The 288,358-nt window shown below is 38.5% G+C and overlaps 2 protein-coding genes across 14 annotated transcripts; one reads left to right on the top strand and one right to left on the bottom strand.

The window, feature by feature from the left end:
* Window positions 1-79,150: 79,150 nt before the first annotated feature.
* OSMR (oncostatin M receptor) lies at window positions 79,151-152,027 on the top strand. Of its 9 annotated transcripts, XM_057710247.1 has the most exons (20): window positions 79,153-79,329; window positions 80,016-80,220; window positions 90,137-90,260; window positions 90,666-90,751; window positions 97,727-97,899; window positions 103,268-103,439; window positions 109,320-109,592; window positions 110,973-111,102; window positions 111,617-111,768; window positions 114,034-114,176; window positions 114,458-114,611; window positions 117,737-117,813; window positions 119,035-119,257; window positions 121,966-122,148; window positions 123,173-123,277; window positions 124,769-124,945; window positions 125,568-125,735; window positions 128,934-129,015; window positions 129,525-129,597; window positions 129,939-130,975. In XM_057710247.1, exons 4-20 carry the CDS (start codon window positions 90,679-90,681, stop codon window positions 130,512-130,514), a joined length of 2,934 nt encoding a protein of 977 aa, XP_057566230.1. In that variant the 5' UTR covers window positions 79,153-79,329; window positions 80,016-80,220; window positions 90,137-90,260; window positions 90,666-90,678; the 3' UTR covers window positions 130,515-130,975. The 9 variants fall into 9 exon arrangements, with proteins under 9 accessions (XP_057566234.1, XP_057566231.1, XP_057566233.1 ...); XM_057710251.1 differs by lacking the exons at window positions 80,016-80,220; window positions 90,137-90,260; window positions 129,939-130,975 and adding exons at window positions 144,229-144,316; window positions 151,699-152,027 and having other exon boundaries at window positions 79,151-79,329; XM_057710246.1 differs by lacking the exon at window positions 90,137-90,260.
* On the bottom strand, window positions 136,332-262,363 carry RICTOR (RPTOR independent companion of MTOR complex 2). Of its 5 annotated transcripts, none has more exons than XM_057710240.1 (39): window positions 262,257-262,363; window positions 262,038-262,085; window positions 228,826-228,923; window positions 213,659-213,723; window positions 212,853-212,984; window positions 204,670-204,733; window positions 200,067-200,193; window positions 196,913-197,082; window positions 192,095-192,162; window positions 188,334-188,401; window positions 180,763-180,845; window positions 179,608-179,695; window positions 178,684-178,774; window positions 178,505-178,571; window positions 178,278-178,358; window positions 176,157-176,257; window positions 174,213-174,378; window positions 173,824-173,925; window positions 173,655-173,701; window positions 171,698-171,833; window positions 171,102-171,301; window positions 170,693-170,819; window positions 170,146-170,310; window positions 169,897-169,973; window positions 169,378-169,456; window positions 164,473-164,582; window positions 163,932-164,019; window positions 162,649-162,741; window positions 162,182-162,288; window positions 161,486-161,715; window positions 158,898-159,906; window positions 158,540-158,611; window positions 155,094-155,271; window positions 154,321-154,405; window positions 153,305-153,538; window positions 143,287-143,442; window positions 142,466-142,589; window positions 140,951-141,089; window positions 136,332-140,827 (listed from the first exon to the last, which is right to left on the bottom strand). In XM_057710240.1, exons 1-39 carry the CDS (start codon window positions 262,303-262,305, stop codon window positions 140,753-140,755), a joined length of 5,199 nt encoding a protein of 1,732 aa, XP_057566223.1. In that variant the 5' UTR covers window positions 262,306-262,363; the 3' UTR covers window positions 136,332-140,752. The 5 variants fall into 5 exon arrangements, with proteins under 5 accessions (XP_057566223.1, XP_057566225.1, XP_057566224.1 ...); XM_057710242.1 differs by having other exon boundaries at window positions 153,305-153,424; XM_057710241.1 differs by lacking the exon at window positions 158,540-158,611.
* Window positions 262,364-288,358: the final 25,995 nt, after the last annotated feature.

Genomic DNA, 288,358 nt, shown 5'->3' with positions numbered 1-288,358 from the left:
GTCTTCCAGGTCACTTATTCGCCCTTCTGCCTCAGTTAATCTCCTATTGGTTCCTTCTAGTGTATTGTTCATTTCAGTTATTGTGTTGCATATCTCTGTTTGTTTGCTCTTTAATTCTTCTAGGTCTTTGGTAAACTTTTCAATCTCTGCATCCAGTCTTTTTTCAAAGTCCTGGATTATCTTCACCATCATTATTCTGAATTCTTTTTCTGTAAGGGTGCCTATCTCCTCTTCATTTAGTTGTTTTTCTGGGGTTTTATCCTGTCCCTTCATCTGGAACAAAGTTCTCTGCTTTTTCATTTTCCCTGTCTTTCTGTGGCTGTGGTTTTCAGTTCCACAAGACAAAATACTGCTGATACTGCTTGATACTGCTGTCTGCCTTCTTGTGGAGGAGGCTATATAGGAGGCTCCTGCGTGCTTCCTGATGGGAGGGACTGATGGTGGGTAGGGCTGGGTGGGCGGAGCCCAGTAAGGCTTTAATCTGCTTGTCTGCTAATGGGTGGGGCTGTGTTCACACCTTGCTGGTTGTTTGGCCTGAGGCTGCCTAGCACTGGAGCTTACAGTCTCTTTGGTGGGGCTAATGGCAGACTCTGGGAGGGCTCACACCAATGAGCACTTCCCAGAACCCCTGCTGCCAGTGCCCCTGTCTCCTCGGTGAGCCAAAGCCACCCCCCACCCCTGCAGGCAACCCTCCAGCACCAGCAGGTAGGTCTGGTTCCGTCTCCTATGGGGTCACTGCTCCTTCCCCCTGGGTCCTGGTGAGCACATTTTTTTGTGTGCCCTCCAAGAGTGGGGTCTCTGTTTCCCCCAGTCCTGTGGAGGTCCTGCAATCAAATCCTGCTGGCTTTCAGAGTCTGATTCTCTGGGTATTTCTCCTCCCGTTGCTGGACTCCCAGGTTGGGAAGCCTGATGTGGGGCTCAGAACCCTCACTTTAGTGGGTGGACTTCTGCAGTATAACTGTTCTCCAGTTTGTGAGTCACCCACCCAGCATGGGGATTTGATTTTAACACGATTTCACCCCTCCTACCGTCTCATTGCGGCTTCTCCTTTGTCTCTGGATGTGGGGTGTCTTTTTTGGTGAGTTCCAGTGTCTTTCGGTCGATGATTGTTCAGCAGTTAGTTGTAATTCCGGTGCTCTTGCAAGAGGGAGTGAGCGCACGTCCTCCCACTCTGCCGTCTTAATCCTATCTGACTGAAATTAGGTCTTTATTTTGTGCCATTTTACCAAAAAAGTTTACCTAAGGAAAAGATTATGGCCTCCCTTTCCTGAAAACATTCTTCCTGTCCTAAATGCCTTGTCTAAATATCTTTTTATGTCCTCAGGAGAATGAAGGCATGTACTTTTAACACATTTCACATTAAACAATGGTCCTAATCTTCTGCTTAGTCTGTGTTAGCTAACTCCTGAGATTGAGTTCCTCACTCATGTTTAGGGAGATGCATTAAAAAAAAAAAAATTACTATCTAGGAGTCCAGGAAACATTTATTTTACTTTATTTAAATAATCAACTGATTTTTTAGTCACTATAAAACTATTTCAAAAATCCAGATTCTTCTTCTTTATTATAGACAATAGATGGATTCCTACTAAAGAGCATAAAATTGTTTCTGTAAATTCAAATATCTCCCCTCCCATTGGCTGACACTGTAATTTTGCATTCTCAAAACTTTGATATCAAAATCTTGATATCAAGATACACTGAAAATACTTTTAGTAAATCAGAAAAAGTAATTGAAAGCACACATTTAGAGGTGAAAAACTGAACATTTATAATAAAATATTAATGATAACACATGAAATATTTATGTTATTAAAAAGCAAGGTGTAAGAGCCTTAAAAGTTCTAGGGCACTTAACATTTTAAAAAACCTCTGATCTTTTCAGGACCTACCTCACTTCTGCACATAAAAAGACAAAATGCTATTTCACAAACGCTTTTTTTTCCTCCTATAGTTCACCAAAGGAAAGGCTTCCTCATACCTTATTTAATGATGCCCAGCTAGCCAAACACTGTTCTCAATTTATAATACCAGGAAACGTGAAATTTCAAACACAGATCTCTGACTTCAGGCCTAAGACAGAGTGAGTTCTTAGCCTTTTAAGGATATGACCTATAGATAGACAGATGATAGAGAAAGATAGATAGATTAGATAGACAGAGGATAGACAGATAGATATCCCTTTAAATTTTCTCCATATATCTTTTCTTCCATTCCTCTCATCATTCCTGCTCTCTTCTTGAATTCCCTCCAGTTAGCCCATGGACGTAGGATAATCCACAGGGTTCAGTGGCATCAGGAACAAAGGCTGCTTGTTACTGTACATGACCAGTTAGCCTAAACGGTGCTCTCTGTGTCTCCAGGCTGAGGTGGGGCATTTCATTCTTTCCAGGCTACAGGCTCCTCTCAGGCCCAGTGTGGAAATAAAGCGGTTAGATGGCAACTGGAAGAATGTGAAGGATTCTATGCAGATTCGTAGCTGTTGAATTTGAACAGCTTAATGTTTCAGAAAGATTGCCCTTGCTGGAATGCAGAGAACAGATTAAAGCGGAGCAAGACTGGGGCCAAAGAGAAGAGTCAGGATTCTGAAACAGGGATCCAGGCAAAATGGATGGTAACCTGAATAAGACAGTGGCAACAAATGGAAAGAATTGAAGGGTCTGAGAATATTAAGGAGACGGAATCCACAGGACTTGAATATGAAGCAGTGAAGTAGAAAGAAGAGTCGGAAATGACATCCACACTCCCCGTTTGTGCAATGAAGTAAGTGGCGACGTTCTCATTCACTGAGAGAGGAAGCGCAAGGCAAAACGTGGCAGGAGGAGATGTTGAGTTTATTTGAGGGGACACTTTAATGTAAAGATTCAGAGGGATCTCCAAGTAGAGGTGTACAATGGGCAACTGGGTATATGGTCCTAGAGCTCAGGTTTTGAAGGATCTGGGATGCAGGTAGAGTTGGAGAGTTATTTTTTGATATTTGTGATTGTATTTTGGGGTTTTTTTTGATTGTTTGGGTTTGTTTTTTTTTTTTTGGCCACGCCACATAGCTTTCGGGATCTTAGTTCCCAGATCAGCAATTGAACCTCGGCCCCAGCAGTGAAAGTGCCAAGTCCTAATCACTGGGCCACCAGGGAACTCTCAGATTGTATTTGTTTCTAATTCAACAAATATATGAGTTGTAACAAATTAAACAGCACATATGAATTAAAGTATCTATTGAATATTCTCTCCACATCCCAGACACCTCCCTAAAGGTATCTGTTATTGTTGTTTCTCGCCTATATTCTTCCAGAAGGTTGTCTCTGCCTTTATATACATATATGAACTTATAGACTGTGTTTGTTTGTTTACCTGAAAGATGTTAGGCCGCTTTAGGTCAGTTTCCCCAAGAAACAGACTCTGAGATGGAGACTTGCATGCAAGAGATTTAATGGGGGGAATAAATTGCTGGAACAAGGCCTGTAAAAGAGTGGGGGAGCAGGGCTAGGCAGAGGAACACGTGAACTATGACGCAACCCAGCTGATGTCTCAGCCAGTCTCATGGGGCGCTCCAAACACGCCTTCAGAGTCGGCCTTTAAGGTAAAGGGACTAGGCCATTGTACCTTCACATTAACCAGTCATTGAGTCAGCTGCCCCTGAGAAGGGGATGTACTTTAGAAAATATGGCACTCTTTAGCCAAGGGCAGTTTCTAGAGCGGAAACTCCACAGCGATCCTTCAGCAGCCAATGCTCCTGGTGGCTGGAAAAATAAGTGCACTGATCCTGAAGGGAGGACCCCGGAGGCACACCCCACAGCCCCCACTATACAGGCTCCATGCACAGTTCTGAAATTTGCTTTTAAACCTAAGAGTATTTCCTGCTGATCTCTCCTTTTTAGTAGTCAGCTTAATCTTATTCTTTTTCATGGCTACATAGTATTTCAGAAGATGATGGACCAGTCTCTTTAATCTTTCTCTGTTGATGGACATTCAACTTGTTTTCAGCTCCTTACTGTTAGAAACAATCTTGCAGGTCAAATCGATTTCCAGCTTCCAATAGGATGGAGTAAGTCCCTCCCAGAGGAGGCCCTTTCTCCTCTAGAAACAGCAATAAAACCTGGATATAACACAAAAGCAACTACCTGCAGCCACTGGAGAGGGAACAGAAGCAGAAAGTCTATTGTGGGATGTGAATGCTTGGAGGAGAGGAGTGCTATGCTGTAAGTTCCCCATTTCCGTGGCTTTTAGTCCAAGATTGATGTGGACTAGACTGATTGATCCATTTGGCATTTGGCAGCCTAGTGGCGAGGGCACTGATGGAAAAACCCACAGTCTTTCTGGTTAGCAGAATCAGAAAAGTGAAGCAGTTACTGAAGTGAGTGGAGGAATCCTGGAAAGGAAGAGAAAGGAGACAGAGAAAAGGTCTCTGAATTCTGTCTGGTCACATCTCAGGCTGACCTCAGAAACTTGCATGCATGGAACAGAATAAAGCAGCTCAACTACAGCAAATGATTTGAATCAAGACTAGAGATGTTGCCCAAAGAAACAGAATTTGCAGTTCAAGCCTAGCCAAGAAAACTGCCTGCTAATGCAAAGGCAACAATACACACTACAGAAAAAGAACAGAAATCAGAAACTTCGTAACTTCATATTCATAATATATGTGATACATTCACAAATAACTTTACTTATAAAGAATCAAGAAAATGAAGCACATTCTCAAGAGAGAAGAGAGTGAACTATATCTGACCCTGAGATGAAGCCAATGTTGAAACTAACAGATTAGAATGTTAAAGCAGCTATTTTAACTATTCTTGATAAAATAAAGCAAAATATGCTCTTGATGAATGAAAACATAAGAAACTCAGTAGAGATATTTAAACAATGAAGAAATAAAAATTCTAGAACTAAAAAATATAGTATCTGAAATTTTAAAATTATTGATTGAACTTAATAACCAAATGGAGATGCTTAAAAAAAAAAGAATAAATGAACTTGGAAATAACTCAATGAAACTATCTAAGTAGATGAACAGAGAGAAAAAAATTGAAAAAAAATGAAGAAAGGATCTCTCAGATAATATCAAATGATTCAGCATACAGGCAGTTTCAGAAGAAGAAGAGAGAAAGAATAGAGGAGAAAAAAATATTTGAATAAATAATGGCCAAAAGTTTCCCAAATTTGTTGAAAAATAAACACTTACAGATTCAAGTTGCTTTGTCACGAAGATACTAACACTGAAATACCTCACAGTTAATCTATTGAGCCAAAGATAAAGGACAAACCTGGAAAGCAGCAAAAGAAAATGATGCATTATATACAGGGGATCAGAATCCAATTAAGTAATGAATTCTCATCAAAAATCATAGACCAGAAGAGAATGGAACATCATTAAAGTGCTGAGAGAAAAAAAAATTATCAACCCAGAATACCATATCCAACAAAAATATCCTTCAAAGATAACGGCAAAATAAAAACTATTTCAGATAAAAGAGAATGAAGAATTAGTTGCTAGCAGAACTGCACTATGAGAATGCTAAGGGAAGTTCCTTAGCTGAAGGAAGAAGAGTCTAGATGGACATCTGTATCTTCAGAAAAGGATAAGATCATCAGCAATGGTTTTTTTAAAGATGGAGAAATGCAAAAGATTATTTTTTCTTTTTTTCTCTTAATTTGAAAAATAAATCTGTTTAAGGCAAAAAGTATGACACTGCCTTGTGGGATTTATAATATAGGTATATGTAATACACATAACAACTATAACAAAAAAGGACAGAGCAGGGGTGGCTATGGCTCTATACATCTGCAAGCTTTCAATATTTTACACAAAATGTTACCATGTTACCATATGAACTGTGAAAAATTAAGAATATATATTGTAATCACTAGTCAATCACTAAGGAAAAAAATGCAAAGAAGCACAGCTAAAATGCCAATAAGAAAATTAAATAAATAAAATTCAAATAATTTTTAAAGGCAATAAATGAAAAGCATAGGCTAAAAAAACAGAGGAGACCGGTAAAAAACAAAAGATAAAATAGTTGGCCTACTCAAATATATCAATAATCACACTAAATATTAATGCATTAAGCAATTTAATCAATGGAAAGAGATTATCAGAAGGAACTTAAAAACTACTGCCTATAAAAGACACACTTTAAATTTGAAGACATAAAGAGGCTCAAAGTAAATGGATGAACGTGACAGGAGAATGGAGATGACAGAGAAAAAAATGGTGAACTGGAAGACAGAACAATAAAAATAAACCAATCTTAACAATAGAGAGAAAATAGAATAAAAAAAAATGAGCTTCAGGAACCAGTGGAACTCTAACAAAAAAATTCTAACATTTTTATTATGAGAGTATCAGAAGGAGAGAAAAACGAGGATGGGGTTGAAAATAATGGCTAGAATTTCCCAAACTTGGCAAAAGATATAAAACAACAAATTAAATAGGATGATTGAAGCTCAAACAGAATAAATGCTTCCCCCATAAGATAAGGAACAAGGCAAGGATGCCTACTGCAACTGTTATTATCCAATGGAGAGGTAGTTCAAGCCAGGGTAATAGGGCAAGGAAAGGAAGTAAAAGGAATACAAGTTGGAAAGGAAGAAATTGTCCCTATTTACAGATGACACAATGGTCTACATAGACAATCCAAAGGAAGCTAGACACACACACACACACACACACACACACACACACATATAGATGGAAAGAACAAAGAAGTAGATTCAGCAAGGTCACAGGACATAGGATCATATACAATATACTGAAAGCAGTAGTATTTTTATATACCATCAGAGAACTTATGGAAACTGAAACTGAAAGAATAATACTATCTATAATAGCTCAAGAAAAATGAAATCTAATAAAACATGTACAGGAATTTTATACTGAAAACAAATGAAAGATAATATCTAAATAAATGGAGAGACATACCAGGTTGATTAACTGAAAGACTCAACAAAGTAAAGATGTCAATTTTCCCCAAACTGATATCCTGATTTAACATAATTTCTGTCATAATACCAGCAAGATTTTTGTGGTGATGCAGACAAACTTATATGGAAAGGCAAATGAACTAGAATTGCTCAAACAATTCTGAAAATTGGAAAACAAAATGGGAGGAATCACTCTCCTTGATTTCAAGACTTGTATAGCCATGGAAATTAAACAGTGTAGTTTTGGCTGAGAGGGAGACACAAAGATCAATGGAATAGAATAGAAAACCCAGATAGAAAGCCACACAAATACAATCAACTATTTTTTGACAAAGATGTAAAAGCAATTCAATGAAAGAAGATAGTCTTTTCAACAAACAGAGCTAGAGCATTTAGATATCCACAGACCAAAAAAAAAAAAGCTTTAAGCTACACTTCACACTGTATACAAAACTTAACTCAAATTGATCATAAATTTCAATGTAAAACTATAAAAATTTTAGAAGATAATATAGGAGAAAAGCTTCAGGACACTGTTAACAATTTTTTAGATATAATGCCAAAAGCAAGATCCCTAAAACAAAAGATTGGTAAATTGCACTTAAAATGAAAAACATTTGTTCTATAAAATATCTAGTTATGACATGAAAAGATAAACTAGATACCGGGAAAAAATATTTGAAAACCGCGTAGCTGACAAAGGACTCATATCTAGAACGCTCAAACCTCAACAGTAAAGCCACAATCCAATTAGAAAATGGGCAAAAGATGTCTCACCAAAGATGGTATACAAATAGCAAATAGGCACATAAAAACATGTTCAACATCACTAGCCCTTAGGGAAATGAAAATCAAGACCACAATAAACTATCACTACACACTTATTAGAAAAATTAAATAAAAGGTGGTGATAATACCAAATACTGGAGGATGCAAAGATACTGGATTTCTCATAGACTGCTTATGACAATGTAAAGTGGTACAGCCACTCTGGAAAACAACTTCGCATTCTTAAAAAACTAAAACTATTCTTACCAGACAACGTAGCAATTGTACTCCTGGTTATTTATCCCAGAGAAATGGAAACTTATGTCCACACAAAAACCTATACGCAATTGTTTATAGTGGCTTTATTTGTACTGACCAAAAACTGAAAATAACCAAAATGTCCCTCAGTAAGTGGTGGTTAAACAGACCATGGAATATCCATGCCATGGAATGAAAATAAACCAACTATTGATACATTCAGTTTGGATGTATTTCAAGAACATTATGCTGTTAAAGAAAAAAAGGCCAGTCCAAAAGGTCATAAAAGGTATAATTCCATTTGTGCAGCATTCTCAAAATAAAAATTTTCTACAGATAGAAAGCAGATCAGTCATTGTCAGGGATTAGGTGTGGTGGGGGGGAGGGGTGTAATTATAAAGGAATGGTATGAGGGAGATCTTTATGGATGAAATAATTCTGTATCTTGAGTGTCATGATGGTTACACAAATCTATCCATGTGATAAAATAACATAAAACTATATCAATACTTTTTACCCATGTCATATTCCTGGTTTTGATGTTATACTATGATTATGTTAGATGAAACTATTGGAGGAAACTGGATGATGGGTATATGCAACCTTCTTATACTATATTTGTAAATTCCTGTGAATCTATAATTATTTCAAAATAAAAATTTTTTTAATTAAAAAGGAAAAGAGGATTCCTAAAAACTTAAAACAAAATGAAATAAATGAACCTAGTTGTATAGCAAGTAAGTGCCATAATCACATATCAAGACTTTATTTCAAGGGACTTTACAATCATTATCCTAAGGATACATCCTAAAGATAAAAAGATTAGCCAAACAAAATTTTCAACTGTTTCCAATAATCATACTTTTGGTGATAAAGTCATTCTTTTTCTGAGACATTTCTGTGTGTACTGTGAGAAAAAGCAAACATGTTATTCCATTACTGTCATTGGGAATTCATATTTTTGGCATAGGAGAAGAGAAAAACAGACATGGAAGATCAATGAAGTTGAATAAATATAAGTAGTTCTAAATTTGAGTTGGAAATATCAGTATAAACCCAAGAAACATTTTATCTTTAAGGTTATGTCCAATAAAGGCATAGAAACAATGACCAAGTCGGTAGCAATGATCACTCTAGAATGTGCTTTCTAAATACCATTTCCCACACTAAGGAACCAAGGCTCCTTATATAAGTGGAGCACGGTAATATGTGTGGTATATATATTTACATCCATGGGAAATCTAAACATACACTTTAAAGCTGGAATAGCTTCCCACCAGAAGACAAGCTATGAAGGATAATTGGGGTCAAGTCAAAAGGACTCAGAAGTGGCTCTAATTGGCCAAAGATGAGGTGATTTGGGCCTCAATGATGATGATGATGGCTGAGTTGGATGGAAACACATCAAAACCTTTAAATATAGGAATTGATGATGATACTATTAAAATTCATTATTTACCCAACAAAAGCAAAAAAAAAAAAAAGGAAAATGGATGGGAAAAAGTGTATGTACTCTGCAAATCGAAAGCATAAGAAGGCTGCAGTGGCTATATGATTATCGGACAAAACAGACTTGAAGATGTTGTGGGTTGAATTGTGCTCCCCCCAAAAAGATATGTTGAAGTCCTAACTTCTGGTATCTGTGAATGTGATCTTATTTAGAAATAGGGTCTTTGCAGATATAATCAAGTTGAGATGAGGTCATAGCTGATTAGGGAGGACCCTCATCCAAAGACCAGTGTTCTTATAAAAAGAGGGAAATTTGGACACAAAGACATGGACACAGGGTGAAGAAGGTTATGTGATGACAGAGGCAGAGATTGGACTGACAGATCTACAAGCCCAGAAACACCAAAGTTTGCAGGCAACCACAAGAAGCTGGAAGGGGCAAGGAAGTATCCTTGTCTAGAGCCTTCAGGGGGAGAATGGCCCTGCTGATACCTTGATTTTGGACTTCCGGCATCCAGAACTGAGAGATTATAATTTCTGTTGTTTAAAACCACCCAATTTGTGGTACTTTTTATGGTAACCCCAGGAAACTAACACACGAGAGAAAAAGTATTATCAAAGATAAAGAGGGATATTTCCTTATAATAACAGGGTCAATTCATGAGGAAGGCATAAACAATCATAAACATGTATGCAACTAAAAACAGAATCTCAAAATACATGGGATTAAAAACAGACAGAATTTAAAGGAGAAATTGAAAGTTCCACAATATTAGAGATTTCATCAATCTTCTCTCAGCAATTACTGGAATAACTAGACAAAGAAATCAACAAAGACATGGAAGATCTGAGAAAAACACTACCAACCACATAAATATATAAAGGAAAGAAGAGTTGTTAGCCTTGGAACATTCTTTTCTACTTTCTGCAATTTTCCTGGTGTCCTCAATTACAGACTTGGTCTTTATTATGATATGCAACATATTTACCCTACTTCCCCCTCAAATTTGTGGTTGCAAATGTTTTTCATTTACTTTTTTAAAAAATATCTTTCATCTTACATCATTTATGCAGCGTTTCTTTTTTTCTTCTTTCTTCTTCGTCAATCATTTTAAAATTTCTCTTTTCTTATCAACGGTTATCTTCCACACATTTCTCCTTTTTGTTCTATTTTAAATTTATACTTCCTCTTGTAGATTTCTGGTTTTCTTAAAATAATAGTAGCAAACACTTCCAAATGCTCTAAATATACTGTCTTTTAACCATTTATCACAACCCTATGAAGTAAGTTCTATGGTTATTACCATTTTATAGATGAGGACATTGAGGCACAGGGAAGTTAAGTAACTATCCCAGGTTACACAGCCAGTAAATGATGGAGCCGGATTCTAACCAGGCAGTTGAGGTCCAGCATCTATGCTCTTAACTATTGGGCTACGAAGTTTGCTTCCCTAGATTGCCAAATGAAATATTTTAGTTCCTATTTTATAATAACTTTTATTTTATTTCCTCTTTATCAACTTCCTCATTTTCAAAGGTTTTGCTCATTCTATGACATATTATTCTTCATCAAATTACTTCCTCTTGTTAACTCTTTTATCATCATCCAAAAAAAAAATTTCTTTCTAAGCTCCCTGTGGTAGACTGAAAAATGGCCCCCCAAGATAACCATGTCCTAATCCCTAGAACAAGTGAATATTATTTTATAGGGTAAAGTCTTTGCAGATGTGATTAAGGACCTTCAGGTGGGAAGGTTATCCAGGCTTATCTGGGTGGGCCCTAAATGTAATCACATGTACCATTAATAGAGAAGCAGAGGCAGATTTGACACACACAGGGAGGAGGAAGCAATGTGAAGACAAAGCAGACAGAGATTTGGAGATGCTGGCCTTGAAGATGGAACCGCTGCAGCCACAAGTCAAAGAACGTTGGCAATCACCAGAAGCTGGGAAAAGTAAGGAACAGATTCTTCCCTAGAACTTCTGAAGGAAGCACAGCCTTGCTGATACCTTGATTTCTACCTAGTGATACTGATTTCAGACTTCTAGGCTCCAGAAGTGTGAGAGAATAAATTTCTGTTGTTTTAAACCACCCAGTTTGTTACAGCAGCCACAGGAAACTAATACATCCTTTCTTTCAGTTACATTGTTCAAATCTTTTCCTTGCTGCCTCTTTCAGGAAGACAGAGAAGTTTATAATATCATTTTTTAAAATATTGAATATAGGCCTACTGTGTGCTAAGCTCTAGGGATAAACATATAAAATAGACAGTGTATTCTGAAAGAGCTTGGGTCAATATCGGACAGTGCTAGGCAGGGTAATTTCAAACAAAATACAATAAAGAATGTATTTTGAGACTAAGAAAGGCTATGAGATTACAGAGGAGGGGTATGAACTTGAGAGGACCAAGGCTGGCTTCTTCGAGGAGGTGATGTCTAAGCTGAGTCTTGCACAGGAAGTAAGGGTGAACCAGGCAAACAGTGGTGTTCCAGACCAAGGTAACAGAATATGCAGAGGCAGCAATTAGTGCATCTCTAAGTCCTTTGCATCTTGAGACACCCTTTTCTCCCCTTCCATTAACTCATTAGGCACATGCTTGGTAATGCTCTATACATATTTGCTAAAAATTCAAAGGATAAAGCATAATTTTAACATAACCAGTGTCCTTGCTCTCTCTTCTTATAACGTTTCTCAGTTAAGGGTTGAAGATGGGAATCCTAGTTCCCATTTCCATTCCTCATGTGCCCATTTCCATAAAGTAGTTTCCCCCCAGTTCAGGAGTTTCTTGATAGAACACACAGGACATAGTAAAGGTGAACATGTTTCCAGAAGTATAAAGTGTGGTTCAGTCCCTAAAGATGACCGTCAGAAACTGGCTTTTCATTTTCAGTGTTTCCAAAAACCTAGGAAAGCCACAGGGTGATTTTTCTGCTCTATTTAAAAGATGCTAACCGTCTCTAATACTGGCATGACCTCGCCATCCTGCTAGATCATTAACTCCCTGTGGGCAGGAACTGATTCCCCCATCCCACTGGTATCTGCTCCTAGGTCTCTGGCCAGAAACTGCACATAGAAGGTAAAGAAAAACATGTGTATCAACAGCTGTGTTTTCTTTTTTTCTTGCCTTTGTTGAGAGAGAGGGAGAGATTCATGTTTGGGTCCCTGCCCTGCAGAGCCCTTAGCTCGCAAAGGTCTCTTATCAATGTCCACGGAGATATTTAAGGTGTTTGTTCCCTCACATCACTAACATCATTATAATTATGTGACTTGTATTATATTTAAAAGAGCAAGAACAAAAAAAAATTAGACGCTGTGACTTGTATGTACTTTGAACTCGCCAAATGCCTTTGAAGGTCAGAGGAAGCAGTTTGATAATAATGAGATCAAGAATTAGAACATATTTGCAAACACTCTTTCAGAATTGAAAGCAGTAGGGGCGGGATACGGAAGTTCAGGAAATGGATGACGGTGTGGAGAAAATGGGGTCGTTTCAGAGTACAGCTGAATATATAGAGCTCCGCCCCACCCCCTTCCTCCTCATTTGAACAAACATTTGCTTGGCTGAGTTCTACAGCTTCCAGTTCTGCTTCAGAAGGTCTCTGTTGATCTTTGCAAGGACAATTAAGTGGCAGGAATGTGTAATATAGTGAAATGCTGCCAAAACAAACAGCTCTTTTAAAACACTATGTCGAAGTGGTCATTGTTGCTGGTGTTTCTGCAAGAGTCAGAAACCACTTGCTAATAGCTTAATTCCATTTCTCTGCAGACAAGCCGATCCAATTGCAGAAGGGGGACCCTGTGGTCTGCTGGTTAGAGAAAAGTCCTGGAAGTCTGAACGGGCCCACAGTTTACAGCATAGCTGAGCAACTGACTCAGTCTGGAACCCAGGGCTACATCACTTAACCTCACGGGGCTTGTTGTCCATCCAGCTGGAAAATGTGGCAAGATGCGAGGCTGGCCTGAAAATCATTTGTGGCCCAGCTGATTTGCTGGACCACAGGGTACAGTTTGAGACGGCCAGGCCTGACTGAGTAACAGCCCTGTGGGCTGTGATTGGTAAAGGTATACCTCGCAAGAAGCAACAAGAGTTCAGGTTGGCGAGAATATCCTCTAAAGGAGAGGGAAGCCTCTCTGCAGAATCAGTAGGTGAGTATTTCTAGTCTTTGTCCCCATCTGGTCTCAGTCAATAATCAGATTTCCCTAAAGTGGACCTTAAATGGCTCTTAGCAGTATCTAGGTCACCAGCTCACAGGCATATAGTGACTGTGCTTAGCAGGGCAGGTATTCTGCAGGGCCCCTCATGTTCCTTGCTCCAAGGATCTGCAGAGTCTGCGGGGACTTAGGGTCAGATCAGCTATGATGAAACAGCGATGGACTTGAGGCAGCAATGGACTTGAGGCAGCTGAGGAGCAGGTCCTGGTCTCCAAAGGCGAGAGAGTTTACATAAAACACATGCACTGGAATGGAAAGAAAATTGATTGAAAATTGGTGAGTTAAGCTAAAAGGCAAAACAATTCGAGGAAGGGACTGTTTATCTCATAGGAAATTGACATTTGGTATTGGCTTTCGGTTTCTGAAAGGCATGAAAGGTATTCCAGGGATGATGGCTCCAGATCCGGGAATTGACAAAATTTTGGTAGTGCAGGACTGGGTTTTGAAGGTGAGACTTCTGATAAAACCTACAAAAGTCTAGAATGGTCATAGGTAGTTTACTATAAGCCACAAGGGAGTTTCCGAACTGCCTGGGAACCTGATAAATTTTGCTTGCATTGACTCTTTTATTCCCAAGGCTAATAATAGTTGGTTTGTATTTAAAATACCTTTTAGCTTGGCTAGTCCTAAGCAGGTCAGAGGGGAATTGTTTTGGATAAATAAACCATCAGGAGAGAAGCAGAAGTAACAAGACAAACATGGCTGTTTTCTGTACTCACTGTTCACAAATCCACATAGAGCAGCTGACAGAGCTGTCCACGTTTACTCCTTCCTCCTATCATGGAGGAAAACCATCGTCTCTATAAGAGTGGCTGAAAGGACACTCAGAACTCATGTGTAGTCTGTCCTCTGCCTCATGATTCTGGACCTGACTTTCAGGGCCTGGCTCAATGCTTGAAGCCTTTGATGTCCTCTGTAAGAGGAGTACTCGGTTCTATCACTAACTCCCAAAGAATCAAGAGGAAAACACCAGTATCACCTTGGGGTGATCGAGATGAATGAGAGTAAGGATTAAGAATGAGAACAGGAAGATGAGTTCAGAGGAAGGCAAAAACATAAATGCTTACCCATAGTATTTTGAACCTAACTTCCCTGAGTAGAGAGATTGGGATGACAAAGGGCTTCCCAAGAAATAAGACATGAGGAAGACCTCAGAACACTCCACACAGAAACAAAAGTACACTTGAACAAACAGAAGACCTCTCCTGTTTTAGAGAGAATAATTCAGCCCGTAAAAATGTTATTTTCCCCCAAGTTAATTTAAAATTTTAATGCCCTCCCAACACCAATATCAAAAAGTTCTTTTCCCAGTGGAGCTACACAAGTTGATAGTAAGATGGGAAAAATACAAAATAAGAAAAGTTACAAGGGAAAATTAAGGATATAAAAACATTTTGATTAAAATAGTATGGTACTGGTGTATGAATAGACAGACCAGAATAAGAAAGGTAAAAACTAGACCCAAGTACCTATGGAAAATCAGTGTATGAAAAGGTAGTATTTCAAATCACTGAAACAAAGATGAGTGTTTTAATTAAGGTGCTGAGACAAACTGGATAATCATTTGCAAAACGATACAATTAGATTTATATCTCACACCGTAGATAAGAAGAAACTCCAAATGGATCAGCGAGCAAAATGTTAAAAATGAAACCATATGAATGCAATAAGCACACACAGGTGAATTGCTCTATAACTTCGGTGTAAGGAAAGACTTTTGACTATGACAAAATCCAGAGGCAGTAAAAGAAAATATTTAAAAATTTAACTATAAAAAAAAATGTTGCATGGCAAAAAACACCATGAATGAAGTTGCCAAAAACAAACTGGAAGGTATTTGCAACATATATTATACATAATTCTAATGTATTAAGAACTCTTAATACATAAATAATTCATTTAAAAGTCACAGGAAGAGAGCTGATAGGCTTGAATTTTTAAAGAACTAGCAAAAGACGTGAACAGACTATACAAACACACACACACACACACACACACACACACACAACACACACATATGAACACTCCTCAACATAAGAAAAGAAATAAAAGTTAAACTGCTCTGAGGTACCATTTCTCACCCAAGTGATTGGCAAAAATGTGAAAGTTTGACCATACATTTTGTTGGTGAGGCTTTGGGGAAATAGGAACCCTTAGACCTTGCTGGTGGAAATGAAAATTGAATTGGTACAACCTCTGAGGAGGAGTATCTGACAATATTTAACAAATTACATATGTGTTTATCTTTTGACTTAGCAATCCCATGTCTAAGAACTTACTTTGAAGATACACCCCTAAAAATATAAAACTATATATACAAAAAGTTACTCGATACAGCATCGTTTGTGATTGTAAACACTGGAAATATAGGAAAGTCATAAATGAACTATGTTGTATCTACATGACGGAGCACTATGCAGCCATAAAAGTAACTGAGGATGATACTTATGAACTACATTTGTTATGTGAAAAAATCAAAGCACAAAAGGACTTGCACTTGTAGTCCAATTTAACGTTGGCAATAAGGGGACAAATTGACATCACACACCTATTGATGTGATGCACTAAGAAGGACGCAATGTGACATCTATATTATGCCACCTTTCCTGTAAAAAAGTGGAGAAAATAAGAAAATATCATGTATCTCCTTAATTTCACAAAAACAAAAGATACAGCGGAAATACAAGAGTAGATGACAATGAAGTAGAATAAACAAGAGGTAAAGGAGTGACACTTCTCTGAATATTTTTGAATAGTTTTGACTTTGGGAATTATGTTTATATACTCAAAACAATTATACAGTGATAAAATTTAAAAGAATGGGGACAACAAAACCTAAAATGGAATACAAACAAAAACAAATAAACTTAACTGTATTTCAAATCAATAATAATCTTACAAAGGAGGGGAAAAACCAACCCAAGTAAAGTTTTTGAACACAGTATCTTTACTACATACCCTCAGACTGAAGATAATAAGAACTGTAAACAAATATGAATTCTAGTTAGTTGAATTGTTTGTCACAGTTGTATAGGTCACTAAGTATGAAACTGCTTTTAATATATTACAGGATTAAAATGTAAATATATTGAGGATAATGGGGCCAGGTTTCTCATAGTCAGAGAAGGTTGTATTAGATTAGAACTGGAAGTGTCAATATGACCTCATGGTTTATTTTATATCTATATCATTGTAGATATATATTTTACTTCCATATGTTTATAGGTGGATGTGTGTATACATATATCTATTACTTATATCCACTGAGAAGGCCTAGAAGCAATGACACCTCAGTAGCAATGAACACACCTATTGCCCAGATCTTAGTTTCTAAATACCACACCATTCTCCACTAAAGCAGGGTCACTTGAAGAAATGGCTGATTTCATGGCTAGGATAAGAACAGTTCAAGATGAGTCTGGAATATCTTCTTGTATAATAAGTTAAGGAGGGGCTTCCCCAGTGGTGCAGTGGTTAAGAATCTGCCTGCCAATGTAGGCGACACGGGTCCGGGAAGATCCCACATGCCATGGAGCAACTAAGCCTGCACTCCACTACTGAGCCTGCACTTTAGAGCTTGTGAGCCCCAACTGCTGAAGCCCACACGCCTAGAGCCTGTGCTCCACAACAAGAGAAGCCACTGCAATGAGAAGCCCACGCACCACAATGAAGAGTAGCCCCCGCTCGCCGCAACTAGAGAAAGCCTGCATGCAGCAACAAAGACCCAATGCAGCCAATAAATAAATAAATAAATTTATGTATTAAAAAAATAAATTAATTAAGGAAATTCTCAAAGAATAAGAGCACAGAAGGAAGTTTGAAGAGGCTCCCTCTGCCAAATCTGGGATAATTTGATCATGAAAATACATGATATTTACAGATTACCTATGGAATAAAATAGAAGTCCATGAATTCATCCTGATATGTATGAATGAATAAATGGAGTAAATGACGTAGGAGGAAAAACTATTCCCCATTATAGATTGCCTCAAAATAAATGTAAAAGGAATAAAAGTTTTAAAAATCATTTCACAAACATCCTTATAAAAAGCATTTCAGCACGAATCATCAATAGATGCTAAAACGGGTAGGTGACGGTTTGAGAAGTTTGATAATGGTGTATCTACAGAGTCTCAAAATATCTTCTCACAAAATACTTACTAATGACAAAGGGAAGTGGTAAGTTTAATGAGAAGGACCTGCCAAACACCTTCTGCACCTTGTAATGCAACTTAACATCACCAGCAGTGGAACAAATTGACATTATGCACCTACTGACGTGAGGTGCTAAGAAGGACACGAGGTGACCTCCGCAGTGCTTCTGCTGAAAATACATAACCTCACTCTCATCAAGAGCAAACATTATGGACACCTGAGTCAGCTTTTCCTCTTTGGTATGCTTATATTTTTCCACGAATATTTCTAGCATTGCATTTATCACATGGACTATAAATATGCATTGATGATGCTTCTCTTGGACTATGATTCTTAGGGTCAGGGACAGATATTACTTCTCTCTGTATACCTCTAAGTATACTGCCTTTCTATGCATAACTCAATCATCACATATATTGTATTCGAAATACTTCTTTGTATGGCTTTCTCCCTTGTCCTAGTTAGAAAACCCAACTAATAATGGCTTAAACAAGAAAGGCACTTGATTACCCTACAGAAAATTGTCTGCACATGCACAGTTCCAAAGCTGGATCAGCAGTTCCGGTTCTGTGATGTCCCTGATGTTACAGCACAGTGTGACTGCACCACGTGCATCTCTGACTCAACGGGCCTTTCCTTCAGTTTCAAGATGGCTGCCACTGCGCCACACATCACAGTCTTATATGACAGGACCCCCAGAAGTAAGGAAGTAGGTGACTGGCTCACGCCTTTCATCAGGAAGATAATTCTTCCCTAAATCCTCGCTAGATTTCCCTTCAGTCTAATTCACATGTTCATTCCTAGACAAATTACAAATCATCCCCTCTGGCCAGAGATATTACTGTCTGAACAAAATTGAGGGTCTGTTCAAAAGAAAGAACAGGGGTTATCTACTGAGTGGGTAGCATCAGTGGCTACCACACTCCCCTACTAGACTATGTGTTCCCTGACGGCAGAAACTGATTCTTACTCATTTTTTTTTTTTTTTGTACCTCCAGAGTAAAGCGTAGCATCTGACAATAGATGCTCAATAAATATCTGTGGAATGAATAAAAATGACCAAACATGGTATAATAAAAAATAAAAATAAAAATCGTGGGAAATAACAAAGTTACATGATGATACAGATTCTTAGCATCTTGGACCCTGGTCTTTAATTCTCAATTCCCCTCACAAAAGATAAAGAAAGGAATGAAGTCATAAAGGTTTTTGTGTTTTAGGGTGGTTACTCTGGCATGAGTAAGATGAAACATGGGAAGTTTACAGGCAGAGGGGCTGGTGTATCTGTTGAGATGCTTTGTATTTTAAAATTTGGGCAGCTGAAATTGCACATCACGAGAAATGCCTAGGAATGATGGCTGGAGATTCTGTTATCACATCTAGATGCTGCACATCCAGCAAAGACAAAGAAACTGACTCTTCTAATTTTTAGGACCAAGGAAACCTTCCAGAAGTTCCATAATAGACATCCCCTTACACTTTTAACAGAATCAGGCCATGTGCCCATTCCTGAGCCAGTCACTAGAAAGGGAAATGGGATTAGTGTGACCAGTTTAGGTTAACCGTTCAGGGTGGGGTGGACGCTGACGAGAAAACCTGAGTGGCCACCGGGCTAGTTTAGGAGTTATTACCACATAGTATGTTAAAATGTTTCCAAAGCCTGAACTTATTTTATTTGTTGTGGTAAAAATAATTATGAAAGTAGGATGTAAGAGACATTCTGAAGAGAGAACAGTCATTAATTGAATATAGGAGAGGGGAGAAGCAAGTGAAAGGGAAGAATCAGAGAGGGTTTGTGGTTAAATTTCTCCTCAAAATCAATCTATGGCAACAACAGAGAGGCGAGGAGCCACTTACTATTTCCAGAAACTTGGAAACTATTCCCAGACTTAAAGTTCAGTTGTGGTTAACAGTGAACAAACAAATAAAACCCAAAGTAACTAAGTAATGCAGGGCTCAGAGCCTTTTACTATGTGGCAAGACAGGGGTAAGGTCAGCTAAAAACAACATACATAGAAAATTCTTCACGTGGTTCATGACCACTTCATCTCCCAGAAGGCTGAAACAGTGATAAGGCAAACCATTATTCTGCCCCAAATTTTGATCAGTTGGGAAATAACAAGCTAAGAAGAAAAGAGCAACTAGGCAGAGAGGAGCAGCTTAAACTTTGGGGGAAGCAGGGAGGGACAGCATATGCTCAGTTAGACGTGGACTTCAACGTTAGAGGGGTGGAGTCTTAGAATTCAGAGAAAACACAGAAGGTGAGAGACTCCCACGAAGACAGTCTGACTACAATTCCACCCAAAACAGATGGCCCAGGACTGGGAGGCATGGCCATAAGAAGTTATGTGGCGGACTTCCTAGGTGGCGCAGTGGTCAAGAATCTGCCTGCCAATGCACGGAACACAGGTTCGATCCCTGCTCCGGGAAGATCCCACATGCCGCGGAGCAACTAAGCCCGTGCGCCAAAACTATTGAGCCCATGTGCTGCAACTACTGAAGCCCATGCGCCTAGTGCCCTGCTCCACAACAAGAGAAGCCACTACAATGAGGAGCCTGCGCACCACAATGAAGAGTAGCCCCCACTCGCATCAACTAGAGAAAGCCCGTGTGTAGCAATGAAGACCCAACGCAGCCAATAAATAAAATAAATAAATTTATTAAAAAAAAAAAAAGAACCACTATGGAAAACAATTTGGAGGTTCCTTAAAAAACTACAAATAGAACTACCATATGATCCAGTAATCCCACTCCTGGGCATATACCCAAAGAAAACCATAATCCCAAAAGAAACTTGTACCATAATGTTTATTACAGCACTATTTACAATAGCCAGGACATGGAAGCAACCGAAATGCCCATCAACAAATGAATGGATACAGAAGATGTGGCATATATATACAATGGAATATTACTCAGCTATAAAAAGGGATGAGATGGAGCTATATGTAATGAGGTGGATAGAACTACAGTCTGTCACACAGAGTGAAGTAAGTCAGAAAGAGAAAGACAAATATTGTATGCTAACTCACATATACGGAATCTAAAAATGGTACTGATGATCTCAGTGACAAGAACAAGGACGCAGATACAGAGAATGGACTGGAGAACTTGAGGTTTGGGAGGGGGTGGGGGGTGAAGGGGAAGCTGAGACGAAGCGAGAGAGTAGCACAGACATATATATACTACCAACTGTAAAATAGATAGTCAGTGGGAAGTTGTTGTATAACAAAGGGAGTCCAACTCGAGGAGGGAAGATGCCTTAGAGGACTGGGGCGGGGAGGGTGGGGGGGACTTGAGGTGGGGGGGAGTCAAGGAAGGGAGGGAATACGGGGATATGTGTATAAAAACAGATGATTGAACTTGGTGTACCCCCCAAAAAATAATAAATAAATAAATAAAATTAAAAAAAAAAAAAAAAAGAAGTTATGTGGCTACCCAAGGTGCTCTCTGATGATCCAGAGTTTACAAGAATATCCATTAAAAGATGCAAAGAGTCATCACCACACAGTTGATAAAACCTTGGCTACGGAATCTGATAGACTTGGGGGGTGGAGGGGGCGGGAAATCCTGGCACTGACTCTTGGTGCTGTGTGGCCTTGGGCAAGTTGTATAACTGCTCTGTGCCTTCATTTTCTCATCTTTAAAACTATGTATAAGAAGTCCTCCCCTGAAAAGTGCTTCCCTCCTCCTACACAGTTGGTGGGAATGTAAATTGATACAGCCACTATGGAGAACAGTGTGGAGGTTCTTTAAAAAATTAAAAACAGAACTACCATATGATTCAGCAATCCCACCCTTGGGCATATACCCAGAGAAAACTCTAATTTGAAAAGATACATGCACCCCCATGTTCATAGCAGCACTATTTACAATAGCCAGGACATGGAAGCAACCTAAATGTCCATTGACAGATGAATGGATAAAGAAGATGTGGTACATATTATACAGTGGAATATTACTCAGCCACAAAAAAGAATGAAATAATGCCATTTGCAGCAACATGGATCGACCTAGAGGTTATCATACTCAGTGAAATAAGACAGAGGAAGACAAATATCATATGGTACCACTTATATGTGGAATCTAAAAAATGATACAAATGAACTTATTTACAAAACAGAAACAGACTCACAGACATAGAAAACAAACTTATGGTTACCAAAGGAGAAAGGTGGGGGGTTGGGGGTTGAGGAGGGATAAATTAGGAGTTTGGGATTAACATATACACACTTCTATGTATAAAATAGATAACAAACAAGGACCTACTGTATAACACAGGGAACCCAATACCCTGTAATAATCTAAATGGGAAAAGAATCTGAAAAAGAATAGATATATGTTTATGTATAAATAAATAACATTGCTGTACACCTGAAACTAACATAACACTGTAAAACAACTATATTCCAATATAAAATTTTAAAAATTAAAAAAGTCCTCTCCCAGTGGGTTGCTGTAGGACAAAGAAGATATAGCACATAGCACATACATCACCAAGGTGCTGGGCACAAAGAAAGTGCTGCATGTATATATATATATATTTGTTACTGTTGTAAAAGCAAAAAAGTGGTTGTTTCCACTTTTTAAATATTTTTCGACTAAAAAGAGAGAAATTAACAAGAGAACCAGAAACACATTCCATAATTCCATTTTCTAGAGTCTCTCTGGCATGCCCAGAGAATTCAGTCAATAGAGAAAACCACCAAACGAAAACTGCCCCCAACAAGCTTGCCCCAGCTCTTCTCCCCAAGTGGAACCACTGCTAACAGTTTCTTATGATTACTTCCAGAAAAACATTTCAAAAAAAGTTTTATATTTACTTAAATGCTAAATAAGACGCACAGAAAGAATTTAGAAGTTGATCAAATAGGGCATGTGGTGCAGTAAAAGTTGATGACAGAACCAGAAGAGCGCACACTTAATTCTCCTCTCCTTCCTCCTTTCCCCTCCTTCCTTCCCTCCTTCTTTTCTTTCCTCCCTTGTCTCCATCTCTTCCTGTCTTTCTTGATATTTTTCCCATGTCAACTAGGAAAACTAAAGCTCACTGGCCTGAGAGAACTGAAGATCCAGCCAAGAGAGGAGCTCGTCTAAGTACCTGGTGGATCTAAATGAGATTACCAGGTGGGCTGTGGTGAAATTTCTCTTGGGGAACTGGGAGGACCCAGGGATGAAATGATGGAAGCGCTGCTCATTGTGTTTAAGGAACTTTGGCAACAGAAGGGGACCTGGACCCCAAATTTCAAAAAGTACATCAATATGGATACCCAGATAATAGTCTAGTCACCTTCTAGAATGGGTTATTAAAGGAGATGTGAGTGACTGGAAACGGAGATTTAGAGAACCAAGTTGGACTGGACCTACCTCATTCTCTTTTCTGACAGGTTTACTAGACCAAGAATCAGTAAATAATGTGGTAGACATAGTGGATCTTGATGTCATGAGGCAGTTGACAATGTTTCTTATGAAATCCTTATGAAGAAGTAGAGACTGTCATCTAGGGGCAAAGAGATTCATGTGGTTTCCTAATTAGCTGGACAACCAGAGGCAAAGGATGCTGGGGAATAGTCCACATCAACCTGGAGGGGGACCTGGAGGGTGATGTCCCGAGAAACATTATCCTTCTCATCCTACGCCACAAGGACATGGTTGGCAGGAGACTTTAGCCTTACCTGATGTCCCATTTTCCAGGGAGAATGTGCTTTAATGTTACATGTATAAATGAAAATTAACTTTTAAAAATGTTAATATAATAAATCAATAATACAATATACAATACAATAAAAATTTAATAACATTTAATATAATTTTATAACATTTAATTATCAAACTAATGTATATTAATAATAAAAGTTTAATAATATATCCTTTTGATGTTTCCCCATCTTTTCCAAGAGAAATTCTAATCATCTATATCACTTGTGCTGGATTGACTACAAAAATGGCTGCAATTACTCACCCCTTCCTATGTACACATCCTTTGCAACAAGACCTCGCAGCATCTCCCATCAAGAGATGTCCCTGTCCCTTGAATGAAGAGGTCTTGTGACTTGCTATGGCTAATAACATGGGGCAGAAGTGATGGTATGCCAGTTCCAAACCTAGGTTTTAAGTGGTGGCCACATGTGTATCTACTTTCTTTCTGCCACCACTGTGTGAACAAGCCCTGGCTAGCCTGCTGTATGATGAGAAGCACATTACCTTGACACCCAGCTGACAGCCAGCAAACTGCCAGCATGCAAATGAGGTCATCCAAGACCAGTCAGCCCCCGATCTGCCACCTGCCTGCTGACTCGTGAGCAAGCCCAGTCGAGATCAAACGGGCCTGGGCCATGTCAACAGAACTTCCCAGCTGATCTGTTGACTCGTGAGCAATACAAAAAGCTTATTGTCTCAAGTCATTGGGTTTCGAGGTGTTTTGTTATGGAGCAATAGCCCATACGTACCGGTTCCACTTTTTCTGTCTTGCTACTCTGGTGCTCATAATTCTTTGCTTCTGAATAAACCATTATGTTAACTTCTCCACAGCTTTGCAAATTTAAAACCTCCGCCCGGTCTACCACCTCCTCCCTCAGGCATCCTTCTTCCTCCTGCTGACTCCTCCTTCCTAGAGACTCACTTCAGGCCCCGCCTCGGTCAGGTGGCATTCCCAGAGCGCCCTCTCTCCCCACCTCCTCCCACCTCCTATTGAGTGCCTCGCCTCCTGCAGCTGCAGGTGGTCCTTATCTATACCTTTGTCACAGCACTCATCCAAGGTTAAAATCATCTGTTTACTCAGCCTGCTACTCTTGCAGCACTGTGAATTCTGTGAGGATAGAAATCTTATCCTTTATTCCAACAAACAGTACAATTCTTCCCAGTGGTTGGTGTTCTCTAAATGTTTGTTACATGATATGCATTAAATGTAAAAAGGGAGAGAAAGGGAGGGGTAGAGGGAGAGAGAGAGTGTGTGTGTGTATTTAGCCTTGAAAAGAGAAGATGTAAAGGGGCTGACAAATTTGATAAAGACACCATCAGCTTGGGAACAGCTACAGGTTACCAATTAGACCTGCATTGGTCCAGACTAACCAGTTGATAAATTTCAGCTCCTTTAGCCATCTACCCTTAGGAGGCAACACTTGTTCCTCAAAGCAGGAGATGTCACCACTGATGGAAATTATTTTATCTGTAAAGGGTGGCTGGAAAGATACACGAAGTCTATCTTTTAGGTGGGGACAAAGATCATGAAGTCCTATGTCTGGCAGGCCTATCTTCCATCCACAGTTGAGTCATTGATTCTATCATTTTTAGGAATCAGAGAAGAACAATCCTAGACACAATGTAATGACCACACAGACAGCATGTATTTGTCACTCCAAGGGAGAGTCTTCAAAGTGACATGATCAACTTCTTTAAGGGTTGTTATATGGAACAGAAATTTGCTCTCTCTGGTTCCAAAGGGCAAAGCTGGGACCAATGGAGGTTGAAGCCAGACAGATGCATGGGTGGATCTCTTAATCATTAGATCTGTTAAAAAATGGAGTGAACAACTCTTGAAAAATAGAGCCATCTTTGGCCTTGGAGATGTCCAAAGAGATTGGCTGACAACATATCAGCAAAGATGCAAGAAAGTTTCACATTATGGGAGCAGATGGAGTCCCCTCTTGTTGGCTATTCATCAAAAGACAGTGCTATTTGGGAATCACCATGTACCCACTTCCCACAGACTACCTGCACCAATGACAACCACCTGCCCAATCGTTGTAAACACAAGTGACGGTATCTGCCATACTCTTCATGCAAAAGCATCTCTGCCCCAATCATACCTGCTAGGAAACCCCATCACCTGGCTGGAGTTGACCAATCAGGAATAGACATTTGACACCAGCCTAATTTTCAAAGATGAAAATTTGGGTATTGAGGGGTGACTGGCTTCTGACACACCCACAGGGGAACACAGGAAGCTCCTCTACAGAGAAATACAGTAATAAGAGCTGACTGAGCAACTACTATATGTCAGGCACTGTCCTAGGCACAGGTGAGCCTGCAGGAAACAGACCAAGAAAATCCCTGTTTTCATGAAACTCACATCAGGTAGGAACCAGGAAACCAAGGTGAGAGGCAGAGAGAGAGCAAAAGAGCATGTTCTGAATTTCCTGACAGGCCCCTGAGACCTGCCCGTAGGTTCTGTGAGAAACCCCAATGGTTCTGCAATAAACGTCGTGCTTTGCTTACGCCGACTGGATTTGCAGCCCCAGACTCCACGTGAGATGCATTTGACTCCGCATCCACTCTCTTCACAACCACTCTGGGGTAGGGGGAGCAGGGGAACTTTTAAAGGTCAATAGGTCAGAAGCTAGTGGAAGAGAAGACAACATTTTTCTTGCCATCCCATTCTTTCATACATCAGTTCTCAAATTTAGGGTCTCCGGGTTTCTAGTTTCCATAATAAGGAAGACAGAGAGAAGCTGCTTCCCCAGATATTCAGGATGGCAGAGCAAAGGTTATACGATAGGCAGAGGTCTATAATCTCTACCGCATCCAGGTATTATTGTTATTTAATATTTCTACATAATTGGGCGATAAGCAAGGAAGTACATTCTCCACCCAGGCTTATAATAATAAATAAAATCATTCCAAAACAAGAAAAAAAAAAAGCCCTCCCCCCCCCCCCCCCAAGAGCTTACAGGGGGGAGGTAAGTCAAACAATACAGGACAGAAATATGGCCTGAGATGGGTCCAGGAAGTTTTAAATAGACCATGTCACCACGTGGTCGGGTTTCCAGGGGCTTTTCGCGAGCACGAGAGGAGAGCTATTTGGATGGCCCTCTGGCTGGCGTGCTCAGCAGAGGGGTGCAGGTCCTAGGACAGAATGTACCCCATTCTCCAAGGAGCCTGTGTTTCTCAGGCTTTTAGTTTTGGAATGTTCAATTTATTAAGTAAGAAAGTAGAAGAGAGAGTAAAACAAAACAAAACAAAACAACCTTGCCATTTTGCCAAATCTGCTTTTATTTTAATGACTCCTACAGAGAGAGGCAGATCTTCTTTCAATTTTCTCCTTGCTGATTAATTTCCTGTTGACTCTGAAGGTAACTGAAAACCTTTTGGATGAAGCAGAAATAGCCTTAATGCCAGTGATTCTTGGTAACGGGATGGAGTCGCTCGGGGCCAGCCTTTAGGGGCTTCCTCTGAGCTTTGGGTAGGTGGCTGGTTTTGGCACATGTGAGTTTAAAATGTGTTCACTCATAAACATGTCCAACATAAAGTCATTCTTCTCCCTCTTCCAGTGTCCTGGGGTGGGGCGGGGTGGGTGGAGGTGGGGGGTATGATGTGGAGAGGGAGGTCCAAGCCAGTTCAACTCTGGAGGTCTGTGCTAGTCTAAGCTGTGAAATGAGCTTTGTCTGTCCTCATCCTCCTACCCAGACCCCTCTCTTTGACTTTCCCCATCAGTCTTGACACTTTCCTCTTTCTTCCAATGTTCAGGTCTCTAAGTTCTTTGCATCCCACCCAGTGATAACCTGCTTTAAAGAAAATACTTTTATATTAGTCATGTACACTTGAGTATGAATTCAAGCCAAATTACTTCTCCAGAAGGCACACATATATTAACCCTTGCACTGGAAGGGCAGGGAGGCTTAAGAGAAAAAGCAATGGGCTGGATGTTCAAAGATCCCACTCCAGTCTTGGCACTGTGCTGAAGAGCTGTGTTCGCTGAGCCAGACCCTTCACTTATCAATTTTGATTTTTTAGAAAAAATTCTATAATGTCAGAGGTTCAAGCTGATAATTTCTAAATCTCCTTCCTGTGAATTTTAAAGCTGTCGATTTTTATTCCCAATATTAGAAGGGGATGTTTGGGGAGAGCTGGAGCCCTCCCAGGTCTCTGAGCCAATCACACTGTGTTCAGCCACCTTCCTCTGGATGCCAGGGGATCTGAGGCATCTTCCAGCAACTGAGTTGCACTGTCTGCAGATTTTCTCTCTAGGCAAGTTCCTGCCAGGATTTTATGCAAGGAGAGTCACAATTGTTCTTCTGAATATTTATTCACACCTGAAATTCCTAATATTAACTTCCTAACCCTCACCTAATCCAGCGTGACCACCATCACACACGCTTTAAGCTTCAACCAAATCCCTGCCTGTAGAACCGCCAGGCCCCTCCTGTCCCCAGGGATGCACTATCCACACGGCTCCCCAGACAGGGCCTTGGTTCCCACCCTGGGCCGCACATGAAATCCCCTGAGGAGCTTTTAAAAGTCCGGTGCCCGGGTCACCTCCCAGACCCCTTACATCAGCCTTTCTCCCTGCGGTGGACCAGACAGCAGTATTCCGAAAACCCTTGTAATTCCACTTTTCCCCAGGACTGAGGACCCCTTAGGCAGGACCCGAGGAACATCTGAGTGGAGCTGCATCTTCTAACCCTTGTCTGGGTGAAGGCGTTACCCTACCTCACATTTCTTTTTTCTCTCAAAATCTTTGTAGATTCAGGAGTCTCCATTTTCTTACTCTGTATTTCACTGGGGAAATCATACTCTGTACCTTCTTTTATCTCAACCTCTTGTTTTACCTTGAATAACCTACCTGTCAGTCTCCTGGGTGTCCCGGTCCCTCAGACTGTAGGATCTTTCTGTCCTTGAATATGTTCAATTTCTTTAAGCCCACTCTTCACCCAACATATCTGAGCATTCCTAGGGGGACCTAAGTTTCTTCTCACCTCCCCTAAATGTTCCCTCTCTCTCCCTCTGTCTTATCTCCTGCCACAATCATCATCTTCCTCCTTGTTTTTTTCCATGATCGACACCAACCCCACTCCTTCATTTCCTCAAAGCACTACTAGCAAAAACCTGTGTGTGTCGTTTTACGGACAGCTGAGCGCTATGAAGGGTGTTGCCACATGGAACAGCAGGTATCAGCTCAAAACGGGACATCAGGCTTCACCATCCTCAAAACCAGCAGCCTTGGGAAATTCCAGTCACGTTGAATTATAATTTACTTTTTGGGCCACATCCACTCAAGAGACTTTTTCATCTTTTTTTCTTACTCTATTCCCTCACATTCCTGATAATTTTTTATGCAGGGAAATTTACCTTTCAACATCTTCAGCTAAACTAGCCTCTGCTGACTTGAACACATCCTGTCCTCATTCAGTTGGTGAAAAACAGGCCCCAAACACAAAGAGGTGCACAGTGGTTAACGTAACATTATCCTTTTAGCCAGGTCACTTTGTTGAGCAGAGCCAGCCTCCTAGGTCATGGCTACCACGTGTCTGCCCTTCTGGTGCGGCCCCCATTCTGGTCTGAGCTCAAGTCCTTGCTTTAATAACCATTCCATGGCCAGGTAGTGCCAGACCCCCTGCTCTCTGACATTCTACCAGGTGCTGGTGGGGGCAGCAGAATGTCAGAGTCGGGAGTCTGGACCCAGGACCGTCCAGCTTCTCCACTTAGGGATGAACAAAATCAAAAGCAGCCTGGTATCAGCCGGGAAGGGTGGGATGGTTCACGGTGGGCCTCAGGCCTCCTGGGTTCACATCCAGATACACGGTGGTGTGGCCCTGGGTAAGTGACTAACTTCTCTGTGTTATTAACTCTGAGGCTAGTAACAGAGCCCATCTCCTCAGGCTGACACGATAAATGAACAAATACATGCAAAGTCCTTGGAATAGTGTCTGGACATGGTACACACTCAATCTTATTATGACCCAGGGTCCCCCAGCCAGACAGTAAAAACCAAATCAAGAATCCAAGCCTAGGGACTTCCCTGTAGTCCAGTGGTTGGGACTTCACCTTCCAGTGCATCAAGGGAGGCGTGTTTGATCCCTGGCTGAGGAGATGAGATCCCACATGCCTCGTGGCCAGAAAACCAAAACATAAAACAGATGCAATATTGTAACAAATTCAATACAGACTTTAAAAATGGTACACATTAAAAAAAAAAAAAACTAAAAAAAAAAAAAAAGAGAGAGAGAGAGACTCCAAGCCTTTCAACCTCTAGTCCCCTGTGTTTCTTATTCTGCCAGGCAATAAAGGAAGACCCATAGGTGAGTCCACAAGACCTTATCATCTAGCTGGGTAAACAAAACCAACACACCTGAAGCAATCAGGGGCAGCCATCAGGGGAGGACCAAAGGGATAACACAGAGGTTCTCAAGCTTGGCTACCCATGAGCATCACCTGGGGGATTCTTCAAAATCCTGATGCCCAGGCCATACCCCAGACCGTTAAATCAGAATCTCTAGGGGTGGCACCCAACCATCAAAATGTTTCATATCTCTTAGTTAATTTCAAAATGCAGCCAAGGAAGAAAATCATGATGCAATTTGCTTCTGATGACTAACTATAAGGATTTTCAGGAAAGGGTGAACTTGACTAAATCTTATGACTCTTCTTCCAGACATTTTTTTAAGCTATAAATGATTAGGCCTTTATTATGTGCCAGGCTGGACAATCATCACGCATTCCCTCATTGACCTAATACAGTGATTCTAGGAGACCAGTCCTATAATTAGCCCCACTTTACAGATGTAGAAACTAAGGGTTGGAGAGATGACGTCATTGAGCCAAGGTCCCATAGATGGATCTGGGACTCAGACACAGGCCTTCCAACCCAGGACCCACAGAACCAGACCATGACTCCATCTCACTGCTTTGTCCCCTGAAGCATCCTTTTCCAGATATGCTTCTCTCACCTGCCACCCACGATCTGAGGGCAGAACTCTCCCCAACCTCTCACCACCATCACCTCCACCTTCTCCAGCACCATGACCTCAGCCTCCATGCTCATAATTTTTGTATAATACAGCTTTTTAGGCCATTGCTTCCATCCCTCCACCCTCAAAGAGACCAACTGTCCCCTTTCTCTGTCACAAATATCAATATTTATATAGACTTTTTCTTGCTAATTCTCACTGTTAGTTTCTTTCCTGGTTCCAGCTTCTTTTGTACCTAAACTGTTGAATTTCCAGCCTTCTTTGTAGCCATCTGGCCTCCTCCCACTCAAAAACATTTAGCAGAGTATAAGGCAAAGCTTTGTTCTCATCTGCTGTGTTCCCACCCTTGGTCTTCTGGAGTATAATCAATTATCTCATCATCTGGCGCCGAAAAGTCTTCATCAAAGGAATTTGCATTTTCTTTTCCTTTCTGAGACCAAACTCCTTATTTCATACATATATATCATATAATATACATGAGATATATATATATATATAATCTATTGCTGTGTAACAATTCCACAAATTTACAAAAATACAAATTTAAGCTTTGCGCCAACCCTGCCTCAATCAAGGCTATCAATGCCATTTTGCCAACAGCATTTGCTTACTTCATGTTTCTGTGTCACATTTTGGTAATTCTTGCAATATTTCAAACTTTTCCATTATTATTATATTTATTACAGTGATCTGTGATCATTCATCTTTTTTTAAGGACTTTTATTGAGATATAATTGACGTACCATAAACTGCATGTATTTACAGTGTACAATTTGATATTTTTTTCTTATTAGTAATGTGTATATGGCAATCCCAATCTCTCATTTCATCCCACCCCAACCCCTCCCCCCAACCTCCCCCCCTCCTTGGTGTCCATGTTGGTTCTCTACATCTGCGTGTGATCTCCTAGTCTCCCACTTCATCCCACCCCAACCCCTCCCCCCCAACCTCCCCCACCCTTGGAGTCCATGTTCGTTCTCTACATCTGCGTGTGATCTCCCAATCTCCCACTTCATCCCACCCCAACCCCTCCCCCCCAACCTCCCCCACCCTTGGAGTCCATGTTCGTTCTCTACATCTGCGTGTGATCTCCCAATCTCCCATTTCATCCCACCCCAACCCCTCCCCCCCAGCCTCCCCCCCTCCTTGATGTCTATATGTTCGTTCTCTACATCTGCGTGTGATCTCCCAGTCTCCCATTTCATCCCACCCCAACTCCTCCCCCCAAACTCCCCCCACCCTTGGTGTCCATGTGTTTGTTCTCTACATCTGCGTGTGATCTCCCAATCTCCCATTTCCTCCCACCCCAACCCCTCCCCCCCAGCCTCTTCCCTCCTTGATGTCTATATGTTCGTTCTCTACATCTGCGTGTGATCTCCCAATCTCCCATTTCCTCCCACCCCAACTCCTCCCCCCCAACTCCCCCCACCCTTGGTGTCCATATGTTCATTCTCTACATCTGCGTGTGATCTCCCAATCTCCCATTTCCTCCCACCCCAACCCCTCCCCCCCAACCTCCCCCACCCTTGGAGTCCATATGTTTGTTCTCTACATCTGCGTGTGATCTCCCAATCTCCCATTTCCTCCCACCCCAACCCCTCCCCCCCAACCTCCCCCCCTCCTTGGTGTCCATATGTTCTTTCTCTACATCTGCGTGTGATCTCCCAATCTCCCATTTCATCCCACCCCAACCCCTTCCCCCCAGCCTCTTCCCTCCTTGATGTCTATATGTTTGTTCTCTACATCTGCGTGTGATCACTCATCTTCGACGTTACTACTATAATTATTTGTGCGGACCACAAACCACGCCCATATAAGACAGCAAATGTAATTGATAAATGTGTATGTTCTGACAGATCCCCCAACAGGCCGTTCCCCCATCTCTCTCACTCCCTCCTCCCTGAGACACAACAATATTGAAAGTAGGCCAATTAATAACCCTACAATGGTCTCAAAGTGTTTGAGTGAAAGAAAGAGTCACACATCTCTCATTTTAAATCAAAAGCAAAAAAATGATCAAGCTTAGCGAGGAAGGTATGTCAAAAGCCAAGCTAAGCCGAAAGCTAGGTCTCTGTGTCACATAGTAGCCAAGTTCTGAATGCAAAGGAAAAGTTCTTGAAGAAAAATAAAAGTGCTTCTCCTCCAGTGAACACACAAATGATAAGAAAGTGAAACAGTCTTATTGCTGATGTGGAGACTGTTTTAGTGGTCTGGATAGAAGATTAAACAAGCCACAACTTTCCCTTAAGTCAATGCCTAATTCAGAACTCAGCCCTAACTCTCTTCAATTCTATGAAGGCTAAGAGAGGTGAAGAAGCTGCAGAGGAAAAGTGTGAAGCTAGCAGAGGTTGGTTCATGAGGTTGGAGGACAGAAGCTGTCTCTATAACATCAAAGTGCAAAGTGAAGCAGCAAGTGCTGATGTAGAAGCTGCAGCAAGTTATCCAGAATATCCAGCTCAGGTCATTAATGCAGGTGCCTACACGAAACAACAGATATCAGTGTAGATGAAACAGCCTTATATTGGAAGAAGATGCCACCTAGGATTTTCATAGCTAGAGAGGAGAAGTCAATGCCTGGTTTCAAAGCTTCAAAGGACAGGCTGACTCTCTTGTTATGGGCTCATGCAGCTGGTGACTTGAAGTTGAAGCCAGTGCTCATTGACCATTCTGAAAATCCTAGGGCCCTTAAGAATTATGCTTGTATCAACTCTGCCTGTGCTCTATAAATGGAACAACAAAGCCTGGATGACAGCACGGCTGTTGACAACATGGTTTATTGAATGTCTTATGCCCATTGTTCAGACCTACTGCTCAGAAAAAAAAAAAAAGAGATTTCTTTCAAAATATTACTGCTCATTGACAATGCACCTGGGCACTCAAGAGCTCTGATGGAGATGTACAATGAGGTTAATGTTGTTTCATGCCGCTAACACAGCATCCATTCTGCAGCCCATGGATCGAGTCATTTTGACTTTCAAATCTTATTATTTAAGAAATACATTTCATTAAGCTATGGATGTCATAGATAGGGATTCCTCTGATGGATCTGGGCAAAGTAAGTTGAAAACCTTCTGGAAAATATTCACTATTCTAGCGGCCATTAAGAACATTTGTGATTCTTGGGACGAGGTCAAAATATCAACATTCATAGGAATTTGGAAGAAATTGATTCCAACCTTCATGGATGACTTTGAGGGGTTCAAGACTTCAGTGGAGGAAGTAACTGCAGATGTAGTAAAAATAGCAAGAGAACTAGAACTAGAAGTGGAGCCGGAAGCTGTGACTGAGTTGCTGCAATCTCATGATAAAACTTAAATGGGTGAGGAGTTCCTTCCTATGGATGAGCAAGAAAGTGGTTTCTTCAGACAGAATCTACTCCTGGTGAAGATGCTGCGAAGATTGTTGAAATAACAATAGGGTCTGGGATATTATATTAGCTTAGTTGATAAAGCAGTGGCAGAGTCTGAGATGGTTGTAATTTGGAAAGAAGTTCTACTGTGGGTAAAATGCTATCAAACAGCATGGCATGCTACAAAGAAATCATTTGTGAATGGCAGATACAATCAATATGGCAAACTTCACTGTTGTCTTGTTTTAAGAAATTGCCACAGTCACCCCAAGCTTCAGGAACCACCATCCTCATCAGTCAGTAGCCTTCGACATTGAGGCAAGACCCTCCACCAGCAAAAAGATTACAACTTGCTGAAGGCTCAGATGATGGTTAGCCGTTTTTAGCAATAAAGCATTTTTTAATTGTATGTACGTCGTGTTTTTAAACATAACACTATTGCACACTTCATAGAATACAGTACAGTGTAAACATAACTTTTATATGCACTGGAAAATAAAAAAAATTCTTTCGACTCGCTTTATTGCGATATTCACTTTCTTGCTGTGGTCGGGAACTGAACCCACAGGATCTCCGAGGTGTGACCGGAATACAATTTGGCAATGTAACCCAGGGCAAAAAGGGGCCAAATCCGCCCCCTAAAATAAAAAACCCTCAGCACTAATATGCATGAAGTAGAGTCAAATGTATGTGGATAGTCCCTTCTCTACATCTGCATATTTGGGGGAGGGGAGGGGAAGCTGGGACAAAGTGAGAGAATAGCACTGACATACATACACTACCAAATGTAAAATAGATGGCTAGTGGGAAGCTGCTGCATAGCACAGGGAGATCAACTCGATGATGGGTGATGACCTAGAGGGGTGGGATAAGGAGGGTGGGAGGGAGAGAGGCTCAAGAGAGAGGGGATATGGGGACATATGTGTAAATAGAGCTGATTCACTTTGTTGTACAGCAAAAACTGGCACAACAGTGTAAAGCAATTATACTCCAATAAAGAGCTGAAAAAAATGTATGTGGATAGGAAGAATATGACTTTTTTGTGCTAATCGAAGATTTATATTTGAAAGGAAATGTATCCCAGTTATGATGAGGTGGGTTTCATTTTGAACATTCAAAGAGAGAGTAAGTCATAAACAGACTGGAAGCCCTGTCCGTCTCTCCTCTTGGCCAAAGCTCACCTCTATCATCTCAGAGACCAAAACTCACCCTTTTTGCTGCTCAACCAGCAGAAGTTAACCCAAACAAAAAGGCCATTATAGAGAACGCAAAACACAAAAAAGTACCAAATGATGTAGGACTTGGTTATTTCTCTAGGGAGTGGTGGGTTTAACCTTGGCAAAAGGTATAGAAGCAGGAATATGGAAGTCTAAATCAGAATTAGTTTCAGCTGTATGAAACATAAAATTCCCAAATAAGGATGACTTTAAAAAGAAGATTATCTGTGTGTGTGTCATGATTAAGAAGCCTGAAGGTAGCCAGAGCAAGGTTGGCAAGTAATTCATGGGAGCAGGGAGGCTCCTTCTCTGTGCTGCTCTGCCGTGTGCAATCTCCATTACCAAAGTAACATCACCATCAAAGTGGTTGCCGGTGCCCCGGTCATTGCATCTGCCTTCCAGTCAGTAGGAAGGAAAAAAGAGAGAAGAAAAGCACCTGCCTCTCCATTTAAGGGCACACTGCAGAAGCTGTATATATACATATCTGCTAACATCCAGATATGCTAAAAGAGAATCAGACAGCTACACCTAGCTGCAAGAGAGGCTGGGAAATGTAGTCTTTATTCTGGGAGCTCAGTGTCCACATAAAATCAGGCACTTAAAACAGGGGAAATATCTACTGGTGGACAACAAGCAGTCTCTTGCACAGGTGCAGTGACCTGCCTGTCCCTTCAAGAGAAGGCTCACTGCCCCAGCTCTTGGGAGTGCCATCAGCAGACAGCCTTCAGCTCAGCCCTATGGGTCTGCTCAGCCACAGGGCACACCTTCAGACCCAAGGGCCTGCCCACATTCAGCGACTGATTGACGTGGGCACGTGGAGGCTGGCCTTTCAGCTCAGTGTGGGACAACTCTTACAGGCCATTTTTGCTCCAGAGCCCCCCATGGGGTTGGCTGAGGTTGCTACTGGGGAACTTTGAAGTTCAAGTTCTTCCTCTCAATCCTGCTCCAGCTCCTTGACAGCTGTTGACCCCAAAGGCACTGCCTAATAAACCTCCTGTGCCCTAAACCCTGTTTCCCAGAGAACCTACCTTGCCATTGACAGGGGAAGAGGACTTTAAGGAACCTACAGGGGTGTGTGTGTGTGTGTGTGTGTGTGTGTGTGTGTGTGTGTGTGTGTAAGTCAATGGAAAGAGGTTTATTATAAGGAATTGGCTCTCACAATTTTAGAGGCTGGTGAGAACGGAGTCAACAACATGGGCAGGCAAGCTTGAGACCCAGGGGAGCTTGATGGCACAGATAAAGTCTGGAGGCAATCTGCTGGAAAATTCCCTCTTGCTCAGGAAGGCTGGTCCTTCAACTTATTAGCTAAGGCCCACCCCCATTATAGAGAGCAACCTGCTTACTCAAGTCTACAGATTTAAACGCTAATCTCATCCAAAAATACCCTTCAAGTCGACACATAAAATTAACCATCAGAGATACCCTCTCAAGGCCCAAGAAGCTTCCTCTGGAACCGCCACAGATTTCTCTTCACCCCCAATACACACATGCACACATGCACACGTGCACTCACACCCATGCATGCACACAGGCCTAGGTGGTGGACTTTTGCACCTACAGTGGTACAAGAGAGCAAGCTGCCTGATTTCAGCATCCCCTCCCATGCCCTGTAAAGTTATAAGACTTAACAGAATCCTTGGGTAGAGAATTATTCCAGGCATTGAATATTAACTGCGGGAAAGGTGAGAGAGGTTGGGATCCAAAAATACAAAAAGAAGAGTGTCTCCCTCCATCCAGGACAGATATGGCAACAGCTGTTTAGTTGATCACTAAGCCCTAGAGCATGTATGTGCAAACAACAGCCAAGCCAGAGAAGGTCATTCTTCCTTACTTTCCATGCCCGGGTGAAACAGAAAAGAAGCAGCTTTCCTGGTTCCAGCAGGAAAGGGCTGAGCCACTTCCCAGCACCACCTCCCAGCTCAAGACCGGTCTAACTCCATCCATTCTTCAACTATCTTTACCCTTATTTGTCCTTGTCAACTGCTTTTTTTTCTGTATCGATCTAAGTGTGTCTTACAGCCGTTTGTACCTTTCCTGTTAAGATTACTAGCAGCCCAACTAGGAAAGCTTAATATGTACCTAAGAAGGTCAAGGATGGTTTTACTTCTCACATGCACTCAAAAAAGTCAACACGAAGATCCTATCATTAGAAATACAGATCATACCTGAAAGGATATTAGTAATATGTTACCATAACTTTCTTATCCAAAAAATATATATACATACATATTCTATCAATGACAGTGAGAGATTTAGAACATGTAAGTTGCTGGTCCTCCACATCCTTGTTAGAAGATATCCAAGGCACAACAAAAGAAGCTTGGAAGACTCGGAAGATAGTTTAGAGCTGGGTGGCTTGTACTGATTAAAAAGCCCAGTCCTCCTGGAAAACGGAGAGCCAGAGAAATAACACGATTTGTCCACAAACAGCTAGTTAGTCATGAGCTGGGTTCTGAACACAAGTCTTGACCTCCATGATACATCATGAACATGTTTGCTTGGCTTCTTATTTCCATTCAGTAAAGCTGTCATTTTCACAAAAACAGTCTCACATGCACGTGGGATTTTCCAATGTTGCTAATGGATTGGAAGATGGTACTTAAATTCTCACTGAAACCCAACTTTTCTTCTCATTGCACCCACGATGGTGTCTTGCCAGGCACAGAGCAAGAAAGGATTCTGCTCTCGCTTCCTGATTCCTTGGGGTCAGCTAAAATTGCCCCAACCTTTAGAGATCTGCTATACCGGACATTTTATCAGATTATATAGTAGTTACCCCCTACCCACCCTAAGCCCCCATCAAAAGTGCAATCAGGCTTTTTTCAAATGCCTGACTCAAAATGACTTTTTTTAAAAAAAAAGCTGAGCATACATCCTTGAGACAAATAGAGCTATGTCTCTGCTGCTGCAAACCAAGGCCCTCTCAGCCCCTCCCACCAGGAAACTTAATAATCCATGAAGGTTTTCAGGAATTGCTAGAAGTATGACACCCACCCTTTCTAGATTTCCCGGAAGAACCCTGATTTCTTTCTGACAAATAAGTTCATTAAGCATGTAATGAAATTTGCTTTGATTTTTAGACCTTTGTAAATGTTTCATGTCCATCAAACCATTCATCAGAAAAACTAACCCTTTGTTGGACCTGGCATCCTGAAGGTCTGTTTGGAAACGTGGGGGTTATAACCCAGTGGGAAGAACGAACTAGAACAGCACGGCCTCCAGGCAGAGCACCTCCACCTTGGCCTGGTCCCTGGCTCTTGCCAGCCGGCTACGCCAGCCCCCAGGTCCCTGACTGCAGGCAGCAAACAGCTCCACTCCACTCCCGTACACAATCGCGGGCAGCACCCTGTTTCTTTCCCACAAAGCAAATTTCATGTTGCCTTTTGCAGAAGATGCATCTGACTCAGTTTCCCCTCTGAGGGTTACTTGATGACCGGCTACAGGTCTCAAATTCAACTGAGTCATGAGCGGAGAACTGCCAGTTGTGCCCATTCAATCATATTTAACGCTCAGAAGTTCTATGAAACCCCAAACCCACAAAAGCAACTTGACAGCAGGGCCCAGACCAGATCAGCAGTGGAGGGCGTCTCACCCACCGTGTTCCCTCGACCATGTTCCCTGAACCCCATGCAGCTCCTGGAGCTGCATCTTTTTTTTTCAACTAAAAATAAATAATATAGATATTTTTTATTTGGTTTCTAAATACCATTCGTTTTTATCATTGAAGTATAGTTGATTTATGATATCGTATTAGCATCAGGTGTATAGCATAGTGATTCAGCTTTTTTTGCAGATTATATTCCATTAGAGGTTATTACAAGATATTGGGTATAATTCCCTGTGCTATACAGTAAATCCTTGTTGCTTATCTGTTTTATGCTGAGTAATTTCATTCTTTCTACCTTTCTGTCCTCCCCTCTCTCTCTGAGCCCCTGCATCTCCAGTCTGGTCAGATCTGCATGCAACCGTGCGAGCACAATCTCTCTCCTCCTCGAGGCTGCTGTCAGTTTCTGGCTGCAGGAATTCGAATCTCGCCAACAGCCCTGAGCCAGAGTGTCTTGTGCTCCCCACCCTTTCTTCCTGTCACCTTCCCATTTGTTTCCTGTGAGCTCTGACCCTTTCTTGGGAACATTAATTAACCATGAGGCTTTTTTATCAGAATTCTAGGAAAGTGGGTATCCGTATGACTCACACTTCTGCAGTTTAAAGCAGTATTTACTATATTTAATTGAGGCAGATGAGTTTTTCACTAGCTGCTCACTGTGCAGATTTACAACCATCTGTAACCATTCTGGGAAAGAAAAAAAAAATCAGCACCACTAGTTCTTAATGAGGCTTTACCATCTCACTAAAACTCTGAGTGAAAACATATGGGATGGTTATCTTTAAATGATCTCATAAATGTCTTTACTTAGGCATACAACAGATTTCTTTATAATGCTCGGTTTAAAAATAAAGCTAACACCACCCTTAGAAATTATATTCCATCACTCTTTGCTTGATAAGAGAATGCTTTTACAGCCTATATTGCTATAAATTTTAGGGTGTTTACAATTTATACAATCATGAGCTTGTTAAATATACTATGTAAATTTATGTGGACCAGGGTCTAAATTAATTCAGGCCTAAATAAATCAAACTCTAGCTAGACCATGATTTAATTAAAAATTGACAATATGACTCATGGCACTTAAATTTACTGATGTTTACTGCCAAAAGAAGCATCATTGCTGTGACAGAGATAAATGTAGGAAGGCTGATGGATTCTTCAAGGTTAAAATAGATTAGAGGTATCAAGATGAACATGGCATTGTAAGAGTTCCTATAATTGCTCAAATAAATGTCTTCAGGACAGTTTAAAAACAAGTAAACTCACAATGCAGTCATGAAAATCCATAGATGTACATCTTTATTTTCAGCTTTTCTCCCTCTAATCTGGGGCTTGGAGGTTTTTAGTTTTCTCCTTACGTTCTTGTGAATGTATATCTATATAGATACAGATATCTACCTATCTATATAGAGGGAGATCTTGTGACTATATACTATATATATATATATATTTCTTCAAACTTAATTTTTGTTCCTGTTTTCACTTTTTACATATTACTTTTACAGAGTATTTTCTCCTTTTTAACCATTTTCCGAAATAGACCCTCTGTGACTGGCATCCCTATTCGTGTCTGAGATGCTTGTGCAAGTTCGACTGTTGATGAGCTTCCTTGCTGGAACATACGCAGATGACCTTTCACCTGGCTGAGGCCCCTCAGGGGAAAGGGGCCTGTCATCCCATCAAGGTCCGGTGACCACTGTCAGGTATCCCTAGGCATGACGCAGATTTCAGGGGAGGGCGGGTGGGGCGCGACTGTGTCCGAGCCACAACCAGGACGCATGAGCAGACAGGTGTGTGCGTGCTCATGGAGATTCTGGGACAGTGTTCGAAACCCAGGCTCTCCTAGAAGCCTGAGGGCACAGGGCCTTGGCAATCACAGATCTGTATCTGACTCCCAGCTTCCAAACAGTGCAGGTGGAAAGGAGGCTGTGGTCCCACAAAGATGCCGCGTAAGCGGCCTTTGTTTCCACCCCAGCTCTCTCCTCTTGCCTCAGCGCAGCCCACCCACCCCGCCCCACCCGTGACTGGCTCCTCCCCGGGGTTCTCCCTGCGCAGTGCCATTTTCCAGGGGATTCTTCCACCAGCTTTTCCAATGAAAACCTTTCCATCACATTTGTGTTTTAAGGAGAGTCTTCAATGCCTCCAGGCAAAGGAGTCAGTAATTTAGGAGTTTCAGGCCTCCGGCAGGGTGGGAAAGGAGATTCTCCTTTAAGACTAAAGGTCCCTTGGTGTCCTCCACACCATCCGGGGCTTCATGGGCCTGTGCTCCCACCTCCCTACAACAGGGCCCTCCCTCCACTCCTCTGCAACCAGCTGGCCCTGAGAGCTGCAGGGATGCAGGAGGCTGGGAAACACCAGGGCTCTCGGGGGAGGACAAGGGTCAGGACTTGCCCGCACGCTGACCTTGCTCAGGAGATGGGGAGGCAGCGGCTGCAAACCTTTGAAGTACTGTCCCTTCCTTCCATGCTTTCGGATGAGCTCGGTCCTTCCTCCCCAGATGCCTGAACAACTTTTGGGAGATTCAGACGGAGAGAAACACAATATTTAGGACCAAGTGTAAGATCCTCCAGAATTTTTCTCAAGGATAATCAAAGCCCAGGGCCTAGAAGCCCCCTCCACGCCAGCTGCAGTCAACCGGCAAGGCGAAAGGGGACATAAGGGAAACAGTTCATAATACGACAGAAGCCAGAGCCTTGGCACGTGGATCCCACCTGCTGTTGGTGGATCTGATGATCTTGCCTCACTGGAGGAGAACACAGCCTTCTTTTCCTTCCTATCCTCCCACAGAAGGTGGCCACCGAGACCGGAGCCAGGCTTGTGCGTTGGCCGACGGCGCCACCTAGCAAAACCAGGGGGTACTCAAGAAGTACTGAGCTCGGAGGTTTTAGGGTTTTTTTGTTATTTCCACACCCAGAAAAGGGGGTTTCCATTTCATTCACGGAGTTCTGGGAAATGGAATTTGTATAAAACCTTTCTTGCACACGATGAAAAACATTTATTAGCATCTAATGAGAGAATGTGGCCTAAAAGCAATTATAATAAAACCTTACGAGGATAAGAGTTTAGTGCTCTATCTAAACTTGCATTTTTCCCTAATAACAGCTGTGACTATGCAGTTTTTGCTTCCAGAAGAACTTGACTCTGTCTTAAGTTATTGATTCTGCCTTACATTACAGATTTTATTCAATGACAAAGAGCTACTGTTTCTCCTATTTTTTTTTTCTTTTCTTTTCTTTCTTTTTTCTTTTTCTTTTTTCCTCCAGGTCATGTTTAGCTCTGGGTGAGGCCTAAAAGTCCTGAAGGGAAGAGAGGCTCATCAAACACAGATTCTATGGGGAAACTTAGGCACAGTTTAGTTCAGTCAATTCTGACAAATTTATGATGTCGCTGTGCCCCCATCCAAGGGTTCTGTCAGCTGAGACTCCCCCTGCTCCCACTGCCCCAGCCCCAGGGGGGAACACCGGCCTGATGTGCTGAAACGGCAGCTTATCAAGAGAGCCAGGGACACCCTAACCAGAAATGACATGGGCCTGCTGAGAAGATGTAGCCGCCCTTCCCATCTGGGATGGATAAAGCTCTGAGGCCAACAGACTCAAGGCTGCCTCTAGAGCGTCCAGAAGAAAAAGCTGTTTCACTGACCACATTGGGAAGAGGCAGTCTTTGCCTTTTAAAGGCTCAGGAGATCTTGAAGGCTGTAAACATGGACTCTGGAGCCAAATGCCTGGGTTCCACATTTGCTTCTCTGTTATGTAAACCCCACCTCAGTTTACTATACAATGAGTATAATTCCAGTATTTATTTCATAAGGTTTTGGTGAAGATTAAATGAGATACATCATATAAATGCTTCAGATAAGGTCTGACACATGGCAGGTACTTAATAAATATCGACTGGTATTTAATTATCCTAGAATTTAAAGGAACAACCTGAGTTTTCTTTGTAAATTAGCACAGCAAGTTGTGCCTGGGTAGTGAGTCTCAGTGGCAGTTTTTTTGGCTATCCCCACATTGGCAGGAGAAATAGGAGGTAGACATACAGCTTTTACAAAAATTTCTTAGGAGAAAGGATTCAAAAAAATTTGAAGACCACTGATCTACCTCAAAAGATGTTCAATGAATGCTGCTCACTGATTGATAATCAGAGTTGGGTTTTTTTGTTTGTTTGTTTTTTCCACTTTTGCCATTACTCTTACTGCATAAATCACAGCGCCATCTCAGGTCGATTCAATGAACTTTCCTGAACAGTCCTATGGCCATATAAGGCTTTCTTTCCTGTTTCATGTATTAGTTTGTAAGTTTCTTGAGTGCAAAGATCCTTCCTAGTCACCCTAGGCCCTCAAACAATTAGAAACTGTTATGTAATTTTGGATTAAGCGCCTAGACAGCTTGGAAGGTGGTGCTTTTTCTGAATCACGGTAATATGATTAAGAGTCAGATATATTACGAGCCAACTGAACTGACACTACCGTCAATTGGAAACAAGACAACGTATGGAGCATCTCTTAAGGGTCAGCCTCTATGTATTGTCATTGATTCTAGGCCATTATTGTCTTCCATCAATGCCTCACAAGGATCAAATTATGGCACAACATTATAAATAGCCCATTTCTTAGGAAGTGGCAAACTGATGCCTTTTCCCGCAAGGTGAGTGCCTGAAGAATTTACCAGAAAGCCTTGATGTGGTGAGTAATGCCAGTGAAACAGCACTTAATCTTTAGGAGACACAGGATACATGTCAACATACAAGGCTTTTAAAGCTGAAGCCAAAGTGCAACGCTTCCCTGACCAAGATAAATAAGGCCGTGCCCAGGCCCCGGTGGTGGGAAAAATGGCTTGACAAGTTTCATATGTGTCATGTCTCTAGGCCTCACATGGCTTTTTAAATTTAGCCCTAATTAAACTGCAAAAAAGATGTTGAATATTAATTTGACCTGAGAGCAGAATATCCCACTCTTCCTAATTTTAAATGCTCACCTTGCAGCCATACTGCAGAATCACACAGTCTCTTCTGAACTGGACCAATAGTCCTAATGAAAAATTCTTACAATTTTTTAACAGATGGGAAGACATGGGTAGATATAAAAGGCTTTTTCGGACTGCTATATCATATAGCAGGTGCTTCCTGGTCTAGTTGCAATGTTTTGTATCAGGCATACCCAGAAATACAATCTCCATTGGTTTACAGTGTTGTACTCAGGTAATAGCAATTGCAATCCATGAGATCGTCTGACTTAGGGAACAGCTCTTTTTAATCAAAAACTCTGTGGCAATTTGAGCACAGCCTCTTCTTCCATATTGTTATCGGATAGTGATATATCGAAGGTGGGAGAAAAACCACTGGCTTCTCGTACCTCCATACTGAGCCAACTTCCAGCCTCTGATATGCCCCAGTGATCTAGTGAAGTATAATGCTGTACAAATGATCTATTTGGCTGAAAAAATGTGGTCAAGTACATATACACATACACTTGAAGATATATGACTTTGCGAATTCAATATAATTCCAATCAAAATTCTCCCGGGCTTTGGAGAAACTTGGAAAGCTGATTCAAAAATGTACATCAAGGAGCAAAGGACAAGAATAGACAAGACACTCAAAAAAGAAGAACCATATGAGAGAACTTGTCTTCAAGATATTAAAATTATTCCAGGGCCAAGGTAATAAGATAGCGTAGTATTGGTAGGTGGTAGGAAAACATATAGATGGATCAGGGCAGCAGAATATGGAACTCAGAATCAGGTCGACACATGCATAGAGATCTGGCTTTTTCTAGAGCTGACATTACAGATACCTAGGGGAAATATAAGTTTTTTTCAGTGTATGGGTATGGAGAAAACAAATTACCCATATATTTCAAAAATAAAATTGAATCCTTCACATCACACATAAAAGCCAATTTCTGGTGCAGTAAAAACTTAAATGTAAAAGTAGAATTGGAAAATTTATTAAGGATTAATATAAGGGAATAATTTTATGGTTTTCTGGTTTATAAAAACTTCTTTGAAAAAATACATGCTCTAAAAATATATGCTAAATGAAATGATTCTTAAAATGAGATTATATTAAAAGAGTTTAAGTTCCTTAAAAGACACTATAAGGAAAGTAAAAAGTTAAGTCAGAAACTAGAAGAAGGTTTTTGATATGCGTATTAAACACAAAGGATTAATCTCCAGAATATATAAAGAGCTACCATAAATCAATAAGAAAAAGACAAACAACCCAACTGACAAATAGGCAAAAGTGTTAAACATGCACTTCACAGAAGAGAAAGAGGCAGACAAAAATAAATGGAAAAGGGGCAATCATACTAGAAATTAGAAAAAACACACAAAACTACAATGATCAGATAACATTTTATAGTTACCATACATACAAGAAGTAAGAATCCTGACAATACCCAATATTACTGAAAATACACAGCAAAAATTACACCACTTGGGAAAATAATTTGGCATCATCTAGTAAATTAGAAAAGTAGGTGAACTCTCTGCCTCAGTAATTCCACCCCAAGGTAGAGTCCCTAGAGGAAACTTTTGCACTGTGTACTAGGAGACATGCAGAAGAATGTTTATAGCAGCACTGTGTATTTGTAAGCGGAAAAAAAAAAACCCCTGAAACCAGACCAAGTGTTAATAAACAATAGAATGGATAAATAAATCATGGTGTTTTCACAATGAATACATCAATGAACAAATCAAAAAGCTACACTCACCACTGATGGAATTCAGAAAGAAAACACGGAGTCAAAAAGCAATTAGTAGTAGAATACGTGCACAATGATTTCATTTATATAACATTCAAGAACAGGCAAAACTGGGCAACATATTCTTTGGGGATTTAAATGTATGAGGTGCAACTATGAAGAAAAGCCAAGGGATAATGAATATGAAGATCCAGGTACTAGTCATCTTGATGGGGGAGGAGGAGGAGGAAGAGAAGCAGTCCAGAAAGAGTGCTTTGAAGGCTTCCAAAAATAATGGTAATTGGGACTTCCCTGGTGGCGCAGTGGTTAAGAATCCGCCTGCCAATGCAGGGGACACAGGTTCCATCCCTGGTCCGGGAAGATCCCACGTACCTCAGAGCAACTAAGCCCATGTGCCACAACTGCTGAGCCCACATGCCACAACTACTGAGCCCATGTGCTGCAACTACTGAAGCCCACATGCCTAGAGCCTGTGCTCTGCAACAAGAAAAGCCACCACACTGAGAAGCCCAAGCACCACAGCAAAGAATAGCCCCCTCTTGCCACAACTAGAGAAAGCCCACACACAGCAACAAAGAGACCCAATGCAGCCAAAAATAAGAATAAACTGAAAAAAACAAACAAACATACAGAAAACAAAGAAAAAAACAAAAATAATGGTAATGCTTTCTCTCTTAAAGTGGGTAGTTGAGAATGGATCTCTGTTGAGTTATTATTTAAACTCCCGAAACTTTAAAAGCTTTTTCTTTTTATACTCACATAGAAACTTCAAAAAGAGCACAGAGAGTTCCTATATATCCTTCATCCAGCTTCCCCCAATGACATCATCTTACACAAGCATAGTTCAATTATCCAAACCAGAAAATTGATCTTGGTGCAATAGTACGAAGTAAACTGCAGACCTTATTCAGATCTCACTAGTTTTTACACGTACTGTGTGTGTGTGTGAGTGTGTGTGTGTGTGTATACTTTTATGAAGTTTTATCCCATGGATAGATTCTTGTAATCACAACCACAACCAAGAAACAGAACTGTTCCATCACCACAAAGAAACTTGATAGTCACAACCTCCCCCCAACCCTAACCTCTGGCAACCACTGGTCTGTTTTTGTGGCTATAATTTTGCTACCCTATACATTTTTTTAAATGTGCTTTTGTATCTATTTAAAAGCTTTTAAAAACTTAACTCACATGGGGAAAATGCTTAGTACCTGTAAAGGTGATCCCCGCCATCTATCACTGGCCCATATGATGAAACTTCCCTGGGCTTGCTGACTGTTCACTCCAACGCGTCTCCCTCACGCCTGCCTAAGGGATCAAGGGCAAAGATAAGCACACTTTTTTCTCCTTGTTAGAGAACCTTAGAATCAAGAGACTACCTTGTCTTCCCCAACCTGCCCCTCCCACTTGACCTCAGGCTGCCGCCACAGGTGGCAGCTGTTTCAGAGGATGACGTTAGCCCAGCATAGGGGAAGTTACCAAACAAATTAAACACAGATGCAGAAGTTACAAATACACGGAGAGTCCTTTGATCTTGACGGACAGCCTTAGTTGTTACTAAATCATGTTTTGCAGTTTTCATCCCTTTCCCCCTGGCTGGCTGGCTTCCTTGGAAGCAGAGTCCTTTGCTGATCTCAGACTCCTGTTGTCTGGCAGCTATAGGCACAGCCAGTTTAGTTTGAAATCATCTAGGTGAAATGTTCTAATCCACCTGAACCCCAGTTTCGTCACCTGCCTCTCCCAGAGGCTACCCAACCTGTTCTTTAATGTACCTCCTTTCCCTCTATGCATCCTTCTGAGGATAAAGCCATCCCATACGCTTCCTTTCCATGTAAAAACAAACAATACTGTTTTCCATCTGGGCTCTTGTAATACCACTGATGCTTACTGCATCTTTCAAACCTGGTTCAAAACAGCCTCCATCCCCTCCCTTTTTCTACCCCTGGTTCTCCTTTTTCTAGTAAGGTATGTTTCGTTTTGTTTTGCTTCCATTTTACAGCACTCAACCAAGCATGTATAGGCAGACCTTATTTTTGGCCACAATCAATCAGTACTTGGAATCATCTTCCTAAAGGGAATCATATCTCCTTCTAAGAACAATGCCATACCTGGAGGTTGCATTCCTGAAGGAGGCCCAGCCACAGTTAAATAAGTTTATTAAAGTGTATTCTTTAGGATATTATCATATGATTTGATTGTTGTGGACAAATAACTCTGGGAGAGACAGGATTTAACAAAATTAATCCCAGCCCCTTCCACTGTAAGAATACTTAGCTCTTTTTGTGTGTGTGAGGTCTTTTTTATAGGTCTTTTTGGGGGGAGAAGGGGGAGTTTTCTAAGGACAGGCTCCTTAAGTGTAGAACGACTACCAATTTAAAGGACAATAATGTATCATTTTTTTAAAGCAAAGTTAAAAGAGCTGAAGGCGCTATTCTCCGACTCCTATAAAACGAGCATAGACATGCTGTATGAGATCATTAGCTCCTGCTTGTCCTCCAGATCCACCCTCCACCTTGCCGTCTCCCCGTGGGAGCTGACCTATAAGAACAGGCTCCTTTCCTCTCCACTCAGGCCTCTTCCACAACTGTTGATCCCAAGAGCATATCCCAATAAATGAGTTTCAGAGAACTGAACCTGTAATGAGTCAGTGAGCTCTACAGATCTTCTTACCAGAAGGAACAGCCTCCTCCCTTCTCTCTCATTTCCATTTTTCCAGAGGCAATTAGTTTCAACTCCTTTGATATGTTCTTTACACGTCTCTAGGAAAAATGCTTATGTTGCTACTTATTGATAATTCTGTTTTAGACATCATCCATAAACTTTCCTCTGTAGAGACTGAAGATGTTCTTTTTATACACACACACATGTACACACACAAACACACAGAGTACACCTTTCACCCATGGTCCCAGCAAAGTTAAAGTGAATACTCAGTACATCTATTACTATGATTCTACATAAATAATAAAGTTCAGCAATGTAATTATACTATGATTGCTTTTCTCCACTCATGTTTTTCTGTCCCTAAAGTTAATATCTTTCTTTTCCATTTGCTTTTCTATGTATTTATTACTAATTTATTTCCAAACACTCCCCCTGTAAATCTGCTCTTGATATAGTCAAACAAATTAAGTACTTCATCAGTTTCATCTTCTCAAAGATGACTCTTCTAGAGCCTTCTGCCCTGCAATTATCTGGGTGGATTGATTTCTAAGACTACCTCCTGTTTCCTCGGAATCTCCCTTTCCTATCACCTTGGGAATTTCCTTTATATCTTTCTTGGATTGGGTCTCTTGTTTCCCTCTTTATTGGTTTACTTCCTTGTTTTGGTGCAGCACCCTCTTCAGTAGTTTTCTTAGAAACAGTTCATGGGAGGTAAATTGTTTGAGATCTTGCTCCTCTGAAGAATAGCTTATTTACCTTTGCCTCTAGTTGGTTTGGGAAGGCAGTTGATCTAATGCCTCCTCCTGCTTTAAGCAAATAACTCTGGTAAAGTTTTATCTCCCTTTTATTGTTTCTCTATCTGCTTAGATACCCATGTAAAAAGAATCCTGAATGGAGATTCAACTCACAGGTTAAACATACCTTCAGGATTAGAAATTTATTCACACTCCACAGCCAGTATCAATCAAGTTTACATGTGAGAAACTAATTATTTTTTAAAGTCAAGTCTGCCATTACTTAATGGATTAAGTTTAGATGTTTAGTTTCAAACATTTCTATTCCTCAAAAAATTTTTTTATATTTCATTATTATAGATATTAATGAAGAATTTTTAATTTCTCCTGAAATACAGAGGTGTTGGTAATCCTATAAAAAGCATGAAAGGCTAAAGAAATGCCAAAATAAAAGTTTTCCTATTAGAATAAACACACAAAAAAGTAGTATATTTTATATGTCTTTCTATATACATATCATGTGTGTGCACGTGTGTGTGTGTGTGTGTGTGTTATACAGATGAGGAAGCTGAGGGCTGCAAGTGTTGGGACATGCTTAGTGACAAAGCTGGTTTTAAATCCAGCAGTTTCCACTGCAGAGACATGAAAACTGAAGATACCTTTGGGGTAAATTACACTAAGTCTCCTGCGTATGAACAAGTTCCCTTCTGAGAGCACATTCGTAAGTCTAATTTGTTCGTTAAGTCCAACAAAGTTAGCCTAGGTACCCAGTTAACACAATCTGCTACATAGTACTGTACTGTAATAGGTTTATAATACTTTTCACACAAATAATACATAAAAATCAAACAAATGCAAAAACATAAAGAAAACATTTTAAATCTTACAGTACAGTACCTTGAAAAGTACAGTAGCACAGTACAACAGCTGGCACACAGGGACCGGCATCGAGCGAACAGGCAGGAAGAGTTACGGACTGGAGGAGGGAGAGGAGTTGGGAGGTGGTAGAGCTGAAGGATCGTCCGCAATAGGAGACAGAGGGCGAGCTGCAGTGTCACTCATGCCTGACGGTGACGGCGCAGGTTCTGGTTCCTTGCTGGGTTCAATTCTATCTACCCTCTTGAAAAAAATGATCCAGTGATGTCTGGGAGGTACTGTACCATCTACATCACTGCTGCTTTTATGCTTGCTTCCGGACATACTGGGCTTGAAATAAAGACACTGTACTACTGTACTCTATACAGTACTGTACAGTAAAGTACACAAAAGGACAGCCACTTGTAGAGGATGCATGCACGTGACCATGTATGCCAGACATGTGAACTAACTTACATGACTGGACATATGCACGCACAGTCACATCTTTGAAAGTGTGCAGCTTGAAGGCTCGTATGTAGGGGACTTACTGTAATTTATCTGGAGGCAGGATGGTGTGAAGTACTTGAGGAGCGCACAGAGTGGACAGATGCCACGCGTGAGTCTCCTAATGGCGTTCTCTGGCCAGCCTGCTGTCTGAGAGCCACTTCTGAGGAGGCTGCTGCCTGGCTTTGTGAGCAGCTGAGACTGCATGTGTGGACTCTCATCATCTTCTAGGAACACGTGAGAGTCCCTCTCCTTGGGAAAGCACTTGAATGATGGCAAACGTACCAGTCAAACTGGACCTAGATAGGTTCAGACGTGAGCCCTGCACGCAACTGCATCTGCTGTAGTCACCAGCTTCCCCTATGGCCACAATATGCATTTCTCTCTCCCTGTCTCTGCCTCTGCTCTATGCGTCAGGCATGAGACAGTGAGCCCGGTCCTGCCCCAGAAGGTCACCTTGCCTTCTCGGGTGACGCCTTCGAGCTTGCCCTCTCCTGCTCTCTCTTGCCGCAATAGGACTGTGAAGTGTGCAGTGGTCTCCAGCAGTGTCTGAGAAAACCCTAGGAGGGTGATTCTAAACCTTGCTGTTGCTTCAAGATACCCAAGATACACTCCTGGAGTGGGGTGTCCTGGGGAGCAGAATCCTACAGAGAAAATGCAGGTGTAGTCAAAAGCCTCCCAGGATCCTGGCACTGTGATTCTCCTCCCTCCTCCCCACCTCTCACTCCCCTCACTCTGCTCCAGAGATTAGGGAGAGTGGACGCAAGCAGAGAAGTGGGGAAATGCTAGGACTCTGGCTGGGAAGGACCTCAGAGCCCACCCAGGCCGGTGTTCACCAAAGGACTCTCTCCAGACCACCCACTGTGCACAATACAGTCTCAGGGCAGACAAGGATTGATGTCCTTAATTTTTAATATTTTTGAAACATTGACAAGCTTACAGAAAAACTGCAGGTACGAAAGGAAGAACATTTGTTTCCTGAACGATGTAAGAGTCAGTGGCCAACCTGAAGCCCCATTACCACCAAATTCTTTGGTATGTTTTCTTCAAAGGGCATTTTTCTATGTAAACAAATACAACCACCAAAATCAGAACATTGACAGTGATATGTTGTTACCATTGAATCCTCAGACCCTATGCGAGTTTCACCAATAGTCCCAATAATGCTCTTTATAGCAAAAGAATCCAGTCCAGAATCAGGTGTTGCATTTGTCATGTCTTTTTAGTCTCCAATAATATTTGCAATAGTTCCTCAATCTTTGTTTGATTTGTATGACCTTGACACTTTTGAAGATTACTGGCCAGTTATTTTCTAGAATAGTCTTTAGTTTTGGTTTTCCTGATGTTTTGTCATTTTTAAGTTCATACTTTGCATCTTTGTCAGGACCATCACAGAAGTAATGCTGCTCCTGGAGTCCTGTTCCTGATATCTGCCAGATTCCTCCACCATATACTTACACTTTTCTCATTTGTAATTCATAAGTATTTTCTAGAAAAGTATTTTGAAAATATGTAAAGACCTCATTCCTTATCAAACGTTTAATCTATTCATTTATTTATTTACACTCATTTAAAAAAATATTCTGTGGTTTATAATTGACACTATCATTATTTCTTTTGTTTTTCAAATTATCCGATTTGGCTAGTGGAAGCCTACTCAAGCCTATCATTCTTTCAGTGTTTTCTAACTTCTTGGTACAAAAGGTGCCCCAGGTTTACCTTTTACTCTCCCTCCAAACACCATGGGATTAGTTATTTCTTTAAAGAGTCCTGGTTCTATTTAGTGAAGGTGGTATTTAGAAGCCAAGATCTAAGCACTAGGTGTGCTCATTGCTATTGGGCCCTCTGAGTGGTTATCAATGCTCCTGGGCCCTCTGAATGGTTAGAGCTGGGGAATATATATCTATCAACGTACTGAACACCTTTTTATCTAGAGAGAAAACTGTGAGTTCACACTGATACATTCATTTCCAACCCAACACCATAGCAAACATTCTAGTTTGTTCCCTTTCCAGATTTTTAATTGCTTCTCCAACAGTGAGAAACATGGTTTATCATCCTTGATTCCCTTATTTGATCAAAGTATTTAACTAATCTCCCCATTCCACCACCACCCCTTCTCTGGCATGGATGTTCTACTTACCTTCTCAGGCTCTGACACCCATGCTCTCCTCCTCTCCACCTTTCATCCCCCCATGTAGATGCCCACCTTACAATGGTTAGTTTCTGACTCCCCACATAGGCAAAAGTCCCGCTCCACAGCCCCTCCACACGTGGGCATCTCCCTCACTGGGAACAGACTCTGACTCTCCATGCAAGACCAAGGCCATCCCTTAGAACAGACTCTCAACTCACTCTGCTTGGGCTCTGACTCTCCATGACAGGCCAACCTTAGCAAGAACACTTTCCTCACCCTGCTGGAGCTCTCACACCCCACATCAAACCACCCTCCCTGGGGATGCCCTCCTTACCCATCTCTGGCTATGACTCTCCCACTGCAGCCTTCATTTAACACCTTCTTCACCCTCCTTGGACTCTGACATCCTACTCTGGACCACCAGGTCTCCCCTGGACCCCCTAACCATGGATTCTATCTTGCTCTGTCACATCTAATCACTTTAGGACTGAATTGTTCAGGAAGGAAAGAGGAAGAGAAAGAAAAGATGGATTAAAAAAATTAATGGTTATGTGTTTATGTCAATGTATACTAAAATATAATTAGTACATCAAACCAGTGTTTTCATAGATACTATTGCTTAGGACAAGGCCAAAGTAATTTTTTTAAAAATCATTTTAGGGACTTCCCTAGTGGCACAGTGGTTAAGAATCTGCCTGCCAATGCAGGGGACATGGGTTCAATCCCTGGTCTGGGAAGATCCCACACGCCACAGAGCAACTAAGCCCGTGCACCACAACTACTGAGCCTGCACTCTAGAGCCCACAAGCCACAACTACTGAAGCCCGCGTGCCTAGAGCCCATGCCCCACAACGAGAGAAGCCACCACAATGAGAAGCCCACACACTGCAACGAAGAGTAGCCCCTGCTCACCACAAACTAGAGAAAGCCTGTGCGCAGCAACAAAGATCCAATGTAGCCATAAATAAATAAATAAATAAATAAATAAATAAATAAATAAATAAAATGTTTAAAAAATCATTTAAAAAATATTAATATTAACTCAGCAACTCTTGTCTGTTCCAGAGGATAAAAACATGGCATTCTTACCATTCTTAGCATTTTGCATTAGGGTATTTTGTCCCCAGAAGTAATCTGTTGGGATCAAGGTATTTCCAAGACAGGCAACCTATTAAGCCAGTATCACCCATTAACATCACAGCACAACTGGCATATCAAGTATTTCACTTTAACTTTAGGAAAGCAAGTTGGAGTGCTTTGAGGGAACAGGAATGCTATAGACTGAATGTTTGTGTCCCTTCCGAAATTTATAATGTTGAGACCCAGCATGATGGTGTTTGGAGATGAGGCCTTTAGGAGATGATTAGGTCATCTCCTAATCAGATGAGCATGGAGCCCTCATGAATGACATTAGTGCCCTTGTAAAAGAGGCCCCAGAGAGCTCCTCTGTCCCTCTTGCCATGTGTGATTATAGGGAGGAAACAGCTGTCTATTAGCCAGGAATTCATCCTCACCAGACACTGAATCTGCCAAGCACCTTGATCTTGGACTTCCCATCCTCTATAACTGTGAGAAATCAATGTCTGTTGTTTATAAGCCACCTAGTCTATGGTACTCTGTTACAGCAGCCCAAACAAACTAAGACAAGGAATTAAGTACAGCAAAAGGCATGGTGTTAGAGTAGACCAGCAAGACAGAGAGAGATTCAGAAAGAAGTGCTAAGACATATTTCTTCATTATAAAAGCACGTCAACCTCTTCAAATTTTCTGAAAGGCTTTTGCAATACAAGTCAAATAATTTTAAAGGAAAACATGAAAGAGGTATCGTGGTAATGGAAATTTGCAATGATGACTTTTTAAACGAGTTGGCAAGCTTCTGATGCTTAGGGCTCAAATGGGAGTGCTACTGATCACCCGGAACCTCTCCAACTATACATTCACACACACCGCCACCACCACCTTGTCTTCAATAAGCCACTTGGGAAATGCTGATGATAATACTATTAAATGATGAATTCCCCGGTGGTCCAGTGCTTAGGACTCAGCACTTTCACTGCCACGGCCTGGGGTCAGTCCCTGGTGGGGGAACTAAGATCCTGCAAGCCACGTGGTGCAGCCACCAAAAAAACAAAAACAAAAACAAAAACAAAAAACAGCATTAAATGGCTTGGAATTTAAAAATTTGAAACTTGTTGGAGAGGCAACGATAGAATGCTACAGTGACAGCCCTCAAAGTTTGAGGGCCGGCTAGTGAAACCAGTGTGAAAATGTATCTTGATGAATAAATAAAAAAGTAAGTTGATTTGCAGGAAAATGTAGAGCTCAAAGGATATTTCAACTAAGATATTGGGGAAAACATAATTTTCTCAAGATGGATTATTCCCTAGAAAATTGTTCAACAACAGTAACAGGAAGAATTTAACAAACAGGCAGCTGAGCAGGAAACCTCATTTTGAATTTATTTAAAATAAACAGAATCAAGCTGTTTCAATTACAGTAGCTGAAGTGATATGTTCAGTGCTGAGTTTTATAGCTTAATGCCTCTGTGGTTTATGTTCTGATACCCATGGAAAATGATTTGTGGTAGTTATCTGAAACAGTTGTAAATGCTGTTTTACCAAAACACAAATTTTCTCCTTAGTAGCAATTTATACACTATGATTAGTTATTTTTTCTTTTTTGTTTGTTTTTATTTCTCCTTTTTCTTCTCTCTCTCTCTTTTGTTTGTTTGTTTGTTTAGTTATTTCTTTTTTTACAAACCTTTGAGTCGAGGGCTGACTTTCAATAGATCACAGCAAGGGAGCTGCTCTTCTACACATTATGCTTATTTAATATGTAAGACTGATACTGACAATGATATTGGATTTTTTTAAGGAACCCTTACCTTTTAGAGATGATACTAAAATATTTGCAGTTGAAATGAGAAAATGTTTCAGATATGCTTCAAAGTCGTCCAGTGGAATGGACATAGAAATGGTGTAAGATGGGCCAGGAGTAGATCATTGTTTAAGCTGGGTGATGACTACATGGGTTTTGTACGCCATTTTTCTTTAATTTTGTATACATTTTAAATTTCCCATAATACAAAGTTTTTAAAAAATAAGATTAGATCCCTAAGTAAGAAGCTGGGGAGTTCTGATGGTTTTGATGGGAGTAGTCTCTAGAGGACTGAATTAAATTCATCCCTCTGATGGGTGGCCCAAGAAGTTCCTTGAAGAGATAAAGAAAACAAACTTGGCCACAGACTAAGGGACCTTCATCCTAGGTGTCTTAACCTTTGGTTCACAGAAAGCCCTGGGACTGGGCTTCTCCATGACTTCCAGTTTTCGTGGGCATGGGCTGCCCTCACCTCTGAGTCAGGAGGTTTCCTGATTCAGCATAAGTTGGTAAGACCGATTTGGGAAAAGTCAATTGGGTAAGAAGGAATACATTCTATTTTTTTAACAGATTGTCTGAAAAGAGCTTGTTCCAGAGTTTTCATGTTTTCATCTGAAGCATGTATACATGTGAGCAGAAGCCCTGATAAAAGGTTAGTGAGAGCCTTCTGAACTTCCTTATTTATTTCCACTTCAGGAAAAAAAAACAAAAACAAAAACCCTCAAAATCAGATGCATTTCCAGATGAAAAATTCATCAAAATATTAATACTTCAACATTTAATTGGGGTGATTAAATTGAAACTTAGTAATATAATAAAAGTTATTTCAGGCTGTTTGTTGACTTTATATCTTTTTAAATGGCAAAAGAGATTTAATTCCTTTCCAACAATATATCAGTATTCACACAAGACCTTTTTTTTTTCTAGTGGGGTTTGTTTTTGTTTGTTATAGTTCTCTTAGAGTAGAAGGTTCAAGAGGGGAAACTGTGAGAAAAAAGAAAAAATTAGATCACCGAAAGCTTTTATTTATTTATTTATTTATTTTTTCTTCTGGCCCTGACTCATGGCATGCAGGATCTTAGTTCACTGACCAGGGATCGAACCTATGCCCCCATCAGGGGAAGTGTGGAGTTTTAACCACTGGACCACCAGGGAATTCCCAATCACTGAAGGCTTTGAATGTTAAATTTCCATCCATCTTTAAAGGAATCTTTAGTCATCCACACACATGGGTGCCTAGCCCCTGTCAAGAACATCCTTTCTCTGCAGAAGTCAACTCAATCTTTTTAACTTTTCCTCCTTTATTTTATGAGCTGGCAGTTATTAAACAATAGGTAGGGCAGGGTCATCTTTGCAGGCAGCCTTGGAAGCAGCATGAGCACTGAAAAGATGTCCCACAGGCAGCATCTGGAGCTGGAGAGAAATATTCTAAGCTCAATATTTACATTGGAAGTTGGGATAGATTTGATTAACTTTTAGAAAATATGAGTCCCCTTTCTTCTGCCCCTGGAGGACAACTATACACCCTACCACACAAACTTTGGGCTTGACCAGGTGAATCTCTTTGACCAAAAAATGTGAGCAGACATGATGAGAGCAGAAGCTTTAAATGTGCTTATATGATTTGGCTTCTCTTAGGCTTCTGTGATCTGCCATGGGAAGAACATGCCCTGAGTAACTGCCCATCAAGGAGAATGTGAAAACACAGAGAGCACATCTGAACCCAGCTGAAGCCTGAAGCCAAGGCCAGGTGATCAGCAGCCTGAAGCAGAACTGTGGGCAAAAACATATAGAAGTTTGTATTGCAAGTCACTGAACTTCGTGATGGTTTGTTATGCAGTATCATCGCCTCAGTGGCTGACTAACACAGAAATCATTTACATACACAAGGATATTGAAATCTGAGAGCAAATGCATTTTCTAGGAAGACTGTGTAAAGCAGTGACTCTTAACCTACTTTAGAGTTAAGGACTTTCTTAAGATTTCGATAAACACCTTGATCTGATTCTTCTCCAAGCTTCCTTGATTCCCTATGTCTCTCCCTAGGTTTCCATGGGAGTCCACCTGATTGGCAAAATCTAGAACATGTCTGAACCACTAGCTGCAAGGGACTTGGGGATATGTCCTATTAGCCCTATTTAGCTTTCCAGTCATCAAAACCTAGGAGGAGGTTGCGGTGAGACTTGAGTGAGCCAGTCTACTGCTTCTAACACACCACCCCAAGGAGGAGGGGTGTAGGGAGGAGGAGAATGAGAAGATGAAGCCAGGTGTCCCAGAAATTATGACAAGAGGCAGTATGAAGAAGTGAAGGGTTAATCATTGAGATTAAATGATGCAGAGGAACACCGTGTAAAAATGTAAAGTATCTATTGAATTGGGCAATAACAATATCCCTAGAGGCCAGAACAGGGGCTGCTTCACAGGAATGGTGAAAAGATGAGAAGGTAGAGATAGTGAGTCCCACAATATAACTCTTTCCAGAATCTTGATTGAGAAAGACACAGGAAGGATGTGGTTACCATCCGTGTGTTCTTGTGTGATGGTGAATCATTCCCCACGGTGGGATCGGTAATGTCAGAGACTAGAAGTAGTCTCCGTCTCTCTCCTGTCATTGTCTTCACTGTCTTCTCCACATTCTCTGAACGAAGGGGCCTTCTCCTGGGTCCCCCAAGTCTTCTTGTGAGTCAACAGAAATGACTCTCAGATTCCCTGTGGTTTCCTTGTCAGATTACCAGAGCCCACAACTGTGGGAAAGTTCCTTGAAACGGCTGCCGTTGCTATGTCTGCGCATCACTGGCTCCTGGCCCCACAGCCTGAATCTCATTACTACCCCCTGGCAAGGTCTGTGCCTTGCTCTTGCTCACCTTCTGTGCCCTACAGTTCATATTAATTCTCACATCTGGCCACAGATCTCAGCCTCACAGTTTTTTAAGTCAAACCATTCTTGGCCTCATGGTGTTGGTAAACATGGCCAGTAATCTCCCAATATCCATCTTCTCTTCTTCCTTTTAGTGAAAGAACCTCCACGTTTTCCCTGAACCTGAACAGAGACTAATTAGTCAGCTTCTCAAGCAGCTAGATTTGACCATGTGATAATGTGTGAACCAAAGGGAGCTTCACTCCTCCTTCCTTTTAGGTGGAGAAAGGCGATGGCTAGAGCACTCTTGGAAGCCATGCACTTGGCATGCAGAGCTGCCCTATCCACCCAGACCACTCACCCCTACACTGTCAAACAAGGAGAAGATAAAGTTAGTTTTAGGTAGACCACAGTGTTTAGTTTTAGACTGTACCTTAAATGATACAACGATCACAAGACCTATCACTGTCCTTGTTCTCAGTGATTGCATGGCCGGGCTGCCAACACCTAGCTCTGGCTTCACAGTGACCACTGTATCTTTCCGGTATGACCTCTGGTCTGATGGTTTGTTCTCTGCCTCTTATCAGTCTCCTCTGACTCAAATAGCATCTAAAGATGTTTCTCATTTATTATGATATTTGATGAATTGGAGGCAAGAATGAACAGCACCTGGTAGGATTCTCCTGGAAGCTTTGTTACCTCAGGAACAATATACATATTCTCCAGGATCCTCTGGCATTGGCATCGGTTAGCTTGCAACGGATCCAAGCTCTACCACTTAATAGTAATGCTAATTAACCTCTCTGTGTCTCAGCTATAAAATAGAGATAATAATTGTGCCTGTCTCCAGAAGTTGTTATGATGATAGTTTTAAACGAGTACAGTTCAATGATCTTACTTTTATAAATTTTGGGGCAAAATGTGACCATGTGAACCCGTGCTTGAACCCCTCTCTGGATCTTGGAAAAGTCTACATCATTAGCTTTACAGGAAACCCATCTCTGCCTGCCTTACAGGGTCATTAGAGGATGACACAACGTAGACCCAGAGCCACTAGCACATAAGGCACATTTGGGCTCATTACACAAAAGTGACTGCTCCAGACTGACATGTGAGGGCTTGGCCAGCAGAGCAGGGCTAGATTCCAGCCCTCACTCTTCCCCCGGCTGGATGCCTTCAGCATCACACAAACGCGAGGTTGCTGATACACCTGTGAGGTGGGTGTACTTGCCAGGGTGCCCGGACGACCGGGCAGGGGTGACTGGGAACTGAACTCAAGTCCTTTTCTCTTGCTAAGTTGTTATGTCTCAGCACGCAGGTACATATGCCTGAGAAGAAAGCATTTTTGCCTTCACACAAAGGCTCTGTCTCTCTGTCAAGCCCTGCACCCATCTTTTGTGAATGTGGAGAGAGAGGTACCATCAAGTGGTGGGTGGCCCAGCATGTTACGCCAGCGCCTGTGGCAGCCCTGATACCTGGCACCAAATAAGCACTCCGTAAACATCAGTGTTGTTCTCTGGGGCCCCCTATTGTTTCCAGCCTGTGTGATCTTGGCCTTACTTGCTCACTCTTGTGTAACTCAAGGTCAAGTTCATTTGCATATTTTCAAGGAAGCAACTGGAAACCTAAGTTGCTCCAGGGAAGCGCTTTACCTGTGCGTCCCTGGGCTTGATGGGGTGGGGGTGGGGCCCACACAAGACAGCACCTTTGGGATTTCGCCAGCTTCCTTGGCTGCCTTGCATCAACACACCGGTGGGAAGGAATTCGGAGCTGCAGCACCTGGGGAACACGTAGAACTCATTTTAGGCAAAGCCAAGCCAAAGGGCTGTTTCTGGCCAGAACGGGAACCTGGAGGTGGAGGGGTTGGCGGGGTGAGAGGCCAAGTATCAATGCCCCGCGTTGTCTGATTTGTCTTTCGGTGCCTGGGTGGGAACGCTTGAAGAATGCCTTAAAGAGCCTGTTCTCTACAAAGTGGCCACTAGAGGGCACTTTAGGGTCTCTTTCTCTTTCTCTGTCCTGCCGCGAACTGGCAGGTTTGCGGAGCTGCTTTGGGCCTGGCAGGCCTAGGCCTGCCGAGAGATTGAGGACAGTTATACCTCACAGGTTAGGTTATGAAGGTGGAGAACAGGACTGCGGAGGCTTTGCGCATCCACGTACATTATACCTGCCAAGTGAGTTACCTTAGACATGCAACGTCTCCACCAAAGGAAACCTACATTTAAAATGTTGGTAATGCAAAGGTTAATTTATACTTCCACCAACAGCATTTGAGAATTAACTGTTGACCTCCCACCCTCATTAACATTGGACATGATCAGTCTTGTAAACTTTTCTAACACGATGGATTTAAAATGCATATAGAGCACATTTTCTTGTTGCAGTGTGTGTGTTTTTGGCCACACCACGAGGCTCCTGGGATCTTCATTCCCCCACCAGGGATCTAACCTGGGATACAGCAGTGAAAGCACCGAGTCCTAACCACTGGACCGCCAGGGAATTCCCTCATTTCTTGTTTTTAATGAGTATCTGTATTTTGTCTGTTCCTACCCTGTCAATATTCTTTGCCCTACATGGATATTAAAGATGACATGTATTTTTTAATCCAAAAAATCTCCCTGTACAAAGGAAATATGGTTTTCATCTAGCCCCGTCCTACCAGAATACGCAACCACGGTGGCCCAGCCCTTGTTCTCTTCCAAACACTGTGACTGTCTTCTTACAAGGACAGTGTTCTCTGTGTGCAACTGCTCTCCTCTCCTAGTTTTGTGACTGAGCCTGTGGATATGTGAGCACCGTGTGCTCTTGATGAAAACCTCCTGGAAGGTCAGACCTGGTTTGCTTACTTGCTCTGTTCAGCAAAATGTATGCTGCTCCATAAGTGTTGCAATGGATAAAGATGTTTCAGACTTGGCTTCTCCTTCCCGAAGGAATAAATCAAATACATGATTCTGACCACAATTAATGTGTAAAACAGGGGATGTGGCCAGCATCTGTGCCAAAGGAAAAGTAAGCACTAAAGCAGAGAGCTGCTTCTACTGATAAAAAAAGAAATTAACTTGAATAACTTCAAATTCATAGTCTGTAGCAACTTATGAAGGAATTTTAAGTGTCAACTGTAGTTTCAGATGATCTAAGGTTTCTTCTTCGCTTAACAAAAAGTTTTGCAGATTATACGTATTTCTTTTCAAAAAATGTGTGCTCACTGAAGAAATAGCGAATTCTTCAAAAGTATAAAAAAATGACTTCTAACCCTCCCATTTAAAGATAACCACAGAGAACGTATTTTCTATTTGCTTTTAGTCTCTATTTATAGGCACACATATATGTGTGTGAATATTATGTTTTTTCAAAATTAGAATCATAAGATTCTGTATCTTGCTTTTTCACTTATTGGCATTTGTCATTTAATACACTTTGAAAGCTGATTTTCAATGGCTGAATGATATTGCATTACAGAGGTATCTTCTAATTTATTAACAAACTTCCTTCCGTGCCCAGACAATGTCTTCACACCTTCATGCTCCTGTTTCCCCTTCCTGGGTGCACAGGCTGCTTCCGTTTCCCAGCCCCCCCTTGCAGGTTGGTTGGGACCACGTGACTGAGTTCCAGGCAATGCAATTTGGGTGAAAGTGACTGGCCCTGCCCTTACAACCAACCCTTGTCACCCTCTTACCCTCTTTTCTTGCTGCAAGTAACTCTGGAAGCCACGTGTCCCTGATACAAGGCTATGACATGGAAGCTGCCTCCGTCCCACCTAGACTCACCACCTGGAGCAGAAAAGATAGTCCACTTGGCATCAGACTATGACCTGAGTGTAAAACAAAGAGCAGTGTGTTGCTGTGTGGAGTCCAGAGGTGTGTTAAGTAAATAAGTGAATGTAAGACCTGCAAGTTGCTTCCAATGTTGCATTATTGTAAGTAAGCAGCAACCCTTGGCTATTGTCCATTATGTTGCTAAAATAAGTAAGAAGTATAGTATTGGGGGGTTTTCCTGTTTTCAATAAGCAGATAATGATGATTTCCTTCTTTATAGTTTCCCATAATTTTATAGGTTTCTACAGAGAACTATTTTTTAATAGATAGCCAATGGAAGTTGCTGTATAACAAAGGGAGTTCAACTCGAGGATGGATGATGCCTTAGAGGGTTGGGACGGGGAGGGTGGGGGGGAGTCGAGGGAGGGAGGGAATACGGGGGATATGTGTATAAAAACAGATGACTGAACTTGGTGTACCCCCCAAAAAATAATAAATAAATAAATAAAATGAAAAAAAAAAAAAGGAATGAGAAAAAAAACAAAAATAAGAATATGTGGAGGGACCTCTGGCCCAGGCAGCCCAGTGCCCGGTTCGGTTGCCGAGGGACACCTCGGAAGAGGACAGCGCAGCCACAGCTGGTCCGTGCGTGCCCCGGAGTGCCCACCTGGGGAAGTAGCGGAGAGAGAGAGACCTAGAGGAAGAGAGAGAGAGGGCAAAGACCCCAGCTCTGTGTGGAACTGATCAGAAACCTGGAGTTGACAGTCCTGAAATCCTATAGAGAACTGAGAGCTACCTGAAACTGCAGCATGGCCATTCCTGATGGACGTTACTTCAGGCCCTGGCTCATATTTTGTGGTTCTAAGATATAGATTGAGTAGCATCTTGAAGCTGTCCTGTTCCACTATACCACAGTGTGGCACATGCTGAGAGTTGCCTTAAAAAACAAATTTCTTGGCGAAAAGATGGCGGCGAAGTAGAGAGACGTGGAGTGCATCCCTCTCCACAGATGCATTGGGAATGCACGGAAGGACGCAGTCATTCCCACAGGGAACCAGCTGAACACCAGCAGACGGCCTCGGACACCAGAAAAGGCTGCGGGGAGCCCAACATAGCCGGTAGGGAGGCATCTACGAGGGCTCAAAGAGGGTGAAGCGGCGGAGCTGTGGCAGACGGGAGGGAGTGAGAAACATACGGAGGGTCCGCAGCGCAGCTCAGCGTTCCTGGACCGAGACGTCGATCCTCCTCCGCGGCTGAACGGAGGGTCCAGGAGCGGGAGCGTGGGAACCGGAGAGCTGGTTCAGGGTGAGAAACATTGTTGCCGGTAGGGTGACGGACCGAGAGGACAGGAGGGAGGAGGTCTGCGGCGAGGAGTGCCCGTCCCTGAGAGCTGCCCGGCCATGATGGCGGCTGGAGGCTGCAGGCTCCCGGGCGGGGGGGAGGAGCCGCGCGCATAGCCTCTCTCTCTCTTTCGGCGCCTCTGCAACAGGCAGTAGAGAGACGCCCGTGGGCCACCTAAGGCGCTCAGGGATAACAACCACCCTCAGGCGCTCGGGCGGGGCTAGATTAAAACTCCTTGCAATGCCAGCAGCAGGGAGGCTGCCGAGAGAAAAAAAAAACCAGCATCAAAAAGAAAAAACCCCGAGAGAGGCCCAACTCTAAGACTTTCTGTGTACGCCTGAGCCACCAGCGCCCTCTGCAACAGGCACCTCCAAGCCTGACTGAAACAACAGTGCGCCACTGCTCACTCACTCCCAGGAGAAGGAGCCACTATTGTACCCTCTCCCTCCCCACACACCGAGGCTTACAGACCAACAATAAAGGAACCTCTGCTGGTCACAGAATAACGCAAAAAAAAAAAACCCAAGGCAAGGAGAAGGACACTTACAGCTGAGACGCTAAGGAAACAGAAATAGTAGTATCAATGCCTATTGAACTGGTCCATTCTGGGATCAGTTCTGGATTTTTTTTCTTTTTTTCTTTCTCTCTCTCTCTCTTTTTTTTTTTTTTTTTTTTTGATTTATTAAATACGATCTTAGCCCTAAGGGATCTACAAGTTTTACAATATAATTTTTTAAGGATATTTTTTATTCTGTTTTTTTTTTTTTTTGCCTTTTTATATACTTCTATATCTAGCTAAGTTTTTGGTAGTACGGACAAAATATCTTTCATACTTTCCTTTCATCCCTTTCTTTTATACACTTCTATTCCTTTCTTTTTCTTTGCATATTTCCAACCACATTACGCTCTTCTGTTCCCCTTTCTTCCAGCCATTTTAAGTGTATTTTATCTTAACATACTTATAAGCAACACTATCGGTCTGCTCAGACTCCTTGCTCTATTCTCCAGATGATGCACTGCCTTGGTATTAATATTAGGCTTTTGTCTTTATCTTAGTTCTTAGTACAGTTGTCTAATTACATTCTGAGAATCTCCATTCTCTCTGGTGGTACTCCAGCTCATTTCTATATTTGATCCTAGCTTACAAAATCTCCCTGGATTGATGTTTGTATGTGTAGGGTGTTATTTGTTGTTTGTTTGCTTTTGTTTTTGTCTCTGATTTGTTCTGTTTCAGTTGTCAATTTCTGCTGGGTTTCTCTTTGAATATCTGATAGCACACTGGGGTTCTGTCAGGTCTTTCTAGAGCCTTATGTCCTAACGGATTCAATAATTGTGTGTCTTATACATGTATGTGTTTCCTAGACTGAATATTCGTTTAATCCAATACTTGGACATTAGTCTGAGGCTTGGACAGTCTTCTATAAACACCTCTATCACCAGGACAAGTAACCCCAAAAGCTTGGACAACCATGAGGAAACAAAGAAACCCCATGCAGGCAAAGGAGCAGGAAAAAAACCCACAAGACCAAATAAATGAGGAGGAAATAGGAAAAATGCCTGAAAAAGAATTTAGAGTAATGATAGTAAAAATGATACAAAATCTCGATAACAAAATAGAGAAAGTACAAGAAACAGTTCATAAGAACTCAGAAAAACAAACAGCAATGGATAACAAAATAACTGAAATTAAAAATACTCTAGATGCTATAACCAGCAGAATGACTGAGGCAGAAGAATGAATAAGTGAGTTGGAAGATAGAATGGGAGAAATAAACGCCACAGAGCAGGAAAAAGAAAAAAAAATAAAAAGACTAGAAGACAGCCTCAGAGACCTCAGTGATAACCTTAAACGTACCAACATTCGAATTATAGGCATCCCAGAAGAAGAAGAAAACAAGAAAGGGTCTGAGAAAATATTTGAAGAGGTTCTAGTGGAAAACTTCCCCAACATGGGAAAGGAAATAATGAACCAAGTCCAAGAAGCACAGAGAGTCCCATACAGAATAAACCCAAGGAGAAATACACCAAGACACCTATTAATCAAACTAACGACAATTAAACACAAAGAAAAAATATTAAAAGCAGCAAGAGAAAAGCAACAAACAACATATAAGGGAAAACCCATCAGGATAACAGCTGACCTTTCTACAGAAACTCTGCAGGCCAGAAGGGAATGGCAGGATATACTGAAAGTCCTGAAAGAGAGAAACCTACAGCCAAGAATACTCTACCCAGCAAGAATCTCATTCAGATTTGAGGGAGAAATCAAAAGCTTTCCAGACAAGCAAAAGTTAAGAGAATTCAGCACCACCAAACCAGCCTTACAACAAGTGCTAAAGGAACTTCTCTAAGTAGGAAACACAAGAAAAGGAAAACACCTACAAATACAAACCCAAAACAATTCAGAAAATGGTAATTGGAACACACATGTCAATAATCACTTTAAATGGAAATGGATTAAATGCTCCAACCAAAAGACACAGACTGGCTGAATGGATACAAAAACAAGACCCTTCTATATGCTGCCTACAAGAAACCCACTTCAGACCAAGGGATACATATAGACTGAAAGTGAAGGGATGGAAAAAGATATTCCATGCAAATGGAAGTCAAAAGAAAGCTGGAGTAGCAATACTCATATCAGACAAATTAGACTTTCAAGTAAAGACAATTAAAAGAGACAAGGAAGGGCACTACATAATGATCAAGGGATCCATCCAAGAAGAACATATCACAATGGTAAATATCTATGCCCCCAATATAGGAGCACCTCAATACATAAGGCAAATGCTAACAGCTATAAAAGGGGACATCGACAGTAACACAATAATAGTGGGAGACTTGAACACCCCACTTACATCAATGGACAGATCATCCAAACAGAAAATAAAGAAAGACACACAAGCTTTAAATGACACATTAGACCATCTCGACTTCATTGATATTTATAGGACATTCCATCCAAAAACGACAGACTACACGTTCTTCTCAAGTGCACACGGAACATTTTCCAGGATAGATCACATCTTGGGTCACAAATCAAACCTCAGCAAATTCAAGAAAATTGAAATCATATCAAGCATCTTCTCAGACCACAACGCCATGAGACTAGATATCAATTACAGGAAAAAAACTGCAAAAAATACAAACACATGGAGGCTAAACAATTCACTCTTAAACAACCAAGGAATCACTACAGAAATCAAAGAGGAAATCAAAAAATATCTAGAAACAAATGACAACGAAAACACAACAACCCAAAACCTATGGGACGCAGCAAAAGCAGTTCTAAGAGGGAAGTTTATAGCAATACAGTGCTACCTTAAGAAACAAGAAAATGATCGAATAAACAACCTAACCTTACACCTCAAACAACTAGAGAAAGAAGAACAAAGAAACCCCAAAGTGAGCAGAAGGAAAGAAATCATAAAGATCAGAGCAGAAATAAATGAAAAAGAAAGGAAAGAAACCATAAGAAAAATAAATAAAACTAAAAGCTGGTTCTTTGAGAAGATTAACAAAATTGATAAACCATTAGCCAGACTCATCAAGAAAAAAAGGGAGAAGATGCAAATCAACAGAATTAGAAATGAAAAAGGAGAAGTAACAACGGACACTGCAGAAATACAAAAGATCATGAGAGACTACTACAAGCAACTATATGCCAATCAATTGGATAACCTGGAAGAAATGGATACATTCTTAGAAAAATACAATCTTCCAAGACTGAACCAGGAAGAAATAGAAACCATGAACAGACCAATCACAAGTACGGAAATTGAGGCAGTGATTAAAAATCTCCCAACACACAAAAGCCCAGGACCAGATGGATTCACAGGCGAATTCTATCAAACATTTCGAGAAGAGTTAACACCTATCCTTCTCAAACTCTTCCAAAATATTGCAGAAGGCGGAGCACTCCCAAACTCATTCTACGAGGCTACCATCACCCTGATACCAAAACCAGGCAAAGATGTCACAAAAAAAGAAAACTACAGACCAATATCACTGATGAATATAGATGCAAAAATCCTCAACAAAATACTAGCTAACAGACTGCAACAGCACATTAAAAAACTCATACACCACGATCAAGTGGGGTTTATCCCTGGGATGCAAGGATTCTTCAATATACGCAAATCAATCAACGTGATACATCATATCAACAAATTGAAGGATAAAAACCATATGATCATTTCAATAGGTGCAGAAAAAGCTTTTGACAAAGTTCAACATCCATTTATGATAAAAGCTCTCCAGAAAATGGGCATAGAAGGAAATTACCTCAACATAATAAAAGCCATATATGACAAACCAAAAGCCAACATTGTTCTCAATGGAGAAAAACTGGAAGAATTCCCTCTAAGAACAGGAACAAGACAAGGGTGTCCACTCTCACCACTGTTATTCAACATAGTTTTGGAAGTGTTAGCCACAGCAATCAGAGAAGAAAAAGAAATTAAAGGAATCCAAATTGGAAAAGAAGAAGTAAAATTGTCACTCTTTGCAGATGACATGATATTATATATAGAAAACCCTAAAGACTCTACCAGAAAACTGCTAGCACTAATTGATGAGTTTAGTAAAGTAGCAGGATACAAAATTAATGCACAGAAATCTCTTGCATTCCTATACACTAACAACAGAAGAGCAGAAAGAGAAATTAAGGAAACTCTCCCATTCACCATTGCAACAAAAAAAATAAAATACCTAGGAATAAACCTGCCTAAGGAGGCAAAAGATCTGTATGCAGAAAACTTTAAGACATTGATGAAAGAAATCAAAGATGACACAAACAGATGGAGGGACATACCATGTTCCTGGATTGGAAGAATCAACATCGTGAAAATGACTGTACTACCCAAAGCAATTTACAGATTCAACGCAATCCTGATCAAATTACCAATGGCATTTTTCACAGAACTAGAGCAAGAAATCTTACGATTTGTATGGAAACGCAAAAGACCCCGAATAGCCAAAGCAATCTTGAGAAGGAAAAATGGAGTTGGTGGAATCAGGCTTCCTGACTTCAAACTATACTACAAGGCCATAGTGATCAAGACAGTATGGTACTGGCACAAAAATAGAAAGGAAGATCAATGGAATAGAATAGAGAACTCAGAAGTAAGCCCAAACACATATGGGTACCTTATCTTTGACAAAGGAGGCACGAGTATACAATGGAAAAAAGACAGCCTCTTCAATAAGTGGTGCTGGGAAAATTGGACAGCAACATGTAAAAGAATGAAATTAGAACACTTCCTAACACCATACACAAAAATAAACTCCAAATGGATTAAAGACCTACATGTAAGGCCAGACACTATAAAACTCCTAGAGGAAAACATAGGCAGAACACTCTTTGACATACATCAAAGCAACATCCTTTTTGACCCACCTCCTAGAATCATGGAAATAAAATCAAGAATAAACACATGGGACCTCATGAAACTTAAAAGCTTTTGCACAGCAAAAGAAACCATAAACAAGACTAAAAGGCAACCCTCAGAATGGGAAAAAATAATTGCCTATGAAACAACGGACAAAGGATTAACCTCCAAAATATACAAGCAGCTCCTGCAGCTTCATACCAAAAAAGCAAATAACCCAATCCACAAATGGGCAGAAGACCTACATAGACATTTCTCCAAAGAAGACATACAGATGGCCAACAAACACATGAAAAGATGCTCAACATCACTCATCATCAGAGAAATGCAAGTCAAAGCCACAATGAGGTATCATCTCACACCAATCAGAATGGCCATCATCACAAAGTCTGGAAACAACAAATGTTGGAGAGGGTGTGGAGAAAAGGGAACTCTCCTGCACTGTTGGTGGGACTGTAAGTTGGTACAGCCACTATGGAAAACAATTTGGAGGTTCCTTCAAAAACTACAAATAGAACTACCATATGATCCAGTCATCCCACTCCTGGGCATATACCCAAAGAAAACCATAATCCCAAAAGAAACTTGTACCATAATGTTTATTGCAGCACTATTTACAATAGCCAGGACATGGAAGCAACCGAAATGACCATCAACAAATGAATGGATAAAGAAGATGTGGCATATATATACAATGGAATATTACTCAGCTATAAAAAGGGATGAGATGGAGCTATATGTCATGAGGTGGATAGAACTACAATCTGTCATACAGAGTGAAGTAAGTCAGAAAGAGAAGGACAAATATTGTATGCTAACTCACATATACGGAATCTAAAAATGGTACTGATGAACTCAGTGACAAGAACAAGGACGCAGATACAGAGAATGGACTGGAGAACTCGAGGTATGGGAGGGGGCGGGGGGTGAAGGGGAAACTGAGAAGAAGCGAGAGAGTAGCACAGACATATATATACTACCAACTGTAAAATAGTCAGTGGGAAGTTGTTGTATAACAAAGGGAGTCCAACTCGAGGATGGAAGATGCCTTAGAGGACTGGGGCAGGGAGGGTGGGGGGGACTCGAGGGGGGGGCATCAAGGAAGGGAGAGAATATGGGGATATGTGTATAAAAACAGTTGATTGAACCTGGTGTACCCCCCAAAAAAAAAATAAAAAAAAAAAAAAAATAAGAATATGTGGAAAGAGATAAGCAGTGTTGTCTGGAGGATGACCCCTGAAGTTGAGGTTGTCTGGCTATGGACTTCCTAGAACAGGCCCCCCTCTTTCCCATGGGAGGGTCTGTGCCCCAACCCAGCCCCCTGTGGGTTAGGGGCTCTAGTTCCCCCAGTGCAATGAAGCCGGTGTCTAAAACAGCTGCCAGGAGCGCACATTCTCAGACAAGCGCTGCACAGCCTGCATTTAAACTCAGACTATGTGGAACGCAGGTCTGTCTGTCCACACTGGATGAAGCCCACTGGTGGACATGCTGGACTCGTGCATCCAACGCTTCAGATCAATGCCCCATTTTTTTGTTGTTATTCATTACGTTTATTAAATTTTTAATCTTTTACTAAATAATATATTTATATGGATAAAAATTCAAAAGATACCAAAGGGCAGAGTTAAAACTCTCCCCTCTGTCCCTCAGTTGTCTTCCCCAGAGGCAATTAATTTTGTTTCTTTTATATCCGTGAGATTATAATTGATTAAAACTTGACCATAACAACCAAAATAAGTAACAAATGAGGTTCCTTGTATTTTTTGATTTTTAAAGGTATTAATTTTTTTTAAAAATAAAAACACATGGTAAAAAAACTAAGTTGCACAGACAAATCTAAAATGAAAAGTACAAGATTCCCTTACACATTACCCCCCATTCTTAGCCCTTCTCCCCAAGAACATCCACAGTCACCAGTTTCTTGTAATCCTCCTCAAAACAGGCTCATGCATATATGCCGTAAACACTAACAAATTAAACAGATACACGGACATACCAAATACACATTTCTGACTCTTACTTTTTTTCACTTAATTATATATCCCGGACATAGCAGCACATAAAGCACATAATCTTCCTTCTTTCTTCTGAAAGGATCAATCATAGAGTTTTCAGTGCCCTATTGGATGAGTTCAGTTTGTTACTAGCTTTTTTTTTTTTTTAAGCTCTTTATGGGTCTATAATCGCTTTACACTCTTGTACAAGTTTTTGAGGTACACCAAAGTGAATCAGCTGTATTTATACATATATCCCCATATCCCCTCCCTCCTGTGACTCCCTCCCACCCTCCCTGTCCTGGCCCTCTAAGGCATCACCCATCATCGAGTTGATCTCCCTTTGTTATACAGCAGCTTCCCACTAGCCATCTATTTTACAGTTGGTAGTGTATATATGTCTATGCTACTCTCTCACTTCATCCCAGCTTCCCCTTGTTACTAGCTTTTGCTATTACAAACAATATTTTTCCCACCATCTCCCTGTTTCCCTCCACAATGTTTTTCTAATGAGCATCTGTATGTGTGTGTGTGTCATAATTTTGCAACTGTGAATGTTTGCGAGCTTAATGTCCAGGTAAGTGAATATTCTCTATTACTTTTTTTCTTTCTAAAAAGAAGGGCAATTTTCAAAAGAAATTTTTGATTGTCATTCTTTTCTGAAACATTTATGTCTTCATCTTTAGGTATCATTTCCCGATAATTTCTAGGAAAACAAGTTTTTATGATTATTTTTGCTACAAAATCTATTAACATTAACTTAATAACACTTCTCTCCTTCTTGAGTTTTTCATCTTATTTTAGTTTAGCTTGATTATTTTGTGTTGAATCTGAATGAACATTTCTCCCTGGCCTGTTTCCCACAAAATGCCCTGGGAATGTGGAAATTACCTGAGCATTATTCCACAGTGACTAAGCATCATCTGATAATATTTGATAATGGACAAAATAGTTGTTGTGTTAGAATTAAATGGAAGAGGCTACATTTAAGAATCTGACAAGATCGAATATAGAAGTGAGTGCCTTTAGGAAGTTTTCATTTCAGTCTAGATGAAATTAATTTAAACACAAATCACTAGATAAAGATATAGCTTACCGTAACGGCCTCAAATAAATTTTGTTTTTGGGATTTGAACAAAGTTCACAGGAAATTCCAGGACAAGTTTACCAATCCTCTTTTTGTTCCTGAAACTCTTTCCTTAGTAATATAGTGTTATTAATGCTAATAAATTTTTATTCTAAAGTGATATTTAAGATAATCGATTAACCTTACATGATTCCAGCAGGCTTTTATCAATTTCCAGATTGAAGTCTAAGGAAAATATATTTCAATCTTTTGAAAAACTGGAGTCTCTCAGAAGAATATTTTATTGGAGAGAAATCTAACCTGGCAAAGGGGGACAACAAAGAGTTCCTACTATTTTCTTCAATAACCTCATCACTTAGCACTTCAAAATATAACTGTAGGGAGTGTCCTTCCAGTCATAGCTGAGTGGCTTCTATTAAACTGCCCCTCCTACATATGACAATATAAAATGCTAGGAAAAAATAAAAATAAAAAGCACCTAAAAGCAGTGGAGAATTGATAAAAACAGGAAGATTCTGGAAGAAGGAAAAGATTACAGAGGGAGTTTCCCACATTTTGTGGCTCTTAGCCTGATACTACACACGGTGTGGGGGTAACCAAAACTCTGTTAGAAAATCTGCAATATTTCTGGCTTGAAGAACCAGAGGTTAGAGTTTGAGGCAACCACATCCTTTGGAAAATGAGGTGGGAAACAGCAGAAAAGAGATAGCTAGAGAGGAAGAAGCTCATATTCTGTGTTTAAATTTACATCATGGGTAATCTCTGAATCATGATTGTGCAAGGCAGACTCAAAGCAGCCCAGCTAAAGCCAAAAAAAGCAATTGAACTTGCATTTGAGCTGCTACTACTGCAATCAATATCATGTTTGGAGTTTGAGTCTAACCACATTAACTGCCCATTTAAAAAGAAAATCAGTGTCATTGGAGGAATGTAACAGAATCCAGTTTTCATAACATACTATTTGCAATGTCTAGGTTGCAATCTAAAGTTACTTGACAACCCAAAAATAAATAAATAAACAGACCAGGAAAATGTGATCCATTCTCATAAGAGAAACAATCAATAAAGACTGGCTCTAAGGTGTCCAAATGTTAGAATAAACAAGCAATGCTCTAAAAGCAGCAATGAGAGCTATGTTCAATGAGGTAAAGGAAAATATGCCCGTTATGATCTAAAGGATAGTAAATATCAGTAAAGAAATAGAAAATATATATATAAAAGAAAAATTTGAGATATACACTATCATACAAAGTTTAGTAGATGAATTTGATAGCAAAATTAAGATGACAGGAGAGGAGTCAGTAAACTTAAATACAGATGGATCAAAGTTATCTAATTTGAAAAATACAAACAAAAAATTGAAAACAATTAATAAAGTCAGGTGGGTATTTGGGACTATAGGAAGGGACCTAACATATAAGTAATTGGATTCTCAGGGAGAGATGAGAAAGATAACGGAGCAGAAAAAAAATTTGAAGAGGTACTACCTGAAAATTTCTCAAATTTGGTAAAAGATATAAATTTGAAAATTCAAGAAGCTCAACAAACCTGATGAATAATGATAATAATTTTTAAATCTATAGGCACATCATTGTCAAATTATTAACAACCAAAGCAAAAGAAAAAATACTGAAAGCCACCAGAGAAAAATGACACATAATATATATAGGGGAACAATGATTGGAATAATTGATCATTTCACATCAGAAACAATGGAGGCCAGAAAACCATGAAACAATATTTTAAAAGTGTTGAAAGGAAAAAGCTGTCAACCAAGAATCCTAAAACCAGCCAAAAAATCCCTCAAGGATGAAATGAAGTAAAGACATTAAAAACTAAAACAAAACGAGACAAAAACAACAACAATTACAACTAAGAGAATGTATCTCCAATGTACCTGTACTAAAAAAAATGTTAAAAGGAGTTCTTCAGGCTTAGGAAAATGAGATCAGATGAAAACATGGATCTTTGGGAGGACTGAAGAACATTGGGGTAAAGGTAAATATGTGGGTAAATATAAAAGACTATTTTTCCTCTTAATTTCTTTAAAATGCATATCACATGCCAGTTTCATCTTGTCATAAATGCAATACCTTTTACTACTGTAATTAAAGGGCAGGAGGCGTGGTTAAATGGACCGGGTAGGTGAAATGGTACCATATTATCCCAAGCAAACAGTAAAAATTAAAGATGTGTATTGTAATCCATTAGGCCACACACCAAATAATCCTGTAAACAGGAATAACAAAACCCAAAGGGCAAATTTAAAGTAAAATTCTTTAAAAAATCATATAATGTAAAAAAAAGGCAGAAAAGGAAAAACAGAAGAACAAAAAGCCAAGGGAACAAAACAGAAAACGTATAGTAAAGTGGTGGGTTAAACCCAACCATATCAATAACTACTTTAAATGTAAGTGTGCTAAACACTCCCTATCAAATTAAATTGCAGAGAATGTACTTTTTAAAAAAGTCCCAACTACATGCTGTCTACGGGAGATGATGTTTAAATATAAACATGGCTATAGACTTATTTTAGGTCAAGCTTAGCAAATTGTTTTCAAAAGCTCCCAAAGTTCCCACCTAACTTGTCCTCCAAAGCACTTCCTCCCTAACTGTCCTCCAAATTACTTCCTTCTTAACTGCATTAATGTTCTATCCTGTAGTGTTAATTACCACACTTATTTTTATTAATCCCCACAACCATAGGCCAAGAAAATAAAAGCAGCTATCCAAGCAAACACACATTCAACATTATCCCTAAAGCCCATGGAGCAAAAAAAGATAAAGATCCAAAAAAGTTCTCCCCGTTGTCTGGTTTCTGGAATGATTTCTGGAATAAGGTGTGAACACAACTGCAGGATCCAGGAGAGGGTGGAATATCTAGAATCAATCAATAGCTGTCTTTTGACTAACTGAGTTTTATGATATACTTTAGATGAGAAACTTTTCAAAAGGCCTGGTTGGTGTTTCACAATACAAGAATACATTTACAAAATAATATTTTAATTTCCATTAAGTTTTCTTAGAAATAACGCCAGAAGTACCAACAATCATAACCACAGTTGCATGCTTTAGAAACTAAAAGTGAATCTTTACAATGTCAAATGTGATAACATGCCAAAAAAAAAAAAAAGAGAGAATTCTTATCCATGAGGGTAACTGTAAATTATCATCCAGTACTTACTCGATGAAGCCACTTTCTTCAGAAATCTACCAATTCCTTCAAATTCTATCAGTTTGGTTACCAATACTGCCAAACATGTAATTATAGATATTTGTAGCAGTTGCACAGATAGAATAATAATTATATTTCACCATTTACATAGCTGATTTTATATACCTATATCTATATCCATAGCCATATCTATAAAATGTTCCTGACATTTATAGAACTATATTTCCCCTGAGAAACTGCAAAGGGTAGGGCTGCCTTCCACTCATGCCTCCCCTGTCATAGTTACATATATGAGACTTTCTGGTGGAAGACGGCAGATGAGGGAGGGTGGACTGAGGGTCATTTCCAGGTTTTTTGATTTGGTACCTGAATTAAAGGTTGGGCCATTCACTTAATATAAGAGAATCAAAAGGAGAAACGTGAAGCGTTTGAACTTGGACATATTGATTTTGATGTACACATAAGTAGGTCTGGAGATCAGATGAAATAATTGCCATGGAGAGGAAGATTCAAGGGTCATCAGAGCACAAGTGATCATGGAAATCAGAAGCATGGATGTGATCCTTCGGGAGACTGTGTGGATTCAGAGGAGAGTGTCAAAGATGGAGCCCTGGGACATGCCAACATCTAGGGGACACGTGGAGAACAAAAAGGGGACAGGGAAGTGATAAAGGAAATTTTCACATGTTGAGGTATGGGGAAGTCACTCTGGTTTATGCATGAGTTAACTTGAATTTTATGCTAACTAAAACAGCCTGTTTGTGGCGTATCAAACATACATTGCACATCTGCTTTAATTATGAAAGAAAAGGGAGAACTGACCAGAAGTAAAGAACGCCTATGTTAAAAATAAAGATTAAATGTCTCCCTTCCTGGGATGCCAATGCTGGCAGCTTCAGTGACAAGACTCCCTTCCCAGGTGTTAAGGCTGTACTGACTCCCTGTGTACCTGCTGATCTGTTTTTTTTTTCAAACCTTGAAGGAATGTATTCCTGACTTGTTTAAAGTTCTTTGTTCTGACAACATAAACTGTGCTTAAAACCATGCTTCTCTGTACCTTTCTTCTGGCCTCTGCTGGTGGCCAGCAGTCCTTGGTATTCCTTGGCTTGAGGTAGAATAACTCCAATCTCTGCCTCAGCAGTCCCATGGCATTCCTCCTGGGCATCTGTATCCAAATGTCCCTCTTCCTGTAAGGATAGCAGTCATTGGATTAATCTAGTCTGACCTCATCTTAACTTGATTAAATCTGCAAAAACCAGTATTTCCAAATAGGGTCATATTCTGAAGTTCTGGGTGGACATGAATTTTTAGAGCACACTGTTCAACCTAGTACAACATCTTAAGGGTATGATCGTAGATTTACAGGTGCTATAGTAACTAGTCTCTAGAAAGAGGAATATATTCAAGAAATTAGAATGGTGCACAAAATAAATGAACGTTATGTCCGCACCTGTTGGTGGATGTCACTGAGGGGACATGACCTCCAGTTGACCTTCCAAACCCAGGCAATCAGAGGATCTTTATCCCCTCCACTGTCCTTGTATGTTCTGGCCACTGTTCCTATACCAGGAGCCATTTTCAAGGAGGTAGCCCGAGAGAGCAATGTGGTCTGTACGCAGGACTGAACCCCATTAAGCCTTCTATATAAACTTTTAAGATTCTGGCAGGCAGGTTCGGAGGCGTATTTATCTTGCTACCACCTGAGACAAGCCTACTGTGTAAGGTCCCTGCTCATTAAAACTGCCACATACCAATCTGAATGTTCTGCAGTCTCCTTGACCTTTGTGTAAGGGGGCAAGTTTGGAATTTCACTACGGAAACTCCCTGAGGTCATGAACCAACAGCACTGGCGTTGTTTGTAACTTTCTTTCCATTGTTACAGGAGCCCAAAGTAAGTCAAGATTCACTTTGCAGAAATTCATCACACTCAATATTTTTTTTTCATTCAACAAATGTTTATTTATTGTATTTTTTTTACAAATATTAAACATCAAAAAAATTCCAAGAATTTTACTGAAAAAGGTCAGTGCCTTCTAAAGTACCAGAATTTAAGAACATTTAATATTTTATTTTATTTTTGTAAGCTCTTTATTGGAATATAATTGCTTTACACTCTTGTACCAGCTCTTGAGGTACACCAAACTGAATCGGCTGTATTTATACATATGTCCCCACATCCCCTCCATCCAGTGACTCCCTCCCACCCTCCCTGTCCTGGACCTCTAAAGCATCACCCATCATCGAGTTGATCTCCCTTTATTATACGGCAACTTCCCACTAGCTATCTATTTTACATTTGGTGGCATATCTATGTCTATGCTACTCTCTGGCTTGGTCTCAGCTTCCCCTTCATCCCCACCCCTCAACCCCATGTCCTCAAGTCTCAAGTCCATTCTCTACATCTGCATCTTTATTCTTGCCCTGTCACTGGGTTCATCAGTACCATTTTTCTAGATTCCATATGTATGAGTTAGCATACGGTATTTGCTTTTCTCTTTCTGGCTTACCTCGCTCTGTATCACAGTCTCTAGGTCTATCCACCTCATTACATATAATTCAATTTTATTCTTTTTTATGGCTGAGTAATATTCCATTGTATAATCACAAGTATAGAAATTGAAACTGTGATTAAAAATCTTCCAACAAACAAAAGCCCAGGGCCAGATGGATTCACAGGTGAATTCTATCAAACATTTAGAGAAGAGCTAACACCCATCCTTCTCAAACTCTTCCAAAATATAGCAGAAGGAGGAACACTCCCAAACTCATTCTACAAGGCCACCATCACCCTGATACCAAAACCAGGCAAAGATGTCACAAAAAAAGAAAATTACAGGCCAATATCACTGGTGAATATGGATGCAAAAATCCTCAACAAAATACTAGCTAACAGAATCCAACAGCACATTAAAAAGATCATACACCATGATCAAGTGGGGCTTATCCCTGGAATGCAAGGATTCTTCAACATATGCAAATCAATCAAGGTGATACATCATATCAACAAATTGAAGGATAAAAACCATATAATCATCTCAATAGACACAGAAAAAGCTTTTGACAAAATTCAACATCCATTTATGATAAAAACTCTCCAGAAAATGGGCATAGAAGGAAATTACCTCAACATAAGAAAAGCCAAATATTTTTTATTTGGCTTCTCATCTGCTCTAACACCCCTCTGAACTGTTTCTGTAAAGAAGAAATTAACATTTTTTCCCTCAGTGAAACAGAGAATCAGAAAGCTTTCCTAAGCCTTTGGGACCTGGTTTGACAGAGCTCCAAAGCTGCGCAGATGGCTAAACTAATGTACTTTTTAAAACTACCGGAGTCATGAGGGGTGTGACAAAGGACTGTACATTTATTTAGACCAAAGTGCCTTTAACTTCGTTATCATCAAATATTTACGATATGCAGCATGGTCTTCGTGGCACCATTAGATATTATGTGTATTTAGGCCTAAAAAGAATTCTTTCCCTGGGATGGCATTGGGAGGCACAAAAAAAGTGGACAAACATAAAAGCAACATCTGGGCTGATTCTGACATTATTTTGAGCCATCTGGCCAATTCAAGAAGTGATTCTCACGTATGATTCATGGGTGATCCTTCTTGATTACTCTTGGTTCCCCCCCAGTCCCTGCCATCTGTGGTACTTTGCAGTACCCGAATCCCACCAGGCTTAGCTGACCGGAACTAGGCCCCATGGACAAGCCTCAGAGCGGCAGGGCATCCTTGCCCAACACCAAAGCCCCACCACTCTCCTCTCCGGGTCCAAGGCCACCATCATACCAGCCATACTTAGATGGTTTCCATACCAGCTCCAAAGTCCATATGCCTGTAGATAGTGCATCATGTAACGACGAGGAGAGGGCACATGTGCATTTCAAAGGCCCTGTATTTGAAATACGTATTGCAAAGACCGAACGGCATTATTAAGAGAAAAAGTAACCCATGTTGCAGCACACACAGCTCTTCGCGAAACTAAGGTTACAGGACTGTTGCTGCAGACGAAACTGTGACAGGGCTTTTCTCGAGAGGAACGCGAACCAGGATCCTGGGACCCTACTTTTTATTTGTATTGCTCTGCACGCCACATGGAAACGCAACCCGGACTGAGTCTGCCTGGAGACTTCGTGCCGGGGAGTCCGGGGCTTCTGCCTCTAGGCTGGAACAACAAGTGGCGGCGCGGGGTCCCCCGGGCTGCGCGGCGCGGCGCGCGGGCGCGATGCCCAGCCCGCCGGGTGTTGGGTTTCCACTTTTCCTTCCCAGGCCTGGCCCACTTCCTTTCCCACCGGTCCCCGCCCGGCCGCCGCGGCCGGGGGCCCGCACCTCGGCAGGGTCCCGTCCGCTCCCCCCCCCTCCCCGGGGACCCAAAGGAGGCGAATTCCTGTGGGTCCCGGCAGTGCCAAGAGTGCGCAGCGAGACGGGAAATTGCAAAAGTCCTGGGCCCTCTGCCCTCCCCCGCGGCTTTCCCGTAACTCCCGCCCCTGGGCGCGCGCCCCGCAGCTGATTCATAGCCCGGGCGCGGGGCCGATCCTGCACGTCCGCACACGCGCCCGCCCCGGCCTCGCAGCGCGGCGGCGGCCCCGCCGACGACCCGGCCCGGCTCGCGGAGCCCTCCGCCCGCGGGGTGAGTACCGCCCGCCCGCCCCGCGCCCCTCCGCGCGCCCCGCCTCCCTGCCGGGCTCTAACGACGGGCGGCCCCGGGCCGCGCAGGGGAGCTTCGCCGGCCCTTCCCGGCGGGACGCGGCCCGCAGCCCAGCCGTCGGCTTCCCCGGCTTGGCGCCCCGAGGCCCAGTTTGCTCCGGCTCGGGGTTCGCTCTGCCCCGGGGAGGATGCTTTGAGGGGTCCTCGCCCCTGGCCCGCCGGTCTGGTGCGTAACACTGGAACACGGGTTCTCCCCAGAGAGAACGCCGCTGGGGACACCACTAGGGCTCCTACCCCGCTTTTACGTTCGCCATCCCATCGCCTCTTTGGCACGGAGTCGGAGAGGAAAAATCTCCCTTTGACCCACTTTTGCCTCTCTCCCAGCACCCCAAAGTTAATGGGGCGTCCATTGCTGTCTCCAGCCTCCGCTCACGCTCGCTTAACTCGCACCTGACAGGCAGGCATTCCTCTCGCGGTCCGCGCCCTCCCTCCGCCGCATCTCTGCTTCCACCTGGAAGCGGGAGGCGCGCACACGCAGGTGGCGCGGGAGATCCCGGGGGTGCGGCGGTGCCTGGGGCACCCGCCCAGCGAGCGGAGGCAGCGCAGAGCTGTCTGGTTGGCGGTGGGAGCCTTGCATTTGTAACTGCCCCACCTCTCACCCTTTTATAGACAAACAGCACGGAGGGGTTCGATAACTTGTCCAAGACTGTAGAGCTGGCGGTGGTGGCACTGACGTCGTGAAGCGGGGGGCTGTGCCCCTGACACCGAGAGCCCTTTCTCGACAGCCCTTGGCCCACTCACGCCTCCATCCGTCCTGCCTGCCTGTGCTGTGGTGGGAGGCACAGGGCTCGGTGCCACTGAGCGAGGACGCCTGGTAACTGACACGCTTGAAGACTCTGAGCAAGCTTAGTCTCCGACTCAAGAGGGGTCGATGTGGGCAGAGGATCTGAGGGAACCGAATCTGGTGTATTTCATTTGAGCTAGAAGGAGAGAAGCTTTGGGTCTCATTCTCAAGTCTCACTGATTTGGGACTTGGGTCAAGTTAACTTATGGCCTCAGCCTCTGTTTCCTCCTTTGCAAAATAATAATGGTTCACACGTACCAGGCACTATTCTAAGTACTGCACATATGCCAGACGGCTTAAGCTTCACCAGTGAGGTAGATAGCAGTTTTCTCATTTTGATTTTATCAGTGAGAAAACTGAGACCCAGAGAAGTTAACCAACTTGTCTGTGGTCACACAGCTAGCAGCTGACAGAGTCAGGATTTGGCTTTGGAGTCTGCTTATAACCACTGTGTTGTGCCTCAAACTCCAGGACCCTTTTTGGAGTGCCTCCCTCCCCCGAATCGTGGTGCTGCATTATTGGCCTGCTTTGTCTGTCTCCTGGGCTGTTTTAAAATGCACTCAGAGACCCTTGAAGCTGAAGGGCCCCAAATCGTCATAGTGGCCAGGGATTCCCAAACTTAGCTATGCCTCAGAATCATTCTTGGAGCTTTTCAAAGCACCGGACTCCAGCTCCAGCTCCAGCTCCCTACTCAGAACCATCAGGGCATGCTAAGTTTGGTGTTTCCCCTGATAGCATCCAGTATTGTTAGAATGCCTCCAGTGACAGGGAGCTCACCACCTAACATCATTGTTGGACAGAGCTAATTCTCAGCTGTAATGTGCCTCCTTGTGGTACCTGTTCTGCCTGCTGTTGTCTCAGCAGATGTGTCTAAACCTTCTGTATCAAAGGCCACCTTGAGGGGAAAGGGCTGGTCTTAGGTGTCCAACGGGGACTGGAGCCACACTCGGGAGAACACTTATTTACACACTGCATGTTTGCCTTCTACCCCTTTCTTTAGCCTGAAAGAGCAGGAACACCTACAGGGGTGCACAGAGGGGTTCCAGAGTCTCTGTTGTTTCTTGTAACCTGAAAAAGGAACCAAATCGGGAAAACTGTCATGGTTCTGAAAGAGGAGTTGGTGGCTCTGTGATTTGACAAGAGGAAAGAGTGTGTTTTCCTTGTGGGAACTGGGCTGGAGCATTGCTGGCTGGGGTAGAAGGAAAGCTGAGTGAGTGTCATCTCGCTCACTTACAGGAACAGTGAGCCCTGGCTCTCCTTTCCCTGGGGGAGGAAGTCCTCCTTGATTGAAAAAAAAATATGAAATGGGGAAATATAAGGCAAATAAGATTTTGTGAGAAACACCCCTCCCTCCAAGAAGGCTTCCTTGTAGCTCTGTAAAGCGCAAGTTTCTTTTCCAGCAGCTGTGTCCTTGCCTTCACAACCTTCTGTTGGTTTTCAGTATTTTTTTACTCCAGATTGTCTGTTTTATTTTTGTGTTTTAAAAATAATACAAATAATAAGTAAATATATATATATACACGAACTACATGAAATAAAACGTAAAAGTACCTTGTTCACTCCTACTCACACTCAGAAGAGGGAAGGTGCAGGTTGGTACCTACTGTTCCAAAACTTTTTTCTTTTCTACGCACGTGCATAATATGTATGTATACTGTGTTTTAATGTGTGTAAATGAGATCTTACTATCATTGTGCAGCTTACTTTTTCACCTCCAAGTCTTAGAGATCTAACACGTCTGTACATACCTCTTTTGCTAATGGCTACATGTTATTCTAAAGTACTAATGCTTATTCTTATTTTAACTAGGGACATTTATTCATCCTTTCCCTTATTGATGGACATTTGAATTGTTTAAAATTATTCCGCATCAGCAACAGTGCTTCAGGGAAGATTATGCATTCATCTTTGTGCTTAAGCCTCAGTATATTATCCTAGGAGAGAGATTTGTGTGTCAAAGGGTTTATCCATTTTCAACTGGATAGATAAAACCCTTCACACTGCACCACCGACCCGCCCCAGGTACTAATTTAAACTCAGCACATGCGACTCTATTTCCCCCATCCTTCCTAACAACAGGTGTTATCTTTTTTTTAGTTTAAATTTTCAAATCTGGTAAGTGAGTGAAACCCCATAAGGCATTTACATTTGCATTTTGCTGATTGCTACTGCAATTTGATATCTCTGTATACAGTGTTTATGCATCATGTGTGTCTCCTGTGAATTACCTGGACATATCCTTTGCTCTAGGCCTGCGGGCTTCAGTAGTTGCGGCACGTGGGCTCAGTAGTTGTGGCTCGCAGGCTCTAGAGCACAGGCTTAGTAGTTGTGGCGCGTGGGCTTAGTTGCTCTGTAGCATGTGGGATCCTCTTGGACCAGGGCTTAAACCCTTGTCCCCTGCATTGGCAGGATTCTTAACCACTGCACCACCAGAGAAGCCTTAGGTGGACTATTGAAAACTGCTGATTTATGATGAAGACAGCCACATAAAATGTATCCAGTCTGAGTATGAAACATGTCAACTGATAGGAAAGCCAGAATTACAAGCGTCTTGGCAAAGAGAAAAACATAAAACATAAGGAACACTTGGAAAAACGTAAGATTAAATGTAAGATTTAAAAAACTCTTGGAAAGCATGGACTGAGGTTCCACTGTGTGAGAACACAGTGCGTGGCAGATCTTGAGAAGATGTAAATCAACAGGAGCTACACTCTTATGTAAGTCAATTTCGTGCACATAACGTTATCTCTTAGTTCTCTCTACTCCCAGTCTTCCTAACAGGGGACTTTGAGCAAGTTAATCTCAATCTAGCGAGCCCGTCTGTCTAAAGGGGATGGCATTATGTTTTTCTACTCAGGAAACTGGTTATTTTCTGTGTTTGAAAAGGCATTAGTAAAGTGCCTGCATTTTCTCAAGGACCTGAGAGATCACTTTTTTTTTTTCTGTGGAGAAACACATGACATGCTCATAGACTGAGCCAGTACCTAAAAAATAGCAACCTTTTATCAGGTCTGTTTGACAGCTATGGGCTGGATTTGAATCACAAAACACTTTTGACTAGTTTAACCCTCTTGGGAAATGTGTGGAAATAATGGACTTGCCACTGCTCGCACAAGACTGAACCCAAAATATGTAAAACACACACACACGCACACACGTTTTAAAGAATACTCTATGTTGCAGAATTACATAACTTAAGAGTTATCCATAATTTCTCGCATCCTACTTGCTTCTCTTCCCCTACCCAAGCTCTAAATTTATAACTTTTCATAGCTGGGTGCTTCTTTTGGGGCCAGTTTGGATCCTTCTAGTAGAAGACAGCAAGACAGAAATAGATGTGCAGGAGATCTTTGGGGAAAGCACTGTGAAGGATAGCTGGGGAAAGGGAACAGGAATAGACAGAGAGCACCTCCAAACCCACTGCAGGTCTGAGCCCTGTGAAAAAGGGCAGGGAAGAAGGAAGATTGGAAAAGAAGAGTTTCCAGCAGCAGCAGTGCAGCTCTGAGAACGTTCTGGCCAGGGTCGGGGAGACTTTGATCAAAGGTTGTCCATTAGAGGAACCCCATGTCAGGTGGAGAAGAGTTGGCTTGATCGTTGGCTGGGAGCAGCTCAGGGTGGGGGGCGGGAGAGAGAAGGCGGGGGCGGGGGCACTGATCGCTTTTTCTAATAGTTTGTTTTGAAGTGTAATCAACCTACAACACTGTGTTAGTTTCTGATACACAACATGGTGACTCAGTATTTCTATACATTCCAAATGATTACCATGATAAGTCATCATCTGTCAGCATACAAAGACATTACATAATTACACTATATTCCCCACACTGTATATTTCATACCTGTGACTCATTTATTTTGCAACTGAAAGTTTATATGCCTTAATCTCACTCCCCTATTTCTCTCCTCCCCCAGCCCCTCCCCTCTGGCAACAACCTATTTGTTCTCTGTATCTACAGCTTTGTTTCTGTTTAGTTATACATTTGCTCTTTTATTTTATTTTTTTAGATTCCACATTATGAGTGAAATCATATAGTATTTGTCTTTCTCTCTCTGACTCATTTCACTTATCATAATAACCTCTAGGGCCATTCATGTTGTTGCAAATGCCAAGATTTAATTCTCTTATATGGCTAAGTAGTATTCCATTGTGTACAGATGCCACATCTTCTTTATCCATTTATCTTTTGATGGTTGCTTCCGTATCTTGACTATTGTAAATAATGCTGCAGTGAACATAGGGGAGCATATATCTTTTCAAATTAGTGTTTTCATTTTACTCAGGTAAATACCCAGAAGTGGAATTTCTGGATCATATGGTAGTCCTATTTTTAATTTTTTGAGGAACCTCCAAACTATTTTCCATAGTGGCTGCACCAGTTTACATTCCACCAACAATGCAGGAGGGTTCCCTTTTCTCCACATCCTTGTCAGCATTTGCTATTTGTTGTATTTTTGATGGTAGCCATTCTGACAGGTGTGAGGTGATATCTCATTGTGTGTTTGATTTGCATTTTCCTGATGATTAGTGATGTTGAGCATCTTTTCATGTGTTTGTTGGCCATCTGTATGTCTTCTTTGGAAAAATGTCTATTCAGGCCCTCTGCCCATTTTTTAATTAGGTTGCTTGTTTTTTTGATGTTGAGTTGTATGAATTCTCTGTTTGTTCTAGTAAATTTAATAGTCTTGCATGTGTATCTTTGTTCATCTGGGTTTTATTTTGTTGAAGGAAATGAAGCCGTAGCAATAATGATCACGTTAACATTGATTGGATTTACTGTGTGTATCTTCCCATAATCTCATTTGATCCTCATGGCAATCCTATGAGGTAGGTTATTTCTTCTCATTTTACAGAAAAGGAAATCGAAGCCTAGATGGTTTAAGTAACTTGCCCATGGTCGTGTAGTTATTAAGTGCCAGAAGGGGGATTTGACCCTAAGTAGTCTTATGTCAGAGCACCTGTATTTAAAAATTACAATTTCCTTTTCCTACAGCGTTTGGGTTAGTAGATTGTTCCAGTACCATTTGGGGAAATAATGTATCTTTTCTCAAATGAAGTATCACCATTAGCATTTACTAAATGCCTACATATTCTTTGGGTGCAGAGTATTCCTTGGATCCAGGTTTTCCAGCTTTTTCTTTGACTTCATATGCAACTCGGAGACTCGGCTGTACTCCTAGCTGGAATCACAAAAATGCCAGGAATCATTTGAAATCAGGATTGACCTTACAAAACTGGTAGAAATACTTAACTGGGTAGGTTTAGAGAGTGGGGAAGATGTGCTTGAACCCTGGTCATACTTGCGGGTAACGGATACTTGAGAAGGAAGGAATGGTAGAATGGGGGTGAAACTTTATGGATGATCAATCCTATGCTGTGATATGGTGGAGCCCTTTAAAAAAAATAAGAACAGAACCTGGGAAATGTGGGATTCCTCCAAGATGTGGCATGTAACTCTTTGTACTGCCACATAGAAAGAACTCTTTCACAAGGTGCACACACCGAGCACGTGTCCTGTTTGAACAGCTTCTTTCTTTAAAATGGTATTTGCATATGACATCATTGGGGCACCCAGCCAATTCGGAAGAGTTTGGCAACACACCCATGTTCTTGGGAAGCAAGTGACTGATTAAACTGCCTCTCACGGGGATTATTTGCGGTGGGGAAACTTCCCAGGAATAAATACTTAAGTAATGACAGAATAAGAATTGCTGGTTGAAGAGGGGCAGGTTTTTCAAAAGTTGTGTGTTTATTACACGCCTAGTATTTATACTGAGGGATATTCAAAGGTATCTTCTTTCTTCAAAGAGAGGAGATTTGAATGAGAAGTTCTGCAAAAGAGTAGTTTTGCTTTGCTTGCCTCCCTCCTCCCTCCGCCCCCCCCCCCCCCGCCCCCACCCCTCGCAGAGAAGGAATGTCAGTGAAAGACTGTGAATTAGGCAACATTTGGCAACAGAAAATGTAGAAGGGCCTGAAAAGGAGTCTACTTGAATTAAAATAAAATTGAAAGCAAAGAAGAGAGGATGCAAGAAAATTGGTACAAGTTTGTATTCATTTACTGGATATCGATTGTGTAGCAACCATGTTCTGGGACTGTGACAGACCATGGGGAATAAGATCCAGGCCTGTACTCAAGCAGCTCACAGTCTGCGTGGGAATACTGGAGATCTGGAAAACAGAAGTAAAGAACAGATGTGGTCTGGATCCGTTAATCCCGTAGTCCTAACAAGGGATACAAACTACTATACATAAAATAGATAAACAAGATGGAATTACTGTGTAGCATAGGGAACTATATTCAGTATCTTGTAATAACCTGTAATGGAAAATAATCTGAAAATACACACACACACACACATATATATACTTGCTGTATGCCTGAAACTAACACCATATTGTAAATCAGCTATACTTCTTCTTTTTTTGGCAACACTGTGCGACTTCTGGGATCTTAGTTCCCTGACCAGGGATTGAACCCGGGCCCCGGCAGTGAGAGCAAGTCCTAACCACTGGACTGCCAGGGAATTCCCTCAACTATACTTCAATTTTAAGAAACTGGGGAAAGTTTTTTTAAAAAGAGAGAGAACAGATTTGGGAAAAGGACAAAATCACGTGGATGAGGCAGGAAAGTACTTTTCCTTTCTGAATTCTGCCACTTTCTTACTGGAAATTAGGCGTGGTGACGCTCCTAGCTCAGGGTTGTGGAGAGAGAAAGCCTGTTGAATGAATGGGAGGGCTGGGAAGCCTCTTCCGGGTCAGAAGCAGAGCTTCAGAGGAAAAACCAAGCCCTGCTTGGTGCCCCCTGAGCGCCCGTGGGGGGACCGTGCCAAGCAGCCAGCTGAAGGACTCCCCAGCCCTCATCCTTGAGGGGAGGTAGGAAAGCCTGGCTTTATCCTGGATTTTCGTTTTGATCTGCATAAGGGGGCGTAGGGTAGGGTGTGAAGCATCCCAGAGCTACGTGCTCGGACCTCTTTCTCTTTTCTGTCTATATACCTCTTGGAGCTCATGCTGTGCTGTGGCTTTAAATGCTATATGTGCGCACCGAGGATGCCTGGATGTGTACCCGCAGACAAGACCCCTCCTAGGAACTCCAGGTGGTATATCCAGCTAGCCTCTTGACATCTCCACTTGGATATCAAGTAGGCATCTCCAATTAAGATGTCTCAAGTTGGGTCCTTGATACAGCCCAGTAAATCATTCTTCTACTTCTCCATTAATGGTGATTCCCTTTTTTTCCAGGGACGCAGGCCACAATTCTTGGAGCCACCCACCCCACACAGCCTGCCGGCTCTGTCTGTAAAATCTCCCCCGATTTCACCACCGTTCCCACCACCTCTGCGGTGCCCCGGGTCTAAGCCCGCGTCAGTCTCCAGCCAACGGTGGCCATGACCTCCACCTGAGCCCCTCCTGCCACTCTTGCCCCCTGCAGTCTCTTATTCCAGGTTCTTTCCTGTGCAGCGTAAGGCAGACCATGTTACTCCTTTGCTTAAAACTCCCCAGTGGCTCCCATCTCACTCGATGTAGAAGCCAAAGTCTCGAAAGTGTTTTCCCTGTCTGCTCTCCCTCCCAGCACGGCCTCTGATTTCTCGGGTCACTCACCTCCTCGTCCACCAATCAGCCAGGTCCGTGTTGTTCCTTGACTGTACCCAGTGCTCTGCCACCTCAGGATCTCTGCACAGTTCACTCCCTCACCTCCAGCCTTCTGACTCTGTTACCGGTCGGGGGGTGCGGGACGTGGGGGGTGGTCTCACAGGGAAACAGCTGTTGCCCTTGGAATCGGATGACTGGAGGAGGATTGACCTAGGTGGCGTGGAGGGGAACCACGTGGGCTGTGCAGCAGTCACCTGGGGCTTGGAAGCAGCTGGCTCAGAGCCCTCGGTGTCTGTGTTTTTCTGACAGTGTCAGGCTCTGTGCCTACAGGAAATCTGTTCATAGGGCGTTTCCCACAGGGGGCTCCACGGGGGTTTCTGGGAGGTTCTCCCATCCGCTGACTCTTGTTTTACAGCTTTTGATGAACTTTATTATTTTAGGTTTTCACGCACGGCTAGGACGCGTAATCCTCCTGCAAAAGGTCCTGAGGTGGTCTGGAGCCTGAAGTATCGGGGTAGTGGCTGCCCGGTCACAGCACTAGAAATAACCACTTTGCTCTGTGTAGGCAGGGACCACCGGGTCACAGCCGCCACCGGTACAATGTGTGTAAAAGCAGTGCCCGTCAGAACTGATGAAAGGAAAACCGGGAAACCGAAACGGCTGCTGGAGCCGAGGTCCTCAGCTTTACATCCTGCCAAGTGTGAGATGGTGGGAAAGGGCAGGGCTTCAGGCAGGACTGTCCTGGTGATTCTCAAGGACTGTCCTGAGATACCCAGACCATAGAAATATGTGCCTTGTAAATACTCTTATCTTTCAATTTTGTTCTGTGACAATTGTATTCTTTCTGTTTTGTGTTGTGTTGCTTATTTTACTGTGGTGAAATGTACATGAGACACAATTGAGCATTTTACCCACGTTTCAGGGCACAGTTCAGGGGCACTGAGCACATTCACACTGTCGTGCAGCCATCCGCACCACCCTCCCCAGGACTTTCTCCTCTTCCCAAACTGGAGCTCTGTCTCCAGGAGACACGGACTCGCCTTCCCCCTCCTCCAGCCGCTGGTACCCACCATGTACTTCTTTCTCTAGGAGTGTGACTAGTCTAGGTACCTCATATGATAAATAAGTTTTTAGGATATCATTTTATGAAGATAGACGATTGTATTCTTTAGTTTTCTGGTTACCCTTAATTGGTAGGTGGCCACCTTCTAGTTTTAAGTTTGCCCCCTGACTTATTTAATTTTTGTGACATGTAAAATATTTGATTTACTAAAAATCCACCTTTTTAGAAACGTCTTAAGGAGCCTTTTCGTGCAGAGGACAGGAGGCAGCGTGCATCTCACCCCCGCAATCACCTGCTTTTGAATTGAGGGGATGAGCTGTCCTCACAGTGGTGGCTCCTTCTGTTTCTCGGGTGACATAAATGCTCAGAGGATGGGACCCTGTACCATAGACCAGGGTGGATGGATATTTCAGTGAACAGTGAGTGTCAGACCCTCCCCTTTGGCATTTTCCTTTGCCTTCTCTTTGGTTCTCAACAGAAGCTGTTTTCTCTTGAGTCCGTTTTCCCCCTGGCTTTGATACTCAGTCGTAATAGGAACCTATCTGAAGTTGTCAGTAGAGATTTTAGTATGGTGTGAATGACCTGCTGCCAGAAATTGAAGTAGCAGAAAGCAGTGCTTAGAGGATCAGGAAGAACAGCCGTCGTTTGCAGACTTCTGCTCCTGTGTAAGCAGGTTTGACCACCCCAGAGGAACTGAATGGTTTGCTTTACCCTCTTCCTGTCTTCACTGCTGTCCCTGTTTCTTGTAAATGCTGTTTAAAGAAAATAAGTGGAGGGTGTGGGCAGTGAAAATGGAATTTTCACAGAATGTCTAGCTGTGGATGACACCCAGGTGACTAGACAGAGGCAAAAGTTGACTTTGAATTTTTCTTTGCTTCCCTCTGAGATGAGTCAGCGTTTGAAGTAGAAAAGTGAAATGCAGTGCTTCCCCTAACATGTTTATTGTTCCATGAAGACCATACTAGACTTCTTGAGGCCATCCAGGCTTGTTCTCTGTGACCTTGGATGGTCCCGTGGTCAGAGGACCTGATGAATCAGTGAAGCTCTTTGGCCTGTAGTTCACAGCCCTGTTCTAAGCAAAACCGGAAATTATCACAAACCATGAAACTCAGCCTGTCTCCTCTGGTGGCATGTGCCCATTTCTCAGGTGATTTTTCAGGAGGGAGGCAGGGAAGAGCAGAGATGACTCCCCGGTAAGGAACTCATTCGAACGTAGCTCTTCTGAGACTCTGGCTGGTTTTTAACTTTTGTTTCTCTGCTTTATCTTTCTTCACCAACCTTTGCTTGGTTTGAAGAGCTCAGTGGACCCATTATGTGTTGCCACACAGCCTCAGTGGCACATCTGGGAACAGCTGCTCCGGGCTGGGGTGTGGCCGGCTGCTGGCTGACCTAGGCTGGCCCCTGGCTGCAGCGGCTCAGGTGACTCAGCTTTGCCTCCTGGGTTGCTCCTCCTCCTCCTGGGTCCAACAGAATAACCCAGAAATGCTCTTTTCATGCCAAAGGTGGAAACAAAAGAGCAAACAGAAACACACAAAGTCTCTGGAGGCCTAGGCCCCAAGCTGATGCACCATCACTTCGGCCTCATTTATGGGCCAAAGCACCTCAGATGGAGCAGAGAAATTGACTCATTCCCCGGTGGGGGGGGCGGGGGGGCGGGGCCGGTGGGGGACGGACTCCGAATTCACAATGCGAAGGAGTGTGGATATAAGGAGGAAAGAAGAATGGGAGCCTTGAAGGCCATTATCTTCTGCAATTCGTTCAGAGAAACCTGCTCACAGCTAAAATTAAATGAAACTTCCCCCTTTTGTACTTTATCTTTTTCAGAAAACCAGAACCTATGGCTCTCTTTGCAGTCTTTCAGACAACATTCCTCTTGGCATCACTGTCCCTGAGAACTTACCAAAGTGAAGGTAAGAAGTGGAAAGAACAGTAAAAAAAAAAAAAAATCACAAAGGGAAGAGAAACCAGTAACAGGTGCTTAAATTACTTAGAATTGGTGAGTAACAATGATTACCTTAGTCTTGACCTTCCTGATCTTGACGGCTCATTTTAGTAAGCTGCACCTTAACCCTGATCTCCTGGTGAATGGAAACTTGTCAGTGAACCTAATCCCACACACAGAATTTCATGGTCAGTATATGGTCCGTGGGTATTGCCAGAGGAGCTTCCTTCTGTACTTGCTGGGTAGAGATGGGTGTGACCACTGTTGGCCGCAAGGTTAGTACAACGTGAGATGTCCTACAGCTATGTTCACTCAGAGGCTGTTACCTGCAAAATAATATGCTAAGTGCTGAAATGCTGTCTATGGGTAAAGAAATAGTATTTGTCTCTTAGCAACTCCCCCAGTGAAGGTATTTGGCCACAAATCAACTTTGTAAATAAAGCCAATAAGAATTCAACACCGTTAAAATGTTTATGGATACTTTATCACTTTGAGCCAGTTTGAAGACAGCCTCAACCTTGAGAGAGTTTCTGTAGGTTTATAAGGTTTGGTTGCTTTTACCCGTATTTTATAAAGCTTTACCATTTCCTCTTTCTGCACTTATTGTTTGCTGTATACTCTCTTTGTAACAGAGAATACAGGCATATGCTTTTAGTAATTACACAATTCCTGTCCATGGAGTCGTGAAAATGATGTTTGCAAGAAATAGCCATAGAAATTTTCTTTTTTCTTTGAAACTCTGTGATAAGCTATTTAGAAATAAAAGGGAGATTTTGGTTCTGATAATAGCTCAATTCTCTGATATTCTTTAGGTCTGGGTTTATTTATTTATTTTAGGTTCAGGGCACATGAGAAGGTGCTACTTTTATGGCTTCTTAAAAATAAAAGTTTGATTGTTGGTTTCTTTCATAATCTGGAGCTGAAAGGCGGGAATTAGGAGGAGGACTCTTTTGTGGTATTTACACCCCTCAGTCTGTCCATCTCACTCGCTGAGATCTAAGCATGACACACCAGGGCCGAGTGGGTGGTCCGGACCATGAGAAGAATGTTTAAGCTCAGTTAGAGCTCCTGATTCCCAGACAGATCCAGGGCCCCAACTCCAGGCTCCCCAGGGAATCCCAGGCGTTTAACCCCACGCTTTTGGCCCGGCTCACTTGCCTAGTGGAGTCTCAATAACTGATCTGACAACCGTTTACTGTGAGCCTTCTCCTTACAAGGGACTCTGCAGCTTCCTTTATGTAGATCAGATTTGCATTTACCTGTTTTTCTCTCCACCAATCTTTGTTTCTGCTTCCAGCTTTCTCAGCTAAGCACTCCTGCTTTGTCCTCAGCTGAACTGCTTGGATTTCTTGTCTCGATTCCTGCTGTATCTGACCCAGTACCTACTAAACGTCCACCCAAACCAGTGTGCCTCTCACTCAATCACCCAGTCAGACCTGAGACTCCTTTTCAGATAACCTAGCTTCTTCTTGGGCCAAGGCCAAGAACCCTGAGTGCTGGTTGGCTTGTGTGGCCTTGGGAAAGTCACTCCCCTTTTTTTAGGCTCTATTTCCTCATCTGAAAAACACTGGGAGTAGACTGAATAATCTCCGAAGTCCCTCTATCTCTCTGACTTTCCCTTGGCATTTATTCCCCAAGGATGTCCTACATTGGTTTCCACCCTGTTATTTCTGACTGCTGTCTCTCAAGTACCTGAGTCACTCAACACTCACCAAGAGCATACGTCAATATGAAGAGTTCCCCTTTTGTCTAAAGCATCATACGGTCGCTTTCTAGAGCTTCCAGAAGTAAAGTTGTGATGGGTAGGTGACTCACTCATTCGGCAACCAGTCACGGAGTGTCTGTACCGTGAGAGGTGTGCTACGGTCTTGGTTTCGGTGAGCCAGGAAAGACTTAGTCCCGCCCTTGTTCAGCTCACAGTCTGTGGGGAGACAGACACAGCGCAGGCTACGGCAGCACACTGGGGTCAGGGCTCAGATGCGGGATGGGAAAAGCAGTCGTGGGGAGAAGAGACCGCCAGGAAAGCCTAGTTGTTACTGAGGGGCTGCTGGTCAGGCGGGCACTTGAGATCATGGCTGGACTTCTGTCATTTGAGGCCAACATCTGCCGTGGGTAAGACGTTGTGCCGAGTTCCGGGGATAAGAGTTCGCGCAAAGATGCGGAAGCCTCCACCTCTGTCCTCCGGGAGATTTGAATCTGGAGTGAGACTGACAGCAGCAAACGACCACACAGGCAAGGTGAAATGCGGGCTAGGAAAGGTGGGATGATTTTGCGTGCACCCTGCTTCTCTGGTGCTGTTGGCTCCGTGGTTGTTAGAAAGAATTCCCCCTGTTCCATAAGGAATCTGCCCTTTCGTCTTTCCACCTCTCCCTGCAGGTCACTTCCTCAGGCTTGGAAGACACAGGTTTAGGGAGAGAATGAATAGCAGCCATTGCCTTTAACTAAAGAATTGAAACATTTCATTCACAAAGGAGCTAATGATCTCGCGTGGCTTCGCCCCGCAGCTCGCTGAAGTGGGATTTCAGCTCCCAGTCCGTGATTGAGGTCGGGTAGTGGTGGTGAGAGCACTGAATCCTAGTCACTAGACCAGTGGCCAGTGACAGAGCCCTGGCCCTACGGCTTTGCAGAAAAGAATTCCCACAAAGATGTAAAGTAGTGAAACAAGTAAAATATTTGTTAGGGAAAAAAAAGGAGCAGAATACGTGTGGTTGGACACATGGGCGGGCTCAGAGAGAAAGTCGCGCCCTCGTGTCAGTTTGAATCACTTATGTGGGGCATTTCTTCCGTGTTTCCTTTGACCAATCATTCTGATTTGCCTGGTTCAAAGTCCACATTTGGTGTATGTCAGGATTTTCCCACGTGTGTGTGCGCATCTCTTTGCCAAGATGGATTCCACCGAAGAGGCCTATGGGTAGGTTTGGCCACTTGGCATCACTCCCCTTTTGACCTCCAAGGAGGCTTTCTGCACATGTGTGGTGGGGGGAGGTCTGCTGACTTGGAGAATGAGGAATATGTGGTCTCTTATCTTTTATCTGGGGAGGGCCCAGCCTTCTCTCCCAATTGTCCTGTTATTCCTGTCCCAGAGTATCGGGCCACAGGGAACAAACTCAGACTGTTTGCCCTGGCGGCCCATCTGTCTCCTGCCTCAATAGCACCTCTAACCAAATAACAATAGAAGGTAATCGCCATGCTCGGGCTTTGAGTGTTCAGGAATCCCAGCTTATTTCATTTACCTTTGAGTGAATGGGGCCTGATGATTCACTCTGCCCAAACTCGTTTAAGAATCAGAATGCCAATTTATTAACTTCCGGTGGGGAGTAAAACTGGAACGATAACTGGGGCTCAGCCTTTTGGTGCAAATCGACTCAGAAGACTAAATTATGCATTCTGAAGTGTCATGGTAGTGATGTGAACTGGATATCTTAAAAGAATATTTCTTTTAAAATCTAGCATATGATATGATTCTGAAAGTAATACATGTTTTCTGGAGAACATTCACAAAGTACAGAAAAGCATAAAAAAGAAAATTAAAATCACTCAACCTCACCATCCAGAAATGACAGTTACCATTTTAGTTTCACTTTTCCTTATAGCTTTTTAAAAAATAACATAAGTACTTTAAAAAATATAAAATAGAGGGACTTCCCTGGTGGTCCAGTGGTTAAGAATCCACTTTCCAATGCAGGGGCCGTGGGTTCGATCCCTGGTCGGGGAACTAAGATCCCACGAGCTGCGGGGCAACTAAGCCCACACGCCACATCTAATAAGCCTGTGCACCACAACTAGAGAGAAGCACCTGAGCGCCTCAATAAAGATCCCACATGCCGCAACTAAGATCCGATGCAGCCAGAAATAAAATAAGTAAATAAATATTTTTAAAATACATACATGTAAAATGGAGTATATAGTTCAATATGACTTTTTTAAGTGCATGGAAAAAGTCAAGAAAAACGTGTGATTTAATTTGACAATGGAGTGAGAGTGGAGTTGGTAGGAGGGTGGGCATTCAATTTCTGTATTATCTGAACATTTGAATCATGAGCATGTATATTTTAAAAATAATTTTTATTGAGGTGAAATTCATAGAACATACAATTAACCCTTTTATGGTTAAAGTGGACAAATCGGTGACAGTGCATTCAGAATGTTTTGCAATTACCACCTCTATGTAGTTCCAAAATGTTTTTATTCTCCCCAAAGGAAACCCTGTAATCGTTAAGCAATTATCCCCGATTCATTCCTCCTTCAGCCCCTGGCATCCATCAGTCAGCTTTCTCTCTCTATGGATTTATCTATTCTGGATATTTCATATGAATTGAATCATACTGTATATATATGAGGCCTTTCATATCTGGCTTCTTTCGCTTAGTGCAGTGTTTTCAAGGTTTGCCTAATTTGTAGCATGTATCAGTACTTCATTCCTTGTTGTGGCTGCATAATATTCCATCGTATGGATATACCACACTTTGTTCATCCACTCCTCTGCTGATGGACATTTGGGTTGTTGCCGCCTTTTGGCTATTGTAAATAGTGCTGCTAGAAACATTTGTGGACAAGCATTTGAGTCTCTATTTTCATTTCTTTGGAATCTCTACCTAGGAATGGAATTGTTGGGTCATAAGGTGATTTTAAGTTTTGGAGGATCTTCCAAAATGTTTTCTACAGTGCTGAAGCCATTTTACATCCCCGCCAGCAATGTACAAAGGTTCTAATTTCTCCACATCCTCATCAATGCTCATTTCCGTTTTTTATATTATAGCCATCCTTGTGAATGTAAGATAGTATCTCATCATGGTTTTGATTTGCATTTCCTTAATGACTAATGATGTTGAGCCTCTTTTCATGTGTTTGTTAGCCATTTGTATATCCTCTTTGGAGAAATACCCATTCAAATCATTTGCCCATTTTTTAAACTGAGTTGTCTTCTAGTTGTTGAGTTGTAAGAGTTCTTTATATATTCTGGATACTAGATAAGTGATTTGCAAATATTTTCTCCCATTCTTAGATTTTTTTTTCACCTTCTTGACAATGTCCTTTGATGTACAACAGTTTTTAATTTTGATGGAGTTCAGTTTTTTTTTTTTTCTTTTTTTGCTCATGCTTTGGGTGTCATATCTAAGGACCCATTGCCAAATCCAAGGTCATGGGAGTCCATACTGAGATTTTAATTGGTCCCCTAGCCATCCCCACCATCACATTTATAAGACATTACAAAGGGTGGGTATCTTTCTGGGAAGGTAGTCATTGATAGCTAATAACTTGAATCTCATGGACACACTTGTGAATCTCACTTCCATAAAATGAATTTTCTGAGATTTTCTTTTAAACTCTGAGGCTAATGCCTTACTTGGATTGTGAAGCTGTCTACCGTGTGGACCATTCACATGAAGAACTTCATGCTTATATCCACCAGGACTGCTTCTCCGCTTATCTGGCTGGGTCCAGAGTAACCCTATCCTTATCATCTGTATCCTGAACTTGGCAGGACGTGGTGGGAGCCATGTGGCGTACTTCTCAGACATTCCATTCCATGTGGCCTTTGACTGGGCAAGATGCCCCTGCCTTAGCAGTTGGGGGGCAGTGCAGTAAAGGGGAGCATGGGCTTTGGTGTTAAGATCTGTGCTTAAATCCCATATAGCTTTGTATGAATTGTTTAAGCTTACTGAACTTCAGTTTCCCCATCGATAAAAAATTACTCTGAGTTTTACAGTGGGCATTACATGAGGCAACGTACGTAAAGCACCTAGCACCGTGTCTGATAAATAGTGCCCAGTCTGGCTGTTGCTGTTATTTTTACCTCCCTATAAGAAAAATAGTACATGTAGAATGGCAGTTTGGGAACATTTTTTTTCAGCATTAGAGATTCTTTCCATTTTTATTCTCAAAAGGAGGTACTCTCTTGCCTTTTAATAGGTGCCAGAGGGTCTCAGATCACTAGGGGAAATCCCCAAGGAACTCCAAAAATGAATGCTAAAAAGATGATATCTGCTCCACCATGGACCATCAGTTACCAGTTGATTTTATCAGTACAGTCTTAATCTTTTCAATACCTTTGCACCATTCCCAGTTTACTTTAGACTCCCTCAAACCAACAAGTGAAACCAGTTGATTCAGCACTACACAATTCCTTTTGAATCTGTTTGGCGTCGCTCTGGCGTCGCTCTGCTTATGTAAAAAGTGGTGCTTTGTTCTTCTCCAAGGATTAGCCGTGATCTCACTCATTCCATCAGGGCCCATCCTCCCTCTGGGCTGTTTCCTAGCTCACTGACCTCAGCAAATCTGTTTCATGCTTGAATCTCTCCTCTTTGACAGACTCGACCACACCACAAAACACTCTAAATTTGCAATCACTCATTACTTCTCACAAGTCTATTGTGTCTCTCCAGCTAGGTTCCTTCCTTGAGATAGAAACCTCGTCACAATTATTTCACACTAAGTGCCTATCCAAAGAGTCCAGGGAATTCTTGCCAGAGTTGTTTTAAGTTCAGTGCATTGAGATTTAAGCAATAATGTCTAGAGATGGGACTTGCTGTTTAATAAACTATGAAATATTGACTTTCAAAAAGAAAACTTTCATTTTAGATGTCTAGAACTAGGAAATTTACAGCAAAAAGCCCTCTTTCTTTATTCAGCCTTATTACAAATTTCTCAACCATTTAGATTGTTCGATAAAGTATCCTTTTGTCTTGTGTAACTGTTTATCAATTTATTAATTTGCTGTGTATCATTGAGCAAGTCATTTTATTCATCTGGGGCTTAATTTCTTCATCTGCTGAGTGATTTCTAAATCCCTCCAGCTTTTCAAAGTGTTTAATTCTAGAATGCTTGTGTGAGCAATATTTTCCAAAGCTAAACAGTGATGATATTGAACAGTTTAATTATCTGTGACTATGCAATCATACTCCTATTAAATGTTATTTCATGTCTTGTTTTGGTCTTTCAGTCTTATCTGAACCTTTACCATTTACTCCTGAATCACTGAATGTTTCCATCAATTCTGCGTGCCAGTGTTTGCATTTACAATGGACTGTCCACAACCTTGCTTATCATCAGGAATTAGAAATGGTTTTTCAGATACAGATCAGTAGATTCAACACATCCAATGTCATCTGGGTGGTAAGTATTTTTCTTTTTGGCTTAATATTTTAAAAATCCTTTTTTTGACACCCTGATTTGTCTTTTATAACATCCCCCAAAATCCCAATATGGAAACATTTTAGCAGCTCAGAACAGTTGAACTAAATAATCGCATTTCTGTGTTTTTAGTTGAGAGGATCTGGGACAAAGTAACATGACAGCTTTGGTTTGATAGGTTGTATTGGCCATGCTGTGAAAATAGATCATTTTCTCAGTTCTGCTCTGTTCCCTATGACAGCTATTGGGGTTTGTTCTTGTGAATACTGGATTCCAAAAATCCATGAAGATTGACCATGTTATTCCTCTTCCTTCTTCCTTCTCTGTCCACCAGAGATTTTCCTAAATTAGAGGTAACAGTTTGGTGATATTTGTCATGCTGTTGTGGCTCGCAGACAGTTTCTTTGTTAGTGCTGTGCTAAAATGCAAGGAAGAAAAATTTCTAGCATTTTCTGTTCTAGCCAGTAAAGAGGCTCTTCATGGGCCACATTGGAAAGTAATTTACAGTGTCCTTTGTTACCTCATATGTGCCTTTTTCTACCACAGACTAAATTGAGAAAGTCCCGAATTTCATGCTCTTTTTGCCCGTGGGTTATTTGGGATCGATTTTTCACTTCTCTGGTGTAAGTCGTGGTTGTGTCTGCGTTGCCTGATGCTCTCCCAACTAGTGCATCGGGGCACTTCGGTGGTTTCTTTCAGTTACCATTTATGGTCTGGGGAACCTTAATAATCTATGCCCACATCATGATCATTTATTATCATGTGATGTTGAAGGATAGTGGGAAGGGAAACAGAGAGTTTGCCTGGAGGGAAAGAAAACATAGGGATGTGTCATTACTGGGGACCTCCATTTGCTGGGAGACGGCCACTCTTCCCTCAGGCGGAGGAGGCGTGGGTGCGGGGACCCAGATGGTTAGTTCCTTTAGTAAAGCATAAAGGCCACTAACTTTAAAGACTCCAGTGACTTTCCTTATCCATCACTGCATTTGAGAGCTGAGTGAGTGGCCTAAGTTAAATATCATCCTGTCTGTCGACTTAGAATTGGTACCAGGTCTAGAATTCCACCCCTCAAAAGGCACCTTCCCACCATGAGAGCTGTTTGTTGTTGTTGTTTTTGAGGTCAAAAAAAAAAAAACAACAGTTTATTTGGGGTTTGTTAGGACTGCAGGCCAGGAGACACAGACCCAAGAAGCACTTGCATTGTGTTCCCTGGAGTCTGATTTTAAGCAACAGCAGTGCTTACATACAGCTGTTCCTTTGCCACCACCAGCCCATCTTCCCACTGTCCCCTTCATGCTAACATTTTTTGTATTTTCACGTTTTTTTATTGTTCATGAATACACTGGTTGTTGATTTGGACCCAGTACAACACTGAGCAGAGGTCATATTGAGGCTAAGAATTGTCTAAGAAAAGAAATTTGAGAGAAGGGCTGGAGGAATTTGTGGGAAATCTAGCACTTAACACCATTATGGAAAGTAACATTAACTATTGACCAAGTTGATCCCATTCTTTATTTGTCTAAAGGACAGTGCTTTCTGTCATCATAGTAGAGAAAATAACGATAGCAACATCTGAACAGACAGTTGTTCGTATCTGTTTACACCTTTGATTCAGGTAGTAGTTCTCTGTTTTAAGGTAAAGCCACTGGTAAAACCTACTTGTGTAACCTACCAAGGCTGGAGCTGTTTGAGGGTAGAGTTTTGCCGTGTCTGTTGCATGGTCCCCGTAACACCCAGCCTATTCTGATTCCAACAGAAGGGAAAGCTAAGGCACAGAGAGGTTTGTGGTGCTGCTTTTTTTTTTTTTTCTTTTTTCTGTCGTTTATTCGTTTGACAAAAGATAATCGCACCTGTCTATGCTAAATGCCAGGAACTGGAAAAGAAAAACCAGCTTTGACCTTGAATGGTTTACAGCCCAGTAAAGACGCTAGTCCACACAGTAAGACTAAGAGGACAATTTAAGAAAAACTGAGATGGCCTCCCCCCGACCATGTACACACAGAATTCTCCCTTTGCCTGCCAGGGTTGGGTGGTGTAGAACCTGCCACAGCCAGAGGAGGAAACAGCCCCTCTCAAGGCGGCCCTGTTTCTGCTGGAGCCCTGGGCTCCACCCAGGGGTGACAACTGCAGGCAGTCTTCCCGGGTCACCAGTCACCACGTGCCCCAGAAGAGACGATGCCATGCGAAGCCCTTGTCTGAACCTCTCAGGCCTGAAGTCGAGGACAGACATAAGGTCCCCTCCAGTTAAGGGTCAGGAAAGTCAGCTGAGAGAGGCTACTTCTGTCTGAACCATGATCTCCCTTTCACAGGGCAGGTCCCTGTAATGCACCCTCACTCATGCCTCCGATTCCTGAGTTCCCAAACAAGCCAAAGGAAAAGCATCTTGACCCAGGTACTCACAGCTGGACCAGGGAGTCTGAGCTGCCTTCCGGCTGGCACCCACCACCCAAGATACACCACGTGGCCTCACCCTGGCTCGGGTTCAGCCCTCGGCCTTTCCAGCCACGTGCATTATGGTTCCATCAGTGGCCGAAGGCAGAGGAGAGTAACAGCTCAAGCTGGGAAGGTGGACTGGAGTGTGAGTCAGTGCGGCATAAGCTCACTTCTTGGGAATAGATCAGTGACCTCAGTTGGACTTCTGTGTAAACGCCGGTTTTTTGTGACTTACTAATGTCTGACATGGCCAAATTAAACTTGCCACTTCAATGAATGAAAACAGCCCAAACACGATTCATCACATGTTTAAAAGTCGCTGAATTGATGCATTCAAGGAAAGTTTTATCTCCTCCGCAACACAGCTATAAAGACCACAAAGCACAACTTGTGGTTAGACAGAGTCCACACAAAGAGTGTCCGGGAAAAATAGAGCTCACAGCACGTTAATGAACTGATGAAACCGGTTAGCACATAGTTTTAGACTGTGGGCTCAGGCCCAGGCATTGTTCAAGGCATGGGGTGATGAGTGCTGAGCGAAAATAAGGAGATGGTCACACAATGCAGAGTATCCTAGACGTGAGGAGTGCAGGTCGCTGAACAGGGGCTGTGGGGTGGGATTAGGCCTGAGCCTCCCCAGCAACGTGGAGGAAGGGCAGTTGGAGCCAAAGTAGGAAAGAAGCCTGGAAGCTAATTTAGCATGGAGGGTGGAGGGGAGTGTCGCGGGAAGATCCAGCTGGGGTGAGCAGAGGCCCAGAGTGAAAGGGGCCCGGGGATTATAGGCCTGAAATCATGGTGCGCATGGGGCGGGCGGGACAGGGCCGGACCACATGGGGCCCTGGGGGATGTGCTCAGGTGTTGTCTTTTATCCTGGGAGCAATGAGAAGGGGAGTGACAAGATCTGATTGGAAGTTTAAAAAAAAAAAAAAAACACTGATATATGCAGTTTATTGTATGTCAATTGTATCTCAATAAAAGTTCTTAAAAAAAAAAACAAAACTCACTCTGGCCACACAGTGAAGAGAAGCTGGGAGAACTGGAGGAGGTGAAGTGTGACCAGTATGAAGTGGGCAGTGAGGCTGGTCCAGAGAGAGCGGCCTGGAGTAGGTGGTGACAGTGGGGACGAGAGAAGTGGCTGAATTCCAGAGAGAGGTAGGAGGCGAAATCTAGCTTGTGGCTTGTTGACATTACAGCAAGGTCACCGTGACTGACAGAGTTTTTATTTTTATTTTTTGTATTGACTCAAATTAAATAATATTGGAGAAAATGTACCTGAGATTTTGCATATTAAATAGTAAAAGTTGCCTGGGTCAGGACCATAAAACTTGTAGTTAAAAAAATGTTTTGTAATCTAGGAATAAATGAATACAATAAACTGAAATCATGTAAGCATTTTACAGACAGGAGTTCTGCTTAGTGTGCAAAAGGATGTGCGTGATCAGATGCCCTTCAGGTGGACTACGCTGTTCTCCTTCCAGGACTGTGTTTGGTTCTGCCAGGGGCACCATTTAAGGCTGGCAGCCTGGCGAGGGGAAGGCATGTGTGGAGGGCAGGGCTCCGAGTCTGGCAGCTCCAGGCTGCATGTCACGTGTGTGTTGCCCCTCCCCTTCCCTGTAGGACTTGCCATCGGCCCTTAGAAAAATGAATGCAGACTCAGTTTCCCCAGCAAGGGCACGGCATTTGTTGTCCCCGTCTCCCAGCTGTGGGGCAGAAGGCAGGCATCCTGGAGGGGCCTGCTGAGAGCATGGGTGCCTGGAGCTGTGGTCCACGAAGAAGAATGAAGCCCAGTCCCTGCTCTCTCGGTGCCATGCTTGTCAGGGGCAAAACCACAGATGAAATGCCACCAACAACCCCCAGTATGCCGGGGGGCTTGGGAGAGGTGGGGATGGGAGGAAACCAGAAGAAAGAGCGAGAAAAGCTTCATGAAGGAGATGGGGTATAACAGAGGCTTGAAGTTTGGGACTGATTTCCAGTTCAGAGAGAGAGTGGGGGATGCTAAACCAGGGATGCTGCGTGAGCAAACATTGAGGTGTGAGAGCGGAAAGCTGTTGCAGAGCTGTGAGCAGACCACAGTGTCTGGAGAGAAGAGTCCTGCACGGGAGAGGCAGGTAGAGTCAGATCGTAAGTGGACTTGGATGACAGGGTCAGGTGTAAAAGGAACCGGTGAAGTTTATTGAATTAGAGAGTGAGAATACCCATGTCTTAGAAAGATTAAGACTAAAAGCTGTGCGGGGAAAAAACCAAATTACAATTCAGCCTGGACAAGCTTCCCTAGAGCATAGTATAAGACATTCCTATGTGGCTGACATCTCTGGGGATGAAAGATTCTGATGGTTGGAACTCAAGGGAGGGCGTATGGTCCATGTGACCACTTTATCTGAAAAGACAAGAGACAAAAACCAAGGCAGTCTTGGGGAGCCACTTTTGACTTCTGGGAGACAGTGGAACTCCTGGGTACCGTGAAGGACTGCCAGCTCTGCTGAGATTTGGCCAACTTGATCTGATGAATATTAGAAAACTCTCATCAACCTTGCTTCTTTTTAAAAGGGTGCCTCAATTAATTCTCTAGTTGGCAAGAATTTTCTTAGCATGCTCTTGTGACCAGCACTGTGTACACACCTTCTTTTTCTGATCGTTTCCCCCAAGACTCCAGTAGCTTCTGTTTTCTCTCTCGCGTGGTCCATGTGAGCCCCCTGGAATTGGAGGCCCGGAGGGATTGGGAGTTTTCAAAAGGCAGGAGGCTGTGGCTGGTTCCTTGCTGGGCCATCAGAGCACGGGAGCTGGCTGGCTGGGAACGGACTGTGCTTGTCCATGTCCTGGAGTTACAGTGGATTCTTAGGTGTGTGCTTTAGGATAAGTCAGCCATCTTCCAGGGCCACATGGCTATATGTTTCCAAGTTTTTCTCTTTATTCCTAGGGGAACTACAGCACCACTGTGAAGCGGAAACAAGTCCTGCATTGGAGCTGGGAATCCGAGCTCCCTTTGGAATGTGCCACACACTTTGTAAGAGTGAGGAGTGTGGTGGATGACGCCAGGATTCCCGAGCCGGGCTTCTGGAGCAACTGGAGTTCATGGGAGGAAGCAAATGGTAAGAAGTGAGGCCATGCAAGAGTGAAGGGGTTTACTATCTAATGTTTCTTGGGAATCAGTAGTCAAATTGTAGAAGTCCCTGTTGAGGAACTCCAGGTAGACATCAACGTTATTTTTCTTTGGCTCCTACTCAGTCTAAAAACCATGAGTGTGAATATGGGCACCTTATCTTCGACAAAGGAGGCAAGAATATACAATGGAAAAAAGACAGCCTCTTCAATAAGTGGTGCTGGGACAATTAGACAGCAACACGTAAAAGAATGAAATTAGAACACTTGCTAACACCATACACAAAAATAAACTCCAAATGGATTAAAGACCTAAATATAAGGCCAGACACTATAAACCTCCTAGAGGAAAACATAGGCAGAACACTCTATGACATCCATCAAAGCAAGATCCTTTTTGACCCACCTCCTAGAATCATGGAAATAAAATCAAGAATAAACAAATGGGACCTCATGAAACTTAAAAGCTTTTGCACAGTGAAAGAAACCATAAACAAGACTAAAAGGCAACCCTCAGAATGGGAAAAAATAGTTGCCAGCGAAACAACGGACAAAGGATTAACCTCCAAAATATACAAGCAGCTCATGAAGCTTAATACCAAAAAAGCAAATTACCCAATCCACAAATGGGCGGAAGACCTAAATAGACATTTCTCCAAAGAAGACATACGGATGGCCAACAAACACATGAAAAGATGCTCAACATCACTAATCATCAGAGAAATGCAAGTCAAAGCCACAATGAGGTATCACCTCACACCGATCAGAATGGCCATCATCACAAAATCTGGAAAGAACAAATGTTGGAGAGGGTGTGGAGAAAAAGGAACTCTCCTGCACTGTTGGTGGGAATGTAAGTTGGTACACCACTATGGAAAACAGTTTGGAGGTTCCTTAAAAAACTACAAATAGAACTTGCATATGATCCAGTAATCCCACTCCTGGGCATATACCCAAAGAAAACCATAATCCAAAAAGACACATGTACCATAATGTTCATTGCAGCACTATTTACAATAGCCAGGACATGGAAGCAACCTAAATGCCCATCAATGGGTAAAGAAGATGTGGCATAGGGATTCCTAGGTGGTGCAGTAGTTGAGAATCCACCTGCCAGTGCAGGGGACACGGGTTCGGTCCCTGCTCCAGGAAGATCCAACATGCCGTGGAGCAACCAAGCCCATGAGCCACAACTATTGAGCCTGCACTTTAGAGGCTGTGAGCCACAACTATTGAGCACATGTGCTGCAACTACTGAAGCCCACGCGCCTAGAGCCCGTGCTCCACAACAAGAGAAGCCACAGCAATGAGGAGCCTGCGCACCACAACGAAGAGTAGCCCCCACTCACTGCAACTAAAGAAAGCCCGTGCACAGCAAAAAAGACCCAACACAGCCAATAAAATAAACAAACAAATAAATAAATAAATTTATTAAAAAAAAAGATGTGGTATATATATACAATGGAATATTACTCAGCTATAAAAAAAAATGAGATGGAGCTATATGTATTGAGATGGATAGACCTAGAGTCTGTCATACAGAGTGAAGTAAGCTGGAAAGAGAAAAACAAATACCAGACGCTAATTCACATATACGGAATCTAAAAAAAAAAAAATGGTACTGATGAATCCAGTGACAAGACAAGAATAAGGATGCAGATGCAGAGAATGGACTGGAGGACATGAGGTTGGAGGGGGCGGGGGGTGAAGGGAAAGCTGGGACGAAGTGAGAGAGTAGCATAGACATATATAAACTACCAACTGTAAAGTAGATAGCCAGTGGGAAGTTGCTGTGTAACAAAGGGAGACCAACTGGAAGATGGATGATGCCTTAGAGGGCTGGGACGGGGGAGGGAGTCACAGGATGGAGGGGATATGGGGATATATGTATAAATACAGCTGATTCACTTTGGTGTACCTCAAAAACTGGTCCAAGAGTGTAAAGCAATTATATTCCAATAAAAAAAAAAAAAGGACATGAAGCAAAAGGTAAGCAAAATAAATAAATAAATAAATAAATAATACAAAGCATGAGTTTGAAAATTGCCACCAGGAGATAGACATCTAAGGATTTTCCCTCTGAATTTTTTCATTGAGGTAATTATGCAAATTCAGATAATTTAGTATTCATTTCCCACACATGTAAAGTGAGTATTACAGAATGCTAAGTGAACAAAGCAGGACATAAATTGTACACATGTTTTTATTAGAACAACACAAAATGTGTATTCATCTAGAGCAGAATTTGGAAAGCCTTTTCTGTTAAGGGCAAGACAGGAGATAGCTCAGGGTTTACAACCCTACTTTCTCTATCATGACTATTCAACTCTGCCATTGTAGTGTGGGAGCTGTCATAGGCAGAGTGTAAATGAATGAGTGGTTGTGTTCCAATGAAACTTTATTTACAAAAACAGATGGTGGCTGGAGTTGGCCCATGGCCATAGCTTGCCAACCCCTCATGTAGAGATAAGGGAGGGAAATCTGGAAAACTGAAAGCAATTCTTCATTTGAGTAATGAGATCATGGATAATTATGTTTTAAATATCTCAATTTTGATAATTTAATTTTGTTGTCATTAAAATTTAGCATGGGTTTTGCACAATTTCTTATCTCAGTTAAGCTGTAGGTTAGTTGTAAAGCAATGGCGTTTGGTGCTCTCAACTATATATGCTGACAGATTACCTGAAATTCCTTCCAAGAGAACCATTCCTTAGCCAAGTGTTTGTGCAAATTTATTAACTCAAACTGATAACACATTAGCTCATGAGAGACCCAGTGATTAGTTTAGTACTAATACATAATAGAATCAAATCTGCATTCTAGTCTCTGCTTTCAGCACTTTGTGTACTAATTTAGTCCTCACATCAGTGCTACGAAATACATATCATTCCTACTTCACAGATGAGGAAACTGAGGCACAGATAGCTTTACAAAAAAACCATGCAAGGTCATCAAGCCACTGAGTGGTGAAGCCAGAATTCTAACCTGGGCAGTCTGGCTCCAGAGGCCATACTCTTTACCATCACATCCTGTTGCTCAGAGACACACTTACAGGAAAATTAGAGATTAAAAAGATAGTAACAGAGAAAGAAAGAACGACCTCATCAACAACTTTGGTACAATAGCCTAGGCTTCTCAAAACTATAACTTCCAGGCTAACTCAAGAATTGATAGAAAAGCTGATTATTCCTTCAAAACAATTTTTATTGAAGTATAGTTGATTTACAGTATCGTGTAAGTTTCAGGTATACAGCACCACGATTCAGTTATACATACATATTTTTTCTCAGACTCCTTTCCCTTATAGGTTATTACATAATTTTGAATGTATTTCCCTGTGCTATACAGTACATCCTCATTGCTTATCTATTTTATACATAGTAGTGTTTATATGTTAACTCCAAACTCCTAATTTATCCCTTCCCCCCACCCCCCTTTCCCCTTTGGTAATGGTAAGTTTTTTTTTTTATATCTATGAATCTCTTCCTGTTTTGGAAATAAGTTCATTTGTGTCTTTTTTTTTTTCTTTTAGATTCCACATATAAGTGATATCATATGTTATTTGTCTTTCTCTGTCTGGCTTACTTCACTTGGTATGATAATCTCTAGGTCCATCCATGTTGCTGCAAAAGGCATTATTTTATTCTTTTTTATGGCTGAGTAACATTCCATTGTATATATGTACCACATCTTCTTTATTCATTTATCTGTCAATGGACTTTTAGGTTGTGTCCATGTCATGACTATTGTAAATAGTGCTGCAAAAAACACTCGGTTGCATGTATCTTTTAGAATTATGGTTTTCTCTGGATATATGCCCAGGAATAGGATTGCAGGATCATGTGGTAAATCTATTTTTAGTTTTTTAAGGAACCTCCATAATGTTCTCCACAGTGGCTACACCAATTTACATTCCCACCAACAATGCAGAAGGGTTCCCTTTTCTCCACACCCTCTCCAGCATTTATTGTTTGTAGACTTTTTGATGAAGTCCATTCTAACCAGTGTGAGGTGATACCTCATTGTCATTTTGATTTGCATTTCTCTAATAATTATCAATGTTGAGCATCTTTTCATGTGACTTTTGGCCATCTATATGTCTTCTTTGGAGAAATGTCTATTTAGGTCTTCTGCCCATTTTTTTATTTTTATTTTTTTTTATATTGAGCTGCATGAGCTGTTTATATGTTTTGGAAATTAATCCCTGTTGGTCTTTTTGTTTGCAAATACTTTCTCCCATTCTGAGGGTTGTTTTTTCATTTTGTTTATGGTTTCCTTTGCTGTTCAAAAGCTTTTAACTTTTAACTTTAATTATTTTTATTTTTATTTTCATTACTCTAGGAGGTGAATCCAAAAAAGATACTGCTGTGATTTATGTCAAAGAGTGTCTTGTCTATGTTTTCCTCTAGGAGTTTTATAATATCTGGTCTTACATTTAGGTCTTTAATCCATTTTCAGTTTTTTTGTGTGTATGGTGTTAGAGAATGTTCTAATTTCATTCTCTTATACGTAGCTGTCCAGTTCTCACAGCACCATTTATTGGGGAAACTGTCTTTTCTCCATTGTATATTCTTGCCTCCTTTGTCATAGATTAATTGACCATATGTTCGTGGGTTTATCTCTGGGCTTTCTATTTTGTTCCACTGATCTATATTTCTGTTTTTGTGCCAGTACCATACCGTTTTGATAACTGTAGTTTTGTAGTATAAGCTGAAGCCAGGGAGCCTGATTCCTCCAGCTCCTTCTTTCTTTCTCAAGATTTCTTTGGTTATTCAGGGTCTTTTTTGTTCCATACATATTTTTTGTTCTAGTCCTATGAAAAATATCAATGGTAATTTGATAGGGATTGTATTGACTCTGTAGATTGCCTTGGGTAGTATGGTCATTTTGACAATACTGATTCTTCCAATCCAAAAACAGGGTATATCTTTTCATCTTTTCATGTCTTCTTTGATTTCTTTCAAGGCTGATTATTCCTAATCCCCAAAGCACTGGTTCTCAACCATGGTTGCACATAGAGTCACCTGAGGACCTTAAAACAAAATCGTACACCTGGGCCATTCCGCTTGGGTGACCTCAGTGACAGCAATTTTAGAGCCCTGGTGGGCCAGCAACCAGACTACAGGGGCTAGGTGAGCAGGGGGTGAGGATAGCTGAGCAATGGGCACAGACAGCTCCTTGGGAAGGCCAGCTGTGGAGGAGTGGGTGGAGAGGAGTCAGGAGGGAGGCATGGAGGATGGTGAGTTTGCCTAAAATGGCAGAGACCTAAGGATTCCTATGTGCAGATGGAACATACAGAAGGAAGATGGAAGCGAAAGGAGATATTTGAGGAGTGGCATGGAGAAGGTGAAAGGGGAGTGACCTACAAGACAATTTAGAGATTGTGAGGGACATGTGGCTTGGGAGCTGGGCAGACTTGGTGGATGTGAATGTGGCTTTGCCACTTGCTGGGTGAGGGAACTTGGGCTCAGACCTGCCCATCCCATTGCTGTAAGGTGGTAAGGATGACAAGAGAGAATATACATAAGCACTTAACACAGGGCCTCACACATGGCTGGGATCAGTAGAGAGCAGCTACTGCTGGCCTAGTAACTGATCACCAGCAAGAATAGGGTCACCCACAGGCGACAGTCACAGTGCTGTCTCGGTAGTAAGAACAAGAGCAGCGATATTGCCGTAACAATAGGAGCAGTGGTACAGAGGACTGTTTTGCACACACCAAAGTTTATAGATTTGCTGTAGAAATGTTAGGTTCCTATCTTCTCCAGGAGGTAGAAAAAGCTAAAATTATCTGTTGCGGGCGAGGCAGGAGGGGACTGGTTTGAATTTTGAGACTGAGTGTAACTGAGCTTTCTTCTTTTATCTTGCAGCACAGAAGTTGCTTGGACATGATCCATTGTTCATTTTCCCTAAAGATAAGCTGGTGGAAGAAGGCTCCAGCGTCACCATTTGTTACGTTTCTAGGATTCATGAAGATAACATATCCTGTTATTTGGAAGGTGTACAGATATATGGAGAACAGCTTGATCGAAATGTGTCTGCATTTGAGTTGAAGAACGTTCCTTTCATTAGGAAACAAGGGACAAATTTCTTTTGTGAGGTGGACCAAGGAGATCTAAGAGGCGTCGTTCTTTTTGTCTCAAGTGAGTGTACACATTCTCTGTCCCTTCCTTTTCCCACTTCCTGTGGAATAGATCGGATCTTCTTTCCCAGAAGATAAGGAAACGTTTCCACTCAGGGACTCAATTTTTTTTGCTCCTAAGTCTTCCAGGAGAGACTCTGGCAAAGACATGCTGAAGCTATACTTGTCGGATTTCCTGTTGTTTTCTTGAGCTTACTGACAATTTTATTCCTAGAAACCGAGAGTGTTAAAAAGGAGAAAGTTCAAGTCATGACCTGGACCACTGGGAAAATATCCTGCTTTGCATTAGTCATGCTGAAATGGCCACAGGATGGTGGAGGGAGGAGAGGGGCCACAGGATGGTGGAGGGAGGAGGGGGACTACAGGCTGCATGGCCCCGGAGAGGCAGCCAAGGTGGTGGCTGGAAGACCCAGGTTTGAATCTTCTTCCCATGGCTGGCCGTGCCATCTTGGCCAAGTCTCCTAGCCTCTCCGAGTCAGTTTCCTCCTCTGTGAATGGGCACAGTCGCGGTGGTTGTGAGGATTAGGACATGGGCAGGAGGGCCTGGCCCTAGTACGAAGGCTGCACACAGTAGGACTTCAGCAGATGAGGCCATACTGTTCTTAACTGGGTGCGGAGAAAGGGTCAGGTGCCTCCATGGGTGGTGGCGAGGAGAGAGGAGGCGGCGTTGCACTTTGCCTGTAGGTCTGAGGGTGCTTGCCCAGTGGCCTCCTGTTCTGTCTCGAGACGTGTCTTCCCCCCAACCCCCACCGCCGCACAGCGGGGTGGTATCTGCAGCTCCTTCCACCCTGCTTCCCCTGCCAAAGGCCATCTCTAGTCTGCTGGACCGTACCCCTTGGCATGGCCTCTAAGAGCTGCAGTGCCTTGGGGACTTGGAGGTGCTGCACCTACATTCCTTGGAACGCTCAGCCTCCAGTTTGCTGAGTTAAGCAGGTTCCCAAGACCTGGGTTCCTGGCAGCCCACGCACAGCCCAGGTGCCCTGTGAGCCACGACATCCGCAGCGAAACACCAGGCAATGCTGACTCCCTTCGTTCATTGCTTTGCTCACTCTGTCTGCATGCAGCAGCACTGTTGAGTGCCTGCTCGCAGGCCCTGGCGCCTTTCTTCAGGTAGGCAGGGTGCAGACCACAAGCAGGACACGCCTGCTGTCCCGGGTGATACCCCAGCAAAGCGTCAGAGAAGGAAGGCGAAGGGGCCACGATGCTGCGCCCGAATTGTGCCTTCCTGGAGCTGCTGATGTGTTGGCCCCATTTAAGTAATCTTTTCATTGTTCAGAGCAACTCTGTGGCCTCAGGCCCCAAAGAGAGCTTCCCATTTCACGGGTCTTTCAATAAAGGGCCTCAGCCAGGTCTTTTGTCTGTTTTTCCTTTGTATGGACAGAAGTGCTTGAAGAGCCCAAGGACTTTTCTTGTGAAACCCAGGACCTCAAGACTTTGACCTGTACTTGGGATCCCAGGAGCGACACTGGCTTGTCTGAGCAGCCTTCCCAAAGCTATACTTTATTTGAATCGTAAGTGAGCTCTGTTTACATTAGTGACAGCTTCTTCCTTGTTTAAGGCACTTGTGACAGAGAATTTGAACACATATTTTCAAACCACCCTGCCAGGGTCAGGAGGAAATCTTTAAGTGGTCATAAGTGTATAGTACTTTGAGTTTTGTTAAAGGAAAATGTAGCATAAAAATAATAAGAAAAGCCGTTAAAGGTGAATCTTCGTGTGAAAATAATATGGTGATCTAGGTCTACCTAATTTCTAACTTTTTATGAGCATCCAAAGTAAACTAAGGAAAGTGTTCACCACCCACGAGGAGGAGTCAGCAATGCTTCATTATGTGTTTATCCACATAAATCAAATTTGTTGAAGCAATGCTTTCATCAGTGGTATTTGTTGGAGATGGATGGATGCCGTTGTGTGAATCATAGGTTAAAAGCCACCGAGTGTGTCCCTGAGGGATTCAGGGATACACATCTGCGTTGACAAACGTGTAAACCCTGAAATTGTTGTGTGTTTTTTTCTTTTTTTAAGATTTTCCGGGAAAAAGACACTTTGTAAACACAGCAACCGGTGTGATTGGCAAGTAGCTCAAGACTCACAAGAAATGTATAATTTCACACTCGTGGCTGAAAACTACTTAAGAAAAAGAAGTGTCAATATTCTTTTTAACCTGACCCATCGAGGTGAGACTTGAGTGGAGCCCACTGTGGTCACAAGCATATCTTGGTTTGACACACTGTGTGATCAAGTAAATGTGCTGTAGATTTTCGCCTAATTCACATCCTCAGTGAAAGTTTTAGTTTATAACTTGTTCGCGCCACGCTTCTCTTCATGGGCGCATGCATGACCTGTGGTCCCCATTATTTGTTTGTTTTGTTAATGGAATAACCACCCATGAGCTTACCTCAAGTTCAAACTAGAAATCTGACAATAACTTGTTTCATCTCCCATCCCACAGCCCCCCCACCCAGCTCCTTCCTCTAAGATAATAACAGCTTTAAATCATGTGTGTGCATGTGTATATATTCTCTTTTCTTATGAAATCCCCAAAATACTGTTTTTATTTTGCTTTAATATATATGAGACATCAAGCTATATGTAATAATGCTAGTAATTGCTTTTCTATAGTATTAAATTGCTAACATTTACCCATATTGTTGAGTGCTGTTGTAGTCCGTTCATCCTCACCGCTGTGGAGTATTTCATTGTGTAAATATACAGTGTTTTATTCGTGCATCTCCTTTGATGGATTTTTGGATCGTCTCAAGGTTTATGCTCTTGGGTACAGTGTTAATAAGAGCATTTTGATATACATATCCAGTACACATCTATAGTAGTCTTTCTTGGGTATATGCCTATATACTTGAGTGGAATTGGTGAGGACTCAGAAAACGTGAATGTTCAACTTGCAAGATAATGCCAAATTCGTTTCCAAAGTGGTTGTACCAGTATATTCTCTCCCGAGTTGGTATTTCACCCTTTTCATTTTTGTCAGTTGAATGGATATAAAGTGGTGTGTCACAGTGGTTTTGATCTGCACGTCCCTGAAGTTGAATACCTCTATGTTTTGACCACACCCCCTCCTCTTTTATGAAATTCAGCATCTTTCAACACGTTCATTTTTTCTGGAATTCTCATCCTTCTCATCCTTTTACCCTCTTAATTCTACACATCATTTAGATTTCAACTTAATCATCACTTCAGTCCGTCACCTAATTACAGGGTGCTGCCGATGTAGCAGGCACTGGGAATCCAGCAGTGAACAGAATGGAATAACTGCCCCTAACGAGCGTACATGCTAGTGTGTGTTCGGGGAGAGGGTTGACACAGTGGGGTGTGGAGACACAGTAAACAAATAAACAAGTTAATAACGTAATTTCAAGCATTGCTAAGTCCTGTAAAGAAGCTGAAATTCAGGTGAGGGGGTAGAGAATGGCTGGCGTGCTGCTGCAGTGGGGAGGAGGGTGCTGAAAATGAGGAGGCAGAAAACATCTAGAGCATTTGGAGCAAAAGGAGAGGATCTGAACAGACCTTGAGATGGGAACATGCTCTGGGTGTTTCAGGGAGGGCAAGAACGTCTTTATGTTTTTCCCGTGAGAGTGATGAGATTGGAGGGGTAGGCAGTGGCCAGGTCACACAGCAACTGTGGGAGTGGGTAAGATGGAAGGTTTTTTTTTATTTCAGATATTCTATGTTTCAGTTCTAAATTTTCCATTTAATTCTTTAAAAAAAAAATAGTTTCTATTTCTCTGCTGAGAAGTGTTTTCCTTCTACTCATTTCAGATGCATTTACTTTCACCTCATGGGTCTCTTTTCAAGTCTTTACCTAATTGTAGCTTTTCAAGGGAGTCTTCTTGAGGCACGGGTCATCTCGAGGTTGACACCTGCTGATTGTCTTTTTCCTTGGAAATTGGTGACATTTTCTGTTTTGGGGTTCTGTTTTGTTTTATATGTCAAAAAATTGGGGGTTGTATCCTTGACATGGTTAATGTTATTTTGGTTAGACTCTGGGTTCTGGTATATTCTCTTTGATGGGCCACTTCTCCAAGTTTCAACTTCCCTCTACATTCTTTCCTGCTTTTGTTTAATTTTAAGAGTTTCTGTTTATATTTGTTAAGAGTTTCTAATATAATCAGTGAGAGAGAAAGGCTGTTCTCTCTCTTATTCCATCTTGGCTGCAAGTCTGGTTTTGTGTGCCATTTTCTCAAAAATAAACAAAAATGCTTACTGAATAAATCAATGAAAAAAGGAACTGCCTATTTACCCCTCTTTTTGGATCTGTACTTAAATTTTTTTCCTTTTTCTTTTTCTTTCTTTCTTTTTCTTTCTCTTTCTTTCTTTCTTTCTTTCTTTCTTTCTTTCTTTCTTTCTTTCTTTCTTTCTTTCCTTCTTTCTCTCTCTCTCTCTCTCTTTCTTTCTTCCTTTCTCTTTCTTTTTTTTTTTTGCAGTTCATCCAATGACTCCCTATAACTTATTCCCTAAAAATGTTGGTGCCACAAATGCCACCATAACCTGGAAGGTACGCACCATTGGAAACAATTCCACCCTTTGGTGTCAGCTTGAACTCCTTGGTGAAGGAAAAGTGATACAAGTAAGAGTTTAACTTTCTATTTAAAAAACAAAAACAAAAAACGGAGACTGGTGAACAAAATCTCTTTAAATTCTTATTTCTGTGTGGGTTCAAATGATATGGGTCATCTGCTTAAAAGGTCCAGGAAATTAATTATAAACTTTTAGAGTTTAGAGATTTTTTTTTTTCTCAAAGAACTAGTCTTACTCCAAATCAAGATGCTCCGTACTTTGTGATGAAGTATGCTCACCAATACTTCTGTCTTCTTTCCCCCACACCTTTTTTTTTTTTCCTTAATCAAGCAACACAATGTTTCCATCAAGGTGAATGGGGAGTACCTCTTAAGTGAACTGAAGCCTGACACAGAGTATGTGGCCCGAGTACACTGTGCTTACGCCAAGCGCTTCTGGAAATGGAGTGAATTGATTAGTCAGACATTCACAACAACTGAAGCTGGTACGTTCAGCTCCCTGACATCCCAAGGATCTAAATTGACTGAAAAGGAGATGGGTGGGCTTCCCTGAGAATGTTTGTTTATACCAAAAACCCAGGGGAAAGGGTTACAAAAGAGGCTGGGTACCGTCTTTAAAAACAAAACAAACAAACAAAAACCACCTGAATTAAATGCCTAATGGAATGTGAGTGGAAAGGCACCTACTTCAGACATTTGCCATCCAAGTTATTTCTACTGAACGTTTCCTCTCTGGTCTTCAATTTGCCAAAATGGGTTCTAGCCTACTGGTATTGCTAGATTCCTGTTGGATCTGGGACTATGTAAATTAGCATGAACTTTTAATTCAGAACCAGGGGCAAACAGTAGCGTTCGTGCTGAGGAAAGCACCCATCTCATACCAGACAGCCCCGCGCTGTGTTTGGAAATGTAATGATATTTGGAATCTTGATCATCTCTGTGAAGTTGTTTGTTGCAGTGACAGCAGACGGGGAGCCTTCTCTTCAGTAATGACTGAACAGAGAGTTTTTCTCCCAAATAACTATGCCTTGGACCTCAAATAAACCTCAGCAGATGAGAAGGCCCAGCCCTGCTTCCACTGCCTCCCAGTCCCAGATAATAAAGTCTTACTGGTGTCCAGTTTACACGGGAAACAACTTGGGCCCCTAAACGGGGAAGACGGGCCTGGTTTGCAGAGTGAGTGAACAGCAGAGACATAACAGCAGTAACCAGAGCAGGTACTGTTTACTGAGAGTTTAGTCTGTGCCAGACGCAGCTCCAAGTGCTTGCAATGTTTTCCCCTCAAGTCTCCCCACCGTGCAGCAGGTCCTGTGAGCATCCTCCCCTGACAGGTGAGGCCATGGAGTCCCAGGGAGGATGAGGCGTGTAACTGGCCCCACCAGCGAGGGACTGAGCCGTGACCGCAGCTCAGGCCCAGGCCAGCTGCCTCCAGGGCTCCACCCTGACCCAGATTGGAGTCTGCGTGGTTTGTCTCTCGGAGGTGTTATTACAGCCTGGAGATCTTGTTGATTCAAGTCCTTGCTATTTTGCTGCCTAAGGAAGGATGATATATATTTATTTTATTCCATCCTGTTATTTGTGTTTGTAGGCTGGCGGGGTTCTTTCTGTTTCAGCCTGGGGGGAGCACGGTAAAGCAGTGACTCTGACTGGAGGGGGGTGTGGCCAGGGCAGTGTGTCAAAATCCACACCGGGGGCGGGTCGCCAGAGGCATGCAGCAGGCCTCCCCCGACCTTGTCAGCCCCCCAAGACTCCAGTCATTTTTCCTAGCACTGTAGACCCCTCGAGAGCCCTGTTCCTGATGTACTGTGGTTTATTCCTCAGTTGTGTTTCATTAAAGAATTTTTACTTTATTCGCCTTGCTTTGCTTTGGGATTTGTTTTTTGCAAATATATTTCAACATTATACCTAAAATTCAGTGCAAAGAAAAAAATAACAGAAAGATGGCATTTTTAGTAAATAGTTTATTTTTTTATTTTTTTAAATTTATTTATTGGTTGTGTTGGGCCTTCGTTGCTGCATACGGGCTTTCTCTAGTTGCGGTGAGTGGGGGCTACTATTCATTGTGATGTGTGGGCTCCTCATTGCCGTGGCTTCTTTTGTTGCGGAGCACGGGCTCTAGGCGTGTGGGCTTCAGTAGTTGCGGTACATAGGCTCAATAGTTATGGCTCACGGGCTCTAAAGCGCAGGCTCAATAGTTGTGGCACACGGTCTTAGTTGCTCCGCAGCATGTGGGATCTTCCTGGAGCAGGGATCGAACCCATGTCCCCTTCATTGGCAGGCGGATTCTCAACCACTGCACCACCAGGGAAGCCCGTAAATAGTTTATTTTAGAGTATAGTATCATACACCTGAAAATACGTAACTTTGCTTTTGATGGTGACAAGAAAATGAGATGAATCTGCTGATGGTGAATCCATAGAGTGTTTTTTTCACCTCTGAACACTTGGCTTCACGCTGGCCAAGTCCATGTTTACGCGTATTATAATCCCACGTAAGCAGAATCATGGTGAGCAGAGTTAAATGACACCACGGGAGAAATTGTATTGACATAAGCATGGAGCACCGTCAGCTGTGCTGCAATTCTCTTTTCTTGCAAGTGGTCATGCACAAACCAGCTGAAGATGCTGCATTCAGCTTGGGGCCTCACATTGAGTATTTCAATACGTTCTCGATTTAATATTGGCTTCTCCGATGGCTTGTTGATCAAGTTGAAATCTGCCTCTAATAGATTTTTTAAAATATATGGTCATCTTTATGTTGAGTAGAAAGTGTCAGCAACTAAATGAAAAAAAAAAAAGGACTTTCTTAAATTTCAGTTACTGGGGACCATAAACTATATTTTTATAAAACGGAGAACTAAATTTTTATGTGTTATGTTGCAAAACAATTCTTCTTTCACAGAGATGTGTTGAATCAAATCGTAAATCACTGGTCCTACAGTTTACTGGCAAGAAAGACAAGGAAGCAGGCTCTTCTAGAACAGAGCAGGGGGAGGTGTGCCAGGGAGGCCTGCAGCCAGTGCCTTGAGGGTCCACACGCAGGCAGCTGGCCCAGGCCAGGAGCTGGGGGGCGTGCGTGCCCAGGGAGGAGAGGGACAGGGAGAGTTCCTGGGTTCTGACTCCAGCGACAGGCCAGCCAGTGTGCGGTCAGGGACGCAGGGAAGAGTGCAGCCTTTCCCTGGGGCTCTCCACTTGGGTGCCTCCAGTGCAGACTTTGCAAGTGGGGCAAGGAAGTACCAACAGTTATGCTGCTCCTAGAAATTCCCAAAATGGGAAATTTACCTAACCAACCTCCTAGAATTGAACAGACAAAAGATTCCAAAATTCCTTGGTGGCTTCCAGAAGCTCTGAGACTTGAGTTCACAAAGGCCCCGTGTGACAGCCCATTCAGATATAGCAGCCCTTTTGTAAATCACCTCTGTGTGCCTATAGTGAGACGTGAACATTGTGGCTGAGGAGAAGTGGATAGAAGTTGCAGAGAGTGAAAAAGCAAGAAGCAGGCCTCAGGTAGGACAGGCCGAGGTCGCTTTGTTGACCGAACTAGAGAAAGGTTGAATGTATTGTTCTGTGTGCATATTGTGACCCAAGAGCGTTTCTTTGGTTAATTTCAGCTCCCTCAGTGGGTCCCGATATCTGGAGAACTGTGAGGATGGTGTCAGGACATCCTACTGTGACTTTGTTCTGGAAGGTGAGATGCAGATGTTCAAAGAGACAGATTTTTTTGCTTGGCACTTACTTTTCACCAAAACTAGACATCGGTGCAGTCTTCCGGCTGGGAGGGCTATTGACAGGACTCCAGTAGAATTTCTTACCGGTGGAGGAACCCCCACCTCACATCCCTGTGCCTAACCCTGGACCAGTAACGCCTTCTTGACAGCCTCTTGCTCGGGTAGCCGGTTCTGATTGTTAGAATTGCGTCTCCTAACTCCGCAGGCCTGCCCCTAACATCTGCAGGGCCCTGGGCATGTGTATAAGTGGGGAGTGGAGAAATATATACCGTATTTAAAAGTTATGAATATTTAAATATCCAGAGTATTTATATTTAAAAGTTACAAGTCAAGCGAAAAACCTGTAACGTAAAATCAATCTCGTCCTTCTGTCTTAACTCATATGCCTTCATGACAACGTGGAAGGCCTGGTGTGTGTTCAGAGCTCTCAGATTCCTCAGTGTTTGATGCTAACGTATGCCCTTGTTGGGGGAGCTGGCCTCCCGGCCGCAGGCCACCCCACTCTTCTTCCCACCTCCACTCTGGTCCTCCCCGCCAGGGGCCCCGGGCACACACATGTGGACGTGGCAGTCTGTGCATCCAGGTTCTGTCCACACCCCAAGCCGACCCGTCCGATCTCAGGTTTGGGGTGCACGCACCAGGGGCACCGTCTGTCCTTGTTCAGGCCGGCGGTTCGGGCCTTGGGAGTGGGCTTGGGACTGTGTGGACAGTGCATTCTCTGCAACCTGGAGGATCATCTAGAAGAGGGACCATTGGGCCCTGGGTCTGAGGAGGCAGCGCTGTTGGGGGAGGAGGGGGAGGCATAGCCGGCAGAGGGAGGCAGGCCAGGAGCCCAGCCCCTCCCGTCCGAGTCTCCCCTTGTCTTCCCCACTCTGTACTCACTAATTGTGTCCTAATGCAGGCTGGAGAGTCCCTCTTTCTCTCAATTCCTGACCTCGTCCCTTTTCTCTGGACACGATACGCTCTGGAGCTCATCCCCAAATGGTCCTATTCTCTACTCAGTTTTAGTTAGAGTAGAATGTCAGATTTCAAGCTTGCTTTAGAAGGTTGCTTTCTCTCTTAGACTGCTTTAATTTGCCGTGTGTGTGTGAGCAGTCGGGACAGAATAGATGAAAAAGTAATTAAGCAAACTCTTTCCAGAGGAAAGCCCATTTTGAGATGACTGTCAATATTTTTTTCAGCCACTGTCAAAAGAGCATGCCAATGGGAAGATCCTATTCTATAATGTAATTGCAGAAAATCTAGACAAGCCGTCCGAGTCAGTGGTCCTCTCCATCCCCGCTTCTGCTAACAGCACAGAACTAACCCTGCATCAGTGTTCTTACCAAATCTACGTCACAGCTAACAACAGTGTGGGCTCTTCTCCTGCTTCCAGAATTGTCATTTCTGGAGACCCTGGAAATGGTGAGTTTTTTGGTTTTGTTCTTCTCTGGGAGAATGTTGATGGTGTTATTAGGTAGAGATGGATAAACTGCAAAGACAGTCATTTAGGGAGAAAAAAGATCTAGCTGCCAAACACTAGCTATCATTTTCTTTGCGTGCAGGCCTGTCAGTGGGTTTCTGGGACAGTCCTCCTCCGTGTGGGAAGCAGATTGCAGCCATAGCTCAGGACATTTCTGCTGTAGGGATTCTTCTGCTAACTTGGGAAATGGTCTCAAATTTATTGACATAAATCCAACATCAACAAACAGTTCTGAGAGTTAGAGTTGATATGAGCATGTCTTTGTGGCTTGTGAAATATGCGTTGCATTTATTATATTGCAAAATATTTTGTCAGTCGTGGCCACCTATTAAGAACCCACGAGCACTTCCAGAGAATCACAAGAAGACCTAGCGTCATCTTTCAAAAAGGGCTTTGCCAAAGCTGTGGTATAAGTGGTGATAACTGGCTAAACCCTTAGCCTGTGAGAGACCAAACAAGGTGGAATTGACCTTCCATGTGCAGTCAATAATGGTGTTAATTTCCTTCTTGGGGGAGCTGTGAAAAGAGGTTGGCTGCACTAACCCTGGCCCGGTGGTACACCCTGAGACACTGCACACTTGGACATGACCCGATGGCCATCCTAAGGTCATTCATGAACGTTACAATAATGTCATCCTTCAGTTTCTGCTATAAAAATTTTCAGACCCTGCTTGTGGGGTTATATTAGGTCGCTTTATAGCGATCATTCAAATTAGGCTTAAATTTAGGTTAAGTGGGCTAGATTAGAGGGTGTTATTTTGTTTAAGAACTATCCAGTATGTCAAGTTAGAAAAAGGAGTTGGGATTGTGCCAAAGGAGAAAAACTAAGAACTTACTTAACATAATCTTTGCGTGTCAAGAACTGTATAAGAGAAGGAAGTGAATAGTTGTATTCTGTCTTTATTAGACCTGAATGGGAAAAGTAGGCATTTCATTCACCCTAGAGGAGTTGATGGATTAAAAACAAACAAAAAAAAACATTGCCTTCAATGAGGCTCAGCTCAAACAACTCTGCTAAACACTCTCATCTGTTTGGGGTCATCCCTATCTGTGAGTTCCTACCATACCTTCCTTCCCCATGCCCTGCCTGCAGAATCCACTCCTTCCTCCTGTGAGGTTCTATCCAGCCTTCCTGATGTGGTCCACATTCTTAAATCTCTAGAGTAGATAACGGTACTGATGTGCTGTGAGACAGACCAAGGAGGGTAGCCAGTTCACACTAGAGTATGAATGACTGGAGAAAAAAAAGATTGCCTTTCTCTTTCCCTCTACCTCCACTCCTCAAAACATACTTGCAATTTTAAAGAAGCAGCTTGGTGAGTGTTATGCTTCTAAGTTTGGGGTAAAATTTTAGTCAATGTGAGTAAGTGAAGTGAAAAATGTCAGTTTCAACATGAAAGAGATTTGTTTCTCTGATGAAGATAGACACAGGCCTTCTTGGGGAACCCCTCGCCTTTTACCTGGGGCTGCACATTCCTTTGGGTGCTCCCAGCTGGGTGATAATTTGGTGCCCTAGAAAATTTAATAGCACCCTGCTTTCACATCCACATTCAGCTGTGATTAGACTTGCCAGATGAAACACAAGATGTCTAGTTAAGTTTGAATTGCAGATAAACAGCAAGTACATTTTGAGGACTGAGTCTGTCCCGTGTAATATTTGCATCCTGCTGGGTGCCTCTCTGAACAGCTGCTTGCAGGTCCACCCCTTGATCAGAGCCTGGTTTCGCTTGAGTGACCGACCACCAGGGACCACTGCCCTCTGAACAGTGGCAGCCTGTGGAGTCAGCCTCAGAAATAGGAGAAATTCTCATCCCTCAAGACCTAGGCTGACCTGCTTGAAATCAGTAGAACTGTAGTCCATGGAGACCATATTACCTTTTTTCCAATTGTCAGACTTTAGGAAAACTACCCTGGTGCATAAAATATGTTGAGGTGGTATCCTAGGTCATACGTAGTGTGTACATCCTTTCATAATCCGGCTTAGTACATATCTGAATTGTTTTTTCCTTTTTTCTATGTGATTGCTTCATTTCCACCCCTAACATCTTGGAGACAGGAGTTAGTTCAAGGGCAGCCAGCATTATGTGGGGGGATTAAGCTGAATTATTCAACAGATAATATTTGAAAGCAGATCAAGTACCAGACACAGTTCTAGGTCAAGGGTCAAAAACTTTTTCGGTAAAGGGGCAGAGAGTAAACATTTTAGGCATTGTAGGCCAGACTGTCCAATCTATATTTTGTATTCTTTATTTGCTTTTTACAACTCTTTAAAATCTTAAAACCAGTCTTAGCTTAAGCGTCATGTATAAAAACAAGCTTCTGAGGCTGGATTTGTCCTGCTGGCGGTGGTTTGCTGATCTCCGTTTCAGGGGCTGATGTCCCTTGGGGTCTTAGAAGATCATGACAAAAAAAAAAAAAAAAAAAGAAAAAAAAAGATCAGGACAAGGGGCATCTGAAGGGCAGGTGTGAATATATGTTGGGGGAGGCAGGAGAACATCCCTCCCGCCCACACCCCAGGCCCTGTAGTGATTGCAGAGGTAGGGCTCTTACCTGCTAGATACACTGCATGTCCGAGTTTATTTTCTTTAGATGCTTTTGCAAAATGTACGGTTAGTTAAATCTGAAGCATGGCCTTCTTTGTAATGTACAGAAGAGGTTGAAGAAGGAAGAGTTAACAGCACAGAGGATGGATTTTCTGTGTCTTGGACACCCCAATCCGGAGATGCCACAGGCTACGTTGTAGAGTGGTGGTGTGACGGTCCCCAGGACCTGCCCTGTGTTCTCCAGTGGAAAAATCTAGGCCCCAATACGACAAGCACGGTCATTAGCTCGGGTAAGAAGAACCTTCTATATTACCATCTCTCTCCATCCACCCGGCAGCAAGTTCAGCTAGGATTTCTGGACCCTCTCAAAGACACTTTGTACTCAGCTGATAATATCGAAACTACAAATCCAGCATGGGTCCTAGGAGTTCGGTGATATGGCCTAAGTTGTGACCTTTATATCTACTGTTACAGAGACTATCTGGACCTAAGGCTGGGAATCTGTTCCTGTAACTGTGCAGTCTCAGATGAATGGCAGAGGGACATTGTAGCAGTCCGCCTGAGAGCTTTTACAAGAGCAAAGAAGTGTGTGGATTTGGGAGACACAGGAATAGAATTGATGGGCGTTGCTTATCAACTCCTTCAGTTTCAATGGAACATATACAGCTTGGTCTTTTTCCTCCCACACTGGATTTTTCATTTGGAAGTTGCTAGGGTAGCAGTTAAAGGAGCCTTGATCTGGGGGGGGTTGGTGGCGCCATCTGCTGGGCCCAAGATGAACATGCAGGAATTGTCCGGGTCCAGAGTGAGTGATGTAGCCCTGGGAGGGCATTCAGTGGTTGGTGGGGATGGAGGAGGCAGGTCTTCCCTTGGCTTGAGCAGTGTCAGTGGCACGGTTCAGAGGTGTGGGGGGAGGGGAAAGTGAGTTCTTGGAAGCAAATCTTCCAGACGCTTGCCCTTCATGGGCAGACAGAAGGCAAGTCGCTGGCCGGGGATTTGGAGCCGAAGGAGAGTTTTAGGTGGTTTTCTGTGTTTGGTCGGATTCTGCACCCAGGTTTGTGCACGTGGAGAAGGGCATATTTGAGAGCTCTTGAGCCAGAGGACGATGTAGAGGGCAGCCCCTCTGACCCTGTCGGAGATGCTGGAGGATCCCGAGGCTCAGGGGAAGGAGGGAAGGTGGTGGAGATGAAGGGCAGAAAACCTGAAGAGGAAATTATTAAAGGGACACACATTCATTTTTCATTCTTTTTCTTTTCAGAAGTAAAGAGAATGTCATCCTGTGTTATTGAAAATCTGTTGACTTTTCTTCTCTAGGTGCTTTTAGACCAGGGGTTCGATACAACTTCAGAATTTACGGAATTTCTACAAAAGGGACGGCTCATTTATTAGAGGAAAAAGCAGGATACTTGGAGGAATGGGGTAAGTTTAAAGCACTTACCGTGTCCATGGGCAGACTTGTCCAGAATCATCCAGAGACTTCGCTTTGGGTTTAGGGAGGCTACAGCACCTTCCTGGTTTTCAGTGTCCCATGTATTCTGGCAATTGGGTTTTTTAAAAAATTATTTTTTAATTATACAAACATAAAACATTTTCATTAAGAATTATTTATAAAATGTTATGTAAAAGACAAAATCATTGCTAATTCTACCACCCAAAGACAAATATCCAGAGTTAATATTTTGTATGTATCCTTTCTCAGTACAGAGATGCACATTTAAATAAAAACAGGATCTTTGTTACTACTCTATGCAGTTCTGTAAAGTGCTTTTTGACTCATGTCACTAAGTAATATTTAACTATCATTTTTTATTTTTATTTTTTTATTTTATTGCAAAGTGCCTCGTGGTTTGCATATGTCAAATCACCTGTCACTGGACTTTTAGGATGATTAACAAAATTTTTTTTCAGTTAAAAACTATAAAATTCACCTTCAGTTATTTTGCAGTCTCAAATATTCAATCTCTCTCTTCTTTCTTGGCCACATCTCTCATGTCCTGACTCACCGTCATTTTAGCTGAATCTTTGTCCATCACTGCGATAATGGTTTTTAAATGAAGTCCTAGAAGTAGAATGCTCAAACCAAATGGTTTGAACTTCTTAAATATAATTTTACAATCTTTAAGACTTTTGGTAGATGTTGTGAAATCGTTGCCCTCCTCGGAAATTGTACCGTGATTCCACCGGCCATGTGGGGGAGTTTCCATCCTCCCATGTGGTTGCTAGTTCACCTTCTTGGCATCCAGGGTCTCACACCCACTGGAAGCTGGGCAGCTGGGTCCTTAGTTGCCTCGCACCAGTCAGACCAGCTCTCGGGGTTCTCCATTGGGTGGGAGCTGCCCCAGGCAGGCAGGAGGGGTGTGTTTGTGTGTGTCTCGAGGGGCATAGGCTAGGCGTGCACCAGCGTATGTGCTAAAACAAGCTCAGGGAAGCCTCGGAATAAACGCTTCCCGATTCTTCCCGTGACACTTGGACAACTGTGCCTTGGCACCCCCTGGGAAGTGGGGTTCTTCAAAGCCATCCTTACCTGTTCACACACAACCCTTCCTCCTCCTCCCTTCCTCCCCACTTCAGTTCATCCTCCTCAACACTGTTGAGAATTCAGGCTCAGAATGAAGTCTAGGAAAGCCCTCATTTTCTCTTCTGCTGTGTGACCTGATACAAGTTGTTGAGTCTCTCTGGGCATCTGTTTCTACATCTGGGAGAGGCAAGGCTTGAACGGAACGATTGCTCAACTCCTTCCCAGCTCTCACGAACGAAGTCAGGGCATCCATCCTCTAGAGAAAAGATAAGACGCCTTCACTTGGCATAAGCACCTACGGAGTGGGCCTTGGTTCTACTTTCAGTGTCCATGAATGCGCTGAGACTGTTTCCCGATCGCGACTCTTACATTACCCCAACTTCCTTTCCTAGCTCCTTCAGACAACCCTCAAGTGGTCATGAGTAACTTGACCTCCCACTCCTTCGTTCTGAGTTGGAAGGATTATTCCACTGAATCCCAACCTGGTTTTATACAAGGGTACCACGTCTATCTGAAACCCAAGGCGGGGGAGCAATGCCACCCGGGATTTGAAAAGACAGTTCTTCCAGGTGACATTTGTTTTTTTTTGTCTATGTACGGTTTCAAGATCTCACTATTTGGAATCATTGGAAAGGCTGCAGCCGTCTCTGACTGTGACCAGGCTGAACTCTGTGCTCACATGCTTTTATGATTGGGTGGTGTTCTTAAACAATGTAGTAGGGTGGACAAGACGATGGGGGCCAGAAGTTTAACTTACTTAAAAATAACGTGGCCCAGTATTTCTAGAAGCACTTGAAGTACCCTCAGCTACTTAAGAAAACCTACCACTTAGGAAACTTTCTTGCTAACCTCATTTTCTTTTTTTCTTTGACTTCGTTAAAGCTTATTACAGTGTGTTCTAAGCAGCTCTCCAGGCGCTCGCGCTCTTGCTGGTAGGTTTAAGTGCTCCCCCTGGATCAGGAACATCCCTTGTTTACTGGGGTGCTTGCTTTGCCTGCCATCTCCCGGACGTTTTACCTGTGTCCCCAGTGTGATGAAATTATGATTTCATTTTTGGTTGGTTTAGAAATGTTGGCAGTGCCGGGTGGCCAAGTGTCTGAGTGCCCCACTGTCTCACGAGATCTTTATCGCACTCAATCATTTTTTTCTTGTTGAAAAAAAAAAAAAACATTTTTTATTTTTAAACCACAGATAATTCGGTATGTTGCAAATACACAATTGACAACCCGGAACAAAAGACATTTGTTGTGGAAAACCTACAGCCGGAGTCCGCCTATGAGTTTTTCGTCACTCCTTACACAAGTGCTGGCCACGGTCCCCTGGATGCCTTCACCAAGGTCACGACTCCGGATGAATACTGTGAGTTTTTCCACATCAGAACTCTTAGGAGTTCCTGGGAACTGACAAATGACACACATTTGTCTAGATCAGGAATTTTTAAACCTTTCTTCTCTGTCTTTCTTTGTCTGTTTCTTTTTTTCTCTAGATGAAATTCACACACACAGACAAAATGTTACACAGAATCACACTATGTAAAATAGGTAAGAGTGAAGCTAATCCGACTGATCTATGACCTGGAACCTTCCTCTTGCCTCCCTCTGGCCCCTGAGGCACTTCTCTGGAACTCAGTCCCAGAATAGTTTGAAAATCACAGCCTATTTTAGTGTTGACTTGGGAAGAGCCTTATGAGTTCTGTCTAGAGAGGGGCGGGGGTGTTTCTCTCAGCAGAACTGCTCTCTGCAGCCAGCCTTCTGGCTGGTTTCCCCCACTGGGAAATTACCCGCTTCCCGACTTTGCCTCTCTGGGGGCACTAGAAGGTGAGGTGGGGCAAGCAGTGTTGGTGTCTGAACCCAGTGTTTGCAGATTTGGTTTCTGAACCCAGTGTTTGCAGGGTGAGATAAAGAGAGCGATCCTTTCAAAACACATTAGGCTTGAAAGATGGAGAAAGAAGTAGGGAGAAGAATGGCAGGTTACTGGTAAACAAGATTCTCCCAGTAAATCCTGACCTCCAACAAACAGGAAGGTGGTGGGAGAAAGTAGATACTGATGGAGGAAGCAGGAGAAAGTAGGTAGCATTTAAGGCATCATAGAAGGTCCATGCTGGAATGGACCTTTCAAGATGTTCCTCTGTGAAAAACAAGTAGGCTAAAATATCTGCCTGAGTTACCCCCTGGTGAGAAGTGGGGCTGCAGGGGTGCCATGGGCTCCTCAGGTAGAACTGCTGGCCCTGGCTGCCTGACTGGTGATGAGGACGCCCGTGACGGCAGTGGCGGCTTGGGGCTGAAACATGGCCCCAGGTCTCTAAGCCAAAGGCCAGAACTCTCATAGGTTAAGATGTCAGTCAACAGCTCACATTACTTGAGCATGCTTGTTGCTATTTTGGAGTTAATTTGAAGTTTATTTTCAAACTATTTTCCTTCTAGCTTCAGTGTTTACTTGGCTGGTAGAGGTGTGCATATGCGTGTGTATGTGTAAGACACATATACACATACACATATATAAAACATGACTATCTCAAGGACATTTTCTAGATTTCATGTATCTCTTGCTCATGATAAGCCTCCTTAGCCTTGGCTGTAATTCTGTTGATTATATTATTATGGAAATAAGTTGCTGCATAACTGTAGCCACGAGAATGACAGTCCACAGTTACAAAAATAGGCTGGAGGACTCATGAATGCAGTGGCCAGTGACAGAATCCAGGCCCCGCTCCTTTTTTAAAATTAATTAATTAATTAATTAATTGGCTGCATTGGGTCTTCAATACTGTACATGGGCTTTCTCTAGTTGTGGTGTGGGGGGCTACTCTTCTGGGTGTGCGGGCTCCTCATTGTGGTGGCTTGTCTTGTTGCGAAGCACGGGCTTTAGGCATGTGGGCTTCAGGAGTTGTGGCACACAGGCTCAATAGTTGTGGCTCACGGGCTTCGTTGTTCTGCAGCATGTGGGATCTTCCTAGAGCAGGGATCGAATCCTTGTGCCCTGCATTGGCAGGCGGATTCTTAACCACGGTGCCACCTAGGAAGCCCCCAGGCCCCGCTCTTGCTGCACGATTCCATGCACAGAATACAGACAGAGGCAAGTGTGGTTCAAAGGCAGAAGAGTGGTTACCTTGGGAGGGGAAGATGCCTGGATGGGGACACCAGGGGACTCTCTGGGGAGCTGGTAACGTTCTTCTTCTTGATCTGGGTACTGGTTACGTGGGTGTGTTCTGTTTGAGAAAACTCATCAAGCTGTACACTTAGGAGCTCTTTTCTTTATGCATACATTATACTTCACTGAAAAGTTTAGCAAAACCTGTCTGAAGTTTGGGAATTACTACGGTTAGCTCCCCAGGCTTGTTCTTAGATACATTACGAACTCATAACCTAACCAAATTTTAAAACCTATTGTAGTCACCGAAAGTACTGCTCTTGAGAGCAAGGTGCGCTTTAGTGGTGTCAGGGGGAGTTTCTTTCACCTTCCCTGGAGTCAGGGTTAATTTTAGGCCAGTTGTCGAGGTGCTTTCTCTGCCACCCTCTTAACTTCCTGTATCCTTTCCTCCAGAAGACCCGGTGGGTCCTGCCTTCCCTGAGAAAACTCCAGCGTTATCTGCCACCACCACCATCACCACCACCACCCCCTGGCTGGGGCTGGGAAGCGGGATGAGGAGGGCAGGGAGACAGAGGGATTGAATAGAAATATATGTACATGTGAATGACCGTCAGCCTCCAAACCCGTCCAAGTGATTTGCTTTTAGAAAAGAGGATGTTTATCAACCCAGCTGAACTGTTCTTTGGTGGATTTGCAAGCAGTGAGAAGCCAGAAAGACGAGCATTTAAGAAAATGAAGTACAGGCTGACAAATCTGAGAAGTAAAAGTAGAATAATTATCCCAGATGATGACTTAGGTACTTTTATCAGAGCCTGACTAGAAGGGGTGTATTAGTCAATTTTTGATGTGTAATAAAATACCTCAAAATCTCAGTGGCATGAAAAAAAACACATCTCATTGGATGCTTCTGGCTTGGCTGATGTAGGCTGGGCCAGGTGGGACTCCAAGCTTCAGGTAGGTTTAGGTTTGTTCCATGTGGCTTCACCCTGAGGCTCAGGCTGAAGGGACAGTGGCTCTGGGGGCCCGACTCTTCTCAGAGCGGGTCACAGGGACACAAGAGAGCAAGCCGGCTGTAAGCACACAACACAGCTATCAGCATGACCACTGCTCACCTTCCTCTGGCCCAACCAAGTCACGTGGCTGAGCCCCCAGGTCAAGGGTGCGGAGTGAAATTCTCATACGGGGGCGGGGCATGGAGAATGGGGGTGATGATCCCGTCTGTCGGGAGAGGTAATGAGTCTGAGTCCCACGTGTGGAGGGCAAGGGGGTCCCTGTGTTGGCTCGTTGGTGTCTCACTGCCCTGCCCCCCTCCAGTCGGGCAGAACGCGTATTGAATCTTGCACAGATAGAGTTTCTTTTTTTCTTTACAAATAGAGTTTTGAGGAATAACAGACACGTGGAACTTATTTTGATTCCTTTGAGGGAAAAGCAATCATTACAGATACCCCTTTCTCTTTCCTCCTCCAGCCCATATGCTGATACGCGTCCTCCTCCCCATGACTTTCTGTGTTCTGATCGTCCTGATAATTTGCTACTTAAAAAGTCCGTGGTAAGTGTGCGGGGCACGTTGTATCCAAGCAGATAGTCAAAGAAAAATCTAGAAAGGAGTTTAATAACATAGAAATCACGCTGGCTAATAGGCGGAAAAGTGCTGAAAAGGAAAGGACAAAGGAGGAGTCGGTGAAAATATGAAACATTTTAAACAATCTTGTTCCTCAACAGATAAGCGATAAATCAATACCTAAGAAAACCAACTATTTAAAAATATTGCAAAATTTGTTCCATAGCAACAGCTAGTATTTATATTTCACTTACCATGTGCTTGGCAGTGTTCTGAGTACTTTACATATAACAATTCACTTACTCCTCCGAACACCACCATCACCACTGGAATGGTCTCTATTGAACCAGTGAGGAAATTAATGCATAGAAAGCTTAAAAAGCTCGCTGAAGGTTACAGAGTAAATGACTGAAAGAGCACGGCTTAGAACCCAGGGAATCTGACTCTTAACTATTCCACTGTGCAAAACTCAGTCTAATTTTCACTGTTTTTCCTAGGCTGAAGGAGAAGTGTTATCCTGACATTCCAGACCCTTACAAGAGTAGCGTCCTGTCATTAATAAAATCCAAGGTAAATGCTGGGAAGTTGTATGGACACCATATACTCATTAAAGACTAATCCAGGGCTGAGGCTGTAATAATATACACTCCTGGAAGTCCTCAGGAAGATACAACAAAGCAAAAGCCACCTCTGCTCCCGGAGCCACGAAATGGGTGAACGCAGCTTTGATTTCTTCTGTTTGGGGATGGTCTTTGGTTTTCAACATCACTTCCAGTTAACTTGTGACCAGGATAAAACACGAAAAAAATGGAAGCTCTAAGTTCATGTCACATACTATATATACTGTGATACACACACACACACACACACACACACACATCATCTTTGCGCATTTTCTGTTTCTGTTCCAGGAGAATCCTCACCTAACAATAATGAAGGTCAATGACTGTGTTCCAGATGCTATTGAAGTCATAAACAAGCAGGAGGGGAGCAAGATACAGTTCTTGGGCACTAGGAAGTCCCTCATAGAACCTGAATTTCCTAAGCCTGCCTACCTTTACGTCCTCCCGACAGAGAAAAACTACTCTGGCCCTGGACCTTGCATCTGTTTTGAGAACTTTACCTATAATCAGGCGGCTTCTGACTTTGGTTCTTCTGGCCATTTCCCAGGAACCCCTCAAGCCCCACCATATCAGCTGGGACCACTGACTTCACCTGAAAATGTACTGAAGGCACTGGAACAAAACTACATGGACTCCCTGGATGAAATCCCAGCTAGAGAAGCTAATTTGAATTACGTGTCCCAGCTGGCTTTACCCATGTCTGGGGACAAGAACAGCCTGCCAGCAAATCCACCAGAGCCAGCACTCTGTTCAGAGTATAAGATGCAAATGGCCATACCCCTGGGTCCTACCTCCCCTCCCCCAAGTGAGAACAGCAGCCTCTCCTCCACTACCCTTTTAGATCAAGGTGAACACTACCACTAAGCAGTGTACCCATTTCATATCTTTATGCTACACAGACACTAGGAGAAGCATAGCCGGCACCATTCCATCACCAGATACCTCGGGGCTTAATCCCAGTGAGCTGTCACCATTGGCAGGTCTGATTTATATAAATCTTGCTAGGTTTTGAAGGTCAGAAGCCATGACATGTAACATTCGTCCTTGGAGCAGGCTCACTGTGGAAATGGCAGCATCGTGGGAACGGGCTTACCTTGCTGCTCTGTGTTCCACGTTCACCTTGGCACTTGACAGAGGGATAGACCCCATCCACTCAATACTGGACAGGGTGGCTATGGTCCTTGAAGTTCAGTTTCTAGCGAGAAAGTATTTCCATTAACTTTTACCCCACGTTTAGTGTCCTAAGGGTAAAAGAACTAGATTTCAGGCTTTAAGGAAGGCCACAGAGGATTTGTTACTAGAGCATAAATTGTAATGTTAATTTATTCTGGGTGTGTTTAATGAAGAAGTCACAGATATTTGAGACCGCAACAGATTTTAGACTTGCCTTGAAGTGATGGTAATTTGTAGTTCACTGATGTAGTAAGATGAACTCTTCCTACGAGACCTTATCTGATAGGTAAGACATACGAATGAATTGGTGAGATCCCCACAATTTTCCTTCTGTGTAGTCCAACACGGTTAAAGAGTGGGATTGGCATGGAACCCCTGCCTCACTGTCAAGATTACAGCACTCCTACTTAGTAGGCACGTCTTCTACACAGTTTTTGATGACTACCTCACAATAGAAAAAAGGAAAATGTAATTAATTCCATTCACATTCTATCGTTCCTCTTTTTTTCAAGAACTATGATATATTAAAGGACCTATTTTCAGTAAGCATCTTTTGGACTCTGCAGTGGGTTATCTGGGTCAAAATAAGACCCTGTCTCCTTATATTCCTATTATGCTAACAGAATAAAACTCATCGTTGGACATCACTCAGATATAACTGCAAAAGGCTAAATGGAGTGGGAACTCCTTTAGTGGCTCAGCCGCAGCTTTGTCTCGGAACCAGCATCTGCAAAGCACCTATCTGGTACAGAGCAGGTACTCAGTCATGCTAGAGGTCCTTTCTCTTCTTTCTGCCCGACAGCCTGTGATGTTTCCTTATCACACTTGTAAACAAGCACAATTAGGGGCTCCTTTGTCTTTGCTGTGGTGGAGATGCCTCTGCCTCTGGTACCCAGTGCTTCGAGCTGCCATTCCACACTATGAAGGATAAGCGAAAGAGCCACAGCTGAAAGGAAGATGGTTGTTAACCGACCTAAATATACACAAACCAGGACTTCTGTTCAGGCTTTTCAGCTCTTCCCTTGCATATAACTAAGCCTTTGGCTGAATAATGGGCTATATACACTTAATATAGTACAAACGAGTATCTTGATTAGTCTGATAGTTTTGAGAAGACTTTGGGGCCAGTGTTGTTATCCTTTAGCCTCTTTGTGTTTGTCATGACACAATTATAAAAATATATAGAAACATCAATGACAGTGATAATTGATGTGTAAATAGTATCCTTTTGTAAAGATTTTCTTTAAAAAAAATAATCCACAAAAGCTTGAAGTCATTTTTGTTGCAATAAGCCTTAATTAAAATATTTCACCATTGCATTTTTTTGTTTTCTCTACCTCAAAGAAATGAAAATCTAAGTTATTATAGCTGATAAATCACCTCATTAGCATACTAGAAATGTAAATTCCTGGGTACCCCTCCAGATCTCCTAACCAGAATCTCCGTGGCACAAGGCCTGGAATCCATATATTTCATAAGCTCCCAGGCATTCAGATGCACACTCAACTTTGAGAATCACTGGCCTAAGTCAAAGGAAGATGTCTTTCTGAAATATAAACAACATACCAATGGGAAATGCTGGGCTATATAACTTTGTCCTTACAGTATCACTATGACTATCGCTTTGGCTGTAAACATTCCTCTCCCATGTTTGTAAATAATGAAATAACTTAGTATTTAAAACCTATATGCTGGACTTCCTAGGTGGCACAGTGGTAAAGAATCTGCCTGCCATTGCAGGGGACACAGGTTCGAGCCCTGCCCTGGGAAGATTCCACATGTCACGGAGCAACTAAGCCCGTGCACCACAACTATTGAGCCTGCGCTCTAGAGCCTGTGAGCCACAACTACTGAGCTCATGTGCTGCAACTATTGAAGCCCACGTGCCTAGGGCCCGTGCGCCACAAGAAGAGAAGCCACTACAATGAGAAGCCTGTGCACCACAATGAAGAGCAGCCCCCACTCTCAGCAACTAGAGAAAGCCCGTGTGCAGCAACGAAGACCCAACGCAGCCAATAAATAAAAATAAATATATTTATATAAAAAAAAACCTATATGCCATTTAACAGCATTGTTTTAAGAAGTGTTATTCAGAAACTTTGAAATTTGTATCTGTGTCAGAATTATAAGGATTAAAAAAAAACTCATTGAAAATTTCAAATATACACGAATGTAGAAGAGTTTAACAAACCCTTATGTACTATCATCAACCCCAACAGCCACTAAACCATGGTTGTTTTAGTCCATCTATTCTCTTATTCAGTCTCCCTCCTGAGACAATTTTGAAGCAAATCATGATTTCATCTGTAAATATTTGTTTCTCTAAATAGGCTTTACTTTTTCTAACACAGACATAATACATTTTAAAAAAATCCCACCTATCAAAAAAATCAAGCAACCCAATGAAAAAATGGGTAGAAGACCTAAACAGACATTTCTGCAAAGAAGACACACGTGGCTAAAAAGCACATGAAAAGATGCTCAGCATCGCTAATTATCAGAGAAATACAAATCAAAACTACAATGAGGTATCACCACAGACTGGTCAGAATGGCCATTATCAAAAAGTCTACAAACAATAAATGCTGTAAAGGGTATGGAGAAAAGGGAACCCTTCTACAGTATTGGTGGGAATGTAAATTGGTATGACCACTATGGAGAACAGAATGGAGGTTCCTTAAAAATCTATAAATAGAACTACCATATGATCCAGCAATCCCACTCCTGGGCATATATCCAGAGAAAGCCATAATTCAAAAAGATACATGCACTGCAGTGTTCACTGCAGCACTATTCACAATAGCCAAGACATGGAAGCAACCTAAATGTCCATTGACAGAGGAATGGATAAAGATGTGGTACATGTATACAATGCACTATTAGCCATAAAAAAACAAAATAATGCCATTTGCAGCAACATGGATGGACCTAAAGATTATACTAAGTGAAGTAAGTCAAACAAACATGATATCACATATGGAATATTAAAAAAAAAAAAAGTAAAAATGAATTAATTTACAAAACAGAAACAGACTCACAGACTTCAAAAACAAACTTATGGTTACCAAAGGGGAAAGGTGGGGGATGGGGGGGATAAGTTAGGAGGTTGGGATTAGCATATACACACTATTATAGGACCTATTGTAGAGCACGGGGAACTCTACTCAATATTCTGTAGTAACCTATATGGGGAAAGAACCTGAAAAAGAATGGATATATGTATACGTGTAACTGAATCACTTTGCTGTATACCTGAAACTAACACAACATTGTAAATCAACTATAGTTTAATATAAAATAAAAAAATTAAATTAAAAAATTTAAAATAAAAAAATCACATCTGAAACCTAGTTAGTAATATTCCTTAGCAATATCAGGATATTCGACAGTGGGTGGAACTGGCAAATGACCTATAAATAACGCCTCAGCCTGGTGACTGGTCCTCAGCTGCAGGCAGACAGGCTGGGAGCGGGGACCTAGTCACACAGCAGAACCATGAACCTGCTGGAAGTGCCTGCTGACGTTCCAACACCTGACATACTAATTCTAGTGAAACTGATTCTCCACTAGAATGTGATTAAGAAAATCAGGTTGAATTAGACAACATCTAATATTTCTTCTAAGAGCTCTGTGGAAAGATTAGCTGACTTTCATCTTAAAAAATTTACAAAATATACTAAACATTTTGCATAACGTAGGACTTTTAAAACCTTAGAAGAGGGACATCCCTGGTGGACCAGTGGTTAAGATCCTGCTCAGGTTCAATCCCTGGTTGGGGAACTAGGATCCAGCGTGCTGCATGGTGAGGCAAAATAAAATAAACAAAACCTTCAAAGAGATACAACAGAAGATAAAAAGGCTCCAAAATTAGCCGTTAAAATATTTACAATACAATAACAATATATATTCAATTTAAAGGACTCAGCAAATGTAGTTGCCTTTGTCCTCTAGGATAAACACTAAAGAAACAAAGTTTTAGTACATTCTGGTTTTTTTGAAATCAATTCAAGATTAGTTGCTATGGTTTGAATGATCGTGCCCCCCCACCCACTTCCAAATTCCCATGTTGAAATCCTGACACTTGAGATGATGATATTAGCAGATGGAACCCTTGGGAGGTGATCAGGTCATGAGGCTAGAGCTCTCATGAATGGGATTAATGCTCTTAAAAGAGACACTAGTTTCCTAGTCCCTTCTGCCATGTGACGACACAGGAAGTCTGGGACGGGGAAGAGGGCCCTCACCCAAACACGTTCACGCTGATTTCAAACTTTCAGCCAACAAAGCTGTGACAAATAAATTTGTTGTTTATAAACTGCCCAGTCTGTGGTATTTTGTTATAGCAGCCCCAAAGGACTAGGATAGTACTTTATTTTTTTTAATTTTTTTGAACTTTTTATTTTCTGTTGGAGGATAGCCAATTAACAATGTTGTGATAGTTTCTGGTACACAGCAAAGGGACTCAGCCATACATACACATGTATCCATTCTCCCCCAAACTCCCCTCCCATCCAGGCTACCATGTAACATTGAGCAGAGTTCCCTGTGCTATACAGTAGGTTCTTGCTGGTTGTCCATTTTAAATACAGCAGCGAGTACATGTCAACCCCAACCTCTCTAACTGTCCCTTCCCCCTCACCCTTCCCCACCTGGCAACCATAAGTTCCTTCTCTAAGTCCGTGAGTCTGTTTTGGAAATAAGTTCACTTGTTATCATTTCTTTTTAGATTCCGCATATAAGGGATATCATCATACAATATTCCTCTTTCTCTAGTACTTTATATACCAAAGAGTTTTATACAATGAAACACACTTACTGAAGTTCAGCTATATTGTCACAGTTTTCACAGATGAGTTGTATGATGACGATGAAGTGTGCTTTTTTAGTTTATTTGGGGGCCAACTACATTTTTTGTTGAAAAACATAGGGTAGAAGGCAATATAAAAATGATACCCATAAATATGCTTAAAACCCAAACTATCCAAAACAAATCTTTCTGAATACATTTTACCACGTTTAATCAACTGTAACAGACCCTAGCTTTGACAGTGAGTTTTATTCTCCAGGCTTGATAATTTCCCTTGTAGTATTCTCTTTTGCCACTAGGTGACTATAGGTTAGTTTACCTGATCCAGGCCAGTTTCTGTGTGAGAAATCAAATGGCTTATACAGAAAAATTACATCATACCATCATTGCTCATTTTGTGTATTAATCACTAAAAAGCCAGAATTGTTCCAAACAGTGATCCACTTTTTCAAACCCTTTACAATAAACTGAGATTAAAAAATAAAAACTGTAAAAATGTTTAATTAGATTATGAAGTGTTTAGAAAGTATAAATAGCTCTTTTAAAACATTTGGAACAAGCCACCATGTGTCACTGAACCAGATTCTTACCTGTGGTATCTTAGTCATTTTTACCGGGAGTTAAGTGTAATAGCGTCAGGGGTACATAAATCAACACTGATGGTTTTTAAATTTCAAACAGAACAATGACACAAGTTTTGAGAATTTTTAAGTACATTTTATTAAGAATGTATCCCTTTGATAAGATTATGCTTCAGGAGGCTTTTAATGCCCTTGACATAAACTGTACACATTATACAAAAACAAGAAAACCACAAAAAAAAAAAAAAAAAAAATCAAGGTGAGCAAAACCATTAGGGGACAAACCTTATTTAAATTATACACAACTCAATGAAATATTCTTACGGAAAATATATAAATACTTTTTCTTTCTATGTTACAGTTATACAATATAAATCAGATTTCAATGTCTGTTCAGTGACCTACAAACACCAGAACCTCCAAATATGTAGCAGCGTATTACTAAATAAAAGAGAAGAAAATTTTGTGGATAGGGAACATTAAGTCTGAGATTTTTTTCACAATCCCTTACCACTTTTCAAAACTAATTTACACCATCTGTTTTACAATGCAGCTTTAGGGTTTCTGACAGGCCAATAATGGAACATTTTTCAACTATTATCTATGAAAGTTTTTATCTCCCCCCTCCTCTGCCCCAAGACTTTGCATTTTGTGCTAAATCAACCTATTTAGTGGCAAAATTACAAGATATACTTTTTTGGCATAAGTTATATTTTTCAAATTAAATATTTTATAAAGAAAGTCAAACAAAATGTGCAATTTATGCATGCTGTGGCATAGCTATCCACCTATATTACAAAAATACTCTAAAGGGGAGAAAATCCACATTCGGTGTGAGTCATAAAAAACCTGCTATGAATGAAAACTACCCTGGGAACCTAGAACTAAAAGAAAAAACAAATGCTCCTAGAAAGATTCTCACAGATTTCAATACTGTCTGATAAGCACTGCTATTAATTTTACTGGTATGTTTTTTATAATCAAACTCTCACTGTAGTGATGCTCTTGAGATGAAGCTGGTAATAATGTATTTCCTGAATGGGGAGACAAGGGAGACCTTTCCCAACTTACATTTTGGAAAATCTGAAATGTTCTTTTATTCCAATAGCTCTTCTCATAAAACACTCAATTAATTCTACTATTTCTTTTTTCCCACATTTAATGGATTGTGAATTTGAGACCAAACTGGAAGCATAGGACAAAAGGGGAAAAACCTCACTTCCAAAGGACCTTTCCCAAGGTAGTTTACAAAGCTCCTCTCACACAAAATTAGCACCTCACTCTTACCATGCAAAAGTAACTGCAGTTATAATTTGGATGACAATTTGATTGCTTTTTATTGCTTAATGATCTGTGCTTTAATGTGGGGATAAAAGGCATCCTCTCAATGGAATGAAAAAAAATTTTTATATAAATAGAAGTAGACAAATCTAAATAAGCATTCACGCCTCACTGTTGAACACTCTGCCATTGTAATATGCCCTGAAAAACTCAGCTTTAATTACCTCAAGCTCTGGATAAAAGAGCTGAAAACTATTAAAGCCACACCATTTCAAAAGGACTTATACACATGATGTTAGAGTAACTAGTATAATAAAGTATATACCTCCAAAGAACCTCTTTTAATATCAATGTCTTACACAATGCCCTTATGCTACCAATCTTAATTAGAAAAATTTTTATTAGGGAGAAAAGACTCCCCCCTCCCCCTCAAATCTACCTAAGCATAAATAGGAAGTAAAAGTATAAGAAATTTTAGACCATATTTAATTACAAATACTAATTTCTAATTTCCTTATTTATCAGTATTTACTTCGTATGTGAAGCTGAAATGTTCTCGAAAAAAATTTCAATTAGAAATGACAATTCACTTTACAATTAGAAATTCACAGTTTACAACCAGCACAACTGCCGAAATTCCTCCAAATTATTCAATAATTACCAGTAGTACAAATTTAAATGGACTAAGATTAATTCTAAAATCTTGAAAAACTACAGTATTGACATTGTTTTGGTATTTTATAGTCTGGTAATATCTATTACATATAGATGCTTTTCTCAATTATTTCTATTACCACTGACAACATTCCTAACCTTTTCTGCTACAATTTAATATTTTAAACATCTAAGTAAATCACTTGGCACCGCATGTGAGCATTTTTCATCGTAGAAGTCTACTTTTAGTCTACAAATAAGTACTTAAAGAAAACATATTAGACCTGTCAGTGAAACACGGATAAACCAAATAGCACTAAATACATTTAAGTACAGACATTTTTTTTCCTTAGATTACTGAGAACCACAAAGCTCTGAGTGTCTCCCCAAACTAAGTGCTGTAGGCAAATATGATATATACACACATGTCTTTCAAAGTAATAATCCAAAAAACTGTTCAGGCTAATAGGAACGAAGACTTCATTTCAGGATGGATGAGTGAGGTGGGGTCCAGGGATGGGGGTGTGTGTATGACAAAAAAGAATTTACTGCTAACTTTCGAGGGATTAAACCACAGATTTTATACTCTATATTAACTGAGGTAGTGTTTAAAATGAATGTCTAAAATATGTTAATCCCATTATTAATAAGATTACTACATTACCTCCTTCGGATTTTTTAACCACTATTTGGTCTAGTATCTCTGACATTTGGTTCTCTGGAAGGCAGTTTAATCATCCAAGACCAAAGACCAACATGACAGGCAACGTTCTTAGAAGTACTTTGACATTTAAATAAACACTTGGGTTCAGTGATAAAGTCTAAAAAAAAAAAAGCATTTGCTTTATTTCCAATTGGATTTTATGAAAGAAAATCTGAAGAACCACTTGTTAACATAAACAGCAGCTTACAGCCCTTATCTGCTTTGTTATAACGTAAGTTGCTACACAGTGCACATAAGAACAATTCACTGAAGTGCAGTCAAAGAGGTGTTATGAAGTGAGATGAAATTGGAACTTCATCCCAATTGGAACTTTCAGTGCCAGTAAAAAAAAAAAAAAAAAAAAAAAAAAAAAGTATCTCTGTGAGTTATGTTTTCTAGTTCACAGGGTTCTTTACAGAGATCTCAAAGAAAAAGCCCATTATAAAAAGGATCTGTAATATGGGGAAATATTAATCCATGTACTATGACTGTGTCAGAGCTGATGCATAACTGTAAAAATGGTCTAAACAAATGAATTTAAAAAGGGTCCTAATCAGTCCAGCTGGATTTTTTTTCTACTTATATATAGACCTCAAAAAAGATAATCTTTTCATTTACAAGCATTCTAATGATGATGGCCATGCTTTTTTATATACAAATTTGCATATACGTTTAATTCCTATCAAGATTTCCAAATATCTTTAGACATACACAAATTAAACACACAAATAAAAACAAAACCTTGCTCTCAACAACTTCACACAAATGTGATAAAGGCGATTACTGTATTCATAAACTCACCTATCACTGCGTTTAGTTTGTGCAAAACAAGAACACTGACGTAAAAATTAAATTACTGCTGCTTTAAAATTTGGTACTTAAGGCTTTTCACTACAACTTTTAATTGTAATAAGTTTCATTAATGATTTTTTCAAAGGAACTATGGCTCTTCTTTTCCCATGGAATGTGTAAATTGTAGGCAAACCTATCTCTTCCTCAAGAGATGCAAGATGTTATTTAATGCTTTCTTTTACTATCGGTCTAAATTAATAGTGCTTGTTCAAGTTCTTGTTTAAAATGGTGATATGGGGAAGCAGATGAAAATGGAAGTCCACGAAAATACATGTATTCTATAAATGGGAAATACTTTGAATTATAAAATAATTCTCTGATTTTAATCAGGAACTGTAGTGAAAAACCTTAATCAGTTCAAACAGCCTATAACATAACACATTGCAACAAAACTGAAGAGATGGAAAACAAATAATAAGAAACTTTATGTAAGTCTAGCAACATAAAAATAACTTATAAGTCCTGGTTGTTGAGGCTCTTCTTTTGCTCTGAGGTTACAAACCTCTGAAGTAGTGTTATAAACATGAAGAAAAAAGTGGAAGGGCCAAAGATCCCCCTCTAATACCAGCAGTTACAGCACATCCCATTGTGCTAACAGGATGCAGCCTCAGAGACACTGATTCCTGGTTTCCACAAATTAGTTAACAAACAAGGCATCTTTATATTTACCCTAAAAAAAGAATTCAGAAATAACGGTGTGAAGGGTGCTTCTGCATATATTATTGTTCCACTGTTATTATGCTCTTAAAATGAAAAAATAGAAAACCTATGTAGGTATTCAGTGCTTGGCTCTTGCATACAATGGTAACTAAAACTCTTAAAACTGTGGTAATGAACAATGAACCCCCAACAGGGCTCGACGGGAGAGAGGAAGTTGTCTTGGTTAGGGAAGTCCGCAGTTCCAAGAGTTCATGTACCAGTAATTGCTGGAACAGCATAGGGAAGATACTCCTGTCTTTGCTGCCCAGTCAGTCGGCATTTTCTGAGGCTTTTAGAAGTCCACAAATATGAATATATATAGTATACATCTATATACATCATAAATATGAGGTCAGGATTCAGCAGATGTATCAACTCTAGGTTGCTTTGGTGGTGTTGCCAAGACAGCCTCTGCTTCTTCATGCATCTAGAAAAGAAGTGGTAAATTACTAATGACTTTCTAGTGTATCAACAGGTATAATCTCTTTTAACTTAATTCAAACAGAATTATTTTTGAAACATAAAGTTGAGAAGTACAAATCTTACTTACTTGTAAAAACTGTACATCCTGAAATAATTCTTGGATGAACCTCCGACAGGGAAGTCTAAATGTGCAGTGTGACAGCAGATGGGAAACCTCAGAATAAAGGCATATGTCATCAAATGTTTGAGGATACTTCTCCTTAATTCTAAAATGAAAGAAAAGACTAGGATGAGATAAGAATTATAATAATGACTTTGCTATTTTCTTTCAAAATATTGCTTTTTAAATATATTTTTCCTCTAGATATTAAGGGGGATATCCAGGGTGATAGCATAAGAAAACAGTAAATATTCCTACCTTACACTTAAATTAGCTATTTTAAGTTCAGGGTTATCTCTTAAAATGATAAAAACCAAATACTTCTTGGAAAGTTAGAAATATTCTTTTTCACTGGCATGAGAAACTACAAAATTTATTTATCAGCCTAGGATAACTCAACTATTTTTAAAACTGAGTTTTAAAATAGAAATAAGTTTCTAAAATTAGACTTAAGTTATTAATACCCTTGACTGGGCTCTCTCTCTGTATCTTTCAACCTTTAACAGTGGCTTTTAGCTGAGAGCACCTCAGAATCAGTGGTGGGGTAATACACAGGTTAAGGACCCACTGCACTTAGAGCTTCTGACCAGGAGGTCTGCAGTGGGACCCTGGCATCTGTGTTACTCTATTTTGTAAAGCCTCACAGGAGACCCTGAGGTGCATTTTTTGAGGACCACTGCTTTAAATAGTACAAATCAAAGACGTTGAAGATCGCCTGAATTTTCTTTTGTCATGTTGCTGTGATTTAAGAAAGCAATAAAAATTCTGCAACTTTTATTAAAGAAGGTAGTAAAAATAGCGAAAAATTAAACCAAGAAAATATCACTTATTTTTACACATGCCAGCTTTTCTTAAGGTTTACGGTCTCAGGATTCCCCTACTTCCTTAAAAATTACTGACGGGCTTCCTAGGTGGCGCATTGGTTAAGAATCCGCCTGCCAATGCAGAGGACATGGGTTCGATCCCTTGCTCCAGGAAGATCCCACATGCCACGGAGCAACTAAGCCCGTGTGCCAAAAAAAAAAAAAAAAAATTACTGACAACCCCCCAAATCTTATTTTTTGTGGGCCATAGCCATAAATAATTACCATATAAGAAATTAAAATTGAGAAAATTTCAAAATATTTAATTCATTTAAAAAATAAAATCATTACATGTTAACATAAATACACATACTTTAATGAAAAGTAACTATTTTCCAAAGCTAAAGAAGTGAGAAGAGTGGTAATGTTTTACAGTTTTACAGATGTCTTTAAAGTCTGGTTGAATAGAAGATAGCTGGATTCACATACCTGCTTCTGCATTCAATTTGTTACCATATGTTAGTTTGGTTGAAGTATATGAAGAAAATCTAGCCTCACTCAGATATACCACGCAGTTGAGAACTACTGATGTAAGCTAATTAGTCTAACGAAGTATTTCAAGTATCTTTTTCACCATAAAAAGCAGAATATAGAATACGCATGCTCATAATTTACTTACGTTAAAAGCCCAGTTTCATGACATTTAGTTGAAACTGAACTACTCAAATTAACGACTAATCTCAGAACTTCTTTGCGAAGGAGTATACGGCACATTGGTGTATCATCTGGAATTGTTTTAACACCTGAAAAGAAGATTAAAATATTTTATCTATACCACAACAGAAAATTATTATAACTCACAGTATTTGTTTTTAAACTTTATCAAAGATATAAAACTGAGGACTTCCCTGGTGGCGCAGTGGTTAAGAATCTGCCTGCCAACGCAGGGGACATGGGTACGATCCCTGGTCCAGGAAGATACCACATGACTCAGAGCAACTAAGCCTGTGCTCCACAACTACCCAGCCTGCACTCTAGAGCCCATCAGCCACAACTACTGAGCCCATGCACAGCAACTACTGAAGCACGCACATCTGGAGCCTGTGCTCCACAAGATAAGCCACTGCACTGAGATGCCCGCACACTGCAACGAAGAGTAGCCCCCACCTGCTGCAACGAGAGAAAGCCCGCATGCAGCAACGAAGACCCAACACGGCCAAAAAATAAAATCATTATTTTCAAAAAAGTAATTAAAAAACCCAAATATAAAATTAAATTGCACATGACCTGCCAATCATTTTGGGAGCAAAAGTCTAGTGAAAACAGAGAGCTAAGAGGGTATGTGTCAGCAGCTGACACAACTGCAACAGCTGGCCAAATGTACCTCACTAAAAGTGACCTGTCACAGTTTTGAAGCAACTTTAATTACCAGTGTTTAACAACAGCAACAACAAAGTACAGTTATATTAACAAGGCCTGGATTTAAATTTGAAAACTTACCTAGTAGCAATTCTGTGCTTTTGGTGCTGCTGGCTGAACCTTCTTGAGACACGCCATCACTGCATCCAGAAATGCCCGAAAATTTAGAGGGAACTACTTCTAAGGGATTATGGATAGTCTGCTCACACCAATCAGAATACGGAATGTCTTGAAGGTCTGAAGAAAAAAATTAATTCAATTAACATGTCATAATGGCTGAATTTCTATGCTTGCACTGTATACGATAGAGGAGACAATTCCTGTAATTTCTTTCCAGTTTTCAGTAACTATTTTCCACGATGAAGATTCTCAAAGTAAATTCAGACGGCTCAGATAGTAAAATTTAAGTTCTAAAGACATTTACACATAAGATTTTATTCTCCTAAATTACAAAAAAATACATAAATGTTTATTGAAAGAATTCAAATAAAGATGTATACAGAATAAAAAGTAAAGGTACCTTATCTACCCCCTCTCCCACGCCTCCCACCTCCAAACTAAATAGCCCTCTTCTTTTTTTTTTTAAATTTTTTATTTTATTTTTTTGGGGGTACACCAAGTTCAATCATCTGTTTTTATACACATATCCCCGTATTCCCGCCCTCTTCTTAAGTATATAAAAATTTAGATCTTTTGCTATTTTAAATTTTTCTTTCTTGCTCTTTAGGTATATAAGTGGGATTATACTGAAACTATTATTCTATCACTTGCTGTTCCCACCATTTAATAATTACCAATTTAGGAATCATGGTTCCCTGGGCTTATCAGTTCCTTCCTTAGAGTTAAATTTACTATAATATCCATGCATTGCTAAGGTATATTCCTAGATGGGATTTTAAGTTCAACCAAATATCTCAGTGCTGATAAAATGACATCAATATTTTTTATTTAAAAATTTCCTGAGCACTTAAACTAAGTGATTAGAGCAAATGGAAATCAGAAAGTCTTTGGTTCTCTTTTTAGGAAGTAACACTGGGCAACCCAGAAAATCATGCACCCTTAGGACGCTATGAAGAGCGATTCAGAGAGAGCAGACGCACTCAGCCAGAAGGTAAGACCTCTTGATAGCTGGTCTAGTCCTCTTTCCACTACAACACACTGTCAGTGTATTAAAAAGAGCTTTTAAAAAGTTTTTTAAACCAGGAAACTAGTCCAATGTCAACTCACACTATCTCTCCCTATACTGTTTTCAACAGAAGAGATATCACTACCTCACCTCATTTTTAAGCACTTCCTAAGATTAATATTTACATAATACTGAGCAGAATATGCTTTGGTTTCTTAGAAAATCAATTCAGTGCAGTTTTAATATTTTGGTCATTAAGGAAATCATGCATCTGTCAGGCACTTAAAAGTATCATATGCTACTTAAATTACATATTGATTTAAAAAAACTACTGCCAAAAGATCTGAGAACTAAAAATGTACATAAAAACCAGTAATGCTGAATAATCAGGTAAGAGATGACTATGTGACTTTAGACTCAGTTGATGAGCTTCTGAGGGAATAAAATGACAAAATATTCCAGCACAAGGAACAATAAGAAGATTATACTTCCTTTAATCAAAATGGTTCTGGAAAGTTATAAGCTAATTCCCTTCAGCCTCACCTTCAACCAATGATGACTCCTAACATTTCTAACCTGCACATCTTATTTCTAAAGATAGCATTCATTCTCATTAAAAAAAAATCATGCCTCTAACTAAACTGGGCCAAAAGAATTAGTTTCTCCCATTGGAAGATGTGAAAAAGCATCCTAAGCATAGTGGTAACAGAAAGCTTTTACTACATGGGGTATTTTTGTGTGTGAAACTTGATAACCATATTAATAAAAATTTTTTAAAGTTTTTTTCATGTGGACCATTTTTAAAGTCTTTATTGAATTTTTTACAATATTGCTTCTGTTTTATGTTTTTTGGCCCCAAGGCATGTGGGATCTTAGCTCCCTGACCAGGGATGGAACCCACACCCCTGGCACTAGAAGGCGAAGTCCCAACCACCAGACCACCAGGGAAGTCCCTGAATAAATTTTTTTAATGAAATAATTACATGTGCTAAATGGAATCTTCAGAGAACATTATTTATAAGTTGGCAGGATAAGGAGAACCAAAAATTCTTGAAATCAGGAAAGGAACAGCCAGTTGGCCTACTTCTTCTCATGTGTGGAAGGTAATGTCTAGTACTCTATTGAAGACCATGCATACTAGATTGGTGATATTGACCTTTAGGGACTTTTATTTTCTATCTTCTTTTAAAAAGTATTCAATGCAATGAAAATCACACACACTTTTAGTCAACACATTTTATTTCAAGATTATTTTCAATTTGGATGAAGCATTTTATGTCCATAAACTGAACCACTTTACCTAAGTGACTGATGTTTAGCTTCTTAACTGTAGTTGTTTGCTTCTACTGTTTCCTCTCTTTTTAAATAACAGTATTCTAGCTCAGTTTTATCTTTTAATTAAAAATGGACACATGAAGCATAGGAGAGACCAGACTCTAAGAGACTGGATACCTTCTTTATTCCCGGTATCTGGGCATAAGGCTGACTCCAGCCACTATATGTGGGAAAAAATAAAAAGCTCTAAGCAAAAAACTATATAAGTCCATATGGGTTAATTCAGAAAAAGCATAAGCTAAATTTTTCCTGTCAGAAAGTAGTCAGTTCCCAAATAGCTTATCTGAAATGCTGAAACAATTCTTTATGACAAAAATTAAGAATTTCTGTGAGGAGCTCTATCTCTGCTTTATATACCCACCTAATCACTAATTCTCCTTGGCAGCAGGGATGTAAAATGAAATGAACAAGGAGATTATCCTTAGGAGCACAGTAAGATCGTTCTAACTTAACTATCAGAATTTATGAGAGAATATTATTTCTAACATAAACAACTTAGTGTGAGTTACCATTAATGGAGACCCTACTGAATGTTAACCTTACATGTTAGTAAGTACCAAAACCACACCATAAGGCAGGTATCATTATTGCCATTTAGAGATTTAAGAAAAAATTGAAAGTAAAGTTCAGTGAAACTTAAGTAGATTGCCCAAGATCAAATAACTAATAAGATGGAAAAGTCTGGCTTTGAGCCTAAGTCTTCTTGACACCAAAACTCATGCTCTGCTATGTTCACACCAGGGGTCTTCAGTGATTTTTGGAGCCCTGGCATTTTCTAACCTCCTCCATCCCCAATTTTATACTTGGGCAAGGCTAGGCAAGATGAGGCGCCACCTCATCGTTCCCCTTACACCCTCATCTGCATACCAATGATGTCTTACATAGATTTTGATCGAAACATGGGTTTTGCAGCTAAAATAATTTTGAAAACCACCACTGTCTCTTTAGGGCCCTCCCCTATCCAGTGTAGTTTCTACCCACTCCCTACAAATTTGTCAGTTTAATAATCTAGACATTCAAACTGATCTTCCTGCCATTACCCTTTATAGTTGGCTGATTTTTTTTCCAGTGCTCTCTCTTCCACAGATGGACTGGTCTGAAACACTTAGAAGGCTTCCCACTCAGTTGGTTAGCCACATTTCGGCAAATGTGGTGATATACATAAAGTGGACCCAAAAGAAACATATAATACTAAATTTTGAAAGGCCAACATTTTAACTTGCACGCTAAACAATGCAATGCATAAACATCTGTGAAGGTGGTAGACACAGAATAAAATATTAGGAAATATCCTAATAGCTTTTTCTCTGAGCTTTAACATTTTTTAAACTACCACTACCAACACTACCACCAGACTGAGTTTTTTTTCTTTTTAGTGTTTTATTTTATTTATTTATTTTTTATATTTTTTGGGGGGTACACCAAGTTCAATCATCTGTTTTTATACACATATCCCCGTGTTCCCTCCCTCCCCCACCCTCCCTTGAGTCCCCCCCACCCTCCCCGTCCCATTCCTCTAAGACATCTTCCATCCTCGAGTTGGACTCCCTTTGTTATACAACAACTTCCCACTGGCTATCTATTTTACAGTTGGTAGTATATATATGTCTGTGCTACTCTCTCGCTTCGTCTCAGCTTCCCCTTCACCCCCCACCCCTCCCAAACCTCGAGTTCTCCAGTCCATTCTCTGCATCTGCGTCCTTGTTCTTGTCACTGAGTTCATCAGTACCATTTTTAGATTCCGTATATGTGAGTTAGCATACAATATTTGTCCTTCTCTTTCTGACTTACTTCACTCTGTATGACAGATTGTAGTTCTATCCACCTCATTACATATAGCTCCATCTCATCCCTTTTTATAGCTGAGTAATATTCCATTGTATATATATGCCACATCATCTGTATCCATTCATTTGTTGATGGGCATTTCGGCTGCTTCCATGTCCTGGCTATTGTAAATAGTGCTGCAATAAACATTATGGTACAAGTTTCTTTTGGGATTATGGTTTTCTTTGGGTATATGCCCAGGAGTGGGATTACTGGATCATATGGTAGTTCTATTTGTAGTTTTTTAAGGAACCTCCAAGTTGTTTTCCATAGTGGCTGTACCAACTTACATTCCCACCAACAGTGCAGGAGAGTCCCCTTTTCTCCACACCCTCTCCAACATCTGTTGTTTCCAGATTTTGTGATGATGGCCATTCTGATCGGTGTGAGGTGATACCTCATTGTGGCTTTGACTTGCATTTCTCTGATGATGAGTGATGTTGAGCATCTTTTCATGTGTTTGTTGGCCATCTGGATGTCTTCTTTGGAGAAATGTCTATGTAGGTCTTCTGCCCATTTGTGGATTGGGTTATTTGCTTTTTTGGTATTAAGCTTCATGAGCTGCTTGTATATTTTGGAAGTTAATCCTTTGTCCGTTGTTTCATAGGCAACTATTTTTTCCCATTCTGAGGGCTGCCTTCTTGTCTTGTTTATGGTTTCTTATGCTGTGCAAAAGCTTTTAAGTTTCATGAGGTCCCATCTATTTATTCTTGATTTTATTTCCATGATTCTAGGAGGTGGGTCAAAAAGGATCTTGCTTTGATGGATGCCATAGAGTGTTCTGCCTATGTTTTCCTCTAGGAGTTTTATAGTGTCTGGCCTTACATGTAGGTCTTTAATCCATTTGGAGTTTATTTTTGTGTATGGTGTTAGGAAGTGTTCGAATTTCATTCTTTTACATGTTGCTGTCCAATTTTCCCAGCACCACTTATTGAAGAGGCTGTCTTTTTTCCATTGTATATTCGTGCCTCCTTTGTCAAACATAAGGTGCCCATATGTGTTTGGGCTTACTTCTGAGTTCTCTATTCTATTCCATTGATCTTCCTTTCTATTTTTGTGCCAGTACCATACTGTCTTGATCACTATGGCCTTGTAGTATAGTTTGACGTCAGGAAGCCTGATTCCACCAATTCCATTTTTCCTTCCCAAGACTGCTTTGGCTATTCGGGGTCTTTTGCGTTTCCATACAAATCGTAAGATTTCTTGCTCTAGTTCTGTGAAAAATGCCATTGGTAATTTGATCAGGATTGCATTGAATCTGTAAATTGCTTTGGGTAGTACAGTCATTTTCACGATGTTGATTCTTCCAATCCAGGAACATGGTATGTCCCTCCATCTGTTTGTGTTGTCTTTGATTTCTTTCATCAAGGTCTTAAAGTTTTCTGCATACAGATCTTTTGCCTCCTTAGGCAGGTTTATTCCTAGGTATTTTCTTCTTTTTGTTGCAATGGTGAATGGGAGAGTTTCCTTAATTTCTCTTTCTGCTCTTCCGTTGTTAGTGTATAGGAATGCAAGAGATTTCTATGCATTAATTTTGTATCCTGCTACTTTACTAAACTCATCAATGAGTGCTAGCAGTTTTCTGGTAGGGTCTTTAGGGTTTTCTATATATAATATCATGTCATCTGCAAAGAGTGACAATTTTACTTCTTCTTTTCCAATTTGGATTCCTTTTATTTCTTTTTCTTCTCTGATTGCTGTGGCTAACACTTCCAAAACTATGTTGAATAATAATGGTGAGACAGACTGAAAGTTTTAAAGAATGAAAAGTCTTGTGTTCCAAGTCCTGACGTCCCTTTAAAATGATAACTACATAGTAAAGTGATGACTTTAGACTATATCACATAGCTACAGTAATCAAAACAGTATGGTACTGGCACAAAAACTGTCATATAATATATAGATAAAGGGAACAGAATAGGGAACCCAGAAATAAACCCACACACTTATAGTCAATTAATCTACGAGAAAGGAGGCAAGAATATACAACAGGGAAAAGACAGTCTCTTCAATAAGTAGTGCTGGAAAAACTGAACAGCTACATGTAAAAGAATGAAATTAGAACATTCTCTAACACCATATACAAAAATAAACACAAAATGGATTAAAGACCTCAACTCCTAGAGGAAAAGAGAGGCAGAACACTCTTTGACGTAAATTGCAGCAATATTTTTTTGGATATGTCTCCTAGAGTAATTGAAATAAAAACAAAAATAAACCTAATTAAACTTAAAAACTTTTGCACAGCAAAGAATGAAACAAAAACAAAAAACCCCATAAGCAAAATAAAAAGACAACTTACAGACTGGGAGGAAATATTTGCAAACAATGCTACTGACAATGGATTAATTCCCAAAATATACAAACAGCTCATACAGTTCAATATCAAAAAATAAAAAAACCAAACAACCCAATCAAAAAATGGAGAGAAGACCTAAACAGACATTTCTCCAAAGAAGACATATAAATGGCCATGAAAAGGCCAACAGGCATATGAAAAGATGCTGAATATCACTAATTAGAGAAATGCAAATCAAAACTACAATGAGGTATCACCTCACACTTGTCAGAATGGCCATCATTAAAAAGTCTACAAACAATAAATACTGGTGAGGGTGTGGAGAAAAAGAAACCCTTTTTACACCGTGGTGAGAATGTAAAGTGGTGTAGCCGCTATGAAGAACAGTATGGAGGTTCCTCAAAAAACTAAAAAGAGAGTCACTATATGATCCTGCAATCCTGCTCCTGGGCAGATACCCAGAAAAAACTCTAACTGGAAAAGATACATGCACCCCAATATTCATAGCAGCACTATTTACAACAGCCAAAACATGGAGCAACCTAAATGTCCATCAACAGATGAATGGATAGAGAAGATGGAATATTACTCAGCCATGAAAAAGAATAAAATAATGCCATTTGCAGCAACATGCGTGGACCTAGAAATTATCATATTAAGTAAGTCAGAAAGAGAAAGACAAATATATGGTATCACTTATATGTGGAATCTAACAATGATACAAATGAACTTATTTACAAAACAAATAAATTCACAGACACAGAAAACAAACTTATGGTTACCAAAGGGGGTTGGGGGGAGATAAATTAGGAGTTTGGGATTAACATATACACACTATTCTATATAAAAATAGAAGGACCTACTGTACAGCACAAGGAACTATATTCAATACCTTGTAATAACCTATGATGGAGAAGAATCTGAAAGAGAATACACACATACATACAACTGAATCACTCTGCTGTACACCTGAAAGTAAAAACATTGTAAATTACCTATACTTCAATTAAAAAATAGTAGAGGAACTATTTTTTAGTTATCTGATATGGATAATAAAGATGTCTCCTTTCTGATACACAAAATCCTTAATATGGCTGTAGCAGTGCTTCTCAAACATTAATGTGTACATAAATAACCTGGATATCTTGTTAAAATGTTGATTCTGAATCTGCGTGTGGGGCAGAGCTTGAGACGCTGCATTTCTAACAAGTGCTCAGTGATACTGATGCTGCTGGTCCACTGACCACCCTCTGGGTAGGAAGGGTACTGCAGGACCTGGTCTCTACCTGTCTTTTGAGGCTGATCCTGTATTTCCTCTCCCTTTGCTCCATTTCCATGGGTGTCTTTTTAGCCCTTTCTACTTCCCATGCTTGCTCCCATCAGAGAAGACCTTTGCTCATGCTGCTTTCTGTCTCTTAAAATTCTCTGTATTCCAGTCTTCATTTACTCAAGTTCTATTCATTTTTTTCAACTACAGCTCAACAGCAATTCTTCAGAAGTCTCTTCTTTGATTTGCCTACTTGGTTATATTCTTTTGCTAATACCATGTACCCATCCATGATGGTGCTTATTACAAATGCAGTATTATATTAATATTTGTATACTGACTGATTGATCAAGTGGTTGATCAATTCATTTCCTTTCCACTGGACTAGATCTCAAAGAGTGTAAGAATAGTGTCTTTTTATTTTTTTCTCTCACAACTGCTTTCCTAGCATCTAGTTTAATGCCTGATCCACAGTACTGGTGTAATAAATACTGAGTTGAATGCATGAATGAGTAGAGGTTCAGTGACTTTTTTTAACAATTAGCCTGCCTCCCTTCACACCTCCAAGAGGGGTATCAGTAGTAAATTGTAATCATTTCCTAATTAAGAGCTATTCTCTTCCCCACTTCATATCACTAGAACAAGTGGAGGAGTTCTGATGGCCGTGCCGAAGTGAGAGCCTTGTTGACTGCGGCAAGTCTTCCACGAGGCCCAAACTTGATGAGACTCCACTTGATTACTAGCTCAGTGACCACAAATGGATTAGAACTACCTGAGACTGTCTTGTGACTGAGTAACTAGGGTGCTGGCTTCTCTATTTCTTTGATAAATAAAGAGAAAACCGTTATATAGCAAAACTCCATAAGTGCTTCATAAGTATTTGCTGAATGACTAAATGAAGAAACAGGACTTACAAGAACTAAAATATCATAAACAATATGTTGACAAATTATTTAAAACAGCATCTTCTCTGGGACGGGGAGGGTGGGGGGGACTCGAGGGAGGGAGGGAATACGGGGATATGTGTATAAAAACAGATGACTGAACTTAGTGTACCCCCCAAAAAATTATAAATAAATAAATAAAATTAAAAAAAAAATAGCATCTTCTTTACTATGTACAATACATCAGAACAACACTGCCCAAACCTCTCAATCACATAAAATGAAAATAATTATAGCATGCTGGGTCCCTGGACAGGACTGTTCATGGTGGGAAGTGCCTAGTCCAAGGGTGTGTCAAACCCAGGCCATATTAGGGCATGGAACCATGGAGGGGATTAATCTCTCAGCACATCCATATCCTATTTGTGGTACATCAGTGTGCCACAACCCATCAGTTGGGAAGCCCTGAATCAGAATACTACGGAGAAATGTGAATGAATGGCCCAGAGAACTGTGGTTATTACTAGGCTTTTCTGAGGGTGGCTAAGTGATATTCACCAAGAAAAGCTATCTATAGTTAATACTTTAAACACACATACCATATAAAAAAGCTGTATCTGGGTGTGATTCATTTATTCCCTCACCAAAAACATATTGAGTGCCAAGTATATAAAGCAGTATGCAGCATTTTATTTTATTAGAAAATAAAAATGAAAAGGCATGACAGACCACAACCTGAAGGAACTTATTGAGTAGGAGGGAGAAAAATAACCAAGCAATAATTAGCATAAGAGATCTATGTACAAAGAGCAATGACAGTAAAGAAGAGGAAGTATCAACATCTGACTAAGAGGGCCAGAGAAAGCTTTGAAAATAAAACAGTCCCAACCCTGAGGATGAGGTGGCCTTGCCAAATGGACGATGTGTGGCTATGTGTGAGGTTGCCTGTGTGTGAGGAGGGGAAGGTGCAAGAGGGAACAGTAGGGAAACACACTTTTCATTCCTAGAATCATGAAAAAGAGCCTAGTCGTTCAAAAACATCTAGTCAGTCAGTAATGGTATGTCAATTATAAGACAGGAGAATGGTGAAAAAACAACAGACAGGTCACACAGAGTGTCTTGTGTGCTGGACATGAATAGCCAGTAAAAAACTGCCAACGGACTAATCCAAGGCAACAGTATGAAAATGAATTGGAAGGGGACAAAACTTGAAGACAAACACTAACACTCCCACAGGGAGATGCTGAATGACGGTACTAAGGCTGAGGTAATGAGAATGGAGTAAGAGGGATGATCAATAGGGCTGGACTGGAACAGACTCAAATCCAGGTGGATTCATTTAGAAGGACATAATCACTCACCTGAATGACTACATATTGCACTCAGTTGGTTACTGGGCTGGAAACCCAGAATTTCAATACAGACACAATAAAGGCAGTTATCATCTGTATGTTCCTGTAGTCCAGTGTCTTCTGTACTTTCTAAAAACAGAGAAGCATCTGAATGGATTGAATTCATTATTTCCGTAAGACTCATCTGCTGTCGTAGCAAGTGAAAAGAGTTTTTTACAAGACCTCCAGTTCCAGATGGAAGACCTGTACGTAAGTAAATATAAAACATAATCTGATGAAGACAATATCAATGACACCTCTTTCAAGGTGCCTTAAACTATGTGAAATTTTAAAGAAGGGAAGTTAGGGAAGAAAACCAGAACTCCTTTTATGATTCAAAATCTAACCTTAACTGGGGAGAAAAATAGGATAATTTGCTTTATAAATTATGAAAATTATTAACATCAACAGATATATTTATATTACTTTAACATGAGGTTTTAAATACAAAATAAAAAATTAAGATTATACAGTTAGGTATCATTTCAATTCTTCTCAATATTTGCATAAAGAAAAGTAATAATTCTGAGTCTAAAGAGGTCCTTGCTAAGAAAAAAATCATCAAGATTATAAAGCTTTAAATTTGAGGCTGATATGCATATATTAATTAAAATACTACAGCTCATAGCAAAGAGAGATCATGTAATGTAAAAGTATATAAATTTTCTCTCTCTCCTTTCCCCAAACAGCTACTGCTTAGACCTATGAGGGTAAGTGTTAAAATTTTTTCATGTATTATTTGTTTAAAACAGGGAAGCAACTGATCTGGTTTTTGTCTTCTTGAGAGGCTTGGTACTTAGTTGGAGAAACACTTTAAAAGTCCCTCACAAAAAAATACTGTGGTTTAATTTTAAGTTGACTCAAACATTTATTTTGCTATAATTTTTTAAGTTGACCCAAAGGCAAGTATACCTGAATTTTTAGTCATCCTACCGAAAAGAATTCTCTTTTTAATAATAAACAGGAGAACAAAAACTATGCCATACCTCCTGCATCATGGGCAAACACTCTTGCACCTCGATCATCATGTGGAGGTATGTTTTTTGTCTGAAAATAGGGAATATCCTTTACCTAAAATAGATATAAAAAATTAAATGAAATGTAAGCTAAACAGAATTACTACAGCACATGAACCGATAATGAAAAGATACTGAAGAAGGTTAAATCACCAAAACTTGACAAAATAAAACCCTTAAGGTCCTTATCTATTCTTGGTGACTTAAATGGATATTAAAATAATTATTTTAGAATTTATCTGAAATGTTTTTAGTCTTCTAAACAAATGTGTATTCCTTAGTACTCTCTACCATCTAGAGAGTTGTATTTCATGGCATTAGCACAACATGTGACTGCCATGTATGGGACAAACAGGATCAACAATTAAATAAAACAAGGGATATGTTGTACACTTCAAACTTACACAATGTTATGTGTCAATTATATCGCAATTAAAAAAACAACAAGGAATAAGTCAAATGTGACTAAAAAGAAAGATTAGGAATTAAAGTTTATATAGAGAATATACTGACAAAGAAATTTTAATCTCTAATTAGATTTAGAGATGCTAAATAAAAGAGTTTAGAATAGTTGAGAAAGGTGAAATAATTCTCATGGCAAAATTTCTTTAAATAAAACTGCCTAAAAATAACACCTTCCCCCCAAATTAGTATTCACTCTAAATTATAACTTCTAGTAAGCAGTTACAGAACATGAAAAAACCTTAAATCAACTCACAAGAAAACAACAGAATTTATGATACCTGGAATATATCGTTGATGTCTACTGGAAGAGCAAGACCAATGTAGTCATCTGAGCTACCGTAGGTTGCACTGGACACCATGGACCTCACTGAGGAGGACCGCTGCAGAGTATTTTGGTTAATAGGACTTAATAAATCTTCTTTATCTAGTGAAGCATAACTTAAAGCTTTCATGAACCTATAATACCATTAAAAAAAACTGCGTTAGTTTCTTAATTTGTCATAGCAATCATACAAAGAATTACAGTTTGTTTCCATACCTTCATAAAAGAAAGGAAGCTAGTCAAGTACTAAACAGTCCCATCTTATTTACTGAGAATATATGAATACTTGAAAATATTAATCTTTTATAAATTAATATATAAAAGGTTATCGTAATGTTGACTGTTGACCAAAAAACAACTGTTATGTTCTCCCAGGAAAAAGTGAAAAGGTGAGCAATTAAGATAACTTTCAACATCTAGAAGGGAAGGAAGGAAGGAGGGAGGGAGGGAGGGAGGGAGGGAGGGAGGGAAGGAAGGAAGGAAGGAAGGAAGGAAGGAAGGAAGGAAGGAAGGAAGGAAGGAAGGAAGGAAGGAAGGAAGAAGAAGAAAAAAGAAGAAAAGAAAAGAAAAGAAAAGAAAAAAGAAAAAAAAAACAGACCTCAGAAAACAGAGGTATTATCCAAGGACTAACTTTACAATCATTTGAGACTGTTAGATTTGCTATCATATAAGTAAGGGCACATCTACTAATTCTATTTAATATTATTTTTATTAAAATAAGGATAATCACTTATTCTTTGAATGGTAAACATAAGATTTTGTTTACATTATTTATCAACATAAGATTTTGTAACACAGAAGACCAAAACAGTAAAAATTGTATCATATGTAAATATTACAAGAGACAGCTTTATATGAAGCACTGATATTTCCTCGATTCATTCCTTACCAGTGATTCCATAATATGGAATACTGACATTTCCATAAGATATACCTTTCTTATACAGATTCTTATTCATGCAACAGACATGCTAAAATATTTAACATACGCCTGCTTTGTATGTACAAGGCAGTATGCAAGGTTCCACAGTATATGTATATTGTTATTTGAAAACTCAAGTCATTTAGAATGTAATAATGTAGCCTGATATTAAAACAAAGAATTATTCTGAAAAGCATACAACAGAAATGTTTTCTAAATAGTAGCTACTAAAATTATCATAGCAAAAACCACTCCTAATTTCTACTAATTTCCACCTAAAAACCACTCATAATTGAAATTTACAAATTTTATAAAGTAGATCAGTAGTTTTTAAAGTGTACTCTGTTATACCTCTCTGATTCCGTAGAACTTTTCAAAGACTACTGGAGTGAAGGGGAAGAAATTATTGGAATACTCACCTCCACAATACCTATTTCAACCAAAGTAGCTCCATTTTTACATATGCTACATGTTGGGTTTCCACAGAAATGTTTTTGTGAAGAGTTTCTCTACTTCAAAATCAACATTTAAAAAAAGCTTAAAACCACTGATCTAATCCAATCTCCACTAGATTAGGCAATTGAGGCCTACATATTTCAAAATTCATGAACTTTACGATACAGATTTACAATGGTAAACAACTGAGAGATTTGCCTGGCTTTGTTCTGGATTGATGAGGCTTGCAAAGCTTTTGAATTCCAAGCAGATGAGACATTACAGCATAATTTACGGAACTTTTTCTGAGTTCCTTCATTCAGTGCCAGGATTAGAACTCAAGATTAAGCATTCCCACTTCAGTGTTTTTCCTGCTATGTCCTATGGAAATATCTCAGTAAGATACTGTTATTAAGACTGCTGGATACATGCTATCATTATATCACAAGTATCAGTATAACTACTCTTCTAATTTTATAAGGAAAAAAAAATCTTCTCAGCCTAAATTCCAAACTATTATTTTAAAGTAAATGTGTAGTTACCTTCCATCATTTTCATTCTCTGAACTAACCAAAGGAAAGAAGCGGAAATAGACTAACGCTGACACAATTTTTTTTTCCTCCAGGGAACCCGGTACACAGTTTAATACTAAACACAGTTTGAAGAATAAGTGACAGGTTTGATGAACATGAGATTTTTGTTAAGCCTTCATGCCTTTGTTCTTGTTTCTCTTGATTGCTTCTTCTTGTTTCTTTTTCCCCTCCCAAGAAATTAAAAACATCTATTAATCCTTTATAATGCCGATAACTTGGCATTTTACTCCAGGAGTAAAATTTCCAAATATCCTCTTGTTCTAACAGAGAATACAGGAAATAAGATCCTAAGGACCCAGACTGATTAGGAAATAATGATTTGGAGTAGCTGTTGTTTCTGGTTTATTCTAAAAAATATTTAAGCAATGAAACTTTTTATCTGTACTTTAATCAATTTAGATAGAAATGCCTGCTTCAGTGAAATAAAATAACCCTAACTGGGTGATTCAGAGTCAAGAGCACTTCGGTTATTGTACTGAGCTGTAAACATGGTGGTACCCTTACTGCTAATTTTGGTGTGCTATGTTACCTCCCCCGGCTGAACGCTACTAGCTGCTGTAGTCTCTGAGTTTCCAAATACTTTGTTGTAGTATAAAAGTTTCTTCCTTGCTACCAATTTTATCAACTTGTCCTTTCCTGTCACAGTGTCCCTACCAGCAGAAGCTTATAACTGTTAATTCTATAGGCCTGAAAACCTGATATCCAACCTTGTTAGAATAAACACTGACATACTTTGAATGTGGGTCAGAGGTACTTCCTTTGAATAAAATTTGTGAACTCACTGCATAGATTTATACCAGTGAGCTGTTGGGAGGGATGAAGTTGTCAGGTAGATTAAGACATTACTGCATAATTTATGAAATTCTACCAGAGGGAATATAATTTATCTGCTATAAGAGATCTCTTCTACTAAATGTGTTAATATTCCTGAAACAAAATTGCTTAATAACTTAAGAATTAGGTTACATAAGAGTCAAATGGATTACAATAAAGAAATAACTATCAGTAACAACAGTGAGGATGACGATGACAGCTGACTTTTAATGAGTGCTTAGTAAGTGCTAGGCACTAGTTTCAGTACTTGACAAATACTAATCCATTTAATAAAAATAGAAATGAATAGTCTAAAACTAAAGAAAGTTTTTAGAAGTATTTACGTATAGAAATTTTTGCAACAATCAAATTTAACACTGCACACCTTTTATAGGTAAAATCTACTACTATGACCAACTTGACATAATCTTTAGATATGGCAGAGAAATCTCCCAAATGTTCTTGAGCACAGGCAAACCGCTACTGCTGAATTCTGAGGGCCACGTAATTCATTTAATGTTCATTTGGTTCCTACTTAATAATCACAGCTACTTAAACTGAAAAGAATTGTACTGAAATTTTCAGTTATCTTTAAAAAAAAAAAAAAAAGTCAACTTTTGGAGCCTTAAATTGACCTACCTGAAAAGGTTGTTTGTTATTGTAGGTCTTAAGCTCCTGATTCCCCCGACATGCTTCTTTTTAAAATCGATCCTTGCAGAAGCGAGAAATAAATAAAAAAAAGCTTGTGACTTACGTGTCCTTGCAAAGCATATATGTTTATTTTCAGGGCCTAAAGGAGTTTCTTTTCCCCCCTCGCAGCTGCAAGAATCCATTTCAAATCATATCGGGTAACTAGGAGCTTACAGCCTACTATAGTAAACAATTAAAATAGGTCAGTTCTGAGGCTTACGTAGATGTAAAACCTGGCTAATGCTTTACATTTAAATCTGTTAAAATGCAACCATTATTGTTCATTTTAAAATGTATATTTGCTCACCTGCTTGGTGTTAACCTGGACTCAAAGCTGTTGGCCTTCATGGTGATGGTATCAGTAAACAGCACATCTTTTGCTGGAGATGCCAAAGCTTCAGAATGAGATAAGGATGGATGCATTCTTTGCTGCTGCAATCTTTTCAGTGTAGCGTAGCCAAAGGCATCTCTAGAACTTGTGTAACTAAAGTTACAGTCTGCTAGACTTTTAATTGTAGCAATAGAGGGTGCTTTAAGGGACTGTGCTCTTCTAGGAAGTGTATGAGAAGAACCTGGAGGCACCAGGGACACTGAGTTTGATTTAGAGAGAGAGAGATGGTTAGACTGTGGCGTCAAATAGTGGCTTGTCTTAACAGTTTTAGTACTTACCACAGTACTCATACTTCCACAGTCTGTGTCCACAGTTGTAGCATCTACACCTACTGTCTCTCGTGAAGGACTTGAGCTCATTGAACTTATGCCACTTGTTGTAGTGTCTGTATTAAAACTTTGGCTACGTATCTTCATATGTGAGCTCGTTGAACTTTCTACAACTAATCTCTCTCGGCTTGTGTTTTCTCTGTGATTCTCTGTACCAAGACTCTTGGTGAATTTTAAGTCATTCTCTCCAATACTTGGAGTACTACCAGTGTCTTCAATGTGCTTATTCCCAACAAATGAAGTTTCTAATTGTAATGTTTTCTGTACTGTGGATATGGGTGTGAAATCGTCACTATGATTAAAGTCAACACTGGGCTCTGTAAGCGTTCTGATCCGCCTGTTGCTTGTCTTATTTTCAGATGACAGTTTCCCTCCTTTTGGATCACTGCTACTACGATGTTTTTTATTAGGCAAAGTAAGTGAATTTAAGATACGATTCTTCACAAGTTTACTAGAAGCAAAGAAAGGGAATGAATTTTTATCCTTTACAGGTCCGGGTCGATCATAAAATGCTGGCTCTGCATCTTCGTTGATGTCAAGGAAAAATGTACTAGTAGAGCTGCTGCCAAACCGGTCATCCTCCATTATGAACATACCTATGATCAAAGGATTGATTAATAAAAGGACATTAAAAGGGCAAATAATCATAGTAACTGTTAGTGACATAACTCAGGAAATTTTTGTTTAACAGTCACCTGGGGAAAAATTTTTCAAAACTAAAGAGTTAAAATGCTGAGCCACATAAAAAGAGCTTCCTTGAGACCCAGAATTTGTACTTGAATAAAATATAAAATTTGTCATTATGAGGATCTTCTGTTATTTTCAAAGAAAAACTATAGGACTCATTATGTCACAGCTTACATAAAGTTTCTTTTGATTATCCCAGTGAGTTCCCAAAACCTCCAAATATTCAAGATAAAATTAAAGGCAAAAAGGAGACTTGACCATGGATGTTTATTCAGTTGGTACAGATTCCTGATTCTTCAAATCACAACAGGCAAGAGAAATCAATCTTATAAGAAATCAATGTCCAATTTTAAGCAAACTATACTTAACAAAGAACCAAGTCACAACATTTTAAATTCATTTTTAAACCAATTATATTTATTTCTCGCTTTGTCTTAGGTACTAAGCAACTCATGTAAATTCAGTGCCTACCTCTAATAAAAGGCTCAATCCAGGTGCCTAATGACATCTATGGGATTTTATTCTATTTTTATTATTAATTCTCTGTTGAATAATTATAAACTACTTCAAATACCTTCTGAAAGAAGGCAAAATAAAATCTTAAACTTGCACACTGCACTGTATTTTGATATTTTGTCAATTCTAAGATGCACATTTTTCGCACTTAAAATCTCTAAAATCAGGATGCATCTTGCAATAGGCAGTGTTTTTTTTTTCTTAAATAGTGGTGCATATTATAATTTATGGTGTCTTAGATCTTATGAAATATGCTTTGATAAATATTGCACTATCTTCTTTAAAAAAAAGTGTCTTAAATTCTCTGCACCTAGTAGCATTTAGCACAGGGCTTAAAACTGCAAACCATTTTTCCTTTAATTGATTTTTGATACTTTATCTTTTAACACTCTCACTATTTAATTTTAAAATTTAGCTCTTCTTTCAAAAATGCATGTCAATATAATATCTCTTAACAAATATATTCTAGTTTAACAATCCTATATCTGAAAAATGAACTAAAGAATTAGATAAATGAAGAAAGTAGGTGAATAAACATTTACTTATTAGAAATTGCAAAAAAGGGAATGGTTCTCCTGGGACATGGCTTATTATTTAACTCTGTAAGTAGGATTTTCCATGGGCTACGTAGAAAACAAACAGTGGGATGAATTGGGAGATTGGGATTGCCACATATACATTGCTAATAAGAAAAAAAATATCAAATTGTACACTTTAAACATATGTAATTTATTGTATATCAATTATATCTCAATAAAAGTTCTTTAAAAAAGGAAGGAAAAAAGCAAAGGGAGAGAACAATATATGTTGGTGGCTATACTCCCTGCTGTGAGAAGATACGTATTCTCTAAGACGCTATTACTGCCAAATTATCTCAGAAGAAAGTAAATTAAGAATGTAAAATTCATTTAAATTTCAGTATCACAAATGTTAGTTTTGGCTAACTTTATATGACCCTGTCACAAAACTCACTTGATGGTGCAGATTCGCTTTCACTATTATGTCTAGAGCTGGTTGATTCTGAGTTCAAACTCAGGGTGCTTGGGACAGATGAGAGTTCATTACAGAGTTGTTCTACATCATCTGGAACCACTGGCCACAAATGTTTGCGACTGTGCCTTACAGCATCCCAGCTGTGACATTTTAGAATATCACAGCCTTGTTTGGTTTTGGCTATGAGCCCAAGCACATATACACAGGTCCTGAAAATAAAAGATGTAGTAATGACAGTTTATAATTCCAAATTGAGATTTCTTAAAGCAACCATAAAGTATTAGTTTGCTATATGTACATTTGCACTTTCTTTAACAGCCATTAAAAATAACATGAAAAACTTCTTAATAAAAATATTAATTACAAGGAAATAATTTAAAAAAGCATTGTAATCATGGAAAAAAATATATATACATTAGCTTTTCTGAAATAAATTTGGAATATTTGGGCTAATGGACTACTGGACTATTTGGACACACGCCTACTCTCACTGTTTATTTGCAAGGTAAATGTCAATATTACAATGATAAAAATATCAATAATATTAAACAAGGAGTTCCTTAAGATGTTTAACTTAATGCACTGAAAAACTGCAATCATAAAATACTCTTCCCTCACACACATCTGTGAACAACTATATATACATTAGAAAGATTTCTGAGTTAAATGACACACCCTCTGACGGAAAGAACTTCACACTGCTTTGCAAGTTTTAGTATATCTGGAATCACATTTTCTTCCTGTAGCAAATTGAGACCCCAATTCGATGAGCCAATATTTCCCTGAGAGAAAAGAAATTACATATCAAATATATTCACAAGAGTAACTCTTTCAAGAGATTTGGAAAGCTACCCAAAGAAACAAAAAATCTGACCATGTCTATAAGAGAGAAAGAACTGTGAAAAAAACATCACATAAGGAACTTTAGGGATTAAAGTTCCATTTGTCTTAGCGAGAAAACTAATAGCTTAATCATTTATTTTCCAACATAAAATAATATTTAAATGGGTAGGAAATATCTTGGTTTTAGAATACTAATAGAAGAACGAGTTCCAAATAAAATTATTTTTATTTATTTAATATTAACAGGAAAATGAGTAAAATCTAAAAATTAAGAACTTATAGAAGTGTTTATTACAAACCAAGGCCCACAGAGATGCTTTCAGTTTTTTAATTTCTTCCCATTTATCCAAATCTGGTGTACGGACATTGTGACAGAGTTCTGTAATAATATTCTGGAGAAAGGAAAAAAATACCACATGATTAACAATATGTTTCTAGCATATTTTCTTATTGTATCTTAAAATCTATTTAAGGTTTGTATTTAGTAATTTCTGCATATTTAAAATCCTAAAATAATTTTCAGTTAAATTTCTTAAGAAGCAGCATTAGGACATGAGCTCTGAGTTCATATACTAGAGTTAGAACTCATTAGCTAAGTGGCCTTCAGCAAGTTACTTAATCTCCCCATGTCTTGATTTCCTAAACTCTCTGTCTCATAAAGTTTAATGATTTAATGAATTTTTACATATAAAGTTTAGCAAAGTACTTGGGACTTAGTATTATAAAAATGTTAGTCATTAACTATCATTATTTCTTTTAGATAGAAAATAATAAATTAATACCCAGATCTTATCATACTGTGTAGGTAATGACACTGAGAAAATCATTTAAATTTTCAGTGAATTTTTAAAAATTAGTATAAAGATATACACCTCAATAGTCTTCATAGACAGTATAAAAATACAAGAAACAATGGAGCATATTTATGCAAAACTTTTGCTCCTGAGATGAACATCGATATGAAAAGGAACTAAACTGCTAGGTTACTACTGTTCAGAAACACACACTTCTATAACTATTCCTAAAATAAGAAAAGGTTTATACTTCTTGAAAACACCTAACAGCAAGACATATTCCCAGCCAAAATCTGGTGTGCATGCTATACTCAAAGAACAACTGCTTGCCTAAGCCTCTTACATTACACGAAGTATACGAAAATAGTGAGGCACTAACAAACAGCAGCTGATACCTTCGGTTTGCTGCTTACCAAAAGTAAATGAATATGTTACAGGTTCAGTTTAACTTCCCAGCAAGAGAAATGAAGAAACTCAATTTTTCAGGATGTTTTTACTAAGGATTCCCCAACAAACTAGAAAGGAAAGAACTCAGACCTTCACTGGGTTACTGACTCTACATAACAAATTAGCTATGCAAAAGGTCATAAGTCAGGGAAATGCATGCAAGCCAGTAATATGTCTAAGGATTGCAAACAAAGAATGCCTAAGTCAATTACAAGATGGACAATTTTAAAAGCAACTATGCCTCTGACTTTAAGGCTTTTGAGAAGTTTTTGCAAAGGTAATACTTTAGCTTTTAAAATAAAATACTATAGCTATTTAAAATAAGCAAATTATGCTTTTACCTGTACTTCCAACAAATGACAGCCTGTTTTGTGGTGTACCAGTTGTCCGTAAAGGTGTACAGGTAGGTAGACATGAGGACGCTGTAATCTAGTATAATAAAAATGACTGATATATCTATTGGCTCATTTTAAATACGTTACTTAACAAATGACTTATAATGAAGTACTAGATAAACAGAATTAGACATAATCACTCAGCATAAACAAAAATATGAAGGTGGAAAGGCATGACAATTCCTCTAGAAAAATAATAGTTTAGCTGGTTTCAGAGTAATGGTAAGAGAACTAAGACTAGAAAGACAGACTAAGGAAAGAACAGAGGGATCTGAATGCTATATTAGTCAAGGTATTCAAGTTATGAATGTCCCTGGAATTTCTGAACATTTAATGCTGGGCTTTAAAAAGATTCTTCCTATGTCAGTGTAAGAAACAGATTATCCAAGTACTCAGAAAACTTTAAAAAATAATGATTTATAATAACTTGGTTCTAAATTTTATGTTTGAGGATCAGCAATAAATTATCCCATTAACTGGACTATACCTTTGGTTACTCCGACGAACGTAGTTGTCACCATCAACTGGCTTTCGATAAGTAGTAAGTGCTTCATTAAGTTGTTCTTCAATCAAGTCAACATATTTTGAATTGTATTCCTAGAAGATAATATTGTTTTAATTACAAACATCATAACAACATTCACTAAATTTCTAACATGTTAGTTACCTAACAAATCTTAGAAGCATAAATATGAGAAAAAATGAACATTTGTTCAGGAAATTTAAGAAATTTTTGAAACGAGTAGATAGAACAAGGTATTATGAATGCAAATGTTCTATCCTATCCATACCAATAAGCTTCTGGTTTATACTCTTTTACTCATTTTCAATTAATATTTTAGGGTCCATATAAGTAAGCTAAAAATTTGTTTCTGTCATATCTGAATTCCTTTCCCCATTAAAACAAACAAACAAAAAAACTAGCTTCTTGATATTAAACCCTGAAGATATTCACTAGAAATTTTAAAAGGAAATTAACTGAGTTCTATCATTTTAGCACCTTTTGGTAAGAAATACCTCTCCCCACTGATTTAAATCAGGTCAAATGTAAAAACTATTTCCAACTGAAACCTGGAAAACTTCTAGTCAAATTCTTTAAACTGAGACAGTCAATCACACCACCATCTTTACTGCAAAAGCTGTCCACTTTAAACTGTTGAGAAGGAACTGGTAGAACCTCTGAAAAGCAATTTGGCAGTATTTATCAAAACTTCAAGTTCACATACTTTTTAACTCAACAATTATACTTTAGAAATTTGTTCAAAAGATATACTTGCACAAGTATGCAAAGAATACACATGCAAGAATATCCGGCAAACACTGTTTACAAAACTAAAAAGTTGGAAACAATATAAATGCCCATAATACAGGCGTGATTATAAAAATTAAGGTACATTCATATAATTTACTATGCAGCCATTAAAGAGAGTTAGATAGCTCTAAATGCACAGCTGTGAAAAGATGTCAGATATATTGCTAAATGAAAAAATTAAATACAATTTTATATACAGCTGTGAATGGATACACTTGTATTTTTAAATGAAGTATACTTATAGATGTATAAGACATCTTTGAATGCATACAAAATGCTAACAGACATTAGCTTCAGAAAAGACAGAAAGGGGGGCAAGGAGACAGTTTTCATTTTAAACCACTTTAGATAACTTGAATTTCGTGGGTTACCTTAATTCCCTATTTAGACTCTAAAAACTTACTTTTCATGCTTTTCTTTTAGGTTCTTTACTTTGCAAAAGTAATATTAGATTTTAATTATATTATCAGCATACCAAATTACTACTGCTGCTACTACAATCACTATATTACTCTATACACTATACTACCATAATCTCCTCTATACATGAAAATCTCAGTACAAAAATTCTAATTAAGGCAGGTATTTTGGGCTTTATGCAGGAACAGTTACATTCACACATATTGCTTGGTTGGTCTTTTGATCAGCAGCATCCATCTGGAAAGCACTAGCAAAGGTCAGGGGTATGGATATAGCTATGAAATGCACTGAGTTTCTGATATGGATCATCTTGAGGATTCTGCTCAAAAGGACCTAGTGGAGGGGCAAGAAGACCCCAAATGAGGGCCAACCTCTAGCTACTAAGAGGTGTTGTAAGTAGGCAGCCAGAGGAGCCATTGATCTAGTCAAGGGAACTGCAAATGAGAGATCCCCAGAGTGAGGCCTTTGAGGAATTCACGAACATAACCCTCGAGTAAAAGAGTCAACATTTGAAATGGGCCCCGCTCAAAGCTAACAACCTCAGACAGCAAATGCATCGGTTGAGTAAGACTATCCATGACCCCTTACCCCTTCCTGCTCCTCCTCCTGCTCTAAGGCTGGAGAGGCCCCAAATGTGCAGCTGGTAAATGGGGAGGAGACAGACAATAAAGAGTGATGAAATGAACCCCTCCATTACATATCCCCCCTCCACTGCAGGTTTCTCAGTCTATATCAAGCCTGGGCTAGGGAAGAAAGTTTTAAGTCGAATGAGTGAATTTTCAATGTTATTCTGGCCTGGATGTTTTATTACCTAGAAAAAGAGACAGTCTCAACTTCACCTTGGCATACTGCAAGCTACTGGGAGGAAGACAAATACAGTGGAAAGAGCATGGGCTTCGGAATCAAAAAGTGCCCCTGCTCTGTTATGTCCAAGCTCTGTGACCTAGGATAAATTAGTTCACTCATCTTGGCTTCCACATTTCTCTTCACAAAACAGAAGCAATAGAAAACATTTCATAGAGCTGCTGTGAGGATTAAATGAGGTAATACTGAAAAGCACTAAGTTTAATGGTAGGCAATCAGTATGTTAGTTCCCTTCCCTTTCTCTAACGTATTTGAGAGAGTAGACTATATTATCTTTATTTTCACCTCTCCCATTTACTGCCTGACTACCTGCAATTCAGCAACTGTTTGTAACTTGCTCCTGAAATTGCTCTGGCAAAATTCACCAACGACCTGTCACATTCAACACGCTTTTCTCGTGTGCTCCCCTTACCTGACCTCTCTCAAGAATATATATCACTGGCCTCTCCTTCCTGAAGTCTCCTTTAGTGAAACCATTCTGAGAATTTTTTCCTCAGTGTCCCTGTCCTATTATTCCCCTCATGAAAGCAGAGTGTTCTCTAGGAAGCAATTTCCAGCTTTATTTTTTTGGTCTTTACATTTTCCTTGGTGATATCACTTAATTCAAATTTCAACTACTACTATTCATTGACAACTCCCAAACTGCCACCTTTGCATGCATCTGAGCTCCAGATCCACACTTCCAAATATTTTCTGGACACTATCACTTGCCTACGTAGGCAATACCAGCTCAACTTATTCAAAATTCATTATCTTCATTCCTGCAAACCACCTTTTGTAATCACAATTTCTTAATGGTGAGCCATTATATACTCAGTCATTCAAATTAGAAACCTTAAGTGTCAAGTGGGACCCCTCATTTATTATATACAATCAGTTCACAAATCCTGTCCATCTTATTTTTAAAATGTCCAGGAAATGTGTCCCTGCCCGTCAAACCTAACCATCACTGAAGTTCATGCTCTTATCAATTTTGCTTCTAAACTGGTCTCAGTATTCCTAGATTCTTTTACCTTTGATGATCAAACTTCTGCTACTACACTGCGATCTGTTTCTATAGTTCTGACTATGAATATTCTTTACACTTGTAACAATTCCCCCACTTCCTACAAAATTGAAATCCCTTAGTATGATATAATGTGGCTCATAAAAGCCTAGTTCTAATTCTAACGAATCTAGTTCTAACTCACCATTCCATCTTCATCTCGCCACACGCCACTTATGCTAGCCCCAAACACACTGGAATATGGCTTTCCTCACAAGTCAGTGAAATTGCGATAATCTATACAGATTTATTATTCTGCCCCCTCACCCTTGAATACCCTTCTTCCAATTTATTTGCTTATTTACTCCTCAAGGCCATTTCAAATATCACATCCTTTCCTGAGCCTAACGTTTCTTTTGCTAATCCCTAAGGCAGAATCATTAACCCTTCTTCTGTTTCCTTGTACACTACACATGACTTTGTTACAGCAGTTAATATTTTGTACCTACTACCTGAAAGTACTGCAGCAGATTTGCTAAGCGATTTCCTAATATTATAATTTCATATAATAAGTTGACCAATCTTATGGTAACTAGTTTAAACACTTTCTATTTAGGAAATAAAACGATCACATCTTTATTTCAGTTTTCTAATTCACCAATAATTGAAAGACTTCATGCCTGAAGTTGTATGCTTTATAGTTACAGCATTTTTTCCCTTTTTTCTTCCAGTTTTATTGAGATATAGTTGACATACAGTACTGTATAAGTCTAAGGAGTACAGCATAATGATTTGACTTACACACATCATGAAATGATTATCACAGTAAGTTTAGTGAACAAGCCATCATCTCATATAGAAACAAAAGAAATAGAAAAAAATTTTTTCCCTTGTGATAAGAACTCTTAGGATTTACTTTCTTGACAACTTGCCTATATAACATACAGCAGTGCTAATTATACTTATCATATTGTACATTACATCCCTAGTACTTATTTATCTTATAACTGGAAGTTTGTATCATCTGACTGCCTTCATATAATTCCCTCTCCCCCTACACCCCACCTCTGACAACTATAACTATAGCTATAGTATTTTTTTAAAAATGAGAATATCTTATGAAACATGGTTCAATATAGACAATACAAATAATGATCTGAAATAATGGAAAATCTGAAAATCATTTACATTAGGATTGATTATTCATTATTCCATGAGTTTCTAAGATGCTTTGAAAATTTACAATGCTTCAAACAAAACTGAAGCCACAGTGATCACCAGCTAAAGAAAAGCTAGGAAGTTAACTAATACCTTCAAACTATTCCTTCTTCCTAGATTTCCCTACTATAAACAACAGTAAGAAGTCTGCTCTCAGATTTATGAAAAGTACACCCTAAAATGAAGTTTAATTAGATGATTATATCTGCTTGATAGAACTGTTCTATAATCTTCATTTAAATTGTTTTTAGTTTCAGCTTAAAAGGGCTGTGAAAGGAATCCAAGAATAAAAGAAATGATGGTAAGTAAGGCTGACAAATGAGACCAGATTATATCAATTAAGTTGAAAGCAAAATTTCAACAGAATGTACACAAGACCAATAGTTCGCTATACAATAACTATAATTTAAAAAATGGATAAATATGAATACAAATCACATAGAATTTTGAGATGACTTCACATGAATGTTTAAATATTTAACTTCTTTAGTTTCAAAATACTGATGATGATATTGAAAAAATCCTCTAAATTCACAAATCTATTTCCCCAAGATAAAAACATACAAATTGAAATTCATTCAATGAAAAGTTACCTTGTGCCACTTTTCCAACTGTTTTGCTACATAACCCCTTTCGTTCAAATAGGAAAACCCTTTTGGAATGGAGAGAAATCTGTAAATTAAATAAGAAACAGTTAAACACTGAGTCTCACAAGAAATTGTTTAAGGAGCTAAAATATCTCAAACAACATGTTTAAGGAGCTAAAAGACTTTAAGAACATCTCCTTCCTAAAACTAAAAGGTCAAATATTACTCACTATAATTTCAAACACAAGTAAATTTTCATAATCTTTGCAAAAAATACATATCCAACCACAGTAAAGAAAACATCATGAAAAGAATGAGGACACACAGAAATGTAAAAGAAACATTAAGGAAAACAATGAAAAGACAGAGTTTCAGAGCTAAAGGATGTCCAATATTCTAAAATAGGCCTCCTTCAGAAGTTAACAGCTGAACTTTTTAGAGTGCTTCCTTTACAGATTTGAATCCTGCTTTAATACACACTGCCATAGAAAACAAAACTATAAGAACAATTTTCTTAAAATTTACCTCAGGAGGAGAAGCAAACCCTTGTCCCCAAGGTGAGATAAAGCTGGCTTCATCTGAATAAGAGCATGAAGATTGGCCTAAAAGAAATAATTATTAGGCAAATTAATAACTGCACAAAAATAGTCAATTCTCTATTTCCAAAACCACTATATTATATATATTATAATTTCACATAATTTTTTAACAAATTTGAATATTTTAATAAAAATTCATGTCTAAGTATTTTATTATAAAATAATGAAATTTCACCTTGTCTTCACAAGCTTCATCGAGAATATCAAGAGCTTCAGAAGAAATTGTTTTGTTTTTATCATGCAGCTGCGTCACTAGTAATTCAATTCCCCAGTTGTTGAAGAATTCAACATTAGCTCTCAATAATACTCTTAAATGTTTTGTTGCATACAGCCTGCAGGCCTATAAAGATAAATGAGAACATTTAAAAAAAAAAATCACTACCACCCAAACTTCACTATGGATGGTCTACTTGACTTTGTTTTGGGACAGTTCTGCTACTTGAAAAGGGCAGAAAGACTGGAATTGATGGTCTAGCCCTTGATATAAATATTTCTTTTAGTCCTAGTGAAGTAAAATACTTCTGTTTCTATCTAGCTGTTTCTTTCCCTTTATATAAAAATATGTGTATCGAGTTCTTTGGAGGAACTAAAATTTTAAAATAAACTCAAATTCTATCCCATAGTCTTAGAATTTATAATTAATTGTATTAGGATAAAATTTATAAAAATATTGAATTAACTGGTTATGAAATATGTAGTTTTATTGCATATGTTATACTCACATCAGTGGCTGCCGTTAAGATTTTGGAAAGGATGACCCTAGCCAATCCATCTCTGCTATAGTCCAAGCTCGAAACAGTTAGTTTCAGTAAGTGATCTTGGTTTTTCAAGGAGCAAAGGTTAAGTAAACTAAAAAAAGAATGAAAATAATGAAGGTTACCAGAAATTACTGTATTGATTCATTAATTCAAGGAATATTTTTAAAATTCCTAAAGTATTTCTAAAAGAAAGCACTTAGCAAATACCACATTAAAAGGAAAAAAAGCATCAGAGCATCAAGACAACTCTAATTAAAATTTTTTTTGTATTTTAATAAAACTTACCAAACACAGACTAAAAAAGCATACCCTTTCTGATCACATTAAAAATAAAGTTTAGGTATATACTGAAACAGAATCTAGGAATGCTCACCATTGAAATACGCTGCATTTTTCCAGCATTTTGACTCCATGAGGGTGGCAAGAAAGTGTTCCAATAAATAAAAAGTAGTGTTGACTAAGAGTAGTCAATAAACCATTATTTTGAAGACTTCTTTCAGGTTTCATTCCAGATGAGGCATTGAGCCACTGAACAATATCCTTTACTAGATCTTCTAAGTATCCTTGCCCATCCTAAAAACAAATACATTACGATATTGCTAGATAAGCACTTAGTGCCTACAATTAGAAAAATCAACTCTAATCAAGTCCAAAAAATTTCATGATAATGATTAAGTTACTAATAAAAGACATCAGTCACTGAGTATCTGTTCTTTTTAATCCCATTCAACACAATGCTGCATGAGATGGTATTATTTCCATTTTACAAGGAGAAAACCAGGTCTTCTAGAAGGTAAATAACTTGTCCAAAGTCAGATCAATAGCTAGTGACTAAATCAGGATACAAATCTAGGTCTGGCCTCATTCCCTATGTTTCTAAATATAGCTTATGCAAATTCAGAATTAAAAGGAAGGGGTCAAATTCAGTGAAAAACATTTACTCTGGAAAATATTCAAAGTGCTTATTACCTCTTCAGACTCAAGAAGAAATTCTGTAAACTGGCAACCCACAACTGTGAGCTGCTTGGACTTGGCAAAATCCAGATCCAAGTTGGCGTATAATTTACTGCTGGGCTTGTAAAAATAAAGTAGTCTTCGTACAAACCTAAGATCAAAATAAAAATGAGCAACAAAGTAATAAACCAAACAATTATTTTAGAATCTTAACCACAGCTTATGGATATAATAAGGTTTTGAATATGTTTTCGATTTAAACGACTGGGGTAAATGGCAAGAAATTTAATAAACACATTTGGTACATTCCACCCACAAACAAACCAAAAAAAAAAAAAAAAAAAAAAACCAACAAAAAAAACCCCTTCATTATAAAAAATATCTTTGTGAAATAAGAATTTTATGGTGAAATGCCTGACAGAAAAAGTGGAAAAGAAAGATGCTAGCAGGAAAAATGCAGATATAAAATACTGGACGATACAGTTGGATAAATATGAGGAAGCCACCTGGATATAAATTTTCATTCTTTTTTTTCCGTAAACTCTCTTTTAATCCAGAATATATAAATTTTTTTCTACTGTACTTTATGAAGAACTTTGTCCTGTGACTCCATAAGATAATCTTATACTACATAATTGTAAGCAAATGTTACCACACTATGATTTTGCCAGTTTTTCACAATTAGGCAAAAAGTCAACCATAAAAGCTCCAGGTAAAATTTAAGCAACTGAATTTATGAAGTAATGGATGATATTTCAATGCTATAATTTTCAATATTATGTTCTAAGCTTCCATTTAAGTTCAATTTAATTTCATGTACTACAACCCAATTTAATAAAGGTGCCAGATCCAGGAGTTGGAGAAACAAAGCTGAAAGAGTCTTCATCTTTCTTCTCAAGGAGTCTGAAAAGTTAGTGCTATGCTTCTTTATCCCAGTGCAATTTATATGTTCTTTATATTTCTCAAAACTTAATACAGATATTAAGTTAAATATCACTGAGTAGATGAATACAATCAATAATAATGTCAATGATACGAACTTTTCAAAACCATGAAGTGAAGGCCCTCTTATCCAATGAGATCAACACTGGTGGTTGGTTAGTCTAAACTCGGAAGGAGTAAACTAGAAAACAGCACAATACCCTGATGTACTGTATATCCTATAAACATTAGCATGTTTAATGAAAGGTATGGTTGGTTACAGGGGAGGTGAAAAAGAATGAATAACCCTCCAAAGTCAGATGCAAAAGAAAGTAGAACTGGAATATTAAAAATGGCCATCATGGGACTTCCCTGGTGGCGCAGTGGTTAAGAATCACCTGCCAATGCAGGGGACATGGGTTTGATCCCTGCTCTGGGAAGATTCCACATGCCGCAGAGCAACTAAGCCCATGAGCCACAACCACTGAGCCTGCACTCTAGGGCCCTCGAGCCACAACTACTAAAGCCAGTGTGCCTAGAGCCCGTGCTCTGCAACAAGAGAAGCCACCGCAATAAGAAGACCATGCACCGCAAAGAAGGGTAGCCCCTTCTCGCCACAACTAGAGAAAGCCTGCGTAGCAACGAAAACCCAACACAGCCAATAATAAATAAATAAATAAATTTACTAAAAAAAAAATAGCCCTCATTTTGAGAGGGAGACACTATGTCCTTATTATGTCATTCTCATATGTTAGGGCTAAGATTAGTACAGGCTGATAGTCCTCGATTTGAGAAACTTATACCTCAAGTACTTCATTTGTTCCAAAACTAAAACCAGAATGAAAATAACCAGAAAAAGAATTAGTTGATGCTTTCTGGTTATAGAATACAAACTATATATAAAAATATATATATGTACATACTGAATACCAACTATTAAAATGTAAGTATGTGTCTTTAAAATATCAATTATTACTTTTAGTAGGTATCAGGCATAATATAATTCAAATCTAAGTTCTTCAAATTTAAATGCAAAACAGTTCTTACATACCTGTGCAACTGTTCATCTTTATAGTTTCTTAGATTTACATTTGGCCACTAGAAAAACATAATATGTTATATTATGTATTTATCAATTCCTAAACATATAATTATGATGAATTACAATGAATAATAAAATGAAGACAATCAAGCCATTACCAAGAAGTATCCTATCATACCTTAAGAATGGTCCCTATAAGATTCCAATTCCATTCAAGATTCTCCTTATGTTGAAGAACCTGGCTATCTCTAAGGTTCATTAAAAGAGCTTCCTCTGTATCCTAAAATCACCAGAAAGTAATAAGAAAAATTAAGACAAATTGGCCTCACATCAAAAATAAAACAAAAAGAAAGATTTTTCATTTAAGGAGGATTATCTAGGTTTTTTAACTTTAAAAAGTTATAAAAAACACAGGTCAACTGCCCAGTCATTATGAAACTTAGAAGTCTTTTGAAAATGTGTATGCATGAATAAAACTGCAAACTCAAGCATGTATATGCCTACTAAAATACAACGGGGTTAAGAATTAGGAAATTAAACTAAAAATCATTATCTTCACATCAGTACCTTAAGAACAAATATATCTTTCTGAACTCGGAGATATTGATCCCGTTTCTGGTGTGTTGCAATTGCTTTCTGAATAATGTGATCTAAATGAAGGCTATAAGGCTTAGGTCCTCGTTTCTTCATTTCATGGAAGCGTTTTAAACAGTTCAAGGCTGCACTGGCTCGCCTAATGAGAAAAAAATTCAATTAATACTGTAGCAAGGCAACTGTAATTTTAAACAGATCACTTTGGTAATTTATTCTATCAAAGCTTACATAAATTCAGGCTAGAGATTGCTACTAAAAGGTAAATTATTTAACCAAATTTGGAACCACAAAAAAAAAACCCCAAGAACACTGCTGATTTGTATAAAGAAACACTAATTATTCAGATTCAATGAAACATACTAATCTTTTCTTCTATGGTGGTGGGTATTTTTGTATGTTAGTTTTAATAACTCCTTCCTCAAGGTTAGAACCTAGTTTTCTATATTTCCTTATTAAAGTTTCAAAACTCTGTTTTTCACATTTAAGTCCTTAATCCATATGAAATTTATTTTTGTTTATGGTATGAGATTAGATAACCAATGATTCCAGTATCAACTGAATAGTCTGTTTTCCCAACTAATCTGCAATTGTAAATGGAATCCTTTAAAAAATTATTTTAAATTCCCTTTTTACGGTGCACAAAAAGTACAGTTTTCTAGAATTTGGTAGCAATCAAGTCTCAACTTCAGAAATTCTGGTAAATACAAATCAGATTCAAAATTTAAAAACCTTGAGATGTGCCCAGACTGGCAAGTACTTATCAGTACAGAGAGCTTACTGAACTAAAAAAAAATCATTCTAAGACTATTATTACTAGAATTTTGAAGGTAAATTTAAATTCCTGATGCACACTAAAATACATAGCCATAATCTGACCCAGAGAGTTCCTGTCTATTAGGCTTTAGGAAAGTACATTTTTCCATCACAAAACTATGAGAATAAAAGCTGAATGCTACCACTATCAATGTAAGCCTAGAGTCAGAACTGATGGTGTCTAGTGCCCTCAGTTTATAACACAACTTCAGCCTGTTAAGCAACAGTATTTTCACTGAGAGATTTAAAGTTAACAAATAAAATATTATTTATTTATAGTGAGGCCCTTATGTGTACTTTTGAATTAATAAAGCTTACTAAACTTTTGAGAAATGTTTATAACTTAACAAAAACTCCTAGTTCTGAATAGCTAATGAACTACATTTCAAAACATTACCAAAAAAAAAAAAAAGCCTAAATACATAAATTTTTCTGATCATGATAGAAAAGGAAAAAAAAAAAAAAAAAAAAAGACACCTCTGGACTAGACACAATCTTTACCAAATGAAAAAAAGATTCCTACTACCACCTCCAATCAAGTTCCTCCAGTTTATGTTTTAAATTATATTTTATTATTAGCACTGGAATTCCAGCCGAGCTTACAGCTGTATTAACATATAGTTTATAAATTCTGTATTTGCAGTATTTCGTTCAGCATTAAGAGTTTAGCTTACTTCAATGCCCAGAGTATGGGTTGCTAAATTCCAACATTTTTTACCACATATAAAAGAATACATTGGCTGGTCTCTGTGCTTTAGTTTGAAATAATTTAGACAGTGAAAAAAAAGGCTGAATTGTTGCTCAAAACATAAAACAGTCCAAAAACCTCTCAAGCCCAATATTTTTACTGCTCTGATAGAAAGTTTATGTCCTTGTCCAGAAACATGCTAGAAAAGGCTGATTTTACTAAGCTAAAATACTATGTGGCCTAAAATAAAAATTATTTTAAAAAACTATTAATTTTCCTCTTCCTCTTTCCCAAAGGCTTCCCTAAAGAATTTCCAGGCATAACCTATATACACTACTTTCTTAAAAAGAAGATAAGGTCATATAAGTGGGTATTAAATACACAGGCCCAAGCTTTGCTAGCGCTCAGATACTTACAGTCTCTTTTCCTTAGGGATATCAAAGGATGCAGCCATGTTCATTAGGGTTGGCAGGCAGTGCAAATGATGGCTATGTGAATGAGGAAGAATTGTGTTTGCCTAAAATGAAACACAACATTTTATAAAAGCTGAAAAATAGAGTATTTTATGTTATAGATTATCCATAGATATAATGCTAAAGACTGAGGTTTTACTCATGAAGTTAATTTACTTTCTATACACACTTATTATTAATTTTTTATCTTATCTACTTTCAACAAGGATGAGATATAACATATAAAGATACAGGCTCATATTACATTAATAAAACTAAATTTCATAGATCCTTTGTTATAACATTAAATTATAATTTTAAGTGGTACCCAATTAAACTCAATTCTAAATAATCTAAACGGACTATATGTCAAAACTTAGATCCAGTGCTGTAATGTTATGTGAAAAGTAGCATTTAAAATGCTGGACGTGATATCATAACTTATGAGTTGACTTCTTAGGTTTAAAAACCACTTTCTCAAAACAGTTGTGTCTCATATTCCAACAATCTTTATTTTCTATTTTTATTTTTTTATTAATTTATTTATTGGCTGCATTGGGCCTTTGTTGCTTCACACAGGCTTTCTCCAGTTGCGGCAAGCAGGGACTACTCTTCATTGTAGTGTGCAAGCTCCTCACTTCAGTGGCTTTTCTTGTTGTGGAACACGGGCTCTAGGCACGTGGGCTTCAGTAGTTACAGCACATAGCCTCAATAGCTGTGGCACAAGGGCTTAGTTGCTCCGCGGCATGTGGGATCTTCCTGGAGCAGGGATCAAACCGTGCCCCCTGCACTGGCAGGCAGATACTTAACCACTGTGCCACCTAGGAAGTCCTCCAACACGCTTTAAAATAAGAAACTTGTCTTCTGCTTTCCAAACAAAATCCTACCACTCAATCTGCTTTCTACCAATAAAGATAAATAAATTAAATGTGGAAGCCAGAAGATGTAAGAATAACAAGCAAAAAACTAATACTGCTATACTCAAAATGACCAGCTTTTATATTCCAAGGGAAACACAGAATTCTGGTACTTGGGGGGAAGAGAATGGATGAAATTTATTAAAGAGATTCCTTCATATACAAGCAAATAATTCTAGACACTGATATCCTTACAGAAATGATATCTTAATTAAAAATAATCACACCTGAGAATTTGCAATATTACTTAATTTGTTCATAGATGGAATGAAGGAAAACAGAGCAAATGGCTAAATAATTCATTGATAAACAAGACAGTTATCATTAACCGCTGTTTTTATTCTCCTTTCCTCACTCACAAAGCCCAACTGCTATGTAGAAAAAACCCTGGTGATGGAGGGGACCAAAAACAACTACCAAAAACAAAAAAGATTCTGCCAATAATAAGCAGCCATAACAAAATCTTAAATGATTTGCCACAAGGTGGCTTCTACTTTTATGAGTTTAAAGTGTTTTCTTTTTAAATTTAGTATTTTATTAACTAATAGGTGACTGAGAAATACAAATCTCTAACTTGCAAATGATCAGAGTATGCTCACTGCTTGATCTGCCGGGAGCAAAGAATGATCAGATCACTTTGCTAGCTCCTTGTTTCCAGAAGTTACTGATGTCATAAAATCACAGGCAAAAAGCAAAAAAGATTCCTTCCCTCCAAAGCTAAAATTACAAGTTTACAGAGAAGTACATGTTCAAATATGGCAGTTATATTTAAATTTTTGTTTCACAAAGTTTTCTAAAATTCAGGCACTGACTGTTATATATCAATTCCATTCCTAGCTGATTGAAGTTAATACCTACAGTTTTATAATTTCATGCTTTTTAGGAAGTTATTCTAAGAGAGAGTTTTAGGACTCAAAATGTCAACATCAAAAGTGAGTTAAAAAAAAGCAATATTCAGTACTTCGTATTTTTTATATTTGTTCCACTGAAGAAACTAGCCTATATATATAAAATATAAGGTATAAGGGCTCTTTGTAATGCAAAGATAAACATTCAAATAAATGCAAACATTTTTTTGAGATAATGCAAAGTAACATTGTTAAAATAGACTGTTTTATAAATTAAAACATTAATGGTATGAAACATAATCAGAAGTTGTTAAACTTACCATATGTAAAAGCTCTCCTAAAAGGATAGTAGCTCTAACTGAGATATGGTCATCACTGTTTGTTATCACCTCAACCAAACCCTTTGAAAACAAAAAGAAAATATCATAGTTGCAAAATAGTATATATGAACACAATTATGCAACATGTATATCTGTTGCTCTGAAAGAATTATGTTAGAGAAAATAAAACAAATAAAATAGAATAAAATAAGCTTTATAACTCTTACCTCTAAAAGTCCATTACGAATAAATGTGGAGAGTATCAGTGCCAAATAATTGTCCATGAGGTCTGGCCTGAAAATAAGCACAGCACAGAAAAATTTAAATGCTGTTCCATACACTACAAAATTTAACATAAAGATAGTAATTGTAATAAGTCTGAACTATTTCTATATCTAAATTCTACCTGGATCTGGCACGATGAGGAAGAATAGTTTTTGCCTCAGCTGCTACAAAGCCATCTGAAAGCCTCCAACTGTCTTGGAATCTACCTGGATCTAAAACAGTTAAATTTAGATAGTTAGAAGAAAATAATACATCAATGAAACACTTTAAATAACTATCAGCTAACCAGGATACAAATAATTTTCTTAAATCTTGGCTAAAAAAAAAAAGACTCAAAAAGGTATACAGAAAAAAATGATTTATGTAAATGAACACAGATCTAACTTCCTTCACTGAAGGGCGTAAGAGTCATTAAGCTAAAATAAAATAACAAGAATCAAATAATCCATTTGAGAATCACATTAGGTTTCTTATTATCTCCTCTCTTCCTTTCTTGGTCCATCCCCCTAAATAACTGCTCATTTCAGGAGCTAGGGTGATGGAGAGGAAATTTAAATTCCTTTTTAAAATTTATTTATTATTTATTTATTTTATTTATTTTTGGCTGCATCGTGTCTTAGTTGCAGCATGTGGGGTCTTTTGTTGCGGTGTGTGGGCTTCTCTCTAGTTGTGGCGCGCAGGCTCCAAGGTGCATGCGCTCTGTAGTTTGTGGGCACGCAAGCTCTCCAGTTGAGGCGTGCAGGCTTAGTTGCCCTGCAGCATGTGGGAATCTCAGCTCCCTGACCAGAGATTGAACCTTTGTTCCCTGCACTGTAAGGCGGATCCTTTACCATGACCGCCAGGGCAGTCCCTAAAATTTCTTTTTATTTAAAATTTATCTGAGATTTTATTTTTATATTAATTTCATGCCACAAATATGCAGTAAGAAGAGAAAATGATATTCAATATTCAGTTTGGTATTTTTCCTTTGAAGGACTCTGCCTCCACTAGATAAGCCATTTAAAAAATTACAATATATGAATAGTGAATGAACTTCAATACTTACCTACACTGAGCAGTGCTTCTATGAACTCTTCAGTTACAACAGGTAGAGGAAGACGGAATATATCATAAAGCACTTCAAGAAGACCCCGCTGCAAGTACAAATAAATACAGTTCATCTGTTTTTATGGAATAAATTTTTGCTTAAAAATTTTTAAATGTCCTATTCACAGATTAAAAAATTGATAAAAACAAACTACTGTATTTTATAAAACTACTGTATCAAGCCTATATTAGAGAAAATTACTAAATGCTTACTACATATAAATGATGTAATCTTTTCAATAAATCTTTTATTATTCCCATTGTACACATGAAGAAATAAATTTAAAGGTTAAAAATAATTTGCCCAAGGTCATAGAACTATAAATAATAAAACCAGGAGTCAAACCTCAGTCAGCCAGACTCAAAGGACCATGTTCTTTCACCATTTGTTGAATAAGAAATCAACTGAATTGGAACCTTTAGTTCCCTGCTTATAGATCTTTCCATCTATAACTGCATCCTTCCATGGTCTAAAGGCTTTTATCTTTAGTTCACGTTTTAAGCAAGGTACCTCTAGCTAATATTTACTACTAATAATAAGAAACAAAGGGGCAAATTTTGTTCCTTTGAACAAAATTAAAACAAAAACACTGAATGGGAAAAGGAAGAACCACAGAAGAGTTAATTTTTTTCCTCTAATTTCAATGTTTTTGCTGTTTAATACAATTCCTATACAATAATAATTTAAGACTATGTCTACTAAACAAGTATATAAATACCCCAATTTTAATCAACACCACAACCCATAACATATAAAAACTAAGTTAGAAGGCATAAGTTGCAAAAATACTATATTTACTTTCTCCTAAGTATATTTTTCTGTATCGCCTGAACCTTTTACAATGAGAATGCCCCTGTGTACTGTTTGTACTTTTTACTGAATAAAGCATAATTAATTTCATATTTTTAATCTAATTTTAATAACAACAGCAGTGCTGAACCCTATTCTTAGGGTTCAACTAAGTTGTAAATATTTATTCATGTATTTTTAAAATGCTCTGTGATACAGAGTAACAATTCATGAGGAAAAAGCATCATGTGAAATAAATTTTTTCCAATTAATTTCCTCCACTAAAACTCCAGGAATGAAACAATTGGAATAACTTTTACCTACCCTTATTTCCATATTTGGAATGCAAAGTACTCCAATTAGAGACTGAATCCCAGAGTTTCCAGGTTTACACAAATTAATAATACCTGAAAAGGATAAAAGAAAATCACTGATTTGAATTTCAAAAAAGTTTTCTATAGTAATGCATCCATAATACAAAATGTGACATTTTTCCAAGCTACATTACACTATTATACTATTTGATTATCATAAATGATAGTATATTGCAAACATTCTCTGAATTTCCCAACTAGTTAGAGATTATCAATAATTTTATCATTTAAATTACTACTTCTATTTGTTTCATACCCCAAAAGGTTCATGAATCTGACTGCCTATTATTCCCATTTGCTGATGAGTGATTCTCAGGGATACTGGAGTGAATAAGACAACACTTCGCCTATTTAATGCTTTCTCAATCTAAATGGAAAAACTTTGCTTGGCATTTGCTTTTTAAAAGTTTAAGTCCAAAACTTAATGAATGTACAGAAGAGTATAACTGACAGACTTCAAATAAACTGCATGACTCAAAATATTAAAAGAATTTAGTCAAACAATTTTAAACATATTAACACCATGTCACAAAAGAAGATCTGTAAATAGCCAATAAACACATTCAAAAGTATTCAATATCATTAGTCACTGGGAAAGCGCAAATTATAGTCATAATAAGATACTGCCACACACACACCAGAGTGGCTAAAATTAAAAACTGATAACACTGGATGCTGACAAGGATGTAGAGCAACTGGAACTCACATATATAGATGATAGGAGAATAAAACAGTGCTTAAGTATTTTGAGAAAAAGTCTAGCAGTTTCTCATAAAACTAAACATATATCCACCCTGTGACTCAGCAGTTCTATTTGGGTATTTACCCAAAAGAAATGAAAGCTTATGTCTGAAAAAAAACTTTACAACACTGCTCATAGTAGCTCTATTCAGAACAGTCAAAACTGGAAACAGGTCAGGTATTCACTAACAGGAGGAAGACTAAAAGCACAGTGGTGTATTTACCCAGTGGAATGCTACTCACCAATAAAAAGGAACATATTACTGATACATACAACATGAATCAGCAGCACTATGTTGAGTGAAATCAGAACCATCATGTTGAGTGAAAAAAGCCTTATACAAAAGTATACATATACTATGATTTCACTTAAATGAAGTTTCAGAACAGGCAAAATTGATTTATGATGAAAATAAACAGAACAGTGGTTGCTTCTCACAGGAGTGGGGTCAGGAGTTAACTATGAAGGGATGTGAGAGAACTCTCTGGGATGATGGTAATGTTCTATATTCTAAAAAGAGTTCAGACTCACAGGTGTAAGCATCTGTCAAAACTCATCAAATTGTTGACTCAAGATTTGTGTGTTTCCCTGTAAGGGATAAATTTTACCCTCAACACACGCCCCCACCCCCAGCAAAAAAAAAAAAAAAAACCAACCAGAAACAAACAAAAATAACCAACTGACGGCCCTAAACAAATACTGAACTCTAGGTAACAATGTGCATGCTGAAGTGTTTAGGAATCAGGAGTACTTAACTTTGCAACTTCCTTCACAATGCATTAGAATAACACACGAGGACTGATGAATTTATAGAGGGCTAGGCAGATGGGCAGATATGTAATAAACAGAGCAAAATCTAAGTGGCAGGAGTATACAGTGTTCACTGTATAATTTTTCTGTATGTTTGAAACTTTTGATAAAATATTGGGGAAAACATTTTTAAAAAGTCAAGGAAGACCTTTTTTTAAAAGTCATATAGGATTCTGAACTTCCCTGTTACTACCAGCTAAGTATATATATTTATGAATAATATGCTTCTTCTCTTTGAATTTAGGTTCAAATTTAAATTAAAACATAATACATTTCCTGGACTTCCTAGGTGGCACAGTGGTCAAGAATCTGCCTGCCAATGCAGGGGACACGGGTTCGAGCCCTGCCCTGGGAAGATCCCACATGCCATGGAGCAACTAAGCCCCTGCGCCACAACTACTGAGCCTGTGCTCTAGAGCCCGTGAGCCACAACTACTGAGCCCATGTGCTGCAACTATTGAAGCCCACGTGCCTAGGGCCTATGCTCCACAACAAAAGAAACCACTAAAATGAGGAGCCTGTGCACCACAATGAAGAGTAGCCCCCACTCGCAGCAACTAGAGAAAGCCTGTGTGCAGCAACAAAGACCCAACACTGACAATAAATAAAATAAATAAATTTATAAAAAAACAAAAACAAAAACATAATACATTTCCTTACTTAAAATATCAAAACAGTTTCTCAAACTTTGATGTTTGATAGTTATTTGACAGATTATAGATTAAGATACAACGATCTGTAATCATAGTCTGCACTCATAGGGAAAACAGGCTATTGTAACTCAAGAAGAAACTGTGTTCTAAAATTTCATTTTTCAGCTAGTTATTTGGATTTTGAAATATATGCTAGAAATAACATTACAAACATAACAAAAGCTCACTTAACTCATACACAGTATATCAGAATGTAATACTATTTAGGAAATTACTTCCCTGAGAAAATGTTTTCAGAATTCTAACTTGAAGAATATTTCTCTTCTCACTTCAGTAGAAGCAAAGAAGACTCAGACCTTTTAAGTTTCCAATGATGCATCAGTGCATAAAGGACCCCAGGACAAACTGAAGCACAGTAGAAAGAATGTGTAAGAGAAACAAGAGACTGGCAGAGATTAGAGGTATAGTGATGGAAGAGCCGAGTCTAAAGTAGGGAGAATGAGAAGACAGCAGCTAGGCTGTACTGGTAGTTACAGTAGGATAGAATTATTCTGGGGGGTAGAAAGAAACCACTCTAATGGCAAGGAAGCTGAAGGATAGTGAAGGATGGTAGTTGTAGCTACAGAAAACAAAGTTAAAAGTGATTTCTGAGGTAAGGGCACTGATAGTTCAGCTTGGCAGGAGGACTGTGTTCGTTCTCTATGTTGAGAGAGTATGTGGAGGCTAGTAAAGTATAAACAAGGATGTGTGATGGTTGAGCCCTCACAGAATCCTAGGTTGTCCATGAGGGTAAGGGGGACATGAGGGTAAGGCAAGTTTGGGATTTTTACCAAAATGTTGAGAGGCCAAAGGAAGTCCTTCTACATATATTGGCTAGGAGCCAAGTCTATGGCTGGGACAGTCACTTTTATGGAAAAGATATGCTAGCTAGTTACCCAAGTATATAGAAATGTTCAACTAAATATTATTGTTCTATGTATTGCTATATTCCTTTCTATGCTATCCCTTAAATTAATCTGCAAAGAAGGAAGACATAATCATTAATACAAAATTACACATTTAGTGGTGGTATTATTTTAAGAAAAATGTTTGCTTTTTTTACATGGAAAGGTAAAACATGTATAATCCCTCTTCTCAAGAAATTTGGACTACTAGGTACTAGAAATAAAAGCAAAAATATAGTTTTCTCCGGCTGTATGCCCAGAAGTGGGATTGCTGGGTCATATGGTAGTTCTATTTTTAGTTTTTTAAGGACTCTCCATACTGTTCTCCATAGTGGCTGTACCAATTTACATTCCCACCAACAGTGCAGAAGGGTTCCCTTTTCTCCACACCCTCTCCAGCATTTACTGTTTGTAGATTTTTTATGATTGCTATTCCAACCAGTGTGAGGTGATATCTCACTGTAGTTTTGATTTGCATTTCTCTAATAATTAGTAATGTTGAGCACCTTTTCATGTGCTTTTTAGCCATGTGTATGTCTTCTTTGGAGAAATGTCTATTTAGATCTTCCACCCACTTTTGGATTGGATTATTTGGTTTTCTGATATTGAGCTGCATGAGCAGTTTGTATATTTTGGAGATTAATTCCTTGCCAGTTGCTTCATCTGCAAATATTCTCTCCCATTCTGAGGGTTGTCTTTTTGTTTTGTCTATGGTTTCCTTTCCTGTGCAAAAGCTTTTAAATTTCATTATGTCCCATTTATTTTTATTTTCATCACTCTACGAGGTGGATCAAAAAAGATTTTGCTGCAATTTATGTCAAAGAATGTTCTGCCTACATTTTCCTCTCAGAGTTTTATACTGTCTGGCATTACATTTAGGCCTTTAATCCATTTTGGGTTTATTTTTGTGTGTGGTGCTAAAGAATGTTTTAATTTCATTCTTTTCCATGTAGCTGTCCAGTTTTTCCAGCACCACTTACTGAAGAGGCTATCTTTTCTCAACTGTATATTCTTGCCTCTTTTGTCATATATTAATTGACCATAGCTAAGTGGGTTTATTTCTGGACTTTCTATCCTGTTCCATTGATCTATATTTCTGTTTCTGTACCAGTCCCATACTGTTTTGATGACTGTAGCTTTGTAGTATAGTCTGAAGTCAGGGAGTCTGATTCCTCCAGCTCCGTTTCTCTTTCTCAAGACTGCTTTAGCTATTCAGGGTCTTTTGTGTTTCCAGTCAAATTCTGTGTTCTAGTTATGTGAAAAATGTCATTGGTAATTTGATAGGGATTGTGTTGAATCTGTAGATTGCTTTGGGTAGTATAGTCATTTTCACAACAGCGATTCTTCCAATCCAAGAACATGGTATATCTCTTCATCTGTGTGTTGTCTTTGATTTCCTTCATCAGTATCTTATGGTTTTCTGAGTACAGGTCTTTTGCCTCCTTAGGTAAGTTTATTCCTAGGTATTTTATGCTTTTTGTTGCAATGGTAAATGGGATGGTTCCCTTAATTTCTCTTTCTAATCTTTCACTGATAGTGTAAAGGAATGCACCCCAATGTTCATTGCAGCACTATTTACAATAGCCAGGACATGGAAGCAACCTAAATGCCCAATAACAGAGGAATGGATAAAGAAGATGTGGTACAGGGACTTTCCTGGTGGCACAGTGGTTAAGAATCCACCTGTCAATGCAGGGGACATGGCTTTGAGCCTTGGTCTGGGAAGATCCCACATGCCACGGAGCAACTAAGCCTATGTGCCACAACTACTGAGTCTACATGCCTAGAGCCCATGCTCTGCAACAGGAGAAGCCACCACACTGAGAAGGCTGCATGCCACAATGAAGAGTAGCCCCCGCTCACCACAACTAGAGAAAGCCTGTGTGCAGCAATGAAGACCCAATGCAGCCATAAATAAATAAATAAAGTAGATAAATAAATAAAACATGTGGTACATATATACAATGGAATGTTACTTGGCAATAAAAAAGAACAAACTAATGCTGTTTGCAGCAACATGGATGAACCTAGAGATTGTCAAAATGAGTGAAGTAAGTCAGGCACAGAAAGACAAATATATGATATTGCTTATATGCGGAATCTAAAAAAAAAAAGGGTACAAATGAACTTATTTACAAAACAGAAGTAGAGTCACAGATGTAGAAAACAAACTTATGGTTACAAGGGGATGGGGGGGAGGGATAAACTGGGAGACTGGGACTGACATATACACACTACTATATATAAAAATAGATAACTAATGGGGCTTCCTAGGTGGCTCAGTGGTTGAGAATCCGCCTGCCAATGCAGGGGACACGGGTTCGATCCCTGCTCCAGCAAGATCCCACATGCTGTGGAGCAACTAAGCCCGTGCGCCACAACTATTGAGCCTGTGTTTTAGAGCCCATGAGCCACAACTATTGAGCCCATGTGCTGCAACTACTGAAGCCCACATGCCTAGAGTCCACGCTCCACAACAAGAGAAGCCACGGCAATGAGGAGCCCGCACACCACAACGAAGAGTAGCCCCCACTCACCGCAACTAAAAAGAAAGCCCACACACAGCAAAAAAAAAAAAAAGACCCAACACAACCAATAAAATAAATAAATAAGTAAATTTATTAAAAAAATAGATAACTAATAATAACCTGCTGTATAGCACAGGGAGCTCTACTCAATAATCTGTAATGGCCTACATGGCAAAGAATCTTAAAAAAAAAAAAAAAGAGTAGATATATGTATATGTATAACTGATTCACTTTGCTGTACACCTGAACCTAACACAACACTGAATGAACTATACTCCAATAAAAATTAAAAAAAAAAAAAAAGCAAAAATAAACAAATGGGACCTAATCAAACTTATAAGCATTTGCACAGCAAAAGAATCCATAAACAAAATGAAAAGACAACCTATGGAGTGGGAGAAAATATCTGCAAATGATGCAAGTAACAAGGAATTAATTTCCAAAATATACAAACAGCTGACACAATTCAATAACAAAAACAAGCAAGCCAATCAAAAAATGGGCAGAAGACTTAAATAGACATTTCCCCCAAGAAGACATACCAACATCAACATCATTTAACATCAACATTTAACATCAACATAACCAACAGGCACATGAAAAAGTGCTCTCAACATCACTAGAGAAATGCAAATCAAAACTACAATGAGATATCACCCCACACCAGTCAGAATAGCCGTCATCAAAAAATCTACAAACAATAAATGCTAGAGAGGGTGTGGAAAAATAGGAACCCTCCTACACTGTTGGTGGGAAAGTAAACTAGTGCAGCCATTATGGAAAATAGTACGGTGGTTTCTTTAGAACTAAAAACAGAGTTACCATATGATTCTGCAATCCCACTCCTGGGCAGATAACCAGAGAAAACTCTAATTGGAAGAGATACATGCACTCCAATGTTCACTGCAGCACTATTTACAACAGCCAAGACATGGAAGCAACCTAAATGTCTATCAACAGATAATGGATAAAGAAGATGTGATATGCATATATACAATGAAATATAACTCAGCCATAAAGAAGAATGAAACAATGCCACATGCAGCAACATGGATATACCTAGAGATTATCATCATACTAAGTGAAGTAAGTCAGACAGAGAAAGACAGTATCATACGATATCATTTATATGTGGAATCTAAAATATGATACAAATGAACTTATTTATGAAACGGAAACAGACTCACAGGCGGAGAGAACAAACACAGTTACCAAAGGGGAAAGGGAGTAGGGGAACGATAAATTAGGAGTTTGGGATTTACAGAAACACACTACTAGATATAAAATAAACAACAAGGTCCTACTGTATAGTACAGGGAACTATATTCAATATCCTGTAATAAACGATAATGGAAAAGAATATGAAAAAGATATCTGAATATCTGAATAACTTTGCTGTACACCAGAAAGTAACACAACATTGCAAGTCAACTATACTTCAATAAAATAAACAAATATTCAAAGAAACCCCCCCCCAAAACAAAAAAAAAAAAAAAGAAAGAAAGAAATTTGGGACTAATGGCCTATCTTGCTTATTTGGTATTTATTATAGTCTACATTATACTTTTACGTAACAAACTTTAGTTACATATTCAACTAACATTCTTAAATTTTTTTTGGTATAGATCACGTTTAATTTTTTTAAATGCCCAGGTTATCATTAGCACACTCACTTACAAATGGTCAACTTCAAGAACTGTACAAACCCCTCTTGGTTCTAATGATAACGTATAAAGAAAGACTAGGTTAACATCTAAATTACATGCTACAATAATAATTTAACATTTGAAAAAATAGTCAAGTTTTTCTTATTGGATGTTATAAAGCAGCACAGAGGAACTTACCTGCCCATGACCGGAATGTTGCTATGATTCCCATTTTACTGGCTAGAAACCTTGCTTCTCTGTCTTCTCTGTTGGGTGAGGTGAAGGGGGGGTGGTGTCAAAGAAATTAAATGTTAAAATAAAAAGTGATTTTTTTCCTACTACCACATCAGAATAAGAGCTATCATTACTTAACATTTAAATATTTACATAGGAAAACAAACAATACATTAAAAGAAAGATTAGATCTACCTCAGAGCAAATTACCCACTTACATACTGATCATACCTCTCCATGTTTAAAATTCACGTTTTAAAACAAATCATAAATTCTGCTTTTCTACTGAGTTCTACTTTTCTTGCTTTTTGTGAAAACTACTCTTAGATAGTTCATTAACACCTTCAATTGAGCATCAGAGACAACACCAGCCTGCTTAATAAGCATCTCTGTCAAAAGGCTGCCCCTTAGCAAAGAAAATTGCCACATAAACCTTACTTTTACCACATGTAATCTCTTTACTTCAGAAAGCTAATACCGAACTTATTTGATCATTTCTACCAAGCAAGCTCAGCAACCCATATATTCACTGAGATATTACTAAATAACTAGATATTATTATCAATCCATTTCTCAGCTCACTGGGGTTGTTGGCAGAATTCACTTCCTTGCTGTTGTACAACTGAGGTTTCTGTTTTCTTTCTGTCAGCTGGGGCCTACTACCAACCGCTTTCTTCTTTTATAACTGGTATCCAATTCTCTCATTTGTTCCTTTCCATGTAACAGTTTATAACAATTAATTAACCAACAGAACTATTTAGATTGTTAAACATTTTCCATGTATGGTCTATGGCCAGTTTTAATACTTAATAGCAATCTTGTACTCTTTATTTATGCCACCTCGATCTCTACCCTGTCAACAGTCCATTTCTTTTTCTGTGCCATCTTTTTTACTTCCCTAATAAAGCTCTTAACAGTTGTGAAAATACAGAAATCCAGACAACTGGGAAAGAAAAAAACAGAAGGGATAAAGAACTAGGACAGAAAATCAGATTGGGACTTCCTAGGTGGCACAGTGGTTGAGAATCCGCCTGCCAACGCAGGGGACAGGGTTCGATCCCTGCTCCAGGAAGATCCCACATGCCGTGGAGCAACTAAGCCCGTGCGCCACAACTACCGAGCCTGCGCACCACAACTACTGAGCCTGCGCTTTAGAGCCCGTGAGCCACAACTATTGAGCCCATGTGCTGCAACTACTGAAGCCCACGTGCCTAGAGCCTGTGCTCTGCAACAAGAAAAGCCGCAGCAATGAGGAGCCTGCACACCACAACAAAGAGTAGCCCCCACTCATTGCAACTAAAAGAAAGCCCAGGCACAGCAAAAGGACCCAACACAGCCAATACAATAAATAAATAAATAAATTTTTAAAAAAAGAAAGAAAATCAGATTAAAGAATGGTGAGCAAGCAGATAGTTTACAAAAGAGAAACAAAACAGGTCAAAACATCCCCCATACATACAAACCAACCACACTATGTTCTGTTGTACTAATCAACATGAGACTATAACAGAAACTAAAATGGGAAGGTGGGGTGATGGAAGAAATGAGAATTAGACTACTGTGTGATTAAGCTTTTGATGCTCTTTCTCTTAAAAGTGTTTGTGACATATTTATACTGATTGCCTGGTAATCCATTCTCTGAACTATTTGATAAACTAGGTTTATTTTAAATTAGGTTTTGAGGATTTCCTAGGTGAAGCAGTGGTTAAGAATCTGCCTGCCAATGCAGGGGACATGGGTTCAATCCCTGCTCCAGGAAGATCCCACATGCTGCAGAGCAACTAAGCCCGTGTGCCACAACTACTGAGCCTGTGCTCTAGAGCCCATGAGCCACAACTATTGAGCCTGTGTGCCACAACTACTGACGCCTACATGCCTAGAGCCCATGCTCTGCAACAGGAGAAGCCACTGCAATGAGGAGCCCACACACCACAATGAAGAGTAGCCCCTGCTTGCCATAACTAGATCAAGCCCGTGTAGAGCAACAAAGACCCAATGCAGTCAATAAATAAATAAAATAAATTTATTAAATTAGGTTTTGAAAAAAACCACCCATTTCCTTATTCCCTAGCCATCATGTACCCATACTCCAGAAACTGCCCATACTCCAGAAACTTAAGGAAAGCAAAGTATTGAACCAAACAGGAAAGAAAGGATTTTGGTGGAATGTATGGCCTCCCTCTCCCCCCAACTCTAAAAAATACCCAGGTTCATCTCTTGCTTACTCCTAGTAGGCAGAATTCTAAAAACGGCCCTATCCTCTCAATCCAGGTCTTAATCCCTGGATCCCTGTGACTGTGATATCACTGGTATGACTGTGATTATGTTTGCTATAAAGCCCACTGGACCTTAAGACAGGGAAATCATTTGGGAGGATTGATCTAACTGGAGAGCTTTCTCTAGCTGAAGGCAGAAGAGGAAGTCAGAGATATTCAAAGCACAAAGATTCAAGGAATTCCTGCTGTGTTTGAAGATGGAGAGTGCCATGTGCCAAGAAAAGAGGGTGGCCTTTAGAAGCTGAGTGTAGGCCCCAGTTGACAGTCAGCAAGAAAACAGGAACTTCAGTTGTCCAAGAGCAAGGAAGTGAATTCTGCCAGCAATCTGAAGTGAGCTTAGAAATAAATGGATTCTTCACCAGAACCTCCAGACTCCTGACCTACTGAACTGTGAATTACTAAACTGATGTTATTTTAAGCTGCTATATTTGTAGTGGTTTGTCATGCAGCAATAGAAAATTCATACATCCTTCACCAGTAAAGAGAAGCCAAAGTATCATAAGAAAAGCCAGAAAGGGGCTTAAGAATTCCAATTCAGAACTTAGTTATTAGCAAGAATAAGGTCTGAGAAATTTTAAACACAGAAAAGCTATTCTAATTTCTTACTTAGCTCAGGTCATGATATGTTAGTGTGCAATGAGTCCACAGTGATGGAGGTGATTAAAGATATGAAACCACTATTTTTAATTCAGGAGAAAAATGAAAAATAACAAAAATATGCCCGTTTCACAATGTTCCCAAACTTAGTGAGGAATTTTAAAAACATACTATATCTCAAAATAAGTATGCCTGCAAATCCAACAATCCTATTATGCCATACATGACAGCATATTTATTCGAATTGTGTCACTGGCAAAATCTTCACAGAAAGTACATTATTTGCTCCTTAAATCAATTTAAATACTGTTATCCCAGAATACCTAAAGAACATGTGCTTTTCTCTCCAAAAAGACTCTGAAAATCACCCTGCCTCCTTTCTAGAAAATAATCTTTACTTTCCTTTTATTTCCCTATTAACTTTACTCTCAAAATTCTACACTGTGTATCTTTCTGCTTACTCAATTTAAGGCTGCTCTTCATTCTACTCACTATTACTTAATTCATTTAGTCTCAGTGTAATTGTGCTAAAAATATCTGCAACAGAAAAATGACTAAAGATCTAGGTTTCTACTGCCGCCTATCTTACATTTTTTTAAAATAAGAAACTAATTCCAAGTCCCTAAATTTCCCAAAGCTTAGTTTTAATTTTTAAACCACAATTAATTATGAGAGAACTTTGGGTTGGCCAAAAAGTTCGTTCGGGTTTCTTCCGTAAGCTGTTATGGACTATAACAACCCAATATAATAGAACTCCATGAAATAGGAAATTTACTTAAACTCATTTTGCTCTGGTTCTACATACAATCAGGCAAATCTAAAAGTTGTAACAGCAACACGCACGGTACTTACTTAAGCTGTCCTTCAGCTGTATCTGGACTATGTCTGTAGTGAAAATCAGTATAAGGTGCTAAAATTCGCTAATAAAAAGGAAAGGCAAAAAAAGAAGAAAAAGAGTCCTTATTATAAAATGCATTCCTCCTGTAACAAGCTAAAATTAATTCCACTTCTCTGTATCTCTAATTGGGTACACTGCTAGAGACTTATTTCTTCAAACTCATCCTTAAGGAATATATTTGAGTGATATTTTTAAATGTGCAAATGAATTTTGAACTTTTAAATTGACATTTAACATATATACTAAACAGTGAGCAAATCATGAATGTGAGGTTTGATGGGTTTTCTCAAACTAAGATGCCATAACTAGCATCCTCAAAGCCTCCTTATTCTCCCCTTTATTCTCACCTCAGGATTACTATCCTGATTTCTAACACCATGACTTGTTTTGCCTATTTCTGAACACTAATTAAATGTTTTTATTTTATAAATTACATTCTGCTTTTTGTTGCTAGTATAAAGAAATCCAAATTATGTTTGTGTATTATCCTTGCATTTAACAACCCTGTTAAGAAGCTCACTCATTTTAGAACTTAAACCGCTGTATCTCACTTACCAACTCTCCTGCCTTGCGCTGATTGCATTATTGTCGTCTGAATTTTAATTTTAAAATAATTTAAAACACCTAAGACATTACAAATATTGTTTTTGACAATGAGTGATCTTTATATTGTCATACATGTACCTTTTTTGCCACCCTTCATTCCTTCCTGTACTTCCTTGTTTGTTTCAGATCATTCTCTTTCTGACTAAGGAGTCCCTTTAACCTTCCTTTGTGTCTGTCTCATTTCTTAAACAACAATAAATATTTATTATCTCACATGGTTTCTGTGAGTTAGGAATCTAGAAGCGTTTAGCTGTGCAGTTATGACTCAGGGTCCCTCATAAAACTGCAGTCAAAACATTGGTCAAGGCTGCAGTCATCTCAAGGCTTGACTGAAGTTGTAGAATCTGCTTCAAGATGGTTTACTCACAATATACTAATTGCTGGCAAAAGGGCTCAGTTCCTTGCCATGTGTGCCTCCCCATAGGCTGCTTTAGTGTCTTCACGACATAAAGGCAAGGATTCCAAGAAAGAATAACGTTTCTTTAAATTTCCTTGAGTCTTTTTTCTTTAGTCTAAAAAAACCTTTATTTTACCTTTGTTTTTGAAAGACATTTTCTCTGGGGTAGATTGACATGATTTTCTTTCTGTACTCTAAAGATGCCATTCTACTGTCTTCTGGTTCCATTATTTCTGTTGGGAAATCGGTTGTCAGACTTGTTACTTTCAAAGTAGAGTCTTTTTTCTCAAGCTGATTTTAAGATTTTTATTTATCTTGGTTTTCAACAATCTTACCATGATGTGCCTATGTGCTGTTTTCTTTGTATAATCTCGAGTTTTCTGAGCTTTATGAAAATGAAATTTCATCAGTTTTAGAAACAAAAGTTTTGACCACGGTTTCTTTGGATATTTGCTTCTGTTCTTTTTCTCTCTCTTCTCCAAAGACAACAATTAACATCTCTTCCCTTTTGTTCTGTTCATTTCCTTTCTATTCCCTACCCCCCAATGCTTTACTCAATGTTTTTACTGACTTTTCTTTCAGTTTACTAATGATATCTTCTCATCCAAAATGAATTTTTAATTTCATTGAGTTCAGAATTTCAGGTTTTATATTTTCCAGTACTAGTTCCATTTGATTCATTTTGCATATTTCAAGTATATGGTGAAATTCTTCATTATTTCATCTATTTTCTTCATCTTTTTCTCATTTTCCTTAAGTTAATCATGGTTTTTTAAAAGTCTTTGCCCTCTAGCTGCAATATCTGGATCATCTGTGGGTGTGTTTATATGGAATTTCTTTTGAGTTTTCAGTTACATCGTCATGTCTTTTTGTATGACAATCAAATTTCTGACTGAATGTCAGACACTGTAAACTTTATTAAAGGTTCCAAGTGATGTTATCTCCATCAGAGACGGTTTATCCTTTCCTCTATTAGTCAGGTAGATTAAAGGGACTGTTTGGCATATCCTGAACACCGAGTCAAATTGAGACTACATTACAATTTTGTTAACTTAAATTTGACTATACCTTTGGTTTTCCTGTTTATAAAGTATGGACCTTCAAAACTTTGAATAGAGATTTAAGAAAGTTTTTTTTTCTCCTTAGCTGTGATAAATTTCTTCTACATATTTCATAAGTTTTGAGCTTAGATCTTTAGGTACTCATCCAGAATTGCTTCAGAATTTGGGACATGCCAAGAACAGGAAATTAGCTATGAAACACCCAGTTTGTCACTTGAATACTACACAACTGCCAAAAGCTGTTCTGATTTTTCAGGTCCCTGGATTTTCAGCTTTTAATTATGTCCTGATTAGTAAGTAAGCAATTGCACCTAATTATTGTAAATTCACTACTTCTTAGAGGCCTTTCAACTTTTGCCCATGGCCCCCCTTCCTGGGAGGCCTTTGTGCCCATTACACTGGCAACCATAGCCTATTCCACTGTGTTTTCCTCAGTGGAAACACTGTAACTTCTGCTCTCCATAGATTTTTATTTCAGCAAATTTCTAGAGGGGTGTATCAGACTTGATCTGGGGACTTTTCTCATCTTAAGGCTTGTCAATATGCCTGCTAAATAGGCTGGTCTTCTACCTAGTCTGTGGTCACATTCTTAACCTCTAGCCTGTGGCCTAAATCTACAGCGCCCCCAAGGGCATCCACAGATCTTCAGGGCAACTCTCAATGAATCTTCCCCCTCTAGAATTTTACTCCCTCTGCATTGCTTTCACAGCTCTATACTGCTTTAAATACATGGTTGCTGTAATTATTTAACTTTCCTAGCTTTCCATAGCAGATGTTGTGAACTACACTATCCTACTATGAAGCAGAGGTTTAAAAAATGTTGTTTTTAAAATTTACTATAACAAACTACAATTTTACAATCCTTACAGTCTGCCTATTCTAATAACATTATCATATTAAATCTACATTTTCTTTCCTGTGTGAGGTCAAAACATATTACATACAGTAGAAATAGAAGCCAGAGTAAATTTTAAGACGGATTTTTTTTTTCCTTTACAGAAGAAAGATTTGGGCCTAACAACAGAGACAGTAGCAATGAAAATAGTTCCTTTGTATGTGGAAAAGAAAAATCGAAGTTATCAAGTTAGAGTGAAAATTTATAAATATGGATAATAAAAATGACAATATTCTCTTAACAGCAGACTCCAGGATGAAGATAACGATAAAGGAGAAGATGATAATGATTAATATCCAAAGCAATCAGTATTTACTGAATACCTATTATGTGCCAGGTACTAAATAAAACATTTATGTGGGTAACAATGAATATATGTAAAGCACCTGGAAATATTGCCTTACTCATTATAAGCTTTACAAGAGTGTTAGTTGCTGCTATTACTACCACTATTATTATTATCATAGTATTTATTCTTCACAATAATTCTTTAAGGTAAAAACCATGACTTTTATTTTACCAAGGGAAAAATGGGTCCAAGACAGGCTAATAACTTGCTCCAAACCATAAAGCTAGTAGGTTATACAACAAAAAGGCAAAAACCACATCTGTATAGCCCAAAGTCTATGTATGCTCTCAATCACTATGTTACTCCAGGGAGATAGGTTAAGGAAAAAAAGAACATTTGTGGCTTTAAAGAACAAGATACAAACAAAGATAGTAGTGTACTTAAATGTCTACCATATTCTTTGAGGTTTTTTCATTTACACAAAGGCTTTGCTAATTTGCTGTATAATTATACAGGAATAAAAAACAGGCCTATATACAATATCTTCCTTTACTGTAATCATCTCTCCAATCTTAAAATCACACTTCTTCTACCTGATTAAGAAAAAACTAAAACAAAATACACTGTAAAATATTAAACGTCTCAGCTTATTCCCACTGGACTCCCATGAATAATGTATTGAAAATCACTTATTAAGGAGAATACTGTACTTAAATTTGTTAGTTGATACAGGCTAATGTCAATTTTGTAATCTCAAAAAATTTCTAGTATCCCTAATAAAACCAGAACTATAACATTTAAGACAAGTTTCATAAAATGATTTAAACACATGCTCTCACTGCCAAGGGCCTGGGTTCAACCCCTGGTTGGGGAACTAAGATCCCACATGCCACACAGTGTGGCCAAAGTGGGGGGAGGGGGGATACAGTTTGTGATAATTCTGTTCCAACCTCAACTACATATTTTATTATAGAAAAGAGTATATGGTAGCCTTATTATTTTAGACTGTTTAAAAAAAAAAAACCCGAATTAGCAAAAAAAAAATTAAATTGCAGGGTATTTTTAAAAAGATATGTATTCCATTTCTTTCAATTATATATGATCATTAGTTGCCAATAAGTGCTTCCAAGTTCAGAGAATTTTAGCATGGTTTAATAAATAGTATATAATTAGCAGGCACTATTCACACACAATTAACATGCTATAGTCCTTAAAAAGAAATGGTCTTCTTAAATAAATAGGTAAATGTCTATGAAACCTTACTTGTGCTCTAATTTGCTCAGTCAAGTTTTCACAGGTAATAAAAAAAATAAATTTCATTTTACATGTTGATGAAATATTCTTGAGAATTTTTTCAATTCAGTTCAAATTGAATAAGCTGTAAAATATTGCTGGGATAAGTCAATCAGTTAATTTAGGTTTAATAATTAATGCTGTGTTTCATCTATTAACTTTAAATTTCAAAGTAAGAATATGTATTTAAAGTCATATTTTAAAACTAGAAAAGAATACTAAAGTTCCTACCTCTAATTCTACATCAGCTCGTACATACTGTCGGGTCTTTGGATGATTAAGGAGGTGCAAAATTGTAGTAATGAGAGCCTCGTTTATTCGACTTAATTGGCAATCGATCACATTTTTCAAGATGGTGTTTAGTCCACCTCGAAGGGCCACCACCTCTGGATTCTGAAGTGCTAAAATAAAAAAGAAAAACTTAACATATTATATAGGGGATAATTAATAAAAAGTAACCAGAAATATGGGATTTTACTTTAAAACTTAATGTCCTTTCTGACTTGAAAAACTTTCTACTCAGTGACATTTAAAAGGACATGTGGATAAATTATCTAATAAGAGTCACTGAATATACTTCCCAAAACCCTGATTTTTTTTCTTAATGTCTCTGAATTGCTTTTTCATATCCTTTTTTCATGTTTTGTTGAATGGCTCTTCTTTCCTGTCAATTGCAAGGAGTTCTTTCTTTAGTGAGAATATTAGCCTTTTATCTGTTTCAAATCCTTTATCTGATTTGTAATTTAACTTTAGGTTTTAAGCTCAGAAACTCCTCCCTTACTTCAAAGATCAGGCATTTTCTTTGTAAGCACATGCACACGCGCACACGCACACACACACACACACACACACACGTGTGTTTTAAATGAGTTCATGATTAACATTTTAGTTTTCAGTCTCTCAGGAAACAGACTTTGGCTTAATACTGATAAACTCAATTTCTTTCAAATGTTTATTAAACTATCCCAGCATGCTTTCCAAACTGATTTTTATACTTTTGATACACTGAAGTTTTCTTTATATCAGGATATGTAACTCTTGATTCTTTTTCATTTTTTTCTCTCTTAATAACCTAGCTTAAGTTTTTTAAAATATGAGAAAAAGATCATTCCCTTCTCCTCCATTTAATCTTTTTCAAAAATGTTTTCATAGTTGAATTTTTCCTGTTTATTCTAGTTGAATTTTAGATTTAGGTTTCTTCTCCATTTTTTTCTAAATTGAGATATAATTACATACAGTAAAATACACAGATTTTAATGATATAGTTCAATAAATTCTGAACAATATACCTTGTAACCAATAGCTCAATCAAGGTATAGAACTTTCATCATTCTAGAAAGTTCCTTCACACTACTTTTCAATCAGTACCCCTCCCACAACAAAGGCCACCAATATTCTCATTTCTATCTATAGATTAGCTGTGCCTTCTTGAAAATCAATTAAGCAAACTGAAAAGTACCCCCTAAACACACATACATGTCATCCACATTTCTTATTAAGTTTAGTTGTTACACATAGTTTTGTTGTCTACTTTGGAAACAGTATCATTTTTTTCCATTATATTTACTGATTATTGCTGAAACAAAAAAAATCTATTAAATCTATATTTTCAGGTTTCTACTGTACTTTACTGAAGTTGTTCTTCAGTTGATTCAGAGTTTTCTAGGTATTCATCTACAATGTATAATGTCTTCTTTCCAATATGTAAACTTCATTTATTATTTTGTCTTGCTAACCTGGTTAAAATGCTAATTAAGAGTTTTTAAAAGAATGTACTATTTGTAGAGATCCACCATTAAGAATATGAATGGTGATTTAAGATAAATATTCTAATATGTTAACATAGTAGCATTCTAATTATTTCATTTTATGTAAGTGTGTGTATATCTGTGTTTATATAAAATACTAGTTTCATTTTAAAAACTGGTAAATTTCCACGTTTTTAATGATCTCAATTAGATTACACTATATGAGTATTATTTGTTCCTTGAAACAATTTTTTTAAGACAAAAACTAACTGAATGAGTCTTCTCATTAATTAATTAATTCATCAAGTACTTCTATGGTTTTGGATCCACCATGTATTCTACTTTTTTAAGTCAACCAGAAATTAAAATTTTCTCTGAAAACTTATTCATTTCAATAAGATTTTCAAATATATAAAAAAATTAACTCATAATTTTTAAAACTTATTATATTCTCTTCCTCATTCTATTAATCTTTTGTTTCTCTGACCTTTGCATTTTTTAAACAATAGTATATGTGTGTGCATCTGTGTTATCATTTTTTCCTTCTTCCATTAACAATGACGAGATTAAATAATCTATCTTGCTCTCTAAGACTAAAAATTATTGCTTTCCTCCTGCTTAAGTGATTTTTTTTTTTCTTTTTTCTATTTCTTGGGTTCACTCACATATTTTCATTACTTTTTGCTTAATTACAAAAGCATCTTATAATCAGAAGTTAGCTTGAGTATACAAATTTCCAGGCATCTCATATATTTACATGTAGTCAAATTTTATTATATTTCAAAATGTCCTTAATCAAATTTCTGACTTGGCCTCTAAATCAGCAGGTATTGTGGACAGTATTTTTAGACTCTCACTGCTAAGGCTTGGCTTTTTTGTTTCTTTAAATTTTTGTTATTTATTATATCGAGTGAATGTAACATACCATTTCTGCTTCTGGTGGGGAAAAATATCTTCTCTTGTCATTTAAAATTATACTTCTTTGGTTATAAGTGAAGTTGAATTTTTAAAACACTTTGACTAGCCACACATTTCTTTGAGAATTACTTATTTTTCCTACTGATATGTATATAAATAAGTTCTTTCCTATCACATTTGTTACATTTATATTTCCTTCGTTCTGGCACTGCATGTTTTCGTATCTCCTTATAATAAAATCTACAGCTGCTGAAATCTGTTTGATTCCTTTCAATAATTCAAAACTCCTTTTCCTTACATAATCAGATAGTCATCTATTCCCCCCACCTTGATTTTTCCCATTTAACTCTTTAATCCTTTTGCATTTAGAATTCTTTAATGTATAATGAATTGTTGCTTTTCATGCACATCAAGATACAGTGTGGTTAATTAATGTCTGAGAGCCAGACTTTAAAAGATTTTATTCTAATTTTTTACTGGAATTTGGACAATTCCTATATATTAAATTTCATGATGAATAGAACTTTAAAATTTATAGAATTTTAATGTCACTTTGAAATTATTTCTTTAAACAGCAAGTCCACTACTTTCCTATCAGGAATGTCTTACTTTTTCGTATCTTTCTACCAATATCTAAGGAATTCATGTTAAAGACATTAAAAAGTGTTATCTATTCTCTCTAAAATACTACAGTTTTATTACTCAGAGTAAATTCTGACCTAGTTCACAGATGATGGCAATGCATGCTCGAACCATTCTGTCTCTTTCTTGGAGTCCATCATTTCCAACTGCTATTAATGAGTTGGCCACAGAGCTAGGAAACAAGGAAGCATTCACAGTAATCATCTGTAACAGGAAAAATCAGAAAAAGAAGTTATTTCATAATACATTTTAAAACCTATTTTGTTCAGACTGATGTATTTAAGACTATAGAATATTTATAAGATTCAGGCACCAATTTTAATCTGCTTAGGAACATGTCAAAAGACTAATATAACTAATAACTGATGCTATAAATGTAATAATCATTACCATGCAGAAAAGTGTTGGCTTTTTTTCCCTAACAGTCCAGACTATAAATTAGTTGACTAAAAAGATATAATGTTTCTGAGATTCTAAGCTCCTCTAGAATAGAAACTCTGTTTTAAACAACTTTTCAGTAACTAGACAAAGTAAATCAGTGGTGATAACAGCTGTCAACATACTATTGTACTATTATATTCCCAATTCCTTCCCTATATACAATCACCACTATGTCCTATCAATTTACCTCATTAACCCAACTCTTTCCACCATCACACTCTGATTTGGGCCCTCATTCTATCTTACTTTGACTGCTGTAATTGATGCCTAATAGTCTCCCTCTCTTTAACTCTCACTTGTTGCTATACTGAAAGGCAAAGTTAATAATCCAAAATCTATTTTTTTTTGAAGTCCCCATTTTCTTTTTGGTTGTTGTGAGGACTACCCTCAGCTCTTAGAGGCCGCCCTCAGGTTCTTGTCATGAGCAGCTCACTCATGGTTATTTGCTACTTCAAGGCAGGCAGGAGTCTCTCCATAATCTCTCTCTTTTTTTTTTTTTCATAATCTCTTTTTAACATTTCAAAAATTGTGATGGAAACATTATGTCCCTGGTGATAAAAACTTTTACTGAATCTCCTTTTACGTGAAAAGTTTAATTAGCAACAACATATTTGGAATACTGAAAACAGATAACGTATCTTCAGTCTGAAAAACAGAAAGAAAAATTATGTAGTTAATTATACTCTTTAATAAATAAAAGACTATTTGGTAGATGAAGTATTTCGAAATAACAGGTCCTTGGAGTGGGAGTAGAAGAAAATGTTTTCTTCTGTTTGGGTGGAGATAAATATTGGGGATAATTAATCTGTCCTGAATGTTACTGGATTTATAATCCTGTTGAAACATAAGACTTAGCCTATGATACAATCAGAGGACACAATATAACTAAATTAATATCCAGTTAAGTCCTATAGAGGTTTAAAGGAAAGATCTATGTTGGATAGAGTACTTGTAAATGACTAATGTCATTTAAGCAGCATAATGTGAGATGACAAGTTTCCAATGAAATTATAGAATACTGTTCCACAACCATAAAACAGATGTCCAATAACCTTAGAAGCTACAAAAACTTTCACATTTGTTTCTAAACAGTATCTTTCCTTAATCAAAAATGTTGGAGAAGGAGAAAAGGAAAGGGAAGAGAGGTGTAAAAAACTGATCTTCCTGGGTGAGAAAATTCTAACTTCTTATGATATTAATTTGTATTTTAATACTTATTGATCTATTATTATACTTATAAGGAACTTATTAAAAAAATTCCCAAGACAGTAAGACGTATGTAATGTATTCTAAAAAGAGCTAGCCAGAAGCCAGGCCAATGGCTTTCAGGGCCAAATCTGCCATTAATAAACTATCACCTTGGCAAACCAAACCTCTCTGTGCCTTAGTTTCCTCATTTGTAAATGAAGATGTATATGATCCAATGATTTCTAGACTTTCAAATACAAAATTCTAATCTATGAATCTCAAGTGTAGAGCTATGAAATGGATATCTGTAACTTAAAGTTTTTATAAATGAAGTCACACTTCTTATTTTCCAGGAAAAATATACACAAAGAAACTCTTAAATTCTGTGTAAATCAGAGAATGCTTTTCTCATAAATCAAAGTGTATTCAATGAGGGAAATGTCACAGAACTTAGTCTCTGTTGAAGTAAAAATTTAATCATCTTTTTTTGACATGACAGAACAGAAATATATAAAACAAATTACAGAAATATATAAAACAAATTAAAGATCATAAGTAGGTAATAAATTTGTAGAACTGCTATAAAGGAATCAGAGAAACACTGAGTTCTCTAAGAGAAATATTTAAAATTTCAGCTGAGACTGCAAGACAAATATAATATAGAAGGGGGTGGAATGAAATGAAAAGAGTAGGACAGAAGCAATGATCACAGCAGTGGTGGAGGACAGCTAGCCTACACACATAATGGCATAATGAGACAGGTCATAACTGGTTGGCCCAAGAGTGGCCTCTCAATGCCAAGATAAGCAGGTTGTGCTTAATACCAAAAGGATTCGTGTGCCAGTGTAGGTTTGGAAATTTGGAGAACTGGGTTTTTCACTCTGGCATTGCCAGTATCTTGCTGTGTGTCAAGGGCAAGTGATTCCTTTAAATGAATCCCTTTCAACTATAAAAAATAAAAAAATCTGTGATATAGTAATCTCATTTTGCATGAATAAAGAAATGATATACAAAGAAAATAATGGCTTAATTAAGCAGGCAGTAATAAAAGTTTAAATTGGATAAAAAGTAGCAAGAGCTGACCAGTGGGAAAAATAATATAGATAATGAGACAAGAATCAGGAAGGACTGTCTGGATTACAGAGAGACAGGAAAAAATCAGAGATATTGGAAAAAAAAAAAAAACCAAAAACAAGCAAACAAAATCTCCTAAAGGAATGAAACAGGTGAAACAAGAAAAAGTAACATGAGTATTCCTTAATTACTCACAAAGCAAGTTATTCTAAAGCAACAAATGTTTTTGCTCTTCCTTTAAAATATAAAAGATTAATAATTTAGAACTATTCTGAATGCATATAAAAACTCGACAGTGATCTAGCAATTATATTAACATTAATTTCTACTAGCTCAGTTGCCAAGATGTTGCTGGAAAAAAAGAAATACATGCTTCAATTGTTAAAAGTATTAGTGAAATTATAGTTCCTCTGGCCAACAGAGGCCACTGTTCATTCAGCAAGCTTGCTTTCCCTTTTACTCTAACTGCCTTTAGCTAAACCAAGGAGGAATCCTGCATAACTCTTCCTTTGAGCCTGTGTTTTACCATCAGGTACAAGCAGTTTTCCTGCCTTTGGATACACAAATGATACGTCCCTCAAATTACTCTGTTCTTCAAAAGATAATCAAATAAAATTATATTTTTGTTATGGCATTTCTAAATTATTTCCAGGGTCTATTTATTTTTACTGGGCTATTCTATAAATTAAATTGTAACTTGTGCAGAAATGACTATATATATATAACTCAAATAACTGACATATATATATAACTCAAATAACCAATGCTGACATATATATGTAACTCAAATAACCAAAGAGTTATTCTAGGTTTTTCAGAAACAAATTTTGTTTTCTTATCGTGAAGTCTCAAAATCATGGCAGTAGGAGAGATTGTATGAATAAGTAAAAAACATAAATCTAATTTTTAAATTTAAATATGAAGAGTCAAATCATGGTGCCGACATAACAGTTTTCCCTATAACAAACATTTTTTTATCTATCTCCAATACCACTCAACTAGAACTGCAAACTTCTTTTAAGACAACTCATCCATTTACTTCCTCCTTACTATGCTCACCTGTGGGTACTATTACTAACCATAAGCTGGACAACTGGAAGGAAAAGGAAAAAGAGGGGACCTAGTTAATGCACAAAGTCAACATTCTGCAATTCTGGAGCATGTGCTGAATTCAAAGGTGAGGAAAGAGGAGGAGAGCTAAAAAAGTTAACTGTTAAATAATTTTAAATGTTTTTACATTAAAACAAACATATACTGCATGAGTCTTATGAACTTTTAAGATGAAGCATGATACTTCAGGATGAAACATGATAAAATTCTTATACAAGCTTTACCCTAACCAAGTTAATTCTCAGTTCACTCTGCTTCTTTGCCATTAAGGAATCACATCACTTTAAATAACAATGAAAAAAAAAAAAGCTCCTGGAAGGCCTCTCATTAGAAGCATTATGGATTATCCTCAACACCCTCTCTTGCAGAGTTTAAATTCTGACCTTTTATCCTGTACAATGGCCTGAGCTGTTTATTGCAACTGCCTATTGATGTATCCAAATTCATCTTCAAAACAACCAGCTTGCAATTATTTTTGACATTCATTTAATAGAATTAACTCCAAGCATAATTAAGAAAATCTCAGGGTGGGGGGCAAGTAATCCTCTTTCTCCAATAACCTATCAAAGCAGTAATTTCATTTATATGTCTAGTAAAGGAAGAAACAATCTTTGCAATGAACATTTTATAAAAAATACTGTCCTAGCTATACTCAATCACACAGAATAATTACACAAAATATCTATGCTTACCTTGAAGTTTAATAGACCTGTTTAACTCATACATAATTTTAACAAAATAAAAATGTTTAATGAGAATTCAGTCTTTCAATTTTAATAGATTTCACAGAACAGTCTAAATCTAAGAATGTAAAATGCTTAACATGAAAACCATAAATCTGCCTTTACTCTCAGAAATAGAGCCTACCTTTCTGACTAATCGAAGTGCTTGTGTCCTCTCTACCTCGTTGCTCTGCTGTATATCAATGCACCTAAATAATACATAAAATATTTAATTATTGATAAAAATCTTAAGCAATTTTTGTATAATACCACGACCAGACCCATGCTCATGTCAATACAGTATTTTTAAATGTTAATACATGTAATTTTTCAGTATCAGCAATGTTTATCTAATTTAATGTCTCTAGTGATAAACACTTGTTATAACATTTCAAAACTATTTCATTTAAAATTCCAGGAAAGAAGAATATAGTAATTTACAGAATTATATACATCTAGACAGAAATAGTAAACATATTCATAAAGCAAAATACCAGAAATCTACCGAAAAAAATATTCACCTATCTTTGATAAAGTTCACAGATACTTTTTTTTTTTTTTTTTTAATTTATTTTTTTTTTTGGCACACGGGCTTAGTTGCTCCGCGGCACGTGGGATCTTCCTGGAGCTGGGATCGAACCCATGACCTCTGCATTGGCAGGCGGATTCTTAACCACTGCGCCACCTAGGAAGCCCCACAGATACTTTATAAAAATTGTGAAGGAAAAATATCTCAAGCCTGTGTTTTAGTTTAATTGTGATTTTAACCAGAGCCTAAACTGTACATGTTATGACTAAGTTAAAAGTCTTATATTAGGCAAAATAATTCTATTTACCAAAATATAATTTGAAATGTGAATGTATTAAAAAAACAGTGCTCAAATATTACTTGACATTTCTCTGTAAAATTTATTAAATTATTCAATTTTTAGAGTCTGGTTTACGTGGCAGAATAATTCATTTTTACTTACGTTTAGACAGTTCACCATTCTAAGCAATACTTTACGTATCAATAAATAGATAATTTGCTATCTGAAAAGCATTTCTGCTATCTGAATATAATCAATCTAAAACAATTCTATTAAAAAGCAAATAGATATAGAATTCCATTTCTGGCCACAACAGATCAGACAAATCCTCCTGCCAAAAATAACTGTAAAGGTTAAATATAGTACTTTATAAAGCAACTGTTACAAGGGCAATGGGTAATAATCCCTGGGAAGAGACGCACAAGCTCATAGCGGATCAGGGTCTGTCCCTGGGGACATGTGTCAATCTCCAGTTTTAGGGGAATAGAGTCCCCCAAAAAAAGCAAAAATCTTGCTGTACTGGAGAGACAGACTGAACTTTAGGCAGCCAAAGTGGCTGGAACTTGAGGGGAAAAAAAATCTCAGAGAAAAGAAAATAGGAAAGTAAGCAAGAATCTGCATGCAATCCCCTTTCCAAGGCACTTGCCAATTTCTATGTTGTGCAAATGCAGGGTTAAAGTCCAAGAAACCAAGCAAAAACATACTGCTGAGAAGCCAAGGAACTGAGCAGAAATTTTAGCAGGTACATAATATTCTAAGGGCTCAAGGTTGGTCAAGATGAAGAGGTTTTGCTAAACATCTACATTTTCACTTGAGATTCCAAATAGCTACTTCCTAGAGCAAAGGCAAAGGAAAAAAAACAAATTTTAACAAAATCAATGTGATAAGCCAACATTCCAGAATACAGCTTAACTCTCTTAAGAGAAAACATGATCCAGAGCCAAAAACTTTTAATACACAATGTTCACATCCAATCACATAATAATATGAGGTACGCTTTAAAACAAACAAAGGGTCAAGAAACGAAAATGACAATAGAAACAGAACACAGGTGATTCATATAGTGCAGCTGTCATAAGAGGGCTATTAATAACTATGATTATTATGCTCAAGAAAATAAAGCAGAGACCTAGAATGTTTAAATAAGAGTAAAATATAAATTACAAAAATACAATAACAAATTAAAAATTCAAGAGACTGATTTACTAGCAGGGTGGAGGACTATAAAAAACCAGGTAAGTAGAAAGTAACAACACTGAGGCACAAAGATGAACAACAGCAAAGACTGAAAATACTGTAAGGGCATTAGAGACACGTGGGACAGTGAACCGATTCAACACTGCACAGCTGGAGTACCAGGGGACAGGAGAGAAAGTAACAGAAAAAAACCTTTAAAGTTGCCAAAGGAGAAAAAGACACATCACTTACAAAGAAGCAACAAGAACAGAGACTACTTATTCTTCAACAAATGAAAACAAAATCCAGAAGACAGAAACTTATCTTAAGCATTGAAAAATAGTAACTGGTCAAAAAAATAGCCTTCAAATGGAATGGCAAATAGAGGAGTTACAGACAAATAAAATATGAGAGAATTCAACTCCAGTATACCTACACTGTGAGGAAATAGTAAAGGAAATTCAAGAAAGTGAACCAAGATGAAAGTGTGGAAATGAAGGAAGAACACTGGAACGGGTAAATAACATAGGTAAATATCAGTAATTCCAATTTAACACAATAACAGGACTATCCTGTAGGGTTACAAATATATGTAGAAATAAGGCAGAGGGAAGGTAATATGGTCAAACTGTTAAGAGGTTTCCTGCATTGTTCTGGTTGAAATAAAAGTAGTAAATCTTAATATAAAGGATAAATGTAATCTCTAGAGCAACTGCTAAAAGAAGAAAGGGCTTTAAAACCAAGACATTAATAGAAGAGGAAAAAAAATTTTGATGATTCCCAAAGAAACAAAAAAGGAGCAATGCAAGACCAAAGAACAGACGTGATAAACAGAATACAAACATCAAGATAGCAAGTCAAATACATGAGAAAACTAAGAGCAAGATGACAAACTCATAAACACATATATAATTACATTAGATAAAGCCCACAGACCCTGCATATAAAAAGCCACTGGATATAGGCTAATCCAATTAGAAGACAAAGATGGTCGAACTAGATTTTTTTTTAACTCTATACGATGTTAAAAGGAGAGAAACTTAAATGTAAGAACAAGAGAAAGTGAAAGGATATATTATGCAAATGCTAAATAAAAGAAAGTTAGTATAGCTATATTAATATTAGATAGCATGAACACTCATAAAAGAAATATCACTAGGAATAAAGAGAGATATTTTATAACTATAAAAGGATTAGCCCAATGAGAAGGTTTAACAATTCTAAATATGAATGCAATAACAAAGCTTCAAAACATGTAAAGTAAGAACTGACAGAGGAAGTAGAAAATCTGAATAGCACTATACCAATAAAGATTGAGTCCAGGACTTCCTTGGTGGTGCAGTGGTAAAGAATCCACCTGCCAATGCAGGGGACACAGGTTCAAGCCCTGCCCTGGGAAGATTCCACATGCCACGGAGCAATGAAGCCCGTGCGCCACAACTATTGAGCCTGTGCTCTAGAGCCCGTGAGCCACAACTACTGAGGCCATGTGCCGCAACTACTGAAGCCCACGCACCTAGGGCCCGCGCTCCACAAGAGAAGCCACTACAGTGAGGAGCCTGCGCACCACAACAAAGAGTAGCCCCTGCTCACAACAACTAGAGAAAGCCCGTGTGCAGCAATGAAGACCCAACACAGCCAATAAATAAATTAAATAAATAAATAAAAATAAATTTATATTAAAAAAAAAAACTTAAAAAAAAAAAAGATTGAGTCCATTATCTTAAAACTTCCTAAAAAAGAAAACCCCAGGCCCAGAAAGATTCGCTGGTGAATTCTACTGATTATGTAAGGTAAAAACCAGTATCTTACATAAGTTCTTAAATAAATTCTTCCAGATAATATAAAAAGAGGGCAACACTTCCTTAGTTGTTTTATAAACATACTCTTGATACCAAAACCAAACAAGAATATTAGAAGAATGGAAAAATATAGGACAATACCTTTCATAAACATAACTGAAAAAGTTTTTCCACAAAATATTAGCAAACCAAATACAGTTATATGCAACATGAAAAGACATCATGAAAAAGTGGTGTCTACATCAGGAATGCAAACAAGGAATATAAAGACATCCACTAAGAGTCTATACCAAGTATGATAAATAATGACAAAATACTGAACACTTTCAGCTTGAGTTTAGGAGCAAAACATAGTTATCCAATTATCATTTCTAGTCAGTGCAGTATGGTGAGGAAAAGAAAAATATAAGGATTTGGAAGGAGGAAATAAAATGGTCATCATTTGCAATTAATGCTAATGTACATAGAAACTCTAAAATAATCTTAAAAACAATTAGAATTAAAAAGTGAATTCAGGGACTTCCCTGGTGGTCCAGTGGTAAAAAATCTGCCTTCCAATGCAAGCGATGCTGGTTTGATCCCTGGTTGGGGAACTAAGATCCCACACAGCACGGGGGAACTAAGCCCGCACACAACTACTGAGTCTGTGCACCTCAACTAGAGAGCCCGAGCACCGCAAATTACAGAGCCCACATGCTCTGGAGCCTGCATACCACAATTAGAGAGAGAAAACCTGCACATTACAACTAGAGAGAGAAAACCCACACACCACAACTAGAGAGAGAAAATACACACACTACAACTAGAGAGAAGCATGCATGCCACAACCAAAGATCCCACATGCCGCAATGAAGATCCCACGTGCTGCGATGAAGATCCCACGTGCAGCCAAGACCCAATGCAGCCAAAAAATAAATAAATAAATAAATAAATAAATAAAATATTAAAAAAAATTCTAAGTGAATTTAGCAAGATCACTGAGATAAGAAGTTAATATACAAAAACAAAAAACAAAATCCTACAATCATTTTTCTATATATTAGCAGCAAAAACTATGAAAAAGAAAAACTTTAATTACATTAATACTATCATGTAATAAAAGCCTTAGGATAAACCTAACAAATATGTGCAAGACCTCTGCATAGAAAACTACAAAATGTTGAGAGAAATTAAAGTTCCAAATGAATAAAGGCTTGGAAGATTCAATGTTATTAAGGAGTCAGTTCACCTCCAAATGAACACAGAGTTTCAATGAAATTACTATTAATACCCCAGAAAGTTTTATGGAAATGGACACACTGATTTTCTAAACTTCACATGGAAATACAGAATTCAAAATAGTAGAAAAGCTGGAGGACTTACACTAATGGATATCAACACTTATTGTCCAGCTGCAGTCATTTAATACAGGGAGAAAATGGAGCAAGAATAAATAAATAGACCAAATAAAGAGAACAGGGAAAGCAAAAACAGATCCATACTTATCAGTTACCTGACTTACAACAAAACTGAAACTAATTTAGATATGAAAGGAAACTCTTTTCATTAATTGCCTCTAATATTTATTGGATATTGGTAAAAATGAATTGTGACCTGACACCTATTTCAAAATAAAACGTTTAAAAGAAAAAATAGGATATTGTCTTCCAAAGACACCAAAAACATTAACTATAAAATAAAAGAGTGCTATATTGGATTTTATTAATTAAGAATAGATTAAGACATGGTAGATGACTGTGAAAAGATATTCTCAATACCTATACTTGAAAGGAATCATATCCAGAAAGCATCAAGAACTCCTACACAAAAAGACAGACAGATAATCTAATTTACAAATGAGCAAAAGACAAAGAGGATATCCAAATAGTCAACAAGCAAATGAAAGGGAAATGGAAATTAAAACCACAATGAAACTCACAATAAAAACCACAGCAGAAAAGGGTATAATTAAAAACTGAAAATAGCAAAAGCTGATGAGGATATGGAGGCACTAGAACTCACAATTTCTGATAGGAGTGTAAATCAGTATAATCACTTTGAAAAACTGTCTACTGTTTAGAAACTACTAAAGTTAAATATACATAAATCTTATCACCCAGCAATTTCACTCCTATATGTATATCTAAGAGAAATGAGCGTGCATGTTCACCCAACAGACTTGTGCAAGAATGTTAAGGGCAGCTTTATTCAAAATAGCCAAACACTGAAAACAACCAAGAAAAAAATCATTAACAGAATGGATTAAATAAATTGTGCTATATTAATAACATGAAATATACACACAGAAATTTTTTTTAATCAACATGATCAATGAAATCTCTATCAAATTACCAATGGCATTTTTCAAAGAACTAGAACAAAAAATTCTAAAATTTGTATGGAGACACAAAAGACCCTAAATAGCCAAAGCAATCTTGTTGGAAAAAAAAAAAAGCTGGAGGAGTCAGACTCCCTGACTTCAGAGTATACTACAAAGCTACAGTACTCAAGACAATATGGTACTGACACAAAAACAGAAATATAGATCAATGGAACAGGACAGAAAGCCCAGAGATAAACTATGGTCAACTAATCTATGACAAAGGAGCCAAGGATATACAATGGAGAAAAGACAGTCTCTTCAATAAGTGGTGCTGGAAAAACTAGACAGCTACATGGAAAAGAATGAAATTAGAGCACTCCCTAACACCGTACAAAAAGATAAACTCAAAATGGATTAAAGACCTAAATGTAAGGCCAGACACTATAAAACTCCTAGAGGAAAACACAGGAAGAACACTCTGACATAAATCACTGCAAGATCTTTTTTGACCCACCTCCTAAAGTAATGTAAATAAAAACAAAAATAAATAAGTGGGACCTAATGAAACTTAAAAGCTTTCGCACAGCAAAGGAAACTATAAACAAGACGAAAAGACAACCCTCAAAATGGGAAAAAATATTTGCCAACGAATCTACAAAGGATTAATCTCCAAAATATATAAACAGTTCATGCACCTCAATAACAAAAAAACAAACAATCCAATCAGAAAATGGGCAGAAGACCTAAACAGGCATTTCTCCAAAGAAGACACACAGATGGCCAAGAGGCACATGAAAAGCTGCTCAACATCACTAATTATTAAAGAAAGGCAAATCAAAACTACAATGGGGTATCACCTCATACCAGTTAGAATGGGCATCATCAGAAATCTAAAAACAGTAAATGCTGGAGAGGGTGTAGAGAAAAGGGAACCCTTCTGCACTGTTGGTGGTTATATAAGTTGATACAGCCACTATGGATAACAGTATGCAGGTTCCTTAAAAAACTAAAAATGGAATTACCATATGACCCTGCAATCCCAGTACTGGGCATATACCCAGAGAAAACCATAATTCAAAAAGACACATGCACCCCAATGTTCACTGCACCACTACTTACAATAGCCAGGTCATGGAAGCAACCTAAATGTCCATCAACAGATGAATGGATAAAGAATATGTGGTACATATATACAATGGAATATTATTCAGCCATAAAAAGGAAGGAAATTGGGACATTTGTAGAGACATGGATGGACCTAGAGACTGTCACACAGAGTGAAGTGAGTCAGAAAGAGAAAAACAGGGCTTCCTAGGTGGTGCAGTGGTTGAGAATCCACCTGCCAATGCAGGGGACATGGATTCGATCCCTGCTCCAGGAAGATCCCACGTGCCGTGGAGCAACAGCCTGTGCACCACAACTATTGAGCCTGCGCTTTAGAGCCCGTGAGCCACAACTATTGAGCCCATGTGCTGCAGCTACTGAAGCCCATGCGCCTAGAGCCTGTGCTCCACAAGAGAAGCCATGGCAATGAGGAGCCTGTGCACCAGAACGAAGAGTGGCCCCCACTCACCGCAACTAAAAAGAAAGCCGGCGCACAGCAAAAAAGACCCACACAGCCAATAAAATAAATAAATAAATTTATAAAAAAAAAAAGAAAGAGAAAAACAAATATCACATATTAACACATATATGCAGAATCTAGAAAAATGGTACAGGTCAACTGGTTTGCAAGGCAGAAATACAGACACAGATGTAGAGAACAAACATATGGACACCAAGCAGGGGAAGTGGGGGAGATGAATTGGGAAATTGGGATTGCCATATATACATTACTAATAAGAAAAAAAATCAAATTTTACACTTTAAATATATGCAGTTTATTGTATGTCAATTATATCTCAATAAAAGTTCTTAAAAAAATAAATCAACATGGATAAATCTTACAGATAACATTAAGGAAAGAAAAGAGTAAAGTATACTTACAATATATAATACTCAAGACTACGAAAAACTAGTCTAGAATGAGAAAAGTCAGAGTAATGTTTACTACTGATTGGGGACACAAGAGAACTTGAATTGGAATGCTGAAAACGTTCCATATCTTATTCGGGATAACAGGGTGTTTAGTTGCATCTACTTGTAAAAATTATCAGGCTTTACATTATGGTAGGCATGCTAAAACCTAATACACAATTTTAAAAACATATAAAAATACAGACAGCTCTAAGAAAATTACCTAGCTATTAAATAGTCCACTTTCAATTTTAGCACCTTCTGCAGAATACTGGAGTCTTGGATGAAATACCGAAGAGCTCGTAGCCCTGCTGCCCGCACTTCTTTAGCTTCATTCAGTAAAGCTAACCGCAAGCTATATAAAAACAAACAAAACATCTTGCTGCGTGAGTTTCAAATACACATAAAATTATGGTACCAAATCCTTCCTCAGCTGAAATAAGCAAAGCTACTAGTCATTTCACTATATAAAAACCATTCACTGTAAGCCATGGAACTTTAATTTCTGCCTCCTTGTTATATTTCCTACCAATCAAAAAAAATGTTAGAGCTTTGTTCTACCTTCTATAGTTTATTTTATATAAACAATGGAAAATTAAATATGCCTCTATAATCTATCCTGCTCTACCTACTTGTTTTACTTCTCTCAAAGAATCATTGTTTTAAACCAATATATAAAAATACTCTATAATGACAGTAAGAAGAGACCATTTATATCAATTTTAATTCCTAAGCATACCAAAAAGATGGCTATGAAACTGTAACATTATGCCTCTCTTGGTGGGCTTGAACAAATCAAGTCTGCCATGAGCATACTTTGTCTTAGGTAAGATCTAGAGATAATTGCACAGGTTCTTCTTGCTCTTAGGAATAATATGTTGGTAATCCTGAATTCTTCTAACATTCAAACAACTGCTTCTATAAAATCAAAACAAACTGTTATACTATTCCTATTTTTAGTTTAAAATTACTAAAACTGAAATTACAAAAGTCCAGAAGGGATGAGGAAGGGAACCGAACTATACTTACCAAATTATGATATCCTCATAGTTAAAACCCAGTTTTTCTTCACTGTGGCCAATATCACAAAGCAGCTGTCAGGAAAACAAAACAAGTATGCATAAACATGTTATTTATTTTTGCTTATTTACATACTTTTTTAGACTGGAGAATAATGTATTTTTCTCTAATAAAATTTTGAAAAATATATGATTCTACTGTCCAAAAATGTAGATTTATTTCTACCATCTTATTGTTTATTTGACTTGACAGTTCTAGGTTTCCTGAGTTTGTTTGAATTAACCAGTTGTTTTTTATTATTCTTTTCTCCCCCTCCATACTTTTACTATTTTAAAAACTATCCTTTTAGTGGTTACCACAGAGATTACAACATGCACTTTTGACTTATTACAGTCTAACAGAAATTACTACTTTACCATGTCCTCAATAGTATGAGACTCCTTCAACACTTCAACTCCATTTACTCCTCTCACCTTTCATTTTTCGTTCTTTCGACCTATCTTTTAAGCCCATAAGACATTATTTTTTAGTATTTAGTCAATATCAACTTATATTTACTCTAAAATTCACCATTTCCATTATTTTTCATGCCAGTGGTACCTTTATGGGATATTCTGTCTTCTGCCTAAACAATCAACAGTTCATTGTTGCTGATTTGTTTTACTGGTGTCTGTTTTATACCCAAGGTTGCTGGTAGTGGATTCCTTCAGTTTTTGTTTGTCCAGAAATGATATTTTCCCACTTATGTTTTTGGAGGATATTTTGCTGGATTTATCTAAATTTTTAGGTTTGCTCTTAAAATAATTTTGAGATGGCTTCCACTGTTTGTTGAGAAGTCTGATATCAGTATTACTGTTGGCTCCTATGAAGGTCATATGCTTTTTTTCAGACTCCTTTCAAGATTTTTTTCTTTATCTTTGATTTCAGCACTCTTGCTGTTCAAGTGTGGTTTTATTTGTATCCCTGCTTAGGGGAAACAGAAATTTCCAAATCTCTAGGTTGATATATTTTATCAGTTTTAGAAAATTCTGTATCTCTTCAAAATTACTTTTGTCCAATTCTCTCTCCTCTTTTTCCGGTCATTCAAATGTTTGATCTTTTTGTGTATACCACAAATCTCTAAGTCCTCTTCTATGTTTTCTCCTTTCTCTTTTATTTCTGTCCTTCGGCTGGGTATTTTCTATTTATCTGTCTTCTGATATGTCTAATCTTCTACTATACCTATCTAGTGAGTTTTTAATTTTACATATCTTGTTTCCATTTAACTTTGTACACATCCAGTATCATAATGAAAAGTCTTCACTTTTCACCTTTCTCCACAGTTTCCTCTATTTTCTTGATGTATTAACTACATTTTAAATATTTAAAGTGCGTAACATCTAAACGGATATGAATGATGTAGATAATTTCTGAGTCTGTTTTTATTATCTGTTTTTCCATTTGTTCTCATCAGGCAGTCCTGTCTTTTAGTGGATCATATAATCTTCATACATAAAAACTTGCAGAGATTCCTGATTACATTACTTTTCCCCGCAAAGGGTTCATCCTTCTCTTGGTCAGGTCAATGGACAATGGTGAGTTCAGATTAGGTTGCTGCCCTGGTAAGACTCAGTCTACCTCTGGTTTTTCTCCTCCTTTCCCCCCAGGTTTTAACTGAAAGCTTGTTGTTCAAGGGACCAATCTCAAGAGGATGACATGTCTCATTTTTCTTTTACAAAAACATTAAAAGTTCCACTCTGATTTTCAAAGATTTTTCTGCTTGGGATTCTACAAATGTACTGACGGAAGAGTCTCCTTTACCTCATTTCCCTTGGGTCTCCATCAAATGCTCTGTGCTGTTTTTCCCATGTTTCAGCAATAGTACTCCTGGGACAAAAGTCTAAATCTTTAGCTTCCTGTCCACATTCCACATTAGCCAGTATCCCCCAGGTAAATGTTCCTGGAGAAGTTAGCTCACCTCCATAAGATTCTCTCTTCTTTGAACTCTTGGTTCCTGCACCACTTACAGCCTGAGTAGTTGCCTGATGCCTTCAAACAGGCTTTCCTTGTTCTTTTTCATTAAAAACACCAATCTAATAGTAGCTATTTGCATCCCACCCAGATGACAACATATCATGTGGATCTAGTCTGAGTTTTGAAAACTGACTTTTATCTAAAAGTTACATAAAGCTTCTCAAGTTATTTATTGGGCCTAACTGAAAAGGATTACAGAGAAAGTCGATCATTTAATTAACATGAAGGATCAGAAGGGTCTTCAAGTGCTATTATTACTCTTCTTCAGTATGAAGTTATGAACATCTTAACCACACAGAATAAACCAACCAAAGTGACCAGCACATTTGCCTCTGTGAAGAGCACAATACTGTAGCAAAAAAACTAATGATGCAAACTCACTAATCTATTGGTAGGATCCTTGTAAAATTTCCTGTCCAGGAACAAGACAAGGGTGCCCACTCTCACCATTATTATTCAACATAGTTTTGGAAGTTTTAGCCATAGTGATCAGGGAAGAAAATGAAATAAAAGGAATCCAGATTGGAAAAGAAGAAGTAAAATTGTCACTCTTTGCAGATGACATGATATTATATATAGAAAACCCTAAAGACTCTACCAGAAAACTGCTAGCACTAATCGATGAATTTAGTAAAGTAGCAGGATGCAAAATTAATGTGCAGAAATCTCTTGCATTCCTACACACTAATAACGGAAGAGCAGAAAGAGAAATTAAGGAAACATGCCCATTTACCATTGCAACAAAAAGAATAAAACACCCAGGAATAAACCTGCCTAAGGAGGCAAAAGACCTGTATGCAGAAAACTAGAAGACACTGATGAAAGAAATCAAAGACAATACAAACAGTTGGAGAGACATACCATGTTCTTGGAGTGGAAGAATCAACATCGTGAAAATGACTATACTACCCAAAGCAATTTACAGATTCAACACAATCCCTATCAAATTACCAATGGCATCTTTCACAGAACTAGAGCAAGATATCTTACAATTTGTATGGAAACGCAAAAGACCCCAAATAGCCAAAGCAATCAAGAAGGAAAGATGGAATTGGTGGAATTAGGCTTCCTGACATCAAACTATACTACAAGGCCACAGTGATCAAGACAGTATGGTACTAGCACAAAAACAGTAATGTAGATCAATGGAACAGAATAGAGAGCCCAGAGGTAAACCCATGCACATATGGGCATCTTATCTTTGACAAAGGAGGCAAGAATATACAATGGAAAAAAGACAGCCTCTTCAATAAGTGGTACTGGGAAAACTGGACAGCTACACATAAAAGAATGAAATTAGAACACTTCCAAACACCATACACAAAAATAAACTCCACATGGATTAAAGACCTACATGTAATGCCAGACACTATAAAACTCTTAGAGGAAAACATAGGCAGAACACTCTATGACATACATCAAAGCAAGATCCTTTTTGACCCACCTCCTAGAATCATGGAAATAAAAACAAAAATAAAGACATGGGAGCTAATGAAACTTAAAAGCTTTTGCACAGCGAAAGAAACCATAAGCAAGATAAGAAGACAACCCTCAGAATGGGAGAAAATATTTGCCAATGAAGCAACAGACAAAGGATTAATCTCCAAAATATACAAGCAGCTCATGCAGCTTAATACCAAAAAAGCAAATAACCCAATCCACAAATAGGCGGAAGACCTAAATAGACATTTCTCCAAAGACATACAGGTGGCTAACAAAGACATGAAAAGATGCTCAACATCACTAATCATTAGAGAAATGCAAGTCAAAGCCACCATGAGATATCACTTCACACCGGTCAGAATGGCCATCATCAAAAATTCTAAAAACAAAAATGCTGGAGAGGGTGTGGAGAAAAGGTAACCCTCCTGCACTGTTGGTAGGAATGTAATTGGTACCACCACTATAGAAAACAGTTTGGAGGTTCCTTAAAAAACTAAAAATGGAACTACCATATGACCTAGCAATCCCACTCCTGGGCATATACCCAGAGAAAACCATAATCCAAAAAGAAACATGTACCGTAATGTTCATAGCAGCACTATTTACAATAGCCAGGACATGAAAGCAATCTAAATGTCCATCAACAGATGAATGGATAAAGAAGATGTGACACATGTATACAATGGAATATACTCAGCCATAAAAAGGAATGAAATTGAGTTATTTGTAATGAGGTAGACAGAGCCAGAGACTGTCATACAGAGCAGAGTAAACCAGAAAAAGAAAAACAAATACCATATCCTAACTCATATATATGGAATCTAAAAAAATGGTACTGATGAACCCAGTGACAGGGCAAGAATAAAGATGCAGATGTAGAGAATGGACTTCAGGACACGGGGTTGGGGGTGTGGTGGGGCGAAGGGGAAGCTGGGATGAAGTGAGAGAGTAGCACTGACATATGTACACTACCAAATGTAAAATAGCTAGTGGGAAGTTGCTGCATAACATAGGGAGATCGACTCGATGATGGGTGATGACTTAGAGGACTGGAATAGGGAGGGTAGGAGGGAGTTGTGGGAGAGAGCGGATACGGGGATATAAGTATAAATACAGCTGATTCACTTTGGTGTACCTCAAAAACTGGCACAAGAGTGTAAAGCAACTAAATTCCAATAAAGAGCTTAAAAAAAAAGTAAAATAAAATTAAATTAAAAAAAATTTTCCTGTCCAATTTCTTCTCCAGAGGCAAAAAAAAGAGAGAGATGTTGCAAATAGAACAGGGTAGGGGATAGGAATACAAGAACCCTCAGATACTGCAATATTTTCACAGCAGGGAAAAAGGCTATAAAAATGATCACTTGATATGGTAGGAAACTGCTGTATAAATAGGTAAATAGGCAAAACAAGCTAGAAAGCTTTCCTTCACAGGTCTTTATCCAAAATGATTATACTGGTATTCCTATAAAGCCTTAAAATTCTGAAATATGATAAACAAAGAAGCTTTAGAGTGTCAAAGAGTAAGAAAAAAATTTTATTGTTTTTATTGTGTTTTGTCATACCATGTTGTAAGTACTTAAATACTGAGAAGCCTGATACATGTATACATATATCAATACATTTAAAATAATATTGTAAGATTTCCTAAGCTTTGGGACAAGAGTGGAAATTTTCTATACCTCTAAAAAAACCAATGGCATACTAAAATTAAAAGTTAAATAACATATTAGTCAAAAATATTTGCAAAAACATGATAGGCAAAAATAAAGGCCCTATATTAGTTTGCTAGGGCTTCTGTAACAAATACAGCAAATTGGGTGGCTTACACACAGATACTTATTTTCTCATGATTTTGGATGCTAGAAGTCCAATACCAAAGTGTCTTGACAGAGTTTCTCTGTTCTGAGGGCCTCACTCCTTGGCTTATAGATGGCTATCATCTCTTTGTGTCTTCACGTACCTTTCCTCTATGTGTGTTGTGTCTGTGTCTTTACCTTTTCTTATCAGTACACTAGTCTTACTGGATTAGGGACCACCCACATGATTCCATTTTACCTTAATTACCTCTTTAATAGGCCTATCTCCAAATAGAGACACATTCTGAGGTACTGGGAGTTACAACTTCAACAAACAAACAGGGGGTGGGGGAATGGAGCACAATCAGCTAATAACACTCCACCCTCAGAGCAAAGTAATAAAGGCAGAACCTTATAATGTGAAGGTCTTAAACTGCAGAAAGATTTATCAGAAGAGGCAAAGAAAATGCACAAGGAATTTATTGAACAAATAAAACTGATAAATAAACATGACATATTTCCTATTTCCTAAAATCTAAATCAAATACATTGGAAAAAGCCATTTAAATAAAGCTTATTACCAAAGTGGCAAGAAACTTTTTTAACATAATTATACCAGATAAGAAAATACACTGCTGATGGAATTGTAAACTAAACACATATTGTAAAATAAACTGGAAAAATGCACCAAAATCAGGACTTACTTTTGGTGCTTTACATTAATAAAATAATTTAAAATGTAAAGTAGGTTCAGGCACAAGATCCTCATGACATAATTTACAGTAATAAGAAACTAGAAACAAAATGTTCATAAAGGAGGAACATTATACAGCCGTTAATATTACATAATACTGAAACACAAAGAAAAACCTGCATAATATATTGGTGAGTTAGCGAAAATATTCTAGAAGATATACATTTCTAAAAAACATACACATTTTTAAAGTACATTTTTTAAGAAGACTATACAGCAACATTTTAACATCAAAAAATGAAAGTATAATCATAGGTGATTTATTTTCCTTTCTGTGCTTTTCTGTATTTTATAAATGTTTACAATGACTATCTATTACATAATCTGGGAAGGGTTACATTTATAGTATAGTATTCATAAATAGTAACAGAAGTAGCATTTATGGACTATTAATCTTGTCAACCCTATAAAGTAAGTAACATTTTGGTAAATAAAGACAACTGAGGCTAGAGATGGTAATATGACTTCCAAACACCACAAAGCTATTAAATGGTAAAGCCAGAAATCAAATCAAACTAGTATGAGTCCAGAGCCCAATGAAATGTGACTATACTTTTGTATTAAAGTTATTTACATGGGAAAAGAAAAAACAAAAACAAAAAAAATTGACAGGGATGGGTTTAAAAATAGAATAATTGAACATTACCATCTTATTTCATTTCTCAAGCCTCAAAAATGGTATGAATCAACAGTCTGGAGAACTACACTCTGGCTATAAACACATAAAATGAGTAAGTGAATTTATTATTTCTTTCCAGAACAGCTAACTAAAAACACACATACAAATTGCCCATTTCAAAGGATTAAAACACACAAAAAGAACCTTATCACTATACTACTAAAGATAAATTAGTACTCATTTAAGATTCCCCAGATGTTTCATATTACTACCATTGTCACTATATGGTACCATATATTAATAAAGAAAAATAAAAGGACTCCTTATCATGGTGCTATCACTTAGAACTTGGACATATTCTAATTCATAAACCTAATGGAAAAAAATGAAGCCTAGAAGTTATTAACGTATAAAATATTATGCTTTTAAAATGGGAAAAATGTTACGTTCTTAAAACAACTTCATTGCTAAAAAGGCAGTGTTTCTATTCTTCCGCTACAGTATGTTAATAAAATGAAATGCTCTGAAACTTAGAAATAAAGTATAAAAAACTTATCCTGTCAAGGGTTAGTTTCTCCTGTAAGTATGTACTTAGTTCTCTTTTCCTGCATTTTCTTTTTCACACTTACTAGATGTCCTTGCAGAAAACTACAGATTCAGAGAAACATAATTTCAAAATTAACCCCCTTCTCAAACCACAAAATATATGAATGTTAACCATTTAACATTTACTAAAATTAGCAGTTTTGATGAAAAGGTAAATAAAAAATTTTTCAAAGTTATTATGATTTCCAAAAAGCACACAAAATTTGGAAATTATTTAGAAAGGAGTTTCATTTTCTGCTACCTAATATAAATGTATTCGAACTGCAAGAAATGTTTCTGAGAAAAATGTCCACTCAGTTGGAAACTGGAAAATCATAAGTAACAACTAAAAAACAATTTACAATGAAACACAGCATATTTGTCATAATCATCTGCCTATTTTCCAGGGATAGAAACAGATATTAAGGCTATGTTTTCAATGGTGGCTAAATTGTGCTTTCATATTGTTTCCAGAATTACAGAAAAGAGCCTTATTAATCAGTCTTAAATGAAAATATCCCTTTTGAATTAGAATTATCCCAAGTAGAGACTGAACTTTCTGTATGTAAATAATTCGCATATATCAGGAATAAGAAATTAAGGAAGACACTGGTAAGATTCTAAATTTTTGATTATCAAAGAAACATTATGCTTTCACTTTTAATTACCAGGAGTTCATCATCACTAAGCTTCAAAATATTAGTAATAAGAATAAATTATTTTAATAAAAATTTTTTGTAGTGATCCACTACCTTACTAATCATCTACTGATTTAAATAAACAAACCTTACATATCAAACCCTTTAACTCTTACTCTAGGAAAGAGACAGGCAGAAATAGCAAGAAGAACGCTGAATTGGTAAATTTAAATAACGGGAATCTCATCCTGCCTCAACTGCTGATTGAATTACTAATTAACCTCAAATCATTAGGTAGCAATTTCAATACTACCTTAGCTATCACTGGTAACTTAGCTATCACTGGTAACTTAGCTAACTGGTAACTGTACAGGTTATTAAAATGTAACAATGCCTGCCCTACCACATAGGTTTTTAATGGTAAGAATAAATTACTGCTTATGTTTAGAAATCATTAAAGACCTTTCAAAATTTAAGAATTAGCATCCTAATAGTCACTTAAAATCCTAAATTATTAGACATCACATATTTTATTGGAATTCGGTCACTCCCCATCCCCATATGTTTTTATGACTATCAGTCACAATACCTAGCTTAACGTCACTAAAGATTGGCGTGCATGTAGAAGCTGTAACAGAGGGTTACCCTCTCCTTTTATAACTGAAAGCTGTAAAGATGACATATCTTAGTCATACGGAAAGTGTTCGAGAATGAAGCTAACCTAAAAGAAAAGAGCTGAGAAATGGAGAGACAGAATGCAATTAACATTTCTCAACCACTGGGTCATTCAGCCTGAAATTAAGACCTGACATTTGGTCTTCCTCTTTGTGAGAGCAAATAAGTTCCTTTTACTGATACTTTAGCTCTGCTCAATGGGGTTTGTTATATTTGTTACTTATAAACCAACTTAAGCATTCAACAGTATCAGAAGTTCACAATTATTTTATAAGCATAACAATTAAATTTAATTTTTTAATATAAACAAAACACTGTTACATAATATCTTATTTTTAAATGGGATATGGGGCTTCCCTGGCGATCCAGTGGTTAAGACTCCACCTTTCCACTGCAGGGGACACTGGTTTGATCCCTGGTCCGGGAACTAAGATCCCTCATGCTGCACAGCTCAGTCAAGAAACAATATGAATGAATGAATGAATGAGGTAAAGGTTTTGATAGCATGTCACTGGTATATTCTGCCTATTAAAATCCACGTGCAACATCAGTCAATCCATTTGTTACCACGAATCCACAGAACTTTCTTACAAATACTAAAATATTCAAAGGGGGCCGTCAACAATATTACATTCTGACAAAGTTAAAATAGAAATCTCTAGGCAATAAAAATGTCTAAAATGCTTATTAGAGTTATTAACTTTAAAAAAAATAATGATCAGTTAAAACTGGGCAGTTAAATGTTATTCCCATTTTACTTATATGACTCTGAAGGTAAAGTGAACAGTGCTCCTTAAATGAGCAACAGACAGAATAACCCAAACTTTAAAAAAATCTTATCACAAATTAGAATTCCACAGCATAGTCTTTTCAGAAGGCAATTTATAAGTAGGTTTTAAAATAAAAAGCACAAATGCTCTTGGCTAAATAATCACACTTTTAAAATTCTATTTTGCACAAAACAGTACACAAGAGTGTTACTAATGCAGTATTTAAAACGCAAAAAGAAGTAGTAAAAACTTGTACTTTCTAATGATGGAATGATTAAATAAATTACAGTATATTATGCATATGTATGTATATTTGGATGCATATACACACACATACATATGGATGCATGGATATGCACACACACACATACATCTATCAACACACATATGTAGGTACAAAAAAACAGATCTACATTTGCAGAAAAGGAAAGGACTCTGATATATTGGGAAGTGGAAAAAGTGCAAACTACGAATCAAATCTCAAGATCTCATTGAAAAAACCTTTATGTATACATACAATAAATGGTAAATAAACTGAGCATTATATTACAAACTTCTTTTTGTTTAGCTTATTTAATTCTCACAACTCACTGAAATACACACACACACATTTATAATTATACCAGAGAAGAATAAATATCTTCGAGGGGTTACCTTTGAGGAATGGTATTTTTGTCAGGATGAGGAGGTGAATGGGAAGATGTGAAAGAAGAATTTCACTTTTTATTGTAGGTGTTTAGTACCAGTTAAATTTTTATACTTAACATATAATTTTGAAGTTTTTTTTAAAACAGAACAAAATAAAGATTCTTCTGGAGCTTTTACTATATGAGATTAAACACAGGAAAAGAGGACTTTGAAAATATAAAAGAGCTAAAATATTTTCATCTTTAAAAACAGGTCTTTAGATTATGAGCATGTTGTTAGTTTTAAAAATAGAATACTAAGATTATATTCATCAGCAGCTTGTTATACGCATTACTCTATCTAGTGAAATGATGTCAGAAGGCAAGCATGGGTGTGTGACATTCACATGGTTCTAGGATCACATCACTAGCATGCTCTCTTCATACCTTAAAAGGAGGTTTAATTTTGGAGATAAAGTCCACCCTCTACAACATTTTAGCCCCACTGATCTACTAAATTAACTTAATGCTAACAGGCAAGTTGTACTTAATAACAAAACAAATGCTAGTACAACAAAAACTGTTACTTACACTGTAAAATCACCCCAATGTAATACAATACCTTTAATTAAACACTTTTGTGCCAGAATTTGGGGAAGAGAGGGATATAAGAGTAAAAAACATAAATACAACATATTGCTCGTGTTTAGTAAACTTGGTTTAATAAGATAGTAACACACAATAAATAATAACAAAAGAACAGATAAAATTTAGTAGACTCATATATAACCTATTATGGGAACAGAGTAAAGGGTGACCAAACAACTCCTGTCTAACTAGTCTCCTGGAGTCAAAATCCTGTTTCTTATTTTCTTATTCTATAGAGCTATTCTTAGAGATTTCTAAGGACTTCTAAATTTTACTCTGTATGTAAATGAACTTACAGATTTTAAAAGAATACCAGCTCTGTAAATATTTATTACTTTAGCTTGCCAACAAAATAGATTTCAAAGACACATTATATTATGATTAAATTCAATAAGCATTTATTTTGTGCTAGGGATTTGGAGCACTTTTATAATAAAACCTACAGACTTTTATTTACAGCAGTAGCTCTTAACCAGGGCTGATTCTGTCCCCTAGGAAACATCTGCCAATGCTTCGAGACATTTTTGCTTGTGGCAACTGGTGGAGGTGTGCTACTGGCAGCTAGTGGGTAGGGGCCAGGGATGCTGCTAAACACACTACAATGAACAAGACAGTTTCCCAAAACAAATAATTATCTGGCCCAATATGTCAATGTTGCTCATGTTGAAAAACCGTGTTACAGTAACAACTTACTGATCTGCAACTCAAGCTATTAAGCAGACTCACCTTTTTAGAGTCAACAAAAATGCCTAAAAAGTGGCAAAAAATGCAAAAGAAAACAAAACATAAACCTTAGGTTGTAAGGCATTATCTGTTATGGAGTACATATTATGTGCCAGGCACTGTACTGCGACCTTCCCTCTAACTGCAGCAAAATTATCTCTGAGTAAAGAAATCTGCCCAAGACTGCCCCCATATACTTGATCTGAAGTTCATGCTTTTCTCACTGTATCACCAGGCAGCCAAATCAGTTTTTATCAAGTCTCATGTTCATAAACTTTACTAACTGAACAGCCCCTCACACCCTGACCCAAGGGTTAGTCCCTCATATTGCAGAAAAATTCTAGTAAGTATGCTTATCTGATTTTTAAATCCATAAATAATTTAAAACAGCAAATAAAAGGGCTGCTACAAGCTGACACCAGAGCCAGAAAGAAATGTGAAAACTGTAAACAAAGGATATGGCAAACAAAAAACAAACAAGAATACAAAAAGCTCAAAAGCCTAGAGCCTTCATTACAGAGAAGTATCCTTCTATACAGAACAACAGCAGAAGGAAAGGAGAGAAGAAAGAGGGAAGTAAGGAGGAACAGGGGAAGGGTGAAGAGAGAGGAGAGGAAGCAGGGAAGGAGGTAAAAGGGAGGAGGAGAGAAGAGGGAAGGAGAAATGGGAGAAGAGACTGGGAGAACACAAATCAAGGAGAGACCAACTAGAGGCAACAACTTAGTGAAATACTATGGGAAAAATTCAAAAAGAAACAAAGAAAGGGAGGAGGGAAAAAGGGAGAGAGGGAAACTGACCTTAACCCACAAGAGACTGGGATCTAGGTTGAAATAATGGAGAATAGAGAAGGGAAAAAGAAAGAGCTGTCCAACAGATTCCTAGAAATAGGTGTTTAAATCACTCCTATTCCAAAAAGTTCTGTATGTGCACTGTCCATTATGGTTCGTAGTTACTAGCCACACACAGGTGGCTATGAGCGTGGAAATATGGCTAGTCTGAACTGATACGTGCTATGAGCATAACATACACACGTGATTTCAAAGATTTAGTATGAAAAAATTATATATCATTAATATTTTATACTAATTACATAAAATTATAATAATGTGGGTATACTGGATTAAAGAAAATATAAATTTAAAGTAATTTCACATTTCCTTTTACTTTTTTAGTGTGGCTCCTAGAAAATTTAAAATTACATATGTGGCTCATGTATTTCTACTGCAGAGCGCTGCTCTAGATTTTTGAGACTGCTTTAGGATCCATTCTGGTGCCAAAACGAAGTAACAGAAATCACTGCCATTCTTACATTCATTCCCAACTTTCAAAATCCTAGTTGTCAAGAGATGTGGAATTACCTGTCTAGGTGTCAACCACATTATGACAGGAACCATGAGTTCAAACAGGACATATACCTCTATTAATTATTTTTAACAATTAAATCTAGGCAAGTGGTAAGATGTATTACTATTAGAGTTGCGTGAAGAATGATGACGTGAAACTGGGAAATTTAATAGAGGGAGTGAAACCAGGAGATGCAATTTGCAACCCTGGAATAACTCTAGGTCTTAAAAACTTGACATTATTTCACTAGCACACTGAAGAAATATATTTCAAGATTTTCATTACATTCATAAAAATGAAAACATACACAGGGATACTTCTGAAAACTCCTTCACAAGCACTTATTCAACGTTTTTGAAAGTTGTTTTTAAAAAATCACTTTGTCATTCCCTCATACAAAATAATTTTCTCATCTGTTATATAAAAATAAAATGCCAGAAATTTCAAAGTTTCACTAAGAAAAAATAAGTGCATGTGTATGTTTCCCTAACTATGAGAAGAAGAAAAAAAAAAACTAGTCTATTTTGTAAATATTTATTACACAACACCATATTGAAAAAAAAATTTTGTTACATAGTGACTATATTCTCATCCCCTTCTATTTCTATGAAATAAAATCAAATCCAAGCCACAGTCTAACTACCAGGTAGCAAAGAATTAAACATTTTGCAAGGATTAAAACAGTGCCACTCAAATTTTAATGTACACCCAAAATCACATGAGATATTCATTAAAATGTAGATTCTCATTCAGTAGGTCTGGGGTGGGGTTGAAAATCCTACATATCAAACAAGCTCCAAGGTGACACCAATGCTGTTGGTCTATGAATCAACTTTGAATAGTAAAGGGTTAGAACAAACAATTATCCTACATTTAAAACGTAGAATAGGACTTCCCAGGTGGCGCACTGGTTAAGAATCTGCCTGCCAATGCAGGGGACAAGGGTTCAATCCCTGGTCCGGGAGGATCCCACATGCCATCGAGTAACTAAGACCGTGAGCCACAACTACTGAAGCCCACACACCTAGAGCCAATGCTCCACAACAAGAGAAGCCACTGCAATGAGATGCCCGCGCACCACAATGAAGAGTAGCCCCTGTTCACCACAACTAGAGAAAGCCTGTGCACAGCAACAAAGATCCAACGCAGCCAAAAAAAAAACAAATAAATTTATGAAAAATAAAAATAAATTAAAAAATAAAATGTAGAATGGGATTTCCCTGGTCCACCAGTGGTTAAGGACCACCTTCCAATGCAGGGGATGTGGGTTCAATCCCTAGTCAGGGAACTAAGATCACACATGCCATGGGGCAACTAAACCCATGTGCCACAACTAGAGAGCCCACATGCCACAACTACTGAGCCCCACATGCTCTGGTGCCTGTGCACCACAATTAGAGAGCCCATGCACTACAGCTACTGAGCTTGTGTGCTCTGGAGCCCACCAACCACAACTAGAGAGCCTGCATACTACAACTACTGAGCCCACGTACTCTATAGCCCATGTGCCACAACTAGAGGAAGCCCACCGCAACAAAGAGCCCACATGTCCGAACGCAAGATCCCACGTGCCACAACGAAGATCCCACATGCCGCAACTAAGACCCAACACAGCCAAATAAATAAATAAATACTTTTTAAAAATAAATAAAAAATAAAATGTAGAACAGGGAACGATACTCAATATTTTGTAATAGCCTATAAGGGAAAAGAGTCTGAAAAAGAATATATATACGTGTATGTATATAATCTGAATCACTGTGCTCTACACCTGAAACTAACATGACATTGTAAATCAACTGTACTTCCATAAAATAAAATTTAAAAATAAAAAGAAATGTAGAACAGTTTATATTTAGTAAACTAAAAAGGCAAAAAAAATTTTCCCAAAGAAGGCATTCTGTTATCTATTTATGGCATCACCTCAAATAACAGGCATTTCAGTGATTCCAAGAGTTGGCTGTCCAGCATTACCAGGCTCAAAAGCATACCAATCCATCTATCAAACTCATGAATTCTTGGCTGCTAATAGAGATCAAGTCAATATTTATTTGGGACAAGGGCCCTACATTTATCCTGAGCTCTAATTGAGAACCAGATAATGGGAATAGAGTACCAGGGAAAGACAGAGGAAGCTGTAATATTTCTCCGGAAATTATTACACCTATGAAATGCAACACACACATACTTATGTACAAATATATTTATCATATAATATCACATAAAAATGAATATAAAAAGGCAAAAGAAATACATCATTATGTGAATGATAATAGAGAATGAATTATGGACTTCTGTGGTTTTTTTTTTTTATTCTCTTCTGAACCTACCAAATTTTTTTACAACAAGAATATAATACTTCCCATTATTCAAATATACTTTTAAATTTAAAAACATATGACAAAAATCCATGAGAAGCAGCAGAGGAAAGCACTGAAGGAATACTCAAGAATTTCTTGTTAATGGTGGTCAAGGAAGCACCTAGTAAGTACAACAAGGAAAAAGAATTTAAGATGACAATATAAAGAATGAAGTTACTTACCTTAGTAAAATTATTCAGATGGCCTAGCTTTCTCATATTTGATACTCCTTGCAATTTGGCCACATTTTGGAGAATCTCCCTTAAGTTCGCAGAAGGTTCTAAAACAGACAAAACAATTTAACATAATTTTAAAGAGTATTTTCTTAACCAAACACACAAAACATGCAGTATTAAAACTTCACAACTTTGGTTCTTGGTTTTTTAAAGTCTTACACACTATCTCAAATCTATCTACTTAGGAGACTTCAAAGTCCATGTGGATTACTCACTGAATGACCTTCACATCTCTACTCCACTTACACCTGTGGTCCAACTATGTGTATCATCACCTGGAATTATTCAACCACTAATTCTTAAATTTCAACCCCAACCCCAAGCACAACTTTCACTTCTGGCCACAGTGTACTGGCACAATAGTGACAGGCACCAATAATACTGTCCTATTTGAATCAACCAAAAAGCTGAATAAAATATGTAAAACGACAGTTCTCAAGACACTGGACACCAAGAAGTAAAGAAAAATAATCTCTGAGAAATGAGAAATAAAGTATGCCCTACAATTGCCCCATCTTACTGTCTTTGGAGAATTTCCAGGCCTTGTTGCTGAGAGGAGAAACCCAGGCAAACTGTCTGAGCTGAAGAGACAGAGTTCAGCATCCAAGAAGACCAAAAAGTCTTACAGAAGAGAGCACTGCACAGAGAGAGAACACTGGACATCTGCAAACGGACCCCTTACATAGTCAGTATAGCAATAATTGGTGCATGTGTGTGAGGAAATTATCACTTGAAAGAATTAAAGGGAATATGAGTGCCTGGTGTTCATACAGGACAGGGAGTAGTGCTTGTTCTTAATGGCCACGTTGAAAACCTTAACAGTGCATGGGGCATTGGTTAGAGTATTCAGAAAAGTCTTGGCTCAGTAGTGGGGAACAATCAGATATAGACTAAACATTTCTTTGATCCTACCTAACAAATCTTTAAAGCAAGATCTGAAAGAATTAAACTGTGCCCAAGTAACTGTGTCTCAGACCAAAGCTGAAGAAGAATCATAAGAACAGAAAAAATAGGAAATACCTAATGAGGCAAAATCTACGGTGATTAGCATCCAAATATCATCAGACATGCAAAGAAGCAGGAAAACATGACTCATAGTAAGCAGAAAAATTAATCAACTGAAAATGACCCAGAACCGACATACATGTTAGAATCAGTAGAAAAGGACATTAGAACAATTTTTATAACCGTAGTCTGTATGTTCAAAAACTCAGGGAGAGGCATAAAAAGTGTAAAAAGCACTCAAATACAGTTTCTGGAGAGGAAAACTACAAGGTCTCAGATGTAAATGTACTGGATGGGAATAAAAGCAAAATAGCTTTGAAGACAAAGCAATAAAAACTATTCAAAATGTAACTGAGGAAAAAAATTAATAAGTGAAAAGACCATCAGCGAATTATGGAGCTTGAAGCAGCCTAACACAATTACAATATGTGTAACTGGAGTCCTCAGAAGACAAAAATAGGGGATAGAAGAATTGAAGAAATAATAGATGAAAACTTTCCAAATTTGATCAAAATAAGCCAATAAATCCAAGAAGCTCAATCAACCCCAAGCACAAGAAACAGGACCAAAACTAGACCAAGGCACATCATAATCAAATTGCTCAAAACCACTGGTAGAGAAAAGTCTTAAAAGCAACCAGATAAAAAAAGACAAGTTACATACAGAGGAAAAAAGAGAATGACAAATTTCTTATGGAAAAGAAGGCAAATAAGAAGACAGTGGAGCAACATCTTTAAAACACTGAATGAAAAAAAAAAAGCTTTTAAAATGTAAAAACCATTCTTAGCTCACTTGCTTCACTAACAGGCCAAAGCCAGAAACTGCCCTGTGGTTGGTAGTTTGACAATCCTTGGAATAGAGTGTCAATATTCTTCAAGCTATTTTTCTATTAATATATTCCACATCCTATTTGCTTTAAACAAAAGCACAATGTAAAGAAGAAAAAAAAATCTGTCACATTACTGATATTTTAGTTTAAGAGCTATTATGACTTCCTTTGAGATATTTATCTGTTAACACAAAACTAAGGGGCTATTTGTTTTGAATTAGTGTTTTCCTCAGCAAATGAAACTGCTCACATTGTTCTATAAATTTAGCTTGCATCTGCCTACCTTCCACCATTGTTATATTCAATGTAAGCCATGACAGCCACGAACTGGTTAGTGTCAAACTATTAAGCATATTGCATATTCCAGTTATTTCCAATCACTGTGAAATTGCTACATGCTCAGACCATTCATTTCATTTCATTTCAGAGCATTTCCTACAAATTTTGAATATATATATTTTTAACTCCAATGAAATTCAATCTAATTTTAAGTGGTTTAGGGTATGTCTTTATAATTAGTGACTCTTTTAGGTTACTTTAAATGTGGAATGAGAACAGCTCATCATTGGGTGGGATCAGAGCTCATTAAAAAAAATTGCAAGAGACCATGAACAGATCGCTGTCAGCATTTAGTAATATCGTTTTGTTATAAATGCTATCTGTTTGGAGACACTAAGGAAGAAAAATTATAAGTAAGCCAATGACTTTTAAATGATTTAACTATATTTGAGAACTTAACACAATTTTTATAACAACTCTTACTGTAATTCAGAACTTAACAGTAGTCTGCAAAGCCAGAGTTAAGGATCTTTAAAGTTAGTGTGAAATTCACCTAACAGAAATATATAACATAACCATTTTACAACAATTTATAATTAAATTGTCAGGCATCAAACAGTTTCACTTAAGTGAGGATACAGTTACTACTATGTAATGTGACAGGACTAATAGTTAAGATGATTAGTCTAAAGATATATTCTTCACAAAGGCTTGCACATTTCTAATTACTGCCTATTTTCTAGGTACAAACTGACTGCAGACATTTTTGAAAAGCTGCAATTTTGTGACAAAAATAAAAGCTGAAGTCTAAGTTCATTCATTCAAGAAGTATTCACTGAACACCTATATGGTCAGGTACTGTTTTAGGTACCGGGAATATATCAATGAGCAAGGTAGATCCTTCCTTACTGGACCTTACATACAAATGGAAGAAAACTGATAATCAACAACCACCACCACAACCCCTATGCACACACTATGAAAACTGACAGGTGGTGAAAAGCCAATATTGGGTCAAATGTTTGCCTGATGAATAATACAGGCATAAAATGAACCTAACACACTATAATGCAGGTGGTGTCGTCAATCCAAATCAAAATGAATCAGCCTTTCTTCTTTCCCCTCCTCACCCCTTTGTCTTTTATATAATTAATTACCAGGAACCCCCAACTAGAATTGGAATATGGAAGAATTTCAAAGTTTCCTAATATATTTCCTGAAAAACAGAACATGTTTCCTCCCAGAAACTATGTTACTTACCAGACCAATTCAATAATAGTATTTAGGGCCATTTTAGACATGATATACTACGTAATGTTCATGTGCTACAATGTTCCTATGGGGAACTCTAACTTGAAATATTAGGGTAAAGAGCCCCTGGTAATGAAACGAGCAGTCCCTGGTTTCTTCCTTACATACTAGATTAGGAGTACGGAAACTTTTTAATAAAAAAGGCCCAGATAGCAAGTATTTTAGGCCATAAAGTCTCTTCTTCTGTTGTAACCAAGAAAGCAACAGTAGAAAATACAGAAGTAAATGAATGTGGCTATGTTTCAATAAAACAGACATGGCTGCAGACTGCCAACTCCTACCCTAGACAGTCAGAAATGAGCAAGCTGAGATCAGCCTGCTTTTCATTGAGGGGGAAGGGGAGAAAATTTAAGGAGAAGTTTACCTCTCTTTATTTCTTCCTACTCTCACTTAATGTTTCCAGTTTAGCCTCTCCAAAATTGTGCTGTGTGAGAAGTATTGATATAAAGCAAAAGTGAGATAATCCACTAGGCTTTCTTGAAACCCAGTAGTTTAGCCCAGAACTGACTTAAGGGAACAAGAAAGAAATAAAAAAAATGTGACTAGAAAAAAGAGAAAAAAAAAAAATTGTGGCTAGCTGGCGATGATGGCCAACCATTCAATTGTAAGGAAGCAAAACACAAAAGAACTGCTAAAATTACAGTTGCTCTTTTCCTCTTATTGTGTAACTTGTAAGTCCTATGCGTGTTCCCAATGACTGACTCTGGAGGTAATGAAATAACTATAGTCAATACTCAGCAATTTAATATAAGCACATACATGCATACATAGATACACATATAAATACAGAAAACCACCAAGAGAAAACTACAGTAAAGAAACCTCTTATCTATATCTCTATACATCTACAGACACATACATACATATATTCATTCCCCCTTCAGTTTAATTCTCCACATGTGTGCACGTACACACATGCACACATGTATATGTATGTATATATATATATATGCGTGACTAAACATGCATTTATTTCAAAACGTTTTCAATATATACTGCTTTGTAACATGCTGCAAAAAATCATATTAATACCTTTACCTGTCAATAAATATACAGCATAAAATTGATTTTTAAACAAACTTAGTTTCAAGTACACATACTAGATTAATGACCAAAAACTAGTGGCATACATCTGTTTGGGAATAATAGAAAGAACAACGCTGAAATAAAAAAGAATTGGATTCAAATCTAGCTTAATCACCTACAAACCATGTACCCTTGACTATGTCACTAGACCTCCCAGGCATCTATTTTGTCATATCTACAGTGAATGTACTAATTACCTAACCTTGAAGGCATTGTTACAAGGTGTGAGGTGCAACTTACTCAGCACAGTGCCTAGCCCATAGACAGTCAATAAATAGCAACTATAATTAAAATTAGTCATTTGCTTAGCAAAAGCAATTTTTATGGATCAATCAATCATGTGAAAGTTATGTGGCTAGCCCAAGTAAATGTTTAATTTACATATTAGTGCATCTAAAGTAATGAGTTTTGGTTACATGTTCTAGTGCATTACTTTTATGCTCATTTTTTGAAGTAAAAACTTTATTGTCTTATTTGCCTTCTTGAAAATGTCAGGAATTGGGAGTGGGAGCAGAGCTGAACAATATTTTTTGTGATTTATTTGTGAATACACATGAACAAATGCTAATAAGCAACAAGCTAGAAAAGTTGGTTGCATAAGAATTTAAAATTAAACATGACTTCATAAATCTAACATGTACTTAACAATATCTTTAATATTATCTATGACTGTGAGCAGACATAAAGAATTAAAAGTATATGGCAATAACTATGGTTTGGTATTACCCTTGTAAAAGCCAGCAGCAAATCTGTCTCCTCCACCAGCAGGGACACTGGAAATACATCTTCTCATCTTTACCCACAGGTCCAAAAGTTAAGGAAGCACTGCTTCAAACTATTTCTCTAACATTTCCTGAAATTCTAACAATTATTAATATTAAAGAGTTATATAATTCAGTAGGGAAAGGATCTATCCCAACGATAGCATCCTGGGAAAAGGGCCTTCCTTTTACCTCTAACGCAGAGGAACTCAAAACTTCATAGAAGAGCCTATTCCATCTTTGACACAGTAGTACAAAATTGTCTCTTATACTGATGCTAAACTCTGTACCTTTGTAATTTTCATCCATTTGTTCTGGTGTAACAATCTGGAATGCAAAACAAGTATTATCTACCCTCACATACTGAAAATAATAATTTTTCCTCTCAAGCAACTGCAGCAGATAACCTTCTTTTAATCATTAGTGTATTTTAAGTATAAATACTGTAGTAGAGATTCGCAAGGAAAAACCTATCAATTACTACTGCAAATAAATCAGTTTAGTTATAACTTTCTTAAATGTTAGGCTTATCATACTGAAAACTGAACACTTTTGTAGGGCTACTTTAGAAGAATGATGGACATGAAGCACCTCTTGAGAGGGAATGATTCGTACAGAGGTAAGAAGACTACACAGCAAGATGGCACTAGATTTCTTCAGCCTGGCATGCTCTTTGTTTCCCTATCCAATTTGGAGGAAATCCTCATTCTTTAGAAGTCTTGCTCAGATGTGTAAGGGTTTTCCGTAACCTACAAGCTCCCTTCTTTATGTTCTCATGATACATTCTTTGCACCACTATCGCAGCAGTTATGACAGAACACATATCTGATCTGCCTAGGTTCTAATTTACACCTAATGTGCCAGTGTAATTATTAATACCACCTCCTTTCACTTCACAAAGTATCTCAGGTTGTATTATAAATGATATGACCACCATAAGTATAGATAGTTAAAATTCAATGACTGTAAAATTTTCTTACAACTAGATCTTTTCTCTTCTTTTCCCAGAGACTGGAAGAGAATAGTTTTGTTGAGTTCTTGTCCCCATGTCCTACTCTTATCAATACAATAAGGTAGGAAGAGGTTAAGGCAGCTTCCGCTAATCTGTAACATTTTAACATTGTCTTCCCAGTGACCCAGGGATTCAGATCCATCCTTCCTTCCTCCCTTCCTTCCTCCCTCCCTCCCTCCCTTCCTTCCTTCCTTCCTTCCTTCCTCCCTCCCTCCCTTCCTTCCTTCCTTTCCTCCCTCCCTCCCTCCCTGCTTTGGGTCTTCATTGCTGCACACAGGCTTCCCCTAGTTGTGGTGAGCAGGGGCTACTCTTCATTGTGGTGTGTGGGTTCCTCACTGTGGTGGATTCTCTTGTTGCGGAGCATGGCCTCTAGGCGCGTGGGCTCAATAGCTGTAGCTCACAGGCACTAGAGCACAGGCTCAGTAGTTGTGGCACACGGGCTTAGTTGCTCCATTGGCATGTGGGATCTTCCTGGAGCAGGGATCGAATCTGTGTCCCCTGCATTGGCAGGCGGGTTCTTAACCACTGCGCCACCTAGGAAGTCCCCAGATCTCTTTTCCTCCACTTCAACTCTGGATTTAAAATTACCTCATTTCACACATTCCTTTCTCAATTTTTACAAAAATATACCTTTTTTTCCTATAATTCCAAAGGATCGCTCATTTTGAATGATATCAAGGGGAAAAAGGTAAAAACACTAATGGTGGTGGGCAGGGGGGGCAAAAAGGGCCTTCTTGAGGTTTCTCACTTCTACCTTTGAGTAGATAAATTAAACATGTGACATCTACCAGTTCACTGATGTGATTGTTTTAAAATTCTATGAAAAAAAACCATGTCTTTAACTGCTTTATTACAAGTATGTCCATTATATAACTGTAAGATATAGACCAGGATTGATCTAGGCACAAAACATTGAAAATAAAGTCAGCTGGAAATAGTTAACAATTCATTTGAACAGAACTTCTATTAAAAGCTGTATGGAGGGGTTTCCCCGGTGGTGCAGTGGTTAAGAACTCGCCTGCCAATGCAGCGGTTTGAGCCCTGGCTCGGGAAGATCCCACATGCCGCGGAGCAACTAAGCCCATGCGCCACAACTACTGAGCTCACACTCCACAACTACTGAAGCCTGTGTGCCTAGAACCCATGCTCCGCAATGAGAAGCCACTGCAATAAGAAGCCCACACACTGCAATGAAGAGTAGCCCCCATTTCCGCAACTACAGAAAGCCCACGTGCAGCAACGAAGACCCAACATAGCCAATAAATAAATAAATAATTTTTTAAAGTTGTATGGATACATAATACTAACAATTAGATTTATATTTTCTATAATATTTATTTGAAATCATTATTTTCACTAAATCACAAAATAAATGGATATAAATGGCTTAAAATACCTTAACTTTCAACTGACAGAATATTCCTCCTGATTTTCCTTAAATGTTTTCCCTAAAAAAAATAGCAATAATATTATATAATGGGAACAGTATAGTGGGAACACAGGTTTCCCCTCTAGACTGTATTCAGCCATTTTATTACTTACACAACTAAAAATAGAAATATATCCTATAAAGTGTAGTTTTGATCTGTACTAGAGATAATATTTATATTATCTAAATATAACCTTTATATTTAGATTTCTAAGTTCTATTCAATTGTACATTTCAGGACTCACTGAAGCCAACTGCTTAGGTGAGGAATATTAATAAATATAAGATATGGTCTCAGCCCTGGAGATCAAAATTAAATGGGAATGGAGATATATATAACACTTCATAGTAATACTATGAGAATAAAATAAAACAAGGGTGTTTGATAGAGACATTGGAAACAATGTCAGGCACAGAGTGGGTGGTCAATAAACACTGGGTGAAAGACAGACTGAGCAAGAGAGTGCGACAGTTATTTGGGGATGGACTAACATGGGAACTGATTCTTGACCATAAGCAATAAGTCTTCTAGGCGTATAAGATGGGAAAGAGCAAAACAAGATGATAGGTGATAAAGGAAAGTGGAGCTGCATGCCAATAGCCTTATAAGATATACTAAGAAATTTAGACATCTTTGGGCAATGGATAATTACTAAGGAAGACATTTATGCAAGTGGATGGCAATGATCAGCTCTGTGTTTTAGAAAGACTGTAGGGGAGAAGAAAGGCAAGTTTAAATAGAGGTTACAAAAATCTTCCACGCAAGAAGCTTCATCAATAATGGATTAGAGCTGGAAGGAAAGGTAGAGGGAGAATCAAGGATGAGTCCAGGCTTCTAGACTGGATACACTGACGTGTGACACTATTTACTAGTAGGGAATCCTAGAGCAAGTATAGATTTAGGGGAAATTTTTTTACCATTTGTAGTAAGCATATACACCAAAAACAAATAATGACAAAAAACACCTCATGTGTTATACCTTAAAATGATGAGACAAAATAAATGGCTATTTGGCCCACATCAGAAACAGACTTATAGACCAGTGGTTTTCAAACTTGTGTTTCTAAGAAATAAATGAATTACAAGAAATACTGATTCCAGAGTCAACACGTCTGGAAAGTGACCCACATTTGTGCCATTTGTAGGAGGCACCCCAGTGATTCTCATGCACACTGAAATTTGAAACATGCTATAAAGACTACTACAATGTCATGTAACTAGATTCTGATATCCCCTTGGATTATTTGATCTGAACTTTAGAAGAACAGATAAGAGCTACTCTATGAAATAAGCTTCTGTATCATTTTCAAATAAGAATATATTAAAATATGAAATAATTTCTACTGACACAGAAATAATAATTAGTACATTATATATAATATATTGTGGTAATACTTTTACATGAAAAATCTGTTTTAATCTCCATATCAACCATCAAGGTAGGTGCTATTATCATCCCCATGTTAAAAAATGAGTCTTAGAGACATTAGTTCATTTGCCTAAAGTAACATAAATACCAGACATGGTATTAAGGTTTGAACCTAAGCAATCTGACTCTAGAGTCTATCTTACTCCGCAATATGCAATCACCCTGCATTCTACCTCATTATACTCGCCTGTCTTTCAAGGGAGAATGTAACTTCAAGGGTACATACCAGTTTGTAATTATACATTTACTTGCATGATTGTTTGACATTTATCTCCCCATAAGTCAGCTTTGGTTCACTATTATGATGTCATCCTAATACCTAGAACAATGTTTGACACAAGGTAGCCACCCCCAAAAATATTTATTGAACACCCCAGGTCACACTGTGAATATTAAAATACAAAAATTTACAATGGAAATACTATCTTATGCTTAATTATAACACTAGCTATAGTAGAGAAGTATATATAAAAGAGGAGCAAATAGGAAAGATCACGCTGCTTTAATGTATCTATTTTTCAAATTCTGAGGACCAAAAAATTTGCTACCCCAAAACCTAACTGTAACATCTTTCTATTGCTTTGAAAAGGAATCTCACTTTCTAAGGTAAGAACAAACCTATTTAATATAATTAGCAATGTAAGTGCCTTGACCCATTCAAATTTGTCAAATATAAAAATTTTAAATGGCAATGTCTAGAAATACAAAAAGAAAGAAAAGGTAGAAATTTGAGCCTGCCATCTACCTTTAGAAAATCACCTTCCTGATCCTTCCCTATACACCCCCTCCCTCCAAGAATCTTGATATTTACATCCATGGCAGTACTAGAAATCATGTTCCCAGGCTGCACTAGTTACATAAAGAACTGAAGCCTATTTACCTTACCTAATAATCTTCTAATCATTACATTAGTATCTATTTTTACATGGTAAGTAATTTGTGAATTTTTAAAGATTTTTCTGATAAAGATGGCTTAGATGTTTGCGGTGGAAAATGAAGAAGAGCTGCTTGTTAGGGAAAAAAAAATATGAAGTGCTTTCTTAGAGTTCATTTCTTTCCCTTTTTCACAATAAAATTAGAGACCAGTAGAATGTTTGGGCTTATAACTCTAGTTACGAGATAACTGTAGTACAGAATTGTAACCAAATTCACATAGCACTTTTACTTTGTACACATGTACAAAGTATACACAAAGAATACACAAAGGCCATTCACTAGGCTACAAAAAAGATTTAAAGAAATCTTTGTCATGACATTTATTTTAATGCTATTTTTCTACAGAAAAAAAGTATGAAAAGTGCTGTCTACAATTAGAACAACATTTTCTAAGATAGTAAAAATAACTAAAAGCAATTAATGTATAAAGATTACAATCACTGGATATTCTGCTAAAACTTTTATGTCTTAATCTATTAAATCAGGTTTCCAGTCCCCTAATTAGAAATCTTTCATTATAAGAGAAAAATTCTGTTTCTATCTGAAACAATTCACTATGTAAATGAACCCTGTAAAAGAATAGAACAGCTGTGCCTAAAAGCTGAGACAATTAATTGTTATATACACCCAGCCCATTAGATTTATTTACAAAGTTAGTTGTACATTTTGCTTGTACAGCTACTTTCATGTTTTTCACGAAACGACTATTTATAGTTCAGATCACTTGTCTGACAGGTGGCTTCTATGAATGTAATTAAGGACTTCCCTCTTAGAAACTAATAAAGGACCAAAGGTTACAAATACACTTTGGCTGCAAGACACAACTTGAGTGTGGGTTAGAAATCTGAAAAATGCTATTACAATGTTATTTTCCAACTTTTCCATTTCTATTCTTGGTTCCACATCTTACTGCCTAATTCCAATAATTCCATCATTAATTCGTCACTATTTCTCATTAACCCTAAGTCTCTTTCACTAGCTTTTACCTGTCTTAAAAAAAAAAAAAAAAAAGCTTCTGCCCACTGTTTACCATTTTTGAAGTGACATTACTCCTTTCTTCTACCAACTCTCTCTGAGACTTAATTAATTCTTACCTCATCATCTAAATTTTACCAATCAGGTATCTACTCGAGCACTCCACTAAAGTTGTTCTCTACAAAAGTTTACGATTTCCCCAATGCAAAAATTTCTTCTCAGTTTTTCAAACTCCCTGACTTTTCCATTATAGTATACTACTGGCCACTGCTAACCAAATTCACCTTCTCTCTCTTGGTTTCTATAATTACACTGTCTTGGACCTCTTCGTACCTATTTCTCACCACTCCTTGTGTACCTACCTCTCTTAAAGGTCTACATTCCCTCCTCTTGTTTTATATTTAATATTACCTAAAGTTCTACCATTTGCCCTCAGGTTTCTGTTTTCACTGTCTCCATAACTCTAACAAATTCAATTTTAACTTTTAAATAAACAATGCCTCAAAATTTCAATTCTATACTTTATCGTCAATTAAAGAAATCTCTGTTTTTATGCTTGGTGATCTATCTCAAATTCAGTATGTCCTGTAATCAAATTAATTCATCCTTTAAAAAAAAAAATCAATTTTCCAAAATTTCCCTCTTCAGGCAATAGTAATATTGTCTGAACTAGAAAATTACATCCAGGTGGTTAACAAATATCATTGAGACATCTTAGCATACGTATCTTCAGCACCTCTTACATAGACTATATCACAACAGTATCTTGTTTCTGTATACTAAGTTCTGAATCAGTGCCTTGCAGATATTACCATATTTAGCATTCTGTTCATGTTTTTTATGGGTAAGTACAATCATTTATATACATCAAAGAAGATACACCTCACCTAAAATTATCAAGACAAAACATATTGGCTAATCCGGATTCCCATGCATGAAGGAAGCTCATGATAAGCTTTTTCATGAACCTTGGTCAATGGTCATTGAAATCATGCAAAAATGCCATAATACACAACTGATCTGCATAATTTAAGTGTAAACAAGTCCTTTAATTACAAATTTACTACTTGTTATCTTCCATACATTTCACTTGGGCACGCACAAATAACTGCATTAACACCAATAATCAAAATCTAAAAGTTAATTTACAAATGCTGTTTGAATTTAACTTTTAAAAGCTCTGAACTATTATGACAATACATTTCTTTGGTTATATCCTGCATGAACAAGAGGTCTGAATATGATCCACACTAGTATTTTTATATTTTATGTATGCATTCTGATAGCGTTTTTAAACATAATTGCTTTCTATACTTCTATTATAGGGTCTTTGGATGATCCTTCATCTGACATGCTGGGGTTCGACAGGTTTAGAAATGCAAAATTTTTAAATTTTAAATGTAATATCCCACAGATTTAACCACCCCAACAAGGTCAGGGACAGTATTACGTATTCACATACAGTAATAGTTTTTAGATGAAACACATAAGGAGACACACGGAGATAACACAATTCTGCTCAGGTTTTGCTGCCAAATGAGTTTAGGTCAGGTTAGGTTTTTGTCAAGTCACATTATTTACGAAAAACAGCTTTCATTTTCAGTTTTTGGTTTTTCAAAGTTGTGGATAAGAGACTGTGGGTCTGTACAATTAACATTACTGACATTCCAGATCCTGCATTCTTTTCTATAACAAAGTCACTGAAACTGTCACTTCTTCCATTCTCCCAATGACACACAATATGCTAATATTGAAGTATAAATTTAGATCTCTTTATTCAAGTTGGGTAAAGTTTAATAAGAAATAAATCATATCACTCCAGGAAAAAAATTTGTCAGCACAGAGAATTTAACCCTCAACAAAAAACTTTTCTACCAATTCAGAATAAGACCTTGGGACTTCCCTGGTGGTGCAGTGGTTAAGAATCTGTCTGCCAATGCAGGGGACGTGGGTTCAAGCCCTGGTCCAGGAAGATCCCACATGCCACAGAGCAACTAAGCCCACGCGCCACAACTACTGAGCCTGCGCTCTAGCGCTCGCAAGCCACAACTACTGAGCCCATGCGCCGCAACTACTGAAGCTCGTGTGCCTAGAACCCATGCTGTACGAGAGAAGCCACCACAATGAAGAGAAGCCCCGCCTGCACGCAGCAACAAAGACCCATGCAGCCAAAAATTAATTAAAAAAATACTACATTAATCTTAAAAAAAAAAAGAAAGAATAAAACCTTACTGTTTATGATAAAAATACTATTGGAAAAAAGGACTTCCGGTCTTCAGGGCAACTGCCTGGCTACAAAAATACATCTGTGAACTTCTGACATGGGTACTACCTGGCAGCATGTTAGAAATTCAGAATCTTGGGCCCTTCCATACCTATCCGACTCGTCATTAAATCAACATCCCCAGGTGCTTCATTTGTACGTTTGTGCAGAAAAAGTTAACCTAACAGGCCCTAACTGCTTTTCCTTAAAAAAGGTCTGCTTGCCAGGTTAGTCGTTGGCTTACATCCAGAAACAAACTTGGGGAGGGTTCCTACCACCCTAACTGGTAAGAGTGGCTCACTGGGCTTAAACCATTTATGCAAACAATACAGTTTATGCTCAACATCAGATTTCATTCTGTATGTCTGGAATTTTGTTACCTGCCAGGCAGAGGCTGCCTACTTCTCAAATCCTCAATAAAACCCTGCAAGCTAAGTCTCTAACAAAACTTCCTGGTGGACAATCTTTCATGTGTTGTCACAATTCACTGCTGGGAGAATGAAGCATGTCCTATGTGACCCCACTGCGAGAAGATCCTAGACACTTGTGCCTGATTTCCCCCAGATTTCACCCAATGTACCTTTTCTCCTTGCTGATTTTGCTTTGTATCCTTTTGCCATAAGTCTTCGTAGCAAATTACTGAGGGACCTCCAAAACAACACTAAAGTTTGAGAAACACTGCTCTAGAGCTTAAGTGCAAGACTTTAGGAGTATGAGTTTACCCTTGGACTACTGCAAGACCAGGTATCCATCAAGAATAAAGTCAGACCTTAGGATACACTGAGAAGAACACTCATCCAACAGAGGCAGAGAGCAAAGAAAAGTATCTCTGGGTAAAGCTGAAAACAAAACAAAAAGAGACTTCCCTGAGACTCTAAGCCAACCACTAGTGTCTTTGGAACTTAGATATATTCTTTTGCACAATTCAAAATAATCTCAAGGTGAGAATTTTAATTTAAAGTAGCCCTTGGTCTACCATATTCCTGGACAGCAAGCAGAAGCAAATTCAACCATCAACCACAATCCCAACTCACCCATCCACCCAACTAGATAGCCCTTAGCCTGGGTAACCTAAAAAATCTAAGTGCACAAGCAAAAATTACAAACACAGACAGAAACATGAAAACAAGCCACTATCAACAGAAACAATAAACAAAAAAAATCTAAAAAGACTTTAAATACTAGAATTACCATATACATAATACAAATGAAAGAATTAATTTTTATATATCTAAAGCAGGGGGCTTGGCAAACTTGTTCCATTAAGGGTCATATTAAATATTTTAGGCTTTGAAAGCTATAAGGTCTCTTTCGCAACTACTTAACTCAGTAGTCTAGCACCAAAGCAGCTGCAGACAATACTTAAATGAGCATGACTATGTCTCAATAAAACTATTTACAAATGCAGCATCTGTAAACCTTACTTGCAAAATTTGCAGGCCATAAACTGCAAACTTCTAGTTTAAAGGAAAGAAAGGACCAAAAATATAAGATTCAAAATTTACAAACATCCAAGCAGAACTTCTTGAAATAAAAATATCATGATTGAAATTTTAAAAACTCAATTGGGGGGTGATAAACAATAAACACAGCCGAGGGGAGAACTAATGAACTGAAAGATATATCTGAAGATATCATACATAACGTGATCCTCAAGAAAAAAGGAGACAAAATACATGAAAGAACTTAAAAAACAAGAAAGACAGTAAGAAAGTTTAACATGCATTTAATAAGACTTCCTAAACAAAATAAAAAATGCAGGAGATGCAATACTCAAAAAACCCAAAGATTGAGAACTTTTCAAAATTGTTCAAAAACATGAAAAATACTTAGAATCAGGACGCCCAATGAATTTCAAAGTAGGACACATAACCATCTAAACACATTTTATTTATTTTTTTTGCTGTGCGCGGGCTTTCTTTTTAGTTGCGATGAGTGGGGGCTAGTCTTCATTGTGGTGCGCGGGCTCCTCATTGCCGTGGCTTCTCTTGTTGTGGAGCACGGGCTCTAGCGGTGTGGGCTTCAGTAGTTGCAGCACATGGGCTCAATAGTTGTGGCTCACGGGCTCTAAAGCTCAGGCTCAATAGTTGTGGCGCACGGGCTTAGTTGCTCCGTGGCATGTGGGACCTTCCTGGAGCAGGGATCGAACCCATGTCCCCTGCATTGGCAGGCGGATTCTCAACCACTGTGCCACCTATGAAGCCCTAAACACATTTTATTCAAGATGTTTCAGAGCAAAGCAAAAGAAATAATACAGATTGCAAAGACAGATTATGTAGAAAGAAAAGCAATGTGACAGACATATTAAAAAAAATTAAATCAAAAGTGTGTAAACCTTGTATAAGAATCCTGACTCAAAATGATATCTGTGTGACAATTAGGAAAATTTAAACACTAAACACTAGATAATATAAAGAAATTATTGCTAATTTACTTAGTTGTGCTGATAGTATTATAGTTATATATTTTAAAGTCCTTATACCTTAGAAATACACACTAATGTATTTACAAATGAAATAATATATGCCTAGGATTTGCTTTAAAATTATCCACAAAGGGAGGAAGCAGATACACAAGTGAAATAAGACTGCTCCCTATGTTTATACTAATTGAAGTGGGATAAAGAATACATGAGGGTTCCTTCTATTTTTTCTCTATATATGTGTGTTTGAAAATTTTCATAATAAAATATTTTCAATGAAAGTCTGATAATCCTAAGTGTTGACAAAAGTATGGATCAAGAGCAACTCATATATCGCTACTATGATATATACTTTTTTTTTCATATAAGCAGTAATTCTACACCAAGTTACATGACCTACAGTAACTTATGTATGAGTACCAGGATTCATGTACAAGACTATATACAAAATCATTGTTTATAAGAGCAAGAAACTACAAACAACCAAATGTTCATGATTAAAAGAATGGATAAATCATTATTATTTATTTAATAACATTTGCCTTCTGGGTTTTCACCCTAGCATTTGCCAGACACTATGCTAGGGTCTTTGAACAAATTTTCTCATGTAATACTTACACTATAATAACCTTGTAAGATCCAGAGTGTTATAACCCTTCCCACAAATAAGAAAACTTGGGCTCAGAAAATTAAATAGTATCTTAGATATTTCCCTACAGATTATGGAGCAAGAATTTGCATCTAGATCTTCCCTATTACAAACTCAGTTTTCATTTCACAGAATAGTTAGGAATGTGTATTTTCAAAATAGAAAGATGTTAATTTTCTAAGCAAAACAGTATAAATTAATATTATTAAAAAATTTTTTTCACAGCATTAAAAGCAAATTGTAGTTAATGCAGACCTGCACAAATTACCAATAAGGTCTGAAATAATGTTGTTTCACATAATTTGTAATTCCCACTTCATCTGTGCATGTGTGTGTAAACATACAATAAAACCAACTTGGGGTAAGGGGAAGGGGATTCTGACTAGTTTATCTCAAGCAGCCTTCTTAATATTGTCATAAGTCTCCTCAAAGTATAATAACAGCTGACCTACCTTTAATATACCGAGAGCCCTTTTCTTTTTAAGTCTCACAATTTTAAGTGATCTCTAAAGTTTCTGCCAACTCTATAAAGTCTCAGTATTTTCTCAGCTTCAGCTGTGAAGTTCCACGCCAGTAAACTTCAGCTACACTACTTCTTGCCTACCTCTTCTAGTCTCACATTCTCCACTCTCCCTCTCCTCAAGTACTTTCTATTTCTGGTTCTTTCCTATCTCTGGGCCTTTGTATCAATATTTTATGTTCCTCCTACTGGGAACACTTTCCCCCCACACAGAGGAATGACTTTCCCCCTACAAAGGCATCTTCACTTGGTGCCTCCAGGTTAGTCCTAGGTCAACTAAACATCACTGCCTCAGAAAAGTTTTCTTTGACAATCCCCCTAACCACCTATCAGCTAGCTCTCTTTCACATTCTCCAAGTTTACATTATTCAGAGCATTTATTCATACTTAAAATTCTCTGTTCACATGTTTACTGTCTGTGTTCTCCTACTAGAACATAAATTCTTCAGAGGAAAGAGTCAATGCTTTTCACCACTGAATCACCAGCAAAAGAACAGTACCCAGCACACAGTAAAGGTAAATAAATATTTGTCGACTATGACCGAGGGCGGCAGGAGTGAACAAATTATAGCAATATTACAAGAAAGGTAATATACAATATACTACCGAGGCCCAAAGAAGGAAGATATTCAACCCAGCTGAGGAAATAAAGACTAACTTTGTAGAAAATGTGTTTCTAGCTAGAGTGAAGAGAGTAGATTGTGAAAGGACAGAACTGGAACACGGATAGTAGTTATGAAGCCAATGCAATCACCCAAAAAAGAAAATGAGGCCTCAAGAACGGCATGGCAACAGAAGTGGAAAAAAGGTTTTAGCAGCATTTCAGAGACTGAATCATTATCATCTGGTCACAGATTTGATGTGTAGAATAAGGACAAGGAATGAGGCTGGAATGTCTCCTGGGTGTCCTCCTGGGTGATTTGGCCCCATTAAAGTAATGCTCTTAAAACCCAGATGGATTTTTAAAAAGATTTTTAGAATAGTAAGATAATTTTAAGTGTGAAACACAGAAAGCTTGATATACATGACTACATGGTTAAGATGCTAAGTCATGAAAAAATGGGTCTGGGGTCCTCAAGCTAAACACAAATTTGAGGGTCATTTATTCAGCCGATAAAGACTTATCAAGCATATATAATGTGACGGAGCTGTTCTAGGAACTGAGGATACAATGGAGAACAATACAAAGTGCTTGTCCTCATAAAACTTACATTCCAAGGACACAAACAATAATACTGTAATTGGCAGTAGTGACAAGGGTTACAGAAGAAAACAATATAAGGGAATAGAAAGTGATGGAGATGAGGGTTACTTTAGATAAGATGATCAGAGAAAGCCTCACTGATAAAGTGGTATTTGAAGAGAGTTAAATGAAGTGAGGGAGCAAGCTACCAAGATTAGGCGAAGAATAATCTAGACAGAATGTAACTGAAGTACAAAGGCCCTGAAAAGAGAGTAAGAGCAGGAATGAATAAAAAGGAGGTTGTTTTGCCAAATAAAATGAACGAAAGGAAGAGTTAGGAAATGAGAATGGTTGTGAGGAAGCCAGGGACTACATTATAATGGCAGTCATCACATATAGTGGTTGTACATTTTTTACAAAAATTATCTTGTCACACATACTTCAGTACTTAATAGTGCTAAAATATAGCAGATGCTTGAAGCATTCTTTTCAAAGTCATGAGTGAATAAATCAATGAGTTAACGATTCCCACTACATTTGAGCCTAATTTATATTTAACCACTTCCTGAACTTCAACTCATCACAAAGGACAATGCAAATACCAACTTAAAGGTCTATATTATAAGCTTTAGTAATCTTCAGAAGCAGAATTTTTAATATGTTTTGAACAGTGACATCACCACTAAAACAAGTACATGCCCTTCCAAGAGGACTGCTTAGAAGGAAAACAACATCTACTTTGAAGTATATAATTTCTAGATTCTCTGCTAAAACAACACAGTATTTGATAAATCCTTCACACAATTTGTAATGCTCTGATAATCAAAATATCATTTTAGACCAAGTTTTGATCATGTTAGCCAACAATTTACCACACTAGTTCAGCTCTATGCTAGGAAAAATCATTTATAATAGTTTGTAAAAAAATTATGTACCAGTATGTACAAGAGCAGTAACTAATGTAATTCTGAAAAACATGGTTAAAAATATAGATTTACTGCATTTTCCCATTCCTAATTAACAGAATCAAACAAGCAATCACTCAAAATTTACCATTAAAAACAAGTATTCCTTTGGTAGCTAATAATCCACACTCAGTTTAAATCTGTTCGGTGAACTAAACAGTCCAGACTCAGAATCAGCAAGGATATTCCAAGGTTATTAAATGTTCCCACCTTCAGGGGATTCCAAAGTCACTGTTTTCCATACTTCCAAAGAGCAAATGCATAAAGATATTTTAAATGGAGCGAAATTACCAACATTTAGAAAATTACAAACATTTAAAATTACTGGGACTTCCCTGGTGGCACAGTGGTTAAGAATCTGCCTACCAATGCAGGAGACACGGGTTCAAGCCCTGGTCTGGGAAGATCCCACATGCTGTGGAGCAACTAAGCCCGTGTGCCACAAATGCCAAGCTTGCGCTCTAGAGCCCACGAGCCACAACTACTGAGCCCATGTGCCGCAATTACTGAAGCCCGCAAGCCTAAAGCCCGTGTCCCGCAACAAGAGAAGCCACCACAATGAGAAGCCTGCTCAGTGCAACAAAGAGTAGCCCCCACTCGCCACAGCTAGAGAAAGCCCTCGCACAACAACGAAGACCCAACACAGCCAAAAATAAAAATAAATTAATTAAAAAAAAGAAATTACATAAATAAAATTACCAACACTTACAAACTCTTTAAAATTTAAAATTACCAACATTTAGAAATCTTTAAAATTAACATTTAGCAAATGTGCTTCATCAAAACTTCTTCACCTTCAGTATAGTTGAATATTTTTGTTTCACTTTCACATTTACTCTTGCTTTTGCATACTGAAATAAGTAAAATGCTCTTTATTTTACTCATCTATGCTAAACACATGTTGCCTAGTTGCTGTCAAGTATTTAATCAATTTCCTATGCAATACTCAGTTTTAATTTCTTGGGGATATGCATGCCAAGAGAGGGGCAGTGGAATCTATTTCTAGCAAAGCATCACCAACTCAGAGAAAAAACCCTAAAAGAAAAAAAACCTAACAATTAACATTTATTTAAAATCAAGGAATATAAAATACTATCAAGTATGGGAAAAGAAAAATGTAGTCCATTTCTATAGCATGTCACCAGAAGACTGAGAGAAACTGAAAAAAACAAGGGAAAAATGGAGAAACTACCACACAAACACACTTCGTAACTATTAATGAAGTCTTCCACTTGAGAATATTATTGCAGTGAGGACCAACAAATGTTTACCATCCTCTCTTTTTCTCCATAGAAATACTAAGCCAATGTTCGTAATCAGGTCACCAATTTGATTATGTCAACACAAAACTTTTATTGGATTGGAATTCTAGTTTTTCCAACTTTCTAACTGGTAGCTTTGAACTCTTTATGGTGATCTGATTATCTATAATTTTTCATTAAATAGTCATTATGAAAAAAATTCACCTATTTACATGTGTTAAGGGCTAAAATCTATTAAAAGGTCAGGCTGAAGAGGAAAATAACTGAGATATTCAGAAAATGATCTTAAATGTTTTTTTTAAAGTTGGAATTAGTGTAAGTATTCCAAATTCTATCCACTCATATAAATCCACTGCCCATCCAAATGAAAAAAATCCATACAGTACATCATGACATATCTGACACACATAAGCAGACTTGGATTAAAATAACTTTAACCTTACATACAACACAGTGAAAAAAAACATAACAATGGCATATGAAGCCAAATACAAAAGAGTATATATAGTGCAGGAGAAAATTTATATAAAGTTCAAAAACAGGCAAAACTAATGTATGGTATTAGAAGTCAGAATAGTGAGTGGTGGCCTTGGTGGCAAAAATAGTGCCTGGATGGAGACAGAATGGGAAATTCTAGGGTACTGCAATATTCTGATTCTTGACCTGGGTTGTGATTATTCATGTGTTCAACTTGTCAAGGTTCACAGAACTGTACATTTATGGATCTATGCTTTCTTTCAATTAAAAAATGTAAATAACATTTACTGCTTCCTCACTATATTAAATATTTTGACCACAAAGAGGTTCCTGAGGTTCTAACATCACACAGTTTCCAACGTCCTCTATCCTACAATACCCCTAAATCCTACCACTCTAATAATGAATACTAAAATTCTGTAACTTTCTTAATTCTACTCTCAGTAAAATATTTCATGTCTTTACTCATGCCCTATTCCTCTTGATTTAACCACATCCACTCGTTCAATGCTGAAACAATGCCCCACTTTTTTTTCCCAGCTCACACTTAAATTTCTTTCTCCTCTCATCTCCTGTGCTTTAATTGACCACATAAAGAACACCTAATATCTATTTATATTTAACATGCCAAAACTGTAATAAATACTTGACACACATTTCAATCACTCCTCAAATAACTATCTCCAATAGAGATGAGAAAACATGCTCAGAAAAGGCAGCTTGTCCAAAGTCAAAAAATTCTAAGAGGCAAGAAGGTTAAGATTCAAATCCAGATCTGGTTCCAAAGCTCAGGCTCTTAGTTACAGTGCTAGACGGTCTATGTATCATGCAATTAGCATGTTATTAAATGTTATTTTGGCCATATTAGTACCCTATTATCTATCTTTATATACTTTGTACCTTACTATCTATCTTTATACATAAAATCCTACTATCCCTATTGCAGACATATATAGTAACTTTATCAAGTCATGCCTCACCTACCCTGAACTATGCTATGAGGCAATCACCTATCTGGAAAACAACCAGGATGCAAAAGCAAGCACTCCAAGAGATATCAATAAAAATTCAAAGTCTGTATCATCACCAAGTTTATTCACTACAGATCATATGTTACTGACAATAAAGCCCCTTAATTCCCACAATCACAACCCATTTATCCCTATTTTCCATATAATGTTAACAAGACCAGTTATATAGTTTCTATTTTACAGCACAGTAAAAGTAAAAAAAAAAAAAATTTCTAAAGTAGCTTCCAAATATGCTTAAAAATAGATATAATATTTACACATACACACTTCCCCCAAATCCACTCATATTCAAGTACCCTCCATGGATATTTAGTGGCAATATAATTACTTATTTTAAAAATAATTACTGGGACTTCCCTGGTGGCACAGTGGTTAAGAATCCACGTGCCAATGCAGGGGACGTAGGTTCAAGCCCTGATCTGGGAAGATCTCACATGCTGCAAAGCAACTAAGCCCATGCATCACAACTATTGACCCTGTGCTCTAGAGCCCGAGAGCCACAAGTATTAAGCCCACGTGCCAAAACTACCAAAGCCACGTGCCTAGAGCCCGTGATCCACAAGAGAAGCCACTACAGTGAGGAGCAATGAAAGTCCATGCACTGTAACGAAGAGTGGCCCCCGCTCACCACAACTAGAGAAAGCCCACGTGCAGCAGTGAAGACCCAATGCAGCCAATAAATAATTTTTTTTAAATTACACTTTTTTCTGTGGTACTTTTATAACAGACAGTTATTAATGTAAGTAAAAAATTTTTCCTTAAGAGTCAAAATTAAACTTTTTTAACAAAATAACTATTACAAGAAACAATAACAGAGCAAAAGGCAACTGCCGTAGTTTATTCAAATCTCAATCTTTCTATTTCCTTTTAAAAACTAAGCAGTGTTTTTTAAAATTTCTTTCATTTTGCTAGGTAAAACAATATACACTTATATATTCAAAACAATGTTGAAACATGAACATACAACACTGAATTCTCCTGTGACAAAGGAGAAAAGGGTTATTTTAAGGTTCATTAAAAATCAAAAGTGAAAAACTGAAGACTATGCTAATCTAAAATTTAAAAAGTTATAAAATCTTACGTTAAGAATTATTCTCATATGACATATGAAATCTTATATAACCATAAGAATTAACATGACCTGCTTTATACCAAGTTATGACATCTGAAAATAACATTAGAAATTACAACCTATAGAAATAAAATAAGTCACTCTAAATAAACAAGGTAGGAAATAGATATTTGTATTCAAATATCACATTATCGTGATTTTACACTAATGTTATGTGACAGATATAATTAAAATCTTATCTGCAACAAGTGTTAAAGAAAACACTACACAATATTCCACTTGCCACCCCAGATATTGCTGTATAGCTAAAAGGTTAGCATTCACAGCTCACCTACCTCCAACCACTGGAGTCTTCTCACTCTTTCTGCAACTCTATTCCCCTCAGTTTTTCTTTTTCTTTTCTTGGGGGAGGGGGTTGGTGGTGATAGTGGTGTGGTGAAGGATAGGGAGTGTATTACACAGAATTATGAGTGGAAAAAAAAACAGGGCAATTAAAAGTTTTAGTATATGAGGGATGAACATTAAGCATGGAAATCACTAGCAATACTATTTTAAGATGTGATTTCTCAAAGTATGAAACTACTGATACAAATATATATGTACACACATCTAAAAACAGGTAAATACACTTTTATCTGGCAAGCTGTTTCTTCTTAGTAACTAAAAGTAAATTACTTGGCAATCTTCTTTGTTTACAGCTTCTGTGTCTCTTCACTATTTATTCGTTATAAGAAACATAAAATTCACTGGCTTCTGAACAAGATTAAAATCGCTGCAAATGGCAATTCAACTCGTTTTGCTCCTTTAATAGAGTGTTAATTTCCCCAAACACTATTTATCCTTTACCCAAATAACGAGAGGGTAGCGTGCTTGGATTTGGCAATGAAATAGTCCATGTTTTTCAGGATAATCTTAATTTCAAATACTCTTTCTCACTGTCAGGCCACATGTTTACATTTTGAAATCAGAAAATATGGTCATTTTAGCACGGAAAATAACAAAAACGTTACTCATCCCACTTCTAGTATGTTTCCAAATTGCACACATCTAGAAATAAGTTTGATACAAATTTATAGAGCCCTCTGAATATGCACTATTAATGAAGGGGAGAGGAGACATATACTACAAAACAATGGAAGAAGAAAATCATTGATGCTTTGGTTTGGAATGCAGCCAAGCATCTATATACTTAAAATCAGAAGCACACAATCACTTCACCATATGCCTAAAATCTCTCAGTCCAGACCAGCACTACCTTCAAAGGTTTGAAAAGCCCTAGTCTGAAATATAATCAGCCTTCCATAGTTAAGAGATTTATACACACAACTCATCACCAACTTTTTCTAAACATTATCTTCAAATACTGAATAATATGCCAGGAATATGTTAGTTTACAAAATTAAGTACGATTTTTAAAACACTGATCCAGGGCTCTAACTATTCAAATACACTTTTATGGAAAGGTCTTACAGGTATCAACACTTCTATGAGGACTCCCCTCTAGGTCATTCCTTACCTATATCCCATTTTTTTCTGAATTCCTCTGGCTTTTGATTCCTTTATAAAGATAATTGGCAGGTGCTTCAAGTACTATGCCCTGATACAGGTATATCCCAACTATAATATAAACTCCTTAAAGCCAATAATTATGCCTTCCTGATTCACATTAACACTTACTAACCTGATTACATATTCATTAAAAATATGCTGACTTGACATTAACAAACCACTACAAATCCAAATTCTTCAACATTTTGGGATAAAAAAATGGCAAAGTAATTGAAGGAGCCAGATTCTTTAAAATCCAGGAAATTAAGGTTAAAAAACTCTTGTATATTGCTTACTAAACTCGACTGACTCCTTGAACAGGTATGTTTGAAGCTCTGGCACATTCTCAATTTTATTAACATTTTATATAAATTTCATCATTACTAGGCACATTGCTCAGTTTATGCAATCCATCTGGCTAGACGACTTTGTAACGGGAATTTTAAGAGTTTACTTAGGTTTAGGTTCTCTTTCAACCCTATGATTCTGAACACAAGAATGTTATATTTAGCTAGTTTTACATAATTATTTTCAATTTAGTTTGGCATCTGTATAATCATAAGTACATTCATCATAGCAATATAATTTAAAAGTAGCAATTCAGCTTTAACCTTGCCACACTAACAAAAAAGCACACATAATACAAAACAATGGATGATCCAAAAAGCCTTAACAGTCAACTCTCAATTATTCATATGTGGATTACCTAATATATATTTTAGCCTGTTTACATCCACTATTCTAAGAGTATTTGGTTAGGAAATAAAAATTGATGCTAATAATTCAAGTGAAAGATACATCAATCTACTGTAAGGGAGGAAAGAATATAAAATCTTCCCAAACCATATATAAATAATGCTATTTAGATTATATATTTAGCACTCTTCCACCATTATTCACCTTTTTATTAAGTGTAGATAACTGAGAGTGGACTGGATTTAGCTTGGTAATAGAAGTACAAATACACAGGCATGCAAACCATTCACTCACCCCACTGTGCTTTTCACAGCCCTATTTTCAGTAGCCTGAGACCTGAGAGGGGGAGGAGGCAGCAAGTCACTGCAGATGATCACTTAAAAGGAAATTGAGAGTTGACTACAATTTACATTTAAAGTGCTATGAAATACCATACTCCTACATGTATTCATTGCTGTTTATGGGAAGCCTTCTCACAGTAATTTAACAAGTGATTTAACCAGGCTTTCTCTTTAACCTTTCAATATCCCAGAAACATCATGATATCTGAGAATCACAAAGACTGAAGGTGAAAGTGCTACACATGTAAAGTAGTACAAATTTTAGAGATCAGGAAATTGAAGCCCAAAGAGGTTAAACAGCAAGCCAAGATCATATTCAGGTTAAGGTAGAGAAGAACTGAGTTCTCCAGAAGCCAACTTCAATGCTATAGCCTCGCAGTCCCTTCAACACAAAACTCTCCCCTTGGCTTCAAGGATCACAATCTTACTAACTTTTAACTTTCTTCTCTTTCATTGGCCCCTTTCTTCCTATTGATTCCTATGCTGTGATATATACTCTAATCGACTTACCTGTTACATTCAAACCCTCAGCTCTTTCTGCATTTATATTCTTCCCTCTCTTAAGGCCCTAAAGCAGCGAACAATCAGATCACAAGAACAACTGCAACAACCATTCCAGCATTTGCTATCTCTTACACATCTCTGACAGAGTCAGTCATCTGAAACTCAAAGTGCAAAGCTGAACTCATTACCATCTCTCCCAAAATGGTTTCTCCATTTCTTGGCACCATCACTTTCATTCTCCCACAAGTCTACAAACTTAAAAATACTCTTTTACTTCTACTCTCCTTAATACTGTGCTCCTTTTCTCATCTCTCTCTCTCCATTCTTCCTTACAATAAATGTTTCAGTTATTATCATGTGATATATGCTGGGGAAGAAGCTTAAGATCTAGTGAGAGAAGAACTGAACAAGGAACTTAAATAAGGCAATGGTAAGTGATATTTAGAAAGGAATAAACAAAGATGTGGAAAAGCAGAGGAGAAGAATGAATTCCCACTGGGATGATAAGGAAAGATTTTCCCAGAAGTGGCATATGACCTAGACCTTAAAGAATTAGGAGTTCTCTAAAGAGTGCTGAAAATGGAATTCTAGGCAGAGAAAACAACCTATGCAAAGAAAAGTAAATAGAAACTGCATGCCATGTGCAAGGAATAACAAATAGTCATCTTTGCCTAAAGCAGCGATTCTCAATGGGGGCTAACACAATCTCCAAGGGGAAAGAACAGGAATGGTGAATTAGGTACTTTAGGCTAGCAAATTCTCCCCAACCCCCTCTGAGAAGCATTGTGTGAAAAGAAGGAAGTGCCTTACACAAGTGAACTATTCGGAGAGGCAGACTGATGGAGAATAGCATGGTTAAGATTACACAGAAGAAAATAACTCTGGACTAAATCATAAAAGGCCCTCAATGCCAAGCTAGGAAATTTGGACTTTATTCTGTGAGCAAAAATGAATCTGTAGAGTGTGTGTATATTTTGGGGGGTTTTTTGTTGGTGGTGGTGGTCAGGTTTTGTTTTTTTTCATGTACGAGAATGAAAAGATCAGTTCTAGATTCCAAAGAAATAATCCTGGCAATCATACAGCAGAGGGAGTGAAAAAAAAAAGTGAGAGAAAAGAATACTTTACTGTAACCAAATGAGATAGTGAGGATGTGAACTAGACCAATGACAATGAGAAGAGAAGGAGAGGCTGGATTCAGATGTTTTCGAGGCAAACTGGGGGAAGGTGGCAAATGAACACAGAAGAACAACAGGTCTCTAGCTTGAATAACAGAGGATGGTGGTGGTCCCTAGAGAGTGAAAAGTGGGTATGCGCTGGGGTGCAAAATTTTATACACCACAACTCTGAGATGATTACCAGACATACATGCTAATAGGTTTTGCAAGCTTAGAAGAAAAAGTATAAATAAAAATGTAATTATTGTAACCACCTCAATTCACGAATTTTTGAATCCATGAGTGAAAAGGCTGCTCAGGAAGGTAGTATCAATAAGAGAGGACAAGAAAATCAAGGACAGAACCTTAGGGCACACTTGCTTTAGCTTAAGGAGCTGGAAGACTGGCCAGTAAACAGAGGAGCAGCATGAGAGGTAGGAAAAGAATCAGGAACTTTAAGAAGAGCAATAGTGTAGTAGCTACAAGTGCATGATCTGCAGTCAGTCACTCACTAGCTCTGTGACCCTGGCTGAATAACTTACCTTTTCTGAGTTGCAGACCATTAGAATTTTAAAGCCAGTATCCTCAACCATAAAATAGGGATAATAAGAGTACCTCAAAGAGTTGTTGAAGATTAAGTAAAATAATGTGTTTTAATGCCTGGAACAAAACTATTAACACAGTAGTAGCACTAATAATAGAATGGGGAACTTAAAAATGCCAATGAATTTTGCATGAGGTTACTAGCATCCTTTAAGAAACTATTTTAAGTAAAGGGGAAGAGCTGTGCTTACAAGACTAAAGGAGTTAAGGAAGAAAACTGTGGAGTGAGGACAGCCTACTCTGTGTGCAAAGCCTATGAAAAAAAAAACTGTTTTGAGGTCTTTATCATTCCACATCTCAACACCATCCCATGCCTAGTAAAGCACCACTCCGTATGAAGAATACAACAAATGTTTGTTGAATATGAGAAAACTGAGCCAAAATAAGGAAGAAATGAAGAAGCAAGGAATCTTAGTTCCACAAAGAATCTTAGGGGAAACACAATTAGGAACATAAAATTCCTTTCCAGTTTAGCCTTGGAAAGGAACAGAGAAGCTTTATCCTCTGACTCAGGAAAACAGAAAGTGAGTACAAGTGAAATATGAAGTGGAGAAGACATGAGGATTCACATTAGACAGCTTCTACCCTCTTAATAAAGTAATAAAAGTACTCTGTGAAGAGTAGGAGGATTCCAAAGTCAGTTTAGAATCTGGAGAAAACAAATTAGTTGGTTCCTTCACTTCAAAACATATTCAACTTCATTTCTGTCTCCAATACCCTGGTCTAGTGCCCCACGATCTCTCAGATTCTATCAGTGACCTCTAAAGCACCTCCTCTTCCTATTGACTTTACCTTTCCCAAGGTGTGGTACAGTCTCTTAAGATGAGAGCCCACATTTCCTTCCACTATGTCCACCATTCTTACGAGAAGTCAACCCCTCTGTGAAGCCGCCTCTGATTCTCTACCCACCAGAGTTAATCATTCTCTCCTCTAGGCTACGTCTGTTCCTTGTAGAGTTTGATTACTTAGTTTATTGTTCCATATTGCAATCACTTCTTTATGTCTGTTCCAGTAAACTCCTAAAAAGGGAGTAACATCTTCCTCATCTTTACTCCTCCAGCACTTAATTCAGCATTTATTATATAAAAAGCAATGTTTGTTTTGTCTAACTGAAGTAAGTGATTAAACAACATGAGTAATCTCCTAACTAGAAGAAATCACAAAAACAAAAAGTTCAAATCTGCATCATTCGGATAAGCTTCCTAGTTTTCTAAGTATTAAACAGCAGTTAAGACAGTCAATCTTTTTATTCCTTCTAATGGAAAAGTAAAAGCGTTGGATAGGCAAAAATATAAAACTCAATACTTGAAAATAAATTGTATTTCAATAGTTATATTTGAATATGCATGTTTTCATGTCCTGGGAATTCACCCTGAACACAGTAATACTTGGAAGGGCTTACCCAGAAAGAATACTGTCTCTCTTCAAGTTATTCAGTATCAGGAAGAGATGCACTAGTGGACTGATAAAAAACAGACTATCCTTGCAGTGGAAGTGGTTAAGGGAAGCATTCTGGTTTCAAAATAAATTTTGGCATGCAAAACAGAGAGAGTATTTAATGATACCAATAGAAAGTATCAGGGACTTTCACGATTAAGTAGTTGTCTGAACAAAACTCAAAGCAACAATCACCAATAAATTGGCTATGGGATCTCCTACAATGAATTTCCTGAACTAGATCGAAATTAATCCATAAACAATTTTTAACTGAAGCACTTTTGTATAAACCATAGCACTAACATCAAAACGAAAACCGAAGAACCTTAAACCTCTCCTGGGCTTCAAGAAGCTTCCAAGGCTGGCCAAGTCTTATTACTAAGACATTTTCTGGAGTCGGGGAGGAAAATTCTAAGGTTCTATTAAATAAAATATCACATTTTTTTCTTAAGTACATATAATAGATTGTTCTTTGTTTAGCCTTAACACTGGTCATGTTACAGATTTTTTTTTCCCAGTTATTATATTCAAAAAGTTATATAGTGCTGTAAATCAAATCTCTCTCAATAAAACTGGAAGAAAAAAAATGATCACAGTTGCAGTGGGGACACAGAGGTAACTAAGTGATGGGGGTCATATAAGAGTTCCTTATATTTACTATACTCATATATTTACATACATTTTATATATTTTGAAGCTTTTCTCAATAAATTAAAAAACAATAAGAAAGAACTCTAGTTCAGGCAGACTATACCCAATTAATTGTATGTCTCAAAAAAGGAAAGCTTCAATACCATAATTCCTTATTAACAAGTTTATAATATTCAAAACAATCATTTGAAATACTTTAAATGTGATATAAATAATTTTGATTTCATAGTTTAAGAAAGCAACTAACATTTAGTTAACATCACTAAGTACTAGATCCTGAGTGCTATATGGCCTAGCTCATTTACTTCTTACATTCTTTTTTTTTTTTTTTAATTTTAATTTTATTTTTTATTTATTGGCTGCATCGGGTCATTGTTGCTGCGCACGGGCTTTCTGTAGTTGCGGAGAGCGGAGGCCGCTCTTCACTGCAGTGCGTGCTTCTCATTGCGGTGGCTTCTCCTTGCAGAGCTGGGGCTCTAGGCACACGGGCTTCAGTAGTTGTGGTGCGTGGGCTCAGTAGTTGTGGTGTGTGGGCTCAGTAGTTGTGGCTCGCAGGCTCTAGAGCCCAGGCTCAGTAGTTGTGGCACACAGGCTTAGTTGCTCTGCAGCACGTGGGATCTTCCTGGACCAGGGCTTGAACCTGTGTTCCCTGCATTGGCAGGCAGATTCTTAACCACTGTGCCACCAGGGAAGCCCCACTTCTTACTTTCTTAACAGCCTTCAAGAATAACCTGAAGTTAATCTCTCTCTCTCTTTTTTCTTTTGAGCTAAAGAAACCAAGAGTTTTAATTAACTCTGATCGGTCAACGCTGGTTAACCCTGATTGGTCAAATAACCTGCCCCAAATCACCTATTAAGTATCAGAGCTGAGATTCCAAGTCAGAAGTATCTGACTTTATACTACACACTGATGGCTCCTTTGGGAATTACAATGACCATGGCCTCTATTTTTATAATGAACTTTGTTAGACAACTACACAATGAATTTCCCAAAGGTTACATAAAAATAATGAGAATGAAAGCAAACCCTGCCTTAGCATTAAACAAAAAATTTTTGGTTACCCAAACTTTATCTAAAACATGCCATAATTCAATTCACAAACAACTGCCCTTCATCTGCAACTCAGACTGCCCCTACAGTTCTCAAATGATTACTCAAGTTTAATTCCTTCATGTTAGATCCACAAGCCTTCTTCTAACAATGAATGTTTGTCAGAATAGCAATTTCTCAAACAATAGTCACTATACAATGAATCTAACTCAGATTACTTTTCTTACTCAAAACTTCCTTAAGATTCAGGAACACAGTTCTCACAAGCCCTCTCACTCTTAGTTGTATACTGCTTTTGCAATCAGTTTCAATTGGCTGTGTATATTTAATTCTAAACTGAAATACATCTTGTCAGGGCAAGCAGAAATAGCATTTTCTGCACTTTTTTGTATTATCCTAGAAACACCTATGGACAAAGGTGATTATTAAATGCTCAGGGAATATAGCATTTTAAATAGTAAATATAGTTATTTGTGTACTTGAGCAAAACTGGAGTAAACCAAAGGTATCAAATCAAATTTGTACATAAGCTCTTTTACTACCCAAAATTTTGACACCGACCAGAGAAACCACTATGTACAGGAGCTCAACAAAGTCAATTTAAAACTTATAACTTATTTCTAGCACCACATTCAAACAGGTTTTTAATGCACAAATTAGACCCAAGATCTATCTAATAAATGGCCTTTCACCTTCATCTAAAACATATACACTCAAATTAAATCACTAAAACTACATCTGTTACAAACTCAAATGCTGAATTGAGCCTTGTGAGAATTTTGCTTATTTTGTTGGGAGATTTACTAGAAAATCTTTTTCCACATATACTTCATATAGACGTTTCATATGTGTTATACATATCAAGTTTCCAAACTGTTACACAAAAGGCAAAAGTTTTACATCTCTCTACGTTAATATTCAAACCCTATCTGCTGAAAAAATGTTCTAATTTAGTGCATTAGTGATCTAATTAGTTGTCATTTCTATTACTTAGGCCGTATTTTATTTTAGAAACTCTTCTGCCTGTAAAAGGACCTACCTAGTTCACCCGAAACTAAGTCCAGAGCTTTCAGAAAACTTTGTTACAAAAATGTACTCTTGTAGCTAAATAAAAATCAGCCTTTTAGTTTACAAAACAGCAATCTTACATTATGATATACAAAATAAAACAAATTACAGAACGCACTATGCTTTAAATACAGAGATGATCCTCAACAATGAGCCCGCGTCTAACAAATGCTGTAGATAACAGTCATTATGTTAACTAGAATATATGTTTAAAAAATTTTCAATTTTATAATGTTTAAAACGACTTTTTTTTTAAACTTCCTAAAGTGTTTTTCAGATCTCAAAAAGGAAACTGATTCTATACAGCTGAATCAGGTTACACGCTAAGTTACAGCCGGTGTGAAACACAACTTCTTCGGAATCAACAGACCACGTCTTGTTTACCGTGGAAGAGAAAAGAAAAACCTTGTATACAACTACTAAATCCTCAACGAGATATTATTGAGTAAACTTCAGTATGGTGACTGATAGAAGATATACTGGCCAGTAGCCGGATTAGCTCCTTAAAAATATAACAGGGGTTACCCAGCTCGGAAGGTGTAAACAAACCCATCGCCACTGCAGAAGGTAAACAATGAACCTGCAGCGAGGGTGAGGGGGCGGTCTTTGCCAACTACAGTCTCAGCGGCCCGGGAAAGGGAAACAAGAGGGAAATACAGCGTACACCAGACACTTAGAAGAAATCACGGGTTCCAGGTTTCACTACCGAGTTATCAGTGCTGCAGGTCCCCCAGGGCGATGGGCAAAGAGAAGAGCAGTCACGCAGTGAGCAGGGACCGAGCAGGTCCGGCTTCGGCGCTGGGGGACGGGGAGGGCAGGATGTGGTCGCTCTTCCTCAGACATCCTCCGGCAACCTAAATAACAGCCTCTACCTCCCTCCGGCCGCCCCTCCGGGATGGGGGGACAACGCTGCCCCGCGGGTCCAGAGAACCCAGAGGGTCGGCGACTCCGCCGAGTCCCGCTCGGCGCTCCCCGGCACCCGCAGGACCCCGGGGCCCGGGGCGAGGAGAGCGGGCACCAGGAAGGGGGATGGGTCCGGGGAGACTGCCCCCGGCTCGGCTCCCGCGGGCCGGCAGGCGGGGCTCGGGCTCTGCCTCCCGCACCCCCGCGGGTCCCGCGCGCGCGGCCGGCCCCCGTCCGCGGCCCCGAGCCCCCCGGCTCCTCCCCAGCAGGACGCCCTCGCCGGCGCCCGCGGCGCCCCGCGTTACCTCGGGTCAGATCCAGCGGGACGTTCTCCTCGCCGCTGTCATTCCGCCCTGCGCGAAACAGACACAGAGCCCCAATTAGGATTCGCTCCCAGGCCAGCACAGGCAGCCCTGGCTCCGGCCAGCGCCCCGGCTCGTCCCCCCCGCCCAGAACCAGGGGGAGGCAAGGGCCAGGGGTGGCGGTGGCCGGGCGGCGAGAGGTGAGGGCCGCCCCGGACTTACCTCGTATTCGGAGGTTCTTCAGCGAGCGGCCGCGGCCGATCGCCGCCATATTGACGGGTTTCAGTCACAACACCGGAAACCTCGCCCAATCGCGCGAGAACCCCTTTCCCTCCCCGCGCGCAGCGCCCGCCCCCCGCGGCATCTCCCCCTCCCCTCCGCTGCGGCGGCGCAGGCGGCGGCGGGCGGCGGGCGGCGGGCGGCGGGCGGCGGGCGGCGGGCGGCGGGCGGCGGGCGGCGCTGGCTCAGCCCGGGGCGCGGAGGGAACGCGGCGCCTCCTCGGGATTTTTGATAGAGCTTGCGGCACGCGCGCGTGCCCGCCCGCCCCTCCGGGAGTCGGAGGGCGCGGCGACGCGCTCGGCCCTCCCGGGGCACGTCCGCCGGGAGGGGTCATTTCCCACGAGGGGAATCCCATTGATGCGAGTTTGCAGTGTGGAGGATGCTTCCCCTCCAGCCGCCTCGGAAACCGTAGTCAAAACGGACGCGAAGTGGGAGGAGGCCGTGATGCGCGGGGCTGGCCACCTGCTGAAACCATCCTGCATGATTGTTTTCGAGCCCTGAGACAGCCCTCCTTCCTTATTCATCAATTAAAACGATTTTATTAGCACAGCAGCAACAACAACAACAAAAACCCTGCGCAGTTTTAACGTAGCTAAATCCTGCCTAGAGTCGCTTTGCTCCAACCAAGTTAACACGTAAGAAAGTTTGTTTTCCGACCTCGCTCTGACCACCGTGCTGAGCAGCCTTGCACTTGATCTTCAAAGCCACCCTCGGCCAGGCTGGCTGCTCTAAGTGGAAGCGGTTTTGCTTCTGGCCGCCTGGCGTAGGACCCGAGAACGGGATGGAGAAGCCGGGAGTGCGGGGTGGTGGTCCCCGCGCACGCGCGGGCGCCGGGAGGCCCGGGGAGAGGGTTTCCTCTCTGCCTGGAAGGAGAAGCTGCTGAAGACTCTTGTCTGGGTTTTCCCTCTGTGTAGCTCCTGAAACAATGGCTAATGTAGATGTGTGGATTATTATTTTTTATAGATGAACCTAACAATTACCAAGTGTAGAGACTTTAATCAGTGTATATACACCTGGCCCCTGACCGAGCAACTTTCTCTTAAACAGAATTAACTTTAAAGAGACGGGTGAGCGTTTTGTCCCCTCCTGTTCCTCAACGCTTGTCTTTCTATTCCATGAGACTGGAAGTTAATTACCAGTGGAGGTCTTGCCTTAACCTGTCCTAGCTCAGCTACCAGCGAATGCAGTGTCCAGCATAAATAAGTGTTCAATGAATAATGAGTTAGCTGAGTAAATGCCCTGGATTCCTTGCTCCTTTGTTTTAATGCTCTTTTTGCTGTTAAAGAAAAAGAAAAGAAAAGAAAAGAAAGCTATTTGGAGATACCAATTGCAGTCGTTGATAATGGAGAACGACTGGAAACAAATAACCAAAGTAGGGATTATGCAAATTATTGCGGCCATTAAAAATGACATTGTAGGTCTAGTTTATTAATAGGAAATACTGTTCATGATATTAAATCAAGCAAGAGATTGCAAAGTTCCCTTTTTTTATAAACACTTAAAATACATAAATTAAAAGTATACTTTATAAAATATTTTACATATCTGTGTATGGAGAGAATAGTCTGAGATGTACATCAAAATGTTAACATTTTTTTTCCTTAAGTGGAATTACACATCGGTTTTTGTTCTTGTTTGCTGGTTTTTGTTCTTGTACTTTTAAAATGTCCTATAATTAATACATATTAATTGTAAAATAAGTAAAAATTTTAACAAGAAAAATAAAAGCAGCATAGAGTAGTATCATCAGGAAAATAAAAGAGGAACACTGCTTCCTTAGAATACTTTTCTCTGTATATTCCAGGTCCTTTTTTTAGGAGATCTGCAGTCAGGTATCTGCTGCTAATACTGCTCTTAGATTCAAGGATGCAACACAGAGTACATTTTTGTAAGTTGTCCTCTGTCATTAGCAGCAGTATTCTAGTTACAGCCTAAGGCAAAAATCACAAAATTGAGATCTGGCTAGGACATTAAAACTTTGTATTTCATCTCTTCATGTATCACATTTCACCATTTTAGAAAAGTAGAAATCTATCAATGAAAATTCTACCAGATTCTCAGAATGGTTCCAATTTTCAACCAACCCCTTTTAATCTATTTCTGAAATTCCTATCTATTCTGAATTAGCTCTCCCAGTACAATTTAACTTCATTTTTTAAATCTTCCATGAAAATCAAGTACAACAGATCCACTTTTAAATTACTTAGGGTGCATAAGAGCCTGAATCTAATATTCTTTCATTTTTATAACTATCTGTTCCTATTTAAAGATCATTATTCAATTACTCCATCTCTTTCAGGAGAAAAGAAAAAATCATCTTTCTGCAAGACTTAAGTCTTAAAATGAAACTAATTTTTCCCTCTGTTACTGTCTCAGTCATTTGACTGGCTGTGTTCTCCATGTTTGTTCTTAAGGTGAATGGCATTTCTGGTAAAAAAGAACATGTTCTTAGTGTTTGCAAGTGATATTCAACTAGGAAGCAGGAGTTTCAGTAAATTTTAGTAAGGAACACATTTTACGATGTTATATTTGCTTTTAAAACCATAACACTACATTATTGATCTTAGTCAGCTTGTTTTTAAAATCTCTAAGTTATTTTCTAAACTTGCCAATAGCTAGCCATTCCTCTTTTTGAAACTTGTTTTTCTTCCCTGTTTATTTTAGCCCACCCCTCTGTCTTACGCATTTTGTTTACCCCTTACTACTTCTCCAATTTTCCAGGTCATTTTGATTCTAATCTGGTCATTGAGAATGTGACTTCCTCTTCTTAGTTTTCATTTCCCAACTAGGTTTCATTTACTGTGTGAATGACTGTTTTTTCTCGTAGTAAGTCATTGATAAAAAATGTATATGAGATTAGGTCCAGGACCACACCTCTAAAAGATAACTGCTTGATTCTGAAGGTACAATGACTTCATTGATAGTCACTCTCTGGGTTCTAGTCCCTATCAATTACACACAGTTAATAATTCTAGTTTATACACCAAATTATATCAGTTTCAGATACAGTGGTAACATTGAACAGAAACAAAGCCTTGCCAAAATCTTAGTTCTCTTTATCTATCTGCCTTATTACATAGGCCATACAAAGATAAAGCAAGTCAGAAACCACAACATTTGGTCAGTCTATTGTTTGATAATTTCTCTTCTTAGTTAAACCATACATTTAACATCTAAATAAAGGCCATTAAAATGACAGGCAAAGGACTAAATTAAACAGATATTATAATCCTTCATAGGGTTAATTATGAAGATTCAGCCTTGGTCACAGCACAAAGTTGCCTCTTACTAATATTCCTTTAAATTTTAATCTCTGTCCCAAAATCTTGTGTAAATTTCATTTTTAAAAATTCTGTAAGGAATAAAGGCCCTCCAATGAAAAGAGTTTTAAATGACATATAAGCGTATTTTTGTGAAAGAAGATGCTTAAATTCAGAAAATCTGGAAGGGTATGCAGTAAAATTTCAACAGTGATTATATCTGGTTGGTAGAATTTTGAGTGATGTCTTCTTTTTCTCATTTTAATTGTTCTAAAACAAATTTTTACTTCTGAAAATTTTTTTAAGGAAAACTGTTTTAGAGAAATTTTGTTGGCTATCCTAAACCACAATTATAAACATTTGAGTATAATAATTTGTTAAGCAGTGGACCTATCAAAATTGTTTAAAAAGTGCATTTGTACAGATACTCCAATATATGAGTATTAACTTTTTTATTAACTAAAATATAAAACATGAAGATGAAATTAAAATGGTTCAAAGTAATTTTTCATGTTGCTTTACAAATGGCACAAATAAAAGCAAAGGAGCGGAATATACTTAATTATTTTAAAAATCTCATGTTAAAATCTTTGTGGTACAGCAATTCAGAAGTCCAATTCTAAGAAGAGTTTATTTGGGTATTGGGTTTTAGTGGCTGGAATCTCACAAAATACAAAGTTAAAAATGGAAGAACTACTCTTTTGGCTGCAGTTTCTAAATCATAATACTTATTTTTCAAATCCATCCAAATTCCATCCATTCAAAAGCTTTTTTAATGTAATTTGGCTAATAAATGTCCTCCTTCCCTAATGTCAATTCATTTTCATAGCAAACTGGAAGGCATAACATTTAGAAATGTGTAGCAAATGACTTCAAAGTGGTTTCAAAACTTAATCTGAAAGATTCTAAGCATGTTGGAAATTGTGTCCATGATTTTTTGAGTGTGTAGATACGTAGGTGACACTTTTATATTTTTGTTTTCAGAAAAAAAATCACAGAGCTATGGAAGTGTTCCCAAATGCCTATTATGTAAATCCTCTCTTCCTAGCCCAAATTTCTCTGAAAATTAATAACTTCAGTAGTTATTGTTATCATGTTTACTTTGAAGGGAAAATTTCTGATAGATACAATGCTACTGGAAACCATCAGTCATCATGAAAAACAGTTTGGCACTAAATAAATATCAAACATCTACATGGTACAAAAGATTTTCATAGTCACTCCTCATTTCAAAGTGTATGAAAACTAAACTGTATTTTTTCATTCTTTTGTGAATCCCTTTCAAATTATCATTTATAGCAAGCGCTTTGTTGATTTTTTCAGAAAACATTGTTTTTATTAACGAAGTTGGTTACTGATAAGGTTATATATTCTTTGGTACAACTTTACTTTGGTAGTGCAGAAAAAGAGTAGTTATTGGTGTATTTTACCACTGAACAGAATTTAGCAAACACCATAAACTGAGACAAGGGTAGAAATACCTATGTTTCCATTCAACTGCACTGAAAAGCTTCCATGAAGCCTATTTGTTCAAGTACCCTTTTCTTCAGATCTTCAGTTTGTTTTTTCTTTTCCTTTTCCTGTTTTGGTTGGCCAGTGGGTCTGCATTTTAGTTTTGTCAACAAATTGTTTTCTTTGTGTGTTTTTTAAGCTCTTTTTTTTTTTTTTTAACAATAGCAGGGAATGCCGCTATATTCCGCACTGGTATGGACCTCTTTTTTGCTAAAAAGAGATTTTTTTTGCAAAGCAATGAATTCAGTACTGCATGACTTCTAACATTAGCGAAAACAAAATAGAAAATTATTTTCATAATATCTTCAATTATCTGCATAGTATTTTTAAATATTTTGCTAACCAGATAGTTTTATACCATCATGAGGTAACATCCCAAGGAGGAGCATACACTTAGAGTTAAATAATATTAAAGGATAATGTGCATAAATTCATATTTCACATAATCTTAATAATTTCAATTTTTTAAAATGCTGGCTGATGTTGTGACATCTGATTACATTACCATTGTTTATTCCTCGTAATGATGTTGATAAAGTGCTAATATCATGAGTAGGAGTATATGATCTTCCATATTTTAAAATCTTGTGCTTTTGCTTTCATTCTTTGTGTTACATACACACATTTCCTTTGCAAGATTCTTTATAAACCATGTATCCACTTTGTTAAAGACAGTTTAAAATATACTCCTTAAATCCACTTATCTAGATGTAATATATGGACATATACCCAAGTGAAAAACTTCCTGGAAGAGTGTTGTGAACTCCCCTGAGTTGCAGAACCCCTAGTCTTCCCTTGGGTACCTTATATGACTCATGCCCATTTAACCTACTAACCAAATGACAGGTTGATTGTTAATCTGTATAATAAATGTCAATAGTTTCATTTATTCTTTTTCTTTTCTTTAATCTTTCTTCCTTTTTTTTTTTTTTGTTTTTTTTGTTTGTTTGTTTTATTTTGTTTTTGGCTAAAAAAATCTCTAAAACTTCTCCATTAAAAACCTAACATTGTACTGAAATTGGAGCAACAGTGAACAAATGGAAAAATGGAAAATCCAAGCTATCTAGAGGGCAAATGCCAACAGCGTACCTGGGTTATGAAGGCTAAACCATTACCAGAAGGTAGAAAAGCAGAACATGACACTTCTGCGTTAAGCCCAAGATCCTAGAAGTGGACCAAAGTGGACCCAGATTGGTAGTGCCCCCTGGCTTCCAGAAGTAGCAATTGCAAATCCTTTCTGGAGGAAAATATGCAGTACATAACTCCTAAGCTTTTCTCATTTAAGATCAAACAAGTAAAAGTTCATGGTCAAAGATCATTCAGCTCACGGGAAAAAGTCACCATGAATAAGAATCAGTAGAAATAAAAATCAGCAGAATCATATCCCACAGACTTCAGATACTGATGATCAGAAACAGAATATAAGGAGACATCTAGATAGAAAGAGAGAAAGACAGATACTTTTTTTTTAATTAAGCATTTCTGGGATTTCTCTGGGCACAGTGGTTAAGAATCCACTTGCCAATGCAGGGGACACAGGTTTGAGCGCTGGTCCAGGAAGATCCCACATGCTGCAGAACAAATAAGCCCATGTGTCACAAATACTGAGCCTGTGCTCTAGAGCTCATAAGCCACAACTAGTGAGCCCAGGCACCACAACTACTGAAGCCCACACGCCTAGAGCCCATGCTCAGCAAGAAGAGAAGCCACCGCAATGAGAAGCCTGCACACCACAATGAAGAGTAACCTCCACTTGCTGCAACCAGAGAAAGCCCATGTGCATCAATGAAGGCCCAATGCAGCCAATAAATAAATAAATAAATTTTAAAAATTATTTAAAAAAAAATTTCTGATTCCATCCATGATGGTGGATAAATATCAGATTTACTTTCCTACAATAAACAACTATTAACCTAGACAAAATATACAAATGACTGTTTTTAGGCATTGGAAAATAGATAGTGTGGACCGTGACCTTGAGATATAAGAAACAAACAGGGTGAGCTCAACATTCTCTCTGGCTTTTTGCCTGGGGACACCTTTCAAAATAAAACACAAAGCTGTGGAAACCAAACAGAGAACAGCAGTCTCACTGAATGGAGGAAAGAAAGATTAAAGTTCAGAAATAAAGAAGCAATTGAAATTTGAGGGACAGAATACCAGAGATGAGGGAGCTGTACAGAGTAGGAGTTCCAGAAATCTGTACATGAATCCTCTTGATTATTTAGCTGAATTTAAAGCTGCACAAGTACAGGTACTTTGTGAGACCTGGCAGAGAACAACTCCTGGGGGGCTCTGAATTAAATAGAGATCCAGAGGTTGCAGATTGCTGAAAGACATCACGAGTTCCAACCAGCAAGTAGAGACGTCGGTGAACACTCTGAGCATTCAGTTAAGACTCCCTAAAAGATTATAATTTAGAGAAATGGGTGAATGGAGACCCACAGAAATTATAGCTTAGAGAAAAACCTTCACCAATCCTAAAATAAAGGCTACTATAGACACATCCAAACAAAACCTAAAACCAAGTCTGAGCAGGATCAAGCTGATTTGCCAATACATTAACTAATGAATGGGGGAAAAATCACAAAAGCCATTAAAAAGAAAAGAAAAATATCCCAACTCTCAAACACATAGCATTTACAATGTCCAGCATATAATAACAATTCTATTAGATGTGAAAAATCAGGAAAACATGTCATCATTAGAAGAAAATAGTCAATAAAAACAGACCCAGAAACAACACAGATATTGGAATTAAAATTTTATTGATATGGTTAAAGATTTAAAAGAAAAGTTGGACATAATGAGTGGACAGATGGGGGCTCTGACTAAAGAAATGTATATTATTAAAAAGAACCAAGTGAAAATTCTAGAAGTGAAAAATACAATATTATAACTGTAGAAATCCGTTAGATGATGACATATTGGACACAGAAAAAGAAAAGACCAGTGAATTTGAAGACACACCCATAGAATGACTAGAGAAGAAAAATACAAGAAAAAGAAAGAAAGAGAGAAAGGAAGAAAGAAAGAAAAGAAAAGAAAAGAAGGAAGAAAGAGCAAGTCTCTGTGATCCATATTTAAAAAAAAGAAAAGAAAAGAAAAGAAAAAATCAAACAGCCTGAAACATGTAACTGGAATCCCAAGAGAAGTAGAGAGAGATTGGGACAGAAAAAAGTGCGTGAAGAAATAATAGATGAAATGTTCCAAACTTGATGCAAACTACCAAAACACAGATCCAAGAAACTGCAAGAATCACAAGCAAGATAAACACAAAGAAAACCACTCCCAGGTATATCATAGTCAAATTGCCAAAACTCAAAGATAAAGAAAAAAATCTTTAGCTGCACCGTGAGGTTTGTGGGATCTTAAATCTCTGATCGGGAATTGAACCCATGCCCTTGGCAATGAAAGCACAGAGTCCTAACCACTGTACTGCCAGGGAATTCCCAAGAGAAAAATCTTAAAAGCAGAGAAGAGAACCAAAGGCAAATTAAGTACAAGCAACAACAATAAGAATTACTGATGACTTCTAGTAAGAAAGTATGTAAGCTAATCAGAAAGAATGTAAGATATCAATTAAATGACATCTTAAAAGTAAAAAAGGAAAGAAATATTTATAATCTAGAATTCTATGTCTAGTAAAATAAGCTTTCAAAAATTCAAGTGAAAGACATTTTCAGATTGTCAAAAATTTGAAAGAATTTTTCATGAACAGATGTATTCTGCAATAAATGTTAAAGGAAGTTCTACAGTTTTAAGAGAAATAATACCAGATGGAAATTTAGATCTATATGAAGGGACAAAGAATGCAGACAACAATGGTTAATATATAGGTAAATTTAAAAGATGCTTTTTAAAAGATAATTTCTCATTTAAAGCGAAGGTAACAACAATGTATTGTGGGTTTAAATTATAGAAGGTAAAGTTTATGACAAGACTGGACTGTTATAATATTCTTATAGTATATATGAAATGGTGCAATATTAGTTCAAAGAATACAATGATTAGTTAAGAATGTATATAGGAGATTTCTGCCCTTCCATATCAGTTATCATATTAAAAGTAAGTAAATTACACACTTCCTGACTTTGAAACTTACTACAAACAGACAGTAATTAAAACAGTGTAGTACTGACATAAGGCTAGACAAAAATAAGAAGCAAAAGCCAAAAGAACTGCAAGGAAAAACAGATAAATACACAGCTACAGTCAAAGACTTTAACTCTTCTTCCTCAGTAATCAAGAGAACAAATAAACAAAATCAGATAAGGTATAAAAGACCTGAACAATACTATCAGTCACTTTACCTGGTTTATGTTTATAGAACAATGCACTCAACAACAGCAGAATACACATTCTGTTCAATGCAAATGAAAGTCACAAGATAGACCACAGTCTGGGCTTTAAAACAAATTTTAATGAATCTGAAAAATTGAAATCATATGAAACATGTTCTTGGACCATATTAAAGTTAAACTAGAAATCAATAGCACAAAAAGGTCTAGAAAAATTCTAAACATTTAGAAATTAAGCAAAAAAAAAAGCATACTTCTAAATAACTTATAGAATAGTCAAAAGGCAATTAAAATGTATTTTGAACTAAATAAAAATGAAAACTTAAGATACCAAAATTTTTGCATGGCACTAAAGCAGGGAAATTAATAGTATTGAATGCTTATATTGAAAAAAGAAAAGTCTCAAATCAATTGTTTAAGCTACTATTTTAAAAAAACTAGAAAAAGAACAGCAAAGTAAACCCAAAGCAAGTAGAAGGCAGTAAAAAAGTTAAGTGCAGAAATTAATGAGAACAAGAAAACAGAGAAAAGCAGTGAAATCAAAAGTTGTTTCTTTGAAATAGACAGGTGGTAAGCTTCTAGCCAGACTGGTCAAGAAAAAAGAGAGAACTGCATATCACAAATATCAAAAGTGAAAGATAGGACATTACTGTAGAATCTACAGATATTAAAAGAATACAAAGGGAATATTAACAACTTGATGCCAATAACTTTGACAACATAGATGAAATGGACCAATTCCTTGAGAGATACAAAATACCAAAGCTTATTGAAGAAGCTAGTTTGTAAGTATTAATAAAATGACTATAAAGTTTATAAGGAAAGATAAAAAACATAGAATAGCCAAAATAATACTGAAGAAGAACAAAATTGGAGGGCCCATAGTATCTAATTTCAAGATTTACTATAAAGCCACAGTGAAGACAGGGTAATTTTTATTTTTTTATTTTTTTGCCATGTCATGCAGCTTGTGGGATCTTAGTTCCCCAACCAGGGATTGAACCTGGGGCCCCTGGCAGTTAGAGTGCCAAGTCTTAACCACTGGACTCCAAGGAATTTCCAAGACAGGGTAATTTTATAGAGAAGGATAGATATCTATTAAAATATCCTTAATAGAAGGATAAATTAAATGAACAGAACTAAAGAGCTCAGATATAACTATATCTACACCTTCAATTAAGTTTTTACAAAGTTGCAAAGACAATTCAGTGTAAAAAGGATAGTCTTTTCAACAAACGGTGTTGAATAAATTGGATGTCCCCATACTAAATAGTAAACTTTGATCTATATTTCACACTATATAAAAATTAACTCAAAATGGATCATAGACCTAAATATAAAACCTAAAACTACAAAACTTCTAGAAGAAAACAGGAGAAAATCTTTGTAATCTTTGGTGACGCAAAGATTTCTTAGATACAATACCAGAAACACTGTCACTATGCAAGAAAGCTGATAGATTGAGTTTCATGAAAAAGAAGAACTTCTGCTCTTAGGAAAACAATTTTAAGAAAATAAAAAAACAAATTATAGACTTTGAGAAAATATTTTCTTTTTTAAATTAATGTATAATTAACAAATAAAAGGATTCCTACCATTGAATTAACACATTTCTCACCTCATATATTTATCTTTTTTGTTACTGTTGAGAACACAAGTCTACTCTCTTAGCAAATTTCAGTTATACAATACAGTATTATCAATGATAGTCATATTATACATCAGATCGTCAGAACTTATTCCTCTTATAATTAAAGTTTGTACACTTTTACCAGCTTCTCTTTATTTCCCCTACCCCAGCCCCTGGCAACCACTAAACTGCTCTCTGATTCTGTAAGTTCAGTTTTTCAGATTCCATATATAAGTGAGATTGTATAGTGTATGTCTCTCTCTGTCTGGCTTATTTCACTTAGCATAATGCCCTCCAGTTTTACTCATATTGCAAACAGCAGGATTTCCTTATCTATTATAAGGATGAATAATGTTCCATTATATGTATCTCACATCTTTATCCGTTTCGGACACTTAGATTGTTTCCATACTCTGACTATTGTGAATACTGCTGCAATGAATATGAGAGTACAGATATCTCTTCAAGATTATGATTTTGTTTCCTTTGGATATATACCCAGAAGTAGAATTTCTGGATCACACAGTAGTTCTATTTTTAATTTCTCAGAAAGCTCCATACTGTTTTCCATAGTGACTGTACCAGTTTACATTCCCATCCGAAGTGTGCAAGCTTCCCTTTTTCTCCATATTCTCACCAGCACTTTTTATCTCTTGTCTTTTTGATAATAGAATCCTGACAAGTGTGATGTGATCTCATTGTGGTTTTGGTTGCCATTTCCATGATGATTAGTGTTTAGCATCTTTTCATGTACTTGTTGGCCGCTTGTATGTCTTCTTGGGAAAAATGTCTATTCAGGTTTTTTGACCATTTTTTAAATCTGGTTATTTGTTTTTCTATTGAATTCCTTATATATTTTGGATATTGACTTCTTATTAGATATGTGGTTTGCAAATATTTTCTCCCATTCCATATGTTGCCTTTTCGTTTTATTGATGATTTCCTTTGCTGGGCAGAAGCTTTTTAGTCTGATGTAGTCCTAATTGATTGAGAGAGTAGCACAGACATATATATACTACCAACTGTAAAATAGTCAGTGGGAAGTTGTTGTATAACAAAGGGAGTCCAACTTGAGGATGGAAGATGCCTTAGAGGACTGGGGCGGGGAGGGTGGGGGGGACTCGAGGGGGGGAGTCAAGGAAGGGAGGGAATACGGGGATATGTGTATAAAAACAGATGATTGAACCTGGTGTACCCCCAAAAAAATTTTAAAAAATAAAAAATTAAATTAAAAAAAAAAAAATTTTGGGACTTCCTAGGTGGTGCAGTGGTTAAGAATCTGCCTGCCAGTGCAGGAGACACAGGTTCGAGTCCTGCTCTGGGAATATTCCACATGCCTCAGACCAACTAAGGCCGTGCACCACAACTATTGAGCCTGTGCTCTAGAGCCCGTGAGCCACAACTATTGAGCCCATGTGCTGCAACTATTGAAGCCCACATGCCTAGAGCCTGTGCTCCACAGCAAAAGAAGCCACTACAATGAGAAGCCCGTGAACCACAATGAAGAGTAGCCCCCACTCTCAGTAACTAGAGAAAGCCTGTGTGCAGCAATGAAGACACAATGCAGCCAATAAATAAAATAAATAAATAAATTTATAAAAAAAAATTTGTTGCCTTTGCTTTTGGTTATCAAATCCAAACAATCATTGCTAAGACCAACGTTAAGGAACTTATCCCATATGTTTTCTTCTAGAAATCTTATGATTTCAAGTCTTATGTTCAAGTCTTCAGTCCATTTTGAGTTGACTTTTGTGTATGGTGTAAATTGGGTCCAGTTTCATTTTTTTTGCAAGTAGATATCCAGTTTTCCCAACACCATTTATTGCAAAGACTGTCTTTTCTCATATATGCATAGGTTTATTTCTCGGCTCTCAATTCTGTTCCATGGATCTAGGCATTTGTTTTTACGCCAATTCTATACTGTTTTGCTAACTACATCTTTGTAATATAATTTGAAATAAGGAAGTCTATTGCCTCCAGCTTTGTTCTTCTTTCTCAAAGTTACTTTGACTATTTGAGGTCTTTTGCGGCTCCTTATTAACTTTGGGATTTTTTTTTTTTGTATTTCTGTGAAAAATGCCACTGGAATGTTGATAGGGCTTGCATTTAATCTGTAGATCACTTTGGGTAGTATGGACATTTTAACAATATTAATTCTCTGATTCCATGAACATGGAATATCTTTCCAATTATTTCTGTATTCTTCTATTTATTTCATCAATGCTTTATAGATTTAGCGTACAGATCTTCCACCTTCTTCGTTAAACTTATTCCTAAGTATTTTATCATTTTTGATGCCATTGATTTTTTTTTCTTAATTTCTCTTTCTGTTGTTGTCAGTGTTATAGAAATGCCATGATTTTTGTACAATGATTTTTTTATCCTGCAACTTTACTGAATTAAAAATTTAATTTAAGACAAATATTGTATGCTAACTCACATATACGGAATCTAAAAATGGTACTGATGAACTCAGTGACAAGACAAGAACAAGGACGCGGATGCAGAGAATGGACTGGAGAACTTGAGGTTTGGGGGGCGGGGGGTGAAGGGGAAGCTGAGACAAAGTGAGAGAGTAGCATAGACATATATATACTACCAACTGTAAAATAGATAGCCAGTGGGAAGTTGCTGTATAACAAAGGGAGTTCAACTCGAGGATGGATGATGCCTTAGAGGACTGGGACGGGGAGGGTGGGGGGGAGTTGAGGGAGGGAGGGAATATGGGCATATGTGTATAAAAACAGATGATTGAACTTGGTGTACCCCCCAAAAAATAATAAATAAATAAATAAATAAAATTAAAAAACAAAAATAAAAATTCAGACAAAATACTATAAATTGTGTGATTTTATTTATGTGACATTCTGAAAAAGGCAAAACATTAGTGACAGAAAAAAGATCAGTGGTTGCCAGGATCTGGAGTTTGGAGGAGGAGTAGACTACAACATGGCATAGGGAAATTTTTAGGAGTGATGGAATGGTTCTATTTTTTATTTATAGCTGTGGTTATGTGACTGTATGTGTTTGTTAAACTTTCAGGACTATGTATTAAAAAGATTGAATTTACTTGTATATAATTTATACTTAATTAAAACATGGGAATAGAAATTATTCCAAAGGGTAGAAAATATATGGAGTATAGTATACTTATAGTATAAGAAGTTCTAACATACTTTAAGAGGATTCGCAGAAAGAAAGAATTGAGAAAGTAAAGAAGAGTCAATATTTGAAGAGATTATGGTTTACATCTTCCCGGATTTAGAAAGAATAAAAATTAACAAATATGGGAGGGATAAATTATGGCAATCGGGATAAATAAAATGAAATCCACACATAGACACTACATAGTGAAAGTACACAACATCGAAGACAAAGAGACCTTAAAGGCAGTTGCAGAAGAAAGTCAGATAACCTCAGAAATCCTCAGCAGAAATAATAGATGCCAGATGACAGAGGAAAATTATCTTTAAAATTGTAAAATATGACTGTCAACCAAAATGTCTGTACCTTAAAAAAAAAAAACTATGTTTAAAGAATATGGAAAAACAAAACATTTCTAGACAATCAAACAATGGGAGCATTCACCACCAAAAGACTTGACCATAGGACATTTCATTATATGCATTTCAAGAAGAATAAAATGGTTTTGGAAGAATAGTCTAAGGCATATGAAAGAATGATGAGTAAAGAAATTAGTAAATCATGTAAACAAATTTAAACAAAAACAGTCTACATTTGAAAATATTTTAATATTAAGGGTTAAAAAGGAAAGAAATAAAATACCAGACAATAATAGCTTGTTATGTATGAGTGGTGATCTGAGTTAATCTGTCCGAAACCTCATATATTATTCTGAGGGAGGGGTTAAGTAATCAACTTTAGACTTTGTGAAGTATGCAGAAAAAATACAAGGATAACCACTAGAAGAAGAACAACAGATTACAGAGCTTATGAGTGGTATGGGGTTATGGGGAATGACCTAACAAAAATAGCAAAGGAAGAAATGAATCAGTTTCCAAAAAAGACAAGAAGGAGAACAAAGAAGCATATGACAAATAAGAAGGAAACCTGACAAAGATAAAGTACAGTGCAAGATTAAAAAAAACACATCTAATTATGTGCACGTGGATGTAATGCTTTATTTGTAATTCATTGTAAATTTACCAAAGTCAGAAATTATTAAATTAATTAAAAAAATTCAACTACATGCTGTTTGCTGGAAATACACTAAAATTCTTTAAAAGTTTAATTTCAAAAGTTTAAGTTAAAATTGAAAATTGTACGGAAGGGGGAAAAAAGCTGGGTGGTTGTATTAATATGAGAGAAATTAGACTAAGTCAAAAAAGCGTAATGAGTGAGCAAAAATGTCCCAACATAGTGAAAAAATGCTCAGCTATAACGAAGATCTAAAATCATAAATGCATATGTACTTGATAAAATAGTCACAATACAAAACAAAAAAATAAGAGAAATAAACGAAGAAATCAACTTGTTGGTCATCACACGGGGAGAATCCAAGACACTTCTTTAGTTATTGTTAGTTTAGGCAGATTTCTTTCCTGACAAATGCTGTTAAAAATTGATTTTCCTGCAAGAATACTTATCAGGAAAAGTAAGCACAGAAGAGGAAGTAAGTAGGATTCCTTAGAAAAGAGCTTCAGAAAGGTGGTTTGCTTCACCGTCTGTGCAGACATATTACTTTTCAATCAGGAGAGGAGCCCTGGGACATGGCTCAGCCAGTTTTAAAAACAAAGGTCACAGTCTGTGAGATTCCGTTTTTTTCAAAAGAAGGAAAAGTCATTACATGGTTGGTGTCAGTGATTTTCAGACCTTATTTTAGAATTTTCTTGAAGATCACTCTGTAGCAGATACTTAAAAGAATCTTTTGTATAAGAAAGCAATTTGTTAAGTAGAATAACTTTTTCAGGGACTGAAGTACCTATTTCTATTCTCCTGCAGTACCTTCTTTCTAGATGTACCCTGGAAGCTGAGGTTATTTTGTCAACATGAAATCAGAGAAATATTAATAGGTTGGGTTTTTTTAAAGAATATTTTGCTACTTTAGGTTTTCACAAATTATATATAATATTCTGCATTAACTTTTTTTTTAATGTTTATTTATTTGTTTATTTTTTATTGGCTTCATTGCTGCACACAGGCTTTCTCTAGTTGTGGTAAGTGGGGGGCTACTCTCTTCATTGCAGTTTGCAGGTTTCTCATTGTGGTGGCTTCTCTTGTTGCAGAGCATGGGCTTTAGGCCCGAGGGCTTCAGTAGTTGTGGCATGTGGGCTCAATAGCTGTGATTCATGGGCTCTAGAGCTCAGGCTCAGTAGTTGTGGTGCACGGGCATAGTTGTTCTGCAGCATGTGGGATCTTCCTGGCCCCGGGCTCGAACCCGTGTCCCCTGCATTGGCAGGCGGATTCTTAACCACTGTGCCCCCAGGGAAGTCCCCTGACCTTTGTATATTTCTAATTTGTGTTTTTACTTTGTTTTTCCTATAGCATTCCTACAAATGATAATTAATTCTTTTAGTTTACTGCCTTGAGATTTTAAAAAATTATCGTGGTTTCTCTTTTAATAATGTATTGATGCTATTGAATTCTTAAAATTTTTTTGGTAAGAAGTGCTCAGAGTCTTGAAATTATCTGGTCAAATAGCAAGCAAAGCTCAGTATGAATATAGTGGAAATAAACACAGTTGTGAAGTCCCGGGAATGAGTCTCACAACAGATACAAATGGGACCTTGGCATGTGATGGAGATTTGGTCTTGCACATTAATTGAGATGGTGGTCTGGAGGAACAGTTTACTGGGGGTGGAGGGTGGGGAAGATCCACATTTCCACATGGGTTCAAAGAATTAAAAGTGAAAAGCAAAACTTTAAAACTTTTAGAAGAAAATATAGATTATCTTCATGAACTGGCAAAGGTACGTTTCTAAAATAAGATACAGAAAACCATTTGGCAATATTCATTCATGTGTGGAGGATGCCACATCCTACCATTTAACAGTTCCACTCCTGGGTATAATGCCATAGAGAACCCTGATATGTGCGCCCACAGAAACTCTGACATCAATGTCCACAGCAGCATTATTTATGATGGCAAAAGTTGGGAACAATCTAACATGGATTTTGGTATAAAAATAGAAATATCTGTGGTTTGTTCATTCAAAGTATGATATACCTTTTCCAAACATAATGAGGAGTGACAAAAGCAGGTTGCAGATAAGTAAATACAGTATGATACTAGTTATATCCAATTTTAACAAATAAAAAATAGTACTTGACAAATTTTGAGAGGTACATTCATATGTAATGAAAGTATAAAGAAATGCATGGGAATAATGAACACCAAAATCAGGTACTGGTTTTTTCTGAGAAGGAGGGAAGGAAGGAATATAACATAATTGGACTGAAGCACACAGGAAGCTTTAAATGTATTTATAATATTTTATTTAATGATAAAATTCATTTTTAAAAGGTGGCTGAGGGAGAGATGGAAAACTCAAATCTGAAGTGAAATTCCTCCTTCTGGGCATGACAATAAATCTTAATCTTCTACAAATAATTGAAACAAGTATAGATCCCTACAACTGACTGAACGGAACAAATACTACGCTTAATGTGTAAATGTTGGTATATCTGTTAAAAAGTCATTCACTACATGTTATTTTTTTCTGTAGTTATTATAGACTTTACATCTCTTATTCTCCAAGTTTACCTAGTATTGATTACATTTATATATCAGTCTTGTAAGTCTTTCTCTTGAAACTGGGCTCTGTTACCTTATTCAACACTTAAATTTCTGTTTGTCATCTGTATCATAATAAAAAAGAACCAGCAATTTTCCTAGTTTCTGACTCCTTTGTGTCCTAATGATAATTTTCATCTTTCTTTCTTCTTTCTTTCTTTTCCTTCCTTCCTTCCTTTTTCTTCCTTTCTTTCTTTCTTTCCCTTCCTTCCTTCCTTCCTTCCTTTCTTTCTTTTTTTCTTTCTTTCTTTCTTTCTTTCTTTCTTTCTTTCTTTCTTTCTTTCTTTCTTTCTTTCTTTCTTTCTTTCTTTCTTTCTTTCTTTCTTTCTTCCTCCCTTTCTTTCTTTCTTTCTTTCTTTCTTTCTTTCTTTCTTTCTTTCTTTCTTTCTTCCTCCCTTTCTTTCTTTCTTTCTTTCTTTCTTTCTTTCTTTCTTTCTTTCTTTCTTTCTTTCTTTCTTCTCTTTTATTATTCAGGAAGCACAGGGAGAAGTTTGTATCAGGTACACATGGAAAGCAGGTTATCACAGTAATAAGCTCTTGGGTGCAATGTAAAAGCCTCATTGGCCATGTAACTTGGGCAAAGCAGGTATCATCTCTAAGCCTCATTTGTTTAGAGTTAAATGAGCTGGATTTGATAGGGTTGATGTCAGGTTTAAATGGGACAAGGCTCATAGCACTCAGTACAGTGTCTAGCACATAGTAAGTTTGCATTCAGTGAATGCTAATGGATGATGACAATGCAGCATATATACAAAATTGACTTAAATACTGAGATTGGATGATTTTACCAATCATCCAATTTACTCATGAATAAATGAGTAAAAGACATAGAATAATAATAAATAGGCTTTTAATGAACAGTCAACTTTAACTGTCTCTCAGCTTACTGACCCAGTGTACACTTGGTGACAGGTGATATTGTAGCTGAAATGATTCAGGATGCTGACAGGACCCTGGCAAGTGGGGACAACCCCTTAATGATGTGAGGAGGGCCTGCTTTAGTGTTTGGCTCATAAAATACACACTTTTATACCCCTTCCTATTTGATGAGAACCACTATTTCTGCAGAAAATTGACTTCTGATCTATTCCTGGTAAATTTTACTGGCAGGTGCATCCATCCCTCAGCTGCTATAAGAAGTGGCTGCTATAAAAAAGAATGAAATAACGCCATTTGCAGCTACATGGATGAACCTAGAGATTTTTATACGAAGTGAAGTAAGTCAGAAACAGAAAGACAAATACTGTGTGATATCACTTATATTTGGGACTTAAAATATGACAGAAATGACCTTATCTACAAAAGAGAAACAGACTCACAGACATAGAGAACAGACTTGTGGTTGCCAAGGGGCAGAGGCGGTAGGGGAGGGATGGATTGGGAGTTTGGGACTAGCAGATGCAAACTATTACATATAGAATGGATAAACGACAGGGTCCTAGTAGAGGGAGTTATACTCAGTATCCTGCAATAACCCAAAGTGGGAGAAATATATATATAAAATTGAATCATTTTGCTGCATACCAGAAACTAACACAACATTATAAGTCAACTATACTTCAATAAAAAAAAATTTTAAGTGGCTGCTAAAGCTCACAGCTGTACCTCACTCCAGGGAATTGCCCTCAGCTCAAAGCAGCAGCATTGCCCAGAGATGCACTGGAGAGTGAGACTGGAGGAGGAGGAAGCCTCTGGCTGCCAATGAGTGTTGACTGGGGGATCCAAGCCCACATCCATGGCCTCAGTGTGGCGTGGCTCACTGGAGCCATTCCTGCTCTAGCACTTCCGTCTGGAATCTGACTGAGCCTGGTCTGGGATCTGTGTCTTTGCCTACTTTCTCTTCCTGCACTATCCTGCTTCCTTACTCCTTACAGATTTCTCCTGGGAGATCCCCCTCAACAAGTCCCTCACACAAGAATTCCAGTCTCAAGCTCTGTTTCCTGGGACCCAACCTAAGAAACTTTCTTAAGTCTACTTCTATAGCCATGTCAAGAATGGGAGAGATTTTTGTGTTGTTTCTCTTCTAGACAAATGCACAAAAACCTTTATGTGTCCTTGAACACTTTGTGGTTTTGGTTTTCTAGTCCTGTAGGTTTATTTAGGTCTTAGAGATTAGTAACCAGCACAGCTTAGCATACCTCTTTTAGATCTATACATATTAAAGATGAGAAACCCAAAGAAAACTTCGGCGCCCTATAGTGTGTAGGAGGCAACAGCATTTCAGTGCTTCTCTGAACACAGTCTCTACCATTTAGGGGGACGCTCTAACAAGTATATCATATTAGTTAAAGTACAATAACCTAAATTTCATCCTAAAATTAAAAAAGGGTTACTTTCAATGGTGCTGCTGGAGATACGATAGTGAGTTAAGCTTCAGTAGCTCATGACATGTGTTTGTTAAATCATGATTTTTGAAAGGGAAGAGAGCGTTTACATGCCTGAATAAAACTCTTCATCAACTTAAAGTTTTGGAAAAATATTACAAAGTTTCAAAGATCTACTTCTAAGAACTGAGATGAGAGGGTTGAAATTGGTGGTCATAGAAGGTATTTCTTTGCTCTCTTTTGCTTATAAAAACCTGGGACTTCGCTAGTGGTGTAGTGGTTAAGAATCCATCTGCCAATGCAGGGGACATGGGTTTGAGCCTTGGAGCAAATAAGCCCGTGCGCCACAATTACTGAAGCTGAGTACCACAACTACTGAAGCCCAAGCACCTAGAGCCCGAGTTCCGCAACAAGGGAAGCCACCACAATGAGAAGCCTGAGCACAACTACGATAAGTAGCCCCTGCTTGCCACAACTAGAGAAAGCCCACCTGCACACAGCAACGAACACCCAATGCAGGCAATAAATAAATAAATAAATAAAATAAATTTTTTAAGATAAAACCAAAAAAACTCTGGTCATAAATGAAAAAAATAGCTTATATTAGCTATTGAAGATCATTCTCAGTTGGGTAAGTCCCAAACCGCAATTTTTCAAAAAAATTAATTAATTTATTTTATTTATTTATTGGCTGCGTTGGGTCTTCATTGCTGCACACGGGCTTTCTCTAGTTGCTGCGAGCAGGGGCTACTCTTCATTGTGGTGCGCAGGCTCCTCATTGTAGTGGCTTGTCTTGTTGTGGAGCACAGGCCCTAGGCGCGTGGGCTTCAGTAGTTGCGGCACATGGGCTCAAAAGTTGTGGCGCACAGGCTTAGTTGCTCTGTGGCATGTGGAATCTTCCCAGAGCAGGGCTCGAACCCGTGTCCCCTGCATTGGCAGGTGGACTCTTAACCACTGCACCACCTAAGAAGTCCCCAAACCGCAATTTGACTCTAGATTTCTATTTGGTTCCAGGCCATGGCATTTGCAATATATCGGATGCTAAGGAATTTGTGTCCAGCAGCATTAGTTTTTTTTAATGATTATATTCCTATTAGACCTCTCAATGGCATTTTGTGTATTAATAGAAATAGAATCTGGCTGTTATAGACACTAGATAAATTATGTCCACCACTCAGTCACACAAAAAGGCTCCTCATTATTGGCAAGTTGGATAGCTATAGACTGGCCTGTTTTCCACCTGATTTATTTCCCATCATAAATGGCAGATGGACCACATGGGTCAAATTTGGCCCATAATAATTTGGGATAATAATTAAGGATAATTTGGTCTGAATAGTGCTTTTAAGAAAACTTCAATCAACAGGAAAAAAAAAAAGAAGAAGGAATTATAAATATGAATCTTGATATCACTTCTTTTGAAAAATTGGAGACTTTATCGACACCAGGCCCACAGTCCATCAGGCCTGAGTCATATATCAGTAGGGCCCAGGTGGGAAACAAATGGCAAACTCAAAGTGGGAAATATGAGGAAGGCTGAATAAAGGTATTGATTCCACATGCGTGGACAGCGTGTAGGGAAACCACAAAGTAAAGAGCAGTACCCTGGAACCAGTAACCTCAGGGGGCAATTGCAACCTCAGAGAAAGGAGAGGGAGAAGCACTGGAAGCAGAGAGGCAGCACGATGGAGAAGGCTGTCCGGCAGGGCTGTGGCCCTGGTTGAAGGACAGAGCTAGCTCAAGACAATGCTTCAGGGAGGGAGCCAGAGGAATAAATATCCAAATCTCCCTCTCTGTCCCCCTGAGTGTCTGCGAGAGCTCCTCATTGGCTGAATGAAACTGCAAGCTATAAGTCAAGGAAGCCTCTTGAGGCAGCACATAATGAGTAGTCCTGAGGGGCACAGAGCATGGTGGAAAAGACTGGAGTGGGAACCTGGAGGGCCAAGCAGGAGATATCTGGTATAAGTGGCAACTCCCTCCTGTAGACAGAGCTTACATTCTATTGTTTGCCACAGTCCCCACCATTCTCTATTGCCCCACACCAAAGATGAGTATCAGTTACCAGTGATCATCATGTTGGCACTACAGGACAGAAACATTTCTCTATGTCTTCTTCAAAAGTGAACAAGGAAACACAGAAGACCAAATTTTTTAAGAAAACTGAGAATATCTGTATATATTTCTTGTAGAAGAGAAATATTACTATGTGTTTAGCATGTAAACAAAATGTACCTTTGTTTTCATATATATATATATTTTCACATACATACGTACATATCTTGCCTGCTTTACTCACGAGGTCAGGTCCCCTTTTCTTGGTAGCGCTCTGATTTTTGTATTGGAAAATTATCTTTCCACTGTTGAATATAGTCTTGCTTGAGAGGCTAATTCTAGGTGACTTTCTTTCACTTGGGAGCCAAAGCATTACGAGCCTCCCTGCCCTCACCACATGGGCAGACACATGACTTAACCACAGTCAGTGGAGTTCTCTCTCTAGGGACTTTGATTCATGAGTGAATTATGCAAAGGCAATAGTTAATTTCTGTTGCTTGCAGCCAAGAACTCTGAGTCGTTATCTAAACTTGAGTAGGAAGACAATTAATAAGTTGGTGTTTAAACATGCTTTTTGACGTTTGGAAAGCTCCTCTAATTCAATAGGCTGTGGAGACAGAGAGGAATCGCTGCATGCAGATGAACCCCCAGAGATGAGCGATGCCTGTTGCTCACCCATCATTTTGCCAAATTTGCAAAGCTGAAGATTGTGACTATGTCCCAGCCTCCTCTAGGAGAACATATACACAACCTAATGTTTTCCTTGATGAGACTGAGTGAAAACTATCACTGAATTAGAAAATAGATGCTTTTGTTATGAAAGCCAAAATGACTGTCTCTTTAGGAGCTGTAGGAAATACCAAATGAAAAAAATAAGGTCCACACTGCAACCTGAAACTCAGATGTAGGTACTGAATCTGGCTCAGACATTGGGTTTATTTATTATTATTATTATATTTTTATTGATTGTGCTTAATCTTAAATGTTTCTATATTACCCTAAAATATCAGCTGGTAAGTAAACTGGGAGTAAGAACAAGTTTGCCAACATTCAAATAATGCTCAGCTCAATAGAATTCCATTCCGCTGACCAGGTCAAAACGTATAATAGCAAACTACCAAGCAGGGTAATGATAATAAAAGTTAATATGGGTCAGACACTGTACTAAATGCTTAAGTATATAGTTTCAATTAATGTTCACAACACTGTAAAGTAAGGATTACTGGATTATATGGTAGTTCTATTTGTAGTTTTTTAAGGAACCTCCAAATTGTTTTCCATAGTGGCTGTACCAACTTACATTCCCACCAACAGTGCAGGAGACAACACTGTAAAGTAGGTACTTTCATATTCTATAAATGAAGATCCTGAGTCTTAGCAAAGATTAGATTCTTTTTCAGGGTTACATAACTTAGCTGATAATCTCAAGCAGGAGGCAGAAGAAATGACATACATAGTCATTAAAATAAACCCTTAAGTATATGGCGTAATTGTGGCAAGCATCAGCATGTATTTCAAAATTAGTCATAGTAGTAATGTGATAATATTTGAGTCCTTATGATGTATCCAGAACACTGCTTAGCATTTTACAGGTGTAATAAGACATAATTAGACATAATTTGCCAGGAGAAAAAAATTGTAATTTGCAGTCTATTTCTGTCCAAACCTCAATCTTTTCAAGAAAATTAGATCTTTGATTGTCCATTATCTCTATCGTCTTTTTACCTTATTCTCCCAACTGGATCCTTCTCATCAATTTTTGAATAAGCTCAAGTCTTTTCTTTCTTAGAAACGAATAGTTCCTCAAAACAAAATTAAAAAGACCATTCTTCACTTTATTTTCCCATCTGGCTATCACTTATATCATTTTCCTCATTTTTACAGTAAAATTTTTGGAAAGAGGTGTCCATTATGTCTGTCTCAATTTTCTAACCTTCCCTTCAACTGTCAATCCATTTGTGGACATGGGATGCTAGACCACTGACCCCCTTCAAGGCAGGACTTGCTGCCCAGCTGAGGGGAGTGCAGTCTGCAGACTGCCTCAGGCTGTCTGCTTCTTCAGGGTCTGCCTCAGCCTCAGTGTCACCTTGCACAACGTCATGCCCTTTCCAGCATGGCCCATGTGTGGTGATGAGTGAGGTAGAGGTAAAAAGCCTGGCCATTTTGGTCTGAAGGGTGAAAAAGCTGATGGGTAGAGTTTAGTACCAAGGCCCCCATCTTGTTGGCTGAAGATGTTGGGCTTGGATCCCAATTTAACTGCTTTCTCTGCTCAGTCATGTTTCTTCTTCCTTTCAAAGATGTTGATCCGCGGGCTTCCCTGGTGGCGCAGTGGTTAAGAATCTGTCTGCCAATGCAGGAAACACGGGTTCAATCCCTGGGCCGGGGGAGATCCCACATGCCACAGAGCAACTAAGCCCATGCACCACAACTACTGAGCCTGTGCTCTAGAGCCTGTGAGCCACAACTATTGAGTCCATGTGCCACAACTACTGAAGCCCGTGTGCCTACAGCCTGTGCTCTGCAGCAAGAGAAGCCACCGCAATGAGAAGCCCACGCACCACAAAGAAGAGTAGACCCCGCTCTCCACAACTAGAGAAAGCCCATGTGCAGCAATGAAGACCCAATGCAGCCAAAAATAAAACAAACAAACAAACAAACAAATAAATAAAAAGATGTTGATCCCTAATAGATACCCCCAACTCTACCCCAGAATCTGCTTCCTAAAACATGACACCATTGCAATCAGCTTGGTCTTGATTGTTTCAGTCTTTCTAAGGTCACCTGTGATCCACATGTTCATAAATTAAATTGGCATTTCTCAGCCATCAATTTGCTCAACCTCTTATGGTATTTGAAACAGTAATTAAGGAAAAATTACAGTGGCAGCCCATTGGATTAGCACGTTCATCGCAGACATCATTTATTCTTTCATTATCAAATATATAATAAAAGGATTCAAATACCAGAGTATAGGGGTATAAAACAAGTAAGACAAGAGTCTTTACTTTTGGGGACCTCTGTTTAATGATGAGTCGTTGGACGCAGAGAGTGAAGGAGCAGAAGCAGAGAAACTTCTGGGTTTTGACCTTGGGCGAATGGATGACACATCTGTCACTGAACTAGAATCTACAGGAGGGGTCATCAGCTGAAAGGGGGAAAGAGAAGGAGTTCAGTTTTGAGTCGTGTGAGTTAGAGGTGCTTGTGGGATATCCACACAGAGCTGACTTGAGAGTAATTGTAGCAGAGACCAGACTGCAGTAAGTTGAAGACTGAATATAACTTGAGAATGTGGCCGAGGCTGAATAGAGACCAGAGGGTCCCAAACCTGGCTAAGCATTAAACTCATACTTAGAGTTAATTAAAAATTGATTGAAACCAAGAAGGATCTCCTGTATAGCACAGGGAACTATACTCAGTATTTTGTAATAACCTATAAGGGAAAAGAATCTGAAAAAGAATAGATATATGATGTTTATGTATAACTGAATCACTTTGCAGTACACCTGAATCTAACACAACATTGTAAATCAACTATAAATTTTAAAAAATTGATTAAAAATTTCTTCCCCAGAGATTCTGATTCAGTCGATCTGAGGAGGATGTGTACTTTTACAAACTCTCCAGCACTACTGTGCTCAGTGGAGGTCCGCTGGAAAGCAAACACCAAGATGGAGTGAAAATGCAATAATTTTTGGGGGGGAATGTGGGGTCGGAAATGTGTCAGAGGAAATGGGAGGGAGCCAGGGAAGACGGGAGGAGCTGTCAGGCAGCATTGCAAGTCTGACCTCATGAAGGGAGGAGGGCAAGATGATTGGGTAGAAGCATCTCAGAGTGCTATGGGGGTAAGGGTGGGTTAGCCAGGCTGCTGGAAGGTTATGTACCTTTCAGGAACAGGCCTGCCATGTGCAATTGCTGGCTAGACAGGAGCCGTCTGTGGGAAGCCTGGCATTGGCACAACTTTGGGGATGGATTTCAGAGTGCAGAAGCTGGGGCCTTGGTTAATTAAGCTCTATGTGGTTGAAAGTCTGTGAGGCACATTCTCCTGGCTGCCACATATACCCTACCAATTTTTTTTTTGGCAGCGCCGGGCTGCATCCGGGGGTCTTAGTTCCCCAACCAGGGATCGAACCTGTGCTCCTTGCAGTGGAAGCATGGAGTCCTTAACCACTGGACTGCCAGGGAATTCCATACACCTTACCATTTTAAGACAAT

Source organism: Hippopotamus amphibius, chromosome 15, assembly GCF_030028045.1.
Source record: "Hippopotamus amphibius kiboko isolate mHipAmp2 chromosome 15, mHipAmp2.hap2, whole genome shotgun sequence".
NCBI lineage: Eukaryota > Metazoa > Chordata > Mammalia > Artiodactyla > Hippopotamidae > Hippopotamus > Hippopotamus amphibius.
Note: the sequence above shows the minus strand (reverse complement) of the source record. Positions and strands in the feature narration are given on the sequence as shown.

Bases quoted from the DNA above. Each gene is read 5' to 3' on its own strand.
- OSMR (XM_057710245.1), top strand. From the start codon at position 90,679: ATGGCTCTCTTTGCAGTCTTTCAGACAACATTCCTCTTGGCATCACTG. The intron at 111,769-114,033 runs GTGAGACTTGAG...TTTTTTTTGCAG, and splicing joins TTTTAACCTGACCCATCGAG to TTCATCCAATGACTCCCTAT. The intron at 123,278-124,768 runs GTAAGTTTAAAG...TTCCTTTCCTAG, and splicing joins AGGATACTTGGAGGAATGGG to CTCCTTCAGACAACCCTCAA.
- RICTOR (XM_057710240.1), bottom strand. From the start codon at position 262,305: ATGGCGGCGATCGGCCGCGGCCGCTCGCTGAAGAACCTCCGAATACGA. The intron at 204,734-212,852 runs GTAATTTTCTTA...TGTATTATTTAG, and splicing joins GTGGACTATTTAATAGCTAG to GTGCATTGATATACAGCAGA. The intron at 169,974-170,145 runs GTGAAATTTCAT...TATTTCTTTTAG, and splicing joins ATGAAGCTTGTGAAGACAAG to GCCAATCTTCATGCTCTTAT.